At 47.3% G+C, this 288,358-nt stretch overlaps 4 protein-coding genes and 1 pseudogene across 13 annotated transcripts in view; all 5 read right to left on the reverse strand.

Annotated features, from left to right (window-relative positions):
* Window positions 1–12,748: 12,748 nt before the first annotated feature.
* ADORA2A (adenosine A2a receptor) lies at window positions 12,749–30,376 on the reverse strand. 5 transcript variants are annotated; one of them, XM_066365517.1, is made up of 3 exons: window positions 30,338–30,376; window positions 21,104–21,680; window positions 12,749–14,186 (listed from the first exon to the last, which is right to left on the reverse strand). In XM_066365517.1, exons 2-3 carry the CDS (start codon window positions 21,424–21,426, stop codon window positions 13,280–13,282), a joined length of 1,230 nt encoding a protein of 409 aa, XP_066221614.1. In that variant the 5' UTR covers window positions 21,427–21,680; window positions 30,338–30,376; the 3' UTR covers window positions 12,749–13,279. The 5 variants fall into 5 exon arrangements, with proteins under 5 accessions (XP_066221614.1, XP_066221615.1, XP_066221612.1 ...); XM_066365518.1 differs by having other exon boundaries at window positions 30,314–30,375; XM_066365515.1 differs by having other exon boundaries at window positions 30,031–30,354.
* Window positions 30,377–36,793: 6,417 nt separating this feature from the next.
* On the reverse strand, window positions 36,794–171,276 carry SPECC1L (sperm antigen with calponin homology and coiled-coil domains 1 like). 3 transcript variants are annotated; one of them, XM_066365521.1, is made up of 17 exons: window positions 171,153–171,210; window positions 169,885–169,963; window positions 134,310–134,499; window positions 125,584–125,737; window positions 120,659–122,292; window positions 119,178–119,385; window positions 110,694–110,767; window positions 109,403–109,578; window positions 102,233–102,396; window positions 100,994–101,085; window positions 99,695–99,785; window positions 87,103–87,186; window positions 84,139–84,295; window positions 80,286–80,388; window positions 42,277–42,393; window positions 41,101–41,160; window positions 36,794–39,381 (listed from the first exon to the last, which is right to left on the reverse strand). In XM_066365521.1, the coding sequence occupies exons 3-17, from the start codon at window positions 134,460–134,462 to the stop codon at window positions 39,292–39,294; spliced, it is 3,357 nt and encodes a 1,118-aa protein (XP_066221618.1). In that variant the 5' UTR covers window positions 134,463–134,499; window positions 169,885–169,963; window positions 171,153–171,210; the 3' UTR covers window positions 36,794–39,291. The 3 variants fall into 3 exon arrangements, with proteins under 3 accessions (XP_066221618.1, XP_066221617.1, XP_066221619.1); XM_066365520.1 differs by lacking the exon at window positions 169,885–169,963 and having other exon boundaries at window positions 171,153–171,276; XM_066365522.1 differs by lacking the exons at window positions 134,310–134,499; window positions 169,885–169,963; window positions 171,153–171,210 and adding an exon at window positions 131,924–132,015.
* Window positions 153,521–153,620, reverse strand: LOC136396513 (U6 spliceosomal RNA; annotated as a pseudogene).
* Window positions 171,277–184,008: 12,732 nt separating the features above from the next.
* LOC136393856 (high mobility group protein B1-like) lies at window positions 184,009–185,192 on the reverse strand. The gene is given in 2 exon segments (XM_066366504.1): window positions 184,009–185,073; window positions 185,076–185,192. Coding segments are annotated over 2 exon segments (645 nt in total). The 5' UTR covers window positions 185,092–185,192; the 3' UTR covers window positions 184,009–184,444.
* Window positions 185,193–188,257: 3,065 nt separating this feature from the next.
* The window catches only part of BCR (BCR activator of RhoGEF and GTPase), a 119,695-nt gene continuing 19,594 nt past the window's right edge, over window positions 188,258–288,358 (reverse strand). Inside the window, exons 2-24 of one of the 4 annotated variants that reach the window (XM_066365523.1) lie at window positions 241,521–241,702; window positions 241,229–241,330; window positions 236,203–236,307; window positions 235,648–235,833; window positions 228,791–228,898; window positions 225,784–225,844; window positions 224,474–224,526; window positions 222,633–222,773; window positions 218,934–219,055; window positions 217,570–217,738; window positions 216,402–216,521; window positions 215,368–215,443; window positions 213,741–213,845; window positions 213,039–213,113; window positions 210,245–210,342; window positions 208,205–208,336; window positions 195,772–195,831; window positions 195,050–195,159; window positions 193,400–193,539; window positions 192,635–192,769; window positions 191,825–191,930; window positions 191,155–191,317; window positions 188,258–190,792 (exon numbers count right to left, since the gene is read on the reverse strand). In XM_066365523.1, the coding sequence (XP_066221620.1) occupies window positions 190,703–190,792; window positions 191,155–191,317; window positions 191,825–191,930; window positions 192,635–192,769; window positions 193,400–193,539; window positions 195,050–195,159; window positions 195,772–195,831; window positions 208,205–208,336; window positions 210,245–210,342; window positions 213,039–213,113; window positions 213,741–213,845; window positions 215,368–215,443; window positions 216,402–216,521; window positions 217,570–217,738; window positions 218,934–219,055; window positions 222,633–222,773; window positions 224,474–224,526; window positions 225,784–225,844; window positions 228,791–228,898; window positions 235,648–235,833; window positions 236,203–236,307; window positions 241,229–241,330; window positions 241,521–241,702 (2,639 nt within the window). In that variant the 3' untranslated portion in view covers window positions 188,258–190,702. Of the gene's footprint in view, window positions 190,793–191,154; window positions 191,318–191,824; window positions 191,931–192,634; window positions 192,770–193,399; window positions 193,540–195,049; window positions 195,160–195,771; window positions 195,832–208,204; window positions 208,337–210,244; window positions 210,343–213,038; window positions 213,114–213,740; window positions 213,846–215,367; window positions 215,444–216,401; window positions 216,522–217,569; window positions 217,739–218,933; window positions 219,056–222,632; window positions 222,774–224,473; window positions 224,527–225,783; window positions 225,845–228,790; window positions 228,899–235,647; window positions 235,834–236,202; window positions 236,308–236,571; window positions 236,698–241,228; window positions 241,331–241,520; window positions 241,703–273,281; window positions 273,434–288,358 lie in introns of those variants that run through there. The other 3 variants (XM_066365526.1, XM_066365524.1, XM_066365525.1) reach the window with 3 other exon arrangements.

The raw sequence follows: 288,358 nt of genomic DNA on the forward strand, positions 1-288,358 counted from the left end.
GACAGAGAGGAAGGAGAGGGGAAAGAGTGGAGAAGCAGATGGGTGCTTCTCCTATGTGCCCGGACTGGGAATCGAACCCGGGACTTCCACATGCCAGGCCAACACTCTACCACTGAGCCAACCAGCCAGGGCCTCTATCTGCCCTTTTAAAATTGTTGTCAATTGGCTAACTAGGAATGACTGCAAAATATTTTTTTATTTGCCTTTTTGTAAGTGCTAGTGAGATTGAGCTTTATTTAGAAACTTTTTTGCCTGACCAGGCGGTGGCGCAGTGGATAGAGCGTCAGATTGGGATGCGGAGGACCCAGGTTTGAGACCCTGAGGTCGCCAGCTTGAGCGCGGGCTCATCTGGTTTGAGCAAAGCTCACCAGCTTGGACCCAAGGTTGCTGGCTCGAGCAAGGGGTTACTCGGTCTGCTGAAGGCCCACGGTCAAGGCACATATGAGAAAACAATCAATGAACAACTAAGGTGTCGCAACGAAAAACTGATGATTGATGCTTCTCATCTCCTTCCATTCCTGTCTGTCTGTCCCTATCTATCCCTCTCTCTGACTCTCTCTCTATCTCTGTAAAAAATAAATAAATAAATAAAATTTAAAAAAAAACAAAACAACTTTTTTTACTGAATAAATTTGACATGGAACATTGTATAAGTTTAAGGTGTATGGCTTGTTATTTTGATCCATTTATATATTGTAATATGACTACCCATTTAGCTATATTCATTATACGGTGCATTAGATCTCTATGGTTTATTATTCATCACAAGTTTGTACCCTAAAATATCATCAGTCTTATCCCCCCACACAATCCCCTGGAAACCACCATTTTACTCTCTTATGTTTTTACAGGTTTGACTTTTTTAGATTTCACAGATAGTGATATTATACAGTATTTGTCTTACTCTGACTTACCTTACTTAGTATAATGTGCTCAAGGTCCATCTATGTTGCAAATAGCAGGATATCCTTCTTTCTTTCTTTCTTTCTTTTTTTTTACAGAAAAAGAGAGAGAGTCAGAGAGAGGGATAGATAGGGACAGACAGACAGGAACGGAGAGAGATGAGAAGCATCAATCATCAGTTTTTCATTGCAACACCTTAGTTCATTGATTGCTTTCTCATATGTGCCTTGACCGTGGGCCTTCAGCAGACCGAGTGACCCCTTGCTCGAGCCAGCGACCTTGGGTCCAAGCTGGTGAGCTTTTGCTCAAACCAGATGAGCCCGCACTCAAGCTGGCGACCTCGGGGTCTTGAACCTGGGTCCTCGGCATCCTAGTCTGACGCTCTATCCACTGCACCACCGCCTGGTCAGGCTCTCCTCCTTTCTTATAGCTGAATAATATTTCATTGTGTAAATGTACCACATCTTTTTTATCCATTCATCTGCTGATGTGCCTTTGGGCTGTTTCCGCAACTCGGCTATTGTGAGTAATACTGTGATAAACTTGGGAGTTTGTCTATCTCATTGAAATCCTGCTTTGTTTTCCAGAAGTGGAATTGCTGGATTGCATGGTAGATCTATTTTTAATTTTTTGAGAAACTTCCATACTGTTTTCCATAGTGACTGGACCAATTTACATTCCCTCCAACAATGTATAAGGGGATTTAACTTATTTCCACAGGTTTATTGATCATTTAAGTTTCTTCTTCTAAATTGTCTGATCATAACGTCACCCCTTTATCTAATAGGTGGTTTATTTGTATTGGAGTTATATATGTGTATTGTGAACACTAATCCTTTATTGCATTGCAGATGCCTTCTCCAGGTCTGTGGTTTTTCTTTGTACTTTATGCTGTTTTGTTGGAAAAAAAAATTAAAAAAATTTAGTCTATTTAGCAGCATTTTCTTTCATAATTTTAGCTTTTGTGTTTTAAGAAATCCATCTTGGCCCAGAGATCGTATATTTTTTTAAAAAGTATTTTAAAAGATTGTATATTTGCTTTTAAAAGTATTAAAGTTCTTTTCCACTTTTATTTCTTTCTATAGAGAAGCTCCATTATGTTAAATGAACACTCCATCCTTTCTCTGAGGTTTGCAATCTGGCCTCTACCACATTAACACTTTTTAACCTTTATATCCCATTCCCTTTGTTGATCTGCCTGTTCCTGCCCCACACTTTTATAATGATGTGAACTTTATACTTTAGATATCTCTTAGGGAGAATTTTCACCTTTTTCAAAAGGAAGAAAGCTATTGTGGTTCTTCTTAGCCTTTGTTGTTTTTACATGAGTGTTTGGATAAAAATTGTCAAATATCAGAAAAAACCCTATCAGGACTTTTTAAAGGAGTTACACGTGATCTTCAAATTGACTTGGAGATTACCGCCGATTTTACAATTTTGACTCTTTCCCACCCGTGAGCGTGGCACGTCCCTTCATCGATTTGAGTCTCCTTTTCTGTGCATATTTGTTTAGATATATTCCTCAGTACCTTCTAGTTTTTGTTGCTATCATAAAAAATATTTTAAAATTACTCCTAAAACAGTTTTTGCTGTTATGTAAAAATACAGTTGATTTTTTTATATTGATCTATATTCAACAGTTTTGATGAAATTTCATGTGTCCCAATAATACTTCAAAGAAAATTTTTTTATTTTTCTATCTACACCATCAAGACAACTGCAAATGATGCCACTTTCTCTCTTTCCCAGGTTTGTGTCTGTTCCTTTTCATGTTTTATTTTGCTCTCTAGGACCTTTAGTACGATATCGAATAGAATAGTGGGCTTCTTTACTAGAAAGAGAAGGCTTCTAAAATTTCACCATTGAGTATGTTTGCTGTAGGAAAATAACCCTTTATTGAGTTAATAAAATACCTTTATATTTCTAGTTTGCTAAGAGTTTTTACTATGAATGGATATTCATTTTAAAATCAAAATCATCTTTTGAGATTTTCCTATAATATTCTCTGATTTATTAACATGAATAACATTGATAGATTATCTAATGTTAAGCCATCCTTGAATTCCTGGAATACATCTTAATGGGTCATGATTTGTGTAATTTTTATACATTGCTGAATATGGTTTGCTAATTTGAGTGTTTTATATCTATATTCATGAATAATAATAGCCTCAATTTTTCTTTCTTATATTTTCCTTATAGTATACACAAATATAAATATACTATTTTTATAAGAATTAGAATCTTTAAAACTAAAAGGGAAAATAAAGAACATTCAGTTTGGTCTCATCACTTTATAATAGAGAAAACTGATATTCAGAGAAAGTAAATAGCCTTTCTAAGATCATACAGAGTTAGGCACAGAGTTGGGACTAAAGTACTTTGCAGAGCACCTGTAAATTTCAGATCACTTTTCCATTCATGATCTCATTTTATCTCATGTCACCCTCTATTTCTGCATGGGCTAGCTGAGGTCCAGAGAGATAACATTATGAATTATGTGACCCAGCAGGAAGGACTGCGACTAGAGGCCAGGCTTCTGACTCCTAGACCAGATCCCTGTCCCCAGTTTCTTTTGTTCTATGCCCAACCCCACTGACAGATCCATTTATTAGCCTGAATTGAAGGGAGCTCTGAGCCCTGCATCCAAAATCATTACTTTACAATTGTCCAGCAATTTTTCCATAGGCATTGCCATACAGATGACCCATCTGTAGATAACCCTCCATGGGCAGGGATGAGGCATTCATGGTCCTATTGGTGGAGGGACACCCTTAAGGCCAGGATCTCTAAGAATGTCCCGTAATAGAGAAATGGGTCTATCGCCCTTAAATGGAATCTTTATTACAGGGTCCCTAGGGCCTGTCTTCAACATCCCCACATAAGCGGGGAGGAGGGCGCCAGTTTCCCTCCCACTCCCATCCCCACCCTCCGGACACCACCACCCCTCCCCCATATCTCTCAGCAAGCTGCTTCCTGCACAGTGTCTGCACTTGTTTTGCGTGTGCTATTTGTGTCTGCTTCGAACAGCTGGCCCAGCCTGGCAGCCCCTAGCTCTGAGGATTATCCAATTATCCCATTAGCCCAGCATGTCCTTCCTTCCTCCAGAGCTATTAGCTCCCCATCTCCCTCTTCCTCTCTCCCTCCAAGGGCCGTTCCATAGCCTTCCTTGATCCTTCCCTAGCCAGGCCTAGGGCTGCGTCAGTCCCCAGTCACATAGACTCAGAGGATCCACCCATCTGCTTCGTCATTTTGCAGGAAAGGAAACATACCCACAGTACCCAAAGTCACACGAGCCATTCATACCAGCAAAGCACTAAAACCCAGGCCTCCAGCTTCATGCCATGATCTTTCTTACCACATCTGGTCAGCATGCCTTATCTCATGCTCACTGTGCTTAGCCCTGGGATGAAGGAGATACTATTCCCACTCTACTCTCTGGGACCCTGTGGCTGAGATTAGAACTTATGGTCTAGGGAGGGAGCTAGAACACACATGGTGAAAACCAGCACATTATCCAAGAAGTAAGACATACCTTAGCAAAGAAGAGATATGACCACTTCCAGTGCATAGGTCAGACACTAAGTGCTAAAGGAACTCAGAAGGCTTCCAGCAGCAGGTCCAGGAAGGCCTTCTGGAGAAGATGGTTCTTCAGGGGGCCACTGAAGGACAGGAAGTATTTCAAGTAGTGGAGACTCAGAGGAACCACAGCCCAGGCAGAGGCCTCCCCCACAGGGAAAGGCAGGGGAGGGAGAAGAGGATGGTGGTCTTCAATTTGACTCAATCAGGATCAAGGAGGGGGAACTGGGTGGGCGGGGGCAGGGCAGGAGGACACAGCTGCAGCCCTGAATGCCATACTGGTAGACAAATGAGTTTGTAAAATTTGTGTTTTCTGAGTTGCTCACTTTTATTGTTAAAAATGGCCACTGCCCAGGTAAATTGTGCTGCCAGGTGAAACTGCTAATTGCCTTCCTGCTTGGGAAGGGGCTTTGTTATGCTAATGAATGCTGGAGGAGGGGTTTCACACCAAAAAGTTTTAAGAAGAAAGGAGAAGAGGGAGGCCATGTTTTCGCAGAGTTTGTGTGGAGAGTAGAAGGGAGAAGGTGTGCAGATGGGGAACAGAGGTGAGGGCTCTTCCAAGCTCTGCTGAGACTGGTGGGAGGGCCTCTGATTCTAGGAAAAACCAGAAAAAATTCTCCCAGTTGTAGAACTGGTGAAGATGTGAGTGGGTTTTGGTGCCCTGTGTGTGGTTTTTTTTTTTTGTTTGTTTGTTTGTTTTTGTATTTTTCCAAAGTGAGAAGCAGGGGGAAGCAGAGAGACAGACTCCCGAATGTGCCCGACCTGGATCCACCCGGCATGCCCACCAGGGGGCGATGTTCTCTCCATCTGGGCCATTGCTCCACTGCAACCAGAGCTATTCTAGCACCTGAGGCAGAGGCCATGGAGCCATCCTCAGCGCCCAGGCCAACTTTGCTCCAGTGGAGTCTTGTCTGCAGGAGGAGAAGAGAGAGAGATAGAGAGAAAGGAGAGGGGGAAAGGTGGAGAAGCAGATGGGCACTTTTCCTATGTACCCAGGCCAGGAATCAAACCCAGGACTTTCACACGCTGGGCTGATGCTCTACCGCTGGCCCTGTGTGTTTTTACTCACCGGCCAGTTGCGAGGCTAGAATAAAGGAATGTCCCACCAGTTTTTGACTCTGCTGCTTCTTTACCGTCTGTCCAAATTTAATGAGAACCTGCATGTGAATGGCCACGATGGCAGTGGCCCCTGGCCTTACACATACTGAGTGAGGCTTGATCTGACACCCATGTAGGGCCCACTAAATGTTCTGGAGCAGGAAGTAACATGGTTGGAGGTGTTCTTCCTGACGATTGATCTGATGGCAGGGCTAAGTGGACTGTGGTAAAAAGAGACCAGTGCAGGGAGGTCAGTCTGGAGCTTACCAAGGTGGATGAGGGAAGATGAGGCTCAGCTAACACCATGACTTTTGGGGGGAGTCCTGGGGGGGTAGGATGGATGGAACAGATTCAGAAGATATTTGAAAAGAAGAATTAGCAGGATGCAATAGATGCATTTTGGAAGATAAGGAAAGGAGCCCGTTGATAGGCTGAGGGAAGTCACGAGCAGCAGTGGAAAGTACGGGGTAGCACGGGGGTGGGTGAGGCCCTCTCGCACTTCGCCCTCACTGGTAGAGCATTGTGTAAAGTTGGCGGTTTGCTTAATGAGCTGCATGAAACGTTCCTATCCTATCCCAGCCCCTCTGGCTTCTCTACCAGATGTCCACACGCTCCCCTGATCACAGCTTCCCCCACGACCAGCCGCCCCGACAGTGGTGCACTCCGCGGGGTGCAGGCGCGGGGAGTTTCAGGCCTTGGCTGTATTGTGTTGTTCCTGGGCCCTGGGCCTCTTTCCTTCCTTTCAGTCCACACCAAGTAATTGTCTCCCCCCCATCCCCATACACTGACTCAGGTGATAACTCTTTTATACTTTTAAAAAATGTTTTTTAATTTATTGATTTTAGAGAGGGAGGATGGGGGAGGGTGAGAGAGAGAAACATCGATTTGTTGTTCCACTTATTTATGCTTATATTAGTTGATTGCTGTATGTGCCCTGACCAGGGATCAAACCTGTAAGCTTGGCATATTGGGATGACACTCTAACCAACGGAGCTACCCGGCCAAGGTCTTTTTTCTTATTTTTTTATTCCTGCATCCCAATAACCTGCCTTGTGCCCCATACCTGCTTTGGGTTTCCAGGGTCCTAAAATGGACCATTCTGGCCAAGAAAGATGAGCCATCCTTATCTGGCCTGTGCCCTCACAATTCAAGGGAGGCTCCTTTAGAGCCCATAGGGTGCCTACGCCCCTTCTCGGGCAGTGAGAGCCTCAGTACCCTTGGAGTACACTGAAGATGAGCCATTACATTGTGGTGCTCTGGGGCTCGAACGTGAACTAGTCATTCCACCAGAGCTTCTGCGAACCCTGTAGCTCCTGTAGGTTGTCCTACCAACCCTCGTTGTGCCCTTCAGAACAGGACAGGGAAGCCCGTTCCTCTCTGGTCTGCTCATCTGCTGCCCTAACGTTCCCTAAGTCATCTCCGACCTCACTTCCTCCAATGTCTTTCAGCTTCCACACCCTCCCAGTCTTGATCGCCTTCATTCAGCCACTTGTCAGTTCTGCCAGGTGTAATTGAAGACTACCATCTTGTGGCAGGCACATCCGCACAGGGGGTTTCAGTTTGTCAATGATCAGCTGTGGTGCTGAGACACTGAGCACCAAACACCAGTCTCCTGCCTGAGGATTCCTGTTAGCTTCCCCAGCCTGGGGTTCCTGTTGACTAATTTGCGCTTCTTTCTCCACATTTCCCACAAAGTTAGCCAATGCTGAACTTAGCCGCTGAAGCGTCTATGTTGTTTTGAACTGCATGACATGAACTGATGTCTCCTCCCTGCACATTCATTTTTCAGACTCGGTGTAGGACTTTACACTGATCTCTGCTCAGTTTATCTGTCTAGCCCCCAAAGGTCATTTTGAATCCTGATTCTGTCAGCCCAGACGTTTACTAAATCCTTCTCTGTTTACTTCTTTAATAAACCCCAACTCCTCTGGATTTGAGACTTTATTTAAAAAAATTTAACTGACTCTTTAGAGATAGGAAAGGAGAGAGAAACACCAATTTGTTGTTTCCATTCATTAACCTATTTATTGATTGAGTCTTGTATGCGTCCTCACCGTGGATCGAACTCTGCAACCTCAGCATAGTGGGATGATGCTCTAACCAGCTTGGCCAGACTGGATCTGAGACTAATAAACATATGGGACAGGATGGGGCCGAAGGCAGCAATTGACTCATAGCCAGTGCCCCTGCCTAAGTCATCTGCAGGTTCCCACACCCACTTCCCGGCCCCCAAAGACATTGAAGGCTTCCAAGTTCTGTGATTTAAATTCACCCTCATGGTGTTTATTCTTCTGACAGTGGCTGGGCAATGTCAGTAAGCAGCATATAGAAACCAGGTAAGCAGCTCTCCTTCCCCTTCTGCCTCTCTTCCCTTCTAGCTCCCTTTCCACTCCTGACAGTAAGGACAGCAGAGCTAGGCCTGCTCACCGTCTTGTGTTTTCTGAATCAAGAGGGGATCTGTTATAGTACTGATGATCACCCTGGGCATTTATGTTAAAAACCTTCCAAAACACTTTTACATTTATTATTCCATTTAATCTAAAAGCTGGTGTGTGTATCTGACTTGCCCACAGTCAGAGAAGAAGTCAGTGGCGGCCCTGGCCAGGTAGCTCAGTTAGAGTCGTCCTGATGAGCCAAGGTTGTGGGTTCAATTGCTGTTCATGGCTCATACAATAATCAACCAATGAATGCATAAATAAGTGGGACAATAAAGTGATGTTTCTCTCTTCCTTTTTCTATCTCTCTAAAATCAATCAATAAATTAAACAATAAAAGAAGCATTCTGCGGCAAGGCCAGGGTTTGAACCTGGCACTGATCCCTATTCGGAGAGCTCAGAGAAGCTCTCTGGCTGGAAGGAGCGAGCAGAGGGATTGTCATGTATCTCTGGCCAAGGCACAAAGAGAGTCAAGCCGAAACCCCAAGAGATAGTCTGAGGATAACTGCAGAATGCCTGGCCCAGTCTCTACAACTGACAGAATGATTGGGCTCCGGGCAGGAATTTTCCGAAGAGAAAACTAGATCATTTTTTAAAAATCCTGTCTAACTTGAACAATTCCAAAAACCTCTGAATCTAAACCAGGCTCTACCCCCCGCACCCCCTTTTCCAACCCATCTAGAAAATGTGGGTGGATGAACAGAAAAGAAAGATCAAAACTGTGACAGCCCTCTGACAACATTTTAACTTGAAAATTGCCTGTAGATGGATGGCATAATGCCGTGTAGGCAGGTGTAAGTCAGGCACTGAGCGTTCACTCAGCTCCCTCTCGGTCTCCTAACCGACCCCTTGGAGAGCTGGCCCAGAGCCAACTACCTTGAAAAGTTACCTTGACTTTGACCTGCCTGAGTCCCCAGTTGGATGCGACCTGTTCCTCCTGAGAACTCCCAGAGCCTGTGAGTTCATGGCCCTCACCTCCGGCTGCCGGGGCAGGCTTCCTCTGGCTTATTCTCCTTAGTTGGTTGGTGGCTCCCTGTGCACCCCACCCCGGTGCCCCCCAGGCTCAGTACTCCAAAGCAAGTGCTCATTAAGCCATTGGGAGACAGAATCAGGAGATGGGGCTCAAGTTTTAGCTGCTCTGTCCTAACCGAGCCCTCCCTGGCAGTTTACTGGTCTCAAGGTGCCAGTCCAGATGGCTCATCCTGCAAAATCACACACACACACACACACACACACACACACACACACACACACACACGCACACGCACACACACACACACACACCTGGGCAAGGCAAAAAAAAATGTGGATGGTTCTATGAAAGCCTTTCCCACTGTACTTTCCCAAAAGTCCTTCCCTCCGAGGACACTAGGTTAGTCCCACCCATCACCAGCCCAGCCTCCCCGCTGCCCAGAGCTGCGCTTTCTCCTCTGGTGAAACAAAGGCTCCAGCCAGAGCATCCAGAAAGGGGCCTCCTGCACCCAGGCTCTGTGTCCTGTGTTCGTCCCTCTTTGGCTGTGTGAGTCTGACATTCTCGTGCCCACTCCCCAGCTCTGTAGCCTGATGGGCTGTCCCAACAGTGACAGTTACTGCTAACCAATAGTGCAGCTGTAGTGAGGGGCGCCTCAGGACAGAGAGGTAGGTGTGGGGAGGGAGAGGGAGTAATCTGACACTTCCCACTTCTCAGAGTAGATATGGCCCTGGGGGAGTGACCTGCTCACAGCAGACCTCAGGTCTTCTTTCTCCCAGGATAACCTCTCCCATTAGCAGAGGGGTGTCACCTAGCATGCTCAGGCAGTACTTGAGCCCAGCACAGGAGCTCAGAGATAGAGTACCAACTGCAGCTAGAACCTGCAAGAACTACCATGCCAGGGGACTGCACAATGTGACAGGGTGGGAGCAGGTTCTAGGCCCAGAGAGGCATCCCTGGCAGGCCTTTCCTTAGGCCCCAGACACGGGGGAGGCCACCCAGCACTGTTCCTCTACCTTGAGCCTGTGGGGTCATCTCCCTACCACAGATGAAAAGAAGGCCAGTGTCCCGATTCTGGGATGCCCAGCCCAGTAGACCCAGGGGGCGGCATTAATATCTCACTTCCTCCTACTTCTCGGGCTGCCCCCGTCCCTGCCCTGCCTGGTTCTCCCGGAGCTTGCTCCTGGTCAGCATGCCTAGAACTGAGGCTCTACATCTCTCCCTGAGCAGGCTTCCAGAAGCCTAGGAGACTTTGGAGGCTTCCCAGAGGAAAAGACAGTAACACAAATGGGGAGAGCCACAGAGGTAGGAATTCAAGATAGGTGGTGAGTGGAGGAGGAGAAAGGGGAGACTTCTGGAGGGCCTGTCCCCCGTGGGAGCCAGTGATGAGCCAGGACCAAGCCTGAGCAAGGTCTCCACTCACTGGCCTCCCTGTGAGCCCTAGCATACTGCCGTGGAGAGGGGCTGGGGCCCCCACTGGGACAGGGGCCCTTTGGAAAGAGTAGGGAGAGGGCAGAAGGGCCCTTGGACGGAGCTGTAGGGCTCAGAGTAGTCCCAGCAGTGCCCCAGGCAGCCTGGCCCAGAGCAGGCATGTGTCTGCACACTGCGGGGCCAGGCCACACCTCCCTGATGCCGCTGCTGTGGGCACTTCCTCCTGTTGAGGTGAGCACTGTCCACATATCCGTTCCAGTGCACATACCTGTATCTTCTTCCAGTCTGGGAGCGACACGTGCATCTGTTCACGTGTCTGCATGTGCTCTTACACTCAAGATCTGGCTGACTGTGGGAGCCTGCACAGTGTGGGTGGAGGTGGGACCCAGAGAGGCATGGTCACATGGGCCTGGGCTCCTGAGCCGAGCTATGGACTGGCCCCAAGAGGATTTGGGACTCAGTTGTACTTGGAAGCTTTTCCTGAGTCCCTGGTCCAGTCCTTCTTAACCCCCCAAACTGCACCTGAGTAGCCCAGCACACAAAGCTCAGTTCCCAAGAAGCCTCAGAAAAGGTTGGAGAGCCTGAGTCTTCCTTCTCTACCTTTGTGGTTCTTTCTGGCCGCTCTCCACCAACTGGTCGTGAGGACATCCATGCTCTTGGCCTCCTCAGGCACACAGCGGTCCACTGCCCTGCCCCCACCCCACCCCCAGCCAGTGCAGAGCAGGGAGTGTGGGAGGGAGGAGGAAGCCGGCGGCCAGGGGTGCGCTTGTGCAATCCTTTCAGTGGTTCATAGCCTGGCTGTCCATGAGAGCTCCTGGGAAATAACTGCTGCTGGGGTCCCCCCAGCATCTCTGGGGCAAGGGCTCAGGCTGTCGAGCTTTTCAAAGCGTGCTAAGTGTCTCTTCTGTGCCGCCAGTCTAGAGAACCTCTTATTGATGTGACAGTAAAATAGAGCTCAAACCAATCTATGTTGATTTGGGGATTCTTACATAAGCATCTGTGTAGTAAAAGCATCGAGATGCCTAAGGAACCAGGTGAAATCCAGGAAGGAGCTTGTCTCTAGGTGCCTGCCGCAGCAGGGTCATGACCTGGGGAGGGGTCAGATGCTTCCGCCCTAGTCAGAATGTTTCACTTTCTAAGCAGAGGGGTGGGGACATGGTATTGTTTTACACTTTACAATGTGGTTGAAGTAAGTTAATGAGAAAAGAAAAGCATGACTGTTGCATTCAGACAGACTTGGGTTTAAAGTTCACTTCTGCCCACACTAGCTGTGTGACTTGGGGCAAGTACTTAACCTCTCTGTTCAAAAGAGGCTGCTTAGTCTCTGTTGTTTAGCCATCTATAAAATGAAGCTACTGGAGGACTCCCCCTGAAGCTCTCCCCCTCCTTCCCAGGCCCTGCCTGAGTGTGGGGTGGCTAATTTCCCCCTGGCCTCAAATTTCTCCATCACAGAAGGATGGCATCACCTCCATAGGTGCCTGAGACAGGCCCTGAGCAGGAAGCACCTGCTCTGTATAGGTTTCTTTGTTGGGAGGAGGAGAGGGGTGACTCCAGGGGAAGGCAGTTTAGCTCCAGCCCAGATCACTCCCCAGATCCCTCTGCAGCCTCTCAATGGAAGGGCAAGGGCGGAACAGTGCAGTGGGGAGGGCGGGCACAGCTCTGAGCAGGGACAAACTAAGATCTCTTCCTTGAAGAACTTTTAGAAGGTAATGAGGGAGGGAGGAGCCTGGTCCCCACATTGAGGGAACGCAGCTGGGGTAAAAGCCCCCTCCTCCCACGACCCCTCTCTTGCAGGGGCACAGGTCTGGGGGCTGCGCATGGGTGTTTGAATTCTGGTGCAACCAGGAAATCTCTCCACTCAGAGGATGAGAGCCTGGGACAGCCCCCTGGGCAGGCAGGGCGTGTCTGTCGTCTATACATAAGCACACACTGTCACACATGCCACACCTTCCCACCCCCAGATGTGCCTGGCCCGGCTGTGGAACAGGGGAAGGAACTCAGACACATTCTTATTGGACAAGCTTAAAACACAACATGGCTCAATTTTTATTTTATCTCAGAAAAAACACATTCCCTTTAGAAGGAAAGGCAGTTAAATAGGGCCTCGGCCTGGGCAGCTCCGCACTCCCCAGGCTCACCCCATGACCGGCCATCCGAACCTCCTCCCGAGCCCACTTTCTGACACTGTTCCATACAAGTCGGCACCCTCCAGCCCAGCTCTGTCAGCCCAGGGGGTGGCCCTGGGGCCAGTGGGTAACAAGCACAGGGCAGCTTACAGCAACGGAGAGGGCTGCCTGGGACCCCTGGCTGACTCCTGGTGCTGGGTTAGCAGGAGGACCAACGACAGACCCTGCAGCCAGGGAAGGACAATAATAAAATAAAAAGGATATCCTCACGCCTACATTTTCTCCTAGAAAATGGTCAAATGCCACCTCCAGACACAGCATCTCCGAACCCTTGGAAAGTCTGGGGAGGGTGGTGCATGTGGCAGGGGCCGACTGGAGCCACTTCCCAGCCCCACAGCCAGCCAGCCTGCTCTACCACAGCTGCTCTGCAGAGACAGGGAGACACTTCTAGATGCTCCCGAAGTCGTGACTGGGCCCTGCCCAGCCAAGATGCTCTGGCGCTGTGGCCCTGGCAGGGTGCAGGGTCTCCCAGCATGAAACGTCCGCTTCCTTGGACTCCAAACCCTTGCTGCTGGGCCTCATGCTGGGCCAGCCAGGGCTCCCTCCTCAGTCCAAAGTGGGAACCAGCCACGAGAAGGGTCTCCCAGCACATTCACTCTTCTCCCGACATGACTGGTTCCACCAACCAGAAAGAGAAAGACATCCTTCCCGCAAGAAGGGGCAAACTTGGTGGCTCATCAGGATACGCCTGCTCCATCCTGGTCCAAGACACCCTTGAGGCCAGGGGATTCTGGGCATGCTCCCCTGAGCTCGTGGCTGAGGAGCTCCACGTTTGGGAGGCCCATGTCCTCACGGAGCTCACAGGCACCCCCTCCACTCACCAGTCCCAGGGCATAGCCATTGGGCCGCCGCTCAGGATGGGGGGCACTCCCATTGGCCAACACCCCAGGCGGGTGGCCATTGAGGCGGAGGCTGATTTGCTCTCCATCGCTGCCATGAGCTGCCAAGGCCCGGCCACTGGTGCCACCTGCCTTGAAGGGCTCCCGCTGCCTCAGGATGTGGCTGCGAATGATCTTTCGGAAGGTCTGGCGGAACTCACGGATGCGGTAGGCATAGATGAAGGGGTTCACAACGGAATTGGAGTGGGAGAGGATGATGGCCAGGTACATGAGCCAGGGCGGGGCATGGCTGCACTCGGGGCAGAAGAAGGTGAAGCAGTTGATGATGTGCAGGGGCAGCCAGCAGAGGGCAAAGAGCCCCACGATGATGGCCAGCGACTTGGCTGCGTGGACCTCCTTCTGCAGGGTGGACCGAGCCCGCTCCCCTGGCAGAGGCTGGCTCTCCATCTGCTTCAGCTGCCTCCGGGCTGCCAGGAAGATGCGCAAGTAGATGCCCAGCATGAGCAGCAGGGGCACCAGGACACAAGCGAAGAAGTTGTAGTACACCATGTAGTTCATAGGGACCACGTCCTCAAAGAGACAGGCCACCTGGCCCGCCCCGCAGGTCTGTGAGTTGTTTCCATCCTCCGTCAGCAGCGTGCAGCTGTTCCAGCCCAGCATGGGGGTTAGGCCAATCGCGAAGGACAGCACCCAGCAGATAGCAATGATGCCCTTGGCCCTCGCACCGGTCACCAAGCCATTGTACCTGGGGAGAGGAGACCAGAGTCAGAGGCCTGAGGAACCAGGGCTGGGCAGAGCCAAATGTCAGAAACCCATACACTACTTCCTGCCTCCTAGGCTCAGTATCCTCTTCTGTTCAGTGACAGGCCAAGCCTTGGCTTGGACCTCACAGGAGGAATGGGAGATCAGACACCCTAGGAAGGGAAACCACTGCACAGAAGTTCAGATGGTTATTGAATAGTATTATAACAGTCCTGAGACTGAATTAGTTTGGTGTGAGGATTTTAATAAGCAAGGATTTGGGGAAGTGGGGAGGAGAGAAATGATTGTTTCTCTTGTTGATTTTATTCGAAGCTGGAACAGGTTTCCCTTTATAGGGGGCCTGGGCCAGGAGGGTGGGCTTGCTGGCTGGGGGCAGAGCCAGCCAGCTCAGACCTGACACTGATTCCCGTCTTTTGTACTTTATGCTCTGCTTTCCCCACTTGACTTAGGGTCTCATGAAGCCCCCAGGAGGGGTGGCACAGGGGATAAAGGAGAGGTAAAGGTTCTAGGCCAAATAAGATACCCTCTCTCCCCTCCAAGTTTTCCCACAGCCTTCTGGAGAGAGATGAGGTGAGTGTGTTTTCACAGACAGTGGTGTTAACACTCAGAAGGAAAGCACTGCGTGAGGCACAGAGGTCCAGAGAGGACTAATCTGCCCGAAACCCCTCAGGACTCTAGACCAGCAATTTCCAACCTTGTCCATCCCATGGCACACATAAATTAATAACTAAAATTCTGTAGCATACTGCCAAATATATATATTTTTGCCAATCTGACAAAAAAATAGGTATAATTTTGATTCATTCAAATTGGATAGCTATTGTTCTATTGGCTATTGTCATTTTTTTATTTGGTGATCTAAGGAAAAAGGTCAGTCCCCTGACTAAACAGGTACTGGATGTTTTAAAAATTCTCACGGCACACCAGTGTGCCTCCTATAACACGTCGGTTCAAAGTCCCTGCTCTAGGGAGCCAGACTGGGTCCCAGACTCAGGGAATGGCCTGACCCGCTGGCCAAGAGGCTGACCCCAGGCCCGCAGAAAAGGTGGCATGGATTTTATTAAAAGAACCAAAAATTCCTCTTTCTAATTGAAGAAGGCGACTTCAGTGATCTCTGAGGATGGCCTTCTGTTTAACGGTTCTGGGTCTGACTGCCCTCCTCTCTACCTGGTAAACCCCACTCATTCTTCAAGTTCAGGGGGTTTCCTCCTGGAGGGCAACCCATCCCGACCCCATTGGGGCCCCCAAGGCTGGAGCCCTGGGGGGAGGGACTTCCTGCATCCACCTCTGCCTGACCGACATGGAGACAGGGACACAGTAGGTGCCAAGGAAAATGCGTTTTACTCAATTCCAAAATTGGAAGCAGTCACAGGAACAACCTAATCTGTGGGTGGCAAACACAGGGCCGGCAGGTGACAAACGAGTGAGGCAGGTTGGCGGGCATCTCCCCGGCTACCGCTGCTGGCCCTTCCCCGCATGCAAAGAAATGTGCGCCCAGCGCTACTGGATCTCAGGAGGGGCCAGCAGCTGATTTTCTGGGTAAAATCTCCCATGGTTTAAATTATGTCAGCTAACTCAAACTAAGGAAACAACAACAACAAAAACCTGGTGGCTTTGGACCCCTTCTCTAGCCCTCATTTCATAGGTGGGGCCCAAGGAGAGGAATGGACCTGCTGTGGCTGCTCCAGGAGCCCAGAGGCAACTCAAGCCGAGGTAAATTTGTGGATTCGGAAACTGTGTCAATTCTGAATACACAGTCACCAGGCGGCCCCACTCAGCGGGGGCTGGTGTCCACAGTGAGGCCGTGCAAGAAGACGGCCCTGGCCTTGCGCATGTCTACCAAGAGCCCAAGGTGCTCTCATACTCTGCAGCCTCAAATACAAAGTCACAGGCTTTTTCATTTTATTTTTTTCATTTAATACTTATATAGCACTTGCTCTGTGCCAGGCACTGTTAATTTTGTTTTGTTTTTTCGTACTCTATAAATATTAATTTATATCATTTCATTGAATAGAGGTTTTTAATTTTAACATTTTCCTAAGAAAAGTGTATAGCATCCCTGGGCTCTAGCATTAGGGTGTTCCTGTCATTCTGCCTCTCTAACCCTCAGTTTCGTTATCTGTAAAATGGGACTAAGAATCTAGGGCCCGCCTGACCAGGCGGTGGCACAGTGGATAGAGCGTCGGATTGGGATGCGGAGGACCCAGGTTCGAGACTCTGAGGTCGCCAGCTTGAGCGTGGGCTCATCTGGCTTGAGCCAAAAGCTCACCAGCTTGGACCCAAACCAAGGTCGCTGGCTTGAGCAAGGGGTTACTTGGTCTGCTGAAGGCCCGCGGTCAAGGCACATATGAGAAAGCAATCAATGAACTAAGGTGTTGCAATGAAAAACTGATGATTGATGCTTCTCATCTCTCTCCATTCCTGTCTGTCTGTCCCTATCTATTCCTCTCTCTGACGTTCTCTCTGTCCCTGTAAAAAAAAAAAAAAAAGAATCTGGGGCCCATGAACACAGGCCCCTAAGGCAGAAAGCAGAATCCATGGGTGGAAATTCCAGGGAGGCAGATTACAGCAACGTTCAAGGCAAGAGCTTTTTAGCTAGACTGTTCATGGGAGAAATGGGCTGTCTCAGGCAGTATTGAGCTTGCTGTGATTTGAGGCAATCAAGCAGAAATAAACAGCAATAGGGATGGCATCAAGGACCCTGGAAACCACCTGTTTTGGAGGCTTTCAAATTGTTCTCCAGCAGCAGCAGACCTTCTTGCCCACAGTCTAAGGCATTTAAGTGGAGCTGCGAGGGGAGAGAGGCGCTTAATAACATTCACTGTGGCGGGGCCCAGCCTGAGGCTTCTGCAGACGTTATCTGAAAATCTCTGGTCTGTCCAATTGTCGAGGGAAAGCCTGCCACTGCGTTCTCAAAGGAAGCCCCTTGTGGGGACAGAAACAAACACACATTAATAGCATTTATCTATGTGTACAAAGAACATCTCTAGAAGGATTCCCAGTATGCCTTCCTGGACGGAAATGGAGATGGGGCAGGGGGCAAGAGGGACATTTTTTCGCCATATAACTGTTTGTTCTTTTTTTTTTTTTATGTTTTATTAACACAGGTATTATTTATTGTTAAAAGATACCAAACAGATTTATTTTGTTATTCAAATAAAGCCCTTAGGCTTTAGGCCTGGGGCTCAGGTCCCCAAGAAGCTGGAAGAGTATTGGGGCCCAAATGGAACAATGGCTGAAACACAGCCTGACCCAGCAGAGTCCCCTGGGCTGCATCTGTGACTTAAAGTAGTCACATCTTGCCTCTTGGGCCCCAGACATAGACTGTTGGGTGGAAGGGGTGACATGGCCATCAGCATGTTCCAGTAAGCCCAGAGGTGTCACAGGAAGCAGGTACCAGAGCCATTGCTCATACCTGGATGTACCTCTGCCTCTCTGTGCCTTCCAGCTCACAGGCTATCCCTTCTGGGGGCTCCCTGTTACCCACTCTGAGGGCTCATCCTATAGTCCAAGAATACCCCAATTCCAGGTGGAGTTTTATATACCTTTGCCTGACACTGAGGAGAAGGGGAGCTTCCCTAAGTTGTCCAAAGGAGCCAGTGATCCAAAATTAAAGAGTCACTGACCCGTGAGTAAAGCCCAAATACTATCTTAGGCACCAGCTAGCCTGAGCTGGCCTCACACTTCCCTGCCTGCCTGTTCTTCTGTCTCCACCACCTCTCCCTGGCCCAGAACCCACAGGTTCACTCCTTCCTGGGGCCTCTGCCCAGGCCTGGACCCCTCCTGTTGCACCTGCCCCCACATACCCATCCTGCCAGATCTATCAGCATCACCTCCTCCAGGGAGCCCTCTCTCCTGATCCTGCCCTTTTTATAGTCAAGGCACTCAGGTTTGTACCAATGGGGTGATTCATCAGGTATGACTTCAGGCTTGCTGCCCCGTACTCAGCCTATATCCCAAGGACAGAGAATGTTCACCAGGGGCTAACATAAGAGATAGGAGACAATAGCTGTGAAAGTTCCCTGGGCAAAGAGCCTTTGTCTCCTGCCCTGGCCTTCCAGTCCACTGGGCTCCCATCTCTGCCTCTGGGAAGGCTTCTTTCTCACCAACTTCCCCACTAGGCCTTGCCCTAGCCCACCACGGTCCCTGCACTTGGGAAGGAGCACACAGATTTTTTTTTTACAGAGACAGAGAGAGAGACAGGGACAGACAGACAGAAACGGAGAGATGAGAAGCACCAATCATTAGTTTTTCGTTGCGCATTGCGACACTTTAGTTGTTCATTGATTGCTTTCTCAAATGTGCTTTGTCCGCGGGCCTTCAGCAGACTGAGTAACCCCTTGCTTGAGCCAGTGACCTTGGGTCCGAGCTGGTGAGCTTTTGCTCAAACCAGATGAGCCCACGCTCAAGCTGGCGACCTCGGGATCTCGAACCTGGGTCCTCCACATCCTAGTCCGACGCTCTATCCACTGCGCCACCGCCTGGTCAGGCAGATTTTTTTCTGAAAGTGAATTTTTTTTAAAAAAAGAAAGTAATGGTGAATGGTGCAGGCCTGAAGCCAGGCATCCAGAGCATGGGCCAGAGGCCAGACCGCAGAGTAGCCAGATGGACCTACTAAGTGGAGTGGGAAAAGGCACCAGAGGGGACTGGGTTCCCAGCTGGAAGGGGACAAAGGAGGAGGGGCGGGAACTGCAGCCCAGCCTGCTGCCTGAAGCTCCGGGCTCTCATGTGCCTCCAACTAGTTACCCCTCATGCCCAGCTTCCCCTGAGGAGCCCCCACAAAGACACCTTCACATACCTCACCCTCCCTGGCTCCTCCCGGCCCAGGACCCTTAGTGCCTGCATGAGGATCAGAGGAGACCCTGTTGCACAAATGTCTTCTGGCAACTGTGAAGCTCTCTGCCTGAAAGGAAGGCTGCCATCATCCTCATCCTCATCTTTATGGCTCCCAGATCCAAGAGACCCAGGCTGGGCCTTTCAAAGCTTTACTAAGCGGAGCTCAAATGTCCACGGTCTGGGTGGAACTAGATCCTGTTCTAGAAGGCCATGGGTGTCGGGATGGGGGTAGGGGCAGGTTCATGGCTCCATCCAGGGGCCGAGCTCGAAACCTCCAGCTGCTTGGGAAGAAGCTGAATCCCCACCCACCCGAGCCGCCGACCCTCCTCAGGCCCTGTCACTCCCATCCGCTCACTGGACTCTCATGACACTTTGTGAACTCCGAGAGGCCTGCCCCTCTTACAGATGAAATGGGCCCAGAGGACAGCGACTTTCCACAGTAACACAGCACGACCCATCCTCCTACGTCAGGGAGTCATTCTTTTGATTCTCAGAAAACAGAAACAAGAGAAAGAAGCCCAGGTTCTTCAATTTGGACCAGCAGCCTTGTTCTCCCTTGAATCCTGCTGTCCTTCAGTCAGGGACGAAAGTACAAATAAAAGGAGGCCTCTGCTCCCTGACCAGGGCTGGCCCAGCCCCAGCCCCCAGCAGTGGAGGCCAACCCTTTGCTCTCCAACCCCCCTCCCCCCCACCGGCCCACAGACCCCTCTGCATTCTGAGCCTGGACTCTGGGTCCCGCTCTGCCACATAGGTGGCCCTCTATTTTGACAAGCGTCCTAGGCTTTCCTGAGATGCAGGGCATCCTATAGGGCCACAAGGGGGTCCAGGCTTCTCTGCTCATCTGAGCAGCATGACGAGGGTGCCTGCTTTCCTCTTGGGGTCAGGTGACAGGAATGGTCACCTAGTGCAGGTTCTGGGAGACAAGGGCCACCCAGAGACTGAAGAGTCAGTGACAGGCCATGTTTCTTCCCAGACCCAGGCGCAGCTGTGCTACCAACTCACTGTGTGGCCCTGAGGGCTGGCCCCCTTCTCTGGGCCGCATTTTTCCATCCAGAAAAGGAAAGGAAATGACCTCTAAAGGGTCCCCTTGGGTTTGACGCTCTACATTTCCATTTGCTCATTGAGCCTGCTCCTCCTCCAACTGGCTCCCTCAGTTGCCTCACGGGTCGGGGTCCCACCTGTTTGGAAGAATTCACCATGGGGACCAGGGGGTGGGGTACCTTCTTCCTTTAAGACATTCCTGAGAGCTTGCAGCCACCCAGGCTGTCTCTGGGATGGAGGGACAAGGAGATGAGGTAGGAGGCCCCAGGGTGTCCCCCGGGAGGGACACTCCCTAGCCTCATCCATGGCTGAGTAGGAGAAGGCCACACTAAGAAAACTTAGCCTCAGGGGAAGTCTTCACTTACACAAGTAGCTGAAGTCATTTCACAAAAGATTCATCATAAAAAAAAAAAAACCTCTACCAGGCTAACTACACAGGCTGTCTCCAATACCATGAGCACTTGGTGACCCACGGAGCACAGAATTTGCATATAGGTTCAAATGACTCACTGTGGCATTTGACCAAGTCATTTCCCCTCTCTGGGTCATCTTCCTAATGCGCAAACTTCGAGGCCTGCCCAGAGGAGCCAGAGGAGGGCGGGCAGGCTTCTAGCTTGGAGATCCTGTGGTTTCCCGTGGTGCCCGCCCCGCCCCAGCATCATGCTGCATGAGTAACAGTCCAGACAGTACTGCCCGGGCCTGGGTCACACACATCTGCCAACAGCTGGAGCATGGCAGCCTCCACCCTGGGGGAGACTGGGGGAGACCAGGGTGCCCTCTGCCCACAGGGATCAGCAAGATTGGTATGATTGCTGGTGATGTGCTGAGCCCTGGGCAGCCCCAGGCTGATGAACTAGTCACCTCAACACACTGATACCACAGACAAAACCCTAACCCTGGGTTCACCCTGATCATGGGCACAGACCAGACTCTGGCACAGGCAGCCTCTGCAGAGATGTGAACTCAGCATAAGGTGAGACTGGACAGAGAACGCAGGGCAGCCCACCCCAGCCCCTAGCTCACCGGAGCGGGATGCGGATGGCGATGTAGCGGTCAATGGCAATGGCCAGGAGGCTGAAGATGGAGCTCTGTGTGAGGACCAGGACGAAGCAGGCAAAGAAGAGGCAGCTGTGGCAGACTGCACAGAACCCTATGCTGATGGTGATGGCAAAGGGGATGGCTAGGACCCCCACTGCGATGTCGGCTGCGGCCAGTGACACCACAAAGTAGTTGGTGACGTTCTGTAGGTTGCTGTTCAGCCACACAGCCCAGCACACGAGCACATTGCCCAAGACGGCCATCACGGCAATGGCCAGCTCCACCACGATGTACACCGAGGAGCCCATGGCGGTCACAGCTGCAGGCGAAGGGAGTCGGCAAGGACGCGGGCCGGGCCAGCTCACGGTCCATAGCTGCAGCGCAGCCGGCCCTGTCCAGGCCCCTGAGCCCCTTCCTCACAGGAGCCAAGAGCGCGACTGCTGGTCAAGGGGGGCTCCCTAAGGGCTTCTGCACAGCTGACTCAGAGCCTCCGGAAACCAGACCCTTCCCACGGGTGCTGGCGGCATGTTGGCTCAGCTCAGCTTCAGAGTTCCCGAGGCACCTGCCAAAGGAGAAACCCGTGAGGAGCTGGACCGCTGCAGGGCAGGCACAGCCGATTCGGGAGAGGCCCTCAGCCCCAGGCTGTTATTTTCTAGGGCAGCCCAGAATCCTTCAATGTTGAATCGCTCATGGTAGTCCCCCCCGGGCTCAGCTTCTCAGCCTTCTGTGGCAGTCCTGTTAGCCTCCTGGTCCCCGACTCACTGCCACCTCTACAGCCCTCCTGGCAAGGGCCCCTTGCTCATGCTCATGGGGCTCTCCGAGATCCACCCACCTTCTCCTTCAGCCCTCTCAGTCAGCTCCATCCCCGGGGACCACCAGCACCTCCCCACACTGCCCAGGTCAGGACAGGCTCAAGGACCCCGAGAGCTCTCGTCTGGAAGGATCCGGGGGGCCGTCTGGTCCTCTCTCCCACTGCCAGCAGATGAGCCCTCCTGCCTCACCAGGGGTGCTGCACAGGGCGGTGGGGCGGGCACATCTGGGTGGGGCAGCAACCTCATGCCCCTCCTCCCACACCGGCTCCCCAATCTTCTTCTCTGATTGGCTGACACCAGGACAGACTGAATTCAGTTTAGTGCCAGCACTTGCTGGGAGACGGTGGAAAAGAATGCCTCAGTTTCCCTACTGATATGTGAGGAGGTCAGACCCCACATATCCTCTGGCAGCCATTTCAGCTTTCACTCCTGATTCTATAAGAAGGAAATACTGTAAACAGTTTTGAAAGGGCCTTCCTAGAGTCAAAATGCCATAGAAATGTAAGGGATTACTGACACCCCTCAGAAGCAGAAGTCTTGGTCTCCTCAACTCAAACCCCCAGGGGACCCCCTTGAGCATGTGAGATGGTCTCTATCCCTCTGCCAGCCCCGGGGCCTCTTCCCACTGCGTCTATTCCAACGGGTCACACTCATGTGTGCTCATGTGTGCCCCCCATGCCAAATCCACCCCTCTTCCAGTCTTGGGCTCTCATGGGGTCCCAGGTGTGCATGGGTAGTGGCTGCTGCCGGCCTGGGGACAGAGGCCGGAAGCCTTTCAGCCACCTGCACGTGGGCTCTGGGGGCTGCATCCTCCCTCTCTCCTCCAGGAAATGGGAGATTGAGTGGGAATGCCTACCTGGAAGAAGGCCGCTCGTTCCAAAGGCCAGGCTACCCCCACCCTCTCTGAGGTGACAGGTGGATGCAAAGGATGAGCCCCAAGTTCCCTTCCATGTGTCTCAGGAGGCTAGAGCCCAAGGGGGCGTTCTCTATGCCACTAGGAGGCTGGGAGCAGAGCACCCGGCACCAGGGAGCAGGAAGAAAGGAGGCCACGTCCCTGAAAACCTGAGAGGTTCCCAGCTTGTGGCTTCTCCCAGGCCTGGCACCAAGGGGCATGAACGAGGCCCACTGAGCTCCTGCTGTGCTCAGGGCACTTGCCAGCCAGCTGGTAACACAGTGAGCCACATGCAGAGGTTGGCCAGACCATGTCTCCTTGTGCCATCCTTGGCCACACAGAATGTCCCTCGGTGGTCATCCCTCCAACTGCAGAGGCTGTGTGTCCAGGGCCTCATCCTTGCTCTGCAGAAGGGAAGTGGCCTGTCTCCTACCTAGAGCCTCCCCTACTCAGTAGCAGCAGCAGCAGCCGCAGGCCACTGTCTAATTAGGCCCAGGGAGCCCTGGGGAGCCTCCCACCACCAACCAGCTGCCCACCCTCCTAGCTCCTCACAGCCACCTGCTGTCCTCCTGACCCAGCACCGGCCTCCGTGGGAGAATCGGCACTGAGGGGTATCACAACCTCTCCCAATTCGACTAGCCCAGGCTAAAAACCTGATCTGGCCCCAGACAATCGTCCAGATTCAGAAGGCTCTGCCAGGGGACAGATGAGATGGGACCATCAACGATTCACCTGACCAAATTATGTGCCACCTTTCTTTGGAGCGGAGGCTGGGCTGCCCAATCACACCATCAGCACCAGTCCTGGATGCCAGGCTGACTCCCTGTGAGGCAGGATGTCCGGTGGGGGAGGGCTTTCAACAGGCCCAGTCGAGGCCTCTGCTCAGTGAAGGCCTCCTTGCAGCCCCTGGTACCTGCCCGTGCACCCCCAGTCCTCAGGGTCCCCCCACCACCTGCTGCACTCTGGGCCCCCAGGCTGAACGGCGCCTGGGACCAACATCCTTCCTGATTAAATTGAAACTGCCTTCCTGCTGCCCACCATCCTGCTGGGATGTGTGCCCCTCTCCTGGGCCCCACCTTCCCACAGGTTGCACTGGATGCAATGGGTGCAAGTTCCTCTTGCCCTGATCAACCTTGCAAGGAGCTAAAAACATCTAATGCCCCTGCCCACCGGGTCCAAAAAGGCTGCTTAGTCGCACGTCTGGCCCCCCCCCCCCCACCTTTCCTACAGCATTCCTGCAGGCTCTTTCAGGTGCTGCCCGACATCCCGGGCAACCTGGGCCCCTGCCAGACCAGGATCTCCCAGCCCAAGCAGAGCACATCAGTGGAGTGGAGGTACCACATGGCAGGTAGCACAGGGAAGAGACCGGGTTCTGCAGGAAGGTTAGGAAATTCCCAGCCTTAGGCCGGTAAATCGGCCTGGGGGTGGGGGCGCCATGACTATGGCCTTTGCCAGACTTTTGTGGTATAAATGCTCCCATTACGGGGTAGTTTCAAGCTACTAACAAGTCACTGACAGGAGTTAGGGATCACTGCACACAGTCCGTTTGAGACAGGTCTCCAGCTACCACAGAGCCACCAAACCCTGTGCTCTGCCAGGGGCTACCTGCCTGGACCCTCTGAAATTGATTGTGCAGCCTGACAGGGGCATTAGGATTTATCTGTGGTCTTACTGTCCCCATGAACAGATGAGAAAGCTAAGCCCCAAAGAGGTTAATGACCCCTCCCAGGCTTACTGTGAGCATAAAAGGGTAGAATTGAGCTGGGGGAATTGCCTGTGGAAAACATAGCAGCAGGAAGACTTCTTGGGGCCTCAGGGCCCCTCTCTGCTTCCCTTCCTTCAGAGGCCTCCAAGAGCTACAGGAAGGCCGGAGCTGTGGGGAGGGGGTTAGGGGTGGGTCCAGGATCCGGCAATTTCCTAATCCTCTGTTGGCTCTGTCCGTCTAATTAATCCTCAAGTCTTCTGTTGCTAGCCAGGAGGGGAAATTAAATATTAATCATGTATTATTTCCCTGTGATTGTCCCTTGCAGAACAGAGATCAGAAGCTGTCCCATACAAACTGGAGACACGTGCTAGGGAACGTGCACGATAAGCCTTGAAAGGATGGCTCGTCGGACTCCCAGCACTTGGACTACAATGGCCGTCTCTTTCCACCTTCCTCACCCTCACTGGCCTGGCCACTTTAATTAAAACTCCATTTAATCAAAACCCACATATTTCCTGGCCCAATTCTGGCTCCCTGTATGTTAGACTAGAGAGGCTTTCTGTACACATACCCAGATGGTGGCTGTAACCCTCCAGAGCCAGCTTCCAGGCAGGACCCTGCACATCTGCTCTTGGGCGTGGCTAAGGGCAACATACCTAACCCAACTAGTGACTCACACCTGTTGCAGCCATATTGTGCTCATTCCTGGGCTCCTGAATCCTGGCCTTAAAATCCTCCACTATCTTCTCATCACAAATGTTTCCCAAATACCTACTTAGTGCCAGGCAGCATTCCAGCTGCTGGACCACAGGGAGTTCTGTGCCACCTGCTGCCAAGCCTGGTCCCAGCAGGGCCCTGAGCCAACAGTAGGGGACCTGGAAGGATGTGTCCCATAAGAAGGTCCTGGGAGCCAGCTGCTACCCTGGTGATTTCCAAAGACATTTAGGATCTTCAAAGAGATAAAGAAAGGAATAACATTCATAAACAAGAATAAGAACTGATGAATCAATAGGCAGAAATGAAACAAGAACAGGCAGATATGAACATGAAATAATATCAAATCAAGAAATAATATCAGAAAGAAAAAACGGAGGGGCTGAGATAGAGAACATAATCGACCTGATGTGCTTCAGGAGAGCAACTGGGGATCTGAAGATCACACTGAAAAATTCCCACAGAAACTTCACAAAGCGACCAAGTCTACAAAGAGAAAGTTGAGTGACAGGTTAAGAAGCACTGACATCTGTCTTACAGGAGCTCAGTCAGAGTGGAGGGGGCAACAAGCAAATAAGACAGGCAGCTCAGCTCCTGCTCCCAACTACAAGCCTTCCAGCGCCTCTGCCCTGGCTGGCCTTCGGTGTGTCCTAGGCTGGGCATGAGCCTCATGGAACCCCAGGGCCTGGGGACTGCCGAACCCCTCGTCTGGGCAGGTGTCTTCCAGTATTTCATAGAAGTGAGCAGCCACCAAGCACAGCTGCTTCTTCCCTCCCTCCCTCCCGTAGGGCTGCTGGTGGCTCCAGCTTCAGGAACTTGGTGCAGGCTGGGCCCCTACCCAATGGTGCCCCCTCCCCCACTGCCCTTTGGGAGTGTGGCTGCTGCTCTCTGCCCCTGGGGGCAGGATGTGGGCAGGAACAGGGCGGAGAGCCAGCTTCTTACACTGAGTCTGGCCCCCAGAGCAGACTCCACATCACCAGCCCCTGGCACTGCAGGGCCTGCCCCAGCTCCCTTCTCCCCACTGGACTCTCAGAATCCCCTTCCATTCCCACATGTCCAGGCCAGATGCCAGAGAAGCTTCAGGTCCCCTTTGTCCCCGCCTAAGGTGGCCACTCACCCCCTCATTGGTCACCTCACCTGACAGCCCCCTCCAAGGGGCCACCCCTCAACCCCAGAGTGCTGGGTGTCCACTCTGTGGTGGAAGGAACCGTGATGGGCCCACTGCTGCTCCATCCAGCACTCCCTGAGACCCTGCACAAGAGGCATCCCCTCTGTGCGGAGGCTCCTCACGTGTGCACAGCAGGCCGGGGGAGTGCTTTGCACCCAGACCCCCAAATGAACCTTCTAATGGTGGGGTGACAAGCACTGTGATGCCTGAACAGGGAAGATGGTGGGACGAGGGGCTTCTAGATGGCCCTGAGAACACAGACCCTGTGGGGCTGGGGTGGGATCCTGGCCTGTTGAAGGAGCAGTGCCAGGCTTGCTGGTGCCCCCAGAGAGTGGCTTCAGTGAGGACAGGAGGGAGGCAGACTACTCCTGGGGACCCTGGAGGTGTGATGATGGGGCTTTGGAGGCTGAAGGGGGGCGTGGCTGGACCAACCAGAGCACAGCCTATGGGCTGGGCCCGGGGCCACTCAGCCCCACCACTGCTTAGCCCACTCAGGGCCCCTCATGCCCCACTCGCAGTTTGCAGAGGCCGCTTAGGGGCCAGAGATGAAAGCCCCTGTGGCAGATGAGCAGAAAAATACCAGCCCTGGGGCTCTGGGCAGAGAGCACCAGCCCAGACACCAAGGGAGCTACAGTGTGATGCTGCACACCTTCCCATGGTGCGTGAGGCAGCCTCTCCTCCAGGAGACAGTGGGCTGACTGAACAGCAGCAGAGGAGGGAGCCGCAGAAAGACAGTGTCAGCCCCTGCCCAGAAGTTTCTGAAACAGGCTTGTTCTGCAGAAGGTGTGAGCCCAAAGGAATCTGGAAATCTTCTCAGCAGAGAGGTCATTTGGGCTGGACTTGGAAGACAGGGAAGAGAGATTCCAGGCAAAGACAACAGCCTGTGAGGGGCTCAGAGCATGTCAGAGAAGGCCTGAGGGGGCCCCTGGAGAGCTGAGCATCCTTTCTTCCCTGGGCGCCCGCTTCCCTAGACTGGAGTGAGATAGCTGCTCTCCTCTTCCACCTAGACCCTCCAGTCTCTGGCAGAATCCCACGGCTTCCAAGCCACAGGCCTCCTTTACGATTCTGTGGGTTGGGCTGGCGGACCTCTGCCACTAAAATGCCCCTCTCCCCGCCCAGAGCTTTCAGGCCCTGCCCAGACAGTGTTCTCCCAGGGGCTCCTTTCTGCATCTTAGCTTGGAGCTCCTGCCCATTCCGCACTTCCCTTCCGCCACCCAGGCCCAGCACAGACCTGCAGGGTTCCATCTCAGGCACTGTACCCCACTGCCCTGTCAACTCCAGACCACAGGGCAACCCCTCCCTTCAGTGGCCACCAGTGCTTCCCTGGGCCCAGACTCCTTTCCTGGGGGCTGGGACTCATCCCTTTTGCCAATTCAGCACCTGATTCCAGTGGCCCCCTCACTCCTTCTCCACCCACCGTCGCTGCCTGTGCTGCCAGCCTGGCCATCCTTCCCTCGACTCCCATTTGTACACATCTTACAGCACCCAGCCCGAACTGCAGCAGACAAGAGAGACGCCGTAAAATGGTTGGGGTAGCGTTTCTAGTTTATCCATGGTAAGGTGGCTCAGAAATTAGGCAAGTTAGATGTTGTAAGGGCTACTGTGGCATTTTAGGTCACTGTGGAGAGCCACCAAAGGGCTGTGGTCCTACACAGCAGGTACTGTCCATGACCACCTAGAGATTCTGAAATTTGCAGGATGTAATGCCTTAAAGCCAAGTGCTTGCTCCCAATTCAATTACAATCCACATGTCCCTCAGTTAACAGGCCCCCTCCTCAGCTCCCCAGCTGAAACATAGACCCTGGTCTGTCCTCTGGCCTGCCCTGCCTCTCCCTATCCCCCATAGCCAATGTCCGTCTCTCATTGACTCTCCACAACTCTGCAGGGTAAGCAAAGCTCATGAGAAGATGGATTCCAGGGAGAGTGACTTGTCCAAGGCTTCCCAGCAAGTCAAGACCAAAACCCAGGTTTGGGCACCAAAACCTCCAGTCCATTGGGTTGTCCTTGGAGCCAGCCATTGCCCTCGTAGGCTGTGGGCTCTCAGGGTGCAGGACCAGGGGTGTGGCTGGGGACCTGCACTTCAAGGCTAACATCAGGAAGGCAATATGCAAGTCCCAAAGGCCACCCAGCACCAGCCTGGCCCAAAGCCTATCTCTTGCCAGCTACCTGGGCTGCCCTCAGCCTCCCTGAGGCTATGAACAAGGAAGCCGGCTCAGCCCAGAACCTGATCAGCATGAGGGGATGGGGACAGAGGGGCAGTGGTCTGAGAGACACTAAGAATTGAGAGAGCCAGGGAGATCTTAAAGGGCAAGGGCAGAGCAAGAAGGTGTTGACATCACTGCTAGAGGAAAAGTTTCTGCCATGGACATGCCAAGACCTGGGATAAGGCGCTGTCCCAGAGGGCAGAGCCTTGCCAGCCACCCCAGGCTTCCAGGACCAGCCACAGCAGCCCCCGACCCCGCTGCAGCCTCCAAGGACCACTGTGCTCCCAAAAGCTCCCTATCATGGTTCCCAGTGCCGGGACACCAAGGGACAGCTCCGGATGAGCGTAGAGGTGACGTACAGTCTTCTGGAGGATATAGAGCAGCGGTTCTCAACCTGTGGGTCGCAACCCGGCGGGGGTCGAACGACCAAAACACAGGGGTCGCCTAAAGCCATCGGAAAAGCCCTGTGTTTTGGTCGTTCGACCCCCGCTGGGGTCGCGACCCACAGGTTGAGAACCGCTGGTATAGAGGCTGGGAATCCACGGCAGCTGGACAGCAGAGGCCTAGGGGAGGGGAGCATAAGGCCCTGTGGGTGGAAACGGGCCTGGGTGCTGACTACGATGGGGAGGGAGAGCTGGCTATGGGGGCAGGTAGCCTAATCCTCCCCCAGGAACCAGCCCTGACTCCAGTCCTGGGGGAAGGGGGGTGGGAAGACTCGCCTTCCAGCTTCTTGCTTCTCTCCCCCAAACCCCCTCAGCCCACCCCAGCAGAACCCTCGACTTCCCATTGTACAGACTGGGAGATTAATGCCTAAAGCCGAGGGGTCGTGCCAGGACTCAGAGATATCTGCTCCACAGCCCGCGCGCGGCCCCCTCCTCGATCTCCTGGGCTGTCCTGCCGCCACCATTCCCGCCATTCCTACCTCTGCCCGGGCAGCCTGGCAGCCGACCAGGACCAGTCCGAGGCGCGCACTCAACCCGCCCGTCGTCTGGCCTCTCCTGGGTCCCCTAAGTCGTGTTCCCGCCACTACCGTCCATGGGACGTGGCCGCGCTCAGCCTGCGTCCCTGGCTCTCCTTTCTCGCCGCGCCCGCAGCGTGCGGGATGCTGAGCGTGTGGTCGCCGTGCCATCTCCGATACCGGCCCCGCCCCGGGCTGCGCCACACACGGCAGTCCCCTCTCGTCCCCACGTCCCACCTGCTTGCCCCCAGGCAGCGCCTCTGCGACCCCAGCCCCGCTCAGCCCCGGCCTGGCGCCCGGAAGGTTCCCCGGGCGCCCTGGGGCCGGCCTGTGGCGCCCAGACGGACCGACAGACGGTCCCTGCCTGTCACCTGCGGGTCCGGACGCCAACCCTCACCCCACGCCGCTGTGGCTGCCGCGCTCTCGCACCCCTTCCCCTCCCTGCCGACCCAAACGCACCTTCCGGGCCAGTTTGGGGCGGCCTCGAGGGTCCGCACGCTGTCCGGGACCGGGCTTAGGATGTTCGACCACGCCTGAGCCGCCCGGCACCCGCCATTTCAGTCGCCGCCGCCGGGAAAGGCTCGGACCCCAGCCCTGTGAACTCCCTCTCGGGCGGCGGGTAGAGAGGGTTGGAGCGGCCGGTACCCTGAGTGGTAGGGGACTCGAGCCGTCCGGCCCTTACCCTGGCCTGGCAGCCCCCGACGGCCCCACGCAGCCCACTCGCGACCCTTGGACCCCGTACCCGGTACCCGGGACCACTGCTGACCTGCCGCTCGTGCGCCGGCTCCCGCGGTCTCGGCTGCCGCTCGGGCTCCAGCTCCGGGCCGTGCCGCTCACAGGCGCCCCCTGCAGGTAGCTCCGAGACCCACGCTGTCGCCGCCCCGCCCCGCCGCGCCAGTAAACCAAAGACCTAAGTACGCGGGAGTCCGCAGGAAACAGGTGTCGTCGCCCTGAGGGCCCGGCGATGCCCCCAGTAGGGCTTGAGCCGCGCCGCCGCCCCCGCCCACAGCCCCAGCTTGCTCTCCCAGGTTCCGTCGGTTCCTCCACTTTTTCCAGCACCACACCAACTTCCCTCCGAGGAGTCTCCGGCCCCAGAAGCCCCCTCTCCGCCCAGTGAACCACGCCGGGCTGGGTCCGCACTCCCTCCCCTTCAAGAAGCCCGGGGCTGGCCTGGCCACTCTGGTCTTCCTAAAGTTCTGTTTCTAATCGTCGGAGCTGTGTTGGGGTCCGGGCGGTGACCCTGTATCATCTCCTCCCTAATGTCCAGCTGTGACTCAAGAAGTACCTTGTGCCCACTGTTCCAAAAATTCTTCCATGGCTCCTCAGTTCCTGAAGGATAAAGTCCAGGCTGCTTACCACACTCGGGGCCCTCAAAGACATGCCCTGCCTGGTCCCCAGCCTTGCCTTGTTCCCTGAATCTTGCTTTGGGCTGGTGGTGGTTGAAGGAGGTGGCACCTCATTCAGCTCAAAGGATGCCCCTAAGAAGCTGGCCCCAATTTCTTCCAGCCCAGATTGTGGGCTGAGCCTTTGGGGCCAGGTCAGGCCCTGTGTCCCCCTCCTATACCTCTCCAAGCAAAGGGAGCGGGAGTCACTTTCTGCACCACAGACTAACCTGGAATCTCAGATCCTTGGAGGAGGTGTCCTTCTCGCCCCAAACCCCAGGCCCATGCTCTGGAGACTTTAAATTTGTAATGACCTCACATCTGGCCCCAACCCACCCATACAAGAGGACCCTGACCTTCACATCTGGACAGTCTTAAAGTAACCTCAATTCTGTGCACAGGATGAACTGCATCAGGCAGCCAGTTGACCAAAGGCTAGCAGGAACCCTTACATTTTTTAACGTCCTGGGGGCAGTGGGTTTTCAGCAGAGGGCAGAGGGGCTTGCCCAGGGCCAGGCTAAGAATCTCCTGCACAGCTGGGCCTGGAGGAGCAAGCAGGTGGGGAGTGGGAGCGCAGGTGCTTGGCCAGCACATCCGAGGAGTGCTCAACTGTGCCCATCTCTTGCCCTGACTCTTAGCCTTTCCCCGGGCAGCTTCCCCAGGTCATTCCCAAGGCCAAAGCCTGGGCTCCTGCCCCTATTCAGCCAACTTGGTTCCCCTTCTCCCTTAATGTACAGTGGGGGCTCTCCAAGGCTGGTGCGGATACAGAGGAGGGCAAGCTGGGAGAGGTCAGGACTCTGACACAACTGGAGGAAAACTCAAGACCTAGAGGGGCGAAGCATGCCTGACAACGTTTGAATTGGGAACATCCCCTGTCCTGGCTCTGCCCCAACCTCACTGCCACTCCTCCCTGGTCTGACCTTTATGGAGTCCCAGCTGGCTATGCCCTCCCCATACCCCCATTTACCTCCAGTGAGGGGGACAGGAGCTCAGGAGCTCACCCCCAACCTACTCAGGTCCTTTTTACCCTCGTGAGGGAGCTCCCCCACCAGGAGGGGACACTGACCCTGGGACTGTGAGCTGGGCTGACTTGGTGCTGTGGCTTCCCCACAGGCCTCACTTTACCTGTAAAATGGGACTGTCTTGTTTCTCCCCTGCCACCTCCTGAGCTGAGCCAGAGTCAGACCATGAGGTACCAGGTAGGGCCACTACCCAGCCAGAGGACCCTCACCCAGTCTCTGCATTCTACCATTGCTTCTGAGCCTTTGAACAGAGCAAATTCCTTGTAGGGAGACAAAACCTCCTGCCCCCACCCATTGGGCCCATATTCATTCAGGTCCTCATTCAACAAATACTCAAGGCATAGCTTGCCTTGAGTTACCTGGGGCTGGGAAAGGACTATGGAGGTTCATGGGGCAAAGATCAACATTGAGCCAGTCGCAGGGGTCACTCATGTCCCCTACCCCCCAGCATGGGCCCCAATAATTCTCTCCCCTGCCATTTTCATTCTGGGGCCCAGTGCCCTTCCCACCCAGACCTCCCCACATGTGGCCAGGCCACACTTGCCCCACACTGGCCGTTCCCTATGCTCAGGGACTGAAGGGTCCATTTCTGCAGCTCATCCTCAGGGCCAGTGTGCCAAGGCCTTTGAAGTTCACCTCTGAGGCCCAGTGGGCAGCCCCCCCCCCCCACATCTCAGTATGGGTACCTCAGGCCTGGGGTAGCTGTGTCCTCAAGCCAAGGGTGGTCAGGCAGGCAGGGCCTGGCTCACCTTCAGCCCCAGAGCCAGCTTCCTGGGTCCCCAGAACCCTGCTTACCCTGGAGGTAGAACCAGGCCCCAGCCTTTCCCTACAGCATAGTCTGTTAGTGGAGGGAGCTGATCCAATGGTCCTGTTATGTCATGTGCCTTTGTCCAGGTCTCGAGTGTGGCCTTTGTCCAAAGACGGAATGTGCTGGAGACCCTACAGTTCAGTGATGACAGGAGACACATGGGAGGGCTGTTCACAAACTCTCCTCTGTGGAATATACTTATTCACCATTAACCCACATCTTCTCCAGGCTCTTCTGGGGGACCCTCTTGTGCAGCATCCCCCACATCTTTTTTTTTTTTTTTTTTTTTTTTTTTCTGAAGCTGGAAACGGGGAGAGACAGTCAGACAGACTCCCGCATGCGCCCGACCGGGATCCACCCGGCACGCCCACCAGGGGCGATGCTCTGCCCACCAGGGGGCGATGCTCTGCCCATCCTGGGCGTCGCCATATTGCGACCAGAGCCACTCTAGCGCCTGAGGCAGAGGCCACAGAGCCATCCCCAGCACCCGGGCCATCTTTGCTCCAATGGAGTCTCGGCTGCGGGAGGGGAAGAGAGAGACAGAGAGGAAAGCGCGGCGGAGGGGTGGAGAAGCAAATGGGCGCTTCTCCTATGTGCCCTGGCCGGGAATTGAACCCGGGTCCTCCGCACGCTAGGCTGACGCTCTACCGCTGAGCCAACCGGCCAGGGCCTCTTTTTTTTTTAATTATTTATTTTTAGAGAGGAGAGAGAGAGAGGGAGAGAGAGAGAGACAGAGAGAGAGAAGGGGGAGGAGCTAGAAGCATCAACTCCCATATGTGCCTTGACCAGGCAAGCCCAGGGTTTCGAACCGGCGACCTCAGCATTTTCAGGTCGACGCTTTATCCACTGCGCCACCACAGGTCAGGCGCATCCCCCACATCTTGAGGGGCCTGCACCTTGACACTAGGAGCCTTAGGCTACTTCCTTGGTCTTGGTCTTGCTGAGATCTCGCCACCCCTGTGCCCTCCTCAGTCTTGAAGGAGGCCCTTGGGCAGGAGCCCTCGTCTGGGCTGGCCTCCAGATCCGAAGGAGCTCCAATGGTGGAGGTCACAGGCCTGCTGTTCCTCAGTGGGCATGGGGATGCTCCTGCCAGACCCCACCTTCTACCTCTGGGCCTTGGTTTCCCTGAGCAGCCCCAGGCCAGGCTTTGAAGGCTTTGGGCACCCGCCCTTCCTTTTGTCCAGGCCCAGGCTCCTCGGGCCAGGCAGCAGGGGCCAGCTGGGCTCTCCTGCTCCAGATTCCGTTCTCAGACACCCTCCACCCCCACTCCGCTCACTCTTTGTTCCTGTCCAGGATGCACCTGCGTGGCCTCTGGCCCCTGATTGTTTGCTGTGGGGCTAGCTGGGCCACATCAGGGAGAAATGCCAGACCCAGGACGAAGCACCAGTGGGTGCTGGGGCCATATCCTTGGGAACCAACCAGGCCACCATGAGGTACTCACCGACTTCTCCAAAGGGGAGGGGACCAAACGCTTCCTGAGGCTCTGGAATTGAGGAAGTGGGGGGGGGGCCTCACAGAACTGTTATGTTCGTACCAGGGCAGCCCAGGAAGGCAGACCATACCCGGAGAAGCTCCCCAGCTGCAACCTTTGTTCTCTAGCCCAGTCCCAGGGCAGATGTTTGAGCCTGTACCAGCTTCTGGGGACCAAACAGCAACCCTACTAGGAGCCCTGTGTCTCTGAGCTGATTTGGATGCATCTGTATAGATGTGGAAACTGAGGCCCAGATGGGCATGGGCCTAGTCCTAGACTACATGGTGGGCAGGAACAGCCCTGTGCACGCCAGGGCTTGTCATTCAACACCCTAACCCAGGAGCCCAGACACTGCTCACAGCAGTTGCCAGAACATGAAAGTGACCCCCACCCTCCTGCACCTGTCCCAGGACTGCTCCAGGCACCACCCTACCCACTTCAGAGAGCAGGATGCCGGGTAGCACAGTCCAGGATATTGCAGAGATGGGAACAGCCTCAACCTATCACAAGTGTTGGTGGCACGTCTGTGTGTGGGGGGGATGACAACCTGGGTGTCTGGACTCCTGCCCGGAGCAAACTGCTTTCTGCCAGGTGGGTGCTGGTGATGTGACGTGCCTGTCCTGTGCTGTCCCCAGCCCTTCTGATTCTGCCTCCTCCTATGACTGCACACCGCTCCTCCGAACCCAGACTCACACACATACACTGAATACCCGAGACATCCTCCAGGGACTGTTGGGTGGCCCAGACACAGGCTGTCCCTCACTCTCCACCTCTCTGACCCTCCCTCACAGCTCCCCAGCTGGCGACCATTCCTCCCACATCCAGCCTGCCCCCGGGGTGCTACTGGCCAGGCTGTCAGGGAGCATGGCACCCTGTCCTCCAGAGCCCACCCTGCTTCCTGCACAGGTGCAGCCCAGCCAAGTCCTGAACGGCTGGGATCAGAGCTCAGGCCAGTTTCCCCAGCAACCTGGGCTCCAGGCTTAGAATCTACCCCTCACCCAATGCAGAGAACAGTGCCTTCAAGCACAAAACCCCAATGCCAGCCTCTGTCCTCCACTTAAGGACAACCTCAAACAGACCTAGGACAACCCGAGGCTATGGGAAGTGTGGCCCTGTGAGGATGGGGTCAGAGCTGTTTACTGTGTGCCACCAGCCGAGAGGCTATGGACAGAGGGTGTGGGATCTCTTCCGCATCTCTCTCCTCCTAGAGGAATACTTTCCTGCTTCTACCCATCAAAGCCATAGCCCCTAAACGTTCAAGAACCTTCCCTAAGTCAAGATGAAATGATTCCCTTCCCACAGGTGCTACCCTGGAACAGACAGATCAAGCGTCAGGTTGAAGGAAGCAGAGCTTTTGGGCTGGTCCTGCCAGGAGCCAGGTGTCCCCCATCACTTGAGGAGCCCCGTGGGCCCCACACCTCTGAGGTCAGGAAATTACTACAAAAGGACCCCCTCAGTGCACTCCTGAGGCAGCTGGCTATGACAGGCAGGAGGGATGTTTAGGGGAGGGCACCCCCCACACCTGAGGGGCGTTAGCCAAGGCCAGGAGTCCAGGCGGAGGTTACCCTTCTACTGCTGTGATAGTGTCCATGCCACGCAAAGCCCGACACAGCAGCATCTAGCGAGATGACCACAGCAGAATGATACCGACACAGTAGAGCCGAGGACATGAGCTCCATGTCAGAGCTATAGCCGCAGGTCCCAGGCTAGTGAGTGAGGAGCCACAAGCGGTCGCAGCTGTCCTTTCCACTTTCAGCCCTGTGACCCAGGGACTTGGGCACTGTGCTCTGGAAGCCAGGCCACAGTGGGAACCCACAAACAGCATGCCTGGGGGGCTCACAGTTGACACAGCTCAAGCCAGGTGGTGGGTTGTGGGCCTTGGGGAGTCAATTACTGGATGGACCCTTGACTCTGGGGAGGGGATTGCAGGTTCAGGAAGGGCACCTCAGGTCACCTATACAAAGTAGGAGGTGGCCCCACAGGCTCCTCTGCATGTGACATGTACAGTGTGACAAGATGCAGTGCTGTTCCGGCTGTGCTCATGGATTCATAATCATTCCACACAAGATGCACAGAAGGAAAAAGCTTGTCTGGTATAATTATCGACTATTTTTTTTAGATTTCACTACAATTTTGTATACTCTGAAAATTATCTCCAAGAAGACACACTTCTAAAAAAAGCCCCAAACCTCAGAACAGCATGTGTTTGGGCTACAGTTGGGATATGCCGGGGCCTTCCATCCTTGTGGACAGCTCAGACAGCACTCCTGGGGAGTCAGCACCTGTCGCAGAACCTCTAGGCTCACCTGGGCCAGACACTATCTTAGGTCCAGGCACCTGGCTAAGGCCACAGCTGTGCACTGCAGCCCAGGGAGGGACTTTTCCTGACCCCTATAGGTCCCCCCCACAAACCAGAGGGGATGGAGGCTGGTTTGGGGAGCCCTCCTTGCCACAGCCAGTCCTAGGAGGCAGCCAGGGTACCATCCATGTGAGGTCAGAGAGCAGCAGGAGGTTGTGAACTAGTAAAGCCCAAGCCTGATGTGTTTCAGCAATTTTAATACATTCAAGAATATTTAACAGAACAAAATTAAAAAGTATCATCAGCAGAAGCCCATGGGCAAGAGAAATAGAAACGTTAACTGGCCCTTTTGTTATAAAGCTTATGCTTGAAAGGAAACAAGGCAAAATGACTTTCTGGAAGCTTCACATCAGGTGCCATGGACCAAAAGCACCTCAGAGTATCACTTTTAGGTATGTATCATATATGTGGCCATCTAGAATCATCCAAATGTTATAAGGATCCTATTAGGAAAAGCAAAATGTCACACTTCTGGAATCTTCTTACCTGTGGACCCTCATGCAAATGTGGGCAGCCATGGCAGGTATTCCTGAATAGCCTGTAGTTAGGGATACAGGTAGGTCCCCAGGCTGGGTCTGGGCCAATCCCTTCCCTCGGCCACCCTCTGCCCCATCACTGGCCCCAGGCACGATGCTGGGCAATACCAGCCATGTGGGCACAGCCCATCAGCAGTGGCCACCCTCCTCCAAAAGACACTGGAGATCCCCTCCCCGCCAACGGCATGAAGCATGAGCTCCCAGGGCTGGCTCACTTGGCTAGGGAGGGACAAAGGTGTGAACTACAGATCCAAGAAAGTCTTTTTTTCTGTAGGATGAGACGTCCCTCCCCCCAACATAATAAATAAACAAAAATCACTGCTGACCGGACACACTGGGTCCGGACAGGTGCCTCTGTGAGGACGAATGGGAGGGCTCAGAGAGCCAAGTGTGGAAAGCCTTCAAGACAGTTACTCTCACCGGAACAGTCCCTCAGGGGACAGCACCCGTCAACAGAGCAACAGACAAGAACAGAACCAGGCAGGCAGGACGGGGGTAAGTGTCTACCAAGGTCTGTCTTGTGCTCGGGCCTGGGCTCCACTCACCAGCCTCTCCTTCCTTAGCCAAGAGTGGGCCTTCCACAAAAAGCTTCCCATTCAGGCAGCAGCCAGAGCAGCCAGGTTAGGATATCTGGACAGGCTGGAAGGGCAGTCACCAGCCACCTGGTGACCCTGGCTGCAAACACACGCACAGCCCGTTTCATAACAATCACATTCTTTTCTAGGCTACAGACATGTCAAACTCCTAGTCTAGAACCCCATGCTCGAATGCAGAACTCTCAGGCCACACTGGCTGGTGGCCTTTTGCGAGTTCCCTCCTTGATCTGTGACTGGGACAGCGACCCTGCTTACACTGGTGACAGCTCTTCCTCATGTTACTTTCCAGGTGCTAAACAGAGTTGTATTCTGCAAGTAAGAGGTCTTGACATCTTTCACACCAACAGCTACTGGGTTAGATGCACATGAGACTTGGGCTCCCTGTTTCCAAGAAGGGTCGAGTCCCTGTCTGAGGGTCACTTCACAGAACACCCTGTAAAATAAAGCTTCAATTCTAACTGCAGAAGGGGTGGTGGTGAGGCAGCCTGTTGCTTGGAACATGGAGAGGGTGGCACGGCAGGGGACTGCCTCCATCACCAGGCTGTGCGGCCTCCGAGCTCGTGTAGTGACTACTCTTGTGAGGCGAGTTAAGGCACTTCCTTAAACGCTTGCCTAAGAGGGTTACGTCTAGGCAGCTGAGAGTGACTTTAAATTACACTGTCTGGGCTCCCGCAAGTTGGTTAGTGTTTCTCATGCTACTTCCAGCTTCGTTCCTGGCTTTTACCATGCTCACTCATGTCCAGATTCTGTTTCATCTCTAAGCTTACTCAAACAATTTAACTTTGGTGCTAATACAACAGGAGCTATTTTTCCTCAATATTGCTCATTAGAAAAAGAACATTTTTAAACTAGAGAATTCCTTGTGATCAATTCTCTTGTCCAGAAACCTGAAGTCAGAGCTGGGTCCCAGGCCCCTGCAAGGCTGGGGGCAGGTCGGCAGAGCGGCAGCAAGGGGTCCTGGCCGTCTTCCGTCAACAGAGGCGCAGCCACGTGGACTGTTCAGGGGCGCAGGGAGCAGGGAGTGCAGGTCTCCGTCATCCGTTACATCAGTGGTGTTGGCTAGGACAGCCCTGCCACATGAACGAGGTGCCTGTCCCACTGCTGTGGTGACACACTCCTTAAAATAAGCCCACGCAGAGCGCTGAGGCCCACCTGCCTGGTGCCGGGAAGCAGGAACCTCTGCTAGACACTGAGTCCCCCGAGAGCTGTCAACACAACCGAAACCCCTTTCCCAAGTTTACTGTACATGCGCCTACTTTCAATACCCCGCAGCACTAACAGTTCAATATTCTCTCCAAAAGGAGAACTTCAGCAGCAAGTCAGCGTGCGTGATGTATGCGGAGCCCACGCTGACCTCTGACTGGACAGGTCATGTGGGAGGAGCCCAGTGAGTCGTGGCCATACAGGCCCAAGTTCTCCCAACCTGGAAGCCCCGGGCTGAGGGCGCACACGCTGCGGGGCAGCCTGGAGAGGTGCTGAAAGCTTTACGGGCGCGTAGCTACTGGCGTTTGTGTCACTTGGTAAATAGGGAGGGTCCTCTGTGTACTCAGGTTTCAAAGTACTTGTAGATCGCCGTCACGTACAGCATCACATTTTGCCAATCAGGCCGTTCAGTTCGCACCATTTCATTAATGTCCTGGCAGAGAAGGAAGAGGCTGGGTTAGAATTCCATCACCTCTTGGCCATGGTAACATGGGCTCTTAGGGCTGGGCAGGGCCTTGGTGGACTTTTACTCTAAGCCTGATGACACATATCAAAGGCCTGGCCAAGACACCTGCGCCATTTCTACCAAGTGCCCTAGGAAGCACCTACTCCCTGCACGTCAGCGTCATCCCCAAGCTGTCCACCCCTGCTCAAGTCCCACACCAGGGCCGCCTTCCCGCTCCCCAAGGCTAGGAGAGTCTCATATTCTCCAGGGTCCTCCTCCCCTGCCTGCCCCTCTTCACAAACCCTCCCATGGTCACTTTTGAGAGCCCTTCTCACCTCAATCACTGTCCTTGGAGGGCCTGTGTAGTGAGGGCTCCCAGACTCAAACTTTCTAATGCCCTTCATAATGGTGATCATCGGAAGTCATCAAAGGTACTGTTCTCTGTTCACAGAATCCCAGTGATCTGTGAGATGTTAACTGACAGAGAAGAACCAATGTGGGACACCCTGGACACTGACTTATGACTGGAGGCCTCCAGGAGACCTGCTGTTGCAGGACATCTCAACTCTCTAGGGAGCCAATCTAAACAGTGTTCTGCAAGGTTCCCTGGGTGAGGGGGAAAGGCCAACCACTGGTGACTCGGGATGAAAAAACGATAATATAAGAATCTTGACAAAAAGATTTTTTAGGATGGGGAACCGTCTACTTTTTATACATAACTTTATGTGTAATTTAAAATATCCAGATAATGGAAAATATTTTAATAACAATAACTTTTCTTTCTCTATATACAAATGAATAGAAGCCACCCTAAAAAAATATATCTCTATGAATTCAGAAGATACACTTATGGAAGTCTCTATGAACACTCTGGCATATAGTTCTTCCTCAAAGTTATCCTTTTTTAACAAGTCAGGTTGACGGGTGGGGTTGAGGAGGTGGCACCCAAGGGAGAGTTTGGGATCCCTGAGCTGGCTACATGGGTTCTTTACTCTGTGGAAACTCTGCGCTGTGCACTGGTGATCCTATAAACCCTTCAGCACTCAGTTATTTAACGACAGGATCCCTAGGTGTGGAAGAGCTGGCTCTGCATTCGGGTGCAGTGTTTTCTCCCAGCAAGTCAGAGTGGGCGACAAGTAATCCTGACAGAAACACCTCTGTCCCACGTGGCTACAGACACCGAGCAGAGGCCTAAACAAGACCTCAACACATGTGGGTTTTCTACTACTCACTTCTCGCACCATGACCTTTGTGAGGCGCAAAAGCTACTTGTTCAGCCTCTAAAGCCACCTGCCCACGGCTAGCACTCGCCCGCTCCCTCTGGTTTGGCACATTCAGACGACTATTAGAATGTGCCTTTGACAGTGACATTTATAAAACTGCATTCTTCTGATCCCAAAGACTCAGTTAAGAAGAATGTGACTCTAAGGAAGAATCTGGCTTAAGGCTGCTGGGGCTGCAATCAGGACTGCCCCACCCCCCTTGAGGCACCTGCTGGGGACACTTCCTGTGAGGCATAGGTGCCTAGGGGCAGGAGTGAGACCCTATATGTACCTCACCCAATGGAGAGTTGGCTAGGCTGGCGCAGGCCTGTACTGCCTCCTTGTTATGAGCCTGCCACCCAGGCCTCTCTCATCGTAAGAACAGTGCACTCCCCAATGACAAGGTGGGCCGTGGCAGTGACTCCTCAGGGAGATGGGGGCTTACCAGTGTGGATTTGATGCCAACACTCTCTGCTGCCTGGAAGGCCAGGGTGAAGTTTCTTCGCTGTAAAAGAAACTGTGTGAGTGGAGTAGACAAGCAAGGCCAGGACAAGGCCATTGGGACTACACGTGACGCTGGGGAAGGATGGGCGCACACCTCCACTCGGTGCCACAGCACATGAGGGGGGTCCTCAGAACTCCCAACGGACACCCAGGGCCCAGCAGCGTTCTTGCTGCCCCTTCACAGGGCCCTGCCTGCTCCACTAGTAACCAGCTGTGGAATGATCCTAAACACTCCTTTCTTCACTACAGAAAAGGATCACTTCCAACACATTAGCCCTCAGCCATCTGAACCCTAAAAGCTAATAAAAAAACACACATCCAGAAAGTTTCCTCCCCATGGGAACCTTCAAGTGCTGTCTGAAAGGCATGAGCGGACTGACACTGGGGTGCACCGGGGAATGGAGGAGAGCTTGAGGCTGCACCCTCTCATGTGCCTATGCCCTGATCCTATCCCCAAGCAGCTTCCTGAATGGAACACCTCAGACACAGCCAGGTCTGCAAGGAACACAGCCTGTCTCCAGAGGTGGCAGGAGGCTACCTGATGTGCTTGCTGCTGCCAACTCAACTCATGCCTTGAGCAGCTCTCCTTGGCTACTTTTTTTATGTTTGCAATTTGTATTTTATTTTATAATTTATTGATTTTAGAGAGTGGAGAGGAGCTGGGGGGGGAGAGAGAGAGAGAAAGAGAGAGAGGGAGACATAAACAGTGACTGTTCCTGTATGAGCCCTGACGAGTGTCAGGGACAATGCTCTAACAACCGAGCTTTAGGCCAGGACCTCCTTGGTGGTAGAGGTCTACCTTCATGGTGGAGCCCTTGATCGTAAATGTTATCACCAGGAAGGACCTTCAGCTCCCACTGGGAATGTCATTACTTGGGAAATTCTGGACCAGGCAAACGTTCCACACAAGGTGGGGTCATGGTCTGGCTGACTTGGCACAAATAATCTAGATCCAGAACAAGACCAAGCCGGAACAAAGCCACCATGAACCAGCAGTGTGGTGTGTGGAATACCAATATTGTGTTCCCATCTATGTGAGCCTCTGCCTCTACTTCTTGCCCCAGGTCGCCCCTATGATGAGGGTGCCAGGCGCTAGGACATTCACAGCCTGCCTTACCTTATCTTGGCTGTTCAGTTCCTGATATGGGATGTGGGCTGGCAGGTACGTATGCAGGAGGGCACAGAAGGCCAGCCCATCGTTCCAGCTGCTGCTGAAGTTTGTAATGTCAATATTCTGAGGGAAAAGAAGACAAACACATAAGCAACACACACTAAGATCTCAGAAGAACACTGTGGAGGGTGAGGGAGGTCTGAGATGTTACACAGCCTTCAAATCCTGGGCAGGGTGAGCCTTGGGAGCAAGTGCCTGGCTGTGTCGGTGACTGGCCCTCTCACCCACTCCATCCCACCCACCACCTCCAGATCGCTGCCACCATAGTGGCAAAAATTTGAGCCACCCTACCCTCACCCCTTAAGAACCTTGGGCACATGTCCTACAGCTCTGCAGCCTCTTGGGACACTAAGTTAAGAAACACTCCAATTCAGTCTGACCTCCTCTATTAGGGACTCAAGGTAAATGTTTACAAAGATTAGGGACTCTGTATTCTGAAGGCATCAACAGCCACCATCTTGTATTAGGAGATATTAGGAGCCAAGTAATACTGTGGCTGTGTTACACTTCTCTGAGAACCATCTGAACTTTTAAGAGGTACCTTACTCCATGTTAAAATTAAATTACTTACAACTAAAAAAGCAATATATCATTCAGGATATTTTATTATATGATAATGCAATTCGGCTAGTAGATCATCTTATCCTTATTTATAAGAATCCTTTGGAAGATAAAACTCCACAACTACATTTTGTAAATTTGCACACTTTATGTAAATGCCACAGAATGATACAGAGAGCACTTCCCAGACACTTCTTGTTTTATATCCACTGTTGATCTCATGCCATCTGCAGCTGCAGCAAGGGCTGGCTTCCCAGGTGACTGAGAAAGCCCACATCTATCACTGAAAGAAAACCATCAGCTCCTGGGTACGGTTCTCACTCCTCCCAGAACCCGTGATCACAGAACAATATTGATGCAATTTGTATTTGTATAGTTCTACAAAGTTTGCCACCCCTAACCCCATTTTTAAAGACTGCTAGGTTCTGACACCAAGTAGGGGACCTGCAGCTCATAGATGAGGGCAGTTGAGTGGGATGGGGACCAGGCCAGGTGGCTGGCCCTTTGTAGAGATTCTTCCTAAGTTTCATCATCAAAACGACTTGCCCCTGACTGCAGGCACCCAGAATGCTGCCTGCTGGGGTCTTCTACACAAATACAAGCCTTCTGAAGGGCAGCAGCTCTATGGACAATTATTCCAGAGGTCATTTCCACTCAGTAAGCTGATTATCTGGTGCAGCCAGCTCGCAGTTCTGGCCTGGAGGCATTGTTCATAACTGCTGTGAGGGAAGTTACCAGATTATGGCACAAAGGAACACAAACCTGCCAAGAGCTACAGGGAAAGGCTGCAGTAAGCTTGCAGTGAACTTGCCACCTGATACACCTGCCAGCCGTCCAGTGACACCCACCTCAGTGCTGCAGTGCTCACATTTCCCAGCCTTTAACACACAATCCTGCTACATTCTCAACAGGCTCGGGCCACCCTCCATGGGGCCGCTGCTCTGATGACAGCAATACCCACTGCCTCCTATGAAGGTGCACCCACCAGCGGCCAGTCACAGCTGCAGAGAGCCTGCCTCGGCCTCATCTGCATGGTATCCATCTGGGAGACCAGGGCCAGGGAAGGGAGGTGACCTGTCCAAGGTGCTGGGCTGGCAGCAGAAGGGCAGGGATGGGAACCCTTGTCCCAAGCATCCTATAGAAAGTATGCCATTTAATTCTCAAAATCACCCAGGAGCGTGTAAGGAGGCTGGGGCTCAGAGAGGGCCAGGCCACAAAGCTAATCTGGGTGATGACTCAAAGTCAGGTCTAAATCCCAAGCCCAACTGTGCTTTCCTAGTCCCCATGACTAAGGCCCTAATGAAAGAGCCAAGGATACCGGGCATCACTGCATGGGCTGCAGGGCAAGAAGCTTCCTAATGATGTGTACCAGCTCTGTGCAAGGCCAGCGGCAGCATATGCTGCCAAGGACTCCTCTGCTTGCCCCCGGAGGTCACATTCACTTCTGGAGGAAAACAAATCTCCACTTCCTGCCGCTGCGGCCCCTTCTCCAGCTCACTGAAAGGCAGGCGTCTCTGGCAGAGTTGCCTACGTGCCTGGCCTCACTGTGCCTCACAGCAAAGGCTCTTTGCAAGAGGAAACCACTGCGCCCCAGCTCCCCAGCTGTGGGAACCCTGGCCTTCCCCAGCTTCCTCAAGACAAACCCAACCCCAAACCTGGAATCTTCAGTCAGAGCAGCACTTTCATTTATAAACATGCCAAAGCAATTTAAAGAAAGAGGAAACAATGGCTCCTGGAGTTCCAGGGTAGGGGAGTTAACTTTTAAGTACCTGACAACCAGACTTTCAAATCAAGACAACTCAAGCCCAAACTCAGGTGGGCTGCCCAGGGTGACCACCTCCCTTCCCCCCAGGGAGGCTGGAGGGGGCCAGACCTGGCATCCCACCCAGCAGATGACAACTTCAACAAGCACCAAACCCAAGTGAGACCTGAGTGCCCCCTTACCTGGTCCAGAGGGACCCTGGAGGAATAAGCCAGGCCTTGCAGTTGAGGCCTTCAGTCTAAAAGAGTAGGCCTGCACCCTTCGCTCCCCATCTCACTATTTGTTTTTAATGTTTGAGGCTGAAAAATCAAACTACTAGAAAATTAAGCAGGCAATATAGAGGTTCATAAATAACAAAGCTGGTTCTCTAAAGCTGAAAAGCACAGAGAAGACAGGAAAATTCCCCTGGCTTTCTCTCTGGAGCTCTTAATTTCACAGCTATCACAACCCATTAATACGGCAGGGTCAATAAAAACAAATGTACGTACAAAAGGTACAAAATAGTATTAAACAGTCAGAGAAGTGGTTGCTCCCACAGGAACCAGCTCCCTTCCTGCTCAATGAAGGCCACTGATCCCAAAGCTGTGACCAGTGCCCAGCAAGGCCCCTGCTTGCAGGTCTGTCCTCCAGGTACTGCCATGCACACGTGGAGCCATGGCCCAAGGCCACGTGCGGGTTCCAGACTTCCAGGGCAGAGCAGTGATCCCAAGGCCCTGAGTATTCTTGGTGATGGAGACCAGAGGGGCAGACGAGTTTACAGTCTCCTTCACTCCTCTGCTCCCTGCCTGGACACCACAGAAGGCCCTGTGTGAGGTCTGGGGCTACACTTTCCCTTGCTGCTTTCTGTGTAGGGTAGCAACAGGCACAGGTATTTCAATCTGCCTGTCACTTCCTGGTGCCTGTAACTTGTGACTCCTTTATCTACTCATGAGGGCCAGGTTTACAGTGCTGACCCTGGATTTTGCCAATGTCCAGCCCCCCAGGGAGCAGCTTCTCACCTATAAAGTGGGTGTACAAACACCAGCCCATATAAGATAAGTTGTTAACACTATGAAACTATAAGGTGGTCTACATATGTGAGGGATTTTTATGGTCCTGTTAACTATTTGTAGAGGAGATAGATGATGCTTTGTAGCAGATGGCACTGATTCCATCTGGAACACTATTAGTCAACAGAATCACTGACAATGTCCCCAGGCTGCTCCTTCCTCACTGAAGCCCCTGCTCTTGGCCTCATAATTATAATTCCCTGGACCTTCACTGTGCTTAGGTAACTGGTAAATCTCTGCCATCCACTGGGATTCTCACATAAAAATATGGAGCAACCCACATGAAGTTTGGGGAGTAGTATGCATTCTTTTTTCTCTAAGGTTTGGACGAGGAACTTAGATAACAAGCTACCTCAAATTCCCAACTCCTAAATATTCATTCAAAACACACTGGTAAGAAACTTGCTCTATAATCAATCACTTGTTTCAAAGTGATTCAAATGTCACAAAGCAGAGTGTGCCTTTCTGGCAGGAGCGGTGAGGCCTAACAGTGTGACTCTATCTTTTGTGGGCCTACAAAGAAAACAGTGACGTGCCTGTAGCCATGCTCTTCCACCAATGGTAAAGGAGACCTAACCCGGGAGAGAAGGATCAGGGCACTGAAGCCTCAGGGCAACACCCTGAGATGGGTAGCTGAGCCTGTGGATGGAGGAACTGGGAACAAACTAATCTTTGGAGGGTTTATTTGACCATTCAATGAGTCTTCACCTGGTAGCAGGCTCTGGATCAGACCTCAGCTATTCTAGAGGGGGCTGTCTAGAAGAACAGGTGGACCCAATGTGAACTTGGGCTCAGGGTAGGCTTCAAGGGAAGTGTGGTTGTACTGAGGGCAGGGAACATTAAGAGCTGCTGGGTGGTAACTGCAGAAGCCTCTGTGAGAGGTGGCAGGGAAGGCCTCAGGTGGTGGGTGGGGAAAGAAAGGACTACAGAGATACTCTGGAGCTAAAGCAGATTGGAGCTGGAGGCAGACTGGGTATAAGGAGGGAGAGCACGTGTAGTGCCAAGTATGGCCATGGTTTCTGCTAGTGGAAATGGATGTCAGTGCAGTCCATTATGGATGCAGAATGCAATGGGGTAGAGACATGCTTCTGATGTGTTACCTTTGTGGTGCCTTTGAGACACCCACAGGGAGACACCTGATGGTGCAGGCATGAGGGTCCAGAACCAGGAGGGGTAGTACAGGGGGAAATAAACATGTAAAGACAGTGACTGAAGTAGAGTCCAGGTGAGGTCACCTAGGGATGGCTGGAGTGGACTATGAGCAGGAAAAAGGCCTCAGACTAAGCCCTTTAGAACTGGAACATGTAAGAACTGTGCAGAGAACAAGCCTGCAATGGGACCGAGGGGACAGCCACACAGGCAGGAGAAAAGCCGGAAACCAAAGTAAGAGAGTTAAAATGGTCAGAAGCAGGAGTGTTGCTGAGAGAACAAGAAGACTTGAAAAATGTCCTAAATTTTGTTAACATTTGGTTTACTGTTAATCATGGTGAGCAATGGCAAGTTACTGTGGAGAGTGCATTTACATTTTTTTGTGTGTGTGACAGAGAGAGAGAGAGAGACAGAGAGAGGGACAGATAGGGACAGACAGGAAGGGAGAGAGAGAGATGAGAAGCATTAATTCTTCGTTGCGACACCTTAGTTGTTCATTGATTGCTTTTTCGTATGTGCCTTGACAGGGGGGGGGGGCGCTACAGCAGACCGAGTGACCCCTTGCTCAAGCCAGATAAGACCGTGCTCAATGGTGACCTCGGGGTTTCAAACCTGGGTCCTCTGAGTCCCAGTCCAACGCTCTATCCACTGTGCCACTGCCTGTCAGGTGCCATTTACAAATTTCTAAAAACTTACCACAACATGAAGTTAAATGATCTGTGACAGTTTTACAACTTTCAGAGACAGACTTTTATAACATGTTTATTTCTCGAAGGTTGTCAAAAATGGAATTTCTATTTTCAAAAGTGGCATTTTCAGGGCATGAGGAAATGCACTGATTATAAAATCTATCTTCCAAATACATCTCTCCCCAGGCAGAAGGACCAGTTTATGCCCTGCAGATTAACTAAGGGCTGGGCTGCAGGGCCTGGGGCCTTCCACTCGGCATGTGTTCTGGATCCTATATCTACAGTTTTTAGAGCAGGCCAGCCAGAACTTTTAAAATAAATTATTCTTAAAGCCCAAAACTCACTGTTTTGAGGGGAATGTGCCCACTAGTGGAAGACTATTGTTTACTATTCACAGGCAACAGTACTAAGTTCTCTAAGGAAAACAATTTTCTTTTTCAAAGATACACAGCAATTATACTGAAAGTTCCTAATTAATGAATTCAGATTTTGCATTTAGTTTTTGGGTCACTGCAGGTCTTTTCTGCTGTACAAGATAAGTCTATGTTTGGATCAGGGTGGATACAAACAAGAGGGCTATGATACGTGCCAGAACAAAAGTTCAAAAAAGCCGTGAGCAGACTCAAACGAGGCGTGCTGCCCCACTTTCTCCCGAAGGCGCACGTCCTTCCATCCAGGAAATGTCGGCTCAATCATCTGATGGGGCAGACGAACAAGGCCTGTTTTATAGGGCCATCTGCTGTCCTTTCCACTCTCATAAAAACTTTGACATAAAATCGCCTGACACCCTTATATCCTCTGCGGAACTGGCTGGGCATTTTCTACTTGCTGCTTGAGTTGGGACAGAGCCCTCTTCTTGCTCCTGTGACTTTAGATATGACGCTGTCCTCTGTGGCCTTCAGGTGGCCCCTCTTCAGGATGCCTTTATATGTACCAATAGTTGAGGCATGAGGTAAGAGCCAAGAAATTACACAAATCTCCATCCCCTCCCCCCCCAAAAAAAGCCATAAAACATCTTAAAATGTCTTAATTTGTCTGGAGTTTAGTTAAGGGCCATAAAATACACCCTAAATACCAATGTTCTTTAAATAGTTATTAAAGTTCTAATCTATTTAAGGAAATGCCACTTTTATGGGTACAGGGCAAGAAGCCAAAAACCATGATTCATCTCTCTGCTAACACACGCAAGCACCAATTTCCTCATGCCTGTCCACAGGTCCAAACACAGGCAGGCAGGGTCCTCCCCATGATCGATTATGGGAATGACACATACTCAGGCTCACAGCCTGCCCTTTAGGAGGTACGAGTGAATTACAAACACACCCTATCCTCAGTGCCTCGGCTGCCTCAGCCCCAGAACATGGGATAGGGTTGGAGGGTGTTTGTGAATTGGAGTGAAGCAGGTAGGGCATGCAGTTCTGTGTGGTGGATGTAATGTCTAAAAGAGAGGGGGAAAAAATTACCAAAAGGTGGTTTTCACCATCCCCCAGTAGTCAGTGTTAAATGAGGAAGGCCCAGAGGCCCTGAAGTAACAAGCAGAAGCCTGCGTGGTGCCCAGGGCTGCCGTGGGGCACATCGGCAGACCTGCGCTGACTGCAGATCTAAGGGTGTCTCCCTGGGACTTCAGTGATGTCTCCTTTTGAAGTTTAGCCAAGCTCTGCTCCAGGTCAGGGAAGGGGAAGTGGCATGTGTCCAGGGAGAGTCTGAAGCTCACTCATCATGAGGTTCAAGTGTTAAATAGGGAGGAAGGAAGGTAAGCCAGGGCAGGCAGCCCAAGGTGAGCCACCAACCCTAAAGACACAGTTCTTCATCTTGTGTCCCTGGGGGCGGGGCAGGGGGAGTAGAGCAGGGGGAAGGTTCCAGTAAGGACCCTCAGTCCCCACTGTGGATAGGAATCTCCCACAAAGCCTTTCAAGGTGACATATGCTTGGCTCTACTCTAGGGAAGTGCATCCAAATGATAGGGGCATCGTTTCCTTTACAGACCCCCAGATGACCTGAGTGTATAGACGAGAGGCAGGACCACTAATCTAAAAACTAAAGGTGGGTGCAAGTGTATCAGATGGGAACATCTAAAGAAGTTAAACCCCTGAGTTCATGCCAATGCTCCCAGAAGTGCCCCAGCCCAAACTGAGTGCTGGCAAATCAAGGGAGAGAATCACGTGCCAGATGGAACTTTCCTGACCAAATTAGACATCAAGGCAATCAAACCACTGAAGAGTGTTTCTGTGAAGAGGAATTCTAAGGAATGAAGAAGTGACTAACAGAATTAGAATGGCAGCACTTGGCAATAATGGTTCTGGTGGCAGTGACATCGAAGAGAGAAAGAGCAGGTCTTACTCCACATTCCCTGCAGACACAACTCCACAGCTCAGGTATTTCTGCCACAAAGCTGACCCACAATCAGATCAAACTTCTAGCTGTCTATGGTTTATACCAAGGACAGCACCAGTGGGATGGAGTCCGCAAAACCTAAAATGAAGAAGCTCTGTAGGACACACAATACAGTTACTCCAACACACACACACACACACACACACACACACACACACACACACACACACACATTGAAAGGGGGAAAAAGGAAAGATTTAAGATTAAAACAGATTTAAAAGAGGCATATTATCTAAATGTAATTTGTGAACTTTACTTGTATAGTATTAACTCAAGCAAATCAACTGTAAAACTGATTTAATCGGGAAGTTTGAACTCCGTCTAAGTATGTGATGACATTAAATGGCTGGGATTTATTTGTTTTGGAATGATCCGAGTGGGGTGGGGGAATGAGAGCACCATGTGCTGGTGACTTCTGGCTGGGCGATGTGTACAGGAGGGTCATTTTACTATTCTCTTACTTTAATGTATATTTGAAAATTTCCAGGAAAAACAAACCTACACAATGCAACAACAGAAGACAAACAAACCAGTTGCCAAATATAAAAATGGCAAAGGACCTGAATAAACACTTCTCCAAAGAAGATAGACAAATAACACATGAGAAAATGCTCAACTCTATTAGTCATATTAGGGAAATGCAATCAAAACTGTGAGTTACTACTTCACACCCACCAGGATGCATATTATTTTAAAAAAGGGAAAAACAAGTTCTGGTGAGGGTATGGAGAAATTAGAACCCTCAAACAATGTGCACTGCTGGTGGGAATATAAAATGATACAGATACTGTGGAAAAGTTTGGCAGTTCAGCAATGGTTAAACACAGAATTATCATGATCTAGCAATTCTGCTCCTAGATATACACCTGCAAACACTGAAAATGAGGGTTGAAATAAATACCTGCACAGGATGTTCATAGCTGAAATACCTAAAAGATGGAAACAGCTCAAACGTTTACCAATGGAGAAATGGATAAACAAAATCTGGTATATCAATTCAATAGAATATTTCTGAGCCATAAAAAAGAATGAAGTACTGACTCATGCTACTATGTGGATGAACCTTGAAACATTATGCTAAGTGCTAAGTGAAAGCTATTTACAAAGGCCACATGTTATATGATTCCATTTATATAAAATACCCATAACAGTAAAATAAAGAGCTAGAAAGCAGGCTAGCAGTTGTCAGGGCCTGGGGGAGGGGAACAGGAGTGTCTCCTAATGGGTATAAGATGATGAAAAGTTCTGGAACTCAACCGTGGTGATGGATACATAATACTGTGAATATACTTAATGTCCCTGAACAGTACACTTAAAAATGACTAAAGTGATAGATTTGATGTGTATATGCTACCACAATAAATATAATTGGCAGACGTTCTGAAGATAGCCTATACATCCAGTAGATCTCATAAGCAACTACCTTATCCTAGAATGTTAACTGAGAAGTTACGTGCTTAAGCACAGTGATTCATGAGTGAGTTTTATGGAAATTTATTAAAGCCATGCTTAAAACATTTTTTCTTTTTAATTTCTTAAAAACAAGCAGCTAAAGGTAGGAGGCAGGTATCGATCTGCTTCCTACACTGCCAGGATAAAGTGAGCAGCTCTGGCAACTCAAAGGGAACTGAGTGTACCATCCTCTGTGACCAGGGGGAAGCTGCCTGGGACTCTGTAAGAGAAGTGGCCACAACTGACCACAATGATGTTGCCCGATATGCTCAAAATAGTGAGCACATGCCTAAGGCAGCTCCAACTATCTCAAAGCTTCATAAAAACAAAACCTAAGGTATAATAATACATTGGGGTTTAATGTGCTACAACTTTTTTAGTCAAATGAGCCTATTTTGAGGGGATAGTTCGGAATAAGTCAGCAAATACCACTGTGAGAGACAGGGTTAATGTCCTATGTTTTCCATAAACCCCTCCAAAAGGACTTTTTGTAGAAGAGCACACAGGAATCATGAAGTCTTTTTGAAAGTTCAGGAAACTGCCACCAAGAAGAGCCAGTAGGTGAGAGCACTGGCTAAGTGACAGCTGAGTCGTTAGTCCTGGGCATGTGTGAGCAGTCCTATTAGCAGTTGAGGAATTGGTTCTGCCTGCTCTAGATTTAGTTTAGCTTTGGCAGTGGTTACTACCCACTAAAATGCAATTTCCACTAAAGGAGACACTCACAGTAACCCTCAAACAACATTTTCCCTGTGCGTGCTCTGGGAAAAGGTTTGAAGGTTTGATAAAAGGAAGAGAGAAGTTGTCTCCTCGTCCTCATCTCCTAAAGCTTCCTTGAGAACAGGCGTGTTTTAGGGCAAGAAAATTAGCGTTCCAAAACATTTATGGGACAAAAGTCACCAATCTTGTACACAGGCTCTGAAACAGACAGATGCAGGATAACCTGGGTGGCACGGGTTGTGAAGGCTGCCCAAAGTAAGCAGCCATGACTCACACGGAATCCCTGTTCAAATGCCTACTCTATGAAAAGCCTCTTCAGTCTATGCTAGAATCTTCTGGTGATAGACAAGGAGCTCTTAACTTCAGAAGGCTGCCTTCTCCTCCACTTTAGGTTTAAGAAATTCTTTATAATGACTTGAAAGCCACCTCTCTATAAACCATTGTAAAGTAGAGGGGCATGGCAGAAGAATCGTAGGCTTTAAAGTCCCATGGACCTGGGCTTTGTATGTTGGGGCTATGTCTTACTAGCTATAGGAATGAACATACAGTTTAACCTGGAGGAGTCTCAACTTTCTCATATGTAAAACAGAAAAAATACCATAGTATGTGGATTTAGTGAAATAGTGTTGGCAAGGTACATGAAACAGCATCTCTGGTTGGAGCTCAACATATACTGTCCCCTTTTGCATCCCCATTCTAAAACACAAACAGGTGTGAAATGGGACTGCTCTCCATGCCCGTAGAGAGCTTAGAGAGTACTAGACAAGTGCCACACTGGTTCCGAGCCCCTCTCCTTTAGTCAATACCCAGAGAATTTCGGTACACTTGCCATTTGGGCCAGAGATAAAGGTTTCATGATTCTGTCAGCAGTCACAAAGACGTCCACTGTGGGTCTCTGGTGAGCCTATTGCAATGGACAGCACTTATAAGACTGTTTCTCTCTCTTAGGCTGATTCTTCACCAAGTGAACAAAAAACGTGGCACACTCTTCAAGCACTCAGCAAGATTTGCTAAAAATGTGTGGTTTAAGAAAAGTCTGAAAGAAGGCAGAGAAAATTCAGAGAATATGAGTGCTTCTGTATAGAGAGAAGCTTAAATCAAGAAAACAACGTCCCAGCTTCTAAAAATGAGGGCTGCTAGAAGATCAGAGAACACTTTAGACAACAGAAAGGATAGATACAGATATCTCCGAACTAGTTCAAACACCCTTAAATTTAAAAAATATAACCTATGCAAAAAAGAATACTACTATACAGAGACCATCGTATCCTATTAATTTGATAGGGAAAAAGATTAAGAACACAGCATTGGTGGTGAACCCGAGCAGGGAAGATGCCCATTTGGATGCATCATTATTCTCCTCTACTCATATTTCAGAGGAAGTTTACCCGCCCATCCTGCCCCTCAGAACACTTTCTGATGTATGTGCCCAGACAGAATGTAAGCCTGGAAAGACTACTGATCTGACTTGGAACCACAGAGGACAAGGCAGCCTGGATGTGAAGTAGCCTGCAGTCTGCAGGAGCTTGGGCAGGAAATGACCTCAGAAAGAGATGCTCAATATAGCATGCTCAACTTGAGATGAACTTATTTCATTGCTAATAGCAGGAAGTGAAGCGTTCTTTTAAATCTGTCAGTATATTAGTTTCTACACCTACAAGGTACCGTTTTTGGGAGAAGGAAAACTGCAAAACATCTTAAAAAGACACATCTGGCCAGGTGGTGGTGCAGTGGATACAGCATCAGACTGGGATATGGAGGACCCAGGTTTGAGACCCTGAGGTCGTCAGCTTAAGCACAGGATCATCTGGTTTGAGCAAGGCTCATCAGCTTGAACCCAATGTCACTGGCTCGATCAAGGGGTCACTCGGTCTGCTGTAGGCCCCCAGTCAAGGTATATATGAGAATGTAATCAGTGAACAACTAAGGAGCCTCAATGAAGAGTGATGTTTCTCATCTCTCTCCCTTCCTGTCTGTCCCTATCTGTCCCTCTCTCTGCCTTTCTCTGTCTCTGCCACAATCAATCAATCAATCAATCAATAAGAAAGACACACCTGTGGTACCACTCACCCTCCTGTACTTCTCTCCGGAGCTCCAAACTCAAAGGTTAGCTAACCTCTCCCGTAGTGCAACAAAGGGTGTGGTAAAATACTTTTCTTTGGACCAAATATAACCTAGTACCACAGTGGAAGAACATGATGGCACTGTCACAGGGACCCAGAAGGGGGGCCTGTGTTACACTGGGGCCCTGCATGTGGCACTTTCTCCTGACCCCACACCTACTTTCTCTGGTTTTATTTTACCATCATATTGATTAAAAGCCTTTTTGTTGGTTTCTTGGTATAAAACACATCAGAATGCAGCCAGAGAGAGGGACTAATGACCCAAATGAGGAATGTGATGGCATCTGAGACATACAAAGGCCCCTCAAAACTAGACTCCACATAGCACAGTAATAAATGCTTGTAATTACAAATACAACTCATGAAAAAGTTAAATTATGCCCAGAAGAGGGTACAATTTTAAAAGGCCTAGAAATATTATGCTTCAGAAGTAATTCTGAGCCCCAACCGGGTAGCTGAGTTGGTTAGAGCATTGTCCTGTTATGCCAAGGTTGCAGGTTTGATCCCCAGTCAGGGTACATATAAGAATCAACAAATGAATGCATAAATAAGTAAAACAACAAGTCAATATTTCTCTCTCTTTCTCTCTCTCTCAAATCAATAAGTAAATAAAAACGTTTTTTAAAAAGAAATAATTTGCAAGTTCCTTGAGGGCAAAGGTCATGCTCCAGACTGCATTATATCCCTCCTTGTATTTAATGACTTTTCTGTGCACAGCGTTAAACAGAGTTCATGACTGATTTAGAGCAAAAAAATAAGAAATGAAGTTAACACTTTCACCAGTCTAGCCGCTGAAGGGGAGTTTGCATTACAGAGCTACATCCACAAGAAGCCACCTGCACAGCAGGCACACACTTCAGGGATCATTTTGTTACTCACCACAGCCAACGATGGGACCTTGCCCCACTGGCAACTTAACGTCTGATACCTAGCCCAGCAAGGTCACAGCCTTTGTTTCCTCCACAATTAATTTTCTCACCAGACTACTGAGGTGAAAATTATGGTGCATTTTATTAACAGAAACCCAAAATCCATTCACCTATAATCAATCAAAATGTCTTGTCAATGAAACTATTGCTCTTTTTTCTCTCTGCTTTGCAACATCTCTTGGAGGACAGATATGTCCTCTTCCTTTCACCTCTGGTATTATGTGGCAGTTCTTAATTTGGTCACATTTTCTATTACATGTCATCCTTCCCAACTATGTAAGAGTCCACATGATGAAAAATTAAGCTCACTTACAGTTTTCACAAAAATTTACTCAGAATGAATCCCAGACCTGACCATTGGTAACACAATGGAGAGAGTGTTGACCTGGGATGATGAAGTCCCAGGTTCAAAACCCTGAGATTGCCGACTTGAGCATGGGCTCATCCAGATTGAGCATGGGCTCACCAGTTTGAGCATGGTGTTGCCGGCTTGAGTGTGGAATCACATACATGACCCCATGGTCACTGGTTTGAGCAAGGGGTCATTGGTTTAGCTGGAGTCCCCTGGTCAAGGCACGTATAAGAAACAGTCAATGAACAACTAAAGTGCTACAACTACGAGTTGATCTTCTCATCTCTCTCCGTTCCTATCTGTCTCTTGAAAAAAACCCCATAAAAACATTAAAAAAAAAGGCTCACAGACCTAAATGTAAAATCTAAAACTATAAAACTTCCAAAGACAGGAGAAAAATCTTTGGGACCCTGGGTTAGGCAAAAGTTTCTTACAAAGCATGTATGCACCATAAAAAAAAAAAATAAATGTCCAAATCAGATGTCATCAAAATAAGAACGTTTGTGTTTGTGTTTTGAAAGATACCTTTAAGAGACTGAAATTTCAAATCATATATTTTATAAAGAACTTATACACAGACTATTTAAAAGAAATTTCAAGTTAGTTAAGAAAACAAACTACATGATAAGAAAATGGGCAAAAGTCTGAATAGATACTTTACCAAAGAAGATATATGAATGGCAAATACGCACATGGAAAGATGCTCAGAACCACTAATTCATAGGCCATTGTGAAACTAAAACGATGATGAGATATCATTATATACCAGTTAGAATGGCTAGAGGCCAGCCATACAAAATCTTGGCAAGAAGGTGAAGGAGCTGGAACACTTGCACACCACTGGTGAAAATATAAAGTGGTACAGTCACTTTGGAAGATAGCTTGGCAGCTTCCTAAAAAGCTAAACCTATACCTACCACATGATGCAGCCAATCCACTTTTCAGATGTCCGTACAAACACCTGCACAAGAATGTTCACAGGAGTTTTACTTAAAATAACCGATAACTGGAGACAACCCAAATGTCTATCACTAATTGTGTGGATGCATCAATTATGGTATAGTAAAAAAATGGACTGCTACTCAGAGAAAAAAGGGATATACACTATTGATAAATGCAACAATATGATTGAATCTCAAAATAATTATACCAAGTGTCAAAAGCCCGAATGCTCCTTCACCCCACAAAATTGTGCATGCTATAATTGCATTTATAAAAAACTATAAAAAGTGCAAACACTATCCAGCGACGGCAGTTCAGTGGTTGCCTTGGGATGGTGGTGGGTGGGAGGGGAGGCAGGCAGGACAGAGGGAGTATAAGGGGCTTGAGGAAACTTCCACAGAGATAAACTTGTTCATCACATGTAGGGATAGTTTCACAGGCATATATATCAAAAGCCATCAAATGGTGAACTTTAAATGTGTGTAGTTTGCTATATGTCAATTCTACCTCAAACATGTTTAAAACAAACAAACAAAAAGAAATCCCAGGGCTACAATCACATGCAGGTACCAAACAGGCTCTCTCAGCCTTTCAGCTTTTTACTTACTCCTGGCATTTCCGAGTTTGCAACCAAATGTAACACAGAGTTAACATGGCAGAACCAGATGCAGGCCAGAAAGTCACAGTGGCTCTGATGGAAACGCCCCGCCTGATGGACAGCACCTTGGGTGGGCTCTGACAGGCACAGGGTCACGTCCCTGAGTGTTTCAAGATACAAGCTAAACCCAGTTGGTTTGCTACAACAGACCTGCAGAGGCAAACACACCCAGGTTACATAAGGTAGAATCCTCTACCAAATGGTCACTAATCTACCCAGGTTCCTTCTCATCTGTGAGGCAATGTTTTTTTTTTTTAAATCATTATAAGGTTCTGCCAAGTTCATGTCACATTACATATTAGCTTCTCTACTTACTTAAATAAGAGACAACAGTGGCAGATTGAGTTTTTCAAAAATGGCCATAGCAACAGACTTGCTATGCCCATAAACCAGTGCTGTCTCCCGTCCCTTATAACTAAGCAGGCCTTTGTGACTGTCTTCACAAATAGAATGTGACAGAAGAGATGCTGGTGACTTCTAAGATCAGGTCATAAAAGATGAGGGGTTTTCTGACTGTTTCCCTCTTGGGACATTTGCCCTAGAATATAGCCAACAACACCCTGTGAGGAAGTCCAGGCCATGTGGAAAGGTTGCTTTTGGGTTTCCAGTCATAGCTCAGTGAAAGTCTCAGCCAACAGCCATTATCAACCACCAGGCATGTGAGAACGGGAGCCCAAGATGGTTCTAGCCCTTCAGTGCCTTGTGGGGTAGAGATGAACTGTCCCCACTGAGTCCCCACTTAAATCATAGATTCATGAGTTAACTAAATGTCATCATTATTTTAAGGCATTAACATTGGAGGTGGTGTTTACTATAAAGTAGATAACCTGACCAGCTTCTTTATCCTGAATCCAAAGAGCCCATTTGGAAAGGAAACTATACTTAAGCTTCCCCAAGCACTCAAATATCTACAGATAACTTTGACCCTCAAAAACTTTGACAGCCCTTATACCCATGAGGAATTGTTTCCAGGATCCCCAAGAATACCAAAATCCATGGATGCTCAAGTTCCCTAAATAAAAGGGTATACGTATATCAATGCATAGTCAGCCCTCTGCATTTATCGAGGAAAAAAATCCACGTATAAATGAACCCAAACAGTTCAAATCTGTATTGTTCAAGGGTTAACTGTAGTTCCTCTTTCCTCTTCCCTACATTATCTAATGGTTAATTACCCTTTCCATAATTATATATCAAGACAGCAATACAGCATCTTTATAAATAACCTGCCTCTACAGAGAGGTCACCCTAAATCTCCTGAATGACCTCAGGCTAAATTCATTTGTGAGAAGCCAGAGCATCATGTATAAAATGAAATTAGCCTGTCAAATTTCAACTCCTCTGTGGACATCACATTATATTGGTACCTCATCCAAAGTGGACGAAGTACAAGGAAAACAAGATTTCTCATGATACAAGAAACATGTTACTTGGGATAATATACATATAAAGATTCTTTGACAAAGATAATTTAATGATTCCACTTTTTATTTTTTACCAAGACAGAGAGAGAGTCAGAGAGGGACAGATAGGGACAGACAGACAGGAAGGGAGATGAGACGCATCAATTCTTTGTTGCAGCTCCTTAGTTGTCCATTGATTGTGTTCTCATATGTGCCTTTGGGGGGGGGGTACAGTGGAGCGAGTGACTTCTTGCTCAAGCCAGTGACCTTGGGCTTTAAGCCAGTAACCTTTGGGCTCAAGCCAGTGACCCCGCACTCAAGCTGGTAAGCCCAAGCTCAAGCCAGAGACCTCGGGGTTTCAAACCTCAGTCTTCCGTGTCCCAGTCTGGTGCTCTAACCACTGTTCCTCTGCCTGGTAAGGCAATGATTCCGCTTTAAGCAAAACAATTAAGCAAAACTTGGAAATGTTGCTTATCTGATTTCTCTATTTCTCAGCATTACTCATAATGAAAATTCCTACCTATTGAAAACTTTCTAAAGAGTCTGCAACACTGCTGGGGAGGCAGGATGGCTTAGAAAAAGGAGACCCAATCATCTGATCTCAGGCAAGCATGCTACTTTTTTTAAAGTAACAATTTTATTGAGGTATAACTTATGTACATGTATGTAAAGTGTACAACTCAATGCATTTTGATGCATATACCTATGAAATTATCATTACAATCAAGATATATAACATTTCTATCAATCCCAAAAGTTGGCCTACCTTTGCCCTTCAGGGAACCACTGATCTGTTCATCACTATGATTGAGTTTACATTTTCTAACATTTTACAGGGTGGGGCAAAAGTAGGTTTACAGTTGTGAGTATGCAAAACACAGAGTTTATTCTTGTATTATTATTTATTTATTTCTGTATTTTCCATATGAGCAACTGTAAACCTACTTTTGCCCCACTCTATATATAATTATGGAAACATATTCTTTTTTTTCTGGCTTCTTTCACACAGAATAATTATTTTGAGATTCATCCATGTTACATGTGTATCCATAGTTAGTTCTTTTCCATTGCTGAATAGGATTCCATTGTAATAGTGACGGGAGGGGAGTGGAGTGGAGTGGAGTGGATGGAGTGTGTCCAATTTTGGCTATTATGGATAAAGATAGGTGTGGAATTATGGGGTCATGCAATAGATAAGTATTTAACTTTATAAGAAACTGCCAAGCTGTTTTCCAAAATGGCTGTATATTTCATGTTCTCTAGTTGCAAATGAGAATGTGGTTGTTCCACGTCCTCACTAACACCTGGTAACTGTGCCCCTTTCAGATCTGCAGTTCCCTGACCGGTGAAATGGAAGCCTGGGTCTGCAGGGTTCTAGAGGCATGCTCAAGTCTGACTTTTTCCAACTTCTGAGAATGGAATTTTGAGTGCTGATTCAAGTAAATATACTTCAAATTTTACCTAAGCAAATGAATTTGTGAGACAATTACCTTAACACTAACCAAGAGCACTGGCAATCCAACCATTTTACTACCTTCAGCAGGTTTTCCCAGTTATAAGTGGGAGTTAAACAGGGAAAGGATGAAGGGAAGAGAAACAGAAGCCTGAGTTAAGGAGAACAAGCTTCTATGGCCTCATTAAATTCCATAGGCCCCTCCCACCTCTAGCACTTCCACGAGCCCACTCTGTTGAAGAAGTCAGAATAGGTACATGTGACAGATTGCCACTGCTGTGTACAGTCCATGCCTCTGCTACAAAGACAGAAGGTCTCCATTTCTGAATATCCTTCCAAATCTGGGGCCCTGAGTGTAGCTCTGAAAGATGGTCACCGTGAGAGAAGTGAAAACCAGCATGTAAGAACTGATATTCCATATATACAATTCCTCCATCTTTCACCTGGTATAGGAAAAGCTAATTGGGGTCAGCCAGGGGGGTAAAACACTTGATTGAGTAATGTCTCTGACCACACACGAAGACACTGAACAACAACAAAAAAAATTTTTAAGTGAGAGGAGGGGAGATAGAGAGACAGACTCCCACATGCACCCTGACTGGGATCTACCCCGCAACCCCCGTTTGGGGCCAATGCACAAATAAACCAAGCTATCTTCAGCACCCAGGGCCAGAACAAATTAATTAATGGTACTAAACAATTACAGTTGACCCTTGAACAATGTGAGAGTTGGCACCGACCACCTGCACAGTCGAAATCCACAGAAAACCTAAGCTTGTCCTCCACATACTCAGATTCCCAACCACCAGTTGATTCTCTTAACAACGTGGCTGTGAACTGCGTGGGTCAACTGAAAAAAAAAATCCATGTACAAGTGGGTCCACATAATTCAAACCTGGCTTTTTTGTTTGTTTGTTTCTTTGTTTTTTTGTATTTTTCTGAAGTTGGAAACGGGGAGGCAGTCAGACTCCCGCATGTGCCCGACCAGGATCCACCTGGTATGCCCACCAGGGGGCGATGCTCTGCCCATCTGGGGCGTTGCTCTGCCGCAATCAGAGCCATTCTAGCACCTGAAGCAGAGGCCACAGAGCCATCCTCAGCGCCCGGGCCAACTTTGCTCCAATGGAGCCTTGGCTGTGGGAGGGGAAGAGAGAGACAGAGAGGAAGGAGAGGGGGAGGGGTGGAGAAGCAGATGGGCGCTTCTCCTGTGTGCCCTGGCCAGGAATCAAACCTGGGACTCCCGCACGCCAGGCCGATGCTCTACCACGGAGCCAACCGGCCAGGGCCTCAAACCTGGGTTTTTTAAGGGTCAACTGTAATTTTAAAAATTACAACCCTGACATTTCTGGAAATAGATGTTAACAGTTGCTGTCAAATCATGTTTAAACAGAATGTAAGAAGTACATTGTGATTCTGGGAAAATTTTGCTTCCCAGCTGCTATGTTTGGCATTAAAAGGAAACCCCCGAAAACAGGAAACAGTTCTTTCACTCCACTGTGACTGTGAATTGATCATCTAACCTCCACTGTGCAAAACAGAGGACACAATCCAAGAAGAGCCATGATGTGAGCTTTTTCTATTCCCTGGTGGCTCCTTGAAGACATGTGAACTTCTTGCTCAGCTGCTGCAAGCTTTCTGGATGAAGACACCATGTCATTAGGACGAAGACTGATTAGACCAGAGCAGTTTTGATCACCTTATTGTAGGGAACTTGTGAGTATATGTCAGTCCACATAAAGAATGGGTGGCACTACAAATCTGGCCATTCTTTTACCCTTTGTTCAAGTATTTTTAAGTCTTGGAACACAGTGATATTTACAAACAATAAGACCTTTCTGTTGGAACTTAGTTTCCATGCAAAGTGAAAATGTAAAAAAAAAAAAAAGAAAGAAAAAAGACTTTCAACCTAAATTTGATTTAGATCAAAACCCTTATCTACTGCTTGCACCTTTAAAAAAGGTTTTTTTTTTAAACTCTGGGAAGCCACTTCTGTGACCTAAGATTCCAGTTATAAAAGAGGAAACTAAACCAAGTCAACTTTGCTTTGACTATCAGGAATTCTGAATGCATTATTTTAACTGCTCTCTGTCTACTGGCAGAACTCCCAGCTTTCCTACCCTTTCCCATTCCACCCACCCTACCCCAGCTCTGACTTGAATCACAAAGAGAGGATGCTAGGATAGGGAAGAAAGAGAAGGAAGGATTGGGGGAAGTGGCACTCTGATGTTTTCTTGAGGGAGATGGAAGACCTCTTTATTTATTTATTTTTTTAATTTTATTTATTAATTTTTAGAGAGGAGAGAGAGGGAGAGAGAGAAAGGGGGAGGAGCTGGAAGCATCAACTCCCATATGTGCCTTGACCAGGCAAGCCCAGGGTTTCGAACCGGCGACCTCAGCATTTCCAGGTCAATGCTTTATCCACTGCGCCACCACAGGTCAGGCGGACCTCTTTAAAAGTGAGAAGGAGAGGTATCAATAGAAATAACATCCTGCTCTCAATGTTAGACAGACAGTGGACAAGGGGCCGACCACGCAGAGCATGCTTCTCTAAAAAACCTGAGTTTTGGGGGCCAATCTCCTCAGATGAGGGAAGCTCCCAATACACAGAGAATTCACTCACTCAAAAAGCTCTGAATTGCCTGACCAGGCAGTGGCGCAGTGGATAGAGCATCAGACTGGGATGCGAAAGACCCAGGTTCGAGACCCCGAGGTCACCAGCTTGAGCAAGGGCTCATCTGGTTTGAGCAAAAGCTCACCAGTTTGAGCCCAAGGTCTCTGGCTCCAGCAAGGGGTTACTCAGTCTGCCCACGGTCAAGGCACGTGTGAGAAAGCAATCAATGAACAAGGTGTTGCAACGCGCAAAGAAAAACTAATGACTGATGCTTCTCATCTCTCCGTTTCCTGTCTGTCTGTCCCCGTCTATCCCTCTCTCTGACTCTCTCTTTGCCTCTATAAAAAACAAACAAACTCTGAATTGCTGAGAATGAGTACTTAGCCCAAGAGAGTGTGGCTAACACCAAGAGCCTGGGCTATTGAGGTAGACACTAGCAAGTATCATATGAACACTTCATATTCAGAGAACTTTCCTTTTCTCCTATTTGTTTACAGACAATCTAGTATTTCAAAGGAAGCTGCAAAGGACTGAGCTATTTTTATGTGTCCAGTAGTTCTTACTCTACTGACTCTTCAATCCACAGGGATACAATTCTGGGAAACAAAAGGATAAGTGCTCCTATGTTGTTGCTCAGAGAAAGAGGGTCAGAAAAATAAAAAAAGAACTCTGATGGAGCATAGACGAACAAATCCTCTCTCTAAAAATCAAATAAAAAACTGGACAGAATTGTCCAAAATAATTGTTTCAGGGCTCTGGAAATTAGTCAGAGGCAAATAAATTGTGCAGCATTATTTATGTAAAGGAACTAAAACTTCAGGTAAGAACAGTGGGGCCTGTGGCACTTGTGCTGAAACTGCTCTCATCACTTTCCTTTTTTAATTTTTTTTTTAAAAAACAACATTGTATGAAGCAATACTTATACCACTGCACTACTGGGTTTATAACACACACAAATCTAATATAGATAACAATAATAGCACAAAGGAAGAGTATGTAAATAGACCTACACTGGAGCAAAGTTGCTATATTTTACCAAACCAAGTCAGAAAAACTTTAAATGAATTGTGATAATATGCATATTGTAATCCCTAAAGTAATCATTAAGAAATAACTTTTAGCCTGACCTGTGGTGGCACAGTGGATAAAGCGTCAACATGGAAATGCTGAGGTCACCGGTTCGAAACCCTGGGCTTGCCTGGTCAAGGCACATATGGGAGTTGATGCTTCCAGCTCCTCCCCCCCTTCTCTCTCTGTCTCTCCTCTCTCTCTCTCTCTCTGTCTCTCCCTGTCCTCTCTAAAATGAATAAATAAATAAATAAAAAAATTTAAAAAGAAATAACTTTTAAAATAGTAATATGGGCCTGGCCTGTGGTGGCACAGTAGACAGACAAAGCATTGACCTAGAATGCTGAGGTCACTAGTTCAAAGCCCTGGGCTTGCCTGGTCAAGGCACATATGAGAAGCAACTACTCTGCTCCACCTCCCCATTCTTTCTCTCTCAAATCAATAAATAAAATATTTTAAAAAACAGTAATATTGTAATACGCAACTATATGTTACCTATAAGAAGTATACTAGAGGCCCTGGCTGGTTGGCTCAGTGGTAGAGCGTCGGCCTGGCGTGCAGAAGTCCCGGGTTCAATTCCCAGCCAGGGCACACAGGAGAAGCGCCCATCTGCTTCTCCACCCCTCCCCCCCTCCTTCCTCTCTGTCTCTCTCTTCCCCTCCCGCAGCCGAGGCTCCATTGGAGCAAAGATGGCCCGGGCGCTGGGGATGGCTTCTCGGCCTCTGCCCCAGGCGCTAGAGTGGCTCTGGTCGCAACAGAGCGACGCCCAGGAGGAGCAGAGCATCGCCCCCTCGTGGGCGTGCCGGGTGGATCCCAGTCAGGCGCATGCGGGAGTCTGTCTGTCTCTCCCCGTTTTCGGCTTCAGAAAAATACAGGAAAAAAAAAAAAAAGAAGTATACTAGAAAAATATACACCATGTTAACTGTAATCAAAAGTAAGCTATAGTAGGTATATTAATATCAGACAAAATAGATTTCAGAGCAAAGAATATTATCAGGAATAAAGAAGTTTATGTCATAATGACAAAGTTGATTTCTCAAGAGGACATATTCCTTAATATTGTACCTATAAGAGTTTCAAAATACACACAGCAAAAACCATTAGAACTACAAGGAGAAATAAAGAAATCTGTACTATAGTCAAGAGTTTCCAATATGCCTTGCTCAACAATCGACAAAGTTGACAGAAAGTAGTTAAAGATACAGATGTGAACAACACTTTCAACCAATGGGATCTGACATTTACAAATCATTTCTCCACCGATAGCAGAATATCACTTAAAAACAAACAAACAACTATATAACATTTTCTGGGCCATAAAATGAGCCTTAATAAATTTAAAAATGAATTTAAGTCATAAAGGGTAAGGCCCTGGTTGGGTAGCTCAGTTGGTTAGTGTCATCCTAATACACCAAGGTTTCATCCCAGTCAGAGCACATACAAGAATCAATCAGTAAATGCATAAACAAGTGGAACAATAAATTGATGTTTCTCTCTCTCTTAAAATATGTATTTGTGTGATGGTACTAAAGTAGTGCTTAAGGAAAACTTGTAGCAATAAGCATCTACACTAGAAAAGAAGAAAAGCTTCAGATCAAGATGATAACTTCTACTTTAAGAAACTACGGAAGAAGAGCAAATACATCCCAAAGTAAGCAGAATAAAGACAATAATAAAGATCAGAGTACAGACCAAAAAAAATAGAAAAGCAAAAACAATAAATAAAATATAAGACTGGTTCATTAGGAGATAAATTTGATAAACCTTTAGCCAGATTAATCAGAAAAAGAGAATGTAGATTGCAATATCAAGAATGAGAGCAGAGACAATACTTCAGATTCTACAAAAATCTCAGAGATAGTAAGAAAATATTATAACTTTATGCCAATAAATTCAACTCAGATGAAACAGACTCCTTGATAGATACAACCAAAGATTACTCAAGAAGAAATAAATAACTTGAATGATATTATATCTAGTAAAGAAACTAAATTTTTAGTTAAAAACTTTCCCACAAAGAAAACTCCAGGTCCTGATGGCTTCATTGGAAAATTCTACCAAAAATTTAAAGAAGAAATAATACCAATTATACATAAACTTTTCCAGAAAACTAAAGAAGAGAGAATTCTTCCCAACTGATTCTATGAAGTCAACATTATCTGGATACCAAACATTGGTAAAGGCATTATAAACAAAAAAAACTGCAGACCAACATCCCTCATAAACACAGATGCAAAAATTTAAACAGAATTTTAGCAAACTGAATTTAATAATATAGGAAAAGGATAATACATCATGACCAAATGATGTTTGTTTCAGGAAATCAAGGTTGTTTAACATTCAAAAATATATCATCTTGCCCTGGCCGGTTGGCTCAGTGGTAGAGCGTCGGCCTGGCGTGTGGAAGTCCCGGGTTCTATTCCCGGCCAGGACACACAGGAGAAGCGCCCATCTGCTTCTCCATCCCTCCCCCTCTCCTTCCTCTCTGTCTCTCTCTTCCCCTCCAGCAGCCCAGGCTCCATTGGAGCAAAATTGGCCCGAGCGCTGAGGATGGCTCCATGGCCTCTGCCTCAGGCACTGGAATGGCTCTGGTTGCAACAGAGCGATGCCCCAGATGGGCAGAGCATCGCCCCCTGGTGGGCATGCTGGTGGATCCTGGTCGGGCGCATGTGGGAGTCTGTCTGACTGCCTCCCCATTTCCAACTTCAGAAAAATAAAAAATAAATAAATAAAATATATCATTTTAACCAAAAGATCAAAGAAGGAAACCACAAAGAAAATTAGAAAATAATTACAAATAAATTTAAAAAATAATAATATACCAAAACTTTCAGGACACAGCAAAAAAATGTTAGGGGGAAATTCATAGCTATAAACACTGTATCAGACAGTATAGCCCTAGAGATTTATAGCATGTGATCCTTAATGTACTAATATCTATCATATATTGAGAACTTTATGCCTGACCGATGGTGGCACAATGGATAGAGTGTCTTCCTAGAACTCTTGAGGACCCAGGTTCAAAACCCTGAGGTTGCCAGCTTGAGCACCAGCTCATCTGGCTTGAGCACAGGCTTGCTAGCTTGAGCCAGGGTAGCCAACATGATTCCAAGGCCGCTGGCTTGAGCAAGGGTTCACTGGCTTGGTTTGAGCCCCCTGGTCAAGGAATGTATGAGAAGCAATCATGAACTAAAGTGACGCAACCACAAGTTGATGCTTCTCATCTCTCTCCCTTCCTGTCTCTCTCTCAAGTAAAAAATAACTTTTATAACTTTCTGGACACATGCAAGGACCTACAATATGTTAATTATATTTACTACCCAATCAACCTTTTGAACCATTTTGTCTTATATTATAAACTTTGTTGTGGACTCGTTAATGGCAAAAAGCCATTACAGATTCGAGGCTTAGCAAAAGGCCTCCTCCATCTCCATGTTTGGCTTTGATGCTGAGTATTTGCACCCACTCCACTTGCTTCCTTGGGTTGCAGGAAACAATATACATGCCCTTCCTCTGACTCTTTGTCTGTTTCAGATGTTTGTAAATTTCACTAATGTATCCTGTTTTTGCCTTGGGAGAGTTCCTGTCTTAGACTTTGATGTGCAACTTTGTATCAGGGTCCTTGATTTGCATATGTCTATATCATAAAGCGAACTAGGGCTATGAGGCACTCAGATACTGCCAGGCAGTTTGAGGAGTCCTCCCAGTCCCATCGTTTTTGTTTTGACAAAGTGTGTTTCCTTAATTCCGCACCGTTATTAGGAGCCACGCTGGTCCACAGCAAAACTTAAGTATAATGTCTTTAAATAAGACATTTTTATTACACTTCAGTCAATATTCATTTATGTTTACCCACATACTTCTTCCATTGTTCTTTATTCCTTCCTGCAATTGTTTCCCTATGGGATTGTTTTCTTTCTGTTGGAAGAATTTTCTTTCATTCTTTCAGAGTGTGCCTGCTGGTGGTAAATTGTTTTTGTTCATTTATTAAGCAATCGTATCATTATTTCTCTGAAGCTAATATCTTTTTTCTTTATGCTTTTTCTCACTGGCTTTGATTTTCAGAGTGTGCCTGCTGGTGGTAAATTGTTTTTGTTCATTTATTAAGCAATCGTATCATTATTTCTCTGAAGCTAATATCTTTTTTCTTTATGCTTTTTCTCACTGGCTTTGATTTTTAGCAGTTTTACTATAACACTCCTATCCTTCCCTCTCTCCCTATGACTCCCATAATACATGTGTTAACCCTTCTATTATGTTGCATATGTCTATTATACTCCTGTATTTTACATCTTTCACTTCTCAGTGCAATGCATTGCAGATATTTTTAACTGATTAATAAATACTTCAATTCACAAATATTGTGTCTAATGTACTGTTAAATGCAGGTATTGAAATTAATAATTTCAGCTTTGGTACTTCCTAGTTCTAAAACTTCTAGTTTATAGATTCCAATTCCCTGGTAAAACTCTATCTCTTCCTCTATTTTCTTGAACACACTAATCAGTCATTTTAAAGGCCTATCTATTCCAATACCTAGATCACCTCAAGTTCTTTCCTATTCATTATTTCTTTTAATTTTCAGTCATTTAATCATGTTTTTTTTGGCATGCCTGGTATTTCTGATGGAATGTGAGACATTGCGTATCAAGAGTATAAGGGGCTGGACGATGTCATCTCCCCCCAGAGAGGTTTTAAGTTTCTTTTGGTAAGCAACCAGAGTAAGGGCTGATTGTAAGATCGGTGGATAATGGGGGAAGGCCACGTGAGGAACTCAGACCCGGAAACTTTGGCTAGGGTCACCCACAACCAAGTGCATCAAAAGAAACTTCCCAGAGGTCCTTGGGAAAAGAGCGACCGTCCGCCAGCCAGTGAGATTTCAACACGTCATATTAGCTCACCCACCCTAGAGGACCCCTTTAAATATCCCTCACGTAGTTTAATCCGTGGGACTCCTCTGGCCTCTGTCTCCTGGGACCAGAGGATCTCATTGGGTGGGATGCGCTGTACTAAATAAAGCCTTTACTACTCCATACTTCGTGGCTATGGCCCCTTCCTTCCTTCTCGGCGGGGAAAAATACCTTACACTGATCACCTTGATTTAATGAGGGAACGTTTTGAAGCTGAATTTCAAGTTGATCTCTTCTAGCCAACTTATTTGTAAGGTATAGTTCTTTTGAGGTCTCTACTGAAATCCTGGGGTGTTTGCCAGGGTCATTCCTCTTTGGCTGGCTTTGAACTCTCATTTTTGTCTCTCTCGTACTCTGAGAACAAGAACTGTGCCTATTTTTATCCTCATGACAGCAGTTTTTTGCTGAATTGCTCTAAGTCTACTTCTACACATCTGAGGATGTAACAAATACCTTGAGGGCAAAAACTAAGTAAAATACTGAGTTCACTACTCTGAGGTTGTCTTTTCACTGGGACTCTGGACCCCCAGATCTTAAGATGCCTTCACAAATCTGAATTCAAATTTTAGTCCTCCTATTTAGTTATTCTGAAACAAGTTCTGGACTACTGACTTTTTTTGGCCTCTGCCCCATGCCAGGAGTTGGCAAATGCTCCAAGAGTTTAAAAAAAGAGGGGCAAATACAGGGCTCAACTCAATGTGTTTTCTTTTTCTCTGCAATTTTGGTACCTGCCAAATTTGTTCTGGTTGCCTTTTGGTTAATCCCTAATGCTTTCAAAGTTGTTTTTTTTAAAAAAACAACTTTTATAGTAGTTGTCAGCAGATTTGGGCTGATAGTCTAGCACAGGGGTTGGGAACCTATAGCTCATGAGCCAGATGTGGCTGTTTAGATGGTTGCATCTGGCTCGCAGACAAATCTTTAATAAAAAAAAATGTTAAAAATATAAAACATTCTCATGTATTACAATCCATTCATTTTCTACCACTCATGTTCATGGTTGCGGGTGGCTGGAGCCAATCACAGCTGTCCTCCGGGACAACACCAAATTTTTATTGGATAATGCATAACATACACGGGTTGTTATGAGGTCAGGAAGTAAACTTCCCTCCTTTTAATCAAGTAGTCAGCTAGCTAATTGCAAAAACCCTTTTGATGAAGAAGATGGCTAAAAGAAAAAAAGATGAGGAGTATCATACTTTTCAGCAGGAATGGACAGAGGAATTCACCTTTGTGGAGAGAGCAGGTTCTGCAGTGTGTTTAATATGCAATGATAAAATTGCATTGATGAAACGGTCAAATATAAAGCGGCACTCGATACATGCCATTCTACATTTGCATCGAAATATCCAGCGGGGGACAGCAAGAAGAAATCATGTCAAGAGCTACTGTGCAGAGTGCAAGCTAGTCAGCAGCAACTCCGTGTTTGGACCCAACAAGGTGACTAGAATTCGGCTAAGCTTTGCTGGTGCTTTAGCAATTGTGAGAAACGGAAAGCCATTCACAGATGGGGAGTATGCCAAAACATTCATGCTTGATGTTGCCAAAGAACTTTTTGATGACTTTTCGGATAAAGACAAGATAATCAAACAAATAAAAGACATGCCTCTGTTGGCAAGAACTGTTCACGATCGTACCATCATGATGGCAAATCGAATTGAGGCAACACAAGTGCAGGACATAAATGCAGCACCATTCTTTTCTCTCACTTTGAATGAGTCAATAGACATAAGCTATTTATCCCAGTTCAGGGTGATTGCAAGGTATGCTGTCGGTGACACACTACGTTAGGAAAGTCTTGCTGTTTTGCCTATGAAAAAGACAACAAGCCCTGGCCGGTTGGCTCAGTGGTAGAGCGTCAGCCTGGCGTGCAGAAGTCCCGGGTTCGATTCCCGGCCAGGGCACACAGGAGAAGCGCCCATCTGCTTCTCCACCTCCCCTCCTTCCTCTCTGTCTCTCTCTTCCCCTTCCGCAGCCAAGGCTCCATTGGAGCAAAAAGATGGCCCGGGCGCTGGGCACGGCTCCTTGGCCTCTGCCCCAGGCGCTAGAGTGGCTCTGGTAACAATAGAGTGACGCCCTGGAGGGGCAGAGCATCGCCCCCTGGTGGGCGTGCCGGGTGGATCCCAGTCGGGCGCATGCGGGAGTCTGTCTGACTGTCTCTCCCCATTCCCAGCTTCAGAAAAATACAAAAAACAAAAACAAACAACAAGAGGGGAGGATTTATTCAAGTCTTTCACTGAGTTCACTAAAGAAAAAAAATCTACCAATGGATAAACATTTCGGTGTATACTGATGGTGCTCCGTGCATCGTGGGGAAAAACAAAGGATTCGTAGCGCTTCTTTGTGAACATGAAAAGAGACCCATCCTAAGTTTTCACTGCATCCTACATCAGGAGGCGCTTTGTGCTCAGATGTGTGGCGAGCAGCTTGGTGAGGTGATGTCGCTGGTCATTCAGGTGGTCAATTTTATTGTTGCCCATGCTTTATTTAAATGATCGCCAGTTTAAGACACTGCTGGATGAAGTTGGGAATAATTATCCTGGTCTGCTTCTGCACAGCAATGTGCATTGATTGTCAAAAGGGAAGGTGCTCAGCCGTTTCGCAGCTTGTCTGAGCGAAATCCGAACTTTTCTTGAAAAACGTCGAGCATCCTGAGTTAGCTAACACTGAGTGGCTCCTGAAGTTCTACTATCTCGTGGACATGACTGAACATCTGAACCAGCTCAATGTGAAAATGCAAGGCGCTGGAAATACAGTCTTATCCCTTCAACAAGCAGTGTTTGCATTTGAAAACAAGCTGGAACTCTTCATTGCAGACATTGAAACAGGTCGTTTACTACACTTTGAAAAACTGGGAGAGTTTAAAGATGCATGCACAGCAAGTGACCCTGCTCAACATCTTGATCTCCAGCAGCTAGCAGGCTTCACATCTAGCTGCAGTCATTCAAAGTGTGCTCTGGAGAATTTTGTGAGCGCACTTGTCTTTTTAAGTTCATCACCCATCCACACAAGTGTGCAGTGGACAGCGCCGACCTGAGTTACATCCCCGGTGTCCCCGTCAGAGATTTTGAGCTACAAGCTGCTGACCTGAAGGCTTCAGACATGTGGGTGAATAAGTTCAAGTCACTGAATGAAGATTTGGAAAGACTTGCACAATAGCAAGCAAAATTGGCGAGCAAACACAAGTGGGGAGAAATGAAAAAACTTCAACCCGCGGACCAGTTGATTGTCAAAACTTGGAATGCGCTTCCCATCACATACCACACACTACAGCATGTGAGTATTGCTGTACTGACAATGTTTGGCTCTACGTATGCATGTGAGCAGTCTTTCTCACATCTAAAGAACGTTAAGACCAACCTACGATCACATTTAATGGATGGAAGTCTCAACACCTGCATGAAGCTTAACCTCACCATATATCAACCAGACTACAAAGCCATCAGCAAAACTATGCAGCACCAGAAGTCGCATTAATGGTAAGAAGTACTTTATTCATCATTGTTTAGCAACAGCATAACAACGTTATTAAAAAGAATTTGAGACTTATTGTACTTTAAAAGTGTCGGTCTTAAAAATAAAAAAATAATAAAAAAAATTAAAGTGTCGGTCTTACATAAAATGTACACATTTACTTGTATTTAGTGTTAAATATATTGTATGACTCTCACAGAATTACATTTTGAAATATGTGGTGTTCATGGCTCTCTCAGCCAAAAAGGTTCCTGACCCCTGGTCTAGCATAACCATAGAGAGAAGTCTATACTGAATTTTAATTGTTGATGTGTATTTCACTCACTAGTCCAAGGCTTCCTGAGAATAGCAACTATCTTTTTTTTTTTTTTTTACTGAGACAGAGAGTCAGAGAGAGGGATAGATAGGGACTGACAGACAGGAACGGAGAGAGATGAGAAGCATCAATCATTAGTTTTTTCATTGTGGCACTTTAGTTGTTGATTGCTTTCTCAAATGTGCCTTGACCATGGGGCTACAGCTGAACTAGTGATCCCTGCTCAAGTCAGCAACCTTGGGTTCAAGCTGCTGAGCTTTTTGCTCAAACCAGATGAGCCCGCGCTCAAGCTGGCGACCTCGGGGTCTCGAACCTGGGTCCTCCACATCCCAGTCCTACGCTCTATCCACTGCGCCACTGCCTGGTCAGGCAGCAACTACCTTTTTATATCCTGATTTCTCTTTCAACATTCAGCACATTATCTGGCACAGAGCTTAATATATGTTTGATAAATTAGTTTTTATATTAGAAAGAGTCAATAGAATGCAAGGAAAGCATAGCATTTCTAAATCATTCATGCCCATCAATTCTTCTGATTCCAGTAATCTCCACTAATAAATACACAATCTTTTCTTGCTTGGCCCAAGCACTAATGAGTAAATCTTTCAATAAAACTGTCCATTCTTGGCCCTGGCTGGCTAGCTCAGTCGGTTAAGAACATCATCCCAAAACAACAAGGTTGCGGGTTTAATTCCCAGTCAGGGCACACATGGGAAGCAACCAATGTATGACTGAGTGGAACAACAAATGAAGGCTTCCCTTCCCCTTCCCCTCTCTCTCCCTTCCTTTCTGTCTCAAAAAAAAAGCCATAATAATAATTAAGCCCTGGCTGGATAGCTTGGTTGGCTGGAGCATCATCCTGGGGTGCAGAGGTTGCTGGTTCAATTCCCCAGTCAGAGCACATACCGGAGCAGCTTAATATTCCTGTCTCTCTTCCTACCTCTCTTAAAAAAACAAAACAAAACAAAACAACACAAAACCTGTACATTCTTAATGCCTATTCAAGATTAAATTATCTCAGGCAGTATAAAAGCTTTTGTTCATTTATTAAAACTATTTTGCACTAGATTGATTTCATTATTCTTTGTACTGACCAATCCACTTCTAAGTTTGGCTTTTTATCAGAAAACAATGATAGTTATCATCCAAAAGTAAAGCTCTCTCAAGTTAACCTTTAGAAGCTACAAGAGTTGTTGTTAAATATGAAATTTAGAACAAAAAAAGTTTAAGTAAAAGTATAAATTGGCCCTGGCCGGTTGGCTCAGCGGTGGAGCGTCGGCCTGGCGTGCAGGGGACCCGGGTTCGATTCCCGGCCAGGGCACATGGGAGAGGCGCCCATTTGCTTCTCCACCCCCCCCCCCCTTCCTCTCTGTCTCTCTCTTCCCCTCACGCAGCCGGGGCTCCATTGGAGCGAGGGTGGCCCAGGCGCTGGGGATGGCTCCTTGGCCTCTGCCCCAGGCGCTAGAGTGGCTCTGGTCGCAACAGAGCGATGCCCCAGGGGGGCAGAGCATAGCCCCCTGGTGGGCAGAGCGTCGCCCCTGGTGGGCGTGCCGGGTGGATCCCGGTCGGGCGCATGCGGAAGTCTGTCTGACTGTCTCTCCCCGTTTCCAGCTTCAGAACGAAATGAAAAAAAAAAAAAAAAGTATAAATTGTTTTCTTCTATTACCTGATTACTCTTGTATTATCAATTTTCTATTGTCAACCCCCAAAGGACCAACTACAAGAACCAAAAGTAGCTGTCTCTGGGAAGCAGAGATTACAGAGATGATGGAATAGGGCAGCAGACTATCACTTCTGTCTAAAAATATTTAAGGATTATTAGACTTAACTGCATATTTAAGTTAAATTTTAATTTTAAAACATAATTATACAAACTGAGGTACTGACTTTAAAATAAAGGGAAAACTTAATCCTTAAAGCAACAGTTCTGAAGGTTGTCCGTGTGATGCCAGGAACTCATGCAACAGCCTTGAGGAAGTAATTTATCCTTGTGGAGATTTCAGCCCCACATTTGTAAACCTGACAGTAAATCAGAATGTTAAGGCCCTTTTGACAGTAATATTCTTGTATTCTAAAACATCAGTAAACAATAAGTGGCAGGACCCAATTTAAGAGAGAAAAATGTATTTGTTAGATAAAAGGCCAACTCACAAGGGCTTGTTTTGTAATGGATAGTTAATGACATTATAGTGATTAGTACAATTATTTTAGGATAACTCTTAAGAGAGTTAAAGGAAGACGATATGGGTATTAGGGAATCTATCTCCGTCAATTAGACAGCTCCTAGACATAAAGCATGCATGGTCCAAGCACTAATGATACATTTGGGGCCTGAGAGAACAGTACGTGCTAACTGTCACGTAACAGCTCCTGCTCTAGTGAGCTGGTCAAGTGTCACAACCTGCCCTTTCCTGCAGACTGTGAGTAGTCAGAGACCAAAGGACTGGTCCCAAACGGCTAGCTCCAAAAGATGGGTATGCTCATCCATATTTACAGCTAGATAAGAAAAGGGCTCTGGCACTTCTTATATAGCTTTTGACAAATTAAAAGCTCTATCAGATATAACTTTGCATTTAGAGTATCCAATTTTAATTCACAGACCTTTAAATAAAAGAACCAGTTTCCTATCTACTTTTAAGCAGCAAGAACAGATATCTGTCTCACAGGAAACAAAAGCCAGACAAACCAAAAAGCCATACACATGTCATTATATAACTGATCATAGGCAGCAAGGAAGAGAGTGTTGCGTCTGTAGCATAAGACTGTCTAGTGTACAATAGGTTCTTCTTTATATGTTAATGATTCTGTTTTACATATTTCCCCTGCATAGTGCATACCAGTAAATGAAAAAAACTTAAAATGATTTACTGAAGGTCATAAGTAATTGACTTGTATTTTCAAAATAGCTTTATAGTTATTTTCTTTTTTAACTTATTTATTGATTTTAGCCAGAGAGGAAAGGAAGAGAGAGAGTGAGAAAAGTACCAACTCAGAGTTAATACACTTTACTTGTTCACTGATTGCTTGCCATATGTGCCTTGACTAGGTAAGTCCAGGGTTTTGAACCGGCAACCTCAGCATTCCAGGTCAATACTTTACCCACTGCACTACCATACATCAGTTCAAACAAATAATTTTATTCTTCCTCCTGTCTTTTCTTTCTTTCTCTTGCCTAAGTGGCCTAGCTAGAATGTTCAGGAAAATGTGGAACAGAAGTGGTCAAAGTGGACAAGATCCTTTCTTGTTCTTAATCTTAGGTGGAAAGCATCTAGTCTTCCACAATTAAGTATATTAGCTGTGGGTTTTTCATAGATGCCCCTTAACAGAGTTAAAAAGTTCTCTTCTATTCCTAGTTTGTTTTTTAAATCATGAATGGGCTTTGGAATTTGTCAAATACCCTTTCTGCATCTGCTGAGATTATTTATGATTTTTTCCCCTTTATTCTTTGATATGATTCATTACATTAAGTTTCATAAGTCAAACCAACTTTGCATTCCTGGAATAAATCCAACTGTGTCATGGTGTATAATTCTTTATATTTAATGCAGGATTCTATTTGCCAGTATTCTGTTGAGGGTTTTTGTGTTGTAGTCATATTTACTTGTAATATCTTTTTCTGACTCTGTTATCAAGGTAATACTGGCCTCACAGGATGAGTTAGGAAGTGTTCTCTCTTGTATTATTAGGAAGTGATTAAGAAAGACTAATGTTAATTTTTTTTTAAAACTTGGTAGAATTTACCAGTGAAGCTGTATAGTCCTGGGCTTTTCTTTACTGGAAGTTTTTTGATTACTAACTCAATTTATTTAGCTGTTGCAGGGTCTATGCAGATTTTCTTTCTCCTGAGTCAATTTTGATAGTTTATGTATTTCTAGGAATTTTTCCATTTCCCTTAACTTATCTAATTTTCCAGCATACAATTGTTCATAGTATTATTCCCTTTTAATCCTTTCTTTCTTATAAAATTATTAGTCATGTCTCTTTTCCCTGATTTTAGTAATTTTAGTCTTCTCTTTTTCTCCTTTTGTCAATATGGCCAAACTGTTGCTGATTTACCATCTTTTCAAAGAATCAACTTTTGTGGTTTTATTTCATCTTCTCTGATTTTCTATTTCCTTTACTTCTGCTCTAATCTCTATCATTTTCTTCCTTCTGCTTGCTCTGAGTTTAGTTTTCTCTTATTTTCTTTCTTAAGGTAGAAGTTTAGGTTACTTATTTAAGGTGGATTTTTTTTAGGTTTTATTTATTGACTTAGAGAGGAGAGAAGAGAGGGAAAGGGGGAGAGGGAGAGAGGGAAGGGGACAAGGTAAGAGGAGGAGAGGGGAGAGGGGGGAGAGGGGAGGAGAGGGGGAAGAGGGGAGAGAAAAGAGTTGGGGGAAGAGCAGGAAGCATCAACTCAAAGAAGCTTTGAACCCAGCGACCTCAGTATTGCAGGGTAACATCCTAACCACTGTGCCACCACAGGTCAGGCAAGATTTTCCTCCCTCCCTCCCTCCTTCCCTTCCCTCCTTCCTTCCTTCCTTTTTTTAAGGTAGGTGTTTACAGTGATAAATTTCCCTCAGAGAGTTGCTTTCAACACTTCCTAAAAGTTTTAGTATGTTGTAAATTTTCCTGCTATTAATTTCTACTTTAATTCCACTGTAATCAGAAAAGACACTTTGTATGATTTCAATACTTCAAAATTTATTGAGACTGGTTTTCTTTTTTTGTTTGTTTGTTTTTTTCTGAAGCTGGAAACAGGGAGGCAGTCAGACAGACTCCCGCATGCACCCAACCGGGATCCACCCGGCACGCCCACCAGGGGCGATGTTCTGCCCATCCGGGGCATCGCTCTGTCGCGACCAGAGCCACTCTAGCGCCTGGGGCAGAGGCCACAGAACCATCCCCAGCTCCCAGGCCATCTTTTGCTCCAATGGAGCCTCGGCTTCGGGAGGGGAAGAAAGAGACAGAGAGGAAGGAGAGGGGGAGGGGTGGAGAAGCAGATGGGTGCCTCTCCTGTGTGCCCTGGCCGGGAATCAAACCCGGGACTTCCGCACGCCAGGCCGACGCTCTACCACTGAGCCAACCGGCCAGGGTCAAGACTGGTTTTCTAACTCAACATATAGCCTATACTGGAATAGTATTTGTGCACTTGAGAACGCTGTGTCCTCTCGCTGTTTTGGGGTGAAGACCCATAGATGTCTTATAGGTCTGGGTCTAGTTAGTATATGGTCCACGTATGGTATATAGTATATAGTTCAAGTCTTGTATGTCCTTGCTGATTTTCTATCTAGTTGTAACTCAACCATTTACCTTTTTTCTTTTTGCTAAGTAATTTTTCATTGTGGCAAAATATACATAAACATAAATCATTTTAACCATATTTAAATGTACAGTCAGTGGCATTAAGTAAACTCACATTACTGTGCAACCATCACCACCATCCATCCCCAGAACATTTTTCATCTTGCATTAAGTTGAAACTCTGTCCCCTTCAAACAGTAACTCCTCATTGGCCCCTGCCACCCACCACTGGCAAACACCATTCTACTTTCTGTCTCAGTGAATCTGACTACTCATGTCAGTGGACTTATAAATATTTGTCCTTTTGTCTATGGCTTATTTCATGTAGTATAATGTCTTTAAGATTCATTCACATTTGCAATGTGTGCTGGAAGTTCTTTCCTTTTTTTTTTTTTTTTTTTTTTTAATTTTTTTACAAGGACAGAGAGAGAGTCAGAGAGAGAGGGATAGACAGGGACAGACAGGAACGAAGAGAGATGAGAAGCATCAATCATCAGTTTTTCATTGTGACACTTTAGTTGTTCATTGATTGCTTTCTCACATGTGCCTTGACCATGGGCCTTCAGCAGACTGAGTAACCCCTTGCTGGAGTCAGCGACCTTGGGTCCAAGCTGGTGAGCTTTTTTTTTTTGCTCAAGCCAGATGAGCCCGCACTCAAGCTGGCGACCTAGGGGTCTCGAACCTGGGTCCTCCGCATCCCAGTCCGACGCTCTATCCACTGCGCCATGGCCTGGTCAGGCAGTTCTTTCCTTTTTAAGGCTAATATTCCACAGTACATGTATACTGCATTCTGTTTATCCATCCATCTGTGGAACACTTGGACTGCTTCCTTCCACCTTTTGGCTATTATAATACTGTGGCTATGGACATGGTTTTATAAATATACCTCCTCCAGTTCATGTTTCCAATTATTTTGGGTAGGTATATACACATTAGAAGTAGAACTGCTGGATCATATAGTAATGTCTATGGTTAATTTTTTGAGTAACCACCATACTTTTTTCTTTTTTTTTTTGTTTTTTTTTTTTGTTTGTTTTATTTATTTATTTATTTTTATTTATTCATTTTTAGAGAGAGAAGGGGGAAGGAGTAGGAAGCATCAACTCCCATATGTGCCTTGACCAGGCAACCCCAGGGTTTTGAACCGGCAACCTCAGCGTTCCAGGTCAACGCTTTATCCACTGCGCCACCACAGGTCAGGCATACTTTTTTCTACAGCCACTGCAGTGCACAAAGGTTCCAGTTTCTCCACACCCTAGCCAACACTACTAGTCTCCTTTGTTTATTTAATGGAAGCTGGAGACATATGGACACTTAGCAAATCCCCATTGACTATTATGACTTTCTGAGAATTAAAGGACCACTGCAATACACTTGGCTCTTTACTCTTAAATGAGCTGATGATCACTGCCTGAAGTCATGTACAAATTTGTCCAAGCCCTGGCTGGCTGGCTCAGTGGTAGAGTGTCAGCCTGGTGTGTGGGTATCCTGGATTCAATTCCCGGTCAGGGCATACAGGAGAAGCAATCATCTGCTTCTCCACCCCTCCCCCACCCTACTCCCCTCTCTTCTCCTGCAGCCATAGCTCAATTGGTTTGATTGGTTTGAAAACATCAGTCCCTGGTGCTGAGGATGGCTCCGTGGAGCCTCCATCTTAAGTGCTAAAAATAGCTCATTTGAAAGCATGGCCCCAGATAGGGGTTGCCAGGTGAATCCTGGTTGGGGTGCATGCAGGGGTCTATCTCTCTATCTCTCCTCCTCTCACTAGGAAAAGGAGGAAAAAAAATTTGTCCAAAAGGAACTTACTTATGGCAGATCTTAACCTGTTCCTCCACTACTCCATTACTTCTTTCACACAAAAATTGTCAGAAAATGTTATAGCTAGTTCTTTTATGTCATTTTGGTGAGACCAGAGCTGACATGATGAGATCAAGAATATAAAACTTTAATTTCCTTCTCATGTTGTGTTTCTGTGTGGTTGCATCAAAATATGAAACAGCAATTGAGAACACGGCTGCAGGCTGGGAAATCTTCATGAATAAAATCCTATGTGAGGACACTGGAAATCTAAACTATACTTTTTAGTAGTCTAATGGATATATTTTAGAGGTTTCCACTATATGTAGAATGAGGATTTCTTTTCCAAATACCATATTTAAAATCACTTAAAATAGTAAAAATTGGGGGGGGGGAGAGAGAAAAAGAGAGACAGACAGACAGACAGACACAAACAGGGGAGGGAAGGGCAGGCTATTAAAGTAGTCCAGATGTGAAATGATTGGGGCATAAAGACAGCACAGTAGGAAGGGGGAAAGACTATGGAAAACAACTCAGCCAAAAGAATTAAATAAAAATTAAAATATTAATTTAAAGTAAGATAAATAATTTTCACTCTTATGACACCTCAACAAAAGCGTTTAACCAAGACTTAAAGTGTTATAGCAACAGAATAAGAGTACTGTAAAGATTAGCGACTCTGGAAAGGTAAGAAACTTATATAAGTGACACGCCACAAAACCTAGAGTAGACTTTCAGCGTGTTAAATGTATTCCTGAAATTCAGTATAGGACTCACCATTTCTAACATGAGACACATTGTGTGCTCTGACACTCCAGCACTTGATCTGGCACTTGCTCATGTGGGACAAAGAAACCATATGGTTACCTGATAGCCTTCTGTTTTCTTCTGACACCACTTCAACAAGGCATTCCTCTTTGATCCTCCATATTCTCTTGCCAATGCTGAGAGAGGGTCCTTCCTTTCTTCCCTAAGTAATAATAAGAAACCCAAAGTTGAAATATTTTTTATTTGAGCACCATTATACTTTTTTTTTTTTTTTTTTTTCATTTCATTTCTGAAGCTGGAAACGGGGAGAGACAGTCAGACAGACTCCCGCATGCGCCCGACCGGGATCCACCCGGCACGCCCACCAGGGGCGATGTTGAGCACCATTATAAACCAGAAATCCAACAAACAGAAAAGACCAGTGTTGGTCTGTACTCTTGAAGAGGATAAATGCACACACTAAGGCATCCAAAGGCAAGATGTATCTTTTCATTCATTTGATTTTACCTATCAATTTTTACAGGGTGCACACGACCCACCACTGCCAGGAGTTTCTGCTAGCTGAAGGGAGAGACTCATTCATTTACCCACATGAACACTGGCAAAGATTCAGTAAAGCATGCATTCCCCATTAATGGAATGCATTCCAGGATGCTCAGAAGGGGGAAAACAACCTGATATTGGCACCCTCTGAAAACTGTCATGGCTGTTTTTTATTCATATCTTACCCTTCCATAATCCTTTTGTTTTGGTTTTATTTTACTCATTTTTGTTTTCAACCTTTATGTCTATAATTATTTCACCTTCTAAAAAAACTCCACTTATTGTAAACACAAAGGACAAGGTTATGCAAGGTGAAGAATTATATAAGGCATAGTTCCTGCTTTACACTTAGGTGCTTACAATCAGAAGCAAGTAAGACAAAAGATGGCAATAAACACTAAAAACATCCATAAAATATCTCAAATGTGTTTTATTGCTAAACTGTACACTCTTTATTGACTGTAGGTAGTTAGAATTTTACTTTGCATAGAGAATGCAATTTTTCTGTAAACTCACTCACTCATTTAACACCCCCTTATGGAGCACCACCAATGTGATTGCTTGGCAAAGGACGGTGAATAATAGAGGGGCTGGCCCTGCCCCTTCAAGGAACTTCAGAATTCACTAAAGAAGCTTGAAAACAAAATATCAATGGCTATATGTAACTCATTTCTTAAAATTTTATATAGGACTAGGGCATAGTTAATTGACTTGGAGGCAGAATAAATATCCAGCCTCAGGCCGGGCACTGAAACAAAAAAGATTTTGTGATCACCCTGGTGACAGAGCAGAGGAAGCGTACAATCATACTCATCTAGCACCAAACCCTTGCTTTCAGTAGCTGCTTCAGAAGTAGAAGAGAATGTTAAGGAATTCCTGGAGAGAGAGTGCTTTATAAAATAATGCACCTGCTCCTTGACAAATGACCTACTCCTAACGTTTGGTCTACTTTCTAGTGCTTCCGTTATAAGCAAAGATGCTAGTCACAAGCCCCATAAACTTAGCCCAGTAAGTGCCCTAGAGGTTGCTGCATTACAAGTGGGTTAGTATTCCTCAGCACATCGATGCTGTCTGTATTTACCCTTCAGGATATTAAGAAATCAAAGAATACACACTTAGAACTAAAAGCTTTTCCATTTGGGAGGTACACCGAAATAGTACCAATTTCTACTTATCTTAGAACCAAAAGAAAAATACAAAAATATTCAACATGTAGTTAGACTGTGGCTTTGAAGAAACACACCCTTATATTCCTGTACCAGCCCACCATATTCCTGCTTTGGTTTAAAGGGTTCAAAAAAGTTTGTTTATTTAATAACACCACTAAACATAGAAAAAGAAAATAAAGATAAATTTAAGAAAAGTGAATGAATGCAAAAAAGCAAGCCAAAAACCCCCCAAATCTCTATTATGCTCAAAATAAAAGTATACCCCAGTCAATGTGAAAGGTTCACTCTTGCTCACACCAGGTCTGTTTTATCAAAAAAACCCAAAAAACAAAAACAGCAGAGAAAGCTTCAAAACAGTAAATTCTATGGACACAGTAAGAAGCTGCAGAAAGAGTCTTCCAGAGCTTGAGAGTCATCTCTTATAACTTCTTCATTGTAAGACAAGGAAACTAAGGCCAGAGGATGCCTTGTTGAAGATCACAGCTTCGAACTAGGGAGCCAGGAATAGTGGGTGTCCTTCCCAAAGGTTCAAAGACGAGGACGAACAGTGGTCTCTCCTGCATCAGCAAGACAGAGCATGAGCTATCCGCATCACTGCACCTCTACTGGCTCCAATGGTGCTCTGCTTATGGGGACCACTATTCTAAGTCATTGGTCCCCTAGAGTCAGGGCTTTACTTTAATAAGAAGTATATAATTTGAGGCTAAAAGGCCAAATATTCCATTTTATCCTCAAATCTGTAAGTTGATATATGGCTAAATTTCTGAAACCTATGCCTATCCTACTTTCAATTCTTAATATGTCTTAATCCTTCTTAATTACTCTTTATACTTAATTTCTAAAACTTAAAAGTTTTTCCTCACTCCCATAAACAATGTATACTAAATTTTTTATGTCTATTATTTTCTTCAAAATTGTAAATACTTCTTAGTCCCAAATGGCTTCTGACATAAATGAAACAGAAATAGATATAAAATATATTACATTTTCATGTACTGTTTCTCATTAGAATAGCCTCTTGTTCTCAGCTCCCAGTCTAAACAATCAGAGCCCTCTTCGGTGGCTCTCATTCTTTCATTCCTTTTCTAAAAATCTGTTGCCAAAATTAATCTTTCCCTTTGAAAACTTCTTTGAGTCCAACCTTGCCTTCACCATTTCCACTGTATCACCCTGGTCCAGTCTTGATAACTTTGTCCCAGAAACATCAGACTATCCTTTAGCTCAGGGGTCCCCAAACTACGGCCCGCAGGCCACATGCGGCCCCCTGAGGCCATTTATCTGGCCCTCGCAGCACTTCCGGAAGGGGCACCTCTTTCATTGGTGGTCAGTGAGAGGAGCATAGTTCCCATTGAAATACTGGTCAGTTTGTTGATTTAAATTTACTTGTTCTTTATTTTAAATATTGTATTTGTTCCCGTTTTGGATTTTTACTTTAAAATAAGATATGTGCAGTGTGCATGGGGATTTGTTCATAGTTTTTTTTATAGTCCGGCCCTCTAACAGTCTGAGGGACAGTGAACTGGCCCCCTGTGTTAAAAGTTTGGGGACCCCTACTTTAGCTGCTCCCTCAACTCTGGTTCAGAGTAGAATAATCCTTGCATCACCTTCTCACACTAGTTTATTTACCCCATTTCAGAGCTGCTACCACATCAAAGTGATTCCACACTTGACTCTGAAGACACTCCACTGCTCAGTCACACCTTACCCGGCCTATCTTTCCCCACTGCCCTGGACAGAACAAGTACACACCCTGTTCTGGTTTTCTGTACCCACCCTCGCTATGTGCGTAGTACCACCTCCTCGCATAGTCACCCTCTCCGTACATTCACTCAAATCACTGGCCTTGAACAATGATGCCTGTGCTCCCGCCCCACCTACTACCCTCCCGACCCTGCCCCACTCAAATTCCACTTTTCTAACCTTCACTAACATTCCACCCACACCCCCAGTATTTGAATTTCACAAAATTTACTTCTGCATTCAACCATTCTCTAATTTAAAAAACCAAAAACAAAAACAGAAACACCAGCTGCTTGGGGAGGGGAACTATTTCTTTAACTTTGTTTTACTTTTTACTTCTGTACCATCTTAAACCCAGGCACAGAAGAGATCAGAAAATACTTAATAACACACAAAGAAAAAAAATCAGTGCCTGAATGCATTCCTTAATAATTTGATCATTTACTCTCAAAAGGCCAGGAAAGGTGCGAAAACATGCATCAATATTAACTGTTCTCTACCTTATCCGGCTTCGGGTGGTGGGGGTCACGGACGCCGTGGGGGAGGAGGAGAGGGAAAGCTGTGGTGACGTGGTCCCCATAGCCATAAGAGAGGCTGGTGAGGCGCCCTCAGGTGCAGAGATGTCTCGTTTCATCTCTTCACTACTTCGTCGAGACACTGTGAAAGACAGCCATTATTCATTTTATAGCAAAAACATTTTAAATTGAGTTCAAGACATTTTCTCTAGCAGCTTCCAAAAGGAGAAATTAACGTAAAGGAAGGAAAACTAAAATTTTCTTTATCTTACTGATAAGTTGAAAGAACTAATTTTTTTTCATTAAAAGGTATAAAAAAAGGTACAGTAGTTGAAATATGCATTAAACCTCATAGTCCCTGACGGTAAGTGTGTCTAACCTGTTCTTGCAACACTCACAGTGTCTACCTAGCACACAGTAAGTACTCATTCGTTCAATCACAAACACATCTAAAAACCAAACGCTAATTAAAGCAGTAATCGACAACTACACATTCTCCATTAAAATCAACATGACCCTCCTGAATTTAGCCAAAAACACTGTTAACAGGACATAAAAGAGGTATGCTTAATTCTGGGTCAGGCCATGTTTTAAAAAACATAAATCAATGAGACAGAAAACTAAAAGGTGTCAAGTTGGCTACTGAGTAATAAAAACAATCAGAAAAGTCTGACTTTGAAAGCAGGCATAGTAAGGTACTGTAAGCTCTAAGAACTGTTGGGAGGAAGTAGCCACTTCAGCGGTTGATAACAGAGCCACAATAAAAGCAGTTTTCTAGCAATGATGTGCTAAGTACAAGCAGATGCTCACAACACCCAGCTGAGCACAATGAGAAGTAGACACAGTGAGACACAATTCCTGACCTCAGACAAATTCTATCTTACCTCAGAAGACAGTGGAAATGAGGGAGCCATTAACTGTATCATCTCTGGGCTGATTATAATGCAATCAATGTTACACATCAATCACTTCTGCCCTGATTAGTGAAACTGCCTCCCTTGAATAACCACAATCAGAATATAAAACCGCTTTAGAAAAGTGGTCTTTAAAAAAATCCAGAGGAGACAGATGCTTTCTCGTATTACATAAACTTATTAGAATAATAAAGTACTTCCATATTCTGACGTAATTTTATAATTTTTTTTCAGTGTTCTCTCTTTCACATCATCTCTTTATGCCTCAAATCAGTAGTATCTTTTAGTGATATGCTAAGAAACTGAATTAGAACACCTTTCTTTTTAAATGATTTTATTTATTCATTTGAAAGGGGGGAGGGGTAAGGGGAGGAGCAGGAAACATCAATTCCCATATGTGCCTTGACCAGGCAAGTCCGCAGTTTCAAACCAGCGACCTCAGCGTTCCAGGTCGATGCTTTATCCACTGTGCCACCACAGGTCAGGTGAAAACACCTTTTATAAAAATAGAGTAAACAGACTGAGAAAGAATAGGAAGAACTCTGTTAATTCTGTTATAGGAAAAGGCTTTGGGATGATAATTTTGGCCAGACTTTCCACTGATATATTTTCTTTAATTTTACTTATTTATTGATTTTAGAGGGAGAGGTAGAGAGAGAGAAGCATCAACTTGTTGCTCTACCCATTCATGCACTCACTGGTTGACTCCTGTATGTGCCTCAACTGAGACTGAACCCACAACCCACTTCAACCAACTGAGATACCCAACCAGAGCCTTCCCCACTGGTTTAAAGACCCAGCTATGATGTATAAAAACTGCCTAACTTCAATCCACATATAAATGAAATGTTAACTGTTGGAGGCAGAATTATAGGATTTCTCCTTTCATGGTCTAATTCCTTTTTTTTATTAAGTGAGAACAGGGGAGGCAGTGAGACAGACTCCCCCATGAACCCCAGCAGAGATCTACCCAGCACTCCCCCTATGGGGTGGTGCTCTGCTCATTTGGGGTGTTGCTCTGTTGCTCAGCAACCAAGCTATTTTTTAGCGCCTAACGCAGAGGTCAGGAAGCCATCCCTAGTGCCTGGGGCCAACTTGCTTGAGCCAGTCCGGCTAGCCAGAGCCTCATGGTCTAATTTCTAGTTGAGCTATTAAGAATAAGAAAAGGCCACAGAGGAAAAATAACGTGAACAACTGATAAACTGAAGAGTTAACTCCAGGAGACAGGCAAAGTAGGCCCCTCAAATTTATCATTATGGAACAGCTCTATTCTACTGGAAAAAATCTAGCTTCCAGAGAATTTTTTATGTGCTCTGAAATAACTTCAAAAACTGTCATGACACACCTTGGAATAAATATTCTAATCTTTCACAACTATACACACTTTTTATGAAGTTATATTTTCAGCACATCATCTAACCTACTCTAGGCATCTAATAAATATTTTTTAAGTGAACAGAACTATTTAAGTTTAGTTTTGTTTTTCAAATCAGGACATATCACTTCTATAGAATCTGAAAGATACAAAAGGGGTAATTCAGAATGAAAAATAATCAACTCAAAAGCCAAAGGCAAGGAAAGTTAAATAAGTCTAAAGAGCAGGTATTCAATACCATTACTGAGTCTTTTAAAAGGGAATTTTGAATAACCTGATCAAGCGGTGGCACAGTGGATAGAGAGTTGGACTGGGATGCAGAGGATCCAGGTTCAAAACCCCAAGGTCGTCGGCTTGACCATGGGCTCATCCAGCTTGAGCTTGAGAGTAGGATCATAGATATGACCCCATGGTCACTGGCTTGAAGTCCAAGGTCGCTGGCTTGAGCACAAGGATGCTGGCTTGAGCAAGGGGTCACTCACTCTGCTGTAGCCTCCTGGTCACAGTGCATATGAGAAATCAGTCATTGAACAACTAAGGTGTTGCCACGAAAACTTGATGCTTCTCATCTCTCTCCCTTCCTGTCTGTCTGTCCCTATCTGTCCCTCTCTCTGTCTCTGTCAAAATAAAAAAGGAGGAATTTTGAATAAAAGTCATCACCTGAGATGGTCTTGGCACTTTCCATGGCAGGTACTCTTGGCAGAGAAGCAGGTCGGCTGGTTGAAGATGTTCTTAGTAGATGCTCTGCACAAAGTGGAAAGGGTCACAATAAAGAAATCTGGTACTGAACACTGACATAACAAGGGTAGCAAGAAGGTGAGTTTTACTCCCCTTACCCTTGACACTCAGCCTTTCACAATTCCCCAGAGGTCTACTAATACTAAACAACTTCTGTAGACAAGGAACATTTGGGAAAACATTTCATTCAATGTTTTATTTCTAGGGATGAGACATTTAACACAGATGAAAATGCTTCTAAATCACCAACTGCTATTTACCTCTTTGATGCAATTCAACCAAAATTCGAAGATCCCCTATTATATCTAGGTGTAAAAAGTAGAAACTAAATAAAAGCCTTGCCTTGTGCCTACATAGTTAGCAGGAAAGCCATACGTAAATATAACAGACAGGTCAGGATGGAATTAATCAGAATACTAGAATGATGAAGTGCTATTAAACCACAGAGGGAGAAGCTATTCATTTTAATTTTAGGGAGTAGGAAAGGCTTCAACAGCACACTGTAATGACATTAAACTGGACTTTACTAGTAGAGAAGAGGGTGGCTAACAGTATTTCAGACAGACAATACCCAGAGCAAAGGTACAAGGTCATTAAAGATGAATAATAATAAAATCCTAGCACAGCTAAAACATTGGGCGCATGGGAAACAGAGAAGGTAGCAGGAAAATGGGCTTTAAAGGGAGGAGGAGGCTGACTGAAGAGAGACTTCATCACCTGGTATGTGGACTTTAGTCTGAGGGCAACGAGGAAGCGTCAGACATCTCTGAACACTCAGCCAAGACATTCTGCGTCTGCAGCCTCACCTTGCTCTAATCCTCCCTTGCTTTCTAAACACAAGATGTATATAGGGCGTTTCTTGAGTCCCCTGAACGTTGGCACAGCTGTTCCTACATCTCCTGTATTCCTCCTCTATTCCCTCTTTATCCTGGCTACCTTTATCATCCTGCAGGTCTAGTTTCAACACTGCCTTCTTAGGACCTGTTTGCCCTGAGGTGGGAGCTCCCAAACAGAGCAGCACGCTTCATACGTACGTAGGGCTACAATCCCAACAAGGCTGTCGTCAGGCTAGGCCAACAAGCACAAGGACAGCTGAGATGTGTTCTGCTTGGTTGGAGTGTATCAGGAATGGTAGATTAGGATGAGAGGAAACACCACCTCTTATACTTAATGAAGACTATTAGTCTCATTGACCAAGAAAGTCCCTCTAGCAAACATTTTTTTAAAAAGGGAAAAGGCACAGTTTATTGATAGTAAAAAAAAAAATTCAGTACTTCTTTCTAAGAATTAACAATTTTAAAAATACTCCCTCTCCTAATATGCTGTCAAAAATAATGGCATATGACATTATCTTTCAAGGACAGGACATCTTTTATTTTAAAATTTATTTTCTAAACACATGAGAAACATCTGGTTGTAATTACAAACTACTTGGATTGGAAGGGAGTGGGAAGGAGGAACTTACTTTCTTAATGAAGAGAGGACTTATATAGCCTAGCATCATTACATCATTCTTATCATGAACAAACATTGCCTCTGTGCAAAAAAAAAGCCTACAAACAAGCATTCATCATTCCTAAACCCTGTCACAGGAAGAGCATTATTAAACACAAAGTCTGACAGACAAAACAAACTTAGTAGTAGCATATAGAAATAGTTGGAAACAGAAATCAACATTTTTTACTTAATTAAATTTTCCATTTTGCAAATATGAAACTGGTCAGTCCCTAAAATCTTAATCTTCCAAAGAACACAGCAAATGAAGAAAGCGAAAACAAAGGGTATAAAGACAAATGAATCAAAATGTGTGTTAGTTCGGACATAGCCTTTGTCGTGCCCTACATGGAAAGTGTTTCTAAGCTGTCTTATATCTTCCTCTTTGGCACTGCACACTCTAGGCACAGAACTGAAACAAAACTCATGAAATGTACTGCTGATTCATTTGCCCAACAGCTAGTTAAGTCTTTTTTTTTTATTGCATGTCTACAAATCCAAGTCTGTCTTAATTTGGCAGACACTTTCTGAAAACGTACAAAAAATACATATTTCATGGCTCTCATTTAAATAACCCAAATTGGCTATTATTCATTTTTAAATTATTTGTGTTAACTTTCCACTGACACAACACAGGCTGCTGCCAGGTCATGAAGTATTTTCACTGAGAATCAAACAAGGGCTCAGTGGCACTGTTACAGTAAGAATGCATGTCCATCTACTGCTGTAAGCAGGCTGGATTCAACCTTTATGTCAAACTGTTGGTTTAGCCCTCTTCAGGAAATAAGATGAGTGTATCACAAGCAAGTGGCAGGCAGGAGAGATTATATTTTACAGTAATAGAGACTACTGCCATATGGAGCTATTCTTGTCTTTAATACAGTCATTAAACAAAAATTATTTGGGTCTCCACTACTTGCTAGGCATGGGGCTGGGTACAAAGGTCAGAGAGAAAGGAAGATAGGATGCAGGAAACTTGCCCCAATGGAACCGGGAGTCTAGAGTAGAAGATTTTTAAAAAAATCACTTCAAGTGGAGGATGCTAGAACAGAACAAATACAAGGGCTCTGGGAACACAGCAAAGGATGTGACCCGGTCTTCAGAGGAGATCCGGAAAGACCTCTGCAGGAAATGACATCTCAGTTAAGACTAGAAGGATAATTAATAGCTTTTATACAGGCAAAGAAGAGCTTGGAGTGGAGTGTTCAGTGTACATCCAAAGAGATCCACAGGCAGGGGGAAGAGAGGAGCAGGTGAGGCTGCAGGCAGGCTGGGAGGGCCAGACCAGGCAAGGGCAAAGCATGCAGGTGCTTCAGGTCAAGTGAAGGAATTTGGATTTTACTGTTAGCAATGTGGAACCAATACAAGTTTTATTATTTTAATATCTTTTTGGCTGTAGTGAACTGAAGGAGGAACAGTTAGACTGTACAAAGGAGATAAAATTGGCTTGGACTAGGGGCTTGGGTGGTACCACAAGAGAGAGAGAAAAGATTCAAGAGCTCCTCAAAATGGCAGAATCAACAGGCTTGCTGATCTACTAGATACAGAAGTGAGAAGGAGAGAGGTTCTAGGTACAGAGATAAGAAAATAGAAAAGTATCATGGGAGGAAATGAAATGAGAACACAGTGAATTTGAGAACCATATAAGATACCCAGGGAAAGATGAGGAACAGGTAGTTAGTGAGGGAGTTCAGAAGAAAAGGCAACGTAAAGATCTAGTTTTGAAAATTATTAGCATATAGCTGATGGCGAGATAATGAATTGGTGACAAGGAGGCTGAACCTTGGTCAAAGCAATTTAATACATTGTTGGGGACAGAATTAAGGTAAGAATATACTGTATTAAGGAATGAATGGGAGATAGGAAGGAGACAAAATGTATATGAAAAGTAGAGAAAGTATAGTAGCTAGAGGAGGTGGGTAGCAGGTAAGGGTTTCTTTCTTAAAAAAGAAGAGATGTGAACATTTTAAAATGACAATGGAAGGGAGCCAGTAGAGAAGGTAAAGCTGAAGACACAGGAGGAAAGGGATCATAGCATGAGGCTAATAGCATTTATGAAAGCCCAAACAGATGAGATCCAGGGCTAAGATAAAAGGATAAACCTACACAGAGATATTCTTTTCACTTACAACAGACAGCAGTAACACGAGCACACTAGGTCTGCTATTTAATTCTATTTCATAAATCATAGAAATAAATTGGTGCAGGCAGTTGTCCCTTTATTGTTTCCCTAACCATATTCATAGGCAAAATAGTGGGTTTAAAAACAGGGACAGGCCCTGGCCGGTTGGCTCAGCGGTAGAGCGTCGGCCTGGCATGCGGGGGACCCGGGTTCGATTCCCGGCCGGGGCACATAGGAGAAGCGCCCATTTGCTTCTCCACCCCCCCCTTCCTCTCTGTCTCTCTCTTCCCCTCCCGCAGCCAAGGCTCCATTGGAGCAAAGATGGCCCGGGCGCTGGGGATGGCTCCTTGGCCTCTGCCCCAGGCGCTAGAGTGGCTCTGGTCGTGGCAGAGCGACGCCCCGGAGGGGCAGAGCATCGCCCCCTGGTGGGCAGAGCGTTGCCCCTGGTGGGCGTGCCGGGTTGATCCCGGTCGGGCGCATGCGGGAGTCTGTCTGACTGTCTCTCCCCGTTTCCAGCTTCAGAAAAATACAAAAAATAAAAAATAAATAAAAATAAATAAATAAATAAATAAAAACAGGGTCAATTTTGAAACCACTGTATATTAGTCATGAAATAAACAAACATAATGTAGATAATGAGAGCCAGATTTCTCACTGGCCAAAGAAAGAAGTTACAAGTAAGGAAAAGAAAAATGCTAGAATGCACTCTTGGTGCTGGCTTGGAGTTAGAGGCATGAGTGTAACTCGTGGTTTGTGTATGCATGGGTTGATTATATATACATAAATCTGTCCTAACTCTATCCAGAAAGGGACTGGAGGCACCTCAGTAGCAATAAGTACATCTAGCATCCAGATCTTGTTTTCAAAAATACCATTCTCTAATAAAAGTAACCAGGGGTACTTGGAGAAGTATATAGTTGATTCCAAAGCTGGTGCAGGAAAAAGACAATTCTGGGTCACCTTGTGGTGCTCAAAAGTAAGAAAATGCTTTGGGGGGTTCGGCGGGGAATGATGCATCGAAAGAGCAAGCAATCAACATGAAAAAGCTCCTAATGGCCAAGGGTGGGATAATGTGAGCAACAAAATAACAATAGTAATAGATTTTAACACAAAGAATAAATGTCTATGAGTGTGTATTAATATAAATGAATGCTATAAATATAAGTGCAATAACATATTATAAATAATTCCTTGCAAAAAGGAGGAAATTTAAAAAATCAGCACTACAACATCACAGTGATAACTGCTGCAGAAAAAAATCTGTCAAGGCACAGATGCTAAAATCAATGAGAGAAAGTTTAAGCAGAAATAGAATATTTATTAATTACTAGCAGGCAACCACCTTATCCAAGTCACCAATAATAAGACATATTGACATGTGTCCCCTGATATGATACACTTGAAAGTGCACATCACCTCTGTGGTATCCTTCCCACAGGATATGTGATCCTTCCCAGTAACACATAACCTCAACCTAATCAGGAGAAACAAAAAAAAAAATCAGATAAACCCACACTGAGTGATATTCTAAAAAACAACTGGGTAGTATTTTTCAAAAGTATCAAGGTCACAAAAGACAAGAAAAGACATAAACTGTTGCTGACTGGTAGAGACTTAAGGAGATAAGACAACCCAATGCAAAGTAGGAACCTGAATTTGATCCTGGAATAGAAAATGAACATCAGTGAGAAAACTGGTAAAATCCAAATGAAGTCTGTAGTTTGGGTTAATAACATTTCAGTGATACTGATTTCTTACTTTTGGTAACTATTCGATGGTTATGTGGGATGTTCATATTAGAGAATCTGGGTTAAGGGTATAAGAGAACTATAGTATTCTGAAACTCTTCTATAAGTCCAAACTTATCTCAAAAGGAAGAGTTTTTTGTATTTTTCTGAAGTTGGAAACAGGGAGGCAGACAGACTCCTGCATGCGCCTGACTGGGATCCACCTGGCATGCCCACCAGGGGGCGATGCTCTGCCCATCTGGGTCATCGCTCTGTTGCAACCAGAGCCATTCTAGTGCCTGAGGCAGAGGCCACAGAGCCATCCTCAGCGCCCAGGCCAACTTTGCTCCAATGGAGCTTTGGCTGCAGGAGGGGAAGAGAGAGACAGAAAGGGAGGAGAGGGGGAGGGGTGGAGAAGCAGATGGGCGCTTTTCCTGTGTGCCCTAGCCGGGAATCGAACCTGCGACTCCTGCACACCAGGCCAACACTCTACCACTGAGCCAACCGTCCCGGGCCTCAAAAGGAAGAGTTTTTAAAGACAGAGAGAACACCTTAAATATTGCAAGACATGCTCAAGTATACTGATTGCAACTTATCTTGAAAAACATTTTAAAAAGATGGAAATGTCCCAGCTGGTGGTGGCTCTAGTAGATAGAGCATCAACCGAGGACACTGAGGTCCTAGGTTCGAAACCCTAAGGTTGCTGGCCTGAGTGTGGGATCATCAAAGTGGTTCCATGGTCACTGGCATGAGCCCAAAGGTCGCTGGCTTGAGTAAGAGGTCACTGGCTCAGTTTGAGCCCCCTGGTCAAGGCATATATGAGAAGCATCAATGAACATCTACGAGTTGATGTTTCTCATCTCTCTCCCTTCCTGTGTCTGTCAGTTTGTCTCTATCTCTAAAAAAAAAAAAAAGACACAATATAATGTACAGATGATATGTTGTGGAATTGTGCACCTAAAACCTGTATAATTTTGTTAACCAGTGTCACCCCAATAAATTAAATAAAAACATTTCAGAATATAGGAATTCTATAGAATCTAGGTAGTGAGAGGTAAATGTTCACTACACAATTTCTTTCCATTTTTCTGTATGCTTGAAAATTTCATATGATAATAATATGTTGGAAAAAATAGGAGGCTAGTTACTTTATCAAGAACCACAGTGAAGAGAAGAAAAATGGGGATGGGAAGCTTTATAAGTGAATTGATATCCATTAGACTAAAATACAGAAGGTTAGATTTCCATATGAATTTCTCCTGGCGATTTCCCCACCATGCTGGATCTAGGGCTGAGCCAGAATCCAATTCAGTTCTATCCTTTGGAGAATGAGAACTGCTGTGAAAATTTTAAAATAGAAGGTTCTTTTTCTTTTCTTTTTTTTTTTTTTTTTTTTTTTTTTTTTCATTTTTCTGAAGCTGGAAACAGGGAGAGACAGTCAGACAGACTCCCGCATGCGCCCGACCGGGATCCACCCGGCACGCCCACCAGGGGCGACGCTCTGCCCACCAGGGGGCGATGCTCTGCCCATCCTGGGCGTCGCCATGTTGCGACCAGAGCCACTCTAGCGCCTGGGGCAGAGGCCAAGGAGCCATCCCCAGCGCCCGGGCCATCTTTGCTCCAATGGAGCCTTGGCTGCGGGAGGGGAAGAGAGAGACAGAGAGGAAAGCGCGGCGGAGGGGTGGAGAAGCAAATGGGCGCTTCTCCTGTGTGCCCTGGCCGGGAATCGAACCCGGGTCCTCCGCACGCTAGGCCGACGCTCTACCGCTGAGCCAACCGGCCAGGGCTCTTTTCTTTATTTAACTTAAAAGAGACAACTTTTAACAAAGTATCAAAGGTCTGCCTTTCTAGTAAAATCTTCTAAGTTTGTGTCATGTTTATTATATGTACTCTTACCATAAATCAATTTTTTCAAAATACTGAATTTAAAAATTTTTTTATATCTCTAAGCCTCATGTAATGCAATTTGGACAAATAACAGTATTAATTTCTTTACAGAACATGACTTCACTTAGACTAATCAGCTTTCTCAGATATCTGTATGTCTGAGCTGGTGGCACAGACATGGCATTCACAAGGTTGTGCTGATATGGGGCAACCCCAGGTTCTCCAACCCTCTGAACCATCAGCTAGGGTTTTCACTTAACATTCTGTACCTTTTAAGATTACTATGCAAACAGAGACAGTAAGAAAAAGAAAAAAGAAAGGCACAGTAAAGACCTTTTCAACTACCTGTATCCATGTACCTACCTAGTAGCAGATTTCCTGCTTTGGCCACAAACACTAATTCACATTCTGTCTATAAAGAGTCACTGAGGCAGCACCAGTCCTGAACCTAGCAATTTAGCTCAACTGCTGACAATAATAACAAAAGGGCATTTGATTAGTCCATTTATAATAAGATTTTGCTGGTCTGAAACCTTCTCCTGCAAGTGACATACAAGCATGATGCTAAAATGGAACAAAACCCCCACACCTATTATAAAGTACTTAACTGGAAAAACAACAACAACAAAACAACCCAATAAATTCCCTAAGTGTAGTAGAACAAGAGGCATCACTGTTTTAAACTTAAGTAATGAAACCACTAAAATTTTCAAAATGAAAATTATAGACTGTTTTTCTTTATTTAGGCCAAGATAAAAGAAACAGTCAAGGAAAAAAAGCAGTTTGAGACAGAGCTCAGAAATCCTACTTTCTTTCACCGTCTGGATAACCATGGTAGCCTTTTTTTTTTTTTTTTTTTTACAGAAACAGAGAGAGAGTCAGAGAGAGGGATAGATAGAAACAGACAGAGAGGAACGGAGAGAGATGAGAAGCATCAATTATCAGTTTTTCGTTGCAACACCTTAGTTGTTCATTGATTGCTTTCTCATGTGTGCCTTGACCGTGGGGCTACAGCAGACCAATAACCCCTTGCTCGAGCCAGCAATCTTGGGTCCAAGCTGGTGAGCTTTGCTCAACCCAGGTGAGCTCAAGCCAGCTCAAGCTGGCGACCTCAGGGTCTCAAACCTGGGTCCTCCGCATCCCTGTCTGATGCTCTATCCACTGCACCACCACCTGGTCAGGCCATGGTAGCCTTTTATGACCAAGTATCATCCGGTTGTTCTCAGTTTTGTAAGTGGTTTCTTTCTCTAGTGACTGTGAAAGATTAAGATCTCACTATCAACAAATTCTCAGATAAAAATTCAACTAAGTGTGTCTACCTCTGTGTATATTTGCACTGTTTTCACTAAGCCCCATTAAGGCTTAACACAGACTGACCACACACACTCCATGACCAATGGCATTATCATTTGCTATATTACCAGATAATAAAAATAAAAAAAACAGAAAAAGATTTGATTCAGCAGGCCCTAAAAGACACTTAACACATTCAGTCTATGTCTTCAATAACCTTGGCTTACAAACCTTTCAAACCCCATTCCCCACCCACAAAAGCTAAAGCAATAGGAAAAGTGAAAAAAAAAAACCTTTGCCTAATTTCCCAATTTGTCCTTTCCTAAAATTACTTAGGGTGCTTGTAAAAATGAAGTTTCTAAACTCCCTTTCCTGGAGAGTCCAAGTCAACAGATCTGAGGTAAGGCCCAGGGTTCCATATTTTATCAGTGACTCAGGTAAGTCTTAGTAATAGGTGAATTCAAGCAACACTGCTGGTACTGGTTGTTCTTGGTAAACCTTGCCCTGTTGTGAGCCAACTGAGATGAGTCTGTAGAGCAGTGGTAGTCAACCTGGTCCCTACCGCCCACTAGTGGGCATTCCAGCTTTCATGGTGGGCGGTAGCTGAGCAACCAAAGTATAAATAAAAAGATTTCACTAGAGTAAGTTGTTTTATAAAGATTTATTCTGCCAAACTTAGCAAAAATCTGACATAAAGTACTTGGTAAGTAATTATTATTATATGCTTTAACTTGCTGTAACTCTGCTTTATAAATTTTATAAAGTAAAGTTACTTCCCTACTTTATAAATCACCATTACTGTGGAACTGGTGGGCAGTTAGAAAATTTTACTACTAACAGAGATACAAAAGTGGGCCGTAGGTATAAAAAGGTTGACTACCCCTGCTGTAGTGGGTCAGTCAAGTGGGGAGGAGGCCCTGAGGGTTGGCTTCAGGAGGTTTGGAAAGGCCCTGAGTCATTTCCTACTGGAGCATCCCTGCCCTCCTCCAGAGCCAACTGAAACCTGGAGACTCAATATTCTTTAGTGTCCCAGGATTACCTCAATGCTCTCCTGATAGAGGCCTGTCACAGGCTCAAGGTTATACACATTTTCAAAGGCTGTGGCATCCTGGCTCCTAGCTCCAACTGTAGTGACTGTGACTGCAGGTCAAAAGGCTGACTTTATTTGCCAGAACTGGGCACATGTAACAGGCAGGGGAGAGTGGGACTGCTCCTGAACCCTTGGCTTCCATCTTTGCTCTCAATGCATGCACTCTTTTAAGATGCCCAAAACATAATGTGTATTATGCTTTCTCACAACCACATCTTGGCAGCTCAGCAAAACCTGCAGACCTAGTTGCCTTGCAATTAACTGAACTGCTTTACTTGCAGATAATTAAGAGCCATCATTCTCAGTCACATATGCTAAGAAGCTCAAAAACAGTCATAAAATCTAACAGTGAGTATTTTCTATTGGCTAAAATTCATGCTTAGCATTTTATACGCTTTAACTCTTATTTTATTCACTCATCTCATATGTCTTATCAAGAGTCCAAAACTACTGTAGATGCTCAGGATGCCCTGACTTCATGAACTTCACAACCTAGGGAACAGGGAAAAACTAATAAAAGTTATAGATAAGTAAACTATATAGTATATAGAAGGGATAAGTGCTAAAGTTAAAGGAGAGAGAGAGATCAGAGAAAGAGGTATATGGAGAAGAGAGTGGATTACAATCATAAATATGGTATTCAAGCCCTCATCTAGGTGAAATGTGAGTGGAGCCTTGCAGGAGCAAGCCTGCCTCCTGCACAAGTGTTCCAGCAGAAGAAGAGCCAGTATAGGTCGCTAAGTCAGGAGAGGGCCTGAGTGCCCCAGGATGGCAAGGAAGCCGTGTGGCTGGGCAGAGACCAAGAGAGAAAGGTGATATAGCCAGAGAGGCAACGGGGCCAGACTAGGGGGGTCTGGAGGCCACTAAAAGAACTCCAGTTCTTCTGAAAGAAATGGAAGCCAGTGGATGGTTCTGAGTAAAGTGACATGCTCCAATTTATCTTTTTCAAGATTATGCTGGCTATATGATTAAGAATAGATTGAAAAAGGAATGAGAAATCTTATGCCGGAATCCAGGTGAGAGTCGTGTGGCTCTGACCAAGAAGGTGGTAGTGGAGAAAAGAGCAACACTCCATTTCTGGATGTATTTTCAAAGTAGAGCCAATGGGGTTCCCTAAAGAAATGGACAGGTCTCAAAGGGAATTAAGAATGATGCCAACATTTCTGGAAAATAAAATTGCCCTTAACTGAGGTAGAGAAGGCAAATTATAGATTGAAGTTTGAAAAATGTAGGAATTCTGTCCTGGACAACCTCAGTCTGAGAGTATTCAATATCAAAATAGTGATGTCAAATAAACAAATGGATATATAAATCTAGAGTCCAGAGGAGAACAGGCTGGAGATATGAACTTGGCAGTTCTCAGAATAAAAATAGTAGTTAAAGGTAGAGAATGACAGGATACAGTGACAGAGTGAGTACAGACAGAGAGAAGACAGGCCTAGGGACAGGCTCTGAGGCACACCACCCTTACTGGTCAGGGAGAAGGAACAAGCCCAGGAGACGAGGAGACAGAGGAGCAGCCAAGAAGGAAAGAAAAGATGCAATACTATGGCATCATGAAATACCAAAAGAACATCCTGGAAAAAGGCGTGCTCAACGGGCCAAATGCTGCTGCTGACAGTTCACGGATTAGGGCTCAGGGCTGACTGGATTAGTGACAAAACATGATTGGCAACATTGATGAAAATAGCTTGATGGAGCCTGACCTGTGGTGGTGCAGTGGATAAAGTGTCGACCTGAAACACTGAGGCTGCTGGTTCAAAACCCCAGGCTTGCCCGGTCAAGGAACATACAAGAAGCAACTATGACGAGAGATGCTTCCTGCTCTTCTCCCCACCTCCCTTCTCTCTCCTCTTGCTCTCTCTTCTCTCTCTCTCTCCCCTGTCTCTAAAATAAAATCTTAAAAAAATATCTTGATGGAATGGTTAAGGGTGAATGACTGACTGCAAGGTTGAAGAGGGCCTGAGAAGAGAGGGATTTAAGAATTGAACTCTTCCTGCACTGGGGGTAAATGGAGCCCATGGAATCCTCTAGGTTCTTCAATGAAATTATTCTCACAAGTCTGCTTATTTCTTCCCCACATCTATCAAAACTTCGTAGTATTACAGGCAGAGCCTAACACCTAACTGCTATAACCAAGAGAATGCACAAAGAACGCATGGAGGTGACTGGCCTGTATCATCCTAGAGGGGCCCTAGGCTGCTGAGTGCCCTGCACTCCTGCTGGGCACCTCCACACCTACCCCAAACGAAGTGCTGCTTTCCAGAGCACCACACCAATGCCACGAGCCACTTTCCCAGTGCTCTTCAGCACCACATGTAATGCAGTACAGGTAAGAGAAAGAGCCTGACCCCAAAAGGGAGGTGTTTTGGATTCTGGTACTGGCTCTACCACAAAGAGCTGTGTGAAAATGAGCAAGCCCCTTCACAAATGCAAAGAATTGCTGTACTGTATCCGCGAGTCTCAGTTTCTTCTTATGAACAATGGGCAGCACAGAGATTTTAAAAGTGGGCTCTGGAGTGAGAATGCCCAGGTCCCTGGTTCAGTAACTATGTTAACTGTATTAAGATACTTTGTGAAGCCTCATTCTTAGTATACATAAAATGGGGATAACAATCCATATACCATGAAAAACTACAAAATCACAGTGCCTAGCGAAATAGCAACTCTCTACTACCTATCATGATGCTACGAGAGAGCTGTCCTCTAAGATGCACTTATTAATAACTAGCCTCACCATTTATAATTAAAGACATATTATGAGTAAACTTCTGATAAAGATGTAGTATACTACACTGGTTTAAATAATGTCAAGAACAAAAATAAATAACAATTTAGCCAAAAAAGGTCAGAATTTTAAGAATTAATAACAAGTGAAATAATGCAACATGTAAAATGTACCTTGCACAGGTATCTCCCCGTAGTTTGGTCTCTTGTCTGACAAGGCTGTCAGGGGTTTGGGTGCAGAAATTGGTCCACTTATGGAATGTCTCTGAAATCACAAGATGAACAGTATCAAAGTTACATAAATATTTAGTTATGAATTTGCATTATAGCTTCCAAACTGTTATAAGGCTAAAACTCTCTCTCTCTCTACCTCAACCCCTCTTTTCAAAAGTGGCTTATCAGCAAGGGCACAATGAGAGGGCCACTTAAGCATGACAGAGTAACAGCACCTGTCCTGATTCTGATCTGCATTTCCAGAGTGGCAAGAGCACCTCTGAAACTCATTTATAACAGACCAGCCATGCCCTTGTGCTAGACAGCTACAAAACAGCCACCAATAAATCACACTTCTCTGAATTTGTGCCTTGTGAAGACCTTCCCAATCTGAATCTGGGCTGGCCTTATAACTTGTGTAGACAAAACGAATGGGATAGAAGTGACACAGTCCAAATTCCAAACCTCAGTCTTCACAGGCTTTGCTAACTTTTCGCTTTTACTCTCTTGGAGCTTGAGACACCATGCCCTGAAGGAGCCTGAGAGAGCCTGAGAAAGCCCACAGAGAGAGCAGCCCAGCATCCCTGCTGAGCCCAGGCCCCAGCCACCCCCTCCCCGCAGCTAGGTGCAGGTGCTGGAGTGATCCCAGCCAAAGCCAAAGAAATGCCTCGTCAACCCAGAGAAATAGAAAAAATAATAAAATTGCTGTTTTAAGTCACTAAGTTTTGGAGTGATTTGTTATGCAGCAGAGGCTGAGACATGCTAACTACATATTCAACCTACAGAAGTATCTTAATATAGTGCTTAAAAGCATGGTCTCTGAAGCCACACTTCCCAGGTTCAAAGCCCAGCTCTACCACTTAACTGTACGACCCTTGGCAAATTGCTTACCTTTCTGGGCCTCAGTTTCTACATGTGAAAACTAGGGATAAGAACCATACCTAATACCCAATATAGTTGTTATAAAGATTGAATGAGTTAACATTTTAAAGCATTTGGAACAGTGTAGAACATATAGTAAGGTTCAACAGCTGTTAGCTATCACTATTAGAGATTTTCAGAATAACACAATTGATATTTACATAATTTATTTCAATTAGCAATATTCACAGTATTTTAGCAAAAAAGAAATCCAACTGTATCCTTCATGCAGTAGTCATTTGCCTCTGCCCACAACCTGACATAAGTGTAAATGACTTTGAAGAGGACTGCCTTTCAGATGCGGAGACCCCCAAAGCCTCTGCAATCATAGGCACTCACCTGCATAGGGGAGACAGCTGCCGCAGGGGGTGTTTTCATAGGACTGGGACTCAGAGGAGTCCGAGGAATTGCAGCGGCAGTGGGGTTTGGTACTAGAAAAACAACAAACAAACAAGTATATAATGAATGCATACAGCACAGTGGAAGCTTTTGTAACTGGTCTCCCTTGTGGGTTCACTAAAGTATCCAATGCTTTCAGCTCCTCTGGAAACTGTGCGGGCTGATGCTCACCTCCACCAGACACTCACAGCCATGCCTGCACAGCAATCAGTGCTGCCCTTACCACTAGGTGGGTTTTTTGTTCCCTACAGTAGTTACGTTTATTTCCAACCATGGTTTTTCCAGTCGCTTGAAGGTGGGGAGGGCGTGCTTTCAAGTAGAAGAAAGCGTATGTGATACAGAGCCTGACTTGTTTCAGGACCCAAAGTGCAGTGCAGCTGGCAGGTAGGTGAAGTGGTTCAGATGAGGTTAAGGGGAAGGCAAAGTCAAACCATGTCAGCATCTGGGTATCTGAATTTCACTCTCACTAGAATAAAGCAAGTAAATAATTTTAAATAAGATCTATCATGAAATAAAATGAGGAGACTAATTAGGAGGTTACAAAAATCAATAGTTGATGGTGGCTTGAACTATTAGTTGATTATGCCACTAAGAGATAGAGGGAAGCAGACAAAGCAAAGATATACACGTTGGAGGCTAGATTAAGAGGACTTGCTAGTGGGCTAGATGCAAAGGAAGAAAAAGGATATAAGGAAGAAGGAAGATTCCTAGATGCTGGCTTAAGTAAGTAGGTGGAACGGTGCTGCCATTAACACAGAGAAGACTGGAGCTGAGGAACAAGATTTGGTTTTAGACATAAGATGTCTAGGAAACATCTGAATGTCAAAGTCAACTAGGAATTTGAGTACACAGGCCTGAAAAAGGTTCGGAGGAAATGAAAGGGCTGAAGTCAGACATCTGGAAGTTCTCAGGCACAGAGAAGGTTCTCAGAGTCACAGGCATGTGTGAAAACACATCTCTGCATGGGGAAAGGCACAAGTCTGAGACCAAGATCTCTGAAGCTGAAAATTTCCTATATCTCCTGTTACAAAACACCTTGTAGTAAGGTGAACTCACTAATACTATATGCAAGTTGATGACATGTAGAGAGTTAGACAGTAAAGGTTATCAAACTATACCAGAGAATATATGGTAAGTAATTATGACTGTCTGCCCTTGGCACAACGTCTAAAAAATTACCTTGAGATGCACTGTCGAAGGACTTAATGAGGGTTTTAACAGTCGGGGTGGGCTCAGAGGAAGTCGAGGACCTTCTACTCAGTCCCATCCCTTGTCTTAAGGCTGCCAAGTCTCTCTCCACAGCATTCATGTAGTTATACACCCGGCCTCGTTCCTCCTCTTGCCTGAAAACAATATTGAAATTGGGGCATTTTTTACATATATACTAGATAATACACATTTTCCCCTCCCAATTAAAAAGCATTAAAAAGTATCAGTTTAAAATAAAAAATAGTATCAGTTTTAGCTGAGTAAATTACTTGGTATAATATTCTCATTTGCTTGGTAAATTCCAGGAAATGACATTAAAATATTTATATCAGGTTATCCTAAGTAGGTTAAGTAACCATCAGTTTCCATTTTCATCTGAGTAAGTGTAAGGTGAGGATATCAGTAATCAATTAGCAGTAAAAAGGGAGGTGGACTCGCCAAGATTCTGACTCAGTACTGGAATCTCAAGCTTCTGGGCTGCTGAAAAGGCCCGGCCCTCTCAGGAGAGTCTGGGAACTCACCATATCATACAGACAATCTATCATGTCTATCTAATATGCCATGCATACACATGGAAATAAAAAGAAATGAAATCAAAGCCCATATTTACTTTTAAAATGAAATTTTAAACCTGCTGTAGTCTCTAAATACAATTTCTACAAAGGGCGAAAAGAAAAAAAAAGACCGAGCCCATATTAGTAACATGAAGTCTCCTAGATGTTCAGTGTGATGGGTCACGAGTCATCTAAAATAATCAATTGCACTTCATTTCAGACCAGCTCTAACTCACTGAGCTAATGCATAAGTTTTCATCTGGAATGAAATTTCAGTTGCAGGTTTGTACATGTCATGAAACTATCAAGTAAGTTATAGGTGAACAAAAATTAATCCTGTTCTTAGAAAAATTTGTCATTTGGCTCTTCTGACAGTGTTTTTTTACCATAAGAGACACAAACAGAAAGTTTAATAAAGCATGTACAAGAGTGATTATCAAAGTGATTATCAAACTTTTTTGGTCTTAAAGCACCTTTTCACTCTTAAAAATTATTGAGAACCCCAAAGAGCTTTTCTTTATGTAGGTTATATCTATTGACATTTACCATATTAGAAATTAAACCTAAGAAATATTCAAAATATTTAATTAATCTAAAAATAAACCCAGGACTTTATGAAATAACTATAATAGCTCAACTAGTTAGAGCAGTGGTTCTCAAAGTGTGCACCAGGGCACACTGTTGTACCCTAGATTTCCAGGTGCACCCTATGGTATTCCAGAGAAATACGTGCCTTTTGGGAACCAAAAAACCAACAGGGTTTTTGGAGTTTAGATTTTTGGGGGACAGAGGTGTGCAGAATTGGCTGTAAGCTGACAGTCTGCCCAACCCTCCACTTCACTTGCCTGATTAGGTTGCAAAAGGCTGTTAAGCTGTGGTGCTGGACTGTTTACACTACCCTCTATGATCCCCTGAAAGAATGGAGGCAAGTTTCTTCTATCCTGTGTTTGGTGTAAAGCTAAGATGATATGTATGGTGGGGGGTTTTCTGCTCTTGGTAAAATTCTTGGGTTGCCTTGGAAATGTGATCAAAGACCACTGATTTGCTAATGGCCTCACTTTGCCCTACAAATAAAGCAAGATGCGGTTTTTGGACGTGCTTTGTTCTTGCCAGCAGCAATTACAGGGCTCTCCCGACCCCATATTTTCTTAATTCTGCGTATTTTCTTAATTCCGCATCATTCCCACTCGGGACCTGGAATTACTAGCTGCGCTGGCTCACAGCATGTGCCCAAATATAAAATAAATATAGTTACTCCATTATACCATTTCATTACAGAAATACTGCTTTTTGTTAACACATTATTATTATATTTATTATTAGCACACATCATTATATTATTTTTAGGTAAATAAACCCAAATAAATTGGATAGATTTTTCAAAAAGAAGCATAATATTGAAGAATCCAATTCAGGAAGTGAGCAAAAGTTAAGTGTAAATAAAATAGGACTTGAAGGCTGACGGACAGAATTTAATTTATAATACTTTCCATCACTTAACACTGAACAATACGATTGGATTAGAAACCCATTCATGGAGGCTTCACGTGATTTTGGTTTAACATGAACAGAAGAAGAACTGGCAGCTATATCCACTGATTGCGCATTGATGATTAGGAATTGTCTCTTGAAGTCTTTTGGATTTCTATAAAAGAAGAATATGTGGCAATATCTAAAAAGGCTTTGAACATTTTACTACAATTTTCAACATCCTATTTATGTGAATTAGGATTTTCTACCCTCAACACAATTAAGAGTAAAAAGAGAGGAGTTCTTCAATGTATTGAAGAGGAAATAAGAGTTTGCCTTTCTAATATATGCCCAAACACTGAAGAAATCGCTAGGACACATCAGGCTCATGTTTCTCATAAACACAAGAATGAAAAAACTTAAACACATTTGCTCCGGGACCTGCCGAATTTACTAAATCTTACCAAGAATGTATCTATATATATAAAAAGGTAACTTTTTGGTCATTATTTTATTTTTTAACCCCTCTCTTTTACGAATTCTATAAAGCATAACTCAAAAAATGTAACATAGGCCCTGGCCAGTTGGCTCAGTGGTAGAGCGTCAGCCTGGTATACAGGAGTCCTGGGTTTGATTCCCGGCCAGGGCACACAGGAGAAGCGCCCATCTGCTTCTCCACCCCTCTCCTTCCTCTCTGTCTCTCTCTTCCCTTCCTGCAGCCAAGGCTCCATTGGAGCAAAGTTGGCCCAGGCGCTGAGGATGGCTCTATGGCCTCTGCCTCAGGCGCTAGAATGGCTCTGGTTGCAACAGAGCGATGCCCCAGAGGGGCAGAGCATCGCCCCCTGGTGGGTGTGCCAGGTGGATCCCAGTCGGGCACATGCGGGAGTCTGTTTGACTGCCTACCCGTTTCCAACTTCAGAAAAATACAAAAAAAAGGTAACATAAAAATGTTTTTTAATATCAGAATAAATTTAATTTTGTTGTATTTATTTTAATTACCATAAAAGAACACTTGGACTTTATATTTTTTCTTTAATATTTGACTTAATTATTATAACATATTTCTCAGAAATTTGTATATAGTGCACCTACAATTATTTGTAGGATTTTTAAATGCACCCCGACATCAAAAAGTTTGAGAACCACTGGGTTAGCGTATCATCCTGACACAACAAGGCTGAGGGTTCGATCCACAGTCAGGGCACATACAGGACTCAATCAATAAATGTATAAATAGGTAGAACAAAAGGTCAATATTTCTTTCTCTCTAAATCAATACATTTAAAAAATTTTTTTAAAGGAAAATGACTAAATTTTCAAAGACCAAAAAATATTAAAAAGATCAGTAGTGTTTTTATATTTTTGCATGCCTCTTTTTTTTTTTTTTTTTTTTTTTGCATTTTTCTGAAGCTGGAAACAGGGAGAGACAGTCAGACAGACTCCCGCATGCGCCCAACCGGGATCCACCCGGCACGCCCACCAGGGGCGATGCTCTGCCCACCAGGGGGCGATGCTCTGCCCATCCTGGGCGTCACCATATTGCGACCAGAGCCACTCTAGCGCCTGAGGCAGAGGCCACAGAGCCATCCCCAGCGCCCGGGCCATCTTTGCTCCAATGGAGCCTCGGCTGCGGGAGGGGAAGAGAGAGACAGAGAGGAAAGCGCGGCGGAGGGGTGGAGAAGCAAATGGGCGCTTCTCCTGTGTGCCCTGGCCGGGAATCGAACCCGGGTCCTCCGCACGCTAGGCTGACGCTCTACCGCTGAGCCAACCGGCCAGGGCTGCATGCCTCTTTAATGTCCGATTTAACAGAATACTGCTAGGTTTTCATTTCTTCTACATTCAAAGTATTGTAATGTGAAAAAAAAGCAGGCTTTGCACAAATACAGAGTTGGAAAAAGGAAGAAAATTTTAATGATATTAAAATAATGTGGCCTTTTAGATAACTGTGGCTATTCTTCCTTGATACTACACTAAAACGCAACAAGTGGTAGTTAGCTGCAATGTGGAATCTAAAGCACATGAATGAATTTTCTACTCTGTCCATTAAAATTCCCTGGTCTATCTTGTACTCTGAATGGATCTTTTACCCATACATGATTGTCACCTCATGCACAGGTCATATGGAAAATAATGGATCACTGAATTAAATGAATTTTCTAAATGTTGATGCCTGTCATATAATTTATTTTTTAGAAGTCACATTTGCTAATATTATCAATGATCTCATCAGTAAACTCTTTAAACATGGAAAGCTGCCAAGCTTGCAATGGCACATACAAGTTTTCCAAAATCCTAACATTTGCTTGAAAGCCCATTATTTTATCACTGGCAACAAATACTGTCAGTTGTTTTCCTAGATGTGACAGGCTCTCTTAATGAATTTCAAGAAATAGCCTGACCAGGCGGCAGCGCAGTGGATAGAGCATCGAACTGGGATATGGAGGACCCAGGTTTAAGACCTCGAGGTCGCCAGCTTGAGCACGGGCTCATCTGGTTTGAGCAAGGCTCACCAGCTTGGACCCAGGGTCTCTGGCTCAAGCAAGGGGTTACTCAGTCTGCTGTAGCCCCCTGGTTAAGGCACATATGAGAAAGCAATCAATGGACAACTAAGGTGTCACAACAAAAAACTAATGATTGAGCTTCTCATCTCTCTCCCTTCCTGTCTGTCTGTCCCTATCTATCCCTCTCTCTGACTCTCTCCTGTCTCTGTAAAAAAAAAAAAAAATAGCCACCAATACCAATATTCATAGTCATCAGTCAGTCTCAAGTAATAGTGGTATTAAATGAAAGAAGAAAATAGCACAATCTAAAGCAACACCATACTTTCCTCCAGACAACGTCATACTTGGGTATATGCAGAAGTGCTTTATGTGTACTTCCCATTTTGTCACATAGAACATTAAAAAGAGTATACTCTGGGACCTAGATGTAGTAATATCAATAACTTACTGCTTCATCATGGATATTTTTAAGTGAAACTTGCACTTTTGAAAATGCAAGGATGTGGTGGTGAAGAATACAATGACTATGAGTATAATTTAATGCCAAGGCCGTGATTCATCCACAATTTGCACTTGCTTTTCACTATTGGTGTAAAAGTCAACACAGTGAAAAGGGCAAGCAACATGTCAGTATTAGTATGAAAACAGTATGCCCTTGCAGACCTGACTATGGGAGTTGCTGTTCTACAAGACACAATGCCTTTAAATATGTGTCTCCGCGAATGACTGACAAGCTTTCAGGAGCCAATGGAATGATTCTTCTTTTTTTTTTCTGAAGTAAGATGCGGGGAGGCAGAAAGACAGACTCACGTATGCACCCAACTGGGATCCACCCAGCAAGCCCACCAGGGGGCGATGCTCTGCCCATCTGGGGCTTTGCTCCATTGCAGTCAGAGCCATTCTAGCACCTGAGGCAGAGGCCATGGAGTCATCTGCAGTGCCTGGGCCAACTTTGCTCCAATAGAGCCTTGGCTGCAGGAGGGGAAGAAAGATAGAGAGAAAGGAGACGGGGAAGGGAGGAGAAGCATATGGGCGCTTCTCCTGTGTGCCTTGGCCAGAAGTTGAACCGGGGACCTTCACACACCAGGCCAATGCTCTACCGCTGAGTCAACGGCCAGGGCCTGGAATGATTCTTTACAAGTAGAAATGCAGAAACTCAACTTTTGAATGTAACATTTCTAATACACAATTCATTTCAGAGTATACAGATAAAAAAGGTAATGTAGGCCCTGGCCGGATGGCTCAGTGGTAGAGCGTCGGCCTGGCATACAGGAGTCCTGGGTTCAATTCCCGGCCAGGGCACACAGGAGAAGCGCCCATCTGCTTCTCCACCCCTCCCCCTCTCCTTCCTCTCTGTCTCTCTCTTCGCCTCCCGCAGCCAAGGCTCCATTGGAGCAAAGTTGGCCCGGGTGCTGAGGATGGTGGCTCTATAGCCTCTGCCTCAGGCGCTAGAATGGCTCTGGTTGCAACAGAGCAATGCCCCAGATGGGCAGAGCATAGCCCCCTGGTGGGCATGCCGGGTGGATCCCGGTCAGACGCATGCGGGAGTCTGTCTGACTGCCTCCCCATTTCCAACTTCAGAAAAATACAAAAAAAAAAAAAGGTAATGTAATATGAGTTTTATACCAGTGGAAAAACAATAATCTTCTGCCTAGTTTCATGTTATGTTTAAGGAAACCAAATAAAAATGATTGAGCAACACTGTCTACTGGGCCATATTCTAGTGCTAGGCAACAGTAAAATATGATTATGAGTTTTTCACAGATATTCTGTTAAATATTTTTGAAATTTTTTTCCCTACGCCTACTTAAGAATTATTCAAAGTAATGAATAATCAAATTCGTAATAATAACCTCAAACACAAAAACTGTTTTCCCCCACTCTTAGATAAGAGTCTCCTTGAAAAACTCCGAGCATATCACAAATGTCATCTCATCTAATACTTTTTATGGGTTTCCAATCATCTCAATGTTAGATGAGAAAAAATACCACTGGGGAGATTCATGTGGTAATAAGCAAAAAACAAGTGAAAACTCCTCAAGTAAGTGATGGAGAAAAATTCACTTTGCATCCTTTACCTGGGTCTCTAATACTACTAGCTAAAGCATATTTGTCCTGGCCCTGCAGGCACATCTCATCTAAGTCTGACAACAACACTGCAAAGCAAGCAGTTTGTCTTCATTTTAAAGATGAACAAACTAAGAGCTGTGACCAAGATCATGGAGCTAGGAAGAGGCAGAGCTGGATGGGAAATAAGTCTGTCTGCCTCCAGTCTGCATCCTTAATCACGAGGCTTTAATCTAAACAAAAGCCAGAGGGCTAGAATATGGGGATAGAAGACAGGGGAGAACCATACAGTGTACCCTATGCTAGGGACCATTCTGGCCCCCTCCAGAGGTGTTATGATTATGGACACTGACGACTCTGAAAGACCAGATAGACAACACTATTTCACAAGTGTCATAAAACGAGGCCAGAAAAGTTGAGTAACTTCCACTAGATTCAAACACAGTCATACTAGTATCAAACCCCACATTCTTTCCATAATACCACATGAGAAAATTTAAGTGTTCTCTATTAAAACACATGTACACAATTGGTTTCTCAAGACATACTTGCGTGACTTTATTTCTTCCAATTCTTTTGTGAGTTTCTCATTTTTCTCCTGAGCCTCATGTAACCGGCGCTTCAGATCACCAATCTCCTCTTGGGCTTCGGATTTAATGTCGTTTGCAATAACCACTGCAGTCTGAAGATCAGCTTGAAACTGCCGCCATTCCGCAGATTCTTCCTATATTAAAAAACTAAATTTTTATTCCCAAAAGAGAGCAATAAGGACTTATTTTAAAAAAATAAAATGTGTTTATGGTTAGGTTGCTACAATGCACTGTCCCAAATTATAAATTTTGTTCAAATCCCAGAGAATTGTTATTACCTATAGTTAACTGGTAATGCAATTATTATTGAGCTTCTTCTTAATGAGGAAAAGATTTCCTAGCAATCTGTCTTAGGCATCAAGCATTCAAAAAGTGTACAATAAATATTAATGATGGTAATATCAAGTCTCCCTTCATCATTCAAGTTTCAAAGTAAGTCTTATGAAAATAAACATGAAAAATTTATAGCGCTTTACCTCTGAAAAGCTCAAGGAGGTGGATAAATGGTGTGTGAACCATACTTAAAGATCTTATAGTGCAACACTACAAGTATCCTGACATCAAAATCTAACAGGAAAAGAAAAATCAAAAGTAAAGGAAAAGGAAGAGGAAGCCAGAAGAAAAACACTATACTTAATCTAGGCAGACAAAATCAGAAAGAGACAAAGAGAAAAGCTAAGGAACTGTACAGTCCACTGCTTCCCACAGCCATGACAGAGGTGGGTATGGCTGGCTGGGGAAGCCTCCCCAGGGCATCACGTCCACCACAGCAACAGCTGCCAACTTCCAAGCCCAGTGCCCGCCACCCCAAAGCAACGCTCTGACACTGTGAAGGCAGCCTGAGCAACAGCGGCATGAGACTATGAAACAGCTTCCGCCACCCTCTGCACCAGAGTGTACAGCTGCTGGCAAGCTGATCAAATCCACAGAAGACTGAAAAGAGTTGGTTTCAGATACTTTATCCTCAAAGAGTTAATATGCTTTCTTTCCAAAATTTAACACTTGCTTCTTAAATCCATCTTTCTAAAATCACCACTCATAAACTACTAGTACATTCTCCTACCTAGAATGTAGTGCCAGACCTAATTTGAAATGATGACATTTGCTTTCTGCCCAAAGACTCGTGGCGTCAATGTTATAATTGTACTTGAAGCTTAACATGAACATTAACATGGTCAATGACTGCCCTATGCTTAACTTTCAGAAAACTATTTTTTCTAATGAGATAATACATAAAGACTTATCCTACCCGAAGTCTCCTGTGCAGTGTCTTGATTTCTCTTTCCATGTCATGTTTTTGGTCCTGGAGTTTTTTAACCGTATCTGAAAAATCACAAACGTTTAAATATTTATTCTTAGAGCTGTATTCAAAAAGAAGAATATAAAGAGAAGAGGTAATTAAATATGACATTCAAAAAAGTCATTCTGCCTGAAGACTTTTTGTTTTTAATACAAAACCTTAGAAGAAAAAAGAAATGTTCACTCCAGTATTAATGAATATTACTTTCTAAAGAAAGTAGCAAGTGGGGAGGGGAGGGGCACAAAGAAAACTAGATAGAAGGTGACAGAAGACAATCTGACTTTGGGTGAGGGGTATACAGCATAATCAAATGTTAAAATAATCTGGAGATGTTTTCTCTGAACATATGTACCCTGATTTATCAATGTCACTGCATTAAAATTAATAAAAGTAAGATAAAAAAAAAGAAAGTAGCAAGTTTAAAAATCCAACTCTGGATTACCTTCCTTCTCAGAGTCTTAATTCTGAAATGAAAAGTTAAGTAAAATCAGTTGTTAAAACCACACATATTGTTGGCTCTCAAATAAAACACTTAACTGCTACTACAATGTGAACTTTTAATCACAAGGGTTATTAGTCTAAGTATTTATGCAAGCATAACTTACTTTATACACTGAAATAAATTGCAGAAAAGTGGTAAATGAAAATGTTTTTCAAACTTAATGTCCTGGGGAACTGCTATTTACATTAATTCTAGGGGAACTCTTTTTACAAAATAAAAATATATTTATAAAGGAAATCAATACTCAACTTATTTCTTGCATAAAATAAATTTTCTTCAAGCAATTTCATCCACTGTAAACACTTAATGAACATGAATAAGTAAAGCACCATACCAGACAGAGCGGGGATGCAAGGATAACAGCACAGCCAAGGCCAGTCCCCTTGTAACCTAACCAGCAAGGTATGGGGAAGTGACATTCTATTTAGAGATTCTGCTCTAAAATTCATGCTTAAGGGGAAACGCCTTAGGAGGGTGGTGTGCTGGTGACCTTGCTCAATAAATCTGTCACAGCTGGCTATTTCAACAGCTCAGGAACTGGTGACTTTCTCTTTGGTTAGATACCAGAAAATGCATGTCTAGTGACAAATACTCTGACTTTACCAACTGTTTCCACCCTAATAGATCCCTACCCTTCTGAGTTCCAATTCTGCCTTATATAGCCTTATAACTGGTGCTGCCAACACTATTTACATTTCTTCATACACCTGTCTACCGCAAGACTGAAAACACTTCAAAGGCAGGAGCTGTGTGGTAACTTCACAGCCCCAGCACCTGACACATGGTAAGATTGTAAATGTAATAAATGTATAATGCAAAGTAATGGAAGTAGCAAAAGAAAGTGACACTAAGATCATGACATAGGCTTTTTTTAATATTCCATTGACAGAACTTATCAGAGAATTCATAACTACAGACATGATGTTTCTGAGTAAACATTCCCTTCCATTCCTTATACTTAGTGGCAGGAACCCAGGCACAGTGAACACCTGCGTGCAATGACACATAATCAGAAAGTCTTCCTTAAGCTAACAAATGATTAGCTTTTAATCAAGATCCTAACATATGTGTATGCTAATATTTTTTCTTACATTGCTCACTGTCTTCTTCCCAGTTCCATCAGGAACCTCTTCTTGCTGAAACCTCTGTGACATTATACCTTTAATTTCTTTAATTTAATGTTGGTGATTTGTTTTGTGATACTTTTAAATGGAATGAATTCATTTCAGTAACAACATAAAGCCTAGGATAACAATATGTGTAATCATTATTATATATAATAATGATGCATTTTTATAAGCTAAATTTAAAAATTAATGAGATAAAATATGGGGGGGGGGGATTGCACAATTTTTGCACCCGGCAGTTTACTTTTTCCACTCAGCACCCCTAAAATCTTTCAACAAAGTTAGGGTCTATAAAAGAAAAAGGATTCAAATTTACTCATTAATTCAACAAGTCTCATTAAGTATCTCTTTGCACCAGGGAAGTGGATACACGCACCAGGTTTTTTTCTAGGTGCTTATAAGATATAAGGCAGCGGTTCTCAACCTGTGGGTCGCGACCCCGCCGGGGTCATGACCCACAGCTTGAGAACCGCTGATATAAGGGAATGGAAAAAGAAATCCATATCCTCTTAGAGACAGAAAGGCCAGGCTTGTGGTTCAGCTAGCAAAGATGAATGTTTCCATATGAAATTTTCATTCATTTATAAATCTGTTTCTATACAAACAACCTCAGACCTAATTTAACCTGGAAACTAAGGGTCAACAGGTCATTTAATTTGGTTAAGGGCAAAGAAACACCAAGGTGAATGGGTAAGTCCAACACCCCAATTTGTATCTTACAGATTACTCTGGAACCAGCAAGGTAACTTGGCTCTGTATGAGGACAGATTCAGTGTCTTGGTGATATAATCAACCACAGATTAAGGAGTAAGGATAGAAGCTGAAATATTTCTAGTGTTGAAAACACTAAGGAATACATCTTTCATTTATACTATATCCACTTATACAAAAAATAATTTTGTAATTAAAACAGGCAAGCAAACAAAAAAGTGTAATTTCTCCTCTTCTGTTGAAAACAGTTTTCCTTTTCTTCTTTTTTTTTTTTTTTTTCATTTTTCTGAAGCTGGAAACGGGGAGAGACAGTCAGACAGACTCCCGCATGCGCCCGACCGGGATCCACCCGGCACGCCCACCATGGGGCGACGCTCTGCCCACCAGGGGGCGATGCTCTGCCCATCCTGGGCGTCGCCATGTTGCGACCAGAGCCACTCTAGCGCCTGAGGCAGAGGCCACAGAGCCATCCCCAGCGCCCGGGCCATCCTTGCTCCAATGGAGCCCCGGCTGCGGGAGGGGAAGAGAGAGACAGAGAGGAAAGCGCGGCGGAGGGGTGGAGAAGCAAATGGGCGCTTCTCCTGTGTGCCCTGGCCGGGAATCGAACCCGGGTCCTCCGCACGCGAGGCCGTCCTTTTCTTCTAATCACAAAGGACACATCTACCTATCACCTAGCTTTAGATAATTCATATGAAACAACAGCAAATCTTACTATAGCTCACTTTTTACATCTGGTGTCTTGATTCTCAGATATTTTTAGCCTCATGATGATCTTAGACTGATTATAAAATCCCAAATTTCATTCGTTTCTTTTGCTCTTTTCTCTTTAGCAACCTCGACATTCATGGTCACAGAATTCATATTATCACTATTTTTAAAAGAACATTCTGCTACACCCAAACTACATATTTATTATTGTCATGTCATAGTATTCCTTTTAAACAGAAGAGAAGCTGGCAGTCAGTGGACATATTTAAGAAGAATAAAGTGCACACATCTCTAGGAAATTTGATTTAAACTTTACAAATCATAACTGTATTTTCACTTTGTAACATCAAGTACTGGACAGTCTATGACAATAGACTTTCTTCCTTAGAAACAAAGGAGTATGTGCTTAAGTTCTTGTCGTGAAAAGTAGCTTGGCTCAATTAGCGGTCACACAAAAGGGCAGCATACGCCTTCCACTCTGGAGCCTCTAATTGCAGTTTCCTTCAAAGGTATTCTAGTGTGAGAGACACTGCCATCTACTGTTTTCAACTCAAAAAGTAACATTAAACTCCATCAAAGAACAGAAGTACTACAACTTCATTTATTTTTAAATTACAACTTATAACATAATTTTACAATGCTATTTTTATTCTAGAAACCAGGTAAACTGCTGTTCTCATTGCTATTAGACCAATTTTTCTCTGAACAATTCTGGCACTGTACTGCCCACTTAATAGTGGGGTTCATAATACTTTCCCACCAAAACCTGCCATCCCTGAAAAATCAAAAACAATGAGCTAGGCCTCCACTCTGGTTCCAGTTATATGTCTATCACTCATGTAGGTATTACTGGACAGATACCATGGGTGTGTAAAATGGGAGTTCACAAGCAACTTTTCATGCCCTCATGAAATCTGAGAAAATCCTCAGGATATTGATACCCAGGGCTCAGCCAGACTCTTATATCTGGTCAAGTGCCTCCAACAGACATTGGGTACAATTTTCAGAAAAAGGGAAAGGACAAGAGTAATTAATCAGTTAAAATACCATGCACTGGGGAAAGGAAAGAGAGGCAAGGCAGTGTATCCAGCCATTCAGTCACAGCTTTATCTCAAACCAGAATTCCTAATGTACAAAGAGGACACAAATGAGCTTCAAATGAACCATTTACTATTTTTATCTTTCTATATTTTTATATGTATTTTGTTTGTTTTTATTTTCTGAGAAAAAGATAGATATAATTTTTCTCCCTTGATTCTAAAATACACCTCACAGTAATTCTTGAAAGCAGAAAAGGGTAACAAAAATAGATTATCCTATGTGTTTATGTATTTTTAAAAGAAAAATGGAATTAAACTAGTATACTGCTTCAAAAACTTTTCTACTTAGTGTTAGATTATGGACACCTTTATCAATAAATACAGATCTGTAGCACCATTTTGATGACTGAGTTAGTATTCCATCTATTGGATATATCATGATTTGTTTTAGAAACTTCTATTAACAAAATTAGAATTTTTGTTATAAATACCATGAGTGCCTTTACACAATTGCTCTCGTATTACTTGAAGATACATTTCTAGAAGTAGAGAAATGAGGAAGGACCATTTTAAAAACTATCTACAGGATCTGGGTCAATCTATTAGAGGATTCTAGCTCAAGAATGCAACATTATTTTAGAGAAATCACAAAGTTATAGAATTTATTGTACAGAATACAGTGGAACCAGTATTTATTAAGGGACACCATTTCAGTGTAATGTTTTATTTAAAGCTTTTATGGTTTTTCATTACAGATGTAACACATATGGCTCACACTCTCCTGTCCTATGACTTGCTCTTTTTCATCTATGACATTTCTCTGGGCCTAGACATACAGACCTGCCTGGTTTACCTTCACTATTGGTGAAATGCCAGCTCTACTCATTTTTGTTTATTTTTATTCAATCTTTTTTTTCTCTCTGCCCTTCAGAATGGATAATTTCTACTGATTGATCTTCAAGTTCACAGTCTCTGTTATATCTCTAATTTGCTGTTTAAATGGTTTGGTGAACTTTTTAATATAACTGTTAAATTTTTCCAGCTCTAGCATACCTACAAAGTCTTTCTTACAGTTTTTATTGCTGTGCTAAGATTTGTTCATTCATTACAAGCATATTTTCCTCTACATCCTGAGTACAGTTATAATAGCTCTCCACTAATTCCAAACTCAGGATCATTTTGAAATAAATGAGAAATGACTACTAATAGACAAGGTTTCTTTTGGGGGTAATGAAAAAGTTCTAAAATTGACTACAGTAATAGTTGCTAAAACAGTTCCCAGAAGATCTCAATTTCTCAGTAATAGTATTCCTTGTCATCGAGTCACCTAAAGCAAGTACTGACTTAGCATCAATCCCAAATGCTAGAATTCTCGAGGAAAAAAAAGTAACTTCTATCAGATTACAGAGATATAACAACTAAGGTAATGCATGAAACTTGTTAGGCTACTGATTCTTATAAAAAAATTTTAATTTGAAAATCGGGTATTAGATGATACTAAGGAATATGACTAATTTTACTAAATGTGATAACAATATCATGGTTATAAGGAGACTGTTTTAGGAGTTGCATGTTGAAATATTTAGAAGTTATGTGTCATGAGGGCTACAACTTACTGTTACTGGTTCAGTTAAACACATACACATGAAATATTTAAAAATGTGAACTGTCAAATCTAGACAATGGGTGCTAACTATACCATTCTTGTGGTATTCCTGTATATTTGAACATTTCATTTAAAAAAACTGGAGAGAGAAGCTATATGGCTAAAAAATTTATTCAGAATTTTCAGCCATTTTATAATTAAAATCCATATAATATAAATATAATTTTATTTTTGCAATGGTTTATAAAATTCTGGCCCCAGAATTCTTATAATCTAACATTTTTCTAATAATTACCACAAGGTGTCACTCCTTCCACATTCAAATCAAAAGTCTCAGGAGGGAAAAGGCTATTAGTATCACATGAAAAAATGCATTGAGCTTCCAAGGTAATATGAAACATTTTAGAACCTCTCAGGTTCTAAATTTAAGAAGTAAAATGATATAAAATCCTCTCAGTTAAGAGATAAAATAAAAACTCCAGAGAAATGTTAAAATAAAAGGTCTTTAAAACTTTAGAGAAAGTTTATCTCTATGATTACCACTATGTCCAAGAAATAAGTCCCAGTCAGTTGATTTAATGTCCAGATACTTCAGAGTGTTATGAATAACCCCGAAGTCAATCTACAGGTGCTGGGTCAACTAGCTAGAGCCACAAAACATGTCTGGGGCTCTTGTAAATGATCTAATCTCTCTGATAAACAGTCCAAACCTCCCCACCTTTGCATCCATAGCACATGAGATCTGGCTTAATTGTATATATTATATATTATCAACCCTCTGTCAAGGTTTGAGCTCAAAGGAGCAGTATCATGAACCAAAAGTTTAAAAATTTTAACCAACGCTTCCCCCAAAAGGTTATTCCCATTCTCCTTGTCTCCACCTGGGCATCATAAAGTGTATTACAACTTAAAATCTGTGAATATTTGAGGAATCGGAATAAAGAATACATAAGAAATTTAAAATATATTATTTGGAAATAATTTCAAGCTTACAAAAACATGTGAAAAATAGTACAAAGAACACCCATACACCTTTTTACTCAGATTTGCCTACTATTAAGTTTACCCATTTGTTTTATCATTTGCCATCTTCTATTGTTGTCTGACTCTGTATATCTATCTATCTATTCCTAATATTTTCTGAACCCTTTAAGGATATACACTATGGTCCATTATCCCTAAATATTTAGGGTATGGTTCCCAAGAATAGGGACCTCTCTTACGTAAACACAGTATAGTCATCAACCTCATAAATTTATACTGATATGTTCATCTACTCTACCATCCACACTCCAATTTTGACATACTATCCATTATACTATAATGATTAAAGCATTTCCCCCCATGGTACTGGACCCAGTCTAGGCACAGGTAATGCATTTAATTGTCATGTCTCCTTAGCCTCCCTTTAATCTAAAACTTTTCCATAGCCTTTGTCTCTTACAATATTGGCATTTTTAAGGATTATAGCACCACCCACACCTGTGTTATTAGTACAACATCCCTCATTTTTCGTCTGCTTCATGTTTCTCTATGATTAATTGAAGTTACACCTCAGTCAGAGTACAGTCCAGCTGATGTGTCCAATATCTACATGCCTCTCTCATTTACATGCTCGTCCCATTAAAATGTGGCCCATTTTTTCCACTGTATAATTTCTGTTGTTTCTTTTTCCTCACTTACAACATAATAAACAGTCTGTGGAAAGACCGTTTAAGATCATGCAAATTTCTGCTCTTCAAATTTTCTCACAGAAATGCTTTATACTATTTTTATAACTTTTTAAAATACATCCGAAATAACTATAAAAAAGTTTTTAAAGACTTTAACTTTAAAAAGCAAAGTAACTTAAAATCTGAGTCTCAATTCCACCAGAGTATAAAATCTCCATGGCAGGGAAGAAAATTGGACAAACAAAAACTTGTGTCTGGCCCTGGCCGGTTGGCTCAGCGGTAGAGCGTCGGCCTGGCGTGCGGGGGACCCGGGTTCGATTCCCGGCCAGGGCACATAGGAGAAGCGCCCATTTGCTTCTCCAACACCCCCCCCCCCCCAATCCTTCCTCTCTGTCTCTCTCTTCCCCTCCCGCAGCCAAGGCTCCATTGGAGCAAAGATGGCCCGGGCGCTGGGGATGGCTCCTTGGCCTCTGCCCCAGGCGCTGGAGTGGCTCTGGTCGCGGCAGAGCGACGCCCTGGAGGGGCAGAGCATCACCCCCTGGTGGGCAGAGTGTAGCCCCTGGTGGGCGTGCCGGGTGGATCCCGGTCAGGCACATGCGGGAGTCTGTCTGATTGTCTCTCCCCGTTTCCAGCTTCAGAAAAATACAAAAAAAAAAAAAAAAACTTGTGTCTTAGGCACAAGGTTATGAAGGAGCAATACTTTTTTGTTTCAATATACTTGTAATCACTATAAGTAGATAATAAATAGCTTTTTCTAGGATCGAAAAAATATTACTCCATTAGCTTTTCGCTTTAATTTTCCAAATCACTTCTCGACCTTTTGGCTAAGATCAAGTGGAATAATTTCCCATAATTAAGCACAATTTTAAAGTAATGCTTTAAATCATTAATCATCTAATGTGTGGATTCTACTTTACCACATGCATATTTCTGCCAGCCACTGCTAGTGTCTTTGAACCTACTGCAATCAGATCTCCCAATTTATACTTTGTTACTGACTAGAAACTTTTCAGACATGTTACAGTGGGTAGGATAAAAAGGAATGAACTGTTCCCTGATCACTTACTCTCTAAATCAGAAATAATGAGGTTGTCGTGAAGTTTCACAGCTCGATGTTGTTCTACTTCATCTTCAAGTTCAAAAATGGTTTCTTTCATGTCACTCCTTTCCGTCTCTTTTTCTTCTAGCTCTGATCTTAATTTTTCTAATGTCATGTTCAAATCTTCTATTTGTTTCTTAGCTTCTTCTTGGAAGGCTCTATATTCATCTTCTACCTATATGAAATTGATGGTACAGATTAGAAAAGTTAGAGTTGTTTTAATATAAATTCTAGAACTGAGGTATACATGGTTTCGAATGAAAGCTAAGCTCCGCATGAATTAAAATATGTGTAATAACTGTTCAGAAGTATGAAAAAGCAATCTACAACAGAACTTTATGTAATATACTTATTAGCATAATTTGTCGCTACATCACTGGCTAAAATTATATTAATAAATCATTGAACTTAACTAGATTATTTAGGAGGAAATTTTGAAAATTTTCCCTTCTCGAAAGTTTGGACCAGAAGCATGCCTTTGATTAATGATTAACATGCTCTCCCACAAAAACGACCTCACATTTGTGACAGTTTCTGTATCAAATCAATGATGGAAACCAAAACACCCTCAAATACCGTCATTGCAAAAGTATTATTTCATAGTGCCCCCAATATATCTATCTATCTATCTATATCTATCGATAGATATACACTCCAAAAATAATAAATCTAAATTGTATCTCTAAAAGTCATTACTAAGAAAATTAAGGTCTAAATTATTCAAATTTTGGCCAAAGGCATACTCATGTTTCTTACTTTAAGAATCACTGCACTAAAATAAGAAACAGAATGTGAGATAGATTAATTAGATAACTCATGCAAAAAAACACTACAGCAGCAATCAATGGGGCACAGAGCACTGGCCAGAGTACCAGCAACTTCAGAGTACAGTTCTGAGTTCTCACAATTACTCTGCCATGTAAAACAAGGGAACTGGACTAATGATCTTGAAAGGTCCCATCAGCAACAAACCATAGTCCTCTAAGAAAAAGCAGTCTCCATCATACTTCAAAAATATTGAACTCACAACAGAACTGTATTTGAAAACCAACAAAGACAACAGGATAAGAAGTGGCAGACTCCACCTAGAATACTGGCTCTCCATCTTTCTTATGCCAAAGTACATCAGAGATGAAGGTGTAAAATTCCATGACATGCTCTCCTGTGTATAACCAGAACCAGGGCCAAAGTCTGTCATTAGTTCAAACTCTAGCCCTATCCTCTCACAGGGAGGAAAACAGTAACAAAATGCAAGCGAGTGAAAGTGACAGTATTATAAGAATACTTTTCACTTTATCCCAATAAAATAAAACTATCCTCAAGCTTTAAAATATCAGCTTAAAAAAGTTAATGGCACCTCATACAAGTGATGCTGGCTGTCAGTAAGCAGGCTATGTACCACAGGTGCATGATGCCAACCCAGAACACTGCACCTACTCAAACAGTACCTTTGCAATGGTGTCCTGCAATCGATTGGCATCATTTCGGGTGTGAGCCAGATCTTCCTGCAGGCTACTAGCCAAAGTCTCTGCTTTTTCTTTGTCCAGCCTGACACTCTCCAGGAGATCCTGAATATCAGACTTGTCTCCAGAGTTATGAATGGAATAGAGCTCCGCCACTTTCTGCTTTTCATTCTCCAGCTGCGCCTTCAGGCGGTTCATCTCGATCTGGTCACTGGCCACTGTGGCTTTGTACTCCTCTAATGTGGCTGCCAAGGCGGCTTTACCCTTCTGCTCAGACTCAATAATTCGCTCCATATGGTGATTACGCTCTTTGAGCGCCCCTATCATTTCTTGAGCTTCCTTATTGTCTTGTTCTGCCATCTTCAAAGTATTACTCAAATGCTGCTGGACACCAAGGAGCTGCTCCCGTTCAAAACGGGCATTCTCAGCTAAATCCATGTAACGCTGTTCCAGTTCCATATAGCGTCCACTTTTTACATCTTCATCTATGACATAAGAAATGTGGTGCTCATCTAGAAGGGAGCGGAAATATTCAATTTGCCGGCTAAAGTGTTCCAACTTATCACTTTGCTGACATAAAGACTCCATAAGAATAACCTTCTCCTCTCCAAGCCTTTCATTTTCACTGTTTAGTTCTTGGGTAATCTGCTGTAAATCAGCTAGCTCTTGCAGAGTTGCCTGAAGTTCCTCACTCGTGCTGTGTTGGTTCTCTTCCATCTGGTGTATCCGTTCCGTCAAGCACGCAACAGACACTTCACTGGCATTCCCACTGCTCCCCTTCCGAGAGCGCTCTGTGCTCGGAATGCCTTCTGACTCCGAGGATGACGGCGCATCCAGGGCGTCATCGCTCGACGTGAGGGGCTGGTACACCTCACTGCACTCGCTGTCTAGATTGTCCATGGAGTTGCTGTGCTGATGGTCCATGAGGGTGTTTTCATCCTGGCTTAGAAGATCCTCCACTGACCCAGGGGCAGAGCCTTCCACCGAAGAAGTCAGAGTCCCTCCTCCATCGCTCTGGTTACCAGGAGTGATTTCTGGGCTCAGGGACTGATAGCCAAACAATTTTTCAGAATTGTCTAACCGCTGCTCAAGGGAAAAGCCCAATGCATTCAACCTGTCCTTCAACATTCTGTTTTCATTTTTCAGCTGGTTGAGTTCTTCACGGATGGCAGTGTTCTGTTCCTGTAACTGCAATAAAGTGGACTCAACATCAGTTGGCTGGTGAATAATAATAGCTTCCTTCTCCTCAGATTTTTCATCACCCTCAGAATGATCCTCATTAATGCCCAGCTGAGCACGCATGTCTCGGAGTTCATTTCTCAAATGTAAAATTTCGACGTCTTTGCTTTTTGCCAGCGTGAGAAGATCTTTCACTTTGGCTTCCAGAGCAGCTTTGTCACTGATCTGATTGTCCGATTTAGACTTGCTCATGCGAACATCACATTCCGTAGCGGCGCGACTGCGGGAACGCTTAGCCAGTGCCACGTCATTAGCCCCCTGACCTGCAGAAGGTAGTTTTTTGCTCTGGTTTAGCCGGGTTCGTTCACGTAATCTTTCTCTAGTAGAACTGGATTCTTTATTACCTGCTGAAGTGCTCCGCTTGGCTGAAGAACTTGTGCCTACATGTTTAAAACAAAGAAGTTAAGGCAAAAATATTAATAATAAAAAGGCATATAGTTTTTGTCCCAGGTCTAACAAGATGAAATCTTAGGATCTACACATTGAGTTTGACCTATATAAATCTTGCCTTAGAGTCTGGTTACCATAAAATTCATTTTTCTCAAAACCAGAAGATCATTCATCTTTTAACTACCAATGAAAAAGAAATTACACACTAAATTATACTCTTTAAAAGGGTGAATTTTATGAAATGTGAATTATATCTCAATATAGCTTTTACATTTTTTTCGTTCTTTTTTTTTTAATCAAGTGAGAGGCAGGGAAGCAGAGAGACAGACTCCCACATGCACCCAAACTGGGATCCACCCAGCAACCCACATATGGGGCTGATGTTCTGCCTATCTTGGGTCGGTGCTCCATTGCTCAGCAACTGAGCTATTTTATAGTGCCTGAGGCAAGGCCATGGAAAGTTTTCCCTCAGCGCCTGGGGGAAAACTTGCTCATTCAAGCCATGGCTACAAGAAGGGAAGAGGTGGGGAGTGGAGGAGAAACAGGTGGTCACCTCTCCTGTGTGCCCTAACAGGTACTTAAACCCAGGACTTCAATATGCCAGGCTGATACTATACCAGTAAGCCAACCAGCCAGGGCCTAGCTATTACATTTTTTAAAAACTTATACACATTAACTTGAATCCTATATCTTGGCTTTAAAGAGGTGGTCAGGGACATAATATTCTAGGGCAAGCTAGATGATGATGATTCTAGGATTAGCCAGTCAGGTGGCAAATTAACTGTAGAAAAAGATGGTAAAGGAAGATCATGGGAGAGCAAAAAGGGAAAGCCAGCCTCCAGACAAACCAAAAATCTAAGCTATACACAACAAACACCAAAATATGGTCAAAATACATGCAAAAATTCCCACATCATAGAATGCCACATAAATAATAATAATAGCTAACATGTACTTGCACATGGACATGCATGCATTAACATTTCACATACATTAATTTATATGAACCTCATCAAAATTCTAAGGTAGGAGCTGTATCATCTTGTTTTACAGATGAAACTAACACAAATGTGAGTGATTTACCAACATCCCACAGGTAATATACAGAGGAGCCAACATTCAAACCCAGGCAATTTGGCTCTAGAAGCCGCAACTTAACCAGCATACTCTACTGCCTCTCTGTTAGAAAACGATGCTGAATTAATGCTCAATAACAATGACATGTTAATTAAACATTCTGTACAAATCACACTATTACTTAACTGCTAGAATTTTAAACCTGTGAAAACAATTAACGTAACCCATTGTTTAATATAAAAATAACAGGAATATGTGTAAATACCCACAAACACTTAAAAAATAATTAGAATATGTTTTACTTTGAAAAATGATATCTAGAACTAATCAAAGAGTATTTTTAAATAAACTACTGGCTGTTTATGTCGCAGGCACCGGGCCTCAGAAGTAACAAGAGACAAAAGATCTACATGATGTAGAAAGACAAGAATTTTGCAAGTCTTGTGTCCTAGAGGAAAGGGAGTTACGGCAGGCCAAAAGACAGGCGAAGGATGAGCAGGCAGAAGTGAGCGTGGCACATAACAAGGTAAAGAAAGGCCACACAGTTAACAGAAGTACCACGCAAAGGTTTCTATAACACCCCAGATGTCACTGAATTCAGTGAGTCACAGAGGTCAGCAAATTTTCTTCAGTAGGGAAGAAACATAAGGAAAAGACTTTATGAAAATTAATCTAGAAGATGATAAATGGAACATATGAGGAAGAAGGAAGAGTAAAGGAGGAATATGAGCAGGCAGTGCAGTGAAAATAAAGGAAGTCCTACATTCTGGGAGTGAGATGTAGATCTCCGTAAAAATAGAGAGGGGATAATAATAATCAGTAACCAATTTCAAAGGTACAAGTAACAAGATTGGGAGAAAACAACTGCAAATGGAAGAAAGGGAATGCTATAAATTTTTCCCCAATATTAACAAACTGCTACTAACGGCAGAATTGAAATAAATGGATGATCAAAAGCTCCTATCATGGAAACAGAGACAACTAGAAATGATGTGTCTTCTGCAGATGGACAATTCCCAACAGAACCTGAATCTGTGCCATTGAGGTTCTAGATCCAATGACATTTAAAGTAAACTGAGAGAACAAAGGAATATAGTCAAGGATATCAAGGAGATGTGACAAAATCTAGATCATGGAAAAAACTCTACGGGTCAAACAACCAGCTTCTACAAAAATTAAATTGCAAGTTTAAAAGGAGATAAACCCATACATTAAAAAAAAAGATGTAACTGGCCCGTGGTTGTGCAGTGAATAGAGTATTGACCTGGAATGCTGAGGTCGCCAGCTTGAACAAGAAAGCAATGAACAACGCAAGTGAAACAACTACGAGTAGATACTTCTCGCCAACCCCATCTCCTCTCTTTAAAATCAATAAATAAAATCTTATATTAAAAAAAAAAGACAAGAGAAACACATCATCAATTATTATATATGGATCTTAAATAAATCCTGATTCATGCCTGACCATGCGGTGGCGCAGTGGATGGAGCGTCAGACTGGGATGCAGAGGACCCAGGTTCGAGAACCCAAAGTCGCCAGCTTGAGCGTGGGCTCATCTGGTTTGAGCAAAGCTCACCAGCTTGGACCCAAGGTCGCTGGCTTGAGCAAGGGGTCACTCGGTCTGCTGTAGCCCCACAGTCAAGGCACATATGAGAAAGCAATCAATGAACAACTAAGGTGTCGCAACGAAAAACTAATGATTGATGCTTCTCATCTCTTCCCATTCCTGTCTGTCTGCTCTTATCTATCTCTCTCTCTGACTCTCATTCTGTTTCTGTAAAAAAAAAAAAATCCTGATTCAAACAGATAGTAAAAAATTATTTCCATAATATTTATTAGACAGTTGGAAATTTAAATACACAATTACTGAATAATTTACAATATGAGAAACAATTATTTTAAGGACTAAGAATGGTATTGTGATTATATTCTTTTATAAATCCTTATATTTCAAAGATAATGAACTATTTGTGGAATTAATGAACTATCTGGAATTTACTTCAAAATAATAAGGTAGAAAATGTGGATATCAATGAGTTAAGACCGGCCAGCAGTTGATAAAGTTGATGAGTACATGGGATGAAATACCAGTTTATCTTTTTATACATGTTTGAATTTTCTATCAGATGGAACCCCTAATACCACTGCACTTTTCCTAGTTAAACAAAAAGCAATTTAACTGTTAGCCTGAACGCCACACATACCTGTGGTAACTTTGGATTTGTTCTCCACGGTGCTCATGGCAGGGGCAGATGCTGACGATGCTGCAGAAGGGCAGGTGCTTTTCTTCCCTTTAACACCATTAGTCACTGTCACCCCTCCAGCCATTCCAGCTAAAAGGTCATCACTGCTCTTGGTCTGGAAGCAACAGAAAATCAAAATAAACTGACTAGATGAAGCAAGATTAAATAATATTTTGAGACTAAATAAAGCTCTTGGTTTATATTGAGTTCTACAAAGACTTTATACCAGCAAGCAGTGCATCATACTACAGAAACAGAACTCTCAACTGGTTTATAAGCTGTAAGCACTCACACTTCATTTGAAAATACAGAAATCACATATGTAATTAAAAATTTTATGAAAGCCTGCTGTGTGCTCACATGAACCAGATTCATTGAGGGATGGGAAAAAGTAAAGACATCCTTCCTGCTACTTACTCTTTCATATAGGACACGACCTATGAACAGAGATCATTTGAGCAATACTACATGGGTTACCTCAGCAAAGTGCTATAATGCCACAGGAAATGCCATCTCTCAATTTCTAGAGAGAAATATCAATGAGAATCTCAAATAATCTGCATTGCTTTAAAATGATTCAATGATAGAGCCACTACCTAAAAAAAATTACTCTGAAATGTTTTCTTACCTAATTTTTTAGTAGTCTAATTTCAACCAAAATTGTAAGTTTGTGGTAAAATATCATAACATTTACCATTTTAATCATTTTTAAGTGTACAGTTCAGAGGCATTAAGCACATTTGCACTGTTGAGCAACCATCACCATCCATCTCCAAACCTTTTCATCTTCCTAGACTGAAACTCTGTCCCCATTAAACAACTCTTCATTCCTCCTTCCCCCCTGTTCCTGGCAACCACAATTCATTTCACTTTCTGCCTCTGAATCTCACTGTTTTCAGTACCTTACATCAGTAGAATCATACAGTCTTTGTCTTTTTGTGACTGGTTTATTTCACTTAGCATAATATTCACAAAGTTCATCCACATTATAGAATGGGTCAGAATCTCCTCCCTTTTTAAGGATGAATAATATTTCATTATGTGTATATACTACATTTTGCTTACCCATTCTTCCACTGATGATGGCCGCTTGGGTTCCTTCCACCTTTTGGCTATTGTGAATAACAGACACGAACATGGGTATACAACTATCTCTTTGAGACCTTGCTTTCAATTCTTTTACCACACTGCTTTCCACGGCAGCTGCACCATTTTACAGTCCTCCCAATAGTGCACAAGGGTTCCAATTCTCCCATATCCTGGCAGCACTTACTTATTTTTTTTATAGTAGCCATCCTAATGGCTATGAGGTAGTGCAGCATCTTTTTTTATACTGATTTATAGTTTTCTACCTCTTTTAGATGTGAACACTTGGTCATTTATACATGTTGCACAGATATTCACCCACTCTGTGCTTTCTCTTTCTAATTCTTTAATGCCATCTTTTAAAACTTTATTTTTTATTTTTTTATTTTTTTACAGAGACAGAGTCAGAGTGAGGGATAGACAGACAGGAACGGAGAGATGAGAGGCATCAATCATTAGTTTTTCGTTGCGCATTGCAACACCTTAGTTGTTCATTGATTGCTTTCTCATATGTGCCTTGACCATGGGCCTTCAGCAGACTGAATAACCCCTTGCTCAAGCCAGCAACCTTGGGTTCAAGCTGGTGAGCTTTTTGCTGAAGCCAGATGAGCCTGCGCTCAAACTGGCAACCTCGGGGTCTCGAACCTGGGTCTTCCGCATCCCAGTCCGACACTCTATCTACTGCGCCATCGCCTGGTCAGGCAAATGCCATCTTTTGATAAACAGTTCTTAATTTTAATTTAGTCCAATTGTTCATCTTTTCTTTATTGTTAGATTTGTGTGTATGTGTGTTTTGTTTATGAAATCTTTACCCATTCCAAGGTCAGGATAGTTTCCTATACTTTTTTCTAGGAGCCTTAGTATTTTACATTTTATATTCAGAGTCTCAATCTACTTAAAATTAATTTTTTAAAGCTTTTTATTTATAAGTAATTTTAAACTTAAAAGTTGAAAGACTAGCCCTGGCCAGTTGGCTCAGTGGTAGAGCATCGGCCTGGCGAGAGGGAGTCCCGGGTTCGATTCCCAGCCAGGGCACACAGGAGAGGTGCCCATCTGCTTCTCTACCCCTCTCCCTCTCCTTCCTCTCTCGCAGCCGGGGCCCCATTGGAGCAAGGCTGGCCCAGACGCTGGGGATGGCTCTATGGCCTCTGCCTCAGGCACTAGAATGGCTCTGGTTGCAGCAGAGCATCGCCCCCTGGTGGGCATGCCCAGTGGATCCTGGTCGGGTACATGCGGGAGTCTGTCTGACTGCCTCCCCGTTTCCAACTTCAGAAAAATACAAAAAAAAAAAAAAGTTGAAAGACTAGTACAAAGAATTCCAGTATACTCTTTACTGAGATTCCCGGCATGTTAACCTTTTACCATGGTTAGTCATTTTCCCTATATACATATGTATATACATATATACATATATAAATTTTTCTTGAACTTAATCTCCTTGATAATAATACAAATACAACTCAAAGACACTGGCCCTGGCCGGTTGGCTCAGTGGTAGAGCATCGGGTCAGAGTGTGGATGTCTCAGCTTTGATTCCTGGTAAGGGCACACAGGAGAAGCACCCATCTGCTTGTCCACTTCTCCCATTCCTTCTCTCGCTTCTCTCACGTCTCTTTCTTTTCTCCTCCTGCAGCCATGGCTCCATTGGAGCGAGCTGGCCCCAGCTGCTGAGGATGGCTCCATGGTCTCCGCCTCAAGCGCTAAGAAGAGCTCAGTTGCTGAGCAACAGAGTAATGCCCCAGATGGGCACAGCATTACCCTCTAGTGGGCTTGCTGGGTGGATCCCAGCCCGGGCGCATGTGGGGGACTCCGTCTCTTTGCCTCCCCTCCTCTCACTGAATAAAAAATTAAGTTAAAAAAATTAAAAACACTTTGAAATCCCTCTATACATAACTGAATGGTTAAAATGAGGACTAAGTATATGTGGATGAAAATGTGGAACACTAGCAGTGTAAATCGGTAACCACTTTGGAAAATGATTTGGTCCTGTATTAAAGCTGAATACTATGCACCCCATGACTCAGTAATTTCATTTCTAGTTATAGAGACAAAAGAAATTGGTGCACATGTGTACCAAAATATACATAGAAGAATGTTCATGCCCTGGCCAGATAGCTCAGTTGGTCAGAGCATTGTCCTGAAGTACAGATGTTGCTGGTTCAATCCCTGGTGAGGACACATACAAGAACAGATGATGTTCCTGTCCCTCTCTCTCTCCCCTACTCTCTCATTAAAATCAATAAACATTAAAATAAAAGAATGTTCATAACATTATTTGTACTAGATAAAAAATTGAAACTCGAGATGTCCATCAACAGCAGAAGAGATGAACAACTTACAGCACATTCACCTTATGAACTAGTAGTCAGCAATGAAGAAGGCACTACATACTGCTACAGACAACAATATGGATGAGTATCATGACTGCAACGCTGAGCTAAGAAAATCAAATGTACATTTACATAAAAATAAAAAACTGGCAAAATTTATCTCTGGTGCTTTAGAATGGTAGCTACACTGAAGAAGATAGGAAAGGCAATGATTGAGAGGTGGACACACAAGAGCCACTGAGCTTTGCTCTTTTTCTTAGTGGGTGGTGGCTGCAGAGTCAGGTCCCTTTGTGATTAAGCTCAACACAGATGCTTGTGAACTTTTACTCCTATTTCTCTTATTTGTTACACCATTTTGTAAATACATGTGCATTCCCACATGTAAACATCCTCCATCAGCAACAGCCTACCAAAAATGAAACTGATGAAGAAACAGACTTTTAACCATTTTTTTTTTTATTTATTCATTTTAGAGAGGAGAGAGAGACAGACAGACAGACAGAAAGGAGGAGCAGGAAGCTTCAACTCCCATATGTGCCTTGACCAGGCAAGCCCAGGGCTTCGAACCAGCGACCTCAGTGTTTCCAGGTCAACACTTTATCCACTGCGCCACCACAGGTCAGGCCTTTTAACCATTTTTAAATAAGAGATGCAAAATACAAATCATTTGGTAGAAACATTCCAACTACAAATAATAAAATATTACGACCACAGTATACATGTTTCTCAAGGTAAAGTCCAAGTTTCATAGTCTGCATCTTCATCTCAAAATTCAAGATTAGTTTTAAATTTTTACCTTTTAACTTTCAGAGATGAATTGTTCAATCCAATTGTTAACTCATTTTACACTAAAAAGGTATAATTACAAATAATTGTCAAGAGTCATCAATTATTTAGATAGATTCTAACTGAAGTATCTGAAGCTTATTAATTCCCATCTATCAATTTTATTTTATTTTTTTTACATAGAGAGTCAGAGAGAGGGATAAACAGACAGGAATGGAGAGAGATGAGAAGCATCAATCATCAGTTTTTCATTGTGACACCTTAGTTGTTCATTGATTGCTTTCTCATATGTGCCTTGACTGTGGGCCTTCAGCAGACCAAGTAACCCCTTGCTCAAGCCAGCGACCTTGGGTCCAAGATGGTGAGCTTTTGCTCAAACCAGATGAGCCCACGCTCAAGCTGGCGACCTTGGGGTCTTGAACCTGGGTCTTCCGCATCCCAGTCCAACGCTCTATCCACTACGCTACCGCCTGGTTAGGCTGTCAATTTTTTTACAAAAGTATTCTCATTAGTACCGTGAACAAATACATCACTTCTACCAGGATGAACATGAACACCTGAGCAGCGTGTGAAACTTGAAAAGTGTAGGCAGGTAGGAAACCATCTCTACATGGAAAATAATCTTTTCCACTGGCTATGACAAGGAAGAATTAAGCATACAAAGGCCCCAAGACACATGTCACAGCTACTGACAAGAGTGGGATGCCTAACCAGTGGTGGCACAGTGGATAAAACATTGACCTAGAACACTGAGGTAGCTGGTTCGAAACCCTGGCTTCCCTGGTCAAGGCACATATGGGAGTTGATGCTTCCTGCTCTTCCTCCCTTCCTTCTCTATCTTTCTCTCTCCCTCCCCTCTCTAAAATGAATAAATAAAATCTTTTTTAAATTAATTTTAATGGGTGAAATAAGTAAATCAGAAAAAAAACTAAGAACTATATGAATCCATACATAGAAGGGACATAAAAATGAGACTCAGGGACATGAACAAGAATGTGATGGCAACAGGAGTGGGGGGTGGGTGGAGGGGGGAGGGGACGAAGAAGGAGTGAGGGGTTGGGGGAAGGGAGGGGCACAAAGAAAACCAGATAGAAGGTGACAGAAGACAATTTAACTTTGGGGGAGGGGTATACAGCGCAATCAAATGTCAAAATAATCTAGAGATGTCTTCTCTCAACATATGTACCCTGATTTATCAATGTCACTGCATTAAATTTAATAAATTAAAAAAAATTAATTTTAATGGGGTGACATTAATAAGTCAGGGTACATATGTTCAAAGAAAACATCTCCAGGTTATCTTGTCATTCAATTATGTGGCATACCCGTCACCCAATAAAATCTTAAAAAAAAAAAAAAAGAATGGGAACAAGTTCCCAAAAACTCAATGGAAATAGCAGTTGTGCCTCATTTTATTATTTGCAAAAGCTCCACTCAGCAGTGAGGTCCTTTGGATCCTTTCCCATACACTCAGCTAGATCTAGCCTCAAACAACATTGGAAATGAGAGAGGTAAAGAAGGGCATATCCCAGTACCAGTACCCCACCACTGTAAGGAAAGTATCACGAAAACACTGTGCAGTGACAGACTCATACACGTGGGTGTCCACAAGAGAGGATGAGTAAATGTGTGTGGTGTTTAAATAATTAAAAGCCAAATGCTTCATTCATCTGGTTCATCACCAATGTTCCATCACAGTTACAGGAGTTCAAGTTGTGGGGAGGTATCTATATGCTAGAGAACCACAGTGAAATATGAAAACTTAGAAAAATAAAGTAACACTTCAGTTTGTGAGTCTCTAAGTCTTTTTATAGCTTTTTCAATTTTTCTGTTTATTGTCAGTTTTCTTTTTTTCTTCTGTGTCTTATTTCAATTTCTATTTAAGACTTTTTTCTCTTCTCTTGAGTAAAAGCAATTGCTCCAGTCCAGGTAAAATGTTGCCAGGTATCTTCATCTCTTCTACAACCTTCCCTACACATACACACACAGAACTTCCTTAAACAAACCAGTCAACACAGCAGAGCCAAAGCTCTGGACAACTGGCATGTGCTGGCACACAACAGGTATTCAGCTCTGCTTTACAATGAAAAAGTACTCACTGTTCAAGACCAAACTACTAGCAACTCTGGATCCAAGCTTCAGATCTGACACGCCTGCACAGTGCACACTCCATTGTAAACCTTCAAAGACACTGCCTGCCACTGATAAGGAAGCAACAGAAGGAAGGCAGTAGTGTAAATCCAAAGCCAATGTTTCAACCTGTTCTTCCAGTCGCGTAAATAACAGGTCACACAGGCATTCCACTCCAAAGACAGCCCAGAAACTGAGTAAACCAGTTAGGTCAGAAAATGTCAGCTATCTTACACAAAAGAGTGGCAGCACTGCCACCAATGAAAAAATTCACGGTGCTGATTAAGACTAATGAAAGTAGGGCAAAGGTCTACTCCTGGTACCATCCCTCAGGAAACAGGATGACACCAGCAGCTCATAAGGGAAGTAGCAAGGAGAAAATCTGGGGGCTCTCCAAGTCCATGGGGTAAGTCTGGGTTCAGTTTCGACAATCCTGGAATAGAAAAACCAGCATTTCCTGCTAGATCTTTCAACACATATAAAGGAATCCCTCACCAGCTGTTCCTCTGAGGTACTTCTAAAAATAATTAAGCCTGATCTATCAAAGCCCTATGCAGACAAAAGGCTTTTAAATGGATCATGTTTCAGGTAGTGCTTGTTTTCTTCCTATCAGACTAGTAGAAACACTCTCCAGGTTTTCTCCACCAAGTTAAAATTTCCACTCAAAACACCATATACCTTAAACAAGCAAAGAACAAGTGAATTCTGCACTGAGAAAGGTCGGAATAAGACCATATGAATCTCTGTGCAATGCCGTAAGACTTGATCTGGAGCCACCTTGTCCCCTGGATAGTCCAAACCAACACCGACACTGAGAACACCCAGGGAAGACTTACCTACAGGAGTCAATCTTGGGCTAGAGAATAGTTTCTAGAGCGAACCACTAAAAATGCTTCATTTACTAAGCATTTGCTGTTGCCAGACCCTGTACTAACAACTTTTTTTAAAATTAATTTTAGAGAGAAAGAGAAAGGGGGGAAGGGGGCAAGAGTGGAAGGGGATGAGAGAGAGAAACATTAATTTATTGTTCCACTTATTTATGCACTCACTGGTTGATTCTTGTATGAGCTGTGATGAGGGATCAAACCCACAATCTTGGCACATCAAGATGATGCTCGAACCAACTGAGCTCCCTGGCCAGGGCCACCACTTTTATATATTCACCTCGTTTCATTCTGACCATGGCCCCATGTAGCATATACTAAACCCACATCTGTCTGCTCCTGAAGCCCGTGATCTAATGCAGCGATTTCCAGCCTTTTTAATCTTGTGGCACACAAACTAATTACTAAAATTCCACAGTACATCTAACAAAATACTATATTTTTGCCAATCTGACAAAAAAAATAGGCATAATTTTGATTCATTCATGCTGGATAGATATTGTTGTATTGGTTGCTGTCATTTTTTTTGTTGTTAATTTTTTTTTAAAGACTTTATTTATTCAATTTTCAGAGAGAGGAGAAAGAGAGAGAAGGGGGAGAGCAGGAAGCATCAACTCCCATATGTGCCTTGACCAGGCAAGCCCAGGGTTTCGAACCAGCGACCTCAGTGTTCCAAGTCGATGCTTTATCCCACTGCACCACCACAGGTCAAGCAGTTGCTGTCATTTTTTTATTTGACAATCTAAGGGGAAAATGGTCAGTGCCCCTGACTAAACAGTAAAGTATTGCAGGTTTTAAAAATTCTTGCGGCACACAGGTTGAAAATAGCTGATCTAATGAATCACTATCCTATACTAACAAGAACTAAGCCAGCCTAAAAAGGACTATAAAAAAATTTAGGATCATCCGATTATAACTAGAATTAATACTGGATCAGTTGTCAGAAAAAGAGTAACAGTTATGGTATATAAGGGAGTATGGTGGGAGTAAAATTCCTGTCTAGGGGTTTCAGGAATGTTACTGGCTGGTCATCCTTTAAGACCTAGTATAAACCATTGACTAGAAACATTTTCCTATTTGAAACTGCTTACACTGTTTTCCTGCTCTCCTGGGACATCTGATTTTTTCACACGTATTTTAGTTATTTGCTATGTGACTCACCTCTATCCATTACTCCATAAACTCCTTGAAGGCAGACTGCACCTCCAGCTCACACCAGCACAGAGCCTTGCACGAGGCAGGTGCTCAATGATTTGTTTTACAATAGGCCTACAATTTTATTTCATTCGTAAACACAGACCATACACACCAATTCAGTCCAACAGGCTGTGAACGCTCTTCAAAGGCTAGTTGTTCCAAGCACCAGTAGAGAGCGAACCCTAAATGATGCTTATTTAATAAATCAAACATCATATTAAGATCCTCACCTCCTAAAAACCCATCACATACTCAAACATAGCCAAATTAATACCTTTGACAAGGATGCTGCTGTTCCAGGTTTTATAAGTTTGCTTCCTGCAGACACTGAAGAGCTGTTTTCAGGTTTAGTTTTTTCTCCTGTTTGTGTTTTGCTTATCCCAGACACTTTAGGCACTGAGCCAACACTCCTGCTTGCTTTCTTCATTCTGGGCTGCCTCTTCGTGATACATTTACAAGCGAATCTGTGGAATGAAATGGTATACTGAGAACAAAACTAAAAGAAAGCTCCTTAGAAATTGATTTTTGAAGAATTTTACCTCGTGATAAATAAAAATGTCTGAAAGCTAGATGTAGCTACAGAAAAGTTGAAATATTGTTAGACTTGTTAATGAACGCTATTCAAGAAGGCTTCCTTCTTGAATATTACTAATTTGAAGTTATTTTGTGTATTCTAATTCAGTCAGTAAAAAGAATAGCCTAGATCACTAATGAAAATGGCTAAATACAACAGTGTACATTATCTTTAGCATTTAATGAAGCAATAATCATCCTTACACTTGAGAGTTAGACATTTTTGCAGGTATCTAGGGATGATTATACTTTCTAAATTATTCAGCAAAGTCTTAATTACAAATATTTGTTGTAAAATCCCCACAGTCAGGATCCAAACATATTTCCCCATGCAGCTTTTTTCTTTTTCCAAGAGGTAGCATCAAAATTCTTTATCAGAACATTTGCCTCCATTTTTGGTACAGAAAATTAAAAAATTTCATACATCCATAAGGAATATGACAACAAATCTTATACCCAAGTGCTACATAGCACAGCAGGTCCTATAATGTCATTTCATTATAACATCAATAGAAACTTAACTCTTGTTAAATCAATTAGCCTGTGATAAAACTGGTTTTGTTATACATCATTTCATCACAATTTCAAGAACCTATTGACAATGTTAAGTGAGGAATTAACTATATATTATATACTTGATTTCACAGCTAAGAGGACTTGAAATAACACTGGCAGGACACAAAGCTGCAGCCAAATACCTTTATTAACTGAGCTAGATAAGCAGTAACTACATTAATATGTTTGGAAAGACACCATGGACTGTCTTGGGTAGAGTAATATATCTAACAAAACAAAGCCTATTTTGAATGCAAGGAGGATTATGTATAATGATTCTAAGAAACAAAAAGCTATTTTTATGAAGACTTCTATACACTAATACAAAGAGACTCCTTTTGAAAAGAAGATGGTCATTCTAATAGCCTTAATGAGTATTTACCTAGACTGTGCTCTAACACACCAGATTTATCTTGCCTTGACACAATAAAACTGTACCAACTGGTTTGGTGGCAGGAACAGTGAAACAGAGCAAAGGGGGCTCTGCTCTACCATCTAAGTGATAAGGCCTCAGAGCAAAAGAGCGTATGATTAACATCAACTAAAACAGCAAAACCTCAGAGACTCTCTTTTCTAGCCTTATTATTCTCTATCCAACTTCCTTGTTATTTCTTATTGAAAATGCTGTATAGGCCCTGGCCAGTTGGCTCAGCGGTAGAGCGTCGGCCTGGCGTGCAGGGGATCCGGGTTCGATTCCCGGCCAGGGCACATAGAAGAAGTGCCCATTTGCTTCTCCACCACCCTCCCCCCTCCTTCCTCTCTGTCTCTCTCTTCCCCTCCCGCAGCCGAGGCTCCATTGGAGCAAAGATGACCCAGGCACTGGGGATGGCTCCTTGGCCTCTGCCCCAGGCGCTAGAGTGGCTCTGGTCTCGGCAGAGCGACGCCCCGGAGGGGCAGAGCATCGCTCCCTGGTGGGCAGAGCTTCGCCCCTGGTGGGCGTGCCGGGTGGATCCCGGTGGGGCGCATGCGGGAGTCTGTCTGACGGTCTCTCCCTGTTTCCAGCTTCAGAAAAATACAAAAAAAAAAAAAGAGAGAGAGAGAGAGAGAGAAAATGCTGTATATCTTCAATAGTAACAAATCACCTATCCACTCTTAACCCTTTTGCTTTCCACCTTCCTGTTCCACATAGGTAATCTGCCTATTATAAGTGCTCCCACTAGTTCAGCTCTGCCGTCTATTTCCTACACTTTCCCACAGGTTATTGAAAATGACCAAGATAGAGTCAAGTTGCTTCCCACAAAAGGCACAATGTACAGTTATACTGCTCCATGCCAGCCAGTAAGTCTATGCTTTTTCTCACCAATAAAATGAAGGAATTAGACTGGATCCATCATAAACTCAAGGTACTGTAGAAAAATTGTTTAAGAACCTTTCCTTCAGCCTGACTGGGTGATGGCGCAGGGGATAGAGCATCAGACTGGAATGCAGAAAACCCAGGTTCAAGACCCCGAGGTCGCCAGCTTGAGCGAGGGCTCATCTGGTTTGAGCAAAAAGCTCACCAGCTTGAGCCCAAGCTTGCTGGCTCAAGCAAGGGGTTCCTCGGTCTGCTGAAGGCCCGCAGTCAAGGCACGTACGAGAAAGCAATCAAGGAACAATTAAGGTGTTGCAATGTGCAACGAAAAACTAATGATTAATGCTTCTCATCTCTCCGTTCCTGTCTGTCTGTCCCTGTCTATCCCTCTCTCTGTAAAAAAAAAAAAAAAAGAACCTTTCCTTCAACTTCTCACTTTCCCTTATATTTACTTTACCTTTCCTAAGTCTTGTATCTTGTAAATGGCTCCCCAAAGTTTCATTCTTCTTTTGTCCAAATTTCATGCCTGCACTGATTTCTATAACACCACTCAAACCCTTTACAATTCTCTGCCTGCTCCTCCACTCACTGTCAAATTAACTTTTTCTACACCAGCACTATCCAATAGAACTTACTGCAATGATGAAAACGTTCTATATGTGTCTGTGTTGTCCAATGCAGTAGCCACTAGTCCAGGGGTCCCCAAACTTTTTACACAGGGGGCCAGTTCACTGTCCCTCAGACCGTTGGAGGGCCAGACTATAAAAAAAACTATGAACAAATCCCTATGCACACTGCACATATCTTATTTTAAAGTAAAAAAACAAAACGGGAACAAATACAATATTTAAAATAAAGAACAAGTAAATTTAAATCAACAAACTAACCAGTATTTCAATGGGAACTATGCTCCTCTCACTGACCACCAATGAAAGAGGTGCCTCTTCTGGAAGTGCGGTGGGGGCCGGATAAATGGCCTCAGGGGGCCTGCGGGCCGTAGTTTGGGGACCCCTGCACTAGTCACTTGTAGCTATTAAGCACTTAAACTGTGGATAGTCTGACTGAGAAACTAATTTTTAAATGTTATTTAATTTTAATTTATTTAAACTTGTTATATGGTAGCTATACTGTACAATGTAATAGACTGTCCCTTTTCTACTGCTAAGAACTACCACTTTCCACTCAATAGCATAACTATAATAAAAAGATAGCAACAAAGGTTGGAAAGGAGATAGGGTGATGGGAACTCTCACATGCTGCTGGTGGGAATATAAAATGGTGCAGCCACTTTGGAAAACAGTCTGGCAATTCCTCAAATGTTTAAACAGTTACCATAATGACCCAGCACACATCTGGTGTAAGGATGTTTTTGGGTAAGATAAACATTTGAAATAATATGCTGAATAAAGCAGACTGTTCTCCCCAAAGTGGGTGGGCCTCATCTAATTTATTGAAGACCTGAGTAGGAAAAAAAAAAAAAAGGCTGAGTAAAATGGAACTCCTCATTGACTGACTACTTGAGTTAGAATGTTGGTCTTTTCCTGCTCTGGACTCCAAATGAAAAATCAGCCTGCCTGACCTCTGGTGGCACAGTGGATAAAGTATTGACCTGGAACGCTGAGGTCGCCGATTCAAAACCCTGGGCTTGCCCAGTCAAGGCATATATGGGAGTTGATGCTTCCTGCTCCTCCCCCCTTCTCTCTCTTCTCAAACATGAATAAATAATAAAAAATAAAAATAATTAAAAATAAAAAAAGAAAGAAAAATCAGCTCCTTGGGTCTGAAGCCTGCCAACTTTCAGACTGGAACTTATACCATCATCTTTCCAGGGTCTCCAGCTCGCCAACTGCAGATCTTGGGACTCCTAGACCCCATAATCATGTGAGCTAACTCCTTATAATAAATCTCTTTAGGCCCTGGCCGGTTGGCTCAGCAGTAGAGTGTCGGCCTGGCGTGCGGGGGACCCAGGTTTGATTCCCGGCCAGGGCACACAGGAGAAGCGCCCATTTGCTTCTCCACCCCCCCCTCCTTCCTCTCCTGTCTCTCTCTTCCCCTCCCGCAGCCAAGGCTCCATTGGAGCAAAGATGGCCCGGGCGCTGGGGATGGCTCCTTGGCCTCTGCCCCAGGCGCTAGAGTGGCTCTGGTCGCGGCAGAGCGACGCCCCGGAGGGGCAGAGCATCGCCCCCTGGTGGGCAGAGCGTCGCCCCCTGGTGGGCAGAGCGTCGCCCCCTGGTGGGCGTGCCGGGTGGATCCCGGTCGGGCGCATGCGGGAGTCTGTCTGACTGTCTCTCCCCGTTTCCAGCTTCAGAAAAATACAAAAAAAAAAAAAATCTCTTTACATATGTGTGTGCATAAACAGGCATAGCTCGTTTTATTGCACTTCACTTTACTTCACAGATGCTGAGTTTTTTTGTTTGTCTGTTTTTACAAACTGAAGGCAAAGCCCTCTACCAGCAAAAAGATTACCATTCACTTTATTACAATATAAACGTCTGGAACTGAACCACAGCAGCTCTGAGGTATGCCAATGTATGTGTGTGGTATATATATCCTTATATATACCATACACATAATTGGTTCTGCTTCTCTGGAGAACCCTAATACACTTGGTAGAGCTTAGGACAAAACAATTCCTTCCAATTCTCCCCCCATTGCATTCCTGGAAAATTCCATATTTACAAAAAAAAAGTTTTTAAAATGACTTCTTTATGTAAAATGGAATTAGAGCCTAGGCGAAGCCATAAACAGTTTCCCGACCTGCATAAATTATTCAGTAACATATTACAAAGTTATGCAGCTCACAGAAAATGTTTTTGCTTCGCAGAACTGTCACTTGAGTCTAGAATCCATAGCCTTGACCTATTAAATGCCCTCCAATCACTGAGACAACCAAAACCCAAAAACACTTCCACAATTTTCTAAAACCCCTATTAAGGGCATGGATCCTAAAAACTATAATCCTATAATTTACTAATAGGTCTTGTCCCTGTCCCCCCCCCCCCCCCACCTCACTGCCTAGTTAAGAAGAAATTGCTGGCCTAGACCCTCCCTAGAAACCTCCTAGAGTCCCCTGGGCATGAGAGAGATTACATATTAATTTATAGATACCTGCTACTTTTTAATTTTAAATAATTATTTGTTAGGTATGGGCAGAGACACAATTGCTCGCATTTATAGAAATAACCCTGCTTTTAAGAAGGCTCCAGTCTGGGTGGCCAGAACTCACAGCAGGATGTTCCAGGACTCAGACTTCTCAGGACAGGATTTACTGCTCCAGGAGCTCTGCCTACAGCTAATTACACATCCACAGCCTCACAGGAAGCCTGAGTTTCCTTTACACAGTTGAGGATATCACATAATTAAAGCCCACTGAGGAAAACAAAGAGCCATCTCCTACCTTCCACATACGGTACATAAAATAGTATTTAAAAATCATACCACAGACTTTAAAATGGAAAATATCTTGGAGGCCATTTATAGGAAATCCCACATGCAACATCACTGACAACAAAATCTCATCACAAGCATCTACTGTTGAAGGATAATGACTACTAAAAGCTTATAAAGCAAATCATTTTCCCAACATTCATTGAATACTTACTTTGTGCTACAGCAAGCCAATGCCAATTCTCTGAGAAGCTAGTCAGACAGGCCATAAATATGATAAATGCAGGGCCACACAGGAGAGCCGTGTTCAAACTCCAGTTCTCTTTCCTTTCTTTATTTTTTTATTATTTATTTATTTATTTATTTTTACAGGGACAGAGAGAGAGTCAGAGAGAGGGATAGATAGGGACAGACAGGAACAGAGAGAGATGAGAAGCATCAATCATCAGTTTTTCACTGCAACACCTTAGTTGTTCATTGATTGCTTTCTCATATGTGCCTTGACCACGGGCCTTCAACAGACCGAGTAACCCCTTGCTCAAGCCAGCGACCTTGGGTCCAAGCCAGTGAGCTTTTTTTTTTGTTCAAGCCAGATGAGCCCACGTTCAAGCTGGAAACCTCGGGGGTCTCGAACCTGGGTCCTTCCGCATCCCAGTCCGACGCTCTATCTACCACGCCACCGCCTGGTCAGGCCAAACTTCAGTTCTGACATCAAGCTGTGTGACCAAGGGCAAATCTCTTAAATCACTTCTTCACTTCTTATCTTTCCAACTCTGTTTCCTCTCCTGTAAAGAGGAGTCAATATAACCTAACTTACAGAGTTCTTGTACAAAATAATATATATAAACCAAGAAAAAGAATCCTGACTACTCATTCCAGAAGTTACTCTACCAGGGCTCAAATGTCAGAAAAATGGTGTAACAATCCAAGATCAGGGATGGCAATTGCTTTCAGTGATTCAGAAACTCCACCCTCCCAAACCATCCACCCATAAAAACATACCAATTGAGCAGCAGAAATAATGCCAAAGAACCTCAAGAATTTATCTTAAATGTCATTATATTGCATCCAGAAGGATCCATCCTGAGTGGAGAACATAGTGTGTCCTAGAAACCATGAGGGAGCTCTGAAGCACCTTCAGCCCTGGCAGAGTCTGGGACAGGAATCCTTGGTGGAACTACAGGGAGGTCTCCAATCCACCTGCCTATTGTCACGCCAGGATCTTGATTGCTGTCACTCACTACTTTTTCCTTTGAACTCTTCTATTCACCTCCAATTAAAAACATGTTTTCCCTCTATTATATAAAATGTACTGTGTGAAGCCAGTAGCCAGGGCTACCATCACAGCCGCCTAACCCATGCAGGTTCGCATTGGATTCGGACAGTCAGTAAAGAAACAACAGAGCCAAAAACTGATGGGCCATCATCTTTAATCCTAGCTTGTACCCGGTGGGCAAGTAAAACACACACTGGACTCCAAAACCCACTCATTCAGTGCTCACAAAGCTACTGACTTATCCAAGTTTCCTAAAATCAAAGGTTTCTAGCTCACCAGACTTATTCACCTCTGTTCCCCATCTCCTTCCTTCTCCCTGCACAAACTCTGCACAAACTGACTTCTCACTCAACACTCCGCCATCTTGGCTGCTTCTCCTGGTCTCCACGTGGCCTCTCTCTGCTCTCTGCTCTGCTGTCTCCTCTAATGCTAATCTCAGGAACTAAGAGAGCAAACTCCAGTTCTGCCCCCATTTTATAGTGTAGAAATCGAAACCTTTAATCCAATATATAAAATAGGGAAGTCTCTAATACAAAGTCACTTATCTGAGGCATGATGGGATTGCACCACCCCACATCAAAAAGGGTGGGAAAGGCTTAGTCCTAAAACCAAGCCCCAGGCTACAAGGATCCTGCCTGCCCACAGCCCGCCCCCAATACACATTAATATCACCTGGGTGAAAGGCTTCCATGTGGGCAGTGCTATCTTTAACAAAGTGAGCATAATATATTTTATCTGTCCAACATACTGCTATTTAAAACTATTTAAATGTAACTTATTTAATTGATATTTTTAAATCCACTGTGCTTATTTAAAGAATCAGTAGTTGGGAGACTGCCCCACCACGTCTGACCAAATCTGTATTACAGGGCAAGTTACTTAACCTTCTTGAAATCTCAGTTTCCCCATAAGTAAAACAGGCTGGTAATAATACTACCTGCCTTAAAAGAATGTTAAGAGAATTAAATAAAATAATGAACCTAAAGTGCTTAGAAGGGTGGTATCCCAGAGTAAAGACGGGATAAATGTAAGCTATCGTAATTTATAGAACACACACTGTATGCCCAACTATGACTAATGCCTTATTAAAATAAAAACAGCAACTCGAAAGACTATTTATAATAAGAAATGACTAAAGATTGTCTTTACTTACTACTTACATTAAATTATATACTACGGTGCACAGATGTCAACAAATAATACTTGCTTCTGATTCTTCACACTGAAAATTATATACCAGGAAATAATGAAACTGGTAGGGAGTTCACTAGAACAATAATCAGGAGAGGTAGATTGTAGTCACAGGTCTGCTGTCTATATGACCTTAACCAAGTCATGCTCTCAACCTTGTTTATAAGGTGAGGAGGATGTATTAGGATCTTTCTTTCAGAAATTCACATTTTCTATTTTATGATTTGTGCCCTCAGAACCAAAAATCAAAACTTCTTTTAAAAAAGGAAAATGCAGCACTGACTGGTTGGCTCAGTGGTAGAGCATTGGCCCAGCATGTGGAAGTCCTGGGTTTGATTCCCGTGCTGGTCAGGGCACACAGGGGAAGCGCCCACCTGCTTCTCTACCCTTCTGTCTCTACTTTCTCTCTCTGTCTCCCTTCCCCTCCCACAGCCAGGACTCCATTGGAGCAAAGTTGGCCCAGGCACTGAGGATGGCTCCATGGCCTCTGCCTCAAGCACTAGAATGGCTCCAGTTGCAACAGAGCAATGCCCCAGATGGGCAGAGCGTCACGCCCTAGTGGGCATGCCGGGTGGATACTAGTCGAGCGGGGAGTCTGTCTCTCTGCCTCCTTGCTTCTAACATCATAAAAATAAAAAATAAATAAAAAATAAAAAAAAGGAAAATGCTTATTAGTTATGATTTTTATACCTATCAATAACATATTAAAAATTCAAAAAGGGTTTTGACCCAACCAATCTAAATACATTTATCTCTTTTATTTCACAAACTCCATATTTAAAATGTAGAAATCATGTTAAAATTGTAAACTAAGAACAGACCTAAAGCACTGAGGAGAAGAAATCACACCATCAAGGGAAAACTGAAATTTAGCAAATTGTTACAATGGAGTCAGTACGTAAATGCTACTAAATGAATCAAAACCAATAACCAATCTGATAAAAGCACATGTACTAAAAATACCAAACAAAATGTTGAAAACATTCAATAAAAAATGCTTTCATTAAATAAATTATAATGCACTAAACTGATCCTATACTGAATTCCTCAACATATACATGTTTTTAATCTCACTTATTGTGAATAATAACACACAATCAGAAAAATACATTTAAATGTATACATTTTAAAGACAGACTTGGAGTGAAATTTCATTGAAAAAGTCAAGGCTTACTACTCCGAGGAAAAGCCCGAGTGAGACCTGTCATATCAAAAAACAAACAAACAGGCCCTGGCCAGTTGGCTCAGTGGTAGAGCGTCGGCCTGGCGTGCAGAAGTCCTGGGTTCGATTCCTGGCCAGGGCACACAGGAGAGGCACCCATCTGCTTCTCCACCCCTCCCCCTCTCCTTCCTCTCTGTCTCTCTCTTCCCCTCCCGCAGCGGGGCTCCATTGGAGCAGAGCTGGCCCAGGCGCTGGGGATGGCTCCTTGGCCTCTGCCCCAGGTGCTAGAGTAGCTCTGGTCACGAGTCACGCCCCAGAGGGGCAGAGCTTCGCCCCCTGGTGGGCAGAGCATCGCCCCGTGGTGGGCGTGCCAGGTGGATCCCGGTCGGGCGCGTGCGGGAGTCTGTCTGACTGTCTCTCCCCGTTTCCAGCTTCAGAAAAATACAAAAAGAAAAAAAAAAAAAACAGCCTGACCAGGCGGTGGCACAGTGGATAGAGCATCGGACTGGGATGCGGAGGACCCAGGTTCAAGACCCTGAAGTCGCCAGCTTGAGCGCAGGCTCATCTGGTTTGAGCAAAAAAAAAGCTCACCAGCTTGGACCCAAGGTTGCTGGCTCAAGCCAGGGGTTACCCGGTCTGCTGAAGGCCCGCGGTCAAGGCCTAAGGTGTCGCAACGCACAACGAGAAACTAATAATTGATGCTTCTCATCTCTCCGTTCCTGTCTGTCTCTGACTCTGTAAAAAAACAAACAAACAAACAAAAAACAAACAAACACAAAACCGTCCATGTGCAAGTGGGCTTGGACTCACAGTGCACAAAACAGAGACAGGAAGGTGAGAGGAGCCCGGGTGAGATGTCTTCAGGTGTGCAATCCTCTGCTTAGTCTGAATCCACACACAAAAGTCCATTACTGCTCAAAATACTTCAATTCTTACTAACTTATATGATAACATAATATTTTCTCATTTATTTATTTATTTATTTATTTATTTATTTATTTATTTTTACAGGGACAGAGAGAGTCAGAGAGAGGATAGATAGGAACAGACAGACAGGAAGGGAGAGAGATGAGAAGCATTAATCATCAGTTTTTTGTTGTGACACTTAAGTTGTTCATTGATTGCTTCTCATATGTGCCTTGACCGTGGGGCTACAGCAGACCGAGTAATCCCTTGCTCGAGCCAGCGACTTTGGGTCCAAGCTGGTGAGCTTTTTGCTCAAGCCAGATGAGCCCTCGCTCAAGCTGGTGACCTCGGGGTCTCGAACCTGGGTCCTCCGCATTCCAGTCCGATGCTCTATCCACTGAGCCACCGCCTGGTCAGGCAGTATATTTTCTCATTTTTAAGACATTTTACTTCATGCCTAAAATTAGGCATGAAAAATTAGGGTGTGATTATCAACTAATATGCACATATAATATGGTAGTTCTACCTGTTTCCAGAAAGCAATAACGCAAATGACATACTGAGAAAAGATGGCATTTAGATCCACCTCTCCTCCACCTTTACCGCTAGCCCCGTGAAGGAAGGAACTTCACCTGTGTCCTCTCCTGATTCTAGGTGTGCACTCTCCTAACCACCTTTATGGTCACAGGAGGAAAAACAAGTTCCTCCATGATTTCCACCCTTTTTCCCTCACAGATACGTCCTTTGTGCCTGGCCACACTGTGAAGGGGCCTGGAGGTGAAATAACATGAGAAAGGCCATGTTACCCCACCAGGCCCTGATGGACACTACAGGTAGCAATAAGGAGGTAATGGTGAGCCAGGCCAACAGCTCCAAGTGGAAGCACAGAGACAAAGTCAGACTGCACTGGAATGAGACGAAAAGTTGAGTAGGAGATGAAGGATAAAGAACTTTTCAAAAATTTGGCTTTGAGAAAGTGGGAGTCAGAGAGTAGTGAAGAGGTAGTGCCACTTGGTCAATGCTGCTATTGTTTAGACACCAGAGTGAGCTTCTAGAGACTGCCCCCAGCTGGCCAATGGGGAAGGCCTGCACCGCACCATACTGCACCACACTGCACCACACTCACTGCACCATATCAGCACATTTGAGTCTCGTAATCGCTCTACAGGGCTGGAAAGGAGGAAGAAACTGAGGTCAGCAGCTTGTCCAAATTCTGAGCTCTTCCTTCTAAACTATAATTATTGATAATAGGATGCTAGAAAAAGGGAATTAATTATCTGCAACAAAAATTCAAAAGCACAACTCTTTTTCCTCTGGTTCTGGCCACAGAAAAGTCCACTCATACTAATTTATGATTTTTCTCCAATACTTAACAAGATTTAACACAAGGAAATATTTAGAAACAACTAAAAGCTGCCTGGATTTTTCATACTTAAAACCTTAAGTCTGTTCCCTCTTACTGCTTTCCAAAGAACAAAACACAAAACCTAATCTCATAGCAAGATCTCTGCAGATTCATTTCTGGAGATCTCTCATTGTAATACAAGCTGCTGAAAGGTCCTTAAACTACTGACAATACTTAACATTCCACACAAGTGACAAGGCTGGAAAAGGACAGCCTAAAAGAATTTCTGGCTACACACACAAATGATTTTTCCAGATTTAGTCCAAAACAAATTGGTTCCCAAAGTTTAAAATCCCAGAATGCAAAAAATTTTGAGTCTCTTCTGACCGATCCCTCCTCAGCCACAGTTTCTGAATATTTATAAAAAGAAAACATTTATTCAGGATACTTGTAAACCATGGTTTTATGCTCAAATTTTTGGCAGGCAGTTATAAACTTGTACAATTATATTCATAAAATTAACTGTCAACCATATTTTTAATTTGATATATTTGTATGCTTATAACTCTGATCTGAAATACAAAATGAAATATTTTCTTTCATACTTCACTAATCATTGAGGCTAAAAATCCTTAAAAAATAATAAGCTTAAAATTTTAGATGAGAATTTTTTTTTGCTAATGGCACAAAGTAAGTCCTTCCAAACCAAACGTTCAATCCTCCTTTATCCGAGGAGGCGGGTATGACCATCAGGTCCACCATAAAAAGGCTAACCAGAGCCTCCTACAGCTGGCAAAGGCTAGAGCAGCTGTCTGAAGATGTGTAAATCCAAATCCCATGCCATATCACCACAGCTCGCTAACTCCCTGGGTTAACTTTATTTCAAGGGGTGGCCTATATGGTAAGACTACAGAGGGCTTTTGGGGCGCTCTGTCTTCAGAGACACTTAAAAATGATGGAGCTGTGTCTTGGCAACTGAGGGAAGGTCTTTGGCCTACAGCATTTCCTCCTCTTTGTCGACACCACCCCGGCCGGCCCTGCTCGGCCTCTCTGTGTTTGTGTCAGGGAAGAAGTACAGCTGGACAAGAACCAGAGTCTCTTGATATTCTTCCTGCTCTCAACCCTCCTGCACCACACGGCTTCCCCAGACTCTGAAGCACAAAGCCCACCTGCCACTCCCCTGCCAGGTAATACCTCAGTGCCTACCTCAGACCAAAAGCCTCAGTTCCCAACAGGCTGCCCTCCAGGCCTGGGCCCATCCACTTTACCCACCTAGTATCCCTTTTTACACACAAACAGTCATGCTCTTTCAAATACCCACACTTCTACTCCTGCAGGGCCCTCTCCCTGAAAGCCCCTTACCATCTTCTTGGCTGACAACTAACTGCTCACATAGCATGTCAAGATTCAGCTTGAATGCCATCTCCTTAGTCCCTGACTCTTCTAGAAAGAGTCAGCTCTCCTCTCTGGAACTTGTATCACAGCACTCATCTCACTGCATTTTATCCAGGCAACATGTGGGACATACTTAGGCTAGTCATCTGAAATTCAAATGTAACTGGGCATTCTGTGTTTAGCCCTGGCACCCAGATCCTCAAACTGGGAGAAAAGGAAAGGCAATGGTGAAGGGAGTAACAGAACACAAGAAATAATATACAAAGTGAACCATAACAAAAGGAAATGGGAAGAAGTTTTATGCCATAACCAGCAAGAGTATGAAGCCTGAATCCCCTTGCTTGACATCAGTCCTCCACAAAACCTCCTGACCTACGATTGCAAAAGCACCACTCTCTGGAACTCCCCTCCACACAGCTTAAATTCAGAGCAGCACATCTGTTTCACTTTCATGAAACTAGCCACCCTGTGCCAGTCACTACCTGGTTCATGCAGCTCATTCCAACTGGTGTATTACTCCCCCAACTCCAATGTCCATTAACTGGAAACTCCTTCCTCCTTCAAAGCCAATTTCAAAGGACAGGTGCAGCTCAAGCCCCTAGAAGCCCAGCATATGTTTCCCAACACCCATATTAACACCTCCCTCCCCTACTCATGAAGCCCCAGCATTTAGATTGTAATTCTTCTAGCACGTACTACACCCTCAGAGGGCAGGGTTTGCAGGCTTCTCCCACAGGCCTCACTTAGAATGCAAATGCTGTATATATGAAGCAACCTAAAACTAATATAATATTGTATGTCCACTATAATTAAACAGTAAGACATAATTAAAAAAATAGTTCACAGCCTGTTGTAAGACATCCTGTAACAGAGTGGAGAATTTCTATTCACTCATTACTGGTAGAATGAGGATGTAAGAGGGAAAAAGAGGAAAACAGTAGAAAGCACTGCCTTCTGAGTTCAAAATGTCCTCCTGGTCCACACTTCCGTATTAAAATGCTGAGACACACCATATAACTCAATTACACTGATTCTGCTGTTACCAATGTAGGATCAAACTGTGTGTCTTTACTACATGAGTAATGTATTACAAGTTCAAGCAATAAAACTTAATTTCACATCAGAATCTCAACATAACATAACCAATCAGGTAGTCAAGAATACGTAAAGTAAGTGTTTCTTTCTAATGCTTCATTCTAATTTTTAAAAAGTAAAATTTCAGAACACTATTATATGATATTAATAAAATTTGAATTTCAGTAAAAGGTTACTACTATTGCAGGTGTATGGTAGTCTACCATACAAACATCACAGCAGCTTGCCTCCAACTTAGCAGATGGGAATCTTTAAAATCTAAGCCTTCAAAACTATTCTTTATATTTAAAACATTACCAAAACCCTAGACACATATGCATGTCTCTGAGAATATTGCCTATCTAATCTGATTTACTGACTAAATGAGTACAAGCATACCCTGGAGATACTGCAGATTAGGTTCCAGACAACCACAATAAAGTGAATGTCACAATAAAGCAGGCCACACAAATTTTTTAGTTTCCTGGTGCATATAAATCATGTTTACACTACACTGTAGACTATTAAGTATACACATTATGTCTAAAAAACAATACACACACCTTAAGAAATGCTATACTGCTAAAATTGCTAACCATCATCTGAGCCTTCAGCTAGTCATATAATCTCTTTGCTGGTGAGAGTTTTGCTTGATGTTGATGGGTGCTGACTGATCAGGGTGCTGGTTGCTGATGGGTGGCACTGGCAATTTCTTAAAATAACAAAACAATAAAATTTGCAATATCTACTGACTCTTCCTTTCACAAATAATTTCTCTGTAGCATGCAATGCTGTTTTACAGTTTTACTCACGGTAGAACTGGTGTTTTTTTTTCAGAACTTTTATTATTTTTTTTATTTTTTTATTTTTCTGAAGCTGGAAACGGGGAGGCAGTCAGACAGACTCCCGCATGCGCCCGACCGGGATCCACCCGGCACGCCCACCAGGAGGCGATGCTCTGCCCATCCGAGGCATCGCTCTGTTGCGACCAGAGCCACTCTAGCACCTGAGGCAGAGGACATGGAGCCATCCCCAGCGCCCCGGCCATCTTTGCTCCAATGGAGCCTCGGCTGCGGGAGGGGAAGAGAGAGACAGAGAGGAAGGAGAGGGGGAGGGGTGGAGAAGCAGATGGGCACTTCTCCTGTGTGCCCTGGCCGAGAATCGAACCCGGGACTTCCACACGCCAGGCCAACACTCTACCACTGAGCCAACCGGCCAGGGCCTCAGTAGAACTTTTAAAATTGGAGACCAGGCCATGGCCGGTTGGCTCAGCAGTAGAGCGTCAGCCTGGCGTGTGGGGGACCCGGGTTCGATTCCCAGCCAGGGCACACAGGAGAAGCGCCCATTTGCTTCTCCACCCCCCGCCTCCTTCCTCTCTGTCTCTCTCTTCCCCTCCCGCAGCCAAGGCTCCATCGGGGCAAAGATGGCCCGGGCGCTGGGGATGGCTCCTTGGCCTCTGCCCCAGGCGCTAGACTGGCTCTGGTCGCGGCAGAGTGACGCCCCGGAAGGGCAGAGCATCGCCCCCTGGTGGGCAGAGCTTCGCCCCTGGTGGGCCTGCCGGGTGGATCCCGGTGGGGCGCATGCGGGAGTCTGTCTGACTGTCTTTCCCCGTTTCCAGCTTCAGAAAAATACAAAAAAAAAAAAAAATTGGAGACCATTCTCTCAAAACCTGCCACTGCTTTATCAAGTAAATTTATGTAATATTCTAAATCCTCTGTTGTCATTTCAACAATCTTCACAGACACTTCACAGGGCACAGATCCCCTCTCAAGACACCCCTTTCTTTGTTCATCCATAAGAAGCAACTCATCTGTTAAAATTCTATCATGAGATTGCCACAATTCAATCACACTTTCCAGCTCCACATCTAATCCTAGTTCTCTTGCTATCTCCACCACATTTGCAGTTATTTCCTCCACTGAAGTCCTGAACCCCTTAAAGTCATCCATGAGGGTTGGAATCAACCTCTTTCAAACTCTAATGTTCATATTATGACCTCTTCCCATGAATAATAACTGTTCTTAATGGCATCTAGAATGGTGAATTCTTTCCGGGTTTTTAATTTACTTTGCCCAGATACATCAGAGAAGTCTCTCTCTATGGCAGCTAGTCTCACAAAAGTGTATTTCTAAATAATAAGACTTGAAGTAACTCACTGCAGAATGGGTGTTATGTTATCAGGCATAAAAATAACATTAATCTCATTGTAAATCTATTTCCATTAGAGTTTTTGGGTCATGGGCATTGTCAATGAGCAATATTTTGAAAGAATCCTTTTTTCTGAGCAGTAAGTCTCAACAGTGGGCTTTAGTCACTAAACTGTGTTGTAAGCAGATATGCTATCATTCAGGCTTTGTTGTTCCATTTACAGAGCGGAGGCAGAGTAGATCTAGCATAATTCTTTTTTTGTGTGTGGGAGAGACAGAGAGAGGGACAGATAGGGACAGACAGACAGGAAGGGAGAGAGATGAGAAACATCAATTCTTCGTTGTGGTTCCTTAGTTGTTTACTGATTGATTTCTCCTATGTGCCTTGACCACGGGGCTACAGCAGACTGAGTGACCCCTTGCTCAAGCCAGCGACTTTGGGCACAAGCTGGTGAGCTTTACTCAAACCAGATGAGCTCTCACTCAAGCTGGCAACCTTGGGGTCTTGAACCTGGTCCTCCACAGCCCAGTCTGACGCTCTATCCACTGCACCACCACCTGGTTAGGCCTAGATCTAGCATAATTCTTAAGGCCCCTTGGACTGTAGGAATGGTAAATGAGCACTGGCTTAAATTTCAAGTCACCAGCTGCATCAGCGCCTAACAAAAAAGTCAGCTGTCCTTTGAAGCACTGAAGCCAGGTATTGACCTCTCCTCTGTAGATATGGAAGTCTTAAATGGCATCTTCTTTCAATATAAGGCTGTTTTGTCTACATGGAAAATCTGTTGCTTCGTGTAGCCACCTTCATTAATTATCTTAGCCAGATATGGATAACTTGCTACAGCTTCTAGGACAGCACTTGCTGCTTCATCTTGCACTTTTATGCTATGAGACAGCTTCTTTCTTTCCTTTAAACCTCATGAGCCAACCTCTACTGGCTTCAGACTTTTCTTCTGCAGTTTCCTCACCTCTCTCAACAATCACAGAATTAAAGAGTGAGGGCTTTGTTCTGGATTAGGCTTTGGTATAAGGCAGCGGTTCTCAACCTGTGGGTTGCGACCCCGGCGGGGGTCGAACCACCAAAACACAGGGGTCGCCTAAAGCCATCAGAAAATACATATTTCTGATGGCTTTAGCCGCTGAGAAGCTGCGCTACCGTCTGCAGCAGTGCTATTCAGCTTGAACGCACGCTGTTATGGACGTGCGTTCCAAACTGAATGCCTGCAGTCATGCGCAGATGTGATTGCATCATCCGTCCAGGGCCTAAGGGGTGGGGTGGGGGGACGCTCCACAGTCCATAGCAGCGCATTACGTGTGTCCGGCGCTTGCTGACGTCATCAGTGGGCGGATGCAGGAAGCACCGGAGGACAGAGCCTAGGAGGTGGAGAGGCAAAAGGCGGAGAGCCAAGAGAGCCTGCAAGACAGCCTGCTGGTGTAAAAAAGGTTAATAATGTAAAAACAGTACACACACCATACACACAATATTGTGTAAGTGTAAGGTGCTTTGTATGTAATCATTACACAGTACACAAAGCAGCTTACACTTACACAAAGCATCATACATTTACACAGTGTGAACTACATCGGTCTTATACTATAAGAGACCACTATAAGATGTAGTTCACACTGTTCCCCAATGTATAATTATCTCCCATATCTCCCACTATTTTCCCATATTCTGAAATCAGCGGTTTCCGGCATTGAATCTGCCTCCTATTGATTTCATTGGGAGTGCGGCGGATTTTGTGGAAGAGAGCTCCCGAGAATCTCGGGTTACCACACAATCCGCCGCAGCCTCCTTTTGATTTCAATAAGAGACAGAGAAATGACAGTTTCTGACACATTTCTTCCTCTCCTATTCAAGTTAATGGGAGGCCGCAGCAGATTCCGCTGAAATATAGAGCATGTTGCTTAATTTTTTCCACGCTAGAACTTTTCCTAGAGCAGAAAAATTCCAAAGGTGGAATCCGCCACCCCCAATAGACTGAAAGAGGCCTCACACTGAGGAATCTGCTGTGCGGATTCTGCAGTGTAAAAGATCTGCCTCCTATAGAAGTCTATTGGGGGTGGCAGATTCCACCTTTGGAATTTTTCTGCTCTAGGAAAAGTTCTAGCGTGGAAAAAATTAAGCAACATGCTCTATATTTCAGCGGAATCTGCTGCGGCCTCCCATTAACTTGAATAGGAGAGGAAGAAATGTGTCGGAACTGCATTTCTGCCGTACAGGGGATCTCTCTTCTGCGGAATCCACGGGTCTCCCATTGAAGTAAATGAGATGTGGATTCCACCGCAGAAACTGCTGCTTTATAGTGTGGAAGAGCCCTGAAAGAGACCATGCTGTGCAGAAACTGCATTGTATCTTATGACGTAGTTCACACTGTTCTATATATAATATATATAATAGAAAACTTGCCACTAATCTGGAAAAAACAGATCCATTAGTTAAGCAGCTATTTACGGAATGGTAGCCCCAATACACTAGGTAAGGAGGTCCATTAGTAATAAATATTTCTCAATATATAATTATTGTTTTTGTGATTAATCACTATGTTTAAATTGTTTGATTTGTAGCAATGAGAATACATAATGCATATCAGGTATTTACATTCCGAATCATAACTGTAGCAAAATTACAGTTATGAAGTAGCCACCAAAATTATTTTTTGGTTTGGGGTCACCGCAACATGAGGAACTGTATTGCGGGGTCACGGCATTAGAAAGATTGAGAACCACTGGTATAAGGGAATGGTGTGGCTGGTTTGATCTTCTATCCAGACCACCGAGAACTTCCTCCATATCAGCAATAAAGCTCTTTCGCTCTTATTCATATGTTCACTGGAGTTCTTTTAATTCCCTTCAAGAACTTTTCCTTTGCATCACAACTTGGCTAACTGTCATAAGAGGCCTAGCTTTCAGCCTATTTCAGCTTTTGATACACCTGCCTCACTAAGATTAATCGTTTCCAGCTTTTGATCTTAAGGTATATGAAGGAAATACTAGTTAACATATTAGCACAAGTACCCCAGTTATAATAGCTTTGTTTTCATTTCACAGACTGCCTTACATGAGTATTTTTATAGTGAAAAGTCACAATTTTGCTATTGAATTACCACCCATTGTGCTTTGACTCATATTTCTTCTGAGCTAATCAAAGGGTGTGAGGATGCCCACCAGGACACTGTACAAAATATGAAATGCTTCACAAATTTGCATGTAATCCTTGTGCAGGGGTCATGCTAATCTTCATATTGTTCCAATTTTAGCACATGTGCTGCTGAAGCAAGCCATTCAGCTTTTGATTTAAAGTGAAAGACGTAGCCCTAGCGGGTAGCTCAGTTGGTTAGTGTCATCCCAATACACTAAAGTTGCAGGTTTGATCCCCAGTCAGGGCACATACAAGAATTAACCAATGAGCCTGACCAGACAGTTGTACAGTGGATAGAGTGTCGGACTGCGATGCCGAGGACCTAGGTTCGGGACCCCGAGGTTGCCAGCTTGAGCGCGGGCTCATCTGGTTTGAACAAAAAAGCTCACCAGCTTGGACCCAAGGTCACTGGCTTGAGCAAGGGGTTACTCAGTCTGCTGAAGGTCTGCGGTCAAGGCACATATGAGAAAGCAATCAATGAATAACTAAGGTGTCGCAATGTGCAACGAAAAACTAATGATTGATGCTTCTCATCTCTCCATTCCTGTCTGTCTGTCCCTATCTCTCTCTCTGATTCTCTCTCTGTCTCTGTAAAAAAAGAAAAGAAAAAAAAAATTAACCAATGAAAGCATATATAAGTAGAACAAATCAATGTTTCTCTCTATCTCCCTCCCTCCAATCTCTAAAATCATTTTAAAAAAAAAGGATTCTAAGGAAATAAAAGCAAAGCAAGTGAGACAAGTGAGACTCTTCCTTTCACTTGAACTCTCAAAGACCATTGCAGTGTTATTAACTGGCCTAATCTCAACATTGTTGTGCCTTGGGGATAGGAAGGCCCAAAGAAAAGGAGAGAAACAGGGAACAGCTGGTTGGTGGAGCAGTCAGACCACACAAACTTATCAATTGAGTTCACCATCTTACATGGGTGCAGTTTGTGACACCCTGAAAACAATTACAAGAGTAACATCAAAGATCATAGATTACCATAACAAATATAGTAATAAAATTTGTAAAAAATGCAATACTGCAAAGCACAATAAAATGTGGTATGTCTGTAATTTGAGTATTTTGGCTTAAAAAACAGCCATCCCTTATAAGGACTTCAAAACAAAATCAACAGCTTTTTAAAAAGAGGACAGCAGGCCTGACCAGGCAGTGGCGCAGTGGATAGAGCGTTGGACTTGGATGCGGAAGACCCAGGTTCGAGACCCCGAGGTCGCCAGCTTGAGCGTGGGCTCATCTGGTTTGAGCAAAAATTCACCAGCTTGGATCCAAGGTCGCTGGCTCAAGCAAGGGGTTACTTGGTCTGCTGAAGGCCCATGGTCAAGGCACATATGAGAAAGCAATCAATGAACAACTAAGGTGTCGCAATGCACAATGAAAAACTAATGATTGATGCTTCTCATCTCTCTGTTACTGTCTGCCTGTCCCTGTCTATCCCTCACTCTGACTCTCTGTCTCTGTAAAAAAATAAAATAAAATAATAATAATAATAATAAAATTAAAAAGAGAACAGCATAATTTTTTGCCATCGCACTAAATACAGCATATGATACAAGAAAGCAGGCTTTGAATAGCAAACTGGTACACTTGCTGGCACATACTCATGAATTTACATACCTAGTGGAAAGAACTGATTATTCAGGTATAACTTAGGTTCAAATGCTAGCTCCACCACTTACTAGTTATGTGGCTCTGAGCACATTACTCATCTCCACATTTCAGTTCTCTCATCAGTAAGTACAAAGAATACCACATAGAACTGCTACAAGAACCCCATCAAGCATACATAAACTAACAAGAATGGAACTCAGTACATAGAAGTACAAGAGCATTGGTGTCCTTTCCTCTTCACAACAACCAGAAAGGCAAATCTCCCTTTATCCTAAACTTTCTATCTCCTCACAGTACTAGCAGAAGAACTGTAACACTCTCTGACCATTACAATCCCCAGGGCTTTACCTACTCATGGGTTTAAGCAGAAAAGCTTCAGGGTTCTTCCAAGCAACCAAAAGTTTAATTGTTCCAGTCTAGTGCGTGCCATCTTCTCCCAATCCTAACCTCCACTGCTCAGGATCACACTGACATATAATTCAACAAGGCCTTCCCTTTACTTCCTCTATTCAGTCAGCTACATACTTACTTTCCTCTGTCCCTAGGTTCATCCCTTTCTCACTTCATTCACTTCCTTCAGTCACTCCCTGGCCTTTCATCTCACTCACTGACGGACAGATCTCTCCCTGATCTCTTCTGCAGTCTTTCAAGTTGATGCTTTTTAAGATGAGATAATGGTATTGTACTTGTGTTGTTTTTTATAAGACTGTTTATTAGTTAAATTAGAAAATAACAGAAAGAACTCTGGGAAATTCTCAAATACTTGAAAGCTAATACACTTCTAAATAAAACATGAGTCAAAGAAATCAAAAGGGAAATTAGAATGTTTATAACAAAATGAAAATGAAAATACCGTATCAAAATTTGTAGAGCACCCCTAAAGCACTACTTAACAAGAAATTTATAACTCTAAACACCTATATTAGAAAAGACAAATGTCTCAAATCAATACCCCTGTTTCTACCTTAAGAAACAAGAAAAAGCCTGACCAGGCGGTGGCGCAGTGGATAGAGCATCGGACTGGGAGTGGAGGACCCAGGTTCGAGACTCCAAGGTCTCCAGCTTGAGCGCGAGCTCATCTGGTTTGAACAAAGATCACCAGCTTGGACCCAGGGTCACTGGCTCGAGCAAGGGGTTACTCAGTCTGCTGAAGCCCCACGGTCAAAGCACATATGAGAAAGCAATCAATGAACAACTAAGGTGTCGCAGCAAGAAATTGATGATTGATGTTTCTCATCTCTCTCCCTTCCTGTCTGTCTGTCCCTATCTATCCCTCTCTCTGACTCTCACTCTGTCTCTGTAAAAAAAAAAAAAAAAAAAAAAAAGGAAAAAAGAAAAAAAGAAACAAGAAAAAGAGCAAATAAAACTCAAAGTAAGCAGAAGAAAGAAAGAAATATCTGAGCAAAAACCAATAAAACAAAAAAGGGGAAAAAGATTAATTAAACCTAAAATGGGTTCTTTGAGAAGATCAACAATACTAAGTCTCTAGCCACACATCAGAAAAAGACATAAATTATCAACATCAGGAATGAGAGATAACAATAATACAGATTCTACAGCTATATATAAAAAGATAATAAAAGACTACCATGAACAACTTTATGCCAATAAAATCAACAACTTAGATGAAACAAAATTCCTTGAAAAGCATACTATAAAATTCACTCAACAAATGACAGATAGCCCTGGCTGGATAGCTCAGTTGGTTAGCACATCGCCTGAAGCTGCTGATTTGATCCACAGTCACGGCATATACAGTAACAGACTGATGTTCCTGTCTCTTTCTCTCTACCTTCCTCTCTCACTAAAATCAATAAATTTTTAAAAAAAGAAGTAACAGATAGCCTAACCTGTGGTGGCACAGTGGATAAAACATTAACCTGAAACAGAGGTCCCAGTTCATAACCCTAGGCTTGCCCAGTCAAGGCACATATGAAAAGCAAGTATGAGCTGATACTTCCTATCTATCCCCTCCACCTTTCTCTCTCTTTCTCCACTCCCTCTAAAATCAATATATAAAATCTTTTTTAAAAAAGGTAAAATTAAAAGTAAGTATCTGTTACCTAATGAATATAAGTACCTCCCTATATTCATAAGTACCTCCCTAAATTGAATTCATAGTTTAAAACTTTCTCATAAAGAAAACTTCAGGGCCCTGCCAGTTGGCTCAGCGGTAGAGTGTCAGTCCAGCATGTGGATGTCCTGGTTGCAATTCCCAGTCAGGACACACAGGAGAGGTAACCATCTATCTGCCTCTCTCACCCCCACCCCCTTCTTTCTCTCTCTCTCTCTCTCTCTCTCTCTCTCTCTCTCTCTCTCTCTCTCCTCCTCCTCTTACTCCTCCTCCTCCTCTCATAGCCATAGCTCGACTGATTTGAGTACATAGCCCTGGGTGCTGAGGATGGTTCCATCCAGCCTCCGCCTCAGGCACTAAAATTAGCTCCATTGCAGCATTGCCCAAAATGGGCATAGCATCGACCCCAGATGGGGGTTGCTGGGTAGATCCTTGTCAGGGTGCATGCAGGAGTCTGTCTCTCTATTTCTCCTCCTCTCACTTAAAAATAAGTCTTTTTTTCAGGCCCAGGTGTATTCACTAGGGAATTCTAACAAATATTTAAAGAGGAAATGAAACAAATTCTACGCAAAATTGAGAACAGAATACTTCCCAACTCATTCTATGAAACCAGCATTACTGATACTAAAACCTGACAAAGATATTACCAAAAAAATAAAACTACAGACCAGTATGTCTCATGCAATCTGGACTGATCTCTATGACTCAAGTCCCAGGTAAGAAACCCTCACCTTCTGTAAACATGGTTATTTCATCTCCCAATTTTTTTCCCAGCTTTACTGAGATATAACTGAAAAAATTATAAGACAGTTTAAGTGTACATCATGGTGCTCAATATATATATGCATTGAGAAAAAATGCCACCATCTAGTTAATTTACATATCTATTGATATTACTGATTATTTACTTATGAGAACCATCTCTAATTTAAAGGGTCAATCAAGAGGAAGCATATTTTGGAAGGGTACAAGAGCTGTCAAAGGTCAAAATTTGATCTGATCATCCACAAGTTCCAATAAGAAGAAAATTGTGAAAGAAAGCCTCTGGAAGGCTTGCTTCTATGAAGAAATGTGGAAGTTTTGGCTGACAATAAGTTTACTATGTCACCACTGACTGCATGGCAGGTCTGCTCCAAGCATGTTAATAATATAATACAGTTCTGAGCTGAAATACATCATTTGATTTACACTGTCTGGATCCAGGAAGACAGGAATCCCAGTTAGACTCTGCTCCTCAGAGGATCTGTGGGGTACTGTGTACAGTTCTAGAATACAGGAAAGAATCTAATAAGCAGCATATCTCTAGTCCAGTGGGCTCTAGAAACAACTCAAAGAAGAGACTTTCAAAGTCAGCAAGTGAAAATAGCTGTTTTCAAATTTGAGAAGATCCAAGATGCAGGAATAGATTAGGACTAGTGGCTGTTATCAAGAGACAGATTTCTAGAGCAGCTAATAATCAGAGATGCTGTACATCAAATAAGCTGCCTGTAAGAGTAGTTATGCCCTCTCTCCTCATTCATCAAGCATTCTAGTGGGGTGGGGAGGGCTGCTGCATCATCACACATAAGCTGAAATGTGAAGTTCTTGCACTGGCCTTATTTGGCTACTCAGATAATTCACAATGGTTGACCTCTAATGGCTCCAAACAACTGTGGTATAACTTCAATAATTTTTTTTTTTTTTTTCATTTTTCTGAAGCTGGAAACAGGGAGAGACAGTCAGACAGACTCCTGCATGCGCCCGACCAGGATCCACCCGGCACGCCCACCAGGGGCGACGCTCTGCCCACCAGGGGGCGATGCTCTGCCCATCCTGGGCGTTGCCATGTTGCGACCAGAGCCACTCTAGCGCCTGAGGCAGAGGCCACAGAGCCATCCCCAGTGCCCGGGCCATCTTTGCTCCAATGGAGCCTTGGCTGCGGGAGGGGAAGAGAGAGACAGAGAGGAAAGCGCGGCGGAGGGGTGGAGAAGCAAATGGGCGCTTCTCCTGTGTGCCCTGGCCAGGAATCGAACCCGGGTCCTCCGTCAATAATTTTTTTATGTGAGAGGAGGGGAGATACAGAGATAAACTCCCATATGTTCCTCGACCAGGATCCATCCGATAACCTGTCTGGGGCGGACACTTGGACCACCGGAGCTATCCTCAATGCCCAGAGCAAACGCTCGAACCAACTGAGCCACTGGCTGCGGGAGAGAAGAAAGGAAAGGGGGAGAGGGAGGGGGAGAGAAGCAGATGGTCACTTCTCTTGTTGCCCTTACCAGGGATCGAACCCAGGACATCTGCACACTGGGCCGATGCTCTATCTACTGAGCCAACTGGCCAGGGCCTCAACAATTATTTTTAAAAGCATCATACTGTATTTACACAGGGAGAATTCTCCTAGCTTACTTCTCACTTGCTTGTTTCTCTTACCTGGAAGCGACCTCTGTTTTCAGTTCAGCTAACCCCATCATTTCAAATCTCCCAACCTCAGTTCTGACAGAGTATGGCACAGACACTTGATCACTGAAAAAATATATATATATATATAAAAACTGGGCTCTGACAATTTTTTAAAAATTTATTTTACTGATTTTAGAGAAAAAGGAAGGGAGAGGGAGAGAAATATCAATTTGTTGTTCCACTTATGCATATGCAGCAATCAACCAAGGAATGCATGGATAGGTGGAGCAACAAATCGATGTTTCTCCTTTCTTCTCAAAAATCAGTAAGTAAAAAAATTTTAAAGAAAAAAATGAAAGAATATAGAAGGAGGAGTCAAAGAAAGTAAAAAAGGGAAGTAGACGTTGGTAAGACAGCAAACATCAAGTTTAATCCCCCACTCATCATCCTACCACACCCCCCATAGCCTGTTACTAGGTGGTAAATTAAAGGGCAGTTCAATTCTTGGGCAGTTTTTCATATATGGAACCAAATGTCAGTGCAACTGTAACTACCACTTAACAGAGTATTTGCAAAAGCAACACAAAATACAAAAATATCCATCTGTTCCCATGTGAAAGCTCTTCAAATATTTTAATTACAAAAGAACAATGCCATACCTAGGTTTCCTATTCTCCAGGCTAAATAGCATTGTAGTTCCTTCAATCATATGACAAATGCATTCTAGCTGAAAGGCAGTATATTACAGTGAAAAGAACATAGGACTTTTAGTTAGAAACTTAGGCTCAGATCCAAGTTTGGCCGTTGGTTAGCTCTGTCTTCTTAATCTAGTTTCCTTATTTACAAAATTAAGGAAAATAATAGTTGTTCTAACTACCTCATGATGTGTTGAGAGGACATTTAATGAAAGATACACATGAAATGTAAGCTTTTTCAATTATGCTGCTATAGGTGCTTATTAGATTCTATAGTACTATTAACACACACTTCATACACTTTGTGAATTAAAGTCATTTTATAAATAAAGTTTGGGAACCCAACCCAACTAAGCACATGTGGTAGGGGAGGGAGAGTCAGAAGCAAAGGCAGGAGGAGGTAACAAAGAATTCCAGTGCAGCTAGCTGGCATTCTGGCTGACATTTATATTCTACACTAGACCTTTAAAATACTAGTTTGGCCCTGGCCGGTTGGCTCAGTGGTAGAGTGTCAGCTGGCGTGCAGGAGTCCCGGGTTCGATTCCCGGCCAGGGCACACAGGAGAAGTGCCCATCTGCTTCTCCACCCCTCCCCCTCTCCTTCCTCTCTGTCTCTCTTCCCCTCCCGCAGCCAAGTCTCCATTGGAGCAAAGATGGCCCGGGTGCTGAGGATGGCTCTGTGGCCTCTGCCTCAGGCGCTAGGATGGCTCTGGATGCAACAGAGCAACGCCCCAGAGGGGCAGAGCATCGCCCCCTGGTGGGCATGCCAGGTGGATCCCGGTCGGGCGCATGTGGGAGTCTGACTGCCTCCGTTTCCAGCTCGGAAAAATGCAAATAAATAAATAAATAAATAAATAATAAAATACTAGTTTAACACAAACTTGCAGGCTGCATTTCTTTTAAATCTAAAAACAAGAAACATCAGACCTGACCTATGGTAGTGCAGTATAAAGCGTCAACCTGGAAAGCTGAGGTCATTGGTTCGAAACCCTAGGCTTGCTGGGTCAAGGCACATATGGGGAGTTGATACTTCCTGCTCCTCCACCCCTTCTCTCTAAAATGAATAAATAAGGGGAACATTAGTAACTAAAATGCCAAAAATTGTTTTGCAAAATAATAGTTTATTCATTACACTGAAATCCTGATTAACTGTATCCCAGTCTGTAGTATCTGGCTAAGCAAGCCATTGACCTGGGGGGGGGGGGGGGTAACAGGAAAATGAGTACATTTGTGTCTAAAATATACCTTTCTACCTTCATTTCAAAGTCAAATTAAAAAAATCAGAACAGGAACTTTTACCTTAACTGCTTATTTTACTTCTAGGGCCAATGGAGAGTTGTTAGTGCAGGCCCATTAGGCTGCATATCAATATAATCTGCTTTTCAAGAGAAGATGGATTTTTTTCCTGCAAGCATAATCAATCTAGATGACCCTGATTATTTTTCCTAAACATCAACATGAATAATTTTTTTTTTTTTTTTTTGCATTTTTCCAAAGCTGGAAACGGGGAGGTAGTCAGACAGACTCCTGCATGCGCCCGACGGGGATCCACCCAGTATGCCCACCAGGGGGCGATGCTCTGCCCATCTTGTGGCGTTGCTCTGTTGCAACCAGAGCCATTCTAGCGCCTGAAGCAGAGGCCATAGAGCCATCCCCAGCTCCCGGGCCAACTTTGCTCCAATGGAGCCTCGCTGCGGGAGGGGAAGAGACCGACAGAGAGGAAGGAGAGGGGGAGGAGTGGAGAAGCAGATGGGCGCTTCTCCTGTGTGCCCTGGCCGGGAATCGAACCCGGGACTTCTGCACGCCAGGCCGACGCTCTACCACTGAGCCAACCGGCCAGGGCCTTTTGAAGCATTCTTACTCCCGGGTCCTACGTGGAGGTGCTGAAATTGTCCATTGATAAGATTTGGAAGAGAAAAGCAGTTCAAATGATGGGTTTCTGAGCACCAATGTTAGGTGGCCCTGTGGACTAATTCACAAGGCTGACGCTCTACCACTGAGCCAACCGGCCAGGGCCTACATGAATAATTTAAAGTAGACTTTACTGCAGGGTACAATCTCAATAATTCATTGGGCAATACAATAAATATACATAGGTTCAGGAAGAAAACGAGATTCTTGAATGGGCCTGGTAGTTTTTATCATATCCACCCCCAAAGCACTCTCAGCTGTGGATGCAATTTATAAAGTATAAACTTTGCCACCAAGGACATAAACACTTATCTTTCAGGATAGGCTGCCAGAGAGGAAGAACAAGAACAGGTACAGAGATTTAAGACAGACCCACACCCACCAATGGTTTAAAAAAAAAGCAGAAAATTTGAAAGCTCCTGGTCAAGAATTCTAGGGCCTGGTGGGGTAGAACCAAAATGACAAGGAGAATCTTCCAGGAAAAGAAGGGAGTGGGACTCATGACACGGATAGCTGGGAGGAAAGGGGCATCTCTTGGGAGAACGAGTCCAATTATCACTGTTCTGGAAAAAAGCAGCCCTAAAAGACTGCCCTGGGAACTCCCGATGGAAGAGGTGCCACTGGGAAATTGCTCAATTAGGGATTTCTCCCTAGAATGTGAGAAGGGTGAAAGGAAAAAAGGGACTTTAATTTTAGACAGATATTGTTGACTATTAGCACATGTCAGTTTCTCTGCATGCCTCCTTCCTGAGCTTAAGCAGGGTCTTATTTTCTTTTGTGTAAGCTCAATATATTTTGAAAAGTAGTATGGGGTTTTTCAAGAGACCAAGTATTTTTCCCTCTTTAACCTTTTTGTTTTCTGTAAGCTATATGCAGTAGAGAAACTTCAAATCTATTATCTTTTTTTTAAAACTACAATATATATTTTTTAATTTTTCCATTGATTTGAGAGAGAAAGAGAGAAGCATCAACTGGTTGTTTCACTTAGTTGTGCACTCACTGGCTGCTTTTCGGACATGCCCTGACCAGGGGTCGAACTTGTGACCTTTGGGACACCAGGTTGATGCTTTATCCACGGAGACACCTGGCCAGGGTGAAATCTATTATTGTTATTCTATTAGTCTATTATTTATTTATTTATTTTTAGAAAATTAAACTCAACAGGTGATCAACAAGAGTACATAAATTTTGGGTAAACCACCTCATTTGGACAGTTGATTATGTTGTATACCCATCACCCAAAATCAAATCATCTTCCATCACCTTATATTTGTCCCTCTATACCTTTCCGCCAACCCCCTTCCCTGAAATCCATTATCATTATCTTAATCTCCAACATTTACTGTCCAAGCACATCAAATTAAAAGGGGGAAAAACTCAAGGTGGAAAATATACAAGGTAAAAAAGGGAAGTAAAATGCATATTGCTTCTAGAGCTAGGTTTCTGGATGACACAACAGATTTTAGTAAGGTGATCAACTTTTTTACAATGAAAAGGAGGACAAAAATAAACTGAAGAAAACAATATTGTAAATAAAAAAAAATTGTATTCATTGCAATAATAATACACTATAATATGATAAATGCATAATAAAAACATTTGTGCCTGACCAGGCAGTGGCACAGTGGATAGAGCGTCAGACTGGGATGTGGAAGGACCCAGGTTCGAGACCCCGGGGTTGCCAGCTTGAGCGCGGGCTCATCTGGTTTGAGCAAAAGCTCACTAGCATGGACCCAAGGCCACTGGCTCGAGCGGGGGGATACTCAGTCTGCTGAAGGCCCGTGGTTATGGCACATGTGAGAAAGCAATCAATGAACAATTATGGTGTCTCAACGAAAAACTGATGATTGATGCTTCTCATCTCTCTGTTTCTGTCTGTCTGTCCCTATCTATCCCTCTGATTCTCTCTGTCCCTGTAAAAAACAAAAAAAACCCACACATTTGTAATATTTTGTTATAATTATGCTTATATGCCTATTAATTTTAAATAATAATTGTAAGAAAATAGTACTCATTTAGTAAACTAAATATCAAACAAAACCACTAATTTGGAGTGATATTCGGGTGTCTATCATTTTCTAATTAAAAAATGTGTTTTATCCAACTATTTAATCAAAATGCATTATTAATAGATATGGTTTGAGGTTAGGTTTCCACTTTAAAATTTGAATTTCAGGAAAATAGTTGTAAATAAAATTATACGTATTTGGAAATTAAATAGATAATGAATTAATAAAATGTGAATTGTGTTTACCTGTCTATGATTGAATATTCACTGAGAAAGAAATAATCATGAGTCTATAATGTTGTATGTGCCGTGTTGTGTTTCAGTAAGAGTACACAAAGCCATTTGCATGCTCGGTATGTCGCACGCTCTCTCAAGGTTGCCTGTGCGGAGCGCATACGTCTCATAATCGCGTCTCGCCACACTGTACTGATCTTGACAAATCATCATGTCAAATACAAATACATCACATCCCACACAATGGGTCAACTCTGCATCGATCGAATATGGACATTTACAGATTAGTCTTCTAATATCAAAAAGGAGGAAATGTAGGAAGACACTTTTTGAGGGAGGACGGATCTTACAAAAGAAGGACTGTCTTCCCTAAAGGAGGACAATTGATCACCTTAATATTAGAGACAAAGTCTTCTTCAAGAAATAAGATTTGGTGCCTGACCAGGTGGTGGTGCAGTGGATAGAGCGTCGGACTGGGATGCTGAGGACCCAGGTTCGAGACCCGGAGGTCGCCAGCTTGAGTGCAGGCTCATCTGGTTTGAGCAAAGCTCACCAGCTTGGACCCAAGGTCACTGGCTTGAGCAAGGGGTTACTCGGTCTGCTGTAGCCCCCCCCCCCCCAGTCAAGGCACATATGAGAAAGCAATCAATGAACAACTAAGGTGTCACAACGAAAAACTAATGATTGATGCTTCTCATCTCTCTCTGTCTGTCCCTATCTCTGACTCTCTCTGTCTCTGTAAAAATAAATAAATAAATTTAAAAAAATAAAAATCCTTTAAAAAAAAAAAGAAATAAGATTTGGCCTGGCCTGTGGTGGCACAGTGGATAAAGCATCTACTTGGAATGCTGAAGTTGCCCGTTAGAAACCCTGGGCTTGCCTCGTCAAGGGACATGTGGGAGTTGATGCTTCCTGCTACTCTCCCCATCCTTCTCTCTTTTTTTCCCTCTCTCTCACTCTCCCACCAGCCTCTCTAAAATGAATAAATTTTTAAAAAAATAAGATTTGAATTAGACACTAAGATATAATTAAATGGACTTTGCAAGCTGTTATCCATGACTGGGAAATGTCTCAAGGTTGGTAAAGTCAAGTGCCCCTGGAGTGAAAAGCTCCTTAAGGGCAGGGACTAATCAGTGGTCAGCAAACTCATTAGTCAACAGAGCCAAATATCAACAGTACAACAATTGAAATTTCTTTTGAGAGCCAAATTTTTTAAACTTAAACTATATAGGTAGGTACATTCCTTATTAAGGTAGTGCCAGCGCGTGGTATTTTGTGCAAGAGCCACACTCAAGGGGCCAAAGAGCCGCATGTGGATCACGAGCCGCAGTTTGCCAACCAGGGGACTAAGTGGTCCTCTTTCTCGTAGCCTCTACAGGCCTAGCACCCACAAAGTAACTTTACCTCAAGCCAGACACTGTGCTATGCACTGTGGTGTCACTGGCTAGAGAAGGGAACAGGAAAAAACACAGGGTGTCAAAACCTAACTAGACAGGGTGCTGGTCAAGTCTGGAAGGGATAAGATAAGGGATGTCTTCTAGGATCTGAACTATCTGACCTGAGCTTTAAAGGTGATAATCAGATGAAGAGAGAGAACAGTTCAGCAGAGGAGAACAAGGAGACTGGAGAGCGTTCAAGGGACCAAGAGTTGTCAACAAAGCTCAATGAAGCACCTAAAAAGAGGTGGGAGAAGGATGAGAGTGGAGGCCAGAGCCCAGTGATGAAGTGTCCTGGATACCAAGCTAAGGATTCGTAGACCTGATTAGTAAGATAGTGAGAGCCTGACCAGGGGGTGGCGCAGTGGATAGAGCATCAGACTGGGACGTGGACCCAGGTTTGAAATCCCGAGGGTGCTGGGTTAAGCCCAGAGGTCACTTGAGCAAGGGGTCACTTGCTCTGCTGTAGTGCCCCCCCCATCAAGGCACATATGAGAAAGCAATCATTGAACAACTAAGGTGCTGCAACAAAGAATTGATGCTTCTCAACTCACTCCCTTCCTGCTGCCTGTTCCTATCTGTCCCTCTCTCTGACTCTGTCTCTGTCAAAAAACAAAAAAGACAGTGAGAGCCATTGAAGTATTTTATAATAAATTGTGGGTGCGGGAGGAGGGGGTGATTATAAACAGACTGTATTTTGGAAAGACAGGCAAGCGCAAACCTCTGGATTTAACTTAAGAGTAAAGAAAACAACTACAATGAAGATGTGGGAAAATGTCAGGAAAAACAATGTTTTAATACTGCACTCTTCTCTCCTGGACAACTTTCCTTTACAGGGTTACCAAATTATCCTTTGACAATGGAGAACTCAGGGGTGGCTGAAAGCAGTCAGTCTTTTGAATGTAGAAATGAGTATTATGAAGAATTAGAGGCTGAATTATTAATTTAAATTCAAGACATTTTTTAAATTGTACAAGATTTTGATATATTGTACTTTTGTTGAGTACAAAAAAAGAGATTTATAATAACTCTAAATCTTACCTTCTATTAACAGCAGACAAGGATGAATTTTAAAGACTTCAGAGACAAAAAGGTCATCTGTTACATTCATTTTGGAACAGATCATAGCCACTCCCCCCCAAGCATATCTGAAACACAATCTGTAGACCGAATTTCTTTTTTTTTCTGTTTTTAAATAATTTTTATTTTTCAATTACAGTTGATACACATTATTATATTAGTTTCAAGTGTACACCCTAGTAATTAAACAGTACATAACTAAGTGATCATCCCAGTAAATCTTGTACCCATTTGACACCATAGTTATTAGAATATTAATGACTATATTCCCTATGCTGTACTTTACATCCCCATGACTATTTTGTAACAACCAGTTTGTTCTTCTTAAGCCTTCAACTTTTCCACCCATCCCCCAATCCCCACTCCTATCTGGCAACCATCAAAATGTTCTCGGTATTTATGAGTCTGTTTCTGTTTTGCTTATTTATTTATTTTGGGGTTTTTTTTAGGTTCAATTGTTGATAGATAATGCATTTATTGTCCTTTTATTGTTCATATTTTTAATGTATTTTCTTATTATTATTATAGAAGACCCTTTAATATTTCATATAATACTGGTCTGGGAAGTTCTTTATCTGTCCTTTGATTCTAAAGGATAGCTTTGCTGGGTACATCAATCTTGGTTGTAGGTCTTTGCTTTTCATCACTTTGGATATTTCTTGCCAATTGCTTCTGGCCTGCAAGGTTTGTGTTGAGAAACCAGCTGACACATAAGCCTAAATTATTTTATATTTTTAAATTTGATTGATTTTAGAGAGAAAGGAAGGGAGAGAAAGAGACAGAAATATCAATCTATTCCTGTATGTGCCCAGACAGGAACTGAACCCATAACCTTCACATTTGCTCTAACCCAATGTTTTTGCCAGTCTGCTAGAAATTTTGTGCTGGTCCTCAAAAGAGTTATAAAGGTGGTTAACTCTTCCACAGACCAGCACAAAATTTCTGAGGGATTGGCACCACAGACCGGTGGCTGAAAAGCACTGCAACCAACCAAGCTATATGGCCAGAGCTAAGCCTAATATCTTGATGGTTGTTCTGTTTCAAATAGGCTAAGGCCACAATATTACAATATTTCTGAGCCGACAGAGAACCCCCCCCCCCCCCAATAGAAGTTCTTTAACTTCACTGATAGTCTATTCAGCACTAATAATTCCAACCACCAGGAGAAATTTCCTAGGCTTATTTTCTTGGCACAAGCACACATAAAAAAATATACTGACTTTTTTTATTCAATAGGAAAAAATTATCAGACTAGGAACATCTTTAATACCAAGCACATTTAATACAGCTTTCTTGGTTATAGGTAGATTGTGATTAACGACCACAAATTCATATTTACTCTTTAAAAATAATCTGTATTTTAATCTTAGCAGCAAGCCAAGGAACTTTCCAAACTTCTTAACAACTACAAACAATACATTGTACATGCTCATTCTTTTTATTAATTTCTATTTTTTAATTAAAAATGTTTTTCAATTAGTTTACATTTAATATTACTTTCCATTAATTTCAGGTGAACAGCATAATGGTTAGATTTTTGTTTCTAAATATGTATTATTCTGATAAGATAACCAACCTTGTATTTGCTATTTACAATTACCACATAAAGTGCCACCATTTACTATCATCATGATTTCATTCAAGTTACTTAATTTTAACAAGAGAAAATGACACTCTTTTAGAAAGGTCAGTCCTTTAACTGAATAAATTTAGTGTTATGTAAAACCTCATTATTTTCTTTGTTTTTCTCAATACACTAAGGCCATTCAACATCCCATTTCAGGGGCCTGACCAAGAATCTATAAAATTTGTTCTCATCAACTTATGCTACCCCCTGTCCACATCTTTGAGAAGGGACCACAATGTTCTGGAACTGGTGAGAAGACCCAATTCTCCCCAATTTAGAAGACTCCCCCTAGCTAGAGGACTCTGTACGCAAGAATCCATTAAATGTTAAAATTGGCAACTCAAGCTCCTTTCCATCTCCTCTCTCAACCCCCACACTTCACAGATGGGGAAATGAAGGTCCAGAAAGGAGTACAGATTTGTCCAACACCATAAAGCCAAGAGGATTTCTCTAGCCTACTGACACCAGGTCACACCGTTCCTCTACTGAGCTGGACAGTTTGCATAACACCACGTACAAGTTAGCCATCTGATTTAAATATGTATATAGGTCTACAGCAACTCACATATTATAAATATCCAATCCTGATAGTAACTTTGAACAGAAGCAATACTACCATCTGAGTCACTGGAAATATAAAATGTACTATGTCAAGTCAGTTAAAAGGAGAACCTCTGCTTCAGCAAAATACTATCTCAAGATGACATACTGCTATGCCTGACCAGGCAGTGGCCCAGTAGATAGAGCATAGGCCTGTGATGCAGAGGACCCAGGTTTGAAAGCCTGAGGTTACTGGCTTGAGTGCTGGCACACGGGCTTGAGTGCAGGGTCGCTGGCTTGAGCATGGGATCATAGATATGACCCCTGGTCACTGGCTTGATCCAAAAGGTTGCTGGCTTGAAGCCCAAGGTGCTGGTTTGAGCCCAAGGTCACTGGCTTGAGCAAGGGGTCACTTGCTCTGCTGTATCCCCCTCCCCCCATCAAGGTACAGATGAGAAAGCAATCAATGAACAACTAAGGTGCCACGACAGAGAATTGATGTTTCTCATCTCTCTCCTATCCTGTCTGTCTGTCACTATCTGTCCCGTCTCACTCTTTCTGGCACGCGCAAAAAAAAAAAAAAATTAATACTGCATTGAAGAAACACACCCTAAAAGTTCAGGTTTAAAATAAAAATTCTGATACAAAATTCACCTTGATCACAACTACTGTACCCACTCACTATGATACTGCACTTGATTGACACTGAGATATCTGGACTATTACCAAGGCACAGTGATAAAGCTTTCTTATGGCACAACATTCACTTTCTTATTGAAATGTCAAGAAAATCCCCACATACCTGGACTATGCACAGGCAATTAAGCAGCATTCCCAGCTACCAAAGTTGCTGAGTCTTAAAAGACTCTGTGTGGTGCATAGTAAATCAAAAAGGAAGAGACACTGTTTTATAGAGAAAAATATTCTTGAATCAGCCATTTCTTTATAGAAACAATCTTATCCAGATCAATACTCTACTTCTCCTCACACCATATACCCTGTACTGGTTTGGCTACTTAATAACCTATATGTATTATCCTGAGATCTGGTGGTATCTAAAAACACACTCTGATTTCATCTCAAGATGTACCCTCCTGGGTAACAGCCAACGCAGTTGGGTTCTGCAACATTTTTTAGTTTTATGAATTTGTTGTAAACTCGGGATAACATTATCAACCGCTTGAGATACTCTTTTTACAACATCCTTTGCCCTGTAATCAAGTGAATTTATGGGAAGTTTTCCTGGGCTTTCCCTCGCCGACAGATTATCAAAGGCATCAAAAAACCAAGGTTCTCTGCATTTGAATGATCACAGGAACTCTTACTTGCTTTTTAGTAAATAGGCTGGAACTACGTGGAAACTGATCTCTTTTCCAGACACCTCCAGAGAAGGTGCCCAAGGATGAACTATCGAGTTTTAAGAATAACTGCTTAAACCATACAATTACCAGATTTCGAGAAATGCAAAATTTTCCTCAACAAAACACCAGATTGTCACATCTAACCTGATGCAATTAACCAAGTCTCAAGAAAAAAGGGCATTCTGCCTACTTCGGGCTGACCTCCCAGCCGAGCGGGACGAGGAGGAGGCGCGGGCCAGGGCAGAAATTGAGCCAGTAGGAGGCGTGGGTTTCGCTGCCCGTGGCCCTGCTCCCCGCGCCGCGTCCTCGGGGCCCCGGAACGGCGCTTCCCGCCGGGAGCACGAAACCAGAGGACCAGGGCGGTCAGGCGGCGGCCCGGCCTCTCCGCGACACGGCGAAAGCAAAATGCGAGGATCGAGTCCTGCACCTCGGCTCAGAGGATACAGGCGGTTGTGGGGACCACTACCAGGTCTCAACACCGGCCAGTGGCAGCCCACAGACCCACGGCCCACGACGTGGGCTGGGTCGGCCTGGAAACCCGGGAGGGGGACGGCGCAGGCGCCGGATGGTCTGGGGGCCTGGGAAGGGGACGGCGCAAGCGCGGGCCTGCTGGGGTCTGCGGGGCCGCCTGGGCCTGGCCGCGCGGGCGGCGCTGAGGAGATGGACTGCCCGCCAACGTACATTGAGGGGAACGGGCCCGGGCTCTTACCGCGCGGCGCCGCCTCGCTCGCTCGCTGGCTTGGGACCCGGCAGGGCGGCGGGTCGCCCGGTGGCACGGCCCGAATCCGTTGAGTCCGGCCTCAGGGCAGCAGCCAACCCCGCGGCGCCGTTCGCTTGCCCCGCCCTGCCTCCCTTGCAGCCCCCGCCCTCTGCCCGCCTCTTGCCCACCCTACACGACCGTTGCCGACTGAGCAGGCGCCGTTCAGGCCCCGCCTATATCCCCGCTGCCGCGCAGGCGCCTGCAGCCCCTCCCATTCCACTCGCAGGTCTCCTGGTTCTGGGTTGTTCTTGCGCCATGCCACCTGGCTGGCCGCGAAGAGGGATCCGGCAGTCTATGCAAACGCGTTAGGCCTCGCCCTGGAGCTCCTTCTCGCTGGGTGCGGACACCTGATAAGTGTAGAGGTCCTAAGTCTCAGAGGCTTCTTTAACTCAAAGGTCCACCATCGCGTATTTACAGTGTGCCAAGGACTGTGTTAGACATGAACGAGATGGTGGTAAAATAAACACCCAAGTCCTGCCTTCCTGGCGCTCCTGGTGCAGCAGGGAACATAGAATGAGCCACCAAAAAAGAATGAGGCTAAATATACTTTATCAAGTTAAGGAAATTCTGTTAGGTCGCAGTTATCATACAAGTTTTTTCCTTAGATAATCTAAAATTCATTAGATTTCCCCCATTGATTTGAGAGAGAAAAACATAAACTCACTGTTCCACTTAATTGTTCCATTTAGTTGTGCACTCCTTGATTGCTTCTCATTTTTGCACTGATCCTGGATCAAACCAGGGACCTCGGAAAGCTTTATCCACAGAGCCACCTGGCCAGGGCCATTAGTAAATTTTTTATTACATCATCTTAATTTCCTAGGAGAATGAAAACTTGCTTGGTCCTGGCAGGTTAGCTCAGTTGGTTAGACTGTGGTCCTGAAACACCAAGGTTGCTGTCCATCCCTGTCAGGGCACATAAGGGAAGTGACCAATGAGTGCACAGTTAAGTGGAACAACAAATGAATCCTCTCTTTCCCTTCCTCTGTCTCTCTAAAATCAATCAGTAAAGTTTCTGAGATGGCACTCTAAAAAAAAAAAACTTGCCTGGTCTTGATATATTTTTAATACATTGCTAGACCATTTGCTAATATTTTATTTAGCATTTTTACACAATTGTGCATAAGTGAGATTATGTTATACTTTTGGTTTTTGTACTGCCCATTTATGTTTTAGGATTAAGCTTATAATATGTGCACAATAAGTTGAGGAGATATGTTTAAGATTATGTATAAGATCAGAATTTTCTGTTCTTTTTATTTACCTATTTATTTTTAGAGAGAGAGAGAGAGAGAGAGAAGAAGGAAGAGAAACACAAACATCGGTTTGTTGTTCCACTTATTAACACATTAATTGGTTGATTCTTGTATGTGCCTTGACCAGGGATCAAATCTGCAACCTTGGTGCATTGAGAGGGTACTCCAACCAACTGAGCTACCCAGCCAGGGCCAGAATTATTTTTTTTTAATGTTTACTGAACTTGCCTATAAAATCATCCAGGCTTGGTGTTTTTCATTGTTTTTTGTTGTTGTTTTAAGATCATTGAGGGGACAGGATGCAGCTTTTAAACTAAGCATTTCATTTCTTTAACGGATCTAGGTCTAAACAGAATTTCTGTTTTTTCCTGCCATTTTTACTAAGTTATATTTTTGCAGGAAAGTGTCTGTTGATGTTTTCTAAATCGTTGACATAAAGTTGTTCATGTAATTCCTTTATGGTCTTTGTTTGAATTTCGTTCATTTTTTAAATTTCTTTCTGAATACATTTCAAATATGTTTACATATTTCAAAATTCAGAAAGCATCTGTTCCTGTACTTCCTCTTCCCAGATGCCACTGCCTGTATTCAGTTTCTTGATATCCTCCTAGAGATACCTTATGACTATTAACAAGATCCAGTAAAAACAGATATGTTCTTCTGCTTCTCTCTTTTTTTTACACAAATCATAGTCTATTATACATTCTGATCTGTACCTTTCTTTTTAAAACCAGCATAGCCATGATGTTTTAATGCTCTGAAAACAATCATTCAGCCCTAGTGGAGGTCTAAGGTCCTGATCCTCATAACCAAACAGCCTGGTTGAATCCTGGCTCTATCATGTGGTAGCTGTCTTTCTGTTTCAATTTTTCCACAAAATGGGCGCTATTATGGGTTGTTGTGAGAATTAAATGAGATAATACATGGAGAGGGCTTAGCACAGGGGTCGGAAACCTATGGCTCGCGAGCCAGATGTGGCGTTTTTTGTTTGTTTGTTTTTTTGTATTTTTCTGAAGTTGGAAACGGGGAGGCAGACAGACAGACTCTCGAATGCGCCCGACGGGGAACCACCCGGCACGCCCACCAGGGGGCAATGCTCTGCCCATCTGGGGCGTCCCTCTGTTGCAACCAGAGCCATTCTAGTGCCTGAGGTAGAGGCCACAGAGCCATCCTCAGCGCCTGAGCCAACTTTGCTCCAATGGAGCCTTGGCTGCAGGAGGGGAAGAGAGAAACAGAGAGGAAGGAGAGGGGGAGGGGTGGAGAAGACGATGGGCGCTTCTCCTATGTGCCCTGGCCGGGAATCGAACCCGGACTCCTGCACACCAGGCCGACGCTCTACCACTGAGCCAACCTGCCAGGGCCCAGATGTGGCTCTTTTGATGGCTGTGTCTGGCTCGCAGACAAATCTTTAATTTAAAAAAAAAGTAACGTTAAAAATAGAAAATATTCTCATGTATTACAATCCATTCATTTCCTACTGCTCATGTTCATGGTTGCGGGTGGCTGGAGCCAATCACAGCTGTCCTCCAGGACAACACCAAATTTTTATTGGATAATGCATAACGTACATAGGTCGTTGTATGGCTTTCACGGAATTACATTTTAAAATATGTGGCGTTCATGGCTCAGCACCCAGCATGTGCCTGGTAAATGTGAGGTGCATTAATGTTGCATCTGTTTAGGCACTTGCAGTTCAAAAAGGACTTAACATAATTTAGATCCTCACTCCAGCCCTGTAAGAGCTGTGCAGAGGACAAATTTGAGGTTCAAAGAGGTTATTTCACTTACCTAAGGCTACCCAGTTAGCAAGTGGCAGAAACAGAACAAAACTGTCTGGTGCCAGCACTTCAGTTACTCACAAGCCACACACACTGTTAAAAGATACTTTTATATAAAAGGGCACAAAATAAATGTACAACTCAGTGAGATATCCCAAAGTGAAAAGTCCAGAAAAATAATTTTAGCAGTTTTCCCATTACCTCCCCCCAAAAACACATTTTCCTCAAAAGTAGTCACCATTCTGACATTGAGTTCAAAATTAGCCCTGGCTGGTTGGGTCAATGGATAGAGTATCAGCCAAGCATGCAAACTCAGGATTAATATGGATTGATCTGGAACTTCAAAAAAGGAGAATCATATTGTATTGGTTTTCTAGGGCCGCTGTAACAAATTACCACAACTTGGGTGGCTTAAAACAACAGAAATATATTGTCTCAGCTCTGGAGGCTAGAAGTTGGACACAAAGTGTCAGCAGCTATGAGTTTCCCCCAAAGGCTCCAGAAGAGAATTCATTCCTTGCCTTTTCTAATTTCTGCCTGAAGCCTGCATTTCTTGGTATTCTTCTTCTGCTTGTGGCTCCATTACTCTAATCTCTGCCTGCATCAATAGCTTCTCCCTCTGTGTGTGTGTATGCATGCGTGTGTGTGAAATCTCCCTCTGATTCTTCCTCATAAGGACACTTGTGAGGGCATTTAGGGTCTGTCTGGATAATCCAGGATAATCCCCCATCACAAGATTCTTAATTTATCACATCTGCAAAAAAGACCCTTTTTCCAAATAAGGCAACATTTATAGGTTCCAGCAGTTAGGACCTGATATCTTTGGTACTCATTATTCAGCCTACCACGAGTGTACATTCTTTTGTGTTTGCCTTCTTTCACTCAAACATTAGGTCTGTGAGATTCACCCATCTTGTTGCAAATATCTGTGGCATGAAAAATGAATATTATTTTGGTTGCTGTGTAGTATTCCATTGTATGAATTTACCCTATCCATTCTCCTATTGGACATTTGGGTTGTCTCCAATTGTAAGCTATTAGTGGAAGGAAAATTGGATTAAAAGATTGCTGGTGTCTTCAATGGAAAGCTATGTGTTCTTGCAAAATACACTTTGAGTTATCTGCTTCTGATTCTGTGGGGCCTTTGGACCTTTTCCTGTCTTTGAGCTCTTTTACAACTCTGTAAATTACAGAAAACGTGTCAATGTAAATGATTCTTGTCTAGGGACATGCAAATAATTCTTACCTAAGGACAACCCTCCCAATAGTGAAAAAGACAGCTTTGCCTCCATTTGCAAGTTTATTTCATTTTTTTTAAATTTATAAATGTATCTGACTTGAATTCACCTTTGAACTGATGGTAGTATCTTAGAATTCTCGTTTGAACTAATGGTAACATCCTTTTTTTTTTTTTTTTTTTTGTATTTTTCTGAAGTTGGAAACAGGGAAGCAGTCAGACAGACTCCCGCATGCGCCCAACCGGGATCCCCCCGGCATGCCCACCAAGGGGCGATGTTCTGCCCATCTGGGGCATTGCTCTGTTGCAACCAGAGCCATTCTAGCGCCTGAAGCAGAGGCCATGGAGCCATCCTCAGCGCCTGGGGCCAACTTTGCTCCAATGGAGACTTGGCTGTGGGAGGGGAGGAGAGAGACAGAGAGGAAGGAGAGGGGGAAGGGTGGCAAAGCAGATAGGCGCTTCTTCTGTGTGCCCTGGCTGGGAATTGAACCCGGGACTCCTGCATGCCAGGCCGACACTCTACCACTGAGCCAACCGGCCAGGGCCCTGATGGTAACATCTTACTGGTTCCCTCATTTAGTTAAGAAGTTAAGTGTCCTGACCAGGCGGTGGCGCAGTAGATAGAACATTGGACTGGGACGCAGAGGACCCATGGTCGAGACCCCGAGGTTGCCAGCTTGAGCACGGGCTCATCTGGTTTGAGCAAGTCTCACCAGCTTGAGCCCAAGGTTGCTGGCTCGAGCAAGGGGTCACTCAGTCTGCTGTAGCCCCCTGGTCAAGGCACATATGAGAAAGCAATCAATGAACAACTAAGGTATTGCAACAAAGAATTGATGCTTCTCATCTCTCTCCCTTCCTGTCTGTCCCTATCTGTCCCTCTCTCTGACTCTCTCTGCCTCTGTCTCTCTCTCTTTCTCTCTCTCTCTCTCTCTCTCTCTCTCTCTCTCACACACACACACACACACACACACACACACACACACACACACAAGAAGTTAAGTGAACTTTATATTTGTATAAAATAAACTTGTAGCCCTGGCCGAATAGTTCAGTTGGTTAGAGCATTGTGTCATAGCATTCAATCTCCGGTCAGGGCACATGCAGGAACACATGGATGTTCCTGTCTCTCTCTTGCTCTCTCCTTTCCTCTCTCTAAAATCAATAAAATAAACATTAAAAAAATAAACTTGTATAATAAATAATCATGATTTTATTTTTTTAATTTTTAATTTTATTTTAGAGAGAAACATCAATTTGTTCTACTTATTTATGAACTCATTGGTTGATTCTTTTTTTTGTGGCAGAGGCAGAGAGAGTCAGAGAGAGGGACAGATAGGAACAGACAGATAGGAAGGGAGAGGTATAAGAAACATCAATTCTTCATTGTGGTTTTTCAGTTGTTCATTGATTGCTTTCTCATATGTGCCTTGACCAGGGGGCTACAGCAGACCGAGTGACCCCTTGCTCAAGCCAGTGACCCTGTGCTCAAGCTGGTGAACCTTGCTCAAACCAGATGAGCCCATGCTCAAGCTGGAGACCTTGGGGTCTCAAACCTGGGTCCTCTGTGTCCCAGCCTGACACTTTATCCACTGCGCCACCGCCTGGTCAGGCTCATTGGTTGATTCTTGTATGTGCCCTGACTGGAGATCGAACCCACAACCTTGGTTCTTAGTCAGATGAGATGCTGCTAAGATGTCCTAGAAGAATCAGCAGATTCTTCAAGTAGGTGGCATTTCAGCAGGGTTTCCATAAGGAGAAGGCACATCAGGACATTGGACAGCAGGAGAAAGAGCAAGGAAGTGAAGGCAGGCAAACAAGGCATTCTCAGGGAACAGAGACAAGGTGCAGGACAGAGCAAAGATCATGGCCATGCATGTGGGGTTGGGGTGGGGCAGAGTGGAGAGAGCCTCCCCCACCCCAGGCCTTGGAACTTGGGTTCTATAGTGTGAATAGGGGCCAGTCACTACAGCTTTGAGACAGGGTAGTGATATGCTGCGAGATTGTCTATTGGAAGACTGACCTGGTGGCATGCACGGAATGGGGAGGGCCACCCTAGCAGTCAAGGGATATGTTTATGGTTCTTTGGACAGGCAAAGCTGGGAGGTCTGGGCCCTGGCCGGTTGGCTCAGCGGTAGAGCGTCGCCCTGGCGTGCGGGGGACCCAGGTTCGATTCCCGGCCAGGGCACATAGGAGAAGCGCCCATTTGCTTCTCCACCCCCCCCTCCTTCCTCTCTGTCTCTCTCTTCCCCTCCCGCAGCCAAGGCTCCATTGGAGCAAAGATGGCCCGGGCGCTGGGGATGGCTCCTTGGCCTCTGCCCCAGGCGCTAGAGTGGCTCTGGTCGCGGCAGAGCATCGCCCCCTGGTGGGCAGAGCGTCGCCCCTGGTAGATGTGCCGGGTGGATCCCGGTCGGGCGCATGCGGGAGTCTGACGGTCTCTCCCCGTTTCCAGCTTCAGAAAAAAAAAAAAAAAAAAGCTGGGAGGTCTGAGTTGGTGATGGGTCAAAGGGGGAGGAGCCAGATCTGAGGGTAGGGCTAACAGAGTCATCTGAACTGGAATCTGTAGCTGGGTCTCAGTACTGGCATCTGGGTGGTCCCATCAGCCTCACGCACACCTTGTCCCCTGTCCTTGATCATCCTCTTTGGCTTCCCAGACCTGGACGGACAGAAAGAGCAGGCATCTGGAGCAGCTACTGGCCTGCTTCCTTCGTGCCAGCTGTGTGGGTCTTCAAACTTGAATTTAACCCCTGGCTGAGCCAGCCACCAGCAGTGTGACCTTGAGCCTATTTCCTCAACCTCTCTGTGCCTCCAGTTCTGTGAACAATGGCAATACTCCCATACTGGTCAAGGGCATTGGGGGACTAGATAACAGGTCCCCACCCTATTCAAGAGGGGACCTAGGGGAGCAGGTGGCTGGCTGCTTGTGCAGGATGCCATCTCTCGGTGTGTGAGCTCCTCTCAGGGCCCAGCCTCCACCTGGCAACGGCCACCAAGTGACAGAGTCTAGTGTTGCGGTGCAGCCCGTGAGGAACAGAACCAGAGCCCAAAATGATTAGGAATTTGAAGAGCCTTTATTAACCGGCTGGCGACTGTCTGCTGGGAAGCAACGAACAGCTCTAAGCTCAGGGGGAGAGAGGTATTTAAGGGTGAAAACCACAAGGTTACAGTTGTTTCAGCACGTTTGTACAATATGTTGCAAAAATACACATTATTCTACAGATTATAAACCACCTTCCTGCAATATCTGCGAGGCTGAAGCACAAAGAACGCATCCTGCCTCTGTTAGCAAGATTAGATCTGAGCCTCACTGCTGAGGCTTGTAAAAATTTTTTACTTGCAGCTGTAGCTATAAACTAGTTCCTCTTAATCATTGAACTAAATTGGGGCAGGGGTCCTTAGCATGGGCTAGCACTCCAGCACATTTAGGACATCTTGATGACTTCCATTCATGCCAGTCCTACCATGCTGGGGTCTTGTCAACACTGAGATGGGCTGAGCTCACAGCCCTGACCCCCTCGGTTCCCATGGATCTGCCTAGCTCACCCTGACGCCAATCCCAGTCACTGAGTACCCCACTCGGGCCCAGCTGCTCTGTTCACACCACAGCTGGAGGAGCCAAACAGGCAGGAGCTGCAGGCCAAATTTTAATCAGAAAACTTTTCCCAACAGTTAGTAAGCCATCAGCCCCAAATGCCACGATATCGAGCTGGGATTCTTGACATGCTTCCCTTGGAGACAGGGAAGTGCTGGGTCCCAGGAAATGTGCAGCTGCCAGACAGTTGATGATGTGTCTGCAAGCGGAGATGAGCTGTTTGCTTTCCACAACCACACTGCTCATGTTAGGAGGGACTCATGTGCCTGGCAACCACAGCTGAAGCCCCAGAAGTTCCTTGAGATGCCCCCTGGCCAACAGGCAGCCCAAAGGAGATACAGAAAGGTGATGACTCTGGACAACGCATCCACCCTCCGTCATGGCCTACAGAGATCAGACACCATCAGACCATCTTATATCATAGCTATATTGAGGCCAAAAAGAAACGAGGGGTGAGCCAGTGCTTCCTTTCTGCCTGCTGTGTAGGTTCTCAAACTTGAACTCAAACCCCAGCCCAGCCAACCACCAGCAGTCTGACCCTGAGCCTATTTTCTAAACCTCTCTGTGCCTTGAGTTCTGTGAACAATGGCAACACTCCCATATTGGTCAAGGGCATTGGGGGACTAGATAACAGGTACCCACCCTATTCACTGCCCCCATGCACACCATACTTCCCTTCAAATCCCTTGTTACAAGGCAGTCAAATGGCTCATAAACAATAGCCATGAGCTTACATGTTTTAGCCATATGGAGGTGGTAAGTGTCCTGAGGGCAGGGCCTGGGAAGTGGTAAGGGCTCACGACATGGTTCCTCCTATCTTCCAATGTCCAGGTCCTTGTTCCCAGAAAACAATAACCCTTGTACAGCTTCCTGATTTTACTCCACCCAGCAATGGGGACCTGGGTAGGGGAAGGAGGGAACTACACATCTTGGTGGGGACATGGGACAGCAGGGACTAGCCAGATAAAGGGATCCCAATGAAACATGCCTGAGGCTTAAGTAATATTCATCAGCCTGTGTTAGGCACTTCCCAATGTCAAACTGAGTCCTTGTTTCATAGATGAGGAAAGTGAGCTCAGAGAACTCAGTTGTTCATGAGTTGGCCTCATTTAAATCCTGGGCCCCAGCCCCAGCCAGTGTTGCCCCCCTCCCCCTGCAAAGGGGCCTCCTGGGAATTCTGCACACATTCCAAGTCTCCAAACATGCCTGCAGCTCCTCTTCAAGAATCATCTTCAGCCTGACCTGTGGTGGTGCAGTGGATAAAGTGTCAACTTGGAAACGCTGAGGTTGCCGGTTCAAAACCCTGGGCTTGCCTGGTCAAGGCACATATGGGAGTTGATGCTTTCTGCTCCTCCCCCCTTCTCTCTCTCTCTCTCTCTCTCTCCCCCCTCTGTATAATGAATAAATAAAATCTTAAAAAAAAAAAAAAGAATCCTCTTCAGGACTTGCATTCCTTTTGAAAAAATGCCACTTTTGGGGATAGATTCCATTGTGGGGAAATATTAAGCAAATGGGTAGAAAGAGAAGGGATAGCAGGGCTTCATTATCCTGTTCTGAGCTCAAAGCATGACTCTAAGTTAATAACTCTGCTTTGCGGGAAAACCTGAAGGCAGTTCAGAGAGGTTCTAGAAAGATCTGGAGCCCTGGCTGGTTGGCTCAGCGGTAGAGCGTCAGCCTAGCGTGCGGAGGACCCGGGTTCGATTCCCAGCCAGGGCACACAGGAGAAGCGCCCATTTGCTTCTCCACCCCTCCGCCGCGCTTTCCTCTCTGTCTCTCTCTTCCCCTCCCGCAGCCAAGGCTCCATTGGAGCAAAGATGGCCCGGGCGCTGGGGATGGCTCTGTGGCCTCTGCCTCAGGCGCTAGAGTGGCTCTGGTCGCAACATGGCGACGCCCAGGATGGGCAGAGCATCGCCCCCTGGTGGGCAGAGCGTCGCCCCTGGTGGGCGTGCCGGGTGGATCCCGGTCGGGCGCATGCGGGAGTCTGTCTGACTGTCTCTCCCTGTTTCCAGCTTCAGAAAAATGAAAAAAAAAAAAAAAAAAAAAAAAGAAAGATCCGGAGACAAGCCTGTTGAGAAAACATAAAACCACCCTGGGGAACTAATGTAAAAGTGGTCAGTAGGCCATGCCTGTTGCAGCAGCTGGGAGTAGGACCAGTGAGAGGGACAGGTATCTGTGTCAGAGGCCATCAGAGAGCAACTTGCGGGGCCCTAGGCTTCCTGCCCAAGCCTGGTTGATTTGAACATGAAGAAAATGGGCATGAGAGTAGAAATGCAGGGACAGGCTCAAAGGAGAAGGAAAAAGATCTATTGCTAGTGCGACTGGAGAGGTTGAGAAAGGGCTGTTTTTCTCCTGCTTTCTGGCAGCTGGAAGTGGGCTGAGTGTGTTTATGGGCCAGAGGTAATGGGATTTCAAACAGAGGAGGGTTATGTCTGCAGTGGCGGGACAAAGGCCAAGTCCAAGGGTTTGAGGGGACAGGTGGGGAAGATAATCTCTGCTTTCTTGGAGCCTTTTGTGGGCAAGGCTGGTGGGGAGTGGGGCTGGAGGGCTGTGGTTGAAGCCCTCAGGCTGGACTAGGTGTGGTGTGTGGAGATGATTCCTGGCCCTTCAGTCCGTGGCCAGGGATACGGGAGGGATCCAGGTCTATGCTGAGTAGGAATGCATTTGCTAGTGGGAGGACAGGGGTAGGAGTTGGAGAGCCAGGACCTGGTCACAGTGTCTTGTCTTATAAACTGAGTGTACTATATTAGTTCCTAAGGCTGCCATAACAAATGACTCCAAGCGAGGTGGCTCAGAACAACAAAATGGGTTCTCTCACAGTTCTGGAGACTGAAGTCCAAAATCCAGGTGTCATCAGGGTTGGTGCCTTCCAGAGGTTCTGAGGGAGGATCCCTTCCCTGCCTCTCTCCTTGCTTCTGGAGGTGCCAGCAATCCTTGGTGATGGTTAGCTGGCTAACCCATCCCCCCAATCTCAGCTCATGGGCACATGGCCTTCTCCTGTGTATCTGCAGTCTCCTCCTTTGTCTCCTGTAAGGATACTCTGTTACTGGCTTTAAGACCCACCCTTATCCAGATGATCTCATCTCGAGATACTTACCTTAGTGCTTTCTGCAAAGACCTTTTACCCAACACTGTCACATTATGAGGTTCCCAGTGGACATATCTTTGTGTGTGTGTGTGTGGGGGGGGGGGCACAATTTACCTGTGACAAGGATCATGGAAGATCCACTTCCCTTTTCAAAGGCCTTGAATTGTCTGAACTTTGGGATGGTCTCAAAAAAGAATCAGAGGGAGAGAATGATGAGCCAGCTTTAGGGGCCACATGGTCCAGTTGCAACAGGCATGTGGCTTCATTTCTGAACATCTTGAGAGAAGTGGCCAGGCAACATCAGGGCCAAAGGTTGCAGCGTGTGCCTCCCGGCCAGGCCCGCCAATCCTCCAGCAGCCAGCCTTCTTTCCCACTTGGAAATTGCTCCACTGTGGGTGAAGAAATCCTCAGTGCCCTGAGGTCTGGCCGTCCCACCGCATTTTTAGATCACTGTTGCCCAATCTCTCGGGCACTATTGCTCTCACCCTCTCAGCCCAAGGAGTGCTGTCCAGAACCTGAGTTGGGACCTCAGAACTCCGGAGCAGGGAGCCTCGAGACTGAATAGCTGAGGGGTTGAGGAGAGCTGCTCGGGGGCTCTGGGCCCCCAAGTATTGCCTGGGGAATCTGCAACAAAACAAACAAGCATGTGGGCTGAAGCATGGGATGACCCTGTATGTGCCATGCCTTGACAGTGGCTATTGTTAAGTCACCTGGAGGACCCTCAGGGTGACTATGAATTGACTTTCTTTGTTTGTTTGTTTAATTTATTGACTTTAGAGAGAGGGAGTAGGAGAGAGAGAGAGATTTGTTGCTATTCCACTTATTTATGCATTCATTGGTTGATTCTTTTATGTGCCCTGACTGGAGATTGAATCCCTACCTTTGATGTATTAAGACAATGCTTTAACCCAGTGGTCCCCAACCCCTGGGCTGCGGAGTGGTACTGGTCCGTGGGCCATTTGGTACCGATCTAGAGAGAAAAAATAAATAACTTACATTATTTCCGTTTTATTTATATTTAAGTCTGAATGATGTTTTATTTTTAAAAAATGACCAGATTCCCTCTGTTACATCCGTCTAAGACTCACTCTTGACGCTTGTCTCGGTCACGTGATACATTTATCCGTACCACCCTAAAGGCCGGTCCATGAAAATATTTTCTGACATTAAACCGGTCCATGGCCCAAAAAAGGTTGGGGACCACTGCTCTAACCAACTGAACTACCTGGTGAGGGCTAGAAGAGTTTCAGGTTGACAGAGGAGGAAGCCACAGGGAATATGTTTGCCTGGAGTCTCACTGATGTGGCCTGGATGAGAGAGGTGACAACCCCCTGCCCTCTGTGTGGGCAGTCCATACCCTAGGCCCCTCTCAAAGGGTCATGAATGCCTAACCTGTGGTGGCACAGTGGGTAAAGTATTGACCTGGAACACTGAGGTTGCCGGTTCAAAACCCTGGGCTTGCCTGGTCAAAGCACATATAGGTAGTTGATGCTTCTTGCTCCTCTCCCCTTATCTCTCCTCTCAAATGAGTAAATTAAAAAAAGAAATAAATAAAAATAAAAATAAAAGGGTCACGAACATGGATGAGCACAGGGAGCACTAGGGCACCAAGCTTGCTTCCACATTCAGGGGTCAGATGGCCAAAGGCCATTGTATTAGTCAGCTCAGGCTGCCATGACAGAATACCACAAAACAGGGGCCTGAAACATCAGACATTTGTTTTCTCATAGTTCTAGAGGGCAGAAGTTCAAGGTCAGGGTACCAACAGAGTTCATACCTCCTGAGGCCTCTCTTCCTGGCTTGCAAACGGCCACCTCCTCACTGTGTCCTTTTTTTTTTTTTAATAAAAAAATTGTATTTACTTAGAAGCATTCAGAATGTCAACAAAACAGCTGCAACTTTTTTTTTTTGCAATCACAGAGTGGTATTCGGTTAACAGAACAACAATTATTTCCTATAAGCTGCATCAGAGACAACTGAAAATGAAAATACTACCATCCCCATATATAACTAATTTGTGCTGTGCACCAAGAAGAACCTGCTTTAAATTTCCATGCCAATTTACAACCCCCATACTGTACCAGGCAAGGTTAGTGGCTATAGAAAATACCACCAGGACAGGGCTATCTAAAGACACATTTGGTAGTGTGTTAACTATACAAAAAAAGACACTGCACAGTTTAAAAACAAATCTTACACAGCCTTACATTTCAATTTTTTTCTTTAAAAGGAGTGAGTTGTGTACAGGGGGCTTAAATGCTTTATAGACAAGAAAAAAAACTGCGCTAGAACCAACTTATTCATCATCATCATCATCCTCTTCTTCATCTTCATCTTCTTCATCTTTCTCCTCTTCCTCACCCTCTTCATCTTCCTCGTCTTCCTCCTCTTCCTTCTTTTTCTTGCTTTTTTCAGCCTTGACAACTCCCTTTTTAGCCGCATCAGGCTTTCCTTTAGCTCGGTATGCAGCGATATCCTTTTCGTATTTCTCCTTCAGCTTAGCAGCCTTCTTCTCGTAAGGCTGCTTGTCGTCTGCAGCAGTGTTATTCCACATCTCTCCCAGCTTCTTTGCAACGTCACCAATGGACAGGCCAGGGTGCTCTCCTTTGACTTTTGGGCGATACTCAGAACAAAACAAGAAATAGGCCAAAGGAGGCCTTTTGGGTGCATTGGGATCCTTGAACTTCTTTTTTGTTTCCCCTTTAGGGGGGATATAAGTTTTCATTTCTCTTTCATAACGGGCCTTGTCCGCCTTTGCCATGTCTTCAAATTTTCCTTTCTCTTTAGCAGACATGGTCTTCCACCTCTCTGAGCACTTCTTAGAAAACTCTGAGAAGTTGACTGAAGCATCTGGATGCTTCTTCTTGTGCTCCTCCCGGCAAGTTTGCACAAAGAAAGCATATGATGACATTTTGCCTCTCGGTTAGGATCTCCTTTGCTCATGTTTGATTACTTTTCCTCAGCGAGCACAGTCGCCCAGTGCCTGTCCGGCTCGACTTGCCCCGGCGCTGTCTCTATGGAGCTCAATGTACTGCAATGGCTGTGAGAGCGGGAGCCAGACCTCCTCACTGTGTCTTCATGTAGCCCTGTGTGTGTGCCGAGAGATAGACCCCTGCTGTTTCTTCCTTTTCTTATAAAGACACCTGTCTTACCAGACTGGGACTTTCATTTAACCTTAAACACCTCCCTAAAGGCTTAATCTCTGAATACAGTCACATTGGGGGTTAGGGCTCCAACATACAGTTTTGGGAGTGGGGACACAATTCAGATCATAACAGTCATGAAGTGGTAGGGTCAGGAAAACTCCAGGGCAACCAGGAAGGGTAATGCCAGCCGCTGAACTCTGGCACCTGGGATGACAGCAACAGGAGGTGGGTTTAGCATGAGATGGGCTGAGGCTCAAACAGAGGCCAGAGGCCTGCCTGCTGGGGAGGGGAGGCCTCCTGCAGCAGCCACCCACTGACCCGGAGCCCCAGGTGTCTTCTCCTGTCACTCGGAAGTCAGGAGCCACTTAAGAAATGCAGCTTGGGAGTGATTATCTAATGGAGAACACAAAGGTCATAGATGCCTTAGCTTGTTACAAATAACTTCTGATTGCACCCCCCACAACATTGTAAATAAATACTGTTTTCAGAAAAGAGAGGAAACAGCAGCCATTCCCTTCTCCCCATTGTTTTTCTTTTCTCCTGACCCCACCCCCCCTGGGTCCAGAAGCAGGGCAGGGGAGGTTGGGCTCACTGGGGCACTGCGCAGCCACAGACAGGAGTCAAGACAGTGAACCCAGCAAGGGGGTCGTCACTGCCACCCCAGCGAGGCAGCAGTCATCATGTAATTTAAATTGTAGCTACATTTAAATGAGCAGCTGCAGCAGCTGCTGCTCTCTGGACCATGCTCGCCATGCCATAGGTTTAAAAACTCTGTCTGTGGTCACTCAGGTTCTCGTGTCCATAGGAAGTCCCTGGGTCTGGGGCGGCCTCCATCCTGGTGCCTCCTCTTCTGCTGTTGGCTCAGACTGCAGCTACCCAGGAGCTGAGCCTGTGTAGGCCACACTGCTCGGCCTCCTCTTTGGCCAGAATCCCATTTGAACCTACATATCCCCAGGTGCCAGGCTTATTTCCATAGACTGACTGAAAACCCTAAGGAGTTTGTGGTCAGGCCCACCCAGTTCTGCCCACAGGAGGGGAATGGGAAAGTTCTGTGTGGACTGAGCCCTCGCTGTTCCAGCTGACTGGCCGGAGATGCCCTGAGAAGGCCTGTCTCGGGACACAAAGCCGAGTTGTCCAGTCGCCTGCCTGGCTCAGGACACTTGTTTCATCTACGCTGAGAGCTCACAGATGAGCAGCCTCGGTGCCCCAGAGCCCCCGGTTTCCTTTCTAATCTGGACACGTCTGGGAGATGGGCCCGTCTTCCAGAACATTTATGTGGGTGCCTGTTTGTCATCCTGGCCCTGGCTGCCAGTCTGTACTGGGAGAACTTGGGTGACGCAGGGCTCTGCCTGGCAGCTGGCCCATCGCTCTCTCCCTCTCCTTACACTAAGCTCCACCCCCCACCGCCTCCTAGTCTGACGGTTCCCCGCACCCAGGGTGGCCCTCAGCCCCAACCCTGCCCACCGACCCATGGCAGCAGCTTTGGGAGGCCTTTTGGGTTTTTTCAAGAGTTGGGTGCGTCTGTCACCCCCTCACTTTTTCTGTTTATCTTTCTGGAGCTATTTTCTGACAGCCCATCATTAGTCCATGGAAACGTTTCCTTTTAAGGCAGTTGAGGCATTCTTGGGGGGGAGGGGCGGGTATAAAATTTCTGAGATTTTTATACACAATCCTGACCCACTTTTATTTGCCCAGGGTGTGCGTGACACCAGGAGGCCTTGGCCCACGTGCCCGCATGAACGTGGCCATGTCCAGAACAGTACTGTCAGGGCTGGCTGTCCAGCCCAGCAGGAAGGGAGTGAGTTTGGGGAGGCCATCAAGACACTTGAGATCCCAGCTTTGGCTCATCTACCAGCTCTGGGGTGCCACATGGGGGGGGGGCTTTGTGTGCCTCAGTGTACTCATCTATCAAGTAAAGACACTGGACTAGGAGGCCTGTGGTGGCTATCTGGGGTATAATCTCAGATTCTGGGCAGCAGTGAATGGTCCTGCTTTCTGGGCCATGCCACTAGCCTGGGCTTGGCTGGAGATGTTCTTTCCCTAGGAACATGGGGACAGTCAGCTCTTGCCTGAAAAATCAACTCCTACCTGACTGGGCAGTGGCGCAGTGGATAGAGCGTCGGACTGGGATGCGGAGGACCCAGGTTCGAGACCCCGAGGTTACCAGCTTGAGCGAGGGCTCATCTGGTTTGAGCAAAAGCTCACCAGCTTGAGCCCAAAGTCACTGGCTCGAGCAAGGGGTTACTTGGTCTGCTGAAGGCCCATGGTCAAGGCACGTATGAGAAAGCAATCAATAAACAATTAAGGTGTTGCAACGCACAACGAAAAACTAATGATTGATGCTTCTCATTTCTCTGTTCCTGTCTATCCTCTCTTGACTCTTTGTCTCTGTAAAAAAAACAAAAAAAAACAACAACTCCTAGTAAGAGATGCAATGCAATAGGACATTTTTTCAAGGTCTTCAAACAGGACTGGGAAGGTAGGGGTAGACAACTACAGCCTTTTAGGGGCCAAATACTCGGTGCAAGGCAGGTGGTAGCCAAGAGTGACCCATGCCTGCAAGGAACAAGAGGCCAGACCTGGCAGCCCCACCAAACCTTCATCCCAGCAGGAACCACTGAGACTGATGGGCCTGCAGGGTCAGGCTGGGTGTGGCTGGAACCCTCTGCTCCTGGGTTTGGCACAGCCAGTGGCCCCTCTACCCTGTCTCAACCCAGATGGCCCAAAGCCCTTGTTCCTCGGAGTGACTGCTGCTTCTCCGAGTGTCCTAATGCTGTCCAGTGGCTCCCCCGGGCCTGGCTCCTCCACAGCAGCATGCACACTGCCCTCCTGGATGCCTACCGGGCACCTGAGGCCTTCACTCCACCTGCCACTTTTCCCAGCTCCACTGCCCACCCGACCCCATCCCAGAGGCACTGATCACAGTTTTTCTTTTTCGTGAAACAATCACCACTAATGCCAAGTCGTCTCAGGTAACTTTAATGAAAATGTCAGCAGTCCTTCCCCCCTAGTGGTATAGGGATGGTTGAGTTCAAAAGCAGAAATGCAGCTGCTAAGGCCAGCCACCTCCCCATGGAAGGCCGGCTGCCCTTTGACGGAGCCAAGCTCACGGCTCCAGACCCGGGGCCCAGGGCTGGGAAGCATCACTCCTTGTTGCAGAGTCTGGCAGCCGAGCCTCGTGGAAGGTCACATCTGGACTCCAGGCCTTCCCTGGTCCCATGCTGTCTTGGCCAACCCACAGGCCTGCATGGGAGATGGGAACAAGGACAGCTGAGGATCCCAAGTGACCACTGCCACTGTGGCCCAGCAAAGGGGCGCTTTTACAGCTACAGAAGAGTGGTCATTCCATCATTAACGGCACACATTCTATATAAATAAAAGTAAAAAGGGGAAGAAGGTGGGAGAGGGAAAGGATATTGGCACAGACATTGATATATTGCTTTCCAGTTTCAATGCGACAGATGCAAATCATGAGACACCGGAAGAAACAGAAACAAGGGCTGGGCTTCGCTGAGAATGGGTGGGGCCGGAAGCCAGGCTGGAGGAGCCCCAGGAAACCCACTGAGTCCAGAAACGTGTGGAGGCCAGAGGACCCTGCTCCCTGCCCTTAACACCCAGGAGAGTGGCACTGCTTTAAAATGGTGGGTCTGCTCTCCTTGAAAAAAAAAAAAAAGGTTCAGCTAAATAAATAAAGTATGCAGACATACGACCTCTAAGTGGCTTCGTTTTCTGCCCCCTGGCTCGGCGGGTCCACAGGCAGAGGAGAGAGCTGCCCATTGACACACTGAGTGAGCCCTCCCACCACAGGGACATGGGAAGGATCATGGGACAGTGCCACTGGTTACTGGTGTAATCACATGACAACCAAACACCTTTTCCTGAGTCACATCATGGCTTCCCTCCTCCGGTTAGTTACATCCTCTCTTCCTGCAGGACCAGCATGGAAACTTCTCACAGTTTGCTTTCTCCTCGCCCTAACCCCTCTTTTTATAAAAAAGTGATATGACTGTTCATAGACTTGGTTCTTCAAAATACTTAGTGGCTTCCCCAGTTCTCTTTTCTCTAAGTCTGATGGTCAGGAGGGTTACCAGGAGTGTCAGTTGTGTGGAGAGGGGGGACGGTGGCAGGTCTGTCCTTCCACCTGCTCTGGGAGGGGACTTGCCACCCTCAGCCTGGCCTGTGGAGCAGCCCCTGCTCCTAACCCCTCGAGCTCAGGAGACTGCAGGAGTGGCTCCTGGCGAAGACAGAGCTGGTGCTTGGAGGAAGACAAAATGCCGCAGGGACACAGATGGTCCACGGACTACATTCTAATATCTTATTAGGTTTCTGAATCTGTTAGGAAAAAAATTAGAAACTATGTATAAAACTTAAAAATATTCAAGTATCAAAAGGCTATTCGGATCAAAGTTCAAAACAAGCTGTCAGCAAGATGCCTTCAAGAAGAAACTTTTACAAAAATTGAGTTTGTTCAGCAGAGAGGGAGGAACCGAAGCAATCTATGAGGGGATGGTCAGGGGTGGGGAGAGTGGGGGCAGAGGGGGGCGACAGGCTGGGTAAGCTAGAGATCAAGGCTTTCTTAAGCTTAAGAGGAGAGCATGTGCCCAGTGGGGTAGCTGGGATGGTGAGCAGGGGTCACTCTCCCTGGAGAATAAGCCATAAAGTGCGCAGCCTAGGCCTCCCACCCCCTGGTGTCCAGTCCTGGACATTACACTGGGAGCTGCCTTCTGAGGGGCACGTGATCAGCAAAAACAACGCAACAGGACAGAACAGGAAGAAGACCCATTTCTGCACAAAGAGCCTTCCAGAAAGAAAGAGAAGAAAGAAGGTGAAAGGGGTCAAAAGCTACACAGTGTTGACTTAGCTTTTCAAACCCTGTTATACTCAGGAGTCGAATATTTAAGTCAGGGAAATCTAAGTGCCCCCACCCCCACAGGGACAGGGCTGTGGCCCCCACAGTATGAAGCAGCAAAGTGTTTATTCAAGACATGACAGTGAGGGAATCTGGTCGTGTTCCCTTCTCCCTGGAGTGGGTGCATCTTGACAAGTGATCCAGTAGAAATCTTTTAAACTCTGGCAAGTTCATAAAAACCACTCCCTTGGCCTGGTCTCTGGCCAGGCCTGCACTTTGAGCTGTGCTGCCTTGGGGCGCCCTCTGGTGGCGATACGGAAAACCAGAGTCCGAGACTAGCACGGAGCTCACAAGTGCACAGGCTCACAGGCTGGGGGCCCAGAACTGCCCAGGCCACCTGGCCTTTTGCATTGGGTAGTCAGCTGTGTCTTGGCAGTTGGCCTGGCTCTTGGGGCAGCACAATTATTCCTCAAGAAGATTCAGTTCCTGCTCCGTGGATCGACTGTTTCACCAGTTTTCCAGGCCATTCTGCCAGACCCTTGGAGATGGAGTTGGGCCTTTAGACTTCCGTGGAGAATAGGATGCTCTGTCTCTTGCTGTCTGGAGCTGGGATGGCCTCCAGCTGCAGGAAGTACAGCAGCACTTGGACCTGCCGGGACAGAGCAGGAGGATGGAAGCAGCTCAGAGGGGTGCTCACAGCTGCTGGTGGGAGGTCTTCCTGCCCAAAGCCCAGGGCCTCGTAACTAAGGCCATAGGCCAGCTCCGAGGGCTGAGGGCTCCTTCTGGTGACAGGCTCTCACAGCAAGTGATCTGGGTGCCCCTAATGGACTCCCCTTAGAAGCCCAGTAAGGTACAAAGGGAAGAGCCCTACCTAGGAAAGTCCCTCTCTCTCTGAACCTTGGCCACCGCCACTGCACAATTTGAGTGACGGCTGACAGGACAGAGGGTGGGACAGGCAGAGGCCACCTCTGTGAGGCTAGGCACCATGGGCTGGAGCCTGTCTCCTTGTACCTGGGACATGACCTCCAGAGACCAGCTGTCAGTCATGGAGATTGGCTGGCTGGGGTTGGCAGGGAGCTTGCTCTCCTTCTCCGACGGCCGGAGCAGCGTGGGGCCGAAGACTGTGGCAAGGTTGTGCAGGGACATCTTGTTTATTGTCTCCTTTTCTGCCACCCTGCAGAGAGCCGAAGCAGAGGGTGCTGTTAGGACAGAGGGGAGGCAGAGGGGCTGGGCCACCCTGGCGTCCTCAGGGAAAGTGATGACAGGTGCTACCCCTTTCCGCTGTGGGCTGGTTCCACAGCACAGCTAACCTGCCCCTGGCTGCGCTAAAGGCAAACCCACGCTGGTTATTCTGGGTCTCAGGGGCCCAGAACAAAGAGTGCTTGAGGCCAACAGGTGGCTGGGCCAGCTCTGGGCCATGACCAGAGGGGGAGGTCCAAACACAACACTGGCTGGGGCCAAAGCACCTCCCTCTTTTAAGACCATGGTGCAAAGATGGTGATGGGAGGGAAGAAGGTGGCGATGGCTCTGGTGCCCAGAGGGGGGAGTTACCCCAGATGGGTGGGGAGAGAAGGCCCCAGGTGCCACGTAGTCTGACAGGAGCCAGTGGGACACAGAGGAGCTTCCCCTTGCTGCCTGGGGGTCCTCGAGTCCCAGTCCCCTGAAGAAGATCTGGCGTTACCTTTTCAGGTGGTCCAGAAGGAAGAGGAAGGTCAGCAGGTTGGCTTCTGGGAGTGACAGCAGCAAGTTAAGCATGCAGCTCTCTTTTGCAACAGGGTCTGAAAGAGCTGCAGGGGGGGTTGTTGTTACCTCTTGGGGTCACTGGGCACAAGACAGTTCAGGGCTGACATCATCCCGGCTCACACAGCACTAGACCCAGTCAGGACCCTGTGGCAGGTGCCTGTGTGGGGACAAGCCCCTTTGAACACCTTTTCTCTATCTGAAAGGGGTCCAGGGCACCACAGGGAACCCTGACAGGAAGTGCTGGACAGTCACCAGCCCACTCAGCCACTCCTGCCTCCCGCGCAGGAGAGCCCAAGGGAAGGGAAGCCAAGCATGGAATAAAGCGGGCAGACCGTGGGCAGGAGGCCTCCGAGACCCTGGGCACTCCCTTATCACCCTGTACACGATGGGGGGACCAAGTACCCTCTTGAACAGCCCTGGAGGCAGGGTGAAGAGGCAGCAGCTGCCCCGTGCAGCAGTACCCCTGTCTGGATACTACCCTCCGGGCTGACTTGGCGTCAGTCTGGGTTTGAAGGTGGGTACAATGACGTACCAGGACCTGGCGCTAGGGGAGCAGGACCCAGGCATGTACCTGCTCAAGCTACTCGGCGGGGTGGGGACAGTGGGCAGCTGGAGGGCAGAGAAAGGTCTTCTAGGACCAGCTTGGTTCTGGGTCCACCCAGCACACACAGAGTTTGGGCTTAAACACAGACCATGGCAGAGGGGCCCAGCAGACAAGAGGGGCATGGGAGATGCCTCTTATGCTCACCGATGCCCTCAGCGAAGTTGGGGTAGAACTCATCGGTGAAAAGGGGCTCCGGCAGCTCACGGAAGTAGAGCTTCAGCGTCCCGGCGATGGCGTTGACGTCCATCTCACTCATCATCACAGACACGTCCTTGTTATCTGGACAGAGCACAAAAATGGAACATGGCTACTTCCTTCCTGAATCGGGTTCTGCTGGCCTTGCCTGGCTGACTGCTTCTTGGGCTCCTCTCCTTTCAGCAGCTCATCTTACTCCTTCCACACGACCTCCCCGTATGTCCTCCTGACACCTCCCTGCTGGGCAAGGGGCAGCCCCGCCAAGGACAGACACGGCATCCGGGCAGGAATCGGGTGGCTCTGCCCTGCAGCAAGTGTCCAGCTGCCAGTGTCTTCTGGAAGACACTGGATTATTTGTCCTGTTTCAGTGTGTAAGCCAGTGACTTCCCTTTAGGCTCAGGTGGCCAATGGCCCTCTGTGCCAGACCCCTGGCCTTGAGTTGGCACCTCTCTGTCACCTTCAGGGCGAGCAGCAAAGCCCTAGCAAAAAGGCCCCACGGGGAAGCCCCTGATCCAACGCAGCAAGAGCCATGCCTGGTTAAAGGGGTTAAAAACTGGCTTCACCAGAACCGTCTCCCACAACTGTTTCTTCTCATTTTTAGTGAAGAGAAAGTGCAGATGTGATATGACAAGCATGGACCATGGAGGGCGCCCTGAGTCAGCATGGACACCATGCCCACATCCCCATCCCACTCTGACCGGGGTCGACACTCACTGACGTCAAAGGCCGCCTTCAGTGCCTGGATGTCCGTGGCCACTCCGGACACGCGGTAGATGCCCACTTCCTCCATGCCCCGGCGCTCGATCTCCTCCACGCACTGGCGCACAATGTAGGGCACCTTGGACCTCTCCCTCCTGCGGGAAACGGGGAACATCGCTAGTGCCCAGCAGCCCTGGCTGGAGCCACAGCGGAGTATAATCATCACCCATCTGGACACCTGGCGACAGGGCTGATGAAGGCACTGGGTGTGAGTTGCACACACAGCCTTGTCCACTCCGTGAGCTCATGACTCTTCACTGTTTTTATCTCATCAGGGTATTTGCGTGAGCTGCAGGTAGCCAGATGACCTGAGAGTAACACACGATCTTGGGGGAAGATCAGGAGGCCTTTGCATGTGAACTAGAGCCTAGCGTTTTCCAACCGCTGGTCCACCAGAAATTTGGTGCTGGTCTGTGAAAGAGTTAACTACTCTGAAGTCCAACCAGTGGTTTAAAAACACTGAACTAGACCACAGAAAGTCCAGTGGTTTTCTAACCGCTGGTCCGTGAAAGAGTTAACCACTCTGAAGTCCAACCGGTGGTTTAAAGACACTGAACTAGACCACAGAAAGTCCAGTGAGAAGATCCCGGGCCATGGGTTAAAAGGCAGCTGCACAGCATCCTGGAAAGCAGTCTGGTCTCTGAGTTGGGAGATGGGACCCAGCCCTGGCCCTGCTGCCCACTTGCTGTGCGAGCAACAAATCCCTGACTCCCCCAGACCTCGGCGAGGGGTGAGCCCTGCCCACAGCAGGCACTTAACCAATGTCTGCCTTGTGAATGAGTCCACAGGGCCACCTAACATTGGTGCTCAGAAACCCATCATTTGAACCGCTTTTCTCTTCCAAGTCTTATCAATGGACAATTTCAGCACCTCCACGTAGGACCCGGGAGTAAGAATGCTTCAAAAATAGGAGGTGGTGCTGTTTGGAGGACTGGCTTTAGTCTAGTTTAGCAATTGGATTCGGGAGCGCAGCAGAGCTCTTTCTAGGGCCACCCTCACTAGGGCGCTTGCATGGGATAGCTGCTGACAGAGTCCTCTCTGCTCACCTTCCGGAGGTGCTGTGGGAACAGCTGGGGTTGGGGATCAGTGTTTTGACACAATTAGGTATCTGGGAAATGCCTGACACAGGCTTTGGCCTGGACACCCAGCAAGGTCAGGGGCCCAGCCAGACTCCATCCGGGAAAGTGAATGAATTCTGGGAGGAAAGTGGCCTGTGTCCCCGAGAACTGCCCCCAAACCAACACACAGGGTTTTCCTCGCGACTGACCCATGACAAAGGGGCAGCGGTTGCCATCATTCAACAGGAACCCAGGTCATGGCAAATTCCAAGTATGGGAAAAGAACCCTGTTCTTGCACAGTTCCGGGAGTTGTTGGGCGGGGGGGACCCACCGGCACAGGAAAGAGACAAGGACGTTTCTAAGCTTACGGGATAAGTTTTGCAGTAAACATGGGGGGTGGCTAAGCAGAGTGCCTCCGTGGGCCTGGGAGGCATCCTAGTGCCGAGACCAGGCCGAATACAGAGGGAGAGCCACACCCGCTCTTCCCTCTGGAAACACGTTGGGTGGAGGGAGACCAGGGAGCGAGCCCAAGCCCTCGACACTCACTTGGTGACCACAGCAATCTTGACTCCAAAGACCCCTGTCTGTTTTCGGGAAGGCATCCTCTTCAAGCTGAACTCCCTGCTGGTGAACTTAACTGAGAGTTTCACTTCAATCTGTGGGAGGAGAAGGGGAACAGCCCTCTTACCCTTCTGGTCCTCACAGCCCAAGTTCCTGGGGTGAATCTTCCCACCCCTGGGGCAAGCGAGCCAAAATCCCACGGCGGGGCCAGAACTCGCTGAGAGGAAGGCCCAGTCCAAATCAGCAAGAGCCAGGATGATTTAGGGTGGTTAAGGACCAGTTTCTGCAGAACCTCTCTTCACCATCCCCACTGCTTCTCTTTTTTTAAAAAAAATTGTGATATAACTGACATATAACATTTTATTAGTTCCGGGTTTACAACGTAATAATTAGATATTTGTATATATTGTGAAATGCTTACTATAGTGTAGTTAACATCCATCATTTCACATAGCTACATATTTTTTTCTTGTGATAAGAACTTTTAAGATCTATTCTCTTAGCAACTTTAAAATATTCCACACAGTATTATTAGCTGTAGTCACTTCTCGAGGTCTTATCTTACAACTCCACACACCACAGACTCCTCTTGTGTAGCAATTCTGGTCTTTAGGGACATTCCCTCCTGCAGCCACATTCCCCCTCCAACACCAGCCGCGCTACCTTCTGAAGTAAGCGGGTACCAACAGAACCCTGTGGGTACATACCCCATTCATGGCGATGACAGTCCGCTGCCAGTCTCTGTCTTGTAGGGTCTGTGGGTCCAGCTGAAAGCAAGAAGACATGATTATCAGAGGTCCTGGGGTCTGTGGAAAGGGCCTGCCAGGCAGCAGCCCCAGCTTGCTACTTCTTCATACCTAAGACAGAATCAGAGCTGGACCCTGGCCTGCACCTCTATCCAGAGGCCAAGGGGGACCCATTAGAGAGGAAAGACCTGCTGGAAATCTGGAAACCTTAGAGCTCTTCTGCTTTCAGACCTTTGCTGTCTTGGGCCCAGGTTCATCCTGTGTACGATGTGGTGAAGACTCAGGGCCCTACACCCTACTCACCCTGCTGTCCTGTCCAGATGGAAACTGAAGTCCGTGCTGGTGGCCCAGGAGCTAGGGGCCGCCCTACTGCCCCTCACCAACCATCACAGGTGTTACCTACAACTGAGCTGGGGCTGAGTTGGTTAAGCAACATTTCAGGAAGCTGCATTTCAGTAGCAAGTTCCTGGGGGCAATGCCATCCAAAAGCTCAGGCCACTGTTTTTCCTATAGTGCCCTGTGGTCTGGCGGCAGGACCTCATGCAAGGGTCTCCAGCCCAGACCAGTCCTGCAGCTTACAGTCTGGTCCAGAGCAGCCACAGCCCAGCTCCAAAGCACAAAGCAAGTGGTGGGGTTTTAGGAAGCCCCTCTAGACATCTACCCCTATAGAGCACTGTCCAAGCACTGGCCTGCAGGACCATGCTGTTTAGTCACCTAGTGGTCTGTGCTGCTGTAAGACACCCAACCATCACGGTCTGGTCACATCCCCCATCCAAGAGGGCTCCATCTCCCTTGTTCTGGGGAGCATATGCTCCCCACCAGCGGGCTGGGCTGGGTGTATAAACACCTGGGGAGATCTTGCTAAAAAAATTCCTCCCCAGTTTCCACCCATGAAGTTGAACTAGCAGCTCAGAGTGGGAGCTGGCATTGGAATAACTAGGAACCTCTCTCCAGGAGAATCTTGTGTGAAGCCAGATCAGGGACCACGGTCCGACATTATATAACCTGCCACTCTCCACACAGGGCCTTGCAATACCATCCCTTGCTTCAGGTAATGGTTCATTTCTGCTATTAGGCAAGTGCTTAAGAGCAGGGACCATGCCTCATGATTTCTGCACATACATGCATGCACAAACACATGCACAAGCATACACACTCATGACTGTACTGAGCCTACTACCAGGTCTTGGGGGGGAGCTCAGGTGTAAGGGACCCAAGAGGCCATAACTGTCTGGACCTTGTGCAGGTAAGGCAGCTGGAAAACAAGGCCCAGTTGCCTCTACTTCCCAGGTGTCTTCACCTGGGCCTGCCCTGTGCACCTGGTCTGCACAAGGCTCATTCCAGGCCCCCAGGGGGACTGGGGGAGCCTCCTCACCTCCCCCTTCTAAGTCCTCTTGGTTAACCTTCCTAAGGATCTGAAGTATACAGACGAGATGGCCCAGAAAAACCAATGGTGGCAGAGTCTCCTGGGGCTGTGTGGTCACATGCTCTCATCTGGCATCTGTCCCCAGTGGTCCTGAAGGACCATGCTCCTGGGCCACAGGCATACCACGCTGAGGGACAGGGTCTGTGAGCAGGAACCAGGCAGTCACAAATCACTTGGGGGAAAAATAAACCTCTCTAGTGGCACTACCCCATTAGAGTGAATCCCAGGTACTGGCCTCCCCCACGGGAGGCAGGAGGAGGTGACACCAGGGCCCTTCCACGCTCTGGGGTCAGAGAGCTCTTAGCTCTTGACCAGACGAAGAGTGGCAGAACGGGGTGAGGGGAGTGCACTGCTGCTCCATCACCCCCAAATCTATCTCCTGGCCACCCAGAAAGGAAGGAGGCAGGTGTTCCTTCTGCTCCTAAGGAGGGGAGACGAAAACACTACCAGTGGGCGTTTTTAAGAAAGGAAACCAGCAGTTACGGCAGAAGAAACTTCCCTTTCTGTAAACGTAGCCAAGAAGCAAAGGGACAGGGAAAGGCAATGACTAAGACATACAGGCAGCAGAGACCCTGCCCCAACACAGTCCCTGGGAAACCACAGCCCACCCGCCAGCCCACCTTGCCCTTGCACACGAGGTTTCGAATGTGGGTCCACAGGGCAGTGCCTCGAGCACACAGGTACTTTTCAGCAGAGGCTGCCCGGCTCCGGTGGAAGTACCGCAGAAGGCCCTGCATGGCGGCGGGGCTGGACGGCGTCTCTCGCATCCTCGATCCTGCTGGTCTAAGGCTAGCACAGCTGGGCAGAAGCATGGGGAGCCCCCGGCCTCTGCAGCCTTTTAACTAGGCTTCGTGGGAAGCCCCGCCCCTGCAGTCTGGCTCGCCAAGGTCAAAGCTTCCTATTACCCTTGATTTTTCTATTTTTTTGTCTGTGTGGAAAATACGCCCCCACCAGCAGCCTATTGGTTACAGGAACTGTGTCGTGTCATGATTTTCTCTAAAGGCCAGAAAAGCCAAGCTTCCTTCTCAAGTGGCTGGTTTCCTGTGGGCGCGTTTGGAAACGCTGAATAACGGCTGCCTGGCCAGTCCATCTGACGGCAGGAGGTGTTCTGGGGATTCCACCCAGCCAGTAACCCCAATAATGGCATGCTCTGCTTTGGATGGATTCAGGGAGGAGGACACCTTATGCTCCCCCCTGTCCTAGAATTGCTGGCCCAGTGATGAGGGAATTTGGTTCCATTGTCTACCGCTAGCATTGATGTCCAGAACCAACACCACCTGGCCCCAGAGGCTGCAGCACAAGCTGGTTGCCAGAGTGAGACCTGGGCCATGGTACAGAAGATGGCTCCTCACTGGGCTCCATCCCTCCCAGTGGCCCTGGATGGTGGGTCTAGTGGGGAAGGCCAGCCACAGGCTGGCTCGGTTCCAAACAATATAGCATGCTGAGCAGAGCGGAAGCAGCATGAATAACACGATGATGAGGCCAAGGGTTGCTCAGTCTAGCCCCAAACAACATTCAGGGCTGGCAAGCTCTTGCAAGTGGCTATTTAAAGCACAGAGAAGTAAACAAGCTGGAGTCTGGAAAACCGATGACCGAGTAGCAAGGACCAGGAAGTGGATGTCTCGGGAAAATGTGAGAGTGCTCCGATGGCCCCCTCAAGGCCTCAAGGTCGCAGTGACAACCAGGGGATGGGAAATGGGCGGTGGGTGATGTTGGCTTACACTCAGTGCTCTCAGAAGAATGGTCTGGATCCTGCTTGTCTCCCCAGGGTTGAGCAGGGTGGGGGTCTCAGAGCAACAAGTGTGGGCGGTGGGGTTTGGTGGCCAGCTGCCCTGACGTCTGCCTAGAAAACTACCCTTTGATCCATTCCACCAGGGAGGTGGCGAGTGGAAGGCCAAGTTCGGGCAGGGCAGACATTGAGTGCAGCTGGAAGCAGCATGGCAGAGGAGCAGACGCTGCCCTGCTTACTCGGTTATAGGCAGGGCCAGATGTGTCACCAGTGGACAAGCACAGGTATCCTCTCGCTCACTCAGCTGAGGGGTGGGGCAGGGCTCAACTGTCCACAGGAGGAAACGCCATTCCCTGCTCACAGGCCCCCTTGGAGACTGTAGTCTCCTCTGTGCTGTCACCACCCAGGATGGCCAGCAGGGCTTCCCCAGCGCTCCTGGCTGATTGCCACATTTGCACCATAATTTTCTACCTGGAGTGGCTTTTCTAAGGGACAAGAGAACCTTCCTAAAGCAGAAATCTGATCAGTTCTCTCTCTTTTTTTTCTTTTTTACAGAGGAAGAGATAGACAGGGACAGAGAGAGATGAGAAGCATCAATCATTAGTTTTTCGTTGCACGTTGTGACTTCTTAGTTGTTCATTGATTGCTTTCTCATATGTGCCTTGACCATGGGCCTTCAGCAGACCATGTGACGCCTTGCTGGAGCCAGCGACCTTGGGTCCAAGCTGGTGAGCTTTTTGCTCAAACCAGATGAGCCCGCGCTCAAGCTGGTGACCTCGGGGTCTCAAACCTCGGTCCTTCCGCATCCCAGTCCGACGCTCTATCCACTGCGCCACCGCCTGGTCAGGCTGATCGGTTCTCTTATTACTACTATCTGTTTGCTTGGGGCCCATCACTCACATCTTTAAGTTTCTGCCCTTCTCTGATCCCAACCAGGCTCTATCATCACTTAAAAAGATAGAGCAACCTCCCCTAGGATGGCCATGGTAGAAAAAGAGACTGTTACAAGTGTTGGTGAAGGGTCCTGGCTGGGTAGCTCAATTGTCAGTGCGTTGTCTCAATGTGCCAAGGTTGCAGCTTTGATCCCCAATCAGGGCACATATGAAAACCAATCAATGAATCCATAAATAAGTGGAACAACACATTAATGTCTTTCTCTTTCTCTCTCTCAAAAAAAAAATCAATAAAAACCCCCCAAAAACAAGTGTTGGCGAAGATAGGAGAAACAGGCACCCTAATGCACTGCCCCTGGGGAGTAAAATGCTGCAGTCACTCTGGAGAAGCAGGGAAGTTCCTCAGAAAGTTAAACTTGGCTGCCCAACCCAGCAATTCCATTCCTAGGTATCCACACAGGAAGAATAAAAACATCCGTCCACAAAAAGACTTGTGTACACAAATTCACAGTAGCACTAACCGTAACAGCCTCGAGCTGGAAAGTGTCCCTCGACTGGTGAATGGATAAACAGAACGTGGTACAGGCATACTTATGGCGGGTTATGACTCAGCCACAGAAAGGAATGAAGCACTGCTACTTGCTATGACGTGGATGACCCTCACAAACATTATGTTACATATGCTACATGGGAGGAGCCAGCTACAAAAGACCACAGAATATAGTATGATTCCATTTATATGAAACATACAGATGGGGCAAACCTGCAGGCAATAAGCAGAGCAGTCTGAGTCTGGAGTGGGAACAGGGAGTATGACTAAATGGGAACAAGGAAATAATTTGGGGGTGATGAAAGCATTATAAATCTGGACTGTTGGTGATAGTTATACGACTCAATAAATTACTAAAAACGTGTACACTTAAAATTGGATGCATCACATGGTATGCCAGTTCAAAAAGAAAAGATAATAGGGGCCCTAACTGGACCAGATCAGAGCCAGGAGGGTCGGGTCACCAGCAGCACACGCCCTCCACGGTGGCAGTGGTGCGCTTCTTCAGGACAATCCCGGGGTATCCGTACAAGAGGGATTTCCTCACGTGGTTTTACATGTGCACAACCTAAAAGGTCCCTCAAATGTTTGTGAAAACCAATCATTACCCATTTTATATATCTGCTGTAAGAGGCCCAGCCCCCTCCAAGTCGATGTTTAAGAGCTGACATTAGTTTCTCTTCCATTCACGTCCCTGGGACACATCTCATCCGAGAGTCCCCCGTAAGCACTCAGAAAGCAGTCCTCTTCCCAGGCACACAGGGGACCCCAGCATGGTGAATGGCCACGTGGACAGCATGTGCAAGGCCCTGTTCCCCATCCTCTCACTGAGAGCAGGCAGTCTCTCAGTGCCTTTGTAACAGTATCTGCTGTCCCTGACCACCCTACGGAAACCAGGTCTTCCCTTGCCCCTTCTCCTTCCTGCCCAATGTGTCCCCACAGCTCTTATCTTTATTTTGGTTGATGTCTGCCTCCCCAGCTAGAATGTAAGCTCCCTGGGGACATGGCCTTTGTCCATTTTATTCATTGCAGTATCTCTCTGTGCCTAGAAACATACAGGACATACAATGTAAGTAAACTTAATGCATATAACAGTAAAATGTATACTGGCACAGAGGGAGCATTTACACAGGGGCTTCTGAGAACCAGGCATCTGCCCTCTAACAGGTGAGGCTCTGCAGAATGGCCGGTGAGGGGACGCTGACTTCAAGGCTTTTCCACAACCTACACCAAGCAGGGGCTGTGACCTCTGGCGGACGGGGCTGCCATAGAGAGGGCGATTTGCCAAGTTTGGGCTCCATGTTCATCCCCACACTTTTAACATCTTTTAAACAAAAGATGGTAAAATAGACGTAAAATCGACCATTTTAGCCATTTTTAAGTGTATAATTCAGGGCATTAAGTACATCCACAATGTTGTGCAACCATCACCACTATCTATCTCTAAAACTCTGTCACCAAATAGATACTCTATGCCCATTTTAAGCAGTAACTCAGTATTTCCACCCTCCAGCTCCTGGTAACCTCTATCCCACTTTGTCTCTAGGAACTTCATATCAGGGAAATCACAAACATACTTGTCCTTTTGTGTCTGGCTTATGTCACTTAGCATAATGTCCTTAAGGTTATCCACGTTGTAGCATTGTGAATTGAGCTTAAAGAGAATATGTTCAGAAGTATTAAGAAAATTAAAGAGAATATGTGTCAGAATTTTCTTTCCTTTTTATAGCTGCATAATAGTCCACTGTATGGATGACTACGTTCTATTTACTCACCAGCTAATGGACACTTGGGGTCTTTCCACTTTGGGGCTGTCATGGTCAGTGCTGCCATAAACATGTATGTACATCTCTGTGGAATCTCCACATTCATACAGCATTTTATTGGGCTCTTGGGAGTACCACAGAACAGGCAGTCAAACGCAGAGATTGCATGTGAGTAAGCAGACCTCACAGCTTCGTGGGGGCCGGAGTGTGCGTGCCAAGGGACCCCTAGAAGGACCTCAGTTGGATCTGCTGGCATGTATTCGGCCAGGTTTCCATGCACGAGGCAAGCACACCCAGGCTGGCAGAGAAGTTTGGGAGACTGCATTCAGCCTGAGGACCAGCTTCAACTAAAGCAAGCGTCAAACCAGAGACCCCAAGCCCCAATCTCACCTGAGACTCATCTGAAACATTTTTAAAAAATCAACTCTGGCCCTGGCCGGTTGGCTCAGCGGTAGAGCGTCGGCCTGGCGTGCAGAGGTCCCGGGTTTGATTCCCGGCCAGGGCACACAGGAGAAGCGCCCATCTGCTTCTCCACCCCTCCCCCTCTCCTTCCTCTCTGTCTCTCTCTTCCCCTCCTGCAGCCGAGGCTCCATTTGGAGCAAAGATGGCCCGGGTGCTGAGGATGGCTCTGTGGCCTCTGCCTCAGGCGCTAGAGTGGCTCTGGTTGCGGCAGAGCAACGCCTCAGAGGGGCAGAGCAACGCCTCAGAGGGGCAGAGCATCGCCCCCTGGTAGGCATGCTGGGTAGATCCCGGTCAGGCGCATGTGGGAGTCTGTCTGACTGCCTCCCCGTTTCCAGCTTCAAAAAAATGAAAAGAAAAAAACAAAACAAAAAAACCTCTAATGCCCTCACTGGAATGGGAGCTGTGAGCCCATATAGAAACACAAAAGATCAAGAGAAATGGCAGAAGATGATAAAACCCTGGGACTTGGTATAAAATTACCCTCTAAGCAGAAGAAACAGGGCTGAGGGGATTTAGCAATACTATAGAAAATTCAGAGAAGAGAGAAGGAAGACATTCCTAACAGTTGCAAGGCTCCAGTGACCTGGGCTTGGCCAGCTCTGGCGATTACTCCTGGATGCCAGTCCCAGCCCTGGCCCAGGATGTGTTGGGGCACTCGGGCAGTGCCTTCGAGGCCCCCTCCTGCCCTGGTAGCAGCTGGTCCGGGTACTAACTGGACTCCTTCAGACAGCCTGCACCTATACTGAGACCCATGCATTTCCATGAATCTGTGCCTTTGTTGGTCTTCGAGTTCAGGATGGCGACATCTCCATCTAGGAAAATCTTTCCTCTGAACACCAGACTCTGTGATGCCAACTGTGAAGACTTCTCTGTCTCCTGACTCTTCCCAAATAACTGCACCCTCCAAGCCACCCGGCCACCCTGGGCAGGTCCTGCTCTGGCCCTCAGCACAGCGGGAGCATCCCTCCTTCCCAGACCTCTCCTCTGTGGACTGCGAAGCCTGGGGCAGGGGTCTTTTTGTTCTTGGGCTCCCTGGGGCCTGGCACCCTGCGGAAACCAGGTCTTCCTTGACCACTAGGGTGGCACAGTGGACTCTTGGTGAGGATGAACTGTGATGGCCCTCATTGTTCAGAAGGCTCACTGAGGCTAAGCACTGTCATGAAGAGGATCCTTGCCAGGCCCTCTGCACTTGTCTGCACTCAATTTGTGTGTGGATTTGTGTGTCTGTGGCTCTTTACTGAGCAGCTGGCATATCAGGGCTAAGCCCTTGCACTCTGTCCTTCTGCCTTTCTGGCCCAGGGCCTAATGCTCTGAATAAGCCAGCTCATTTATTGCAGGTTCTGGAGGGGGAGCCCTCTACCATCCTCTGATGAAGCCTGTATATTTCGGGAGGGGAAGTGGGAACCTGCAAACTCACTCAGGACAGTCAGCTGAGGAGCACAGGCTGGACCCTGAGACTCTGGTTGGCGGTTCATCAGCACCATGCAGGGGAGTAAAACCAGACTGACCCAGCACCCCAACCCTGGGGGTTTGGGACCTCGCTCTCCAGATGATTGTAACCTCCTGCCCAGACAGGTGTGTGAGCAGCTTTGCTAGAGACCTGAGTCCATCCCATGGCCCCTTGGAGGGGTACCCCTCAGGGCCTGCTCTGCCTCTTCCCACCCTGGATGGCTCTGGGCTTCTCTCTCAACCTCCTCAGACAATCCTGGGGTGCTGTGCCTTCCCCACCTCACTGGAGGAGATCTCCACGAAACTTATGAGTCAAGATGTATATGGGGGCAGGGAGCACCTGGGGGGACACAGGCCATGCCCTCCCCACCCCACTCTGAGCAGCAGGACATCGTGCAGGACTGCATGCCCTGCTGACATGCACTCTAGGAAGGCGCCTGAAATGACTGGGAAAAGCCTGGTGCCAGGAAGGCTGGGGGCGAAAGAGGACTGGCTGGGTGGCAGGGCGTCGTCACCTCTCCTCCTCCTTCCTTCCTTCTTCCTCCTGAGGCTCATTAACAAGCCACTGGGAGCCCAGGTCTCCAGGGGCCAAGCCAGCCTCCTCTGGTATGAGTCACAAACATCCCCTACGGTTGCTGGGATCCTTTTCTGGCTAATGATGGCTCAGGGCCCAGACTTCCCACTCATGCATCCACTGAAGCAGAGACGAAGGGGTGGAGCCCAGCTGGCTCCAATGGTAGTATCACTACCAATAATAATAGCAGCCGCTGACGCAAAGGCCCACCTCAGTTTACAGGTGAGGCCACAACTTTGGACGGGTGCAACGATGACTTGCCCAAGGTCACAGGAGGTGTGGTGGGGCATGGGGAGTTGAGAAAGAGTACTCTCCTTGACCAAACTCTAGCCAGGCTACTCTGAGCTCTGTTTTCCAACTAGGCCTCATCCTTGAGCACATCCTCGTGGGCCCAATTTTAGCAAGAATCCTACTAAGCAAGTTAGCCAGAATCCTCCATCCCTGATATCTGATCACCCTTGACAACTGACCAAATTTCTTATCCCACCATCCCCAAGTGACGTCTGATCCCCCTCAGCCTACCTTTGACAAGAATCCCATTAGGTCCACTTCAGCCAGAACCCTCCCTTACCCGATGCTTTCTCTGACTTCCATCCACTGACACCCCCTCACCCTGCTCCTTGGGCTGGAAAGCCCCACTTTTCCTTGTGTATTTAGAGCTGAGCCCAGCTCTCTCCCCTGTGGCAACCTCCCCCCGCAGTGTTCCCTACACATATCTCCACAGTCCCTGCGTCTGGGGTGGGAAGAGGAAGTGACTGTCAATGGGAATGAGGAAATCATTCTGGGGTGATGGAAATAGTCTACAACTAGACTGTTGGTGGTAAATAAGTCCATTTTTAGAAAAAAGCCTGCCTTGCTGTTTCAACAAGTGTCACAAATAATTTTTTTTAACAGAGCCATGCCCTCCACCCCCCTCCCATCTCACGTCTGGGTCCTCCGGGTTCTCCTAGGAGAAACGGTGGGCGAGCACCCCTGAGAGAACAGATGGGGAAGCAGGCTGGAATCAGGTGGTAGAAAGGAGCAAAGATGCCCCTTACTGGCCCCCCACAACCTACTGCTTTCTTCTTCCCTGGGATGCACCTGGCACCCAGACTGTGGGAGAGCACAGGTCATGCACAGAGAAATATAAAATACTTTGTTTATATATAGTAGTGTCATGCCAAAGGGTTTCCAAAGAGGGCTTGACTGCAGTAAAGGAGGAAGAAGAGTATGAGCTCTTTCTTCTTCTCCACTGAGATCTCTGTTATCCAGAGACAGGACTCAGAGGCCCTGGTTCAAATCCCAACACCCCCAGGAACCTAGTGAATAATTTGAATGATTTAAGTCAGAGGTCATTGGAATCTAAGCTGAAACCAGGATCCGGACACCCAGCCTGTTGGCATCCTTGGCCTGTGAGGCTCTACAAGATGTTGGTTCAAGACCTAGGTGTGGGTGAGGGGTGCCCAGGCTGTGGGCAGATGCAAACATGGAGAGGGAGGGGGGAGAGGAGAGCAGAAGTTGTTGAGTAGTAGTGTAGAGGGTGAAATTTCAAAGGACCAAGCTATGACCATCACTATCACCTAGCAGGTGCAAAAACATGTTGGTTCTCTAAGGAATCCAGCACCAGGACGCTCATAGAATAACAAAACGCAGAAACTGCCTCAGTGTCTACCAAGAGCAGAATGGGCTCTGGCCGGTTAGCTCAGTCTGTTGGAACGTCATTCAGAAACATTAAGGTTGAGGGTTTGATCCCCGGTCAGGGCACAAATGGGAAGCGATCAATGGATACACAACTAAGTGGGACAACAAATGAAAGCTTCTCCCTTTTTCTTCCTCTCTCTGTCTCTCTAAAATCAATTAAGAAAAAAAAGCAAATGGCCCACACAAGTGGTTGGCTCACTCCGAGGGAGTCCCTGTAGAGCCCAGAGCTATGCGGAAATACAGGGCTGGATCTCAAGGACACAGTGGGGAGTCTATGCACGTGAATTGTAAAGCAGTAAGTACCTATATATACTATGCATGTGAGTCACCCCCACACAATGCCCCATCTGTCAAGGTGGGACCCACACCAAAATCACATGGAAAACCCTAGAGGAGCAGCACAGTTCCCTGATCAGGACCCTAGAAACGGGATGACTGATAAACACTGCCTTGCATTTCTGCTTCTTCCACTTGGAAGCCCCACTCTACCAAGACTTACAAATTGCCCAATGAAACTAGCGTTTTACAGGAAATGAGGAACCATCCCTTTCTCACCCAAGCTCTAAGCTACAGGCAGGTTACAGGTCTACATTATGAGTGGCTGTGGACCGAGAGTTGGCATTGGTAGACCATCCCCAACTGAGAGAGGGGCTGAGAATCCTGTCTCCCCTGTGTTAGGCAAATCTGCTGCACTGCTCCCCAACATGAACCCAAACCTTAGTATACTCACTGGAGCATCACCCCACACTGGTCCTCCCTACCACCCTGGGCTCCGCCCACCTTAGGAGAGCCCAGCCCTTGGTCCCATCTATGGGGTCAGCCGAGGCCGAGAGCCTGCTCTACTAGGAGACAGTAGGTGGGTGATGAGGGCGAGAACAGGGTGGTCAGAGAGGCATGTCTGCTTCTGGACCTGGTCTCAAAGGTGCGGGGATTCCCAGAGGCCCTGAGCCAGAGATTTCCTAATAAGCTGCCAAGGTGGGAGAGCGGGCAGAGTCATCTCCCAACAACCTGGTGAACCAGAGCACAGCCTGGAGCCAAGGCGAAGTAAGGGCTTGCTGGTCTGATTGATGAGCACGTGGGCCCAATCAGACAACAAATTACTCAGGAACAAGTCATGCTCTCTCTCCGTCATTCCGGCTGCTCAGGATTTCACCACAGAAGGGTTTTTACTTCCTGCCCTTAGGGAAGGGAGGTGTAGCCTCTTGGAGAGCCTGGTCCTCCCACAAGCATCTGGAATGCCCAACCCACTCCCCCTGAAGGCCTCACCCCAGGGTCTGAGGGTAACAAGGGGAGCAGGGAGCAGTTAGTGCCTGCCTCCAGGGCAGGGCTGGGAGGAACTGCCTAGCTGCATCTGGTAAGATATCACGTAAGGAAGTAGATACCAGAGCTTTCTCCCATGGGAAACAGAACTGTGAAGGTGAGGCCACAGGAAACACAGCAGGTGGCATAGTTCCGGTCTGCCTTGAGTGGGAAAGCTGGTGGTGAGCTGCGGGGCCTGGGAAACTGGAGGACCGAGGGCTGGGAGATTTTCCCTGAGGGCTCGGGAACCCCTGCTGGTTGTGTATGGACACTTATTCTTGGCCAACCAGGGGCTTCTATGCCAGCTCTGGGCGGGTCTGTGCCTGCACTGCAGCCCCTGGAACCTGGTTCTAGGAGCCAGAGAGGAGGTGGGGTGTCGAGCAGGGAGGACTGAGATTTTCGTGCATACTTGCCAGCTACAGCCCACAGCACCACCTAGCCATTTTCCTTGAGGAACAGAGGCCCAGCTGGAAAAACAAGTTTAACTGCAATTCCTTTGGGGACAAGAAGGGGCCTAACAGATACTCACACAGACACACTGGGGCAGAGGAAGGTGGCAGCCTCACCTGGACCTGGCCCTTCCCCATGATCCTGTCGGTGCTTTCACCATCCTCCTTGGTGATCTTTGTTTTGTTGTAACACTTCTCATAGCACAGAATCCTCAAGGTCTGGGAGCCTTCCAGCTCGATCTCAAACTCCTGCAGCTCCAAGAAAGAAGGAAAGTCCCACGTTAACGGCCAGGTCCAAGGGGGCAATGGTCAGCACTATAGGCCGAAGGCACCTTCGGAGGGCGGCTCAACAAACAGCCTCCTCGTCGCCCCAGGAGGACTCGGGCCTCAAAACCTTCCTCACTCAGGTCCTGGGATGCAGACCCTCAGAAGCTGCATCCCTGTGGAAACTCTGAATGACTCTCAAACCTAATCCAAATTCCTTAAGCCAGCATCTCAAAGGGCGGTTGGGCCCCACACGGCCTGCGCCAGCTCAGGGGAGCTGGTTACAAATGCTGACTTTTTATCTCTGGACTTTGGGAGATAATGACATGTCAATGGAAGCTGTACTTGCTTGCACTGATGAAAATAAACGCCCCACTCTGGTGCACTGACAGTGGGGGAAGCTGAGCATGTGTGTGGGGTTGGGCGTGGAGGGTGTAATGAGAAATCTGTCCTTTCTGCTCATTTTGTTGAGGACCTAAAGCTGCTCCTTTCTACATTTGAAAGGGGGAAAAACCGATCCAGGAGGTAATACAAAAAAAGAGAAATTTTAGAGAAAAAACTGCTCCCATAGGCTTTCGGGTTGTCTGCTGTGAGGTGTGTGGTATTAACTTTCTCTTCCATCATCCCACATACTTTCATTAAATTCATTCTGCACTTCACACCAATGCTTCTGTGGGCCTGGATTTGTGGTGGGGAAATGGAGGAGAGCGAGGGAAAATAAAAACATAAAAGCAGGTATTTCTGAGACAGAATGGGGGTGGGGAAGGTGTTGTGTGTCGGGAATATGTAGACCCCTGGAGAAGCCATCGGCACAGCCAGGGCAGGCGCCAGGTGACCTGCTGCTGTGGACCCCGTGTGCCTTAGTCCCTCAAGCCCCCACTTGCTCGCACCTGAACTCTCTGCATGGAATCTAGAACCCTCCACCTCGCTGCCTGTTGGGTCATGACCCTTTTGCTCTCTGCAAAGCTTTCTGTGATGCATCCACCTGGCCCTGAATCCCTCATCGCAGTGGCCACACCGCCCTTTCCATAGGGACGCCCAGAGCTATAACAATCGGGTAGTTCTATCAGTTTCTTGTGCCCCAGCCCTAAGGAGACAGCAAGTCTAAGGATCAGATCAGAGTAGTGGAGGCTGAGAAATGAGGTCCTGACCCCACCACACTACTACTAATCACAGGACCCACTGGGGACCAGGCAGCCTGGTCGGTCTTAGCTTTCTCCTCTGCAGGGGAGCGGGTGGATGGGTGGCAGCTCTCTGCAGCTCTGCTGCCTCCACCACATCCTCAAGCATGAGGCCCTAAGGGTCACAGCTTCTCCAAAAGCCCAGAACTGGCGCCTCTTAAGGATCTGGGGACTTCAGCAAGACTGCCACTCTGCCATCATCCTCTACTCCCAAAGGCTCGAGGCAAGCCAGCCGGGTTAAGTGGGTTACACAACAGCTCTCCGAGGGGGAGGACAACAGGAGGGGCAGCCCACACAGCCACTCCCTGGGAAAGGCACAGAGGACCCTTCCTCCTGGGTCTCCAACCCAGCCCCCATGGCAGAGCCCCAGGCTTCCGGAAACCAAGAGTCCCAGAGGGCTCATTCCAACCTCCAGGAAAAATGCTTTGGAAACTTACCAAGTAAACACTAAGCAATAACAAGGCAGCACAGAGGCCCTTTTAAGTTTCTTTTCCAAACACTCCTCCAGCAAAATAGGTCATTTCTTTGTAAAGGGGGAGGGAGGGTAAAATTCTCAGGAAGATACAGATAAAATCTCTCTGACAAGTCACCCTCCCCCAGGAGATTCCCAGTCTGGCAGCTCCTGCCTTCAGGGGAAACTGTAGGGAGCCTCTGGGGGCTGAGACTCTCCCCAAGGACCGCATCAGCACCAACTGCTGCAAGGGGCACCCACCTCATTCCAATTGGGCTCAGTCGTGTCCCTGTAGACGCGGGTCTTGGCTTTATTCACAAAATACCCAAAGGAGTCCACCTCCAGGGTGCAGTACAGATCTGAGGGAGGGCAACACAAGAGGGTGACCACACCATTCCACACTACACAAATTTTCTGTAAGAGCAGGCGTTATTTTTGAAATCAGAAAAAATGGTCTTGTCTTTTTAAAATAAAATACCAAACCTGTATCCCCTCAATTCAATGACCCCGCCCCTCAGGTGCAGCTGGGAACCATCACCTCTTAGAACATTCGATCATTTGGTCACTCAGCAAACCTTGGCTAAAGCCTCTGGGTGAGCAGGGCCCCCTGCTGGTGGGTTGGGCAGGGGTGAATGTGCTATTACCACCAGGGGATGCAGGGTTGGGGAAGCGCCTGTGACCTGTGCAGATCCCACTACAGGTTTTATCAGGTTAATTGGGGCAAAGAGCACTGTAGGCCAATGCTGGGCACCGGAACCAGTGCATGGTGGGAGTTGTGGGGTACAGAAGAGATGGGGTGCAAGGCCTGTGGTAGGGGCCAGGGAGGAGGCCCCTGCTGAGTCCTGGAGGAAAGGAGTGGCAGGTGGCTGGAGATGGTAATGAACCTGCACGGACAGAGAGGGCATCTTACTGACATGACCAGTGAACAGGATGGTGGTTTCTGCTGATCTCACGGGGAAGGGTGGTGCCTGTCCCTGGGGCAGGACTTAGCGATGACAAGTACTAGGTTCAGTCTGAGGATGCGAAGTTCACAGTATTGGGACACTGATGAGACAGAGGGAAAGATGACAGGGAGGCCAGGAGAGAGAAGTAGGCATGGTGAGGCAGTTTCGGGCGTCAACTGCGTTGTTGATGGAAACCTCCCGGGAGTCAAAGGGAGGGAGTGGGCGCAGTAAGGAAGGTAGGCTCAACGGAACCCCAGGACGCACCGACATTTAGGGGACAGCCCCAAGAGGCACCCAGAGGAACAATGATGTGTGCAGAAGCTTTACAGAGGCATACTTTACACACCATATAGTCCATCCACTGTAAGTGTGCAGTCTGAGGATTTTTAGTAAATATAAACACCGTTTCAGGACACTGCCCTCACCCAGAAGTCCCCTGGGTTCGTGTGCAGGCAATCCTCCCTTCCACCCTGAGTCCCAGACAACTACCAACAGGCTTGCTGTCCATATTTTGCCCTTTCTAGAAACTTCATACACACGATATAATATATAGGCTTTGGCATCTGGCATCTTTAATTTAGCCTAATTTATTTTAGGTTCATGTATGTTGTTGCCCGTGTCAGCAGTATACGCCTTCTTATTGCCAAGTGGTGTGCCACTGCACACCCAAACTATGTTTTATCATTCACATCCACGTCGTTCTGTGGACACACAGTTTCACTTCTCTATGGTGGGGGTGCTGCTCATGAACTTTTGAAGAAACAGTGGAACTTTTTTCCAGGCCGGCGGGACCATTTTCCGTCCCCCAGCCGTGTCCGCGGGTTCCGGTTTCCCCACATCCCTGCCAACACTGTTTATCTGTTTGAAGATCACTGTCCTGGTGGGTACAAAGCGTTAGCTCACTGTGGTTTTAGTTTACACTTCCCTTAAAACACGGAGCATCTCTGCATGTGCCCATCAGCCATTTGTATTTCTGTGGTGAAGTGTCTACCTAAATCTTTAGCTCATTTTTTAAAATTATTTCTTTTATTTAGTAAGAGGAGGGGAGGCAGAGAGACAGATTCCTGCATGCACCCTGACCAGGATCCACCCTGCATGCCCACTAAGGGGTCAATGCTTTGCTCAGCTGGGGCCTTTGCTCTGGTGCAACCTGAGCCATTTTTTAGCACCTGAGGCAGAGGCCATGGAGCCATTCTCAGCGCCTGGGCCCAACTCTGGGCCCAACTCGTTCCAATTGAGCCATGGCTGCAGGAGGGGAGGAGAAGAGAGAGAGAGAGAGAGAAAGAGAGAAAGAATAGCAAGAGGGGGAGGAGTGGAGAAGCAGATGGGCGCTTCTCCTGGGTGCCCTGATCGGGAATTGAACCCGGGACATTCACATGCCAGGCTGACGCTCTACCACTGAGCCAACCAGCCAGGGCAGCTCATTTTTAAAATTGGGTTGTCTCTTTAGGACTGACTTTTAAGTGCTTTCTATGTATTCTGGATACAAGTCCCTTTTGTCATAAATATGGTTTTCAATTTCTTCTCCTGTTCTGTGGCTTGTTGCAGATTGCTTGTTTTGTAACAACAGTGGGAAAGGTCAGCAGAATGGTGCCTACCCTATGGCCCCTGATGAGGGACTCTGAGAGCTTTCACGGAGGTACCACACCGAGAGGGGCAGGGTGTGCGGCACCCGGACTGAAATTTGACCAGCCCTCACTGCTCTATTGACTCAAGTAGCTGAGAGGCCCCCCTTGGAGAGGAAGTTGGAAAGGTATCCATTCAGCTTGTCAGAGTAGCCAAATCTACTCTGCTGAGCAGGATCAAGGTGCCACTGGCCACTGCCCTCCTGGTTTGGAAGTTCACTGCGTTGTCTGTCTGTAGAGAACTAATTCCAGCCCCTGCAATTACAAGACCCACCTGCAGGGGTCAGCTCACCAGCGCAGAGGACAGAGACAAGCATGGGAAAGGGCAGGGTCCACTCCAGGAAAACAGCTCCACACCCAGCAGCTTTACCTCCAGCAGTCAGGCGTCAAAGAAAGACGCCTGATGGTAATTTGAACCATTTCCCTGGCTCCCCACACCCTCTGGCTCAGTGCCTGGCTGCCTTCCTCCCCAAACCAGCCACTTACTTGAACTCTGCTTAAAGCCAGTGGCAGAGTGGACGATGACATTCAGGAACCCATAGAGCCCAGGAGATTCATCATCTGTGCAAGAGACCAGAGAGGTAAGCATCTTGTCCTCCTGAGAGAGGGAAGCAAGTGACAAGCTCTGCTTCACAATCAACCCTCAAGGGGGCACCCTGTGACTACCATTTGCCCAGCAAGGGACAAAGTGATGACAGACCAGAAATATCTACCGTGGCCTTCTGTCTTGAGGACCTTAGCATCTGGTCGTAGTCATAACACAGGGAGACCAAGATGAAATGTAGTAAGGACAGGAGAGGGGTCAGGGTAGTGTGTGACATGGATGGGGTGAGTTTTTGACTGAGTGTACATCGGTGTATGCAACAAAACGCAGTGTAAATACAAAATGCAGCACAACCAAAGGTGTGGCAGCAAGACGCTGGCTGGGAGGGCTGGAGGGACAGGGGATCGAGACCAGCCTAGAGCACAAGGAGTCAGAGGAATGGCTTGGGATGAGGGAAGTTATCAGTCTCTTCAATCACCCAGCAGTGGCTGCCTGGGGACAGACAGCTCCTAACTTGCCCTATCTACTCCAGAGAGAGGCCAGTGGGCCCTAAGCAGCACACACATTCCTTTGAATGGAAATCCACGGTCCTAAGGACAGACTAACAGCAGATAGGGACAGCGGCCCTTGGGAGGATGGCCCACCTTCTTTATTGATGGTCAGTGGAATGCTGTGGACCGTCTGAAGTTTGACACACGAGTTGGTCAGCATCTGCAGCTCCACAGACGTCAGGGAGAAGCTTTTGAAACCTGAGAGGTTAGAAGACAGTCTGCATAGGTTTTTGGACCTTTCAGGACACCCAGGGACATTTTCTGATGCCCCTCCCCCACTGATCTCTCAGCATGCCTTGGTGAGGGGGCATGCCAAGAGGGGTGATCTGCTCCCAGGGGAGGAATTGGTAAGTGACAGAGCGAGGCACGGCCCCAAAGGGCCCAGAGAGCAGGAGAAATCGTGGCATAACCCTTACACAGGAGTCAGCCTGCCACCTCGGCAAAGCCACAAGGCATTTCTGAGGTGGGGATCTGATGTAGCCTCCTGTGTGGTTTCCCCAGACAAGCACCCGGCACGGCTCTGTCCCTGACTTGCTAATGCGGGTCCCTATCTCTTCACCAGGTCAGGAAAAGGATTATTTCTGGTACAATGCTGGGCAGGGACGAGACACTATAAGTCCTGCAAATGATTTGAGTCCCTGATTACTACAGGAAACCCTGGGACATGAGCATGGCAGGGCCACAGACAGGCACTGGTCATCAGAGCTTCCAGGAGCGCCTGCTCCCTGGACGCAAGGACTGAGCACAGACACAGGTGACAAGGTGAGGCGGACGAAAGCTCAGGGCAGAGAGGTGTGAAGCCCCCAGCTTGTGTGCAATCTGTGTGCAGCAGGTGAACCAAGATGGCCCACAGCTGTGGGAGGACCAGGCCACCTGGGATATGGCTCTTCCTGGCCCCTTTGGGACAGTAGCTCACAGGGAGTACCTGAGAACCTCTTAGCAAGGATGGCTTGGGAATCCCAAATCATATGCCTGGCAGGGTGGAGAAGGAAACCTCCATGCAGCTGCAGCCCCAGCCTTGGGGTGCGGTCTGCCTTCCTACACTGAAGACTGCCAGGCTGGAGAGGGGTGTGTGTGTATGGGGGGGGGTAGTTCTGAGCTCAGGAGAAAAAAAAACTGCTAATAGAGGGAAGCACCCCGAGGAGGGCCGTCCCAGTGGGGAGCGCACGTCCTGCCCTGAGACTGTGCTGGCCACCTGGATAGGGGAGCACGGCCAGAACAGAGGAGCCTCTCTGGCATCAGCCACCAGGGCGGGAGCGATGGAGGAGGCCAAGGGGACCAGGTGGTGAAGTGTGGAGAAGGCAGGGGGCAGACAAGGTGGTGGGTTAGATACATGTGTGGCAGACCCAAGGGAAGGCAGCAGGGGTGCAGAGAGCCACAGGGGAAGGGAGGGATCAGGGTAGGGAGGTCCTGCAGGCAGGAGGGGGATTCAAGGAAAGCCTGGCAGATGGGGAGAGGTTCACAAGAAAGGTCAGAGGACAGGCGGCAGGGTGCACAGGGGATTTGCAGGAGTCCTGGGCAGGGGGGAGCCCAGAGGGCAGGGGCCTTGTCAGCACAGCTTCTCTCCAAGTTTTTCTCTAAGTTAGAACGGCACCCAACATCTCACTTGGATAAGCGTCCCACTGCCCAGGGAGAAAAAAAGGGTTGACACCGCAGGATGAGAAGACTGTTCAGTCCCAATTTCCCAAACGTAAGTTCTCTCCGTGCAGAGACCACTTACATTTCTTCTGCTGCTCCCGGATGTTCTCTCTCCACTCGGCACGCTCATAGTCGGATGAAATCAGGAATGTGTAACTCTGGGGATGAGGAGAACATACCCCAGTTTTCTCTGTTCCAGCTAAGCTGGCACCCAGCACAGCCAGGGTGCTGTTCCCTGTCACTGTCGACGAGCGGCACACCCCTCCAAGACATGCGCACCTCTGCCTCTGGCTGGCTAGCGCCCAGTGGTGGCCAGGTCTGCCCACAGCACAACTCATCATTTCTAGTACCCTCTGCCCTTCATGCCAGCCAGGCTTTGGGCCATAGCTCCTGTGCCCTGTTCAGGATTGCCTTTGGCCCCGGCCTCCTGCTAGACTGCCTGGGTCAGGGCATGACATGTCCTAACGTAGGACCACAAAGAAAGTTACCAGATGGGAATCTGCAGAGGGGCTGACTGATGCTGCCCCGGCCACCTACATCTAACCCACAAGCCCTGTGCTGTGACTCAGAGACAAGGTTCCCACATTGCCCGGTGGCACGTTGATAGGTGCATGTGACGCCCATCGTGTTCATGGGAGAGACCTCGGCTGCAGCCCACACCAGGAGCCAGGCTCAGGGGAGAAGGTGTCTCTCTGGCCCAAAGTTTCCAGACAGCATCCCTCCAAACAAGCGCCAAGTCTGCACAAGCGTGCAAGCCCCCCACCCTATTTAGTTTCCCTGGAGACCCCCTCCCATCTCTAAGGTGTGGGGGTTGAGCCAGCTGCTAGCCAGCCTGGGGGCCACGGCCTAAAGCACTGGTCAGAGAGATCCACGTGCTTGTGTGTGCCAGGCAGGACAAGCCTCTCTCAGCATGGAAAAGCTCTTGGGGGAAAAGGGCTGCCACTGCAAAGCCCACATGGGAGCCAGGGACCACAACTGCCACATGGCTGGGTGCGTGGGTCCCGGACACAGCACTGTGGGATATTCCTGATGGATGGGAGCCAGGGGCCAGGAGGGTCTGCTTGGAAGACTGGCGGGGGGCCTGGCCAACAGAGAGAGATCAGAGCGGGCACTGACCTTGCCGTTGCGATTGTGAACCCTGAAGGCCATGCTGGGAGACATGAGCAAGAGCAGCGATTCCTGCTCCGACAGCTTCTTCTTCAGCCTCTCTATGGCCTTGCTGCCCTTGTTTGCCCTCTGTGGGGAGAAGCTGCATGGTCACATTTCTATCCCAGGGGTCAGTGCCCTCCCTCCCCCCGATCTCTGCCCTCAGAGGCTGGGAATGCCGCCTGGCAGCTCAGCTCAGCTCAGCACAGGGCCTCAACAGTTGCTGCTGGCTACAGGGTCAAGGCCGGGCACAGGCTCCTGGACATGTTCGGCCAATCTTTCTTGAAGGAATTAAGTCCTTCTTCCTCATGAGGGCAGAGGAGAGACCTTTACAAACCGCCCTTCTTTCAATTTCTTTGAACCTGGGCAATGTGCAGGGGGCCATGGTGACCCTGAGGGCCCCTACCCACTCCCGGACCCACTGACATTTCAGCCTCAGGCCCCCTGGGAGTGTTTGGAGGCATCCCCAGGACCTGGTCAGAAAAGCCCTGCCTGCCCTGTGCCCGGTGCCTCCCTCCTGAAACCCGCTACCCCGGGAGGAGACCATGCCGTCTGACACTAGCAGGTCACAATGCGGATGACAGCAGCAGTGGCAGTGCTCAGTGCCCAGGGCTTAACACCCCGAGGACACAGCCCTGGCCTCCCATCTCAAGACCCTGCCCTGGAGGCTGCTGGCCCTCCGGCCCAATAAGAAACCCTGTGCTCTCACTGGCCTCCAATCGCTTTCCTCAGCCTGCTGGTTTTCTGGTGCAGCAGGCTGGCAGGTGGGTGAGGAGAAGGACACCTGTCCAGCTGTGTCCATCCCAGCTAGGGTCTCTAGAGTGAGGCTCAACCTTCCAGGGACCCACCTCATGATACCTTAAGTCTTCTAAACCTCTCCAGAAACACCCAGGGGTCTGCCTGGGGCAGTAGAGGACATCTGGAGGGGCCGTATCCCCACCTGGGACTCTCTCCTTATCATAGCTGCTGGGAACCTCTCCCACTCCACATTCTGGATGGCTCCAAGTATGACAGCGATGTCCAGCAGGTCCCAGAAACCAGAAGTGAGGTCAGATGCCCAGCAGAGCTTGCCCAGTGACCCATGTGCAAGGGACTGCTGCCCACTCCAGCTGCAGAACCCGGCCTCGTCCCTCCTCACCTTCTCTCTCTGGATATCACTCTTGATCTGGGAGATCTTGATCTTCATGGCATCCAGCTCCTCGTCCAGTACCAGGGGAATGTTGGGTGCGGCCTCGGACTCATCCACCGTCTGGAAGCTGAGGTCCGTGAGCGGGATGTACCATTTGCAGTCATACTGCTGGGTTTTGCTAGGGGAAGGAAGCAGCATGTTGGCACACTGACCACCTTCCTTTGCTAACATCACTGCCTCCTAAAGCTGGAGAACCCTAAGTCTGGCTGTGCACAGGCTCCCAAACCTGAAAACCCAGCTGTGGGCCATGTGATAGGCTGGCTACGGCCAGCAGCAGACACAAATGACTCAGACTCGGAGACTCCTGGACATGGGCATATGAGATTTAGGCCGCAGGGCATCTGACAAGCTCTGATTCACCTTATCCCTGCTGATGGTGTACGCTTATAGACTCTGTGATGTAGAAGCACATTACAGACATCCAATAACAACTAGGACAGGGCTGCAGATGCCCCCAGAGCCATGCTCTCTTCTGAGATGAATGATTAAATCCACTCAGCACAGCAATGGCAGAATTTGGGGAAGAGCCTAGGTCTGGTCCTTCCCAATGTGACCTTCCTTCCTCCGTTGCAGCCTGTGTAGGCTGGGTGGTCTGAGCCCTGGGGAACGAGTGTGTGGGAAGGGTCCTCAGGCCTATGATGAAAATAACTTAGCCTGACCTGTGGTGGCACAGTGGATAAAGCGTTGACCTGGAAATGCTGAGGTCGCCGGTTCGAAACCCTGGGCTTGCCTGGTCAAGGCACATATGGGAGTTGATGCTTCCAGCTCCTCCCCCCCTTCTCTCTCTCTGTCTCTCCTCTCTCTCTCTCTCTCTCTCTCTCTCTGTCTCTCCCTCTCCTCTCTAAAATGAATAAATAAAAAAATTAAAAAAAAAAAAAAAAAAAAGAAAATAACTTAGAAGCTACCACCAAATCTGGGGAGACAAAGTGCAGCAATCACCTAGTGATGCCTGCCAAGGGCAGGGGAGGGACAGCCACCCTACCGCCCCACCAGCCTGCAGCACCCCCACCCCCGACCTGTCACTCAGACTTCCTGGGTCATGACACAACAATCACCCAATAGTACCTAAAGTCACAGTCAGGTTCCCTTCACTTATAGGAGTCAACAGCCTGGTTACTGACCCTGACCCAGAATGTCTCCAGATTGTTAATGATGACCTTTGACCCTGAGCCTGGGTATCACATCCAGTTGGAAACAGAATGTAGCTTAAAGAGAACACCTGGCCACATAATGACTGACCTCTTCAGGCTCCTGTTGCTCCATGCCCCCCAGAGGCTCTCCCCTCTCAGGGTAGGGGCTGCATGGTCACTCACCCTCCACTCTGCTTCTTGAGCTTGGTGCAGAGGAGCAGGTCGGTGAACAGGAAGACGTGGCGTAGCTTGCGGGCTCCCTCCACCAGCTCCACCATGAAGCTGTCCTTTAGCAGCTGCCTGTGCTGCAGGGCAGGGCAAGGGCTCAAGTTAGAGCAGCGGCCTTCACTTCTTCCATCTCCAACACTCAGACCCACTTTCCAGAGTGTTCCCTACATCTCATCGGCCCAAGAACATATGTATCACGTGAGTCCTTCTATGCTCAAGTTTCTGAGCCTCTCTTGGGTGCTTGCCCTGAGAAAGAGGGCGAGTAGATAGGGCCTAAAAGAGCCCGCAAATCCAGGGTGACAGATCAGGTTCTTAGTGGGGAAGACTTCCACCCCTGCCCCCAGAGAGGGCTATGCCGGCTGCTTGCTGTGATGGCTGGGGAAGGGCTTAGCAGGTCTGCAAGCACACCAGACTAGGCAAAGACCCATAACATTTCCCCAGCAGGAGGTGCTTGTTCCCATCCTGCCAGTGTCCTAGGCAGGCTTATGCCGCTGGCTCAGCTGCACATACAGCAGAGATCCCAGAAGCAAAAGCAGCCTGGCCTGGGCCCCCCTAACATTCCTGGGTGCAAAGTCTGAACATCACTGTCTGTCATGTGGAGCTCGGCTCACAACAGCCAGCCAGCCCCTGCCTCAGGCGAGGTGATGATTTAAATGGGAGGCGCTGGTGCCTAGGAGATCATGAGTGAAAGGGCAGGAAGGCTGCCGGTGTGCCAAGGCTGTGACTCACCATCACTCACACTCACCCATGGGCAGACAGCATATCTGGCATTGGCACCCACGGGAAGCAAGAAAGTGTGTGTATGTGGAGATACATCCATGTAGTGCTGGAGACACCCGGCAGACCTGACTGCTGGGTCTGCTTTGGGGGAGGGTCTGGAAAGGTTCTAGGAAGCTGAGTTAGGTCCCCAAGGAATGAATGAACAGATGATTCCTGGGTGGGTACACAGCAGAGGGCTTTCCAGCCTAGGAGGCGGAACCAAGGGACTTCTGTGAAGGGTGGTGAGACATGGGGAGAACTGCATGCTGTCCTTTCTCCATATAAAGGAGCTGAGCTTCTGGCCACCACCAGCAGAGGGCACCCTACGCCCAGCTCAGAAGTAGACTCAGCAGGTCAGAAACTCCCAGACTGTTCCTGCACTGACCAGTACCCAGCCTCTCAGCTGGGCCACTTACTCTCCCTGCCAGGTCCTGCCACTCACACGTTCATCTGACGGTCCACCTCAGGAGCCACCTTCATTCTCCATGAGGCCACCAAGTGTTACCCTGACCCTTGTGGCAGCTAGCATACTTGCCCTGCTCTGTTGCGAGGACATGGGCTGCCTGAGGAGCACCTGGGCCCCTCGGCGCTCCGACAGATGGACCCAGTAACCTGGCTCCTCCCCCTGCATCACTGTACAGAACCTCATCTTTCTAAGAGAAGCCTCAAAGCCACAGGCACCTGACACTTCCAGCCAGCCTCACTGCCCTGTGGCATCCTGGCCCGAGTCCCCCTCTGTGCTGCACCCCATCTCTGAGAAACATGCGAGGAGCCCTGTGAGTCAGTGCAGGTCACCCGCCAGTCTGTCCCAACTTCTCCCGTCCCATGCCACAGCGGCCCTCCCAAGGAGGAGTTGGGCCTCACTGCTGAATCCCAGCTCACCTAGGGGTCCTGCAGCCAGAAGAGAAAATGTCCTGCAACTGGGCAGGAGGGTCTCCCAGCCCCAGGAAAACAGGGCCCTAATTGCGACACTGGCAAATCCACAGAGAGAGCCTGGACCCTGGAAGAGGGGCTGGGTGTCACATTGTCTCTATCCACACTCCCCAGGCCCCGGGCCTGGGCGTAGTCCTGAGGGATGAGGAATTCCAGTCTTGGGGCACAGAGCCTCAAGGATGGGGGCCCCACCCTGACCCACAGACTGGGGCCTTGACCCCTGGACAGGTACTTCCTCACTGGCTCAAAGAGGTAATAAACAAAGGTCCAACAGTGAGTCTGGGTGAGGCCTGAAAAAGGGTCGCTCTGCCCTCTGAGTGAGGTGCCCGGAAGGGCTGTTAGACCCTTCAAGCTAGGTACCCATCCAACTGGTATAAGGAGCCTGGCACACACAAATACCATTTCCGGTCAGATCTGGGTGAAGTGCCAACAGGGGAGGCCAAAGCTTTGTTCTCTGATCCCTGAGCCTTGGGTGCGTGTGTGTGGGAGGGGGAGGAATCAAGGTCCCACTGTTGTTCCAGGAAACAAGGCCTGAATCCCCCCCCTCAATGTCCCAGCTATTGGGTGTGGAACCCCTGGGAAGTGCTAGGTACTCTCCCCTGCCTTCCACATTCTCAGATGCTGCCAAGGAGCTAACACAGTCAGGACTGCCACTGTGCGCTGGCCAGTGGGGCTCTTCCCATAAATTGTGCCCCTGAGGCACCCAGGGACCCAGTGTGGGGGGACCATGTTCTTATCCTGCTGTAAAGAGGAGAAACAGGTTAGGGAGGAGGGACACGCTCCAGGCCATCTGGTGGGTGAGGCCGAAGCGATGTCGGGGACTGGCCTGGCTGCAGGGCCTGACAGAGGAGGGAAAAAGGACATCTCCCTCCTCCACAGCTCTTCCTGGGCCAGGCCCACCAGGAGACGTGAGCAAGCCACCCGCTCATAGACAAGCCTGATGAGACTCTGGGCATGTGGGAGCTTTCTGCTCAGCACGCAAGAAGCCTCTTCCCAAAGAGGTGTGAGGAGGACGGGACCAAGAGTGGCCTCCCCCACCAGCCCAGCGTGGGAGAAGGAAAAGAAACCTGGGTGCTGGGTGGGTTGACCCCTGACACCGAGCACCTGGCACACAAACCACAGAAAAGAGGAGGAAGTGGTTCTCAGTGGCAGCTAGTCAGGCTCGCTGCCAGCCCATGTCCTGCCTAGGTCAGCCAGCTCCCATCCCTGCATGAGACCACAGAGGCTGCGGGTCAGTTAGCCTCGCCTCAGTGCTACGTCTGACAAAGGATGCCCAGGACGGTGGCCGGCTCCCTGCCTGGCACACCTCTGCTGTTTCCTTATATACTGCCCACCCAGGATGGCACCTGCCTGGCCCCACGCTGGGCCTCTCCCAGGAAGGGGCAGAGGACAGCGGGCAGTCCTGAGCCGCTCTGCTCTACACCCTTCCACCGATGACGTGCAGGGAGATGAAGACGGGTGGCTGTCAGTGAGGGCGGGGGCAAGGGGAAGGAGACCGGTCCGGGCAGTAGACATCACGCTCATGTTCTTGATGTCACAAATACAAACCACACATGCTTCCCTTTCTCCCCTCATTTAATTCCTTAAATAAGGCAATGACTGTTTTTTAATAAAAAAATCACTCAGGAGAAACTAGGTGGTTCCAGGCACTACATGCCATCTTCCCTCTCACCAGTCTCTTTAGTGGGGACCCTGATCTAGCAACGCGTGGGGAAAAGAAGGGGTGCCCTGGACATAACCCTCCATGATGGACAAAAGAGGTGGTGGCTGCGGGAGGCCCACACCTGTGGAACTCCACTTTGACACCCTATGCAGCACTGGGTTTTATCAAGCCAGGGTCAGGGGCCTCAAAAGGCAATGCATTCCCTGTAACTGTTCAGGGAGTCTACTGAGGACCAGAGAGGACCCCGCGTCCTCAGCTCAGGCGAGTTGGGCCACCCCAACCCCCCTGGCCATGCTTACCTCGCCTTTCTTCACAGTCATGGACTGCCGGCGGGGTGTGATCTCCTCATTGATGCTGGACAGGAAGTTCTGCGAGATGCGAAGGGCGTCCTGCAGCAGAGGGTGGTCGGGGTGGCTGGGGGGTGTGTGCTTCAGCAAGTCCTGCACCAGGCGAGACCACTTGAGTTAGAGAGAGCGAGGCCTTGGTGCCCACCTCTGTGCACAAACCCCAGACGCACACTGGTCAGAACCCAGAGCCACCGGCTCTCCAGGCATTGCTGCCACCTCTCACACAGGCCCGGGCTACATGGGCAGCACTCTGTGAGTACCATTTGGGAAACAGATCCTAAACAGCACTCCCACAAGCCCAGGCTACATGCATGCTGCCAGGAGTAACTCCCTCCCAAAGGGTCTAGGGCAGGCTTTCTCTACCTCGGCACTGGTGGCATTTTGGGCAGAATGATTCTTTGTGGTGGGGGCCTGTCCTGTGCACTGTAGGAGTTAGCACTGTCCCTGGCCTCTACCCACTAGGTGCCAGTAGCACCTCTTCAACTGCAATTGTGACAACAAGAAATGTCTCCAGACATTGCAGCCATGTCCCTTAGGAGGCAGAATCTGTCCTGGTCCAGAACCACTGGTCAGTGCAAGGTCAGAAAACCCCCGGCCTCCTCAGCTCCTCCTCCTTTAGATAACAGCTGACATGGTAGTATCGACTCCTTCTCCGCTCAGAAGGCATGTGATTCGTCCTCAAGGTCAACAGCTCCCTGGTTCAGAGAAACACTATTTTCATAGCTCCCAAAACCTATGTGCGAAGAGGACCTTTTGCACACGGGAGAGACGAAGCAGCAGGGAGGAAGGCGTGTCCCGGCCTGCCCCACACAGACTAGCCCACGCCACTCCCGGGGGCTCCGGCTCTTCCCTGTCAGGACGCTCGGCTCTGAAGGCCTGGGCCAACCACAGAGAGGGGACACGTTACAGGGTCTCCGAGACTCCGATAAGCCACTCGCCAGATCCTTCCAAACTGGAAACTTCGACTCATCTCCCTCCTTCCAAATCTCTTAATTGAAGGATGTGTAAGAATGATGAAACGTCCACTCAATGGAATACTATATGGCTTAGAAGAGAATGAGGCAGAGCTGTCTGAGCCCGAGTTGGACAATTCCCACAATATTATATTAAGGGGGAAAAAGCAAAGTGTGGAATGAAATGCGCCGCACAGCACAACATCCTTTAAGTCATGAAAAAATACATTCATGTGCCGGCACGCGCAGAAAGAGTCTTGTGGTGGCGGTTGCTTTGCGGGGAGGAAGTGGGAAAGGAAATGGAAACTTCACATACTTCTGCAACTTGGTTGTAAATTAGGAAAAAAATATGCATGTACAACTTGCTCTAAATATGTGCAGTCATCCAGGCAGCAGGATTAGGGGCCGTTTCTGTTTTCTGGTTTTGTTTTTCAGTATTAAAGTCACCTCTGCAGTGACTCCCCATGCACTCCTTCCCCAGGCTGGGAGTCAGTGGTCCTCTCCGAGGCCCCAGAACGCACCCGCTGTCTGCATCCCCATTCTGACCTCACGGATTCCCAGTTCACACACTACGACAGGAAGGCCCTTGCCACGAGACAGGACAAGCCCTACCTGTACCTGCTCCAATGAGAATGCCTTGGACACCCAGACCCTGCTATGTTCCCCCCACCATCTCCCTGTGAGCCCAGCACGGTGGCGACTCCTCGTTTCTGCCTCTTCTATAAAGGCAGGGAGCTGAAAAAGGGAAGTAGGAGGGCAACTGATAAATATCAGTGTCAGTCCAAGGACAGCAGAAGCCAAGAACCCCAGGGTGAGAAGGCCCTGGGTGCAGTGACTCACATGCAGAACCAGCGTGCTTCGTGTCACCCGGTCCACAGGCTTGTAGAGCAGGGCTGTGGAAAGACGGCCACATGTGGAGAGAGCAGACCCAGACCACCCGCCTGCTCACCCTCGTTGCAAGGGCTCAGCTAAGTGGAGCAGCCCCATCTCCCCAAGATGAGGGGAAACCCAGAGTGCCCTTTCTCAGTGACAGGGCAAACCTTGAGTACCAGAGAGGCTGGGATCCACGGCTTTGGGCTTTTAGTCTGGGCCATTAATGTGAAGTTCAGAACTGCTAGTCAGAACCTGAGCTAAGGTGGCCAACTCAGGGACAACCGCCAAAAGGGCTTAGCAACAATGTCCTTCCCCCTGGGGCTGGGAACCTGCCAGCACCCTGGTAAGGATGGGTCAGCGAGGGTCCCAACCCTGGTGGGAGACCTGCTCTCTAGCCAAGGGTGCCTCTGTGGGGCAGACCAGCATGCAGCTCTCTCCTGCAGTTTGGAGGCCTGATTGTGAGAATAGCAGGAACCATCTCAGGTGCTGACATGGCTTAGCTTTGCAGGTGGACATGCTTGGACTCCAGTAGCACAGGAGCCTTGGACAGCATTGGCCATTCCCACTTCTGTATGTGAGCACGGCCCATTGAGGGCACAGGTACTTAGCTGTGTTCTGATACACATCAGGTGCATTTCCTCGTGTGACTCCTGCGACTTGTGTAAGAAGTGCATTGTTATCCCCACTTTACAGACAGGGAAACTGAGGCTCAGCATGAAGTTCTGGGCACCAAAGGCACGTTCGCTGTTCTCTGTGAGTGTAACTTTCCCACTATCCTTACAACTGGAGGTGAGAAGTGACCTGCTATTCCTGACATTACTTTCCACCCAGAGAGAGGAGGCTGAGCACACAGGCCCAGGAGCTCTGGCTTCAGCCTCTGTCCAGCCCTAGGGACCAGCATTCTATATGGGTTACATTTGTTCTAAACCTGTTTTGTCATCTGAAAGAAGGAAAATAAAATCCTTCTTATGGGGCTATTGGGGACAATGCAATGACCTTTTTAATGCCTGGCAGGCAGTGCCTGGTTTGTGGGCATTTGCTAACACCTACCATTTTTCCTAATTGTGATTATTGGTGGCAAGCCGGTCCTGACAGCGTCCTTCCCCACCCTCCATGCCCAGCCATTCTTTCCTCGTCCTCGACATCACTATTGGAAGTCTAGAGCAAAGGGCCAGAGAATGACCTGGCGAGGCTCCATGTTTGCTCTCCCAGCAAATGCTCCATCTGCCTGCCACCCCCACAAGGGGCATGAAGAGGCCTCCTCATGGAATACTCACTTTCCAAAGAGTTCTTGGTGGTCTGGTCCTTGGCATCTTTGTTGCTTCTGGCTCTCAGGTTCTGAAATGAAAAAAAAAAAAAAAGCACATTTTCACAGTGGACAAGCAGTTCTGATGTGGTAGGAAGTCTCGCAGTCAGGAACCTGGAGCAGAAATTTCACTCTTCTCTCACCACAAAGAACCCTAGATGCGGCAAGCCACAAGGGTGTGTCCTGGGCCACAGTATGAAAAAACAGGGCATGCTGGACATGTCCTGGATGCTGCAGTTGACCTTGGACAGTTTCTTAATACTGCCACTGATAAAATTTTCGGCCAGAAATTCTCTATTTGTTGTGGGTGGGGGGCACGCTGTCCTGTGTACCATGGGATGTTGAAGAACATCCCTGGCCCCTACCTATGCACTACTCTCCTCCTGTTGTGACAATCAAAATGTCCCCAGCCATAGCTAAATGTCTTCTGGGGACAAAATCACTCCTGACTGAGAAGCTCTGACATAGGGAATCCTGCAACCAAAGCAAACTACAGTGCCCTTCCTAAAGGCGTGGAACTGCCTTCCTAGAGCACTTAGCAGCGTGCAGGGGCTAGTGGGTTGGAAGAACACACCTTCGGAGACGGCAGGGGCTCCCCTGAGTCTGACCTCACATTCCATCTACATCTCACTCTTTCCTGACTTAGCAAAGGCACTTGCTAACAAATGAGGTGCTGAGATTCCCGGGAGGAGAGCAGCACTTTTCAGTGAGTAAGCCACGTTTGACAAATGCATCGAAGACATCACTGACTTGGTCCTAGATACCCAGAGAAATGAGGATGAAAGAGCTCTGTGTGCCTGAAATTGTCTCTGGAAAGCGGCTGTGGTTAATTCCAGTTCTAGGCTTCTGAACAACAACAAAAAACAGCACAGGGACAAGCAGAGGCTCCAAGATTGTTTCCCAAACTACTTGACCGGAAATGTTTCAAAACTAAAATAACAAACAAACAAAAACCAATGCTTTTAAGTTCACCAGGGCCAAACTTCACAACACACTTTGGTACTGTTCTTGAGAGTATAACACCGCTCACAGTAATTATTCCTCCACACGTCTTCCTCAGCAGCTGCTAAAAGGTGTGAGGGGGTGCGAGAACTAGAGAGACTCTATAAAAGCCAGGTGCTGTGCTCACGTGAGCCTGGGAAGCGGCCCACGTGCCACGTGCCCTGGACAGTGTAATGCACGTGAGAACGGCGAAGTCCTTACAAATCCAGTTCAACCTCACATTTCCCAAACCGACTTGATTCCAGAAGTCTTTTACATATCACTCTTATTTTCTATCGTCTGGGGAGCTAGTGTTTCACGCAACCCCGCTAGGGCAACACTGGTCTAACTGGACGCTGCCACACACCCCAAGTCTCAAGATTGGTCCTGGGAGAAGATGAAGGACCACTCACTGCTCCACTCACCCCTGTCCTCGGAGGTGATCATCCATTCCCCACACTGACCCCCCTGCACGTACCCCAACACCTGTATGCAGCCTACTGCTTCCATTTCCTTTGGCTCTAGTTTGCTCTTTGGGTGGCTCCAATTCCTTGGGTCTTTTTTGAAACGTGGTTGGAGAACCAAAGTGAATGTCACCCAATGGTACAAGCTTTATGGAGGGCTGTTGGCCGGCCCCTGGACGCCATCCTATACTCCCTGCAATCCGGCCTCAGATTCCCACCATGGCACGGTCAGTGAGACCACGTGACCCTGGGGTGGAGTCCCACCACTGCTTCCTCCCTCCTCTGTAGAAACCTGTCTGGGTGGACTTGAACTTGGCCCCAATTAACCACAGCCTGCCCTTAGAGAATTAGGTCTCTAATTTGTCAAGGCCACTAGGGATTCTGTGCCAACATTCCAGCTGTTAGGGGTGTGAGTTTATAATCAAATGAGCTAAGGGAGGGAACAGACTGAATGTGCCAGGCGAAACCAGGGCAGCTGGAGAGGGAAGTCTGGAGCCAGCCTGGAGCCCTGGGTGTGTGTAGCCCGTTACCAGAGGCACCAGGCGGGGAGTGGGGCACCCCACAGGCTCTAGAAGAACACATGGCACATGTTATCACCACAGGAGATGGTAAGTGTCAGGACCCAAAGATACTTCACCTTCCGTGATAAATTATAAAATGGCACACAGCCCTTGGAAAAAATCCAGGTATGATAGTCGGAGGTGTGATTATCTCCCAGCAAGAGCCTTGACTCACTCCCTATTTCTAGTTTCCATTTCTCTTTTTAAGGCTGCCTTTCTCCTATGAAGATCTTTCCACCTAGAATCCTTATTTGGTGGGGGAAGGCAAGTCAGAGCCCCGAGGAGTGGGAGACATCAAAAAGAAAAGGCGAGTATAGGCCCAGAAAGAAGAAAATGTCACCCAATTGCCATGGGGGCAGAAACAGGATGGGGTGGGTCGGGGAGAGTGGCTGTGGGTTCTGGTCCTGGCGTGGCCACCCACCCGACAGCCTGCTCATCCTCTTTGTATCTGAAGCGCTCTGTGCTAACACTTCAGGGTGTGAGGTTTCAGTCCTCCAGGGGCCCGGAGCTCTCCTCCCACGTGGATCTACAGAGCACTCCCCTGTGCTAGAACTGCTTCTTCAGTTCCCAAGGTCACTGGCAGGTTAGAGGAGGAACAGAGCATGATGCCTCGCTGCCTGCTCTCCAGTGACAAGGTGCAAAGTCAGCCTCAGGACTTTTGTGTCCAGACCTTTGTTCATAGGGCAGAACTGTGGACAACCCCTCACTGCCCACAGACAGTGCAACAGAGCATCTGTACAGGGGACCTGACTGTGCCCCAGAATCAGGCCTTGGCTGCTCCTTGTCTGCTTACAACAATGTCCCTGCACAGGATTGACGATGCCAGCCCAGAGGCATCTGAAAATGGCTGAGGCTTAGGACCAAACCTGGGTTTGGTGCATCTTGTTCTCCTGGGTCATGGGGTACTAATGACCAGCCCATGGCCCACTTGCAGGAGGCAGAGGTGCACCTGTCAGAACAGCGTCATGCATACCTCAGAGATTTCTGCAAACTGAGCATTGGCCTGACAGCACTTCTCAGCCATTTCCATGGCAACTCCGTAGTTGTCCACAAAGGCCCGGTACACACCCAGCTGGCTGGCCTGCAGGGAGGAGAGAAGAGAGCGGGGGACAGGTGTGAGACACTGCTCCCCGTCTTTCTTGTGCACAGCTCCGGAGAAACCCCAGGTGCAGCAGACAGTGCAGAGCTGCCAACACCTCGGCTCTTTGTGCCTCTGCCTCCCCTCCCACCCACTGAGCCTGTGTCCCTCTCCCACAGCAAAATGCGAAGTGACTCACTGCCTTGGGCAGGTAACGGTTCCCCTTCCACAGAGGCTTAGTCCTCCCACCTCCCAATTCATTTATATGATGCCAATGTCAGCAATTAAGTTCAAGGTTGTCAGTGAATGCAGACAAAGGTCTCTACACAGGTGGGACAGAGTGGCACCTTCTCATGCTAGCTGCAGGAGACCAAGTGGACAAGGTGGTCAGCCCCCAAGCCATGTATGGTGGGTGTGGTGCTCTACCCCATCTGATCCCTTCGCACACATGAGGAACATGCAATTTGGCTACCCTTTGAGGGGCTCCCATTACTCAGTTACAAGCCTGGCCCAGACCTTGTGAAGAGGCCCAGGTGTCACAATGCCCACCTGGCAGGTGGGAGACCTGCCGGCTGCAAGGTCAGGCATTTTGTCTGGCCTTTGTCAAATCAAAGACACTAAAGAGGGTCTTTTTATATAGCCTCCTGCTCAGACCCTCATTGGGCAACAACTTCATGGGGAAGAGCGTGTGTGCAGCCACCACTGTCTCTAAGTGCTAGGTCATCTTCAGGGCAGCCAGGGGGACCAGCCCTCACTGCTTCGAAACCCCCGAGCCCCGGTGACCTCGCCCTGCAGCTGAGTGGGAACTGGAAGACCAAGGCTTTCACTGATCCTGGTGTTTGTCCTGCTAGAACCTAAATTTTATTTCCACACACATTTGCATTTATATTGAATTTTATGTTTCTTCAGGTGACAATCCCAGACACTGGGTAAGCCAGGCGCCCTTAGCACTGTCTGGCCTCCTAACCCCGTTCCCAGGGGGCTGCAGGAAGGGCCTGGGGGCGCACAACAAAAAGTGGCAGCTGGAGGAGACCCTGCCTGGCCTCTAGCATGCTGACGCCCGGGACAAGTGGCTGCATCCCCGAACTCCAGGGTCTTCATCATCAGTAACACGGTCAGGTCCAGAGCCCGCCCCTCCTTCTCTCCCTTCTCCCTCCCACACGGTTCCCAAGCACCTCCCACCCAAACGAGGCCCTGCTGTAGGTACAGCCCCCACAGCCACGAACCACTCAGACCCAGCGCTGCCCTCGAGCGGGAGACATAGTAAATAAGTGAGCAAACGAGTAATATGGCACATGCCTGAAAGTAGAGGAGGGACTGAGGGTCATGGCTTCCTTAGGTAGTGTGGTCAGGACAGTCTTCCTGAAAATGTGACAGTTCAGCCAGAGGCATCTGAGGAAACATTACTAGTAAATTTCGTCCTCTCAAAATTTCATGTGCTGAAACCCTAATACCCAGCGCCTCCGAATGTGATTGATTTTAGAGACAGGGCCCAAAGAGGTGAGAGGTGAAAATGAAGCTGTTAGGGCGAGTCTTAATTCAATAGGACTGATGTCCTTAGCAGATTAGGACACAGACCAGCACAGAGGGATGACTCTGTGAGGACACAGAGAGACCATGGCCATTTACAAGCCAAGGAGAGTCTTCAGGAGAAACCAGCCCTGCTGACCCCTTGATCTTGAACTTCCAGCCTCTGGAACTGTGAGAAAATAGATTTCTCTGGGTGTTTGAGCCACCCCGGTTGTGGCGGCACTGGCAAACTAATAGAGGGTCTCTGGGAGGAGAACCCCTTCCATTACTTCTCCCACCCCTCCCCCCAGGAGCGCACTTCTTCCACGTGGCTTTTGAGAAGTTCTAGGCAACTCATTTGCACAATTTTAGCTAATCAAAAACCAAGCTGCACCAACAACAGGACAAATGGAGATCACGAGCCTCTAGATATGAGGCACTGCAAAGGACAAAGCATCACTGCTGTGCGCTTTTTTTTTTTTCCATTTATGCAGAACCTGAATCTAATATTCTTTTTTTTTTGTATTTTTCTTTCCTTCTTTTCTTTTTCTTTTTTTGTGACAGAGACAGAGAGAGGGACAGGTAGTAACAGACAGGAAGGGAGAGAGATGAGAAGCATCAATTCTTTGTTGCGGCTCCTTAGTTGTTCATTGATTGCTTTCTCATGTGTCTTGACCAGGGAGCTGCAGCAGAGCGAGTGACCCCTTGCTTGAGCCAGCGACCTTGGGCTTCAAGCCAGCAACCTTTGGGCTCAAGCTGGATGAGCCCGCACTCAAGCCGGAGACCTGTGGGGGTTTCGAACCTGGGTCCTCTGTGTACCAATCTGACGCTCTGTCCACTGCACCTCTGCCTGGTCAGGCTGTATTTTTCTTAAGTGAGAAGTGGGGAGGCAAAGAGACAGATTCCCACATGTGCCTGGCTGGGATCCACCCAGCAAGCCCACTAGGGGGTGATGTTCTGCCCATCTGGGGTGTTGCTCCATTGCAACCTGAGCGATCTTAGCGCCTGAGACGAGGCCATTGTGCCATCCTCTGTGCCCAGGCTAACTTGCTCTAGTGGAGCCTTAGCTGCAGGAGGGGAAGAGAGAGAGAGAGAGAGAAGCGAGAGGGAAGGGGTGGAGAAGCAGATTATCACTTACTCCTGTGCGCCCTGACTGGAAATTGAACCCAGGACATCCACACATCGGGCCGATGCTCTACCACTGAGCTAACCGGCCAGTGCTGAATCTATTCTTTTTTTTTTTTTTTTTTTTTGTATTTTCTGAAGCTGGAAACGAGGAGAGACAGTCAGACAAACTCCCGCATGTGCCCGACCGGGATCCACCCGGCACGCCCACCAGGGGGCGACGCTCTGCCCACCAGGGGGCGATGCTCTGCCCCTCCGGGGCATCGCTGTGCCGCGACCAGAGCCACTCTAGCGCCTGGGGCAGAGGCCAAGGAGCCATCCCCAGCGCCCGGGCCATCTTTGCTCCAATGGAGCCTTGGCTGCGGGAGGGGAAGAGAGAGACAGAGAGGAAGGAGGGGGAGGGGGTGGAGAAGCAAATGGGCACTTCTCCTATGTGCCCTGGCCGGGAATCGAACCTGGGTCCCCCGCATGCCAGGCCGACGCTCTACCGCTGAGCTAACCGGCCAGGGCCTGAATCTATTCTTGAGGAAACATCAGACCCCAACTAACTTTGTACCCTTCAAAATAAATGTCATGGTCATGAAAGATAAGTAAAGCCAAGGAACTGGATAGACAGAAAGAAATTAAGGAGCAGCCCTGACAACCAAGCATATTTTGTGACCCTGGACTGGATCCTGAATCAGATAGAACACGATGGCTACCTTGGGAGAAATTTACATATGGATTGCACATTAAATAATAGCATCACATCAGTGTGAAACTTCCTGCTCCTGATGACGGCACTGTGGGTGATGGAAGAGCATGTCCTTGTTCTCAGCAAAATACACAGTAAGGTATTTAAGGATAAAAGGGCAAATACCTGCCATTTATTCTCAAACTATTCAGTGTGTGCGCACATGCGTAACAGAAAAAGACAAAGACAAAGGGCAAAATGTTATAACCAGTATATCTGGCACACGGTAGTTCTTTATACTACTCCTGCAACTCTTCTGGAAGTTTGAAAGGAACAGAAAAACAAAAACCAGCTGATAAAATTTCAGCTGAAACAAAACCCTGGGTGGTGGCAGTTAACCACGTATTTCCGCAGGAAGGGGAGTCAAGGCTTGGTCCTTTTTGGTCCTCAGACTCTTCCAGCTGAACCGCAGAGATGCTGGGCCAAGCCCACTGTACTGGTCTGAAACGGACGGGGTCAAAGCCCACGTCTGTCTGTCCTAGCCTGGGCGGCACACATGTGAGCACTCAGCATGCAGTTACTGGGGAACGACTTCCCCTGCAGCCCCGCCCCTCTCTCCAGCCTTCCTGCTGCAACATCGATGCACAAAGGTAGCTCCAGGACACCAGGGAGGCCAGGAAAAATTTTCCAAATTCTGGCGCTCATCAGACTATTAAAATTAAAAAAAAAAAGTTTCCAAGTGATTTTGGAATGTTATTTGGGGAACAGTGCCGGTTGTGGGTTTCTTCCCAACAACACGATCCTCTGTGTCTCAGGAAGGCTACAGGCTGAGTCACACCCATGGGGTTCAAACCTGCTGACGCATCACAGACAGAGAAACAGGGGTGCTTCAAAGGGGGCGGCACACCCAGGCCGGATGGCTCAGTTGTTCAGAGCATTGTCCCAAAGCACAGAGGTTGCAGGTTCAATCCTTGGTCAGGGCACATCAGGAACAGATTGATGTTCCTGCCTCTTTCTCTCTTGCTAAAATCAGTAAGTAAAAATTTTTTAAAAAGGGGGTGCCTAAATCAAAATACAGCCTCCCACTCTCTGGCCACAGGGAAAGGGTTCCAGGTGGTGAGAATCTCAATAAAATCACCTTTCCTGTGCTCCTTGCCTCTTTGCTCCGGGGCGGAGGAGTGACCAGGGTTCTGCCAACAGGAAAGCCATGCCTTGGAGAGGAATGCTGGAGCCCCAGTCTGAGCCAAGGTGAGGCCAGGGTCCAGCCAGCTGTGGGCCTGAGGGCCAGAGGGCTGGCGCCCTGCTTTTCCACAGCCGCTGTGCTCTGTGCACTTAGAGGGGGCCAGTGACCTTGGGCCACTCTTACCCCCGGAGGACTGGCTTCCCTTGGGAGGGAGGATGCTCCAGGGGAAGAGTGTGTGTCCAGGAGGCCTAGGTAACCCTGAAACCAGGACTAGGGGTCCTCAGAGGTGGAATCCCTGTCACAACGGCCTGGCCAGCATGCACCTTCAAGGGACTCTCCCAGGACTGGGGCTCCTGTACGGGGAAGAGGCCTCTTTGCTAGCTAGTGTCCAGGCTCTTAGATCCAGCCCATCCCCCACTCACAGGCTCCACCTAAAGAGACTGACTGGCTCCGGTCTTCAGACCTGGAACGGCAGAGGAACGCCTTTTCACACATGAACCTCACACGAAGACAAACACCGACCTGGCAGTTTCTGTCTGAGAGTTTTCTCCTTTATCCCTTAACTGCCTCTTCCTTTTGGACAAGTTCCACTTTATCCACACCTTGGTTAAGTGTGCATCCCGAACACAATCCCTATCCGGGTGTGGCCTGGCCAGCATCTATGGGTTTACCAAGCCCTTCCTCTGATTGCCAGATTATACTTACTGACTTTTTAAAAGCCGCATCCTCAGCTCCTCTCCAGGCCTGTACTCAGTGAGGCTAGAGAGACCCCTCACCTGCCAACATGGTGGGCCTCTCCCATGTTGTGACTCACCACGGACACCTCTGCTGAACGGACCTGTGGCCAGTTCTGGCCCACTGGGCCTTTCAGAAACCCTTATCCTGTCATGCTGTCACCCACCACCACCTGCTCCTGAAAGGCGGAGGGAAAAGCATTCTTCTCAGAGACAGGCAAACCAGGGGGACAGTCCAGGCAAGAGAACTTCATTCCTCAGTCTCCTCATCTGCATAATGGTGAAGATGGGACTTGCCTGATAGGACTGCCTCAGCTCAGGTGAGGTGGGGGAGTTGGGGCACCTGTGCCCCCCAACAACCACCCCTGATCAGAGCTGAGTCCTAATACTCTGGAACCAGATGCCTCATGGTGTAAGTTTGTCCCCCCGTCCCCACTCCCCAGTTTACAAACCAACCTCCCTCTTGCATTTCTCCCAGCCTGTCTTCAAGGACATGTCCTGTGGGGCACAGGGTGTCACTGCCAAAGTTTCCAGCATTAACTATGCCCCCAGGTTCAGTGGGAGCTGAGGGCCACTCTGATGTTCTATTTTCACCCTTTTTCTCCCCTAGGGCACTCTCTCAGGACCCAGGGCACTTTCCTTTCCTACTACCTTCATTTGCCAACAGCACTTAAAAATTTTATGCAAGTGACTCAAGAGCCTTTAATTCAGCCTGACCAGGCGCTGGCGCAGTGGATAGAGCGTCAGACTGGGATGCCGAGGACCCAGGTTTGAGACCCCGAGGTCACCAGCTTGAGCACGGGCTCATCTGGTTTGAGCAAAAGCCCACCAACTTGGATCCAAGGTCACTGGCTCCAGCAAGGGGTTACTCGGTCTACTGAAGGCTCGCGGTCAAGGCACATATGAGAAAGCAATCAATGAACAACTAAGGTGTTGCAATGCGCAACGAAAAACTAATGATTGATGCTTCTCATCTCTCCATTCCTGTCTGTCTGTCCCTGTCTATCCCTCTCTCTGACTCTCTCTCTGTCTCTGTTAAAAAAAAAAAGAGCCTTTAATTCAGATAACTGCAAAAATGAAATAAAGTATACTAACCCCTCCCTCCACTCCCACCTGTGCTGGACCCTGCAGACTCTGCCCCGCCCCCGCCATATCCCTGAGTCCTGCTCTTCAGGCAGCAGCTTTTTGGCCCAAAGGGCCCCTCGGGGGCAGCTGGACCAGCCTGGAGACCAGGAACCTTGAGTCAAACTGAGTAGAGCCAGAGGGCCTAGGCTGATGAGACCAGGGGCGGGGCTGGTGCTAGGGCCCAGCGTAGAGCTGTGGCAGAGCCCCTGCTTGCAATCTGACCTTTGTCATCTGAAGTAGTGAGACACACCCCAGATTCTTACTTGACACTGTCACCTTGGTGTCCCAAGAGCCCTCAGCAGCATATACCTGCAGGTCTCGGGAGAAGCCCGGTCCCCACCCAGCCACCTCCACAGCCCCAAGCTCCCGGGAGGCTGGGGTGCACCTGCTCTGAGTCACTCACCAGCTTCTGGAAGAGGTCGCCCACTCTCTGCTGGTGACTCCACTGCTGCACGCGGGGGAAGAGCCTGTCGTAGAACTCCTTGTGGATCTCGTAGAGCTCGGGCACTTTGAAGAAGATGGTCTCAATCTGCTGGCTCGTTAGCACTGGCTGTGAGGTGGTGGCAGCGGCCTTCAGAGGCTTCATGGGCTGGAAGAGGGCACAGGTGAGGCCGCACAGGCGACAGGTGAGGTGCCATGGATGAAAGGGTGCTACTTATCAGGTGTACGGTATGGCCACAGAAAATCACTTAAGTCACATATGTGCTTTACTTTTTAAATTCCATTAAAAAATATAAAAATTTAAATTCAGCTTGGTTTGACACCTGTCTTAGGCTGCTATCCACTGCCTTGGGGAGCTCCAGCTTCTCTGCAGGTGGGGTGTTGGGGCCCTCCCACAGGTGTCTCCTCACGGAGGCTGGGTGTCCCAGGCTCCACTGGCTGAGCTGCAGCCGGGACTGTGTGAGTGGAGAGCTCCCTGCGCCCGTGACTACCCCATGCAGCCCCGTGCCCTCCTTACCAGCAGCAGCGCCTCCAGGTGGCTCAAGTAAGTCTCCTCACTGGCCAGGATTCCAGACAGAACCCATTTTCTCATCTCCAAGCCCTTTTCCAAGTCCAGCTCACTCTGTAGGACAAACAGATAAAAGTTAGATCTGGGAGATGATGCCTGAGGTGGCCCATCTCAGAGAGGAAGGTCGGCCTGTCACTCTGGGGACAAGCCTCCGTGAACACTCCAAGTGGAATTAAAGGGGGTCATGAAAATCCCAGTGTCAGCCACTTGCTCGTGGTCACTGCAAATCCTGGAGGGTCATGAAAGCTGAGAGCCACCCTTGGTCTTGACATTGGGAAGTCTGGAGCTGAGAAAGTTGGGCAAGGCCTTCCTCTGCACCTTCTGCCTTCATCCGAGGAGTGGTGGCCCCAGGAGAGGCTGAGCCGATGGGGCATCAGAACCCAACATATGGCCACCCGAACTCCTGCTGCTGCTTGTTACTCCTTGGCTGGATTCTCTGCCACTAATCACCTGACCCTTGGACCGAAGGGCCAGGCAGCACGCTTCCTTTCACACACACACCCTCCTGGCCCCAGGGGCGGAGCTGGGGGCAGCTGCCACCTGCCTAAAGGGAACCCCATTTCCTGGGTTCAGGACCTCTGTAAACTTGAGCCTGCTCTTCTGATTCTGTTGGCAGGGACCCTCTTCCGAGTGGGCTGCGGCAAGTTCCCCCCCACAGCAATACAGCTCTACTGCCTTTGCCTCCAAAGGACAGGCTGCCCTGTCACTGGATACAGATGTGGGGATTAGCCAGAGCTGTGGTCTTCCACACAGCTGGAAGACCACATTCCAATCCCAGCTGTGACAGTATTATGGGCTGCAGTGTGTCCACCAATGCCTCAGAATATGACTGCATTTGGAATTAGGGTCTTTAAAGAAGTAAGTTCAAATGAGGTCTTTAGGGTGGGCCCTAATCAATATGACTGATGTCCTTATAAGAAGAGATTAGGCGGTCAAAAGGTACAAACTTCCAGTTATAAAATTAATAAGTCCTGGGGGTATCATATATATAGCATGGTGACTATAGTTAATAATATTGTATTGTATATTTGAATCTTGCTAAGAGTAGATTTTTTTTTTTTGTGGCAGAGACAGAGTCAGAGGGACAGATAGGGACAGACAGACAGGAAGGGAGAGAGATGAGAAAAATCAATTCTTTGTTGCGGTTCCTTAGTTGTTCATCGATTGATTTTTCATATGCTCCTTGACCGAGGGGCTACAGCAGACCGAGTGACCCCTTGCTCGAGCCAGAGACCTTGGGCTCAAGCTGGTGAGTTTTTGCTCAAACCCGATGAGCCCGCGCTCAAGCTGGCGACCTCGAGATCTTGAACCTGGGTCCTCTGCGCCCCAGTCCGATGCTCTATCCACTGCACCACTGCCTGGTCAGACTAAGAGTAGATTTTATATATATCCCACATAGGTGGGATATAAAACTGAGACTCGAACATAGATTGAGAATAAAGTGGTTACTAGGGGGTGGGGGATGAGGGAGAAGGAAGGAAAAAGGGACAAATATATGGAAACTAATGTAATGTTATATACCAATATCTCAATAAAAAAAGAGATTAAGATGCAGATAAACACAGGGAGAAGACAGTCATCTCTAAGCCAGTCCCTGTGTCCCACTTACTTCTACTTTCTGTGTCCCTGGGGCTTGTACCACATCCTCACTGGCCCCGGGAATATCCAAAGAGCCTTCTTGGACCACCAGTTTGCTTTTGCTTTGGGAATCTTTTAAGTGCATATGAGCCAGGTGAATGCGCGTGCGTGCGTGCGTGCGTGCGTGTGTGAATGAATACGCATGCTCATGTACTTGTCTAGGAATAGGCCATTAAGTTGGCTGAGAGCCATTCCAGGGAAAAGGACACCCAGGTCCCATACCACACAGCCACCTCCCTGAGCACACTGGGCGGTGGCTCTAAGCAGGAGACTTCGGGACACACTGTGCCTGATCTTGAAATTCCCTGTGCCAGCACAGTGTTCAAAACACATTAAGTACTCAATGAAGATTCACCGAGCCAGCAAATCAATGAGTGGATCTAGAACTCCATGCTGGGCCCAGTCTGGGCTACATCCTTACAAAGCTGAGGGTTCCTTCTGGAACCCTCATCAGTGAGACAAGCAGGTCCTGGGACCAGAACTGTCAGTGCAGCCTGTTCCGGGGCCCGAAGTACTTCTGGAATTCAGAAGGTCCAGTGCAAACAGTGCACAAACTGGCAGAGTGGGGGACCCTGACACTGCCTCTTAGCCCACCAAGGGGATACCATGAATGGGGTAGTGCTTGGAGGAAAGCTCCCAGCTGACCCTGCACGTGTCTCCCACCACGTCTGGTGCCCTCCGCCCAAGCAAGGAAGAGGCGAAGGTGCAGGGCAGCAGCGGCTGCCCACGCAGACTCATGTTCTGAGGAACAATCTGCTTCTTTGAGTGCGGGGCGGGAGACGGCTGACAGCCCCACCCAGCACAAGACGCTGGTGTTCACGTGGGTGAGTGGCAGCGCTGTGCCATGCTCCCACCCATGCAATTTGGAAAACGGAGAGGAAAAAGAGCTCAGGCAGGGTGGTGCTGCGGCCAGCTCTCCTGTTCTGAGGGCCTGGCCAGCTCAAGGGAACACGTGGCCCGGGGACCTGCGGGCTGCGGAGGAGATGCGGGGCACAGGCACCAACAGACTGAGAATCTTCTCTTGAAGCCCCAAACACTGCTGGTGGCATCAGAGAGGCACAGCTGGGACAGCAGCCAACTTATTCTCGCATGAGAGAGGGCAGGGCAGAGCAGAGCACAGAGAGCACGGTCAGGACCAGGGGGGCTTGGAACCCCACCCTGCGCATGCGCCAGTTCTGGAGAGGGCGTGTGAATTCAGTCAGGGCCACGACGGCAGGAGCTGTGGTGGGGGGAAAAGGACACCTGGGACAGGACGGCAGCAAGCTGGAAGAAGACCTCTGAGGGCTGCCTGGGAGGGGTGGGGGGCTGGGGCAAGGGAGGGGGCACGCAACCCAGACCCCAAGGCTGAGAGAGCAGATAAAAACAAACTGGGTATGGTGACAGGCAGGAAAAGCTGAACAAGAGACCCTGGTGACCAGAACTACTACCTACCAGCCACCCACCAGGCCCACAAGGGGAGCTGAGACGAAGCTGCAGGAATGTGAGCAGCAGCGAAAGCTTGAGGAGCACTCCTTACCCCCAACTTGGGGGAGCCGGCATGACCAGGGCACAAAAGCCCAACTGTGAGCAGTGGGCTGTTCCCGGCTAGGAGCTCACAGCCAGCACAGCTGCCCAAGGAAACTGTGGGCAGGGGCCGTGGCGGGGCACTGTCCTGGGGCCCAGCCAGCAGAGGGCAGAGCATGCAGGGCAGGAGGCGGGATTCCTGTGCCCACCCCGTAATAAACTAACTCAGTGAGCTCTCAGGAGAGAAAAGAACAGGCCAGGCTGGCACCAAACACCTGGTTTCCCCAAGTTTGCAGAGAAGACAGGTGAGGGCAACCACTATCCCTACTTAAGTCAGAGTTGGGTAACGTGGCTGAGCTGAGCATATGGACACAGGTGACATTTATCCTGCTGCACCTGGTGCAGAGCCTCACTGGGGCCCCAGAACAGCCAAAGCATCCAAGACAAGTAAATCATAAAAGTAAATAAACTTGTGGTTGCCCAGATTAAAGCGCAAGGCAGAGTTATAACTTCTGTTCCACAGACACAACGTGGATCAGATACTCTGAGTGTGGGGACAGCCAATGGCAATCATAAAGCAGGCCTATTTTTCTTCCAACACTCTTGAGCCAGCTTTGAGGTCCCTTGTAAGAATGTGAAACTGACCTCTGGTAGGGATAATCAACTGAATATATACATTTACTTTGGCTTCTTCCTAAAAAAAGAAAGAAAAAAACCCCCAATAAAACCCCAAAGCATCTGTGGGCCCCGCCAGCCACCTGCCGAGGTAGCGCATGGGCACAGGTCATTCTGCAGAGCTGCGCCAGAGCACATGGGCAGAAGGTCAGGACTCCACCTCCCTATTCAGGGCCTTAAGGACCTTTGGCTGTACCAAACCACACTGCCAAAGAAGGAAGAAAGGGAGTATAACAAGAAAGGCAAGGATGCTGAGGTAAAGCATCAACTAAGGGATCAGGAAGGCTTCAAATCTGATAGCTGTGTGGCCTCAAGCAAGTTGCTTCACCTCTCTGAACTTTGGTTTTCTAATTTGTAAAATGGTGAAACCGGATGTTGGATAAGAAGCTGCACAAGGCAGGTGTTACACACTAGTTTCGCCTCCCATTTTTGTGTTTCAGAGCGAGAAGCCTATCCAGAACTGAGGTCTTAGAAATCACAAAAGCATTAAGTAGAAAGCAGCCTTGCAGCTGAGGCGCCAGCCCAGAGAAGCAACTGCAGCTGCTTCTAGCTCTTTCTTGCAGCAACAGGAAAAGCAGATTTCTCTCGTTTTTAAACCTAGGGTGGAAATCATCCAGAAACAAGCTAAGCATTAGAGGGAAGATATCTGTCACCAGGGACAAAGGGACCAGAAAGAGAGAGAAAGAGAGAGGTGCAATCCGCCCTCAGGGCAGGGATCCGATCAAGAAGGAAGGCACATGAGAGGTCAAAGGGGTGCCTTTGCCTGAAAATCCAGGGGTACATATCTGGGGCCTGCTGCACCAAGGAAGTGCTCTCCTGAGCCAGAAAACTGCAGAGAGCAGTGTGGACTCTGCCAGGCTGGGCCAGCACACCAGCTGTGAGACAACCTGGGGCCATGTGCCCACAAGAGACGGGCCAGCCTAAGGGCTTCTCCAAGGGCAGAGCAGGGCGTCTGCTGAATGCACCACTTGGTACTTGCCACACGACCCCAGGCCTCAGTGCCACACCAGTGAAGTGGAGGTGACAGCAGGTTTGTTAATGACAATGAGATCTCAGGAAAAGGCCCTGGTCAAATGGATGGGGTCACCATCAGCACCCCCTTTGGTAAAAGGGAGGAAGTGCGCTTTGTGGAGTACAGGGACAAGATTCTGGATGTCACCTCTGCTTGGCACCACAGGTCCTCAGCTTGAGCTGCCTGCCTCCTCCATGCAGCTGACAGAGTTCCATGCTCTCCCTGTTCAATGCACCCAGCAAGTGGTTCCTGTGCTCCAGATGAGGGAATAAGAAAGGAATTTTAGTGACTCGACATCCAACCTTGGCTGTTCTGTCACTTTAGCTATGTGCCCCTGAGCAGAGTGGCTATGCTTCAGGGAGCCTTTGCGATGAGGATGACTTGGCTGTAGCTGATCCCAAGACCCGTCTCACATCTGGCCTGCTGCCCAGGGACTCACCGCTTTGGTGGACTCCAGGGCTCCTGAGACCAGTGCATCCCGGCTGCCCCTGCCCTTGTTGCTGAGGTGGGGGGAGGAGGAGGGTGAGTCATCGATGTAGGGCAGTCCATCCTGGTGCCGGCGCTGCTCCTCGGCCCGGTCCGAGGCACAGCCATATCCAGGCGGTGTGCCGAATGACGTATCTGTGTGTGCAGAGAAGTAGCCTGTGTTAGAGACAAGGAAGGGGGTTGAAGGGTCGTCTACACCCCACTTGTCCCAGCAGGTACCCAGCTGACAATGTTTGTCACCTGCAGACTTCAAACAGGGACCTTAGGTACAATGACCTCATATTTACAATAGATTGGCCAAAGACCCCAGAGCAAGGAGGGAACGAAAAAGCAGCTTGCCCCCATACAATATGAGACTGGGCTTTTGAGGGCTGTCTGAAACACATCAGTCCTAGTCCCAGGAGGGGTGGCCTGAGTCATTACAGAAAGGTAGGCCTCAAATTCTAGCATCTTGCTGTCAGGAACAGTGCTCATACACCTGCCCATGGGAATGTGATGGAGTGCAGAGCACAGGCCGTCACAGCAGCCTGGGTGTAAGCCATGGCCACCTGAGCAGTGCCCCAACTCACAGCCCACCTCCGAAATGTCTGGCAAAACCCCAGACCATCTTTACCCCAATCGGAGTGTGTCTATGAGGACACAGAATTGCTTATCCTACAACATGCTTCCTACTACTGTCTAGTTACAGGGAGTAACACCTCCCTTCCATCTGAAGACAGTAACCCTCTTCTTCTCAGGCTAAATCATAAAGCCACACCTCTTGGTCTTTCTGTAGCTGTGTTCTCAGGCTCCTCACCAAGACATCAACCCACAAGGCCCAGCCTGCTCTAAGAATCACATGATTCCACTTCTGGATTCCTTCCAAAGGGCACTGTCACAGCCCATGGGATTTCCAAGAGATCAGACGGATAGGGTAATGTCAATCAGATTATATCACTTTCATCATGACTCACCTGCAGGTAGCCCCACCTAAAGTTTACCACCAGAGGTGGTCCTGCAGGGTTCATTCACCAGTTTACAACAACTTCTGCCACCAAACACACCTATTCTGGGGCTCAGGCTCCACATGCTAGTGCTGCCCAGACCACCAAGGCCATGGGGCAGAGGGCACACAGACTTTGAAGCTGACCCGGCAATCCCAGAGGGGGACCATTTGCCGCTCTTTCCATTTGCACAGTTGGGGGAAGCTGAGGCTGCAGTGACCTGGTGCTCACCACAAGCTAAGACTGGCTGCTGGTGTGCTAGGCGACTCCTCTGCTAAGCTTCAGGTGCCCATAAATGGCTAAAGTCCCAGCTTCCTCCCACACCCCTGTAGCTCTCGGCTTCTCTTCCTTCCAGGAGGTCACATACCGTCGAACAGGTGTTCTAAGCTCTGGCTACAAGTCAGCATTACCTGGGAAGCTTCAAAAACAACACAGCCAGGCCTGACCAGTGGTGGCACAGTAGATAGAGCATTGACCTAGGACACTGAGATCCCAGGTTCGAAACCCCAAGGTCGCTGACTTGAGTGTAGGCTCGCCAGCTTGTGCACGAACGAGATCATCAACATGATCTAATGGTCGCTGACTTGAGCCCAAGATTGCTGGCTTGAACAAGGGGTCATGGGCTCAGTTTGAGCTCCCTGGTCAAGGCATTTATGAGAAGCAATCAATGAACAACTAAAAGTTACGTAACTATGAGTTGATGCTTTTCATCTCTCTCCCTTCCTGACTCTCTCAAAACAAACAAACAAAACAAAACAAAACAAAACAAAAAACCTAGCCAGGCCCAACACAACCAAGTGCATCAGATGCCTGGGACAGCCTGGGTCCCAGTGGCTGTGAAGGCTTCCCTGGGGATTCCAGCAGGCATCCAGAGCTGAGACCCACTGCACTGCTCCAACCTGGCACCCGGCACTGTGCTGGCTACCACGTTGAGCCACCCAGGTTCTGTGTCTGCACACAGGCAACAACAGCAAGTGCAGGTTGGTGCCACCTCTGCAGGGACCCTCCTGTAGGTTGACAGTAGCAGATGGGGTAGAAGGACCTGGAGAGCAGGATGGCCTCCTGCCAAGTCCCTTAACAAGCTGTGCAGAGGTGCTCTGGTCTCCTTAACCCACTGAAAGGCCTCTGAAAGACCATCGAAGGTTCCAAGACAACCATGCTGGAGTCAATGCTTGGCCCACTGGCCTATGGGTACTGTATTGTCCTTGCAGGACAGTCAGAGGCCATAGTCAAGTTCTGTTTCTTCCTCTCAAAATTTAGCTCTCACCCAGCATCCCTGAGGACAGCTGGGGAGGGTTTAAATATGTTAAAAAACAGAATACCCCACTTATTTTTGAGGAATCAAGAGATTTAAAAAGAAAATAAAATGAACACAGAGGCCTTATTATCTACGTAACATACAGAATAGGAGCCCTATATCACAGAAGCTCCTGTTGGAAACCTGTCTACCACGGGTGCTGCTTCCAAGACGACCCAGGACAGGCAGAAGGCCTCAGCTGTCCAATGGGGCCGTCCTCATAGCCTGATGGTCTCCCTAGGCCACAGCGTCTCTGCTCTATACATCCTCCAGGTGGGGCAGGTGGGCTGGCTCTAAGAAGCAAGGCTCTGGCCCCACCTGTCAGAGTCAATACAAGTCACTCGAGCCATCCATGTCTCAGTTTTCCTGACTTTAAAATGAACAAGGTGATTGACAGAGGCCCACTCAGCTCTAAACTGTTACTGTCACTGTTTGGTGTGGCCAGCAGTACCCTCCCCACCTTCCGAGCCCACCTCCTCACAGCTCTCTTACCCTGCCCCACCATACTTCCTCTGGACTCAGCTTTTACATAAACTCAGTAGGACCAGTGTCCACACATTCTGACAACCTTTAAACTGTTTCTTTTTTCATCACAAAGTTTAAAAAGCCAACATTGTCTTCATTGTCTTAATCTAGGTGTCTTTACCTGATTTTCAGGCCAGTGCCTACACAGAGAGCTCGTGTCCAAGATGAAATTAACACAGTAACCACAGAGTAACTCCCCAGTACAAACTTCAGGGCAACGTGCTGGCTCAGCGAGGTCCTGGCTAAAACCTGGTACTAGGTGCCTGGCAAGGGTTTGCTGGCCAGTGTCGAGTGGGCCATAGACCAACAGATGTGGACACTTCACCTACACTAGGTGAGACTGAGGGACCAGGTTTTGTAGCCAGATTCCAATGGGTAATTAGGAGGATCTGGTTAACCAAAAAACCAGGCATCTGCCCACTGCATGCATTTCCTCAAACTGATGTCTGAGTAACTGATGCTTTTAAGTCTGGTGTCCAGACGGGCAGCCACCCCTGCTGCATTCCACCTGAGGGCTTCGGCCCACTGTCCCGGCTAACACAGACCACCACCTCCCTAGAACCTGAGCAGAGTGAGAAAGGGGTTTGCTCTCTGCTCCTCTACCAGAAACACCCAGTGGGAAAAGCTCTCTGGGCCTTAGCAGCTCTGGTAACACCTGGTGTCTGAGCACTTCCTGCAAAGCTCTGCCCAAAGGTGAAACCAAACACCGGAGAGTGGAGAGCACGGGCCTGGGGTCCTGTGGCTACAGGAGGCTCAGGGCAATGAAGAAGGACCAACAGAACAGCTAACCAGCTGGGAAGGCCGATTCTGGCCCAGAGCTCTGCAGATAGCGCTGCTTAGTGTGGAAAAGGGACGTACACAGTGAAATCTGAAGCCTTCCCCTCTTCAGGCAAGTTGGCCTAGCAGCCCTAACCTAGGCACTCTGCAAATCAGTTCTCTAATGCAAGGGAAAAAGGCAACAACAACAACAAAAAATAAAAAATAAAAAAAAAGAGCAAGGAAAAATAAGTGAAAGCAGGGGGGGAGGGAGTGGTCTTCCCACTTAGTGTCCAGGTTGCATCCCTTTCTTACACCTCAAGGATGATACTGGTTTAAAAAAAAAATCCTTCAGCCTGACCAGGCGGTGGCGCAGTGGATAGAGCGTCGGACTGGGATGCTGAGGACCCAGGTTCGAGACCCCGAGGTCGCCAGCTTGAGTGCGGGCTCATCTGGTTTGAGCAAAAGCTCACCAGCTTGGACCCAAGGTTGCTGGCGAGCAAGGGGTTACTCAGTCTGCTGAAGGCCCGCGGTCAAGGCACATATGAGAAAGCAATGAATGAACAACTAAAGTATCGCAATGCGCAACTAATGATTGATACTTCTCATCTCTCCGTTCCTGTCTGTCTGTCCCTGTCTATTCCTCTCTCTCTCTGTCTCTGTAAAAAAAAAAAAAAAAAAAAAATCCTTCAAAAATTTAAACACCGAATTACTGTAAGATGCACCAATTCCACTTCTGGATACATACTCAAAAGAACTGAAAGCAGGGATTTGAACAGACATTTCTACACCCACGTTCACAGCAGCACTACTGACAATGGCCCAATGAGGAAAGCAACTCAAGCGCCCATCGACAGGAGAATGAACAAACACAATGCAGTTAGGACATACCATGGACTGTTACTCGGCCTCAGAAAAGGCAATGCTGATGACGCTCCACACAGATGAACCTTGAGGACATTATGCTCAGTGAAGTGGGCCAGTCACAAAGAGACTTACTATATAATTCCACTTATATGAGGTACCCAAAGCAATCAATTTCACAAAGACAGAAAGCGGAATGCTGGTGGCCATGGGCTGGGGGAGGGGGAAGGGAGAGCCACTGTTTAATGAGGACAGAGTTTCAGTTTGGGAAGATGAAAATGTTCGGGAGACGGATGGTGGCGGTGGTTGCACAACAGAGTGAATGTCCTGAATGCCACAGAACCGTACCCTTAAAAATGGTTAAAATCCTCCATTTTATGTTATATTTTTAACTACATACACCCAAATTCCTAACTCCCCTCCCAGCCAGCAGCAATGTTGGGTTGGCTGTACTGGGGGAAGACACGTGGGGCTTCCCTCAATCACCAGCAGCCCCCTACAACCACATCTGAAATAAACATACCAGCATAGAACTGGTTGGGGTCCCCGAGTCCATGAGAGCAGGCAGGGTGACGGGACGTTCCTCTACCCCTGTATTCATTTAATAGTGAAGACAAGAAAGGAGAGCTTTGCACATGCTCTGTCAATGTCACCTCAAGCGAAGCCCCTGGCGCTGCAGTCCTGGACTACTCAGACTGGCACAGCCACAGCTTCCGGCTGCCACACACCTGGTCCTGAGCCATCCCTCAGCTCTTACAGAGGCAACACAGCCCCTATTCTGGGCTGCTTCCCTGTCCACCAGCATTTTCCAACCCAGGCTGGATGAGATCCCTGCCAGCCAATTATCCGAGGTCAGACAATCAGAGACTGTACACAGTACCCACGCAGGACCCTCTCAGTGATAACTGCTGATGTGCCCGCAGCCTGCTGGCCGACCTCCATGCTCTCAGAGAGCCAGACCACATCTGCCTTCAGACTAGCCTCAGACCCTTTGGCTCCCCAAAAGCCTGTCTGTCTGTCTCTTCTCTAAGTCCTGGTTCAAACAGCTCCAATAACTTCAACATTCCTCTCCCCATTTTCGCTGCTACAAGTAAGAGAACCTCCATCTCCTGAGGCATCCCAGGAAATGTGTGCATATCCAAACTCAGACTGCCACCCAAGTGTCTCCCGGAAGCAGCAGAGCAGGGAGGCCCTTCTGGACCCAACATGCCTAGTGGGTCCCCAGATTCTGTGTTCAGATGCCTTGCAACCCCCAGAGATCTGGGGCTCCAGGATCCTGGCTACTTTTCCATCCTCTGGCCAATGTGCTCCAGGGCGAGAGCCTGGAGCAAGACCATGGGAGAAACAAAGGTTATGCTCTCAGCCCTCCTAACCCAGAACAGATAGGTAGGGAAGGGTTTCCCATACTGAGATCCAGACAGAGAGGAGGGACACAAAGGACTTGGGTGGGAGAGGCAGAGACTCAATGATGCAGAAAGACCATGGGAAGGGTGTTCTACCATCCCTGTTTACACTGTCAGCAAATAGCTGGGCTGTGTTTATTTACAAAAGTAAAAGCGGATCAAACACCATCTTCCCTCCAGCAGCTGGGTCAGCTGCTGTGGAGAGAGGTCTCTGTAGAAGTGGACACAAGCCCGCATCCCATCATATTTGCAGAAGCCCTCCTCCTGAGCTCCTCCCTCGGCCCTGTACCTGCCCCTGGGTCACAGGCACGCAGTACAGGGGCAGTGGTGTGGCACTGCTGGTTACCTTTATTTATTTTTTTCAAATTTTTATTTATTGACTTTTTTAGAGAGAGAGGATGGGAGAGGGAGAGAGAGAGGGGGGGGGGAAGGTGAAGAGAGAGAGAGAAACATGGATTTGTTGTTCTGCCTATTTCTGCATTCATTGGTTGATTCTTATATGTGCCCTGACTAGGGAGTAGACCTGCAAACTAGGTGTATCAGGATGACGCTCTAACCAACTGACTGCCCAGCTGGGGCAGTGCTGGTTACTTTTAAAGACTGCAGCTCACATCCTTGGGCCAGGGGGTGGGGGGAGTCCTGCTCCTGGAGAGGCCATGAAAACCAGAGCTGGGACAGGTCTCATCAATGGGCCCACAGATGTCACAGGTCAGTGCCAGCTCTGGACTCCCCACTCATCCACAGCCTTACTCTTCTTCCCAATGCCCTGTGGGCTGAGAGCAGATTCTATCTCTGGGCTCTGGGACTCAGTGCCCAAGGGCTGGCTCCCTTATTATGCAGCAGAACCCCAAGCACAGTCAGGGAATATAAGTTTTGCAAACAGTGGAAAAGCATCAAATCTTTGACATATATTTGAAAAAATTCCCACTATCCTTTGCTGGGTACATCCTCTGGGCTGGGTAGTGCTGACCACCTACATCTGTCAGCTGTTTGAATCCACTCCACCTTAGTGGGCAAGAACTTCTAAATGCCCATTTTTCAGACAAGGAAACTGAGTCTCCAAGAGGAACAGGAGGAGCCTGATTGCGTTCAGGTCTACCTATGTGACCTGCCTATTCAATACTTTCCAAACACATTTTAAAAAAAAAGACACTTTTAAAGGCCCATATAATAACCATATGACCCAGCAATTCCCCTTCTGGGTGTGTAACTAAAAGTGAAAGCAAGTATACAAACCAAAACTTGTACCAGAATGTTTAAGCAGCACTATTCACAATAGTGAAAAGATAAAACAATTCAAGTGTCTATCAACTGACGACTAGATAAACAAATTGTGGCAAATCTATACAATGAAATTTTATTCAGTTTTACAAAGGAAAGAAATATTGAGAGAAGCTATAACAGATAGATGAACCTTGAAAACATTATGCTAAGAAGGCAGTTACAAAAGACCTGGTTCTATTTATATAAAATATCCGGCTTAGACACATCCATAGATACAGAAGGCTGATACTTAATAAGCAATGGAGTTTCCTTTTGGGGTGATGAAAGTATTTTGAAATTAAATAGAGGTGGTGGTTACACAGCATTGTGAATATACTAAATGCTCCTGCATTGTTCACTTTAAAATGTTCAGTTTTATATCATTTCACCTAAAAAAAACCCCACAGACATATATTTGTTTTCTTCTCTTAAACATAATTCAGGCCCTGCCTGGTTGGCTCAGTGGAGAGAGCGTCAGCCCAGCATGCAGACATCCTGGGTTCAATCCCCAGTCAGGGTACACATGAGAAGGAACCATCTGCTAATCTTCCTCTCCCTCTCCTTCTTCTTCCTCTTTTCCCCTCTCGCAGCCAGTGGCTCAATTGGTCCGAGCCTTGGCCCTGGCCACTGAGGATAGCTCAGCTGGTCCGAGCATCAGCCTCAGGTGCTAAAAATAGCTTGGTTGATTCAAGCATCAGCTGCAGATGGGGGTTGCTAGGTAGGTCGTAGTCAGGGTGCAAGCGAGAGTCTATCTCCCCTCCTCTCACTTAAACAAACAAACAAAACAGAGTTCAGCTGTTTCCTGAAGACCAAGAGCATCATTCTGAACAGACATGTTGTCTTGGCACCATGACCCTGGGCCACCCATGGGCAGTGAGAGGCTGTTGTTCTGACTTATCAGTTGATCTGGGTGGTTTTTCTTGCTTTCTCCAAGATCAGGCTGGCAGCTATTCCTTCTTGCATTTACACCAAGTGGGTCAAAATTCTTTATAAGTGAGACATCGCCCATCCAATTGGTCACCACACTCTGGCAAGAGGCCTGTCCTTAGAGCCCTTGGTTCTGTGGGAGAAGAAGGGGCACAGAGAGCAGTTCATGATACTGGGACCTTTCAGCCCTCATGCTGTCACCCCAACAATGACATCACCAGGCCAGCATGGAAAACCCCAGCTGCCGGAGCAGGGGGGAGGTCACGGTCCAGACTAGTGTGTGTCACACAGAAGGCCTCGAGGCTAGTCAAGTCCTCCCAATAGGCCAGAAAATACCGCTGGAAAGGCCCGGCGCCTCGGCTCTCCAGGTGGCCCTGGATGCCCCAAACAAGGCTGAGCTCCCCAGAGGAGTACGGGCCGACCAAAACCACAGCACTCATGGCTCTTCTCACTTGTGGTTTGGATTCCAGCTGTTTGGAGACTGAATCACCAGGTCAACTCTGCCAGTGACTTTTAGCAAGCACTAAGACTGAATGCCCCCGAATGGGCAGACAAGGACCGCCCATTGTCTCCAAAGACCCAGCTGTGCCTAAAGGTTCTAGGTCCTCAAAGAGGATCATTTATGCTCTGAGTCTGGGTCTGGAACCAGCTGGTGCCCAGGCAGAACAAGCAAAGGCTGGAACAGCAGCTGGAAAGAGCCATAGCCCTCTGCCATGGAATGATGGAATAATATTTTCAGGATCACCTTGATTCTGCAACAACAGGGCTCAGAAAGATTTCTTGGAGGTATCTGGCCTCAGATAATCAAACTAATGCATTTATTGAGCACCTAATACTTAGTTCAGACGTACAACACTCCTGCTTCATGCCAGTGAGCTGGGTCATGACAGAGTACCACAGACCCAGTCACTGCTGCTGGGAGCCAGCATCAAGGTAAGTCCACTGATGAGGGGCAGCTGGACTTCCAGTCAGGGCAGCAAAGGAAGTGACCATAAAGCCAAAACCTAACAGAGCAGAGAGAGGCAGAGGTTGGCTCCCCTGGATCACAAAGGTGGGAAAGTCACTGTTGTTTGTTGAGTGTTGGCTCCCAAAAAATATGTCCACATTCTAACTCTCGGGACTTGTGAATGGGACCTAATTTAGAAAAAGGGTATTTGCAGATGTAATTAAATTAAGGGCAGTAAGAGAAGATCACCCTGGGTCATCCAGTGGACCCTAAGTCCAATGGTAAATGTCTTTATAAGCCACAGAAGAGAAGAAGGAAATATGAAGATGGGGGCAGAGACTGGAACGATGCACTGTGTGAGACAAATGTCTATCATCTGAGCCACCCGGTTAGTGGTTCTTTGTTAGGCAGCCCTATCGAACTAATGCACCCAGTAATTGTGAAGATCAGACATCAGCACTGAAGAGCTGCTTCCTATCCAACATCTCAATAACCCTGATTCACCTGCTCATAGCAGTGGGACACCGACCAGCCAGCTGCAGCTGCCAGGGGGTGGTGGTGGTGGGGAGGTGCACTCAGCAGCACACCCATAGCACCTGCACTTCTGGACTGATGTCAGAGCTCACATCTCTCCCTTCACCCTCCTCTGAAACAGAGGTTTATGTGCATATATGGAAACTCAAGGTACTAAAATGACATGTTTATAGCACCTGGAAGTCAGAAGCCAACACTGGAACAGGCTGTCAGCATGCCCATGAGCCTGTATAGGCTGGCTGAATGCCCATGCCCCCCTTTATATGTTGAAGCCCCACCTCCTAAAGTGATGGTATTTGTAGTAGGGGCCTTTGGGAGATAATTAGGTTTAGACAAAGCCATGAAAGTGGGGCTCCATGATGGGATTAGTGTCCTTTTAAAAAGAGACACCAGAGTGCGCTCTCACTCGCTACTATGTGATGACAGAAAAAAGACCCTCACCAGGAACCAACCAGGCTTGCATCCATACCTCAGACTTCCAGCCTCCAGAGCTGTGAGAAGTCTGTTGTTTAAGCCCCTCGTCTGTATTGTTATGTTATGGCAGCCCCACTCCGTCCTCAGCTGGTTCTAAGGCCTGGGTGCTTTCTGTTGGAGGCATGAAGCAGGAGATGGGCTGGCGATGAGTTGGAGTCTGTACCAGGAGAGGAAACAGCTTGCTCACCAGTATTCCTCCCTTGGAACAGCACAGCTCTGGCTCAGTCCTGGGGGCTAGTCTGCAAATCTCACCCCCTGCCTAGTCCTGGGTCACCCCAATCTACAGTGCTCCTGGAAGGTTTAATGGCTTCTGGGTGCACAGAGGGGAAGGTACCCATGATGCCAGCCTGAATTGGGGACTCTGAGACCCCCCAGGAGGCAACACACAGCAGTGGCAACAGGTCCTGTCCAGGTACACTGCCCTGACTATTCACACCTCCTCAAGGTTGCTACTAGTATCTCCCTTTACAGATGGAAGTTGAACCAGCATGCCCTGAGCCCCACAGCCAGCAAGCTGAGTTGCAAAGTAGGGATCCACCTAGGCGGGCCAAGGCCACCTCCTGGAGCCTTGGAAGGTTTGGCCACACCCTGAGCTGGATCCTCAACTTCAGGCATCCTGGGGGTGAGCTGAGATGGGGGTATATTTTGTATTTTGCACCAGAATTCTGAGATGTACCAGATGTGAGCAGATGTTAAAAGCCAAGGAATAGACCAGAAGGCGGTCGAGTTTCGAAGTCTAGGCTAAAATGGATTTTCCCCTGGACAATCTTCTATGCTCATAAATCAAGTGGCCAGGGAATATCCCATTCTTGCCTTACATATTTGGAAAAGGAAATCCCTCTGTTCCCAGCCTCCCCCTCCCAACCTTCAGGGCCTTCTTCTATCATCCCCGAAAAAGAGACAACAAACCCGGATTACTCGGCCCTGGGGAGGCTTTCATCTTGATGTTCCCACCAGTGAAATGGGGATAATAACGCTCCACCCACAGGCCCCGAGGGAGTGACAAGCAAGCCAGAGGAAGGAAGCGTCCAGAAGCACAAGTATCATTTATTATAATTATTGGAAGCCTGGGCTATTCACATAGCCCAAGCTGCGATAGTTATAATAAGCACCATGTCACTCCTTTGCAGAAAAGTGTCTGAATTCCTTCTGCTTGACTTCTTCCAATGTGGCTTTGCTCTCTGCTTCCATGCCACACTCCACCTGGGGGAAAAGGTGGGGCCCACGCGCTCGGGAAGATTCTTCTTGGGGCAGGAAGCCACATGTCAGCAGGGCCTGTGATACCTGTTGGGCCACTGTGGGTCAGAAGGTGACCCTGGGCTCTACCTAAGTAGCTCAGTTGCTTAGTGCGTCACCCTGACATGCCGAGGTTGCAGGTTCGATCCCCAGTCAGGGCACATACAAGAATCAACCAATGATGGCGTGAAAGTGAAACAAGTCAGTTTCCTTTTCTCTCTTTCTCCCTTCCTCTCTAAAAACAAATACAAATTAAAAATAAAAAAGGTCACCCTAGCATGGTGATCCCACCTGTTGGGCCCACCCCAGAGCCTACCAGGGCGCCACTCCATCTATCTCTGAGGCCCAAAGCTGGTCCACCAGGAAGGCCAGGGCCCTCCACTATCCCAGACACGAGGTGCTGCTGCAGTTCTCTCTACAGCAAAAATCAGCAGGAGCAGAGCTCTCCCCACTTTCCAGGGACCTCAGAGTCTGCAGGCCACAGGGTTTCTGTGGAGCACAGGGTTTCTGTGGAGCACAGGGTCTTGAAAACAACTGAAGAGCCAGCCAGAAAACAAGCCGGGAGGATCTTGGTTCAGATGCAAGAGAAGCCAGAAGACTAGCCTCTGCTCTCAACCTGAAACATGAAACTGTCATGTGGGAATTACCACCTACGGCGATAATCCCAGTTGTCAACACAGTGTGACAGCCTGGACCAGGCCCCACACTCACTCCCCAGCAGGCCACGTTCCCACCCTCCTCCCCCCACCGGGCACAGCTGTCAAGATGCCCACTCAGGGTTCCATCTCTGCCACCTGCCCAGGCCCTGACAAGGGTCTGGGGGGTATGCTTGGCTCCAAAAGCACCTTTGGGGAAAAGCGAGTCCTCCAGGGAGAGTCTCAACCCATGGACAGGACAGTGTAGACACCAAACCACAGAATGCCCTGGGCCCGCCAGGTGTAGACACACTAGGAAGAGTCCCCCCGCACCGCCCCCCAAAAAGCATGTGATCCTGGGGAAGACAAGGCATCTGGAAAGGCTCCCAGAGGCATCCGACACCAGCTCTGAGGCCCGTGCTTGCCCCAGAAATACCCCATACGGCAGAGTATCAGCTTGGCTCGCCCGGTCACCCTGCTCGGCTCTCACGCTGTGAGGCTGGCACCTCACTTGGGTTCTGTTAAAGACACAGAATTGGAGCTCAGACTTCCCAGACAGGCCTGGAGAGAATGAGGCCAATCCCTAAACCTCATGACCTGGACCCCTGCCAACTTCTTGAGGTCCCTGTCCTGGTGTCCTTTTACCTCCAGAGTGGGCACAGCCATCCCCCATGAGGAGAAGAGTAGAGGAGGCCCATCAGATCACACACCATGGCACTGTCTGGCACACAGCAGGCATCTAATAAGTGTCAGTCCTCTCGGTCCTTGTAGAGGGACCCAGGGGCTCTTCGCTCTGCCCATGTGGACCCTTCCCATAATAAATGCCTTCTGTCTTCTTGAAATCACTCTTGGCTGTGCAGGTGTATATTTCCCTGTTCTCACTTAGGTGCGCTCTGCTCTTGGCTGGAGAGTGGGGTTGTCACTAGGAAAACTGGGGTGATCTAGCTGGACCCAGGCCACTTCAGAGCTTTCTCCCCTCCCCCTTCCAAAGCGGCTGTAAGAGTCAGCAACGTAGCAGCTGTGGAGAAAAGCATCCCCTAGATCCTTACGCTGCTTAGCCATGGTGCACCCTGGTATTGCAGGGTGAAGACAAGGGGGAAGAGACAGTGGTGTCTGGAGCCACAATGAGCCAGACAGCAGGGCTCAAGGAACCTGCCTGGAGAGACCAGCTTTTCCATAGGAAATGCGGGAACCCAAAGGGCACTTGGGCGGCATGTGCGAGGCCTCTGAGCTGGGTGACAAACTGGGCCTCTAGCCACCATACCCACTAGCCCAGGTACTCAGCCCCACTGCACAGACCTTCGCCTTGAGGGGGAGGCACTCTGAGATGTACCTCTTTGAAAAATCTGACACACGCATACACCCACCTATTCCAAGTTTCCAGAAAGACCCATGACTCACCAGTGACACATGTCCCTTCCTTTCTGCAACCCCTGTGATGCCTTAGAACTCAGAGGCCTGGGCACTGACGTCCTTGCCGCTCTGTGAAGTTCCCTTAATAGGAGAAGCACGGACCTCGGTTTACACCCAACGCTGTCCCAGAGGATGGGTGGGGGGGGCTGCTGCTTCCAGGGAATTCAGAGCCCTGAGAAGACTGGTGAAGCAAAACGAGAACTGAGTCTATTCTCAGGCCCACGTGGTTTTCACCTTCACGGTGGCTCAGAAATCAAGAGTATCAGGTACAAGGTCCTGCAGAGCCAGGAAAGGTGATGCTGATCTTCACCAGCAGCCCCTTGAGCAGTGATCAAGGTGTGTCCACACATGCCTCTTCCCTGCCCTCTCCAACCTCTGACACAGGAATGGGGCTGGCCTGGGTGCTTGGTCCTGCAGCCCATCTAGCACTGGGCTGGGCCCTGGGCCCACGGCTGCGGCTCACGCACAGGCCCTGTCAGGGCTCATGCTCACCACCCTGGCCCCTTCCTCCCTTTGCAGGTTTGGCTCCTGCTGTCCCCCTCCTGTGCCCTGTAGCCCTCTTGACACTCCATTCTGGGCCTTGAATCACACCCTCTCCATCCAGATGGCTTCCTGGCGCCTCTGAATTCTACTCATTCTTCCCAGCCTGCCATTCCAGCCACCCCTTCCCCAATGTGACTTTAACCTGATACCCACTGCCCCTTGCCAGAGGGACACTCTCCCACTCCCTGTGCTGAGAGCCTCCTCAACTTTCCACTGACGTTACAGCTCGCATCCCGATACCAGAACCCTCCCTGACTACGCATAGGTTTCCCAGGGTGGCCCTGAGTCCCGTCCATCATCAGACCACTGACCACCCAGGACCCATGGACTGTGGACAGGCCAACTCTCTCCCCATTTATTCAACACATGGTGCCACCCCATGCCCAGATCAAAATAACCACCCACCCATACACATACCCAGTGACACACTAGAGTGCTGGGAAACACAGCATTAAAGGCAACCCCCACCTCCCCTGCTTTTAAAGCTGATGACATATAGTGAAATTTCCATTCACTATCTCCAGAGAGCTCAGCTGTGCATGGGGCTCTGTAAAAATGCTCACACAGATACTCCACAGCTGACAGCCATCTGGAGGACTCAGCCCGGGTTTCAGAACATCTGAGGGGTATGTGGCTTGAGTTCATTTCTGAGTCACAAAAGCCAAAAATGATTTTTTGGGTCAGTGACAACTGGGAGAGCCTCCAACATCTGCCTACTGACCCCATGTGTCCATGGCCAAACAACTGATTTTCTGTGGGCCTCTGGCTGGTGTGCCTCTGACAGCAGCCGAGGTCCTGAGGTCACTGTGCTCTACTGAGAACCAGGAGGGGGAATGCTGACAGAAGGCAGTGGGACGCTAAGGGCCCAGGTACCTACTACGGGCGCACATAGAGCCAGCAATTTATACACCTCATTGAACTTGAGCCACATTCTTTGGGAAAGTGGGGGACAGGGCAGTGAGGGTGTCTTTGCTGTTTCCAAACAAGAACAGCCAGCCTGTCACTAGCGGGTGGAGGACTGCCGCAGGCTGCCTCCACCAGGAAAAGGGCCGGCGGGAGCAGCAAGGATGCGCCGCCAGAGCCTGGAGCCGGCATAGGCGGCTCGGAAGCATGATTCAAGAACTGAGCATCTGAGTGAAGACAAGGGGCCACAGGAAGGCACGCAGGCCCCTGGGAGACTCCAGAGCAGTGACTACCCCTGCTCAGGCTCTCCCTGGAGCTGTCAAGGGTCCTAGGAGACCAGAGCAGCTGTAGAAGCCCCAGAGGGGACATTTTCCACCAGGTCCCCATAATCCAAAAAGATTCTTCTCTCTGAGGCTCTGGACCCAAGTGCAGGCTAACGCCATTTGAGTGGCTTTTTTTTTTTTTTTGTATTTTCCTGAAGCTGGAAACGGGGAGGCAGTCAGACAGAATCCCGCATGTGCCCGACCGGGATCCACCCGGCATGCCTACCAGGGGGCATCGCTCTGTCGCGACCAGAGCCACTCTAGCGCCTGGGGCAGAGGCCAAGGAGCCATCCCCAGCGCCCGGACCATCTTTTGCTCCAATGGAGCCTTGGCTGCGGGAGGAGAAGAGAGAGACAGAGAGGAAGGAGAGGGGGAGGGGTGGAGAAGCAGATGGGCGCCTCTCCTGTGTGCCCTGGCTGGGAATCGAACCCGGGACTTCCGCACGCCAGGCCGACGCTCTACCACTGGGCCAGTTGGCCAGGGCCCATTTGAGTGGCTTTTATCCCTCAACATTCTCATCCTTACAGAAGTACCTCTATGTGTGTGACACTTGTACACAAATGTGCCTGCGAATGTAGGCTGTTGTGTGTATGTATATATGTGAAGTATGTGTGTGGCATATGAGTGTACATTTGACATGTGTGTGTAGGCAGGTGCATGTGTGCAGTGTGTGCATCCACCGAAGGGAGTCAAGGCCAGCTGCTCAGGCTGCTAGCTTCCACTTGTCTTTTCAAAGTGGCAGAACACAAGCTCTGTGGTCATGTCAGACCTTGCTAATAAGATCTCCCTCCCAACCCATCAGCACTTAGAGTCTCTCTCATTGGCCACATCCTAAGGCTGAAGCAGGATGGGGCTATGCACACACACAGGCACATTAGATAGGGTTCTGACCAGCCACCAGGACACAGAGCAGGCGACTGGCCGAGCTGAGCTGGAACCCCGATCCCATTAGACCCCATCTGCCCCCAGGCACCTGCCTCTCCAGGTGACAGAGCCAGACACCTCCTCTGGCAGGCCCACAATCACCTTCCAGGCTGGCTGCACCTAAACTGCTGGTTGGGGGCGGGGGCAACAGAGACATTGGCTCAAACCAAGTCCCACTACTCCCAAGGAGGGTGACCGTGGCAAGTTACATCCCTCTGGACCCCAGGCTTATCAATAAAAAGAGGATTTTGGCCAGCTGGCTGGCACACACTGAGGAGGAGGTACCAGGCACCATGCTTGGTGCAGCGCCGAGGACGGTGCACACACAGGTTCTCCCGCCCTGGGTGGGCCGGGAGCTCTGATATCAGCAGGCCCTGTCCTTGGTGGATCACTGGGTCTCAAGTCTTCCAACAGCTGGGGAGCCAAGAAAGCAACATAAAATTAGGGAATAATGCTAAGGTCTGAGTTAATAAGTCAATAGTGAGTCCCTGGATGAGGAGGTTAGGGAGGACAAGACAGCTCAGTACCTAAAGGACAAATGGCCTTTAGAAAGACCAAGGATGCGCTAGGGGGCGGGCAGGCAAGGCAGGGCCACAGGGCGAGCCAGGAAGGATTGAGAAAGAGGACGAGGAGACCCCGAAGACTGACTCACTCTTCCAGAACTTCCCTCCCACACCTGCAGCTCTGGCCTGGGATCAGATTCTCCTTTTGAAAATGGGGCATAAATGTGGGAGCGGGTGTGGGTGGGGACATAACTCACAGGCCCATGTGCTTCCCGAGCCCAGCCAGATGGTGCAGGTGGCCCGAGTATCCAGGGAAGAACGCACTGTGCATTCCTGCTGGATTCCACGCCTGCTCTGCGCAGCAGCGGGCGGGGCAGGGGCGCACAGCCTCCTCATGAGGCAGCCTGTGTCCACGGGGCCTCTCAACACCGCTAGGCCATTCAATACATGCTGCTATTTGTTCCCTGGGCAAAACTATGGCAAGAAAATCATCTCAAACAAAATCCCTCTTTCCCCATTTCCTAGCACCTACAAGGAGCCAGGCCATTATGGACCTTACTGCTAATCCCAACACAGCCCTGCAAATTCCTAGCATCCCTCCCATTTGACAAATGGGAAAACACAGAGAGGAACAATAACTCGTCTGACACCATCGGCTCCATCAGATGGTTCCAGGATGCTGTGCTCCTCACTCCATCCAGGGCCCACCATAGAGAAGCAGGAACCCCATACTATGGTGGGGCACATTCCACAAAGGAATGCTATGTGTCCATAACAACTGCAGGGAGTGGGTGGTGCTCTAGGGAATGACAGCTGGATATGGGGCTGGAGGCTGGGGCCTGGGCCGATGGGGAGGCAGGCCTGGCATGTAGGAGAGGCAGAGAGGATAGGTGATTTCTGGGGATTCCTGATGTTGTCAAAGGTCTTCATGCATTTGTAGCCTGAAGCCTTTTCCCCCCTGGAAACATGGGAGGAACTTTAGTTAATATGCAGAAAGCTGAACCTACCTGCAAAGACCTGAGTCAGAAGACCATGGAATCCACAAGGGACTGGAGCAGGGCAGGAACTGGGCAAACTAGGCTGTGCCCTGAGTAAGCAGTGGGAGGCAAGGAGAGGAGCTTCTGCAGCACTACAAACTGGAAGATGCTCTGGCTCATCGGGGGACAAGGTCTAGAGGGCCCTAGAGTGTGGGCAGGGCCAAGCTTGGGATCACGGGGCAATTCCTGGGGAAGGCTGAGGTGCCCAGCACAGGCACACCCTCAGAGTGATGTCTAAGGGTAGTGGTCGATCCCAGACAGCGTCACCCCACAGAGAGAGGGGCATTCAGAGATAGGAGCTCTAACTTTCAGTTCCAGGAGAGACTGAGAACACACACTCAGCCCTTCTCTACTTATAACTGGAAATTCTAGACAAAACACATGGAAAAGCTATCACGGGACTCTGAAAGGCAGGTAAGAGTAGGCCTGGGGAGGGATCTCATAATTTGAGGAATACGCTGGCAGTGAGCTGTCTGGTGTTTTGTTTTTGTTTTATAAACATTTTTCTTTTTCGAGCAGTTTTAGGTTCAGAGCAAAACTGAGCAGAAGGTACAAAGATTTCCCATCTGCTCCTTCCCCCACCACAACCTCCCCCACTGCCAACATCCTGCACCAGAGTGGACACTTGTTACCATCAAATGTGACACATCATTATATCCAGAGTACAGAGTTTGCATTAGGGTTCACTCCCTTAGTGTTGTACATTCTGTGGGTTTAGAGAAATGTATAATGACACGTGTCCACCATTACAGTTGTCATACAGAGTAGTTAGGGGTTTTTGCCTCCTATGTATCCCAGCCTGGACATAAGAGCAGCTCAACCCACCAAAGGCACACACAGAAAGAAAAACAAACAGAAAAGCCTGCTGTTTCTAAGCCAAAGGACCAGAAAGGAGGAATTAAACTCTCTTGATCTTACTGACCTCACTCCAGGTAGATGCCAGCAAAAATGAGGCAGCCATTCCATTCCCCACAGACACAGCCGCAGTGAGCCCCATGGTGTGAAGCCCTGTGGCATCTCCAGTCTATACTAGGAGAGTGCCACCAAAGAAGCAGAGCCCCTGCCCTTACCAACACAGTGGTGGCAAGCCGTCATGGTGGCACTTGAGTGACAGCACAGGGAGGCTGGAGTCTCTGCCTTCTAGTCAGCCTGGGGAAGTAGAGAGTATAGGGAGGGCGGAGCTGAAGAGAGGATGCTGTGCAAAAAGCCTAGGTTCACCCCAAAGCTGCACATGCCACCAAGCTGGAGTCAGTGCAGGACTGGGAACTGAACTATAATGGTGAGAATTAGGACCAGCTCCTACCTTTCAGACTGACCCTTGAGTGGTGCACAGCAGAGTGGATGGTAGAAAGTGGGCCAGGACGTATGGTCTGAATCGAACTGGTTAGACTGCCTGTTTTAAACAACTCAATCAATACCTCCAGAATATTTAAACAGAAACCAGTATCTCACAATGTAATTTTCAAAATGTCCAGGATACAATCCAAAATTATTTGACAAAGAACCAGGAAACCTAAGCAACTATCAAGGGAAAAAGCAATCAATAAACATCAACCCCTAGATGACCCAAATGTTGAAATAATCAATAAAACTTTAAAACAGCTCTTATAAGTATGCTCCAAGAATGAAGAGCAAACTCTCTTGAAACAAATGGAAAGACAGCAGTTCTCAGCAAAGAAATGGAGGCTATAAAAAAATAACAAGTATAAAAAGTTCCCTGGAGGGGTTCAACAGCAGAATGGTGATGACAGTAGAGTTAATGAACTTAAAGATAGATGAGTAGAAATTATCCAATCTGACCAATGGAGAGAAAAAAAGAGTGGGGGAAACTAGAACAGAACCTTAAGGATCTGTGGGACAACAACAGGTCTAACATTCATGTTGCAGGAGTCCCAGAGAGAAGAAAGAGCAGAAAAAATATTTGAAGAATCAATAGTTGAGTACTTCCCGAATCTGGTGAAAGACATGAATTTATAGATTCGAGAAATGCAGTGAACCCCAAACAGGATAAACAAGAAAACCACAGCCAGACATCATAATCCAAGTGCTGGAAACCAAATATACACACACAAAAAAATCTTGAAAGAAGCCAGAGAAAAATCAACATATTATACACAATGAACAAGAATTTCAAAGACCGGGCCCTGGCCGGTTGGCTCAGCGGTGGAGCGTCGGCCTGGTGTGCGGGGGACCCGGGTACGATTCCCGGCCAGGGCACATAGGAGAAGCGCCCATTTGCTTCTCCACCCTCCCCCTCCTTCCTCTCTGTCTCTCTCTTCCCCTCCCGCAGCCGAGGCTCCATTGGAGCAAAGATGGCCCGGGCGCTGGGAATGGCTCCTTGGCCTCTGCCCCAGGCGTTAGAGTGGCTCTGGTAGCGCGGAGCGACGCCCCAGAGGGGCAGAGCATCGCCCCCTGGTGGGCAAAGCATTGCCCCTGGTGGGCGTGCAGGGTGGATCCCAGTCAGGCGCATGCGGGAGTCTGACTGTCTCTCCCTGTTTCCAGCATAAAAAAAAAAAAAGAATTTCAAAGACCGCAAATTTCTCATCAGAAACTATGGAGGCCAAAAGGGGGTAAAACATTTTAAAGTATAGTTTTAAGCCACTAAGTTTTTGGTAATTTAATACAGCAGAAATAGTAAATGAATTCACATGTTTTTGACCATAATGAAATTCAATTAAAAATCACTAAGAGAATGACATCTGGATAAATCTCCAAATTAAACAAGGTACTACATATTTGATCTACAGGTCAAAAAGAAAGTCTCAAGGAAAATTAAAAAATGATTTGAACTGAATTAAAATAAAACAGCAAAATTTGTAGGATGGAGCTAAAGCAATGATTAGAGGTAAATTTATAGCATCAAATGCATATATTAGAAAAAAAGAAAGGTCTCAAATCCATAATTTTTTTCCACATTAATTAATTATTTTATTTTTGTATTTTTCTGAAGTGAGAGGCAGGGAGGCAGAGAGACAGACTCCCACATGCACCCAACCAGGATCCACTTGGCAAGCCCACTAGGGGGTGATGCTCTGTTGTAACCAGAGTCATTCTAGTGCCTGAGGTGGAGGCCACAGAGCCATTCCCAGCACTCGGGACAAGTTTGCTCCAATGGAGTTTTGGCTGCAGGAGGGGAAGAGAGAGATAGAGAGGAAGGAGAGGGGGGGAAGGGTGGAGAAGCAGATGGGCACTTCTCCTGTGTGCCCTGGCCGGAAATCGAACCCAGGACTTACACACGCCAGGCTGAGGCTCTACCACTGAGCCAGCTGGCCTGGGCTAAGTTTCCATCTTTAAAAACTAAAAAAAAGAATAAAATAAACCTAAAGAAAGGTAATAATGCCTAACCAGGCGGTGGTGCAGTAGATAGAGCGGCAGACTGGGATGCAGAGGACCCAGGTTCAAAACCCCAAGGTCACTGGCTTGAGCAAGGGGTCACTTGCTCTGCTATAGCCCCCTGGTCAAGGCACATATAAGAAAGCAATCAGCCCTGGCCGGTTGGCTCAGCGGTAGAGCGTCGGCCTAGCGTGCGGAGGACCCGGGTTCGATTCCCAGCCAGGGCACATAGGAGAAGCGCCCATTTGCTTCTCCACCCCTCCGCCGCGCTTTCCTCTCTGTCTCTCTCTTCCCCTCCCGCAGCCAAGGCTCCACTGGAGCAAAGATGGCCCGGGCGCTGGGGATGGCTCTGTGGCCTCTGCCTCAGGCGCTGGAGTGGCTCTGGTCGCAACATGGCGACGCCCAGAGGGGCAGAGCATCGCCCCCTGGTGGGCAGAGCGTCACCCCTGGTGGGCGTGCCGGGTGGATCCCGGTCAGGTGCATGCGGGAGTCTGTCTGACTGTCTCTCCCCGTTTCCAGCTTCAGAAAAATACAAAAACAACAACAACAACAAAAAAAACTCTAGGTTCATACAGTTTCACTACTAAGCATTTTAAAAAGAAATACCAACTCTTCACAATCTCTTTCAGGAATCAGAGGAGAAAGGAATACTTCTAAATTCATTTTATGAGTCCAATATTACTCTCATAGTGAAACCAGACAAAGACAGTACTAGAAAAAAGTATAAACTAATACCTGTCATGAATCCAAATGCAAAAATGCTCAACAAAATACAAGCGAAACATGAAACAAGACAAACACATGCTACATCACAACCAAGTTGCAAGGCTAGTTCAACACTCAGAAGTCGTGAGAAATTCCCCACATGAACAGACTTGACAAGAAAAACAACACATGATGATATCAATAGATGCAGTAAAAACATTTGACTCCAAAGGTGACCACCAGATCAGTACTGGTGATTGCTGCTGTTTCCGGCAGTTCCTTGTTAGGTCAAGGCAGAAGACAAGAAATGCAGATAATGCTTTACTGAGCTGTTTACTTATTTTTCAAGGAGGCTCTTTCCAGGACTCTGATTTGAATTCAGGCCAAGAGTAAACTCCCTTGCAAAGTGTATAGGTTGGAGGACCCACTCAAACTTCCACACACAATGCAATGGAAGGGCTGCTGGCTGTAACACCAGGAAACTGAAGTCTGTCCTCACCAAAGCAAACTCCACCCTACCATCATTCCCTCCAGCCTTCAAGCCTGTTCCTCCAGGAGGTGCCTCAGAGAAACCCAAGTGTATGTTCCTCAACTCACCAGGACAGGACATAGTATCTGCCCCAGAGAAGAGGGAAGCCCCAACCAATTCACGTTCTCCTGGAAACTTTCTGTGACTTCTGAGTCTGGTTTCCTCTCACTGGAAACTTGCTGGGGACCACTCATCCAAATCCCTATGCTCCTAATAAGCATTCACGGGGCTGACAAAGACTGCTGGAGAAGAAGGCCTGGGGCTGACAGTAACTGAGGCAGACACAGACTCAGCATATAGGCACAAGGACCTCATGTGACAGGCCAGCCTTCTAGATTTCTTAGATGTAAGAACTGCCCAGAAACCAAATCTCCAGTAACTCAGGACCTTGAAAATTCTAAATGGGCTCAATGCTGTCATGATCTGACCAGCAAAGGATCTGTTTGGAAAGGCGCGGGGGGGGGGGGGGGGGGGGGGGGGCTGCTGAATCAGAAAAGTCAAAAGGTCTTCCTTAGGGACCTCCAAAACCAGTGCCCTGTCACCAAGCAGCTGAACACCCAAGCACTAAAAAAATACACTTGAAAACAGTTGATCCTTTCCAAAGCTCTCCCCAGATGGGAATTTCTCACATTCCTTGACAGCTTATCCCAGTGTTTAGCCATGCTTACAGTCAAGATGTTCCTCCTTCTGTCCCACAGGGCAGCTCAGATGCTAACTAATTCCCTGTTCTCTGTTCAAGGGCTAGATCACGGGCAGCTGCTCCTGACGGCTCCCAGCTGGATTCTGAGCTGGGTGATAGACCCTTAGAACCTCTGCCGGCAACTGGGGAGAACGGGAGTGACTTGGCAGGCGTTCTGATATTGAACCAGATGACAGACCTACTGCTGCACCTGGCACACGTGGGTGCATAAAGTGGTACCTACCAAGAGCAAGAGGCATGTGTTAGTCTTTGTCTCCAGGTTACAAAAATCCAAATCTTCAAATATTTTCTGAAAGGCCCTATTTTCTACCCTTTCAATCACTCAGTTTGTTCAGGTAGCTCAGTGTTTGCACGGTTGTTGGCTTTGAGGAAATTTTGTTAAGAAATATATTTTTACTTGATAAATTTGACATGTTACATTTTCTAAGTCTGAAATGTACAGTGTGTTACTTTGATATATTTATATATTATAATATGATTGCCGCTGAAGCAATATTTATCACATTACATCATTATAGTACAATGCTATTGTCTATATTCATTACATTGTAAATTAGACCTCTCTAGCTTATTTACTACTTGTTATAAACTTGTACCTTAAACACCTTCAATCTTCTCCCCCTCACCACATCCTCTGGTAACCAACATTTTACTCTTTTTATTTCAGGCTTAACTTTTTTTAGATTCGATATTAAACAAGTATTTTTCAAGCTCAAGGGGAAGCCGTGTTCGCAGCAGGCAGCTTGCCTGTTCAAAAGGACCCCGTTGCAGACGCACAAACAGGGCTGTCTCCAGATCATCATCGGCTCAATCCTGGGCCTGCTCTCCAAGCCCAGTCTAACTTCAGTCTCCCCGCAAACCCAAGTCCTTCTGGCCCCCTTCTCAGGTGGAGCTGAGAGGGCTTGGGTTACATATTAAACCTACTTTAGGCCCTGACCGGTTGACTCACTGGGAGAGTGTTGGCCCATCATGTGGATGTCCTGGGTTAGATTCCCAGACAGGGCACACAGGAGAAGCACCCATCTGCTTCTCCACCCCTCCTCCTCCTCTCCCTCTCTATCTCTCTCCTCCCCTTCCACAGCCATGGCTCAGTTGGAGCAAGTTGGACCCAGGCACCGAGGATAGCTCCATGGCCTTGCTTCAGGCACTAAAATAGCTCATTTGCCAAGCAGCCAAGCAAGGGAGCAACAGCCCCAGATGGGAAGAGCATCACCCCACAGGGGGCTTGCCAGGTGGATACTGGTCTGTCAGGGTATATGTGGGAGTCTGTCTCTCTGCCTCCCTGCTTCTCACATAAGAAAAATTAAAAAACAACAACAACAAAAAACCCACTTTAAAAGACAGAACTGTTGGAGAGGATGAGACTCTGTCTACATAGGACTGCTATTCTGGGGCCTCTCCTCCTCTGTGTTTTATCCTAAACTGGGGTCCCCAAGCTTTCTCTGCAGAGCTGGCTAGTAAGTATTTTCAGCTTTGCAAGCCATGTGTTATCTGTCGCAACTACTCAACCTTGCCATTACAGTGTGAAAGCAGCCGTACACCATGCATATACCACTGAGCAGTGCCTGTGCTGTGTTCCATGCAATAAAACTTTATTTATCAAAGCAAGTGGTGAGTCAGATTGAGCCATAGTTTGCCGACCTCTGGCTTAAATGGCAGGGAGAGATCCAGCCACAATGCTCTCCTAAGTTTCAGAAGTTGGCTATTTCTTGCTGTCATTTCAAACCTAGAAATTTGTTATGCAGCTTACGAACCTTCCTCTTAATCTCTGCCCAGACATTTAAATGCTGCCAAGAACCTATCAGGCACCAAGCCATGAGAGGAAAGAATGTCTTCCCTAGCTCCCTTCCTGTGTGGCACCCAATAACAACACACATTATACACACATATGCTCTTAGTACTAACAAGTATGTAAGAATGACTTGGGACCATGTGGGAAGAATATTTCTAAAGAGAAAGTGCACATAAGCCATGGCAGAAAGTTTGAACCAGGATCTTGATTCATACTTAACAGGAGTTCTGGTGGAAAAAAGCACAGGACTCTAGGAGGAAATGAATCATTTATGGAGTCCAAGGAGGAGGTTTGCACAGACTCTAAGGCAATGCCTGCCTCACCCTGCCCCGCCCCAAGGAGGGTCCTTCCCCCACTTCAGCAGGGCTTCCAGGTCCTGAGGAGGAAAGCAGGATGTGGGCAAGGGAGCGTGCCAGGCTGGGTGGGGAGTTTGTTTGTGTAGGTTTTTACCCGCCTATTTCCAGAAGGATCTGAGGCAGCCTGAAGAAACTGAACAGTGTAAAAATAAGACCACTGGGAAGAAAAAAAAACAAAAATGAAGGTCCAAAGAATGTTTTACATCTATGGGATGCATTAACCATGCCAACTGAATAGTGAATATGGCCCCCACACTTCCAATGGCAAAGGCCAGAAAAGGGGATGAGTCTTGGATAAGCGCTGCTGTGGAATGGGAGAGCTGGGAGGCAGAACAGGAGGGCCTGGAGTTCCTCACATGGACTCCTTAGGGTTGTGATTCAACTCATCTCCCAACCTGCTGGAGCAGGCTGCAAATACAGGACAGCGAAAATGGATACCAACGAGAGGTCAACAGTGAGAAACAGCCCCGGGTCATCTCAGCCTCCTCCAGACCCACAGGGATTTCCCCAAAATCAAAGTCCTAGACAGCTGCCACCAGACAGCAGGAGGGAGCTCAGTCTTGTCCTCAGAGTCCCTGGCAGGAGAGCCTGGGGCATGGCCCTGCAGTCCAGTCTCTGGTGTCTAGCCTCTGGCTGCCAGTCTTGGCTTTGGTGGAGCCCACACCCTCCACCTGGCCCAGCCAACCCACTGCTGGAGGGATCTGAGAAGCAGGGTGGGGTCCACCGAGTGAGTGGGTCCAGAGATATACAGAGGGGAAGTCCCGAAATAATCACAATGTGCACTACTCTGGGCTTGGGTGACGTCTTTGGTCCAAGCTCCTCAGGGTCTGGTGTTCTATTTAAATGCAAGAGGGGAACTAAGCACAGGAAAAGCACCACACCACACCAAACAGTTTCATTAGTCAGGGTGGAAGGCAATCTCAGAACCATTTAGGGCAGGCTCAGCCACCTCCCGCTTGGGCACACCCTCCCTGCAGCAGCCTGGTCAACTGCCCCTGATGCCCAGCTGCCTGTGAGGTCTCTGAGGCTGTCCCATGGCCTTGTGGCTGAGAGGACCAGAGACACCAATGAAACACCTGACTGCTGCCCCCACCTGCTCCAGCTCACCAAGGGCTGCTCTGTCAAGTTTGGGAACTCCCCCTCCTCTGGTGAGAGGAAAGTCTCCAGGCAGATTGAGGCCTCACAGTGGGAAGCTGAGTGAGGGATGAGCTCTCCTTCCAGCCTCTGCCCTCCCCTGGAAGAATGTGGCTCATTCACTCACAAGGTCACTCCGAGTGAGGGGACTTTGGGCCCATCCAGAGACACAGGCAGAAGATGAGCTTTAGAAGAAATGGTGTCCAGCTTGTGTACTACCCAGGCTGCCAGGGAGAGGGCAGCAGTCACGTCCACCCTGACCAGAGTGACACAGGCAGGTCCCAATATACCCTGCATGGTCTACAAACAAAGCCAAAAATATAAATGCCAGTCCGAAAAACCACCTCTGAGGAGAGCCCTAAGGACCAGAGAAGTAGCCCCAGGACATCAGGAGTGACTACTATGTGGCAGCCGCAGTAGATGCCCAGGGACCAGCACCCACACCCATCTTCCTGTTGTGAAGTCAGTCCTTGCATCTGCCATTTCAGCACCAGCTTCCTTTACACCGTGTGGAAGGGAGAGATAAACTGGCCCTCTAGGCCGGTGGCCAAGATAAGAGACCTCCTGTCACTCCTCTTGAGTGGCATCCCAGGCACCAGGGCCTTTGCTCTTGGGAAAAGCAGGAAGAGGTGTCTCTTCGGTAGGCAGGGCCTAAGTCAGGGTTTGCTGGTGGAGAAGGAAAGAACAGGTCAGGGAAGTGCTTGCACTGCACGGAGGATCAGAGCCCCTGGTCAGCTCTGTGTGGGAGGCTGGGTGAAAACCATGTGCAGTTGGGGCCCAGCCCCCAAACTCGAAATCTCAAGGCCGGTGCCACAACCTCACCGTGCACTGGGAGGGTGGACATTGGCTGGCTCCTCACCTGTTGGAATTTGGGGGTTCTCAGACCCCGCCCACCTGGCCTCTCTTTGAATCCTCCTCCCAGCCCCATTTGTGAGCCCAGTAAATCAGGAGGGCTAATGCTCTGAAGGGCAGGAGTTGCTGCATGAGCGTGCACACTCACCCAGGACCTGCTGCCCACACACTCTCATGGGCAGGACTCTGCATGTGCACTCATTTCATCTCAAGGCACATGAGGACAAAGACAGCATCCTCATCTGAGAGACAAGGCCACAAGACGCTAAGAAATGAGCAGAGAGTGCAAGGCCCAGCCCTGGAGCCACTGTTCCTCTCCGAGTGGGATGCAGACATAGGCATGCTTGCACACACACATGAATTCAGACATTCACGTACACATGCACACATACACACAGGCTCACACATGCTCATATCCATACCCCTGTGCACTCACTCTAACACCTTGCTTGAGCCCTTGTCCACAGAGAAATGCTGCCCAGAGACCCAGATGGACCAAAGTGGGAACAGGAATTCTGCCCAGGAACCTGTCTTGAGGTCCCAACTGCCAGAGGGGAAGAATCAGGCTCTTGAACCCAGTGCCCCAGACACCAATGATCTGGCTTTGGCCTTTCTGATGTGTTTGGGGCACACCGCTGGTTAGGGCCCCTGAACCCACTGCACCTCTGAACCACGTCTTTCTGCGCCCTTTGCCCTTAGCCATATCCCACCCTCCTTGGCCTTCTCCACAAAATCTCCACCCACACCCACACCCACACCCTGAAACATCTCCCTTGCTCTGAATTTCCACAGCATTTCACATCTGCGCAATGTATTTGCCAATCACAGCCACTGTTCTCACCAGTGTAGTAGAAATGATCACTCTACTTATTTTAATTCTCACATATATGTGTTCCACATCCCCACTTAGGCTAAAAACTGCCAGTATCCAGACCTTACTGTGCCTGGGAGGGGGTTTGAGACAGGCAGGTTTGTCATCCTGTCCCCCTGCAAACAACTAAGCTTGGGCTATGTGCCAGCACTGCTCTAGGTGATGGGGATGCAAGAGTTAAACATGACAGACAGTGACTACAGGCCTCAGGGAGCTTGGGCAGGAGGGAGACCAACAGGTTAGGGACAGGTATAGGAACAGTTGATGAGTGTCACTTTCATAACAAAGATGACTCCCTACCCCTCCCTCAAAGCTATTTGAAGAACTGGGGGGGGGGGGGGTAGGCAGAAAATCCAATAAACCCAACCAGGAAAACAAAACTTATATTCACCACCAACTGGGGATATGACCTGAGTCCCAAGAAATAGCTTCCTCCATCCTGGAAGTGAGAGCCCTTAAAGACCCAACTGGAGCTGGGAACTTTCTGTTGAGAAGCACTGAGCAACACAGGTGCCCTGATCTGGCCTCTGCATTCAGCACACAGGTGGGTAAAAGGGGTTCCCTGCTCCCCCCTTCAAGGTCCTACAGGATCTCTCAGTCTCTTACTCCAAACCCATCATCTGAACCCCTCCTGTGAAGACATCTCCCATCTGTCCTGGTCCCGGGGGAGGCGGTGTGGTAACAGGAGAACCACCACGTACGATGGGGCCAGAGGGAAATGGGGGTGAAGGGGAGAGGGCACAGAGGCAGTGGGGCAGGGCTGGGAATCGGTCCTCCACAGCTCCCCTGTGGAGCAAAGGTGCCTCTGCTGTCCCTGGGGAGGGCCATTCCGGGTGTGAGCATCAGAGGTCAGAAGGCTCCGTCAGGAGCTTGAGCAGTCAATTTTCATCTGCATTTTGAATCTCTGATTTGTAAAAAAGGGAACAAATTACGGATACAAATTCCTTGTGCACTGGGAAAAGTGAAGTATGGCACTTGAAGCAATTCCAGTTCAGTGTCAAGGAGGCTGGAACCGGGAGATAATTATATGGTGCTGTGAACTTATTAGGGTGAGGACCTGAACCCAAGGAAGTCGTCATCTGTGCAGATCTTGCGCTGCCATCAACAGATGTCTTGCAGACAGGCTTCAAAGATGCCAAGAGGCTGCCAAGTGAGGAAGACTCCCTGAGCATCCCCAGGGACAGTCTAATAGAGAGAGCAGGTCCAACCCCTAATTCAGAAATGCAGAGCCAGAAAATGACATACACCTTGTTAGCAGCGCACAGTGCATGCTGGCTCCTCTCTTCTGATTTTCATGTCATCTCAGAAGCTGACTGCAAAGGACTGAGTAAAAGCACCAAGCAGAGAGTGACAGCAAGTGAGCTGAGCGCTCTAATGAGCAGGGACGAAAAATCACTCCCCAGCAGTCTCAGGCCCCACAGGCAGCCTCGGGCTCTAGGAGATCCCTGCCTTTTCAGCACTTCACACCTGAACTTGGCCTGAAAGCAAATGCTGCTTGCTCTGAAGACAATCAGGGCCACTGAGCCAAAATGACCTGGGCAGAGCAGCAACCTGGGCTGGCCATCCTCAACCACCTGGCATTACCTGCACCTCACTTCTCCAAGGAGGTCGTGCCCCCTACCCTATGCCCCTCAAAGCTCCTCTGGAACCTGACATGTGGCTGTCACTACGCTGTAGGGGAAACCTCAAATACATCCCTCCTCCTTTCAGAAGCATATTCAACAGAAGGAAGTAGGTTCCCTTGATCTCCACTCGAGGAATGGAAATGCTTCATGGACCTACAAGGGTGGGGGCAGAGCAGGACCCCTGCATGATCTGTTGGTCTTGGGAGTGCAATAAGGAGTCCGTGCCAGACAGCCTCAAAGAACGGTGGCGTCCCTGCCACCCCCGCCCACGTTGCAGTCACTCGAGCAGTGGCCAGTCGCCCGACCCCCAACCCCAGGGCCATGTCCCAGGAGAAGTGGTGATCATAGTGCCAAAGGGAGCTTGGACTGTGCACAAAGGAGGTACAAATGAAGGGCTGGGAGAGGTCAGAGGAGGGAGACAAGTGAAGGGAGAGGAAGGGAGGGAGGGAGGTTAGGGTGGTGGGGGGGGGAGGCACGAAGGAGGCTTCTGAAAAAAGTAGCACTGGAGCTGGACCCTGGAGGACATGTGGGTCTTGGCAGGTGGGACACATGGAGGGGCATTCCAGGTGAAGAGACGGGGTGCAGGAAGGGAGGAGGGAATTCCGCTGCCAGGACAGAGCCTGAGAAGGTGGGACAGCGAAATGTGGATGGTCTTGCAGGCCTGCCTGCCAGCCTGCCTGGGAACGAAGCCTCAAGCTCCAGGCCAAGGGGATTCTGAGAAGGGAGTGACGATTGCAGCCCTTGAGATGAATCTGGCACAAACACTGGTGGACCTGGAGAGGACCTAAACCAAGCCCAGCCCACTGGGCTCTGGGCTCCACAAGGGGATGGTTTTGGAAGCACAGTGTGGAAAGGCTGGGAGCAAGAGGCTTCCTGCTAAAATATCATCTGTCAGAGAAACCTGGAAGATGCCCACTCAAGGGTCCTCAGCGAGCAACCCCAACTTTTTGCTGAGTCACTGGAATTTCCAGCTCAGAAGCACAGCCATGCTGGAAGCCACTTCCCCACAACAGCCATCTGTTGGTTTATACTCGTTGCTTCTTCACTTTCTCTCCTCCCCTGGATTTTTTTAAAAAGATTAGGTTTCCTGTTTTCACTGTCTGGCTGGCCAGCCCTCTGTCCATCCGTCCATCATCACGGCCATTAGGGCAGTGGCAGGGCAGGCATGGGCAGGCACGCTGAGGCCCCCTGGGCTCTGTAATGAGGGATTAACCACCTCTGCACCCCGCACCAGCTGGCTGCTCAGTAAACACCACTTCCTCCCATGCAGGGCCGGGCCGTGACCTCTCCCACGGGTGAGGGGCCTCTTAATGAAGCAAGTAAATAGGCAACTTGTCCCAGCTGCTGACAGTCACCTACCCTCGGAGCTGGCTCATTCCAGGACAGAAAAACAACCTGTTACAGCAGGTGCCTAGCCTGGCCTCCCCTGTCCTCTCCTGCTCTGCCCCAGCAGCAGGGCCGGGACAACAGCCAGCTGCCCTAGGCCGGGAGCCCTGGGCTATGAGGATAAGATCCACTATGCCTGTCCAGTTACTTGTGGCTTAAGTGGCCAGCATGCTATCAGGTTGGTTCCCAGCCAGCATTGCCCAGGCCGACAAGCAGGAGAGTTGACGACCTGTCACCAGGCCCGGCAGATACACCATGCTGCCAAGACACACACCAGAGCCCTCCTTCCCTGCTGTCATCCCCAAGAACTGAAGGGCCTGCAGCTGCCCTTCCCCAGCTCTCAGACCCCACAGTGCCCCCAAGGTGGGGTCATGTAGGGAAGGGAGGAGTGTCCACCAGCTTCACCTGCCTTATATACTGGAGGGGGCTTTCCATAAATTCTGCCTAGTTATGTTTTGTAGTTGTTAAGGAAAAAACGAAAACCAAGTGAGTCAGGGGAGGGAACTCAGTTTCTGGGTACCCTGTGCACCAGACACTGCCCCAGGTCACCTCTCAGATCCTTACACAGCCTCCGGGGATGGCAAGAGCGGGGTGAGGAGACAGAAGCTCTGAGGTGACCAGCAGCAAGATAAGACCTAGACACTCACCCATCTCCGAGTGCTCCCCGCCGCCCCCAAACAGCCTGGCAATCCAGGGCAAAAGCAGGGCCTGAAGGCCAGGTCAGAGCACAAACCCCATGCTAAGGGGGCCAGAGGGGCTGGCTAACAGGGCCCTAAAGATTTGGGAGTCCAAGAGAAAGAGGATGAGGTCAGGGAGGCTGAGAGGGGGCAGGTCCCCATGTAACAGAGGAGGAAGTTCTCTGATCAGAGGAGGGTTATCCTGTGGCCCTCGGTTTCCCCTGGAGCAAGGCCTATTTGCCTGGGGCAGGTTCGATACTCTTACCATTCTCCTGGCCACAGCTGTGCAAGACCTAACGTTTCTCCACAAGGTAACTCAGGAACCCAGGCCTCAGTTCTTCCTTCAGCAGGATCTAGGCATTGAGGTCTGTCCTGTTCCAGCCAATGGTCCCTGCTCATGGCTGGGGGGTGGGCGGTATGTGGCCACAGCTCAAGCCCACCCTGCCCAGAGCCCCGACCTGCGTGGGAACACCCTTCCTTCAGTCTTCACAACTATCCTATGCGTAGACAGAGCACGGTTTCAGTGTATTTATTTATTTAACTTATTTTGAAACACTTTCAAACTCACAGAAAACTTGGAAGAGTACAAAGATCTATTTGTTTAGATCAGCAGTGACCTAAAAAAGGAACCTAGGGGGATACACAAATAGACCTTGTGCCCTGATTAAATCAACTGGACAGGACAGCACTATCCTTGGACACAAGGGTCCCCGTGAATCCCCCTCGGCCTATGTATGGTCAGCCTTGCTGGTTGGGCACATGCCTGCCTCATGGAGGTGGCTTACCAACACCTGCAATGGCCTGAGTCCATCCATGATGCAGCCAGGGCCCATACACCCTCCGTAGAGGTTACAGCGTAGAGAGAGCGCTGAGAAGCTCAAGGATGCCCTACAGGGCTGGTCACTATCTCTGAATGCCTTCTTCCCAAAGCCCAGGCTGCTGAAGTCCTACACTGGCCAAGCCTGCCAGTTTATAGCACCTCCAAGTCGGGCCTCTCACCCCATCCTTCTCAAGCTAGGCATCCCATGGGCAGTGCGTAGAGAATTGTTTTAAACCTATTATATAAACATGGCCATAGCCAAAATCTAAAGGAAAAAATATCACCCATAACCTCACCTCCCTGACCAATCCTTTAGGTTCATTTTCCTACGATTCCTGCATCCCTGTCCTGTGACTACATAACTGAAACCCCAAGTGGGTGACATAGCCCGGACCCCAGGGACCACATCACACCTGTCTGTGTCCATGCCCCGTGGCAACGAGATGCTGCTGCCCCTCCCATCAGGAGGCAAAGTCTAGTTTTGGCTCAGCAGCCCTCTGGCCCTGGACCAGCCCTGGGATCCACTTTGACCAACATAGCGGAAGTGCCAGGGTACAAATTCAAAGCCCAGGCCTCAAATCTGCCTTTGCACTTGGAACCGGCCTCTGTGTGAAGACATTCACACTGAATGGTAGAACGGTAGGTAAGAGATCACAGGGAGATAGGTCCCAGCCTTTCAGTGTCCCCAACAGGTGATAGCAACCAATCCACAGAGTCACAAAAAATCAGATCATATTGTTTTAAGTCACTAACTTTGGGGAAGGTTTGTTACACAGTGAGATGACATATAAATCCTAACACATACAACTTCTGTATGTCACTTTTTCCACCCAAGAGCAAATTCTACTTTGCTACATAATTTTCACTGTTACCATGTGATAATTACATACTAGTCCACACCACTAATGTAACCCCTTTTCTCCTGCTGGATGTTTCGTTTGTTTCCAGCTTTCCACTGTTATGAGTACAATGACTAGTTTCACATAATAATACCGAAAAAGGAAAAAGGAAAAAAAAAAAGTCCCATTTCCTTAGGAAAATATCCAAGGGTGGGATTACTGGGTCAGAGCTTATAAACACACTAATGACTCTTAAACAATGTAGACACTGAGAATTCAAAGAGAAAGTCACCCTTGAACCATGATGAAAAAGGGGTCAGGAATAGACTTAGCTTTGCAGAAACACAGGCATTTGTGTTCTGAAGCCAAGCCCCACATACATCAATGCTGGTGCTGCCAACACTTACCAAGGCCCTAGAGCCATCCAAAGAGGAAAATTCTGTAAGCACCTGTCCATAAAATGCACCCACAGCTTCCTCCTCAACACTCAAGGGAAACAGAAGGTTGCACATGAGACGTTTCGCAGTTAGATTTCATAATTACCAGCTCAGCCAGATTTCCTGAATGTGGCAAAACGAAAGGGAACCTGGTTATTCTAGAAAAATGATCCAGGTTTCCAGGAAAGGTGCAGTGCCTAGTCTCTGTCACTCTCTGACTCCTGACTCACTGATCCCATATCCCTCTTTCGTGGCCCCGGCCCCTGAAGGCAGGCCCTAACTTGGTTCCTGAACTGCTGAATGGGGTGCAGAATCGCAGTCCCATCCCAAGGCCAGCCCCACACTTTGTGGTGTAGTCTGGAGGAGGGCCCAACCCAACCATCCTATTCCACTTGGGAAGCAGAGTGTCAAAACCAAGCTTGTACTTGTCCTACCTCAACTCTGGTTTTGTCTCTGACTTGCTCAGAGGCAGCTGGAATCACACAGAAACACTCCCTTCTCCCAGGAACCTCACTGGAGGCTCACCAAGTCCCAAGAGCAGCTGACTCAAGTTCCCCCGGCAGAGAAGGTGGCTGGAAATGGAAGTGGGACTTGCAGCCAGAATTCCAGCCCTCTGGTATCAGCAACCTGCTACAGTCCAGAGGGCTGCACTCACGGTAGTTATTGCAAGAGAAGGGCTGCCCTCTCCCGTCTCCAGTCAACGGGGCTGAGTGGTGCCCTGGTTGCTCACGTAGGAGGGACCTACTTCCAGGTCAAGAGGAAAAGCATGACACCCCCGCTCACGGCAGCATCATTCACAAGAGCCAAAAGGTGGAAACAGCCCAACTGTCCATGGACAGATGAATGGGTAAAAATAAATAAAATAAGATGGTATATTCATACATTGAAATATTACTCATTTTTAAAAAGGAAGAAAATTCTGACATGTCATAACATGGATGATATACTAAAGGAAAGACATTATACTAAAGGAAAGAAGCCAGACATAAAGGGATAAATACTGTAGGATTTTACTCAAATGAGGTACCTAAAGCAGCCGAATTCATAGAGACAGACAGGAGAATGGTGGTTGCCAGGAACTGGGTGGAGGGGAGAGTGGGAGTTATTATTTAAAGGGGCAGAGTTTCATTTAGGGAAGAGGTAAAAGTTCTGGCGACGGATGGTGGTAAGGGTTGCACAACAATGTGAACATACTTAATACACTTACAAATTTTATCACAATTTAAACAGAAAAAGAGCAAAAGCAAAGTGCTGTGCCAGGCCAGGGGCAGGTTTGGAAAGCACACTCACAGACACAGGCAGGGAGCTAGAGTCCCTTTGCTCCAGCCCACACCTACCGCAACAAAGAGCTGGTCACGCCTGGGACTGACTGTGGCCTGCTCCCTGCCTGGCCGACTCCACCTTAGATAAGACACGGAGCACCCATCCCCAGGCAGGATCTTCCTCCGGACTCCCACTGCTACCCCCAAGACAGCACACACAGAATGCAAATCAGCCAGGAGAAAATAAACGCAGGTTCTCAGAGCCATGCGGAGACTGCAGCAGCCAGGGGTGGGGAGGCTGAGCCGGACCAGGCTCAGCTACTGGGGTTCCTTTCAGATCTGTTTTAGGTACTAAGGTGTTGTCCAAAATGTTATTTAAAGAGAAGGTCTCTGAAAGCAATCAACGAACAACTAAGGTGCCTGCAGCGAAGAGTTGAGGATTCTCATCTCTCTCTCCCTTCCAGTCTGTTCTTATCTGTCCCTCTCTCTGACTCTGTCACAAAAGAGAGAGAGAGAGAGAGAGAGAGAGAGAGAGAGAGAAGGGCTCTGTTCCTAAAATAAAACAAAACCATTTGAAAAATCACTGCCTGGAAATGGATGCTCTGGGCTTTTCCAACTCTAAGGGAAAAGGCATCTCATCTTACATTTCGCCACTTAAAAAACAACAAAAAACACACCACCACCACCCAAACCTTCAGACAGCTGATGAAGTGGCCAGCAGCCTCTCCTGCTATCTGTTGTAACTACAAAAGGAGAACAAGTGTGATTAGGTGGTTGAGGTGTGCCAGGAGCCAGCAGAGTGCTTTTTCCATACACATCATCTCACTGAACCTTTACGGTGAGTCCCTCGGTAGATGATTTCTATAGGTGATTTTTACAGATGAAAAAATAACTGTCCTTCATCAATTCTCAGGAATCTATTTTCCACAACATTCAACAGAAATGAAAGTGGGATCTTAAGTGGAAGCATTTCCTTCCTTCTTCGCGGCAGGTTAGCAAATGGTGCGCTCGCCATCGAGGCTGTCAGAGGGAATGAACTGCCTGGGCAGAGCAGGACCCAGGCTGGGACTGGGCTCTGTGTCCCTCAGGAGTTTGAGCCCAACCATCTCTCAAGGGGAGGCTCACCACACCTCTTAGCCCCACCCCCGCCTCACTCCAGACCGCCAGAACTTGGGAACATAAATCAACAACACTGTTATCCCACTGACTGGCCAGTGTCTACCCTGGACATTCCCACCAGGCTCAGGTTCATGGGTGTACAGAGGGCTGGCTGCAGGAGTCAGCCACATCTTCTCTGGGATGGCTGGACCGGGATGGCCAGCCCTGACCCAGATGAGCAAGGGGACAGCTGGGCAGATGAGTCCACAGGTCAGAACAAAACCTGACAAAAGCGATTCTCATGGCACCACCCAGGAGTGCTGTCCTATGGGGAAGCCTGAAAGTCTCCCCAAACAGTGAGTGCTATCACACTGCCAGTTCTCACCCTTTTTGTGGACCCACCCTCCCAGTGGTGAAGAGGAAAGTCCGCCATCCTTCACAACTCCAAGTCCTCCACGGATGAGACACTGATTTATGACTAATTCACTCCTTGGTCTGAGCTATACTCGGAACTAAGCATGCAGCTTGAAGCTGCCATGTCTCTTGGTCTGAGAGCAGGTGCATCTATTTTTCTTTTCAAATGAGGAAACAAACCAAAACAGAGTCGTAAACATCGTCCATCAGAATCAGAGAGGGGGCTAATCGTATGTGTTGAGTTAGGAGATGTACAGCAATGCTAATGGGTGGGAACCACCCACGGATGCCAGTCTGCAATGCTGTCTGGTTCCAGCAGTCCTCTGCAGTCTCAGAACAAGAACTGTGCTCCCGCTGGAGAAGCTGAGAACCCTGGCCCCAGAGAGCCTGATGGGGGCTTATTCCAGGCCCTGAAAGCCTGGTGGGTCTCAAGCACCTACACAGCAACCACTCCAACAGGCTTCCTACTGCACTTCCTGCTGAGGCCTCGGGGTCCCTGGGCAATAGGTATCCCTGTAAACTCCAAATTCCTCTGTGGTTCCCAGGGACATGTGTCAGCAGGCACAAGTCCAAGGACCACAGGCAGTGAAGGAATCCAACTGTGATCACAGCCCACCCTGCAGGTTCTCGGTCCTGCAGAGCCAGTGCACCCGCCAGTCCTAACCGCAGTCAGTCCTCCATCCACAGCTTGGATTTCAGGCTGCAGGCAGCGGGCGTGGCCATATGCCACAGCAGCCTTTTTCCAGCCTGCAGTCCCCTTCCTGGGGCCTGGCCAATCAGGCAGCAAAAATAATAAAGGGGAATTCAGCAGGGGGCTCACGGGGAAGAGGAGAGGCACATGGAAAAGCTGCAAGCCCCTCTTAGAGGTTGAAGGGTCCGACCTCCCATCCACCTGCCACTTTGGGGATCCACATATTTGTGGGAGGCTGAGGGTGGGACAGGCAGACCCTGGTTATGGGAAAGAAGCCAGAAGAGAAAGGGGTTTTGTTTCCTGTTAGCCTGAAATGAAAGGTCCCAAATCTGGACAGAAAGGCTGGACTCAGAAAGGAGTTGGGGACATACAGAGGGAGTAAGCTTCTCTCTTCCCAGCCCCAGAGGAGTGGCGTGGAGCTTCCAAAAGTTAAAAAAAAAAAAAAAAGAACAATGTCTACCAAAAGCCAAGTACTGTATGATCTCATTTGTATGAAACATCCAGAAAAGGAGAATCCAGAGAGGGAGAAAGCAGGTTAGTGGTGGCCAGGGCCGAGAGAAGGCACAGGAAGAGACTGCAACCATGTGCAGGCTTCCCTTTGGGCGTGATGAAAACGCTCTGGGCTGAGATGGCCGTGGTACTTGTGTCAACCAATTCTGTGACTCTACTGAAGACCACCAAATGGCACACCTAAGGTGGATGAACTACAGCAGGGGTCGGGAACCTATGGCTCGCAAGCCAGATGTGACTCTTTTGATGGCTGCATCTGGCTTGCAGACAAATCTTTAATAAAAAAATAAAGTTAAAAATATAAAACATTCTCATGTATTATAATCCACTCACTTTCTACCGCTCATGTTCATGGTTGCGGGAGGCTGGAGCCAGTCACAGCTGTCCTCCGGGACAACACCAAATTTTTATTGGATAATGCCTAACGTACATAGGTCGTTGGGAGGTCAGGAAGTAAACTTCCCTCCTTTTAATAAAGAAGTCAGCTAGCTAATTGCAGAAACCCTTTTGATGAAGAAGATGGCTAAAAGAAAAAAAGATGAGGAGTATCGTACTTTTCAGCAGAAATGGACAGAGGAATTCGCCTTTGTGGAGAGAGCAGGTTCTGCAGTGTGTTTAATATGCAATCGTAAAATTGCATCGATGAAATGGTCAAATATAAAGTGGCACTTCAACACATGCCATACTATATTTGCATCGAAATATCCAGCGGTGACAGCAGGAAGAAAGAATGTCAAGAGCTACTGTGCAGAGTGCAAGCTAGTCAGCAGCAACTCCGTGTTTGGACCCAACAAGGTGACTGGAATTCGGCTAGCTTTGCTGGTGTTTTAACAACTGTAAGAAACAGAAAGCCATTCACAGATGGGAAGTATGCCAAAACATTCATGCTTGATGTTGCCAATGAACTTTTTGACGACTTTTCGGATAAAGATAAGATAATCAAACAAATAAAAGACATGCCTCTGTCGACAAGAACTGTTCACGACTGTACCATCATTTTGGCAAATCAAATTGAGGCAACACAAGAGAAGGACATAAATGCAGCACCATTCTTTTCTCTCGCTTTGGATGAGTCAATAGACATAAGCCATTTATCCTAGTTCAGTGTGATTGCAAGGTATGCTGTCAGTGACACACTAAGTGAGGAAAGTCTTGCTGTTTTGCCTATGAAAGAGACAACAAGAGGGGAGAATTTATTCAAGTCTTTCACTGAGTTCACTAAAGAAAAAAATCTACCAATGGATAAACTTATTTCGGTGTGTACTGATGGTGCTCCGTGCATGGTGGGGAAAAACAGAGGATTCGTAGAGCTTCTTTGTGAACATGAAAAGAGACCCATCCTATGTTTTCACTGCATCCTACATCAGGAGGCGCTTTGTGCTCAGATGTGTGGCGAGCAGCTTGGTGAGGTGATGTCTCTGGTCATTCGGGTGGTCAACTTTACTGTTGCCCGAGCTTTAAATGATCACCAGTTTAAAACACTGCTGGATGAAGTTGGGAATAATTATCCTGGTCTGCTTCTGCACAGCAATGTGCGTTGGTTGTCAAGAGAGAAGGCGCTCAGCCGTTTTGCAGCTTGTCTGAGTGAAATCCGAACTTTTCTTGAAATAAAAACGTCGAGCATCCTGAGTTAGCTAACACTGAGTGGCTCCCGAAGTTCTACTATCTTGTGGACATGACTGAACATCTGAACCAGCTCAATGTGAAAATGCAAAGCGTTGGAAATACACAGTCTTATCCCTTCAACAAGCAGTGTTTGCATTTGAAAACAAGCTGGAACTCTTCATAGCCGACACTGAAACAGGTCGTTGACTACACTTTGAAAAACTAGGAGAGTTTAAAGATACATGCACAGCAAGTGACCCTGCTCAACATCTTGATCTCCAGCAGCTAGCGGGCTTCACATCTAATCTCCTGCAGTCGAAGTGTGCTTCGGAGAATTTCTTGAGTACACTTGTCTTTTTAAGTTCATCACTCATCCACACGAGTGTGCAGTGGACAGCACTGAGCTGAGTTATATCCCCGGTGTCCCCATCAGAGACTTTGAGCTACATGCTGCTGACCTGAAGGCCTCAGACATGTGGGTGAATAAGTTCAAGTCACTGAATGAAGATTTGGAAAGACTTGCACGACAGCAAGCAGAGTTGGCAAGCAAACACAAGTGGGGAGAAATGAAAAAACTTCAAACTGCGGACCAGCTGATTGTCAAAACTTGGAACGCGCTTCCCATCACATACCACACACTGCAGCGTGAGTATTGCTGTACTGACAATGTTTGGCTCTACGTATGCATGTGAGCAGTCTTTCTCACATCTAAAGAACGTTAAGACCAACCTACGATCACGTTTAACAGATGGAAGTCTCAACGCCTGCATGAAGCTTAACCTCACCACGTATCAACCAGACTACAAAGCCATCAGCAAAACCATGCAGCACCAGAAGTCACATTAATGGTAAGAAGTACTTTATTCATCATTGATTAGCAACAGCATAACAACGTTATTAAAAAGAATTCAGAGACTTATTGTACTTTAAAAATGTTGGTCTTACATAAAGTAAGACCTGTATTTAGTGTTAAACATATTGTATGACTCTCACGGAATTACATTTTAAAATATGTGGTGTTCATGGCTCTCTCAGCCAAAAAGGTTCCCAACCCCTGAACTACAGGATAAGTCATATCTCAATAAAGCTGTTAGAACAGAAAGGGCAGGGGCTGTTATCAACCCATCCATGTGATAAAATGCTCCTCAGGAATAAAAAGGAACAAGCTATCAATACATACAACAACTTGGATGAATCTCAAGAGCACTCTCTAAGTGAAAGAAGCCAGACCGAAAAGGCTACTCATTGTGGGATTTCATTTATTCAACACTCAACGTTCAGCAAAAGGTGAAACCACAGGGACAGAAAGTACTCAGTGGCTGCCAGGGGCTGCAGGTGGGAGAGATGTCTACAAGGGACACAGGTGACAGAACTTTCTGGAGCTGATGAACTCTCTGGGGTGGTGAAGCTTTTGGGGTGATGCACCTGCTGTGTATCTTAATTGTAGTGGTGGTTACACAATTTTGTCATAACGCACAGAACAGAACACCTTGATGTCTACAAGGGACCACAGGGACAGAAAGTACTCAGTGGCTGCCAGGGGCTGCAGGTGGGAGAGATGTCTACAAGGAACACAGGTGACAGAACTTTCTGGAGCTGATGAACTCTCTGGGGTGGTGAAGCTTTTGGGGTGATGCACCTGCTGTGTATCTTAATTGTAGTGGTGGTTACACAATTTTGTCATAACGCACAGAACAGAACACCTTGATGTCTACAAGGGACACAGGTGACAGAACTTTCTGGAGCTGATGAACTCTCTGGGGTGGTGAAGCTTTTGGGGTGATGCACCTGCTGTGTATCTTAATTGTAGTGGTGGTTACACAATTTTGTCATAACGCACAGAACAGAACACCAGAAAGAGTGACTTCTACAGTCTGTAAATTACATGTCAATGCACACACACCTCAATGTCATCATAGCATCCTTTGGACCTTTGGTATATTTTAAAAAAAGAACAGATTAATTGACAAGATATGTATTTTTTTACCCTCAATCTAGGATTTCATTTCTTTTTTTTTATACAGAGACAGACAGACAGGAATGGAGAGAGATGAGAAGCATTAATCATCAGTTTCTCGTTTGACACCTTAGTTGTTCATCGACTGCCTTCTCATATGTGCCCTGACTGTGTGGTTACAGCAGACCGAGTAACCCCTTGCTCAAGCCAGCAACCTTGGGTCCAAGCTGGTGAGCTTTGCTCAAACCAGATGAGCCCACGCTCAAGCTGACGACCTTGGGGTCTTGAACCTGGGTCCTCCGCATCCCGTTCCGACGCTCTATCCACTGTACCACCACCTGGTCAGGCTAGGATTTCATTTCTTAATGGATAAAAATTCCTGTGATTGGAAATTTGTTAAAAGAGTAAAAGAAATTGATTGAAAAACAAATAGCTGAAAAGAAAAACCTATAACTATGGGTGGGGAGACACTTTAACTGAACTTACTGTGGTCATTATTTTGCAACATATACATATATCAAATTAGTTATATATCTAAAACTAACAATGTTACATGTCAGTTATATCTCAATTAAAAATAAACAAGTAAAAAACCAAAGCTGAAGGAGAGGAACATAAAAATCTGATGTTAAAAGAACGGACCAATGAATTTGTGGACTCATATACTCAGCAGCATTATACACAATAGCCAGAGGTGGAGGCCATCCCAATGTCCATCAACAGAAGAATGGATAAGCAAATGCAGTGTACCCACACGGGGGAGTATTACTCAGGAGAGTCTGATCAATGCAACAATATGGATGAACTGTGAAGATAAGCTGAGTGAAATAGCCAGTTACAAAGAAGAAATACTGTATCATTCCACATATATAAGGTACCCAGAGCCATCAAATTCAGAGAAAGTGGAACGGTTGTCAGGGGCTGGGGAGTGGGGTGGAGAGCTGTTTAATGCGGACAGAGTATCTGTTTGGGAAGATGAAAAAGTTCTGAGGGTGGATGGTGGTGATGGTTGCACAACAGTGTGAGTGTACTTAACACTACTGAACTGTGTGCTTAAAAATGGTTAAGATGGTAATTTTTATGTCATCTGTATTTTACCACAATTAAAAACAACAACAAACCCTAAAACCCCAATAACTCTTCCCACAGTGGTAACTGACCACGCGTGCTCTTGCCTGACAAAGAAACCCTGACATCGCAGCCTTGGCTACAGCCTTCAAGCAACCACAGACCCTCCACGTCATGCAGACAGACACATGCGCAGGCGTGGGAGGACGGGCGCCGGAGAAGCACCAGCTGCTTCTCTCTGCTTTCCCAGCCAATGGATTCCAGACTAAGGTTCTTACAAGCATCGAGAGGGCCTGACAGAGGTTTCTGGACAGCTACCCACACCAGGCTTATGAGGAGTCAACTGAAGCATCAAGTGCCACAGACACTGACGTTCCTGCCTATTTATTTTGCACATGAACACAAAACACCCCTCTGTCTGGACTGGGGCTTACCAACAGAAGACTGTGAGCCAAGGAGCCAAAATGAAGGTGAGTACAGGTGGGTACATCTGCCTCAGCTAGAGCAAGACTGTCACCTGGGGGAGAAGCTCGGTCCAGAAAAAGTCCAGGAGCCCACGGTGGCCTGGGCACGCTGAGAGGTAGGGCATAGAGCTGGCAGGGTGGACTCTCACACCTCACCCTCATCTCATCCTCCATGCAGGTAGCACCAGACCACCCCACCTCATCACCAGCCAGTCCTTTGCCCCAACGCCATGCTCTGGCTGTTGAACCCTGCAGCAAGCTATGCCATCCCACTCCTCCATGCCTCTAATGCACAGAATGTTTCCTCCTTCTCCTCTACTCCCTCCCCTCACAATACCCTAGCATATTCTTCATTTGAGTCCATTCAAGACCCAGCTAACGGGCTACCTTCTTTGAACTAACACAGCATAATTAGTCACTTCTCAGTGTCCATTTGGCTGTCACCACCATCGCAGCACCCATTTGTCAGCTGCTATGAGTCTATGTGTTCCTTGGGGTCAAAGACTGTGTGAAAGCCTAAGCACAGGGCTTGGACCCCAGCAGGTAGTCCATGAACTTCAGATGAAGAGACGGATGGATGGATGGTTGGATGATGGATGGATGATGGGTGAATGAATAAATGAAAGAATAAATGAATGAATGGATGGATGTCTGGATGGGCTGATGATGAATGAATGATGGATGATGCTACAGACTGAGTTTATGAAACCTAACTCCCAATGTGATAGCATTAGGGAGTAGACCTTTGGGAAGTAATTAGGTCATAAGGGTGGAGCCCTCATGAATGGGATAGGGCCCTAATAAAAGAGATCCCAAGAGCTCTGTCCCTTCTTCCTTCTGCCATGTGAGGACACAATGAGAAAATGGCCATCTAATGAACCAGAAAACGAGCCCTCACCAAATCTGCCGGCACCTTGATCATGGTCCCCTAGCCTTCAAAGCAGTGAGAAATAAAACTGTTGTTTATAGGCACACAGTCTGTGCTATTCTGGTGTAGCAGCCCCACTGAACTAAGGCAGATGGCTGGATGAATGATGGATGGCCAGACATTATAGATAGTCGGATGAATGGTTGACAGACGGATGGAGTAGCTTAGGTATGGCTGCTGCCTCTTAGGCACATCTGCTGCTAGGAAACAGGTGAGCAGGATTTACTCACATATTGGGGGCTTGAGGAAGATTCAGGATTCCAACACTTTGTTCTCTCAAGATGGAGGGTATATTTTTAGAGCTTTAATCAACTAATGGCTTTTTTTTAATTTTATTTATTCATTTTAGAGAGGAGAGAGAAAGGGAGAGACAGAGACAGAGAGGGAGAGAGAGAGGAGAGAGAGACAGAGAGAGAAGGTGGGGAGGAGCTGGAAGCATCAACTCCCATATGTGCCTTGACCAGGCAAGCCCAGGGTTTCGAACCGGCGACTTCAGCATTTCCAGGTCGACGCTTTATCCACTGCGTCATCACAGGTCAGGCAACTAATGGCTTTTTAAAAAAAAAACTTTTCATTATGAGAAATTTCAGACACATACAAAATAGACAACACAGCATCATGAGTACCCACATCCCGTTAGCCAGCTTCAATGAGTATTAACCTGTAGCTGTCCTTGTTTCAGGGGATCAACAGTCAATGCTGGGAGCAGCAGGGTGCACGGGAGAGGACTGGGCCTTGTTAACCAGGAGGTCACCTCCCACCCCAGCTCCAGCACCTGCAGCAACGTCCTGGAGGCAAGAGCCCTCAGGAGGAGAGAAAGACTCACACTATCCACCTCAGGTCCCATGGGGAATCGTGTGAGCTCCTGAACACGGATGTAAGACACCCAAACACAGCTCCACCACCTCATTTCCTAATCACCAGGAATTAGGAGGCAGCTCTCTGCAGAACAGGGATCAGCAGGGCCCATGGCCAAATCCAGCCATCACTACCTGTTTTTGTGTGACTAGGGATCTGAGAATGGTTTTAAATGATTACATTTGAAATGGTTATATAAGTACTTACCCAAGAGCCTTGACTTCAATTCTCTGCCACAAAACATAAATTAGTTACTATCTGGCCCTTTAAGAAAAGGTCTGCCAAACCCAATACTGCAGAAAAAAAAGCAGAGGCTCAAATAACGCCTTTGGTTTCAAGCCAGAGTCTGCCACGGAAGCTGCTTACCCTTCTGAGCTCCTATGTCTGAGCATCAGCGTGGCAGGCACCACCTAGCTCCCCACAGGGTGCAGTGGGGCTCTGATCCCGGAAGGCACATGGGATCCCGTGACAAAGTATAAAGCTAAACCCAAGTGCAAATTTCCAGTAAAGGGTTGGGGAGGGTCTCTCTCCTGCAATACCACAACAGAAGGAACACAAGAACACTCTGGGGTCCTTGGGAGTCAAAGTGCACAGGAAGCCAAGCCTGCCAGAAGGAAAGTTCTCAAGGAAAGTGCAGGCTGCTCTGAGGCATCCTCGTCTATGGGTGTACAGATGGTCAGCACAGACTCCTTCCTGTCCTCATGCCCGCCAGACTGACCAACCCAACCCTGGGGCTAACCAGCTCCGCTGGCACTGGGAATGTCAGAGAGCTTCTGCTGTAGGACATGAGCCTCGGACTGATCACAAGTGGGGCCTTCACAAGGCAGCAGGCTGCTAGAGGACCGGTCATCTGTGACGAAGGTAAACGATGGTCCCAAGGTACCGACGTCCCTCCGACACCACAACATAGGGATGCATGCAGGCAACACCATGCACATGAGCCTGCTTATCTCAGCACGAGTTTCTGCACAGCGTTCTGACCACACAGAGCTGCTCTGGCTGGCTAGGTACCAACTGGCATGCCCAGGCCTCCCCCTGACAACTACCTGCCTGGACGCCATCACCTCTGCCCTGGCAGATGCCTTTCTGCTGCCCATGCTCTGCATTTCAGCACACTGCCCAGGTAACACCTGCATGCTTCTGAGCATCTGTGCCAGCCCTGGGGGCTGGTCCAAGGACCTGAGGGGTTTGCTGACCCCTGTCCCTGGCTAGTGGGGCAGTAAAGGAAGATGTCAAATCAACCAGCAAAGCAGCATTCTGGTTCCTATTAAACTTGCACACAGAGCCAAACCCACCCCCTGGCCCACCACAGCTCTCCAGACCCCAGGCACTAGAGGCAGCCAAACCCAATCAGGGTTTTGCACAAAGACTGCTTCAGGATACTTGCCAATTAGGTCTTCCAAGTAATTTTCTGGGAAGTCAGGGTGACATAATTTAATTTGGAATCAAGAAACTAAAGGGATCTAAAAGACGCTACTGTGTGGCTTCCTAATTTACAGGTGGGCATTCAGGGGCCCAGGGAGTGTAAATAATTCACCTAGCATCAGCATGGTAGCCGACAGCATGGCCAAGACGGGCAACACAGAGCAGGAAAAGGAAACAGCATGAGCCCCAGCTCTATAAATCCATAATCGGGGGATGGCAGAGAATCCTGAACTGCTGGCTCCCAGATACACTGAGTACTAAAACAATTAGATGGATGCCCACTGCAGTGTGAGACAATTGATCACTGCCAGAGAAATATCCATTCCTCTCTTTTCTTCCCTGAGCCTGTTACACCATGCAGCCCTCCCTCCAAATGCAGCCTTGCTGTATCTGCCCGCACCTCCAACCTACACAACCACACAACCTACATGCTGCCAGCCCTCAGGCACAGTGAGGTGTTTGATCTGACAAACCTCACAATGTCCTGCTGTCCTGGCCTGGCTTCTGCCCGTCTGCAGGCTGAGTGCAGCCATGTATGGCCTCTCTCCCTTCTATAAGACCTCTTTTCCACCACAGCATTCAGTCTCCTTTGAGCTTCCCTTCAAGCCAGGTAGGACTCCATAGGCCAGAATTAACTGGACGACGCTACCTAGCAAACTGAATCCACAATCAGAATGCACAGAAAAAAAGCCACAGCCCGGGCTGCTTGGCTCATTGGTAGAGTGTCGGCCCAGTGTGTGGAAGTCCTGGGTTTGATTTCTGGCCAGGGTACACAGGAGAAGTGCCCATCTGGTTCTCTACCCTTCCCCCTCTCCTTTCTCTCTATCTCTCTTCCCCTCCCGCAGCCAAGGCTCCATTGGAGAAAAGTTGGCCCAGGCGCTGAGGATGGCTCCATGGCCTCTACCTCAGGCACTAGAATGGCTCCAGTTGCAATGGAGCAATGCCCCAGATGGGCAGAGCATTGCC

The sequence above is a fragment of the Saccopteryx leptura genome, chromosome 2 (assembly GCF_036850995.1).
Source record: "Saccopteryx leptura isolate mSacLep1 chromosome 2, mSacLep1_pri_phased_curated, whole genome shotgun sequence".
NCBI lineage: Eukaryota > Metazoa > Chordata > Mammalia > Chiroptera > Emballonuridae > Saccopteryx > Saccopteryx leptura.

Coding starts and splice junctions, on each gene's coding strand:
- ADORA2A (XM_066365517.1), bottom strand. CDS start 21,426: ATGGGCTCCTCGGTGTACATCGTGGTGGAGCTGGCCATTGCCGTGATG. Junction 14,187..21,103: donor GCCATCCGCATCCCGCTCCG/GTGAGCTAGGGG, acceptor TCCTCTCCCCAG/GTACAATGGCTTGGTGACCG.
- SPECC1L (XM_066365520.1), bottom strand. CDS start 134,462: ATGAAGAAAGCAAGCAGGAGTGTTGGCTCAGTGCCTAAAGTGTCTGGG. Junction 80,389..84,138: donor ACCACCCGAAGCCGGATAAG/GTAGAGAACAGT, acceptor ATTATTACTTAG/GGAAGAAAGGAAGGACCCTC. Junction 42,394..80,285: donor AGAAAACAGAAGGCTATCAG/GTAACCATATGG, acceptor CTTTTCCCTCAG/AATATTGACATTACAAACTT.